The following is a 288,358-nucleotide window of genomic DNA, read 5'->3' as shown; positions in this document are numbered from 1 at the left end:
AGTTCTTCCCATTTCATCATTTTACCCCTTTCCACACCCAGTTTTATATAAAGCAAGTATTGGTAAACTTAATGCAAAATATTTCGGTTATCTATTTCATGGAGGTAAAGTGATTAGATCTACACATCAGGTGTATGTTCAGAAACAATGAAATATTAAAGTTTAATTAAACGACCTTTAAATTCAATATTTAGCATCCACCCTGTCAAGAATGCGAATTCTTTTCATTTGGGGTAGATAATTTATGTTAATTTTGTAAAATGTACGATTGCAAGATACGTTGTTCTGTTGCGTTTTCATTAGTTTAGTATCGACATTATGTTAACAATAAAGTAAATAAAAACATTGTTGTGTTGTACAGAGGGCTGATAGTGGTTTGCTATCCCATTACTGAGGCATTAAATAAATGACATGATTCGGACATCTCCATTGTGGGTGGTCCCGGGAAAAACAAAATACACGTACGTACGTACATTGACAGTTTAGTGATGCGAAAATCTAATAAAGGCATGGTATGATGAATAATTTACAATCGATTAACTTATCGATAATGTCAAAAATTCCGGGTAACAGAATTTAAAATTTTTTCCCAGCTGGATTATTTTTAAGATTTCTCGTACCCTTACTTTGAAGATTTCTGTGTTTGGAATTTTTTTCTTATGTATTTCTTCCATTTTAACTTGAGCTTTAACAAAGCTTTTTTAGAAACTCGGTTTTTTTCTAGTACATCTCTAAAGGTCTGTTTTATTATTAGATTAGAATTAATAAAAACGACAACATTTTTTTCATAGCCTGTTAATAATGATGTGTTTTTTTTATAATATCGTTTTTGTACATATTAGGTTCCAACATTAATTTATTTTTTATCAATGATTATTTTATCATTTCTCTCTATCCGCACCCAGCGGTGCATAGAACACTACATTATTACTCCAATTTCAGCGTATCCGGATCACTTTTGTTAGATGGAAGGTAAGGTGATAGTTGTAAATGGTTCGAAAGCATTCATTACCGATCATAGTAAAAAATAATCATAACCCATTACCCAATCGCTGTTTCGATTTCAATTACGGTTATCAATGTTATCATGAATCAGGTTGTAGTCCCGTAACTAGCGTCATAGAACTAACGGATAGAAGGTCTGAAATTCGAACCATTACTCTTTACTCCAACTTGATTCCAAGAGTTATTTACAACTTGTTGAAAATTGCCTCTTTAAATTAAAATGTTTGGGTAAATCGTGAGAACGCAAATAAATAAATAGAAATTAAAGTGAGAGTAATCTTAAATAATGGATATATGTAATTACCATAACCGATTATGTGCATCACTACTGACCGACGATAGGGGTGAGTAAGAATTTTGAATGTTCGCGTAGATAGATGAGTTTTGCTGCCACGGGAAAAATGGAAATGGCACACAATATCTCACCATTCGCATTGTATAAAAGTTCCGGTTTACCGGTTTAATCCCGCGCAGGCCTCTAGTATTACACGCATCAAAGGCAGAGCACTACGCGGAACATTAAATAATATCTGTTGAATTCATTTTATTCGGTTTTAATTTTTATTTCGCTTGCCAACGTTTATTCGGTATCACGGTTGAAATACAGTGTACATAGTCGTAATTGATATTTTATTTTTCGTGTTGAAAAGATTTTTAGTTTACGCAATCGCAATTTATAAAGCAAAAAGAAATTAACAGGTAAAATATTTAAAAAAGGCTCAGTGGATTAATATATATTTTTTTTACAATAAATCTAATCATTATTACGATTATATTATTATTATTATATGAACAATATAAATCTCATTACCTTTGTACACAATCATACGTATATTATGGACTTTTTTTAATAAAAAGAGAAATACTCGAGTTCTTATTAATACTACCACGAGACCACAACCCGGTATATTATCGTATATCGAAAAACTTCCTTAGAAAAAAATATTATGTTGAAAGTGATATTGTTCGGCAAAGAGATAGCTCTTCCGATAGGCAAAACCATTGACAGCTCGATTCTGTATTTTGGAAGGTAAAATAGTCTATTTTGACTTCCTCTTAGGTGATTTTTCTAAATTTTGGTTTATAAATTATTTAAACATCAAGGTAATCATTTAATTATGGGTTCTAAAAATAACGTTTAATGTTTCTGTAAAAAATATCAACAATATGTAATATTTTATTTTTATATTCATAAAGCATAATGTCGTATAATACTTTTTTTATATTTTTATTGTTGCATTGTTGTATTTATTCATACATATTACAAAAAAATAATGATGACGTTTCCCTAACTCCATGAAGTCAAGAGCCCGTTCATTAGATAAATATCTAATTATTAACTTGTGATACCATAAAACTCTTTAACTTTCATTTTATACCTGTCATATAAAAGCTCTCTGGGTGTGACAACTGGGATAATAAATAAATTAATGAATATTGCATACAAACAGCTTTTCACAAAACCTGTAAACTATTATTGTTTAATCGTTTTCGGTGAAATTATTTCAAGTTGCGTGATTAATAAAAAAAAAAAAAAACTTTTATATCTTAATTTAGTTTATACCTTAGTTAATTACAATCTTTATTGAAATGGAAAATTATTTGAAAAATTAGCATTATAACTATTGCTGATCTTTTGTACCAGGAAAAATGTGGCCTTTGCTGAATATGTTACAATTTTATATAATGACATGACTTATAAAACTACTGCAATTGTAATATAAATTATTTCAGCTTTGACACATTTCAAAAAGAAAATTCATATTACTTAAACATACATATTTAAAAATTGAAAAATATATAAGCCTTTATATTAAAGGCTCGTCAGCAGGTAGTAAAGAAGGGATATGACATATAATACACCACCGCAAACTGACCAATTGAGAAAAAAAATTGTTGCATTATTTTCGTGCAACTGACGGGGTTCGAATACGCGACGCCAGTTCCACGTTATTATTCATATTTCAAACATAAACTTTGTGGTCATAAACCTAAGCAAACTTCTATTAACAATTAGTAAAAGAAATAAGAAAACAAACCTAATCAATGTAAGTAAATATTTGTGAGAACAAAATAACCGAATTCTCAAAGTCTGCCGGTTTCAAAACTCACCCGTTCCAGTTTACTGTAATCAGTGTACCTCGGTGTAAGCTGAAAATAGCATGCGTCTTACCAATACGTTAGTTCAATACATTTATGCAACTACCATGTCGGTTTATAATGAGATTTACATGTTAGTGTATTTCGTATCCTGACGAAGAGTACGTTTTGAAACCGGTAGAAATTGGAAAGTGGATACAAACATTTACTAACATTTATTAAATATATTTATTTTAATCTTTTTTTTCGTATTTCGCTATGTTGTACCACATACTAACAAATAACAACGTATTTGTTTCAGTCATAATATGTTTTATATTATATAGCTTTGACATTTTTATCAAACATCGGAAACCAATCGTATTTCACCCCGCGCTTCCGTACTCTAGTATGGCTATCAAATACGCTTTTGTTAGGACTCTGCATTGTGAATGTTCAGAGATATCCTTTACCTTTTACTAACGGCCTACATCTGTTTCTATCCAACTTTCAAATCCACGTCATGGCCCTGAATAGGGAATATTATCTGGAGTGTTTGTTCCTCTGCCATTAAAAAAAAGATGACTGACAAGCAAAAATTGCGTCCTATTCTGCCATTCTGACCCAGTTTAATACTTTGACATTTGAAAAAGTCTCCCCTACCATGTTTAATGCAAGCTCATTACATGTTTAGATGTGATTGTCTTTATAAAAGAGAAACAGATAGGTACTTTACCTTTGTTATGTAATACTGGGACAAATGGACACTTTGCTATTGAGATTTGTATCTTAATTTATTTATTCATACATTTTTTTAATTTTTGTTGAAAACTTCGCCCAGCTAACAAGGATATTGTATATTCTTCTGAGCCATGCAATTATATTTCAAGATGCAAGCATATATTTTTTTAAGAAAATGCGAAGAAATACTTGCTACAAAGGATACACAATTAAACAGGTTAAGAATGATAATATTTATTGTAATACAAAAATGCTTTAACTACAAATATATTATGTGTATTTATTTATTTGATCTTTAACGAGTACACACATAATTTATGAATATCTTTATATTAACTAAAATCCAATTATCGGTAAAATTCATATTAATTATATCAGTACACTTTACACAAAACACTTTATGAGCCATTTTTGTTAGTCGAGATTTTTTTCCCTTGCACCACTTTAGGCAGGAGGCTCAATGGAACGTAGTTATGAAAAAATGTTGTCCATAATTTTAGAAAAATGAGATTTCGATGTTATCGGGTTCAGTAAGGTCAATTCTATGTTCTGCTAAAAACAGCCAGACCGCTTTCATACAAAAAACTGTATTAATCACCTTCTGAAAATGGTGTCCATCACAAAAACGGCATTTTTCAATTTGTAGAAAACACCTAGAGCACAAGGAAAATCTTACAGTACTTAAAAATGTATTAAATCTGGTCAAACACACAATAAAAATATCGTTTGTAATATTTAAAAAAAACTAATGTATTCATCGTTTATCATTTGTTAAAGTGAAACACATTCCAACTGTGGTGTAGATTTGATTATTCACTATTTTCACAAAAGTGCTATTATCTCAGTTTCACTTTTTTTTAGCTGGCTGCTTTCTGCATAACTACGTTCAATTACAGCAAGGAATTGTAGCACAAAATACTTAGGCTTGAGAAAATCTACATTTTTTTATTTTCTTATTCTCACAGTGAATTGGATTTGGAACCTAACGTGCGTGAGTCAAATGTCTTAACAATTAACCACTGAGGCTGCCAAAACTAACTTATTTGCTACACACATATGTTTTCTTCTCTTGACATTTTTTAATATTCTCGTATCTACAGCTCTTGCATTTGATTTCCCACCAATTAAAAATTATGTTTTATTACAATTGATACAAAAAACTTTTATAGAACGTCCGTCTATTTAGTAAGTAAAACAAACATGATTAAAATTATGTTTGCATATACCAATAATAATCTTTTTTATCTTTTACCTCAGACCAAGTACTGTTCTCATAAACAATTATTTTTACTATGCCGTGAACTCGACAAAATAAAAACATATTTTTTAAAATTGTAAGTAAAAGCTGCCTCCGTATTTTCTGGGACTATCTATTTGTTTGATTGTGTGATGTCCGAATGCCTTACTAGTTATTTATAGATTGAAATTATCTCATTTGGTTCAAAAGTTATGATTTATTGGAAATGGCAAAAAAATACAACAAAAAATAGCATAGTATTTAAAAAAAAACAAAAACATCTAGAAAAGTATACAATGGTAAACAGTATTAATATTTAAAGGAATAAATATTACATCTGTAACAAATATAAATATTAACCTATATAAAATAAAGGTAAATTAAAGAAAATAGCACTTTAAAAAAGAGGTAGATAGGAAAAAAAAGATGAAAAAACGAAATTGCTTTAAAAAGAAAGTTAAAAAGTTTATTTCGTGGTTTATGTAAATATTAATACCTAACAATAATAAATTCAAAAAAAATATTATACACAAAAAGAGTTAAAACAAAAGTGAAAAACTAATAATTCTTAGAAGATTTAATTGTTAATTCTTTTTCAAAACACAGAACTTGATCTTCAGCGGCATGGTACAAAATAAATATAAATCATCATTTTATTGATTTGCTAGTCGCTGCATGTGAATAATTGGTGAATTTAAGGAATAACTAGTACCTTAATGATGATTGTAAAACTTTTTCTGGGACTGTCCATTTGTTTTGATGTCCGAATGCCTTACCGTCTTTAAAAGTTTTTAAAAAAGGTTTGAAATATAAATATTGCATCTCCGTAACACATTGATTTTCCACCCTTTAATTTAATTTTATCTAAATAAATTCATTAAATTGTATGAAGTCTCAGCATCATCTGGAAATATTATATCTGCCGTTATAAGATTCAGAAAATTTTCCTTTTATTAAATATTTTATACGGAGAAAGTTCAATTTCGCCTAGAACATATATAAGGGTGATGTTTTTAGTGGTCGTATCATATTACGGCTAGAAACACATGAAGTTTGAACTTTATTGCTCATCAAAAGCCATACTAAAGTATCACTATAAGTCAGGTTCTCGCGGTAATCTTAGTACTTAATGAAATATTACTCCATTGATCCAATTCAATTTAATAAAATGAAGAACAGTGTTCTGAAAGAGGACTATTTTATGAAATAAACATTATACTTAGATATATAGTATGTTATTAATAGAAACTTTAATAAGTTCTCGCTATCTTTTGACAGATGGTGCTTTTTTAGTCTTTAGCTCCACCATTAGACTTGAAATGACAGTAAATGTTATTCCGCCCAAGTACAAACAACATATTTTTGCATGGTGATAAACACGTCAAATTCGTGCGAAAAAAAGAGTATTAACTGGGAATTTTACCGCATCACTTTGTTTTAAAAAAAAGAAACTGAAGCAGATATAATTATTGTAACGACTTACGCTGACCATGCTGTCATAATATCACCAAACATCATTACCATATCTGCTCTGCACTATGATCAGTTGGTTTTTGTGTATCATTAGCTCCTTAAACCCAACGAAACTTCACGGACAATCATTATCACGACTACAGTTGATGCGTTTTAGCCGAGTATTGATGGAACAACGGCCGCAATACGAGGAGAGACATACCAAAGTAATTTTGCAGCATGACAACGCTCGGCCACATGTTGCAAGGCCAGTAAAAATATACTTGGAAACGCTCAAATGGAAAGTAAGGCCCCACCCTCCGTATTTATCGGACATTGTTCCTTCCGATTACCTACCACTATTTTTTTCCGATCTATGAGACATGGACTGGGTGAGCTGTACTTCAATTCTTATGAAAATGACAAAAAATGTCTCGAATCGTGGATAACCTCAGAAGGCGAGTCGTCATTTTGAGATGGCATTCGTATGCTGCCAGAAAAATGGGAGAAAGTAGTCGCTAGGGATGGACAATACTTCTAATAACATATTTTTAAAAAACAAATCGTTAATTTCAAGAAACAACGATGGCTTATTCAAATTTTCAATAAATACATTGAAAAAAAAACATTATTATATTTGCCGCCACAATTGCATCAAATAGTTCATCTTTGTTAAGATAAAAGCATGTTTTCTTTGATATTCATCATCATTTGCACCTAGTGGTACATAGGGCACTGTACTGGTAGGCCAAAAAAACAAACAAACTCTCATGTTATTTCCCCGTGGGGAAGGTAGAAAGAATAAAACGCCACATCACTCTGTCTTTGCATACTGACCTTGACAGCCTAAAGATCATTCAGACTGTTTAAATGTTCCTCTTCAAGTATTTATTTATTTGGGTAATATAATTTTGGTGGTGCCATGCCTTTCTTTATCCATCAACATTTGCATCGTTATTCCTTTTAGCCATTCTTTCGTTGTCCATTTACTCTATACGTCCAAACAAACTTAGATCTCATTTCTTGATTTTGTCGATAATGCTTATCTCCTTACATAATGCACGAATTTTGACAATTTTGACAATTTTGCACCTAGTATACATAGTTTTACCACACATTGGCCTGAAAGATAGCATTTGATCACCGTTACACCGAATGCAGGGAAGGCGATCAGTCTTACGCTTGGGGTGCCAGTCCAGCGACTTACATGATTTTTTTTCTTTGTTTTATTTTATGTGTAATATACCGTTCATTAAGCAAATATGGAAAAGTTCCTATTAAGGTTCCGAGCTGAAATTCCTTCCTTTTCCCAGCAATTCTTAGATAAAGACTACCAGGTAAAAAATCCACCTGTAAAATATAAAGCTCATACATTATAAACAAGATCAATAATACTATAACTGAATAATTTTTGCAGGTTTTTAAAGTCCAGGGACACAGTTCGTAAGTTACGTATTATCATTTGTAAAGAAACACAATGTAAAATGTCCTCAGCACGAGCTACCCCAGTAAAGACACATTATTTTTTTAGTAAATGAACGCGTCTACGAAGCGGACATATTTTCACTCGATTTCCTTTACTAGATTTTTTTATATTGAGAGTAGCCATCGAGTCAAATACAATTGTCGAGTATTCTGGGTCTATAAAGTTTAAATTCAAGTTTTTCGGCTGCCGGTATTTTAAATCTAAAATGAATTGTATTGCTTACTGACCTTATTTGTGCAATCATCCATTTTGTTTCATAAGGAAATAATGTTTTTATATTCCAGGGGGGCAATTAAAAAAACAAACTTCATCGGTACATACTGAGAAGGTAATCTTAACTTCTCTACTATCTCTATCTACCTCGGTATGTCCTACTGACTTGTCATCTCTGACGTCATATGATCGAATTCAACCAATGAGTAATGCCGAAACTTAATTCCGCGTTCCTTGCTCAATTAAAATTTAAATCAGTTCTCATTCACATTCACATACATATTTTAAATAGGCTTCTGTGATAAATAGCCGCCACATAAAGACGATTAAAATTTAAATCAATCACAATTGAATAAAAAAAATATTAAGTTGAACATGATTTTTATGAAACATTTGACAGTTTCTAGGAGGGTATAGTCAATTTTCCAAATATCTCTATATCGTCTGTTCAAACGTAAAACTCACTAAGCGACATTTTGGTTAAAATGGGTTTTTTTGCATTTCCTGTATCAGTTTTGTGAATTCTACGTCGTAAAATAATAACTAGATCTATTTATCATAGAATAACGTATAATTTTTTTGGGAATACTCACTAAATACATGTCCTCGACAGGTAAAACTCATTAATTTCGTTTCGGTACAAATTCTCTGTAAGTGAAACTCATTATTAACTGTTGTTATTAACTGTTTTTTTGTTATATTTTATATACCTACATATACCTATGGATAGGTATCTATTTTATAATATTTTCATATTATTAGTCATTTAAATGATAATCCAATCCAATTCAACTCGCTACAACTTCGCACAATCGATAGATCTCATATAGGAAAATCGATTTCCGTCATTAAACACATTTCGGTATTCCTCAGTATCTTAATCCTCCTAATCTTCTCTTTTATAGTCAGTACGACCGTGAAAGATATTTGAACGTAGTTATGCAGAAAGCAGCCAGCTATAGAAAAGTGAAACTGAGATAATAACACTTTTGTGAAAAGAGTGAATTTTCAAATCTACACCATAGTTGGAATATTTTTGACTTTAACAAATGATAAACAATAAACACATAAGTTTTTTTTTTATATTACAAACAAGAATCTAACTATGTATTTGACCAGTTTTAATGATTTTTAAGTACCATAAGATTTTTCTAGTGCTGTCGGTGTTTTCTGCAAATCGGGAAATGCCGTTTTTGTGATCGACACCATTTTCAGAAGGTGATTAATACAGTTTTTTGTATGAAAGCGGTCTGGCTGTTTTTAGCAGAACATAGAGTTGATCTTACTGCACCCGATAACATCAATATATCATTTTTCCAAAATTGTGGACTAACTACTCTCTGCATAACTACGTTCATTTGTAGTCAACAGCATTGCTGTATTGTGCTTTGTGCTAGTTTAAATCGGGATATTCTACAGTTTGTCGGGACAAAGAGTTAAATGACAGTAAAAGTTCTTATATATTAATAAATACATCGGGAAGGATGGCAACCCTAGGTTTAAACTATATTTTTTAATATTTCGAGGACAGTCTCAAAAAGCTGGTTGTAACAGATACAGTTAAAGGTAAGTGACCAAGAGGATGGTCTGCTATAAGATGGACTGATCACATGGAGTGCGACTCTATGCACTCGGCTATTGAGCACGCAAAGAAAAATAAAATCGCTAAAAATAAGACGAAAGAGCCATACCAGGTTATTGAAAAGGATTTTTTTTTAAATTCCACCTTCAGTTCTTGGCTACTTTTTTAATGAAAAATAGGAATATTGATAAAGACGGTAATAAAGTGTCGTGGCTAAAAATAAAGTGAACGAAATTTGAAAAAGTTCATCTTGATGTTATGTTTTATAGGTACGACCATTCATCCCCATACAATAAAATATGCGTATCCGGTAGAGGTCTAAGAAGAAATAATTAAGAACTCAAAACTGTTTATCAATGCTTATTGCCAATAATATCGAAGAAGAAACGTGATCTGCAAAAATTATACAAAAACGGTATTTTTCCTGAACAACTGCATTCCTGGTATGAAAATTTACCTTTTGTGGGTTCAGAGGCTTCAGAGAGGTTACCAGAACCAAACCAGGATGAGACTGAAGATCGGGAGCGAAGGATTAGAATTTCATTATTTTGAATTCTATTTATGATACCTTTATAATACTTTTTGGATATTTTATTTACTTCCATCCAATAAACCGTTTCTTAAAAGAGTGGTGTATCATTTCATTAAATTACCCATCTGAACAAATTATCTCGCAGGTAAAACTCACTAATTAATATTTAATGGTATATAACTGAATACAAGGTTTCAAAATCTGGTACGTGATATTTATTTTGCGTGTTTTAACTAAACAGATGTTTTTGTAAAAAAAAAGTATGGCCAGAATTAAAACTTTTTTTTAAATGAACTCAAAACCTTAAAACTCGAATATCTCAGTAAGTGTAATACGGTACTTAGTGAGTTTTACCTTTGAACCGACAATATATAAATACGTATTACAAAGCCAGCTTTATCGAGATCTCGATACGTGCTCTCAGAAAGATAGGAAAAAATATAGTAATTAAATGTTTTTTTTAAGTGGCAATACTTTTACGGCTAGATGCTGATGTTTGTTAATAGGGCAACGTTTAGCCACATCATCTCTGTATCTAGCCATATTTGTATCTAAAAAAAAGTTGAGTTGTGGTTCCGTGGGTGTCTCAGACTCACAGATCAAAGGTCCGCGAATCTCACCCTACCTCAACTTGATTCCCATTTTCGTGAGTTATCTACAACTCATTGAAAATGACCATTAGCATAAAATGTTTCGGTAGATCATAAGAACGCAAATATTTAAGAAGAAAAAATCTACAGATTTACTTTTTTTCATACAAAAAAAAATTACTTTGTTGGTAACGTCCCATTGTGGAGTCAGTTAAATCATTTACTAAGGATTACAAATAAATCAGTTTAATAAAAACCAAAAAAAAATCTTTCGTTTACGCTACCACATATTTTTCAATCTACCAGTTTCAAAATGGGTTCAAAAGAGAGAGAAAATACTTTTGAGTGGTGAATATGTTAAGGCATTTTCAGAGTTTACGGACGGTCGTTAGTTAGTTTAGGTGTCCACTTTACACAGTTTGTAACATTCACCATTATGCCTTATATTTATTAAAAGAGCTGAAACTTTTATTAGTGTGGGTGAAATCCAGCTTTGTCTACCTCCAGTCATTTGGACATACTCATAATATTGGTAATAAATTATTATGGTATCGTTGAACAAAGGTAATTATAAATAATATTTAAAAATTAAAGTTTTACAAAAAACGTTAAGTATTCTAACAATGTCCGCTTTGTGTTCCTGTGTTTAGCTCGTTTTTCTATCATGCACAAGGTCTGAAGTTCGGTTTCTGACAAGGTTGACATTAAATAATCGGGTTATGATCCCGTAGTTAGTGTCGTATACTCACGAATCAAAGATTCAAGATTCGCACCCCTCTCTACCGCAACTTGATTCCTATTTTCTCTTAGCGAGTAAATTACGAGTTTTTGAAACTGACCATCAAATTTTAAATGTTTGGGTAAACCATAATTATCCAAATATATTTATATATATTTTTAATAACAATGAAACGTGTTATTTTCTCTCTTCAATATTACATAGTTTCTGGACTGGCTGGCGCCTTAAGCTTAAGACTGATCATCTTATCATTGTCAACGCAGTATTACCTATGATTAAGGAAATAATTTACTTAAAAGATAAAACATGGGTGTCCACTTTTTGCTGTTTTAACGTTAAGAACGCAAACATTATCGCAACAAGTTATTTTATCATGAATAAAGCACCGAAGTCCACTTTCATCATATAAATGCTTTTTTGAGTTTAAATAAAGATCTGAAGTTTTTTTTTTGTTTTAATGCATTGTGGCGGGCAAACACAAACAGCCGTGAAGGTGGCAGGTCCGAGCTCTGCTTTGGCCCGCAACGCGTAGTCCGCTGCAACGTCAGCCTGGACGAGGCTACTAAACACCGTACTTCGAAAGTACTCGACACATTCCGTCTTGACAGTTTGTGTTGCCTGGCCACCAGCTCTCCGCCAGTGCTCGCTATTGTAAATTCCTTCTGTACAAAATAATAGGATGTAACTTGCGTGTAACTACTTAATAAATAACTTTCATTGTAATCCATCTTTCTCATTTAACCTCAAATCAACTCACGCGCACCCATCCTATATAAATGGTGACCCTGACGTGATTATTATATTTATGAAGCGATTACATTTACTAAAAGTTTTACTCACATGGGTGTTCCTGGGACGATTTCATTTCGACTTTTTGCTGCTCAACCACGCGGTTTTGAAAAAGAAAAAATATTGATTGTAAATTAAACGATCGTAAGCATGAAACATCAGTAATCAACACGTACAATTATTATCAAAATATTAATTATTTTACATTGAAAGTTATTTACAGATCGACATTAGCTCATTTGGTTGAAAAGTTATGATATTTTGGAAATCGCAGAAGCACAAAATCTTGTTTTCTCAACATTCCGCTCAATATGACTCCCGTGGCTTATCTTGTGAGGTGCGGATATTGACATCAAAATTGTATTATGTATAAAGATCAAAGGGGATTACAACAAAAATATGTTTTTCCTTTGAACAATTCAAAACAACAAAGCAAACAGAAAACGAATATCCCGGAACAAGTTCCAAGTCCAATAAAAGGAACAAAAATTAATTAAGGTGCCATTTATATGCAACCCGAGCAATAAAACGTAATTACATGATAAATAAAAGACATTTAGCAGGTTAGTAAACGAATATGGCCTCTATAGACATCAAATAGGAAGGTTAATTTTAACAGTCAGTAACGAACATGCTTCGTACCACCCCTAAACGCAAAATGAACACATTTACGGTTAAAAATTAAATGCTTCATTTATATCGCGTCGTTACGTATTCGTTAAACGAGGCACCATTGAATGGTAAGCCGAGTCAGTAACGCCGTTATGCGTGCCGTGGAATCGTTAGAAAAAGTCGTGTAAGAAGAATGACTATTGTACTTGTGAGATACTTTTATGGACCTATTTGTAGATACATTTAATGCCCTGTTTTTATCAGGAAATGTATTGTATAGGGAGCAACTAAATCATTTAATTCAATCAATTTATTTATTTATTTACTTGGTGATTATTTTGCAAGCTTTTCAAGATTGGTGTACTTATTTATTTATTTTATATACGGCCTAAGCCAATAACAACAGTTATGTGAAGAAACATATGTACAAGAAACTGAACAAAAAGAACATAAAACTAAGTGGCAAAGACGAACTGGGGCAATAAAATAATGGTATACAATATATTTATAAACACGATCAACATATAACACTTCGAGCTAAACCATACTAATATATCTTCATCCCGCACTGTGATAATGGCGAAGAGATCTTCGAAAATCCGGAAGATCTATCCCAACAAATTCCAAGTTGTGTGCCAAATTGACTTATCTGTTACATAGTACATATTTTGGACACTGGGGCATATTAACAAAAGTTTCTTATAGAAGATTTTAAAAATGGCAGATTTTGATTTTTAATGACACGGTTTGGAACATGAAAAGAAATTGATTGCAACGGAGATCAGATATCAAATATTTTTACAAGTATGGAGAACCTGTTTTAGTAGATTTAATGGAAGTTTACGATTAACAGGGTTTCAGCAATGACGTATAATCAAATAGACACAATATAAGCTAGAAAAAAATTAAGTGTCCGTTTGTGGGTAATTGCCTTCATTTTTTAGCAGACTTTCATCGTGATCCGACGTATTGCTACACAGAAATATGCCATCGCGTGTGATGAAAAATTCATTTTTTGCAATACAGCTATTAAAAACAAAACAGATACACACTCGTAAATCGTTTCATTCGTAAATATAATCTAATTCATTAATTTAGTACCGTAAAGTGGCGTGACTCCATCTACGAATCTCTAGCCCTGTTAACGAAAAGGCGGACTGTAAAGCTCGGGTTTCCTAGGACAGCGGTGCCCGTATTTTAACGGCCGTAGTGAACATTAATGCGGTTGATAGCCGTCGTAACGGTGACTAGAGAGTGGTTTCCTATAAAAATGGTGTTGATATCACCGTTAAAAAATAAAACCACTCTCTAGTCACCACTACGACGGCTGTTCACCGCATCACCGTTCAATACGGCCGTTAGGATACGGGCACCGCTGTCCTAGGAAACCCTGGCTTAAATGAAAATCAAATTTCATTCAGTTTTGTGAATTGGGAAATATTTGAGAAAGGAAAGAAATATGGAATGGATACCTACCTTTAATATGGTCTGAATGTTCTTCAATTTCTAGCACTGGATCACAAAGGAACTTTAGTATAACAATGTTTTTCTCGACGCGCGACGATTCCAACCACTTCTTTTATCCAATTCTATGTCAAGTCAAAAATGTTGTTTTGTTTTTGTTCTAAATCCAAATCTTCTAATTTTGAATATCTTCTATCTTGATGTTAGGTAGGTACCATAAGGATGGGTCGAAGGAAGGATGGGAACGGAATAGTATCGATAAATGCTGTTATTTACTTAACAAGCCCTTATATATATATGTTCTTTAAAGGTTGATGCGAATGAAGTAAATTTTATGTCCATTGCAAAGCATGGGAGTATTGAAATTGTTTTTTTTAAATGAGAAAAAATATTGCGTGTACGAGAAAAAAAATATATTATTATCAATATTTCGAGTATGTCTCAATGTTTGTGGACCAATACCGGAATTCGACCATTTTAGGATTTTAAATAAAGATACTAATATCTCAACAGAGATGGCAAGTAATTCTTTGATAGATATCTCAGCCAAGGTTTTAAAAAGAAAACTTCAACAAAATGTAAATATTTGACGTTATTATATTTATTTAAATCATCATAATTTATACGTTTTATCTCGTTGTAAGGAGTATGTAGGTATGTTTTTGATAATACCTGCATTCATCTAAATACCCACATATTCTTGAAAGCTTATTCTAGAATTGTCGTTCTTACTAAGCAGTTCTAAGCTTAGAGCCACATAATAAGTAATTAAGTATATATCTTTAAGTTTTAAAAAATACCATAATACTCTTGAGTTAATATTCAGCATCTCCAATACAATACAAAAATTTAAAATCCGTAAATCACACTAAAATAAGATAAAACTGCAAGCGTCAATGAAGCGATCCATGGCTAGCCTGGATAACAAAAATGAACCTTAGTTAAAAGCAACTACCTATGTTTTGAATTGGCTTACGAGTGTTTTTCTTGTAGTGTTTATGTCTGTAAAAATTCACCACTTTAGGCTGCACCGTTAGTAAACACAAGTTCACAATTTGTAGACGTTTGGGATAATTTATCCAAATTCGAAAGGGGTTATATCTCACTCTATCGCTGAAGTCACATTTACGCGTGTAAACATAAGGCATATTCGGATATATTTTCGATTGATATTTTAACAGAAATTGAAAACATTTTGAGATTTGGTTTTAAAAAGGAAATATGAAAATATAAGGGCTTATGGTACGCTACTCCGCTTATGTTTTAAGATTCTTGTATTTTGCATCTGTATTTTTTGTGTTGCGTAAAACTATCTATCCTAATTGATAAATCAACAATATTTTGAGTTAGTCCAAATTTTTGTAGACAAGGACTGGATTTAACTCCCTGGGGAGCTGTTTATATTAACATATTACAACAGAGATGACGAAAATTTAAGAAAAGGTATTATAGAAGTCTTAAACCCTACATTGACAGGTTATAAGCCCAGTAGATGCCTAGACTTCTATATTACCTTCTCTTAAATGTTCTTCATCTCTGTTGTAATATGGTAAATGATAAACTTTCTCGAGGGTTAAATCTTGTATCTATAAACATTTTGACATCCCTATAGTTTTATTAGAAGTATTTTTTAAAGTTTTATTACTTAACATAACGTATTTTTACCTGAATGGTGATAAATGTTATTATTACGTTCTCTCTTTGCAAATTTTTCAGTATTTTCATATTAATTTTCATATCCTTCTTAAAACTCTAAAAAATATTAATAATACCTACGAAATAAAACAGTGCTATTAAAATTTATTGAATATATTAAAAAAAATGGTAGTGTGATTAATTAGAAGCTAGGTATATATTATGTTTTTGTAGTTATATTATAGAATTAAAATATTTGTTTTTTAACAGTATAGTTAGATATGCTTTTATTTTACGCACAATTATGCGCGTGTATGGTAGCAGTTGTGATAAACAATGAAATTGCTATTCCCGAAACCTGAATTAAATCTGTCAGTTGTAAAAATATTTGAAATGAGAGAATAAGTTGGAAAACATCGGTGTTTTTTCCTTATAATTTAGAAGTTATTGCTTTGAATATTTTTAACATACTTAAGACTTCAAAGGTGTTGTTTTATTAGTATGGAATATAAATATCATTTGCAAATACGTTCTAACATCCATTTTATTCAATCTTCTTCCTCCTGGCTGTACGTCTCATTTACTTGGGGTCAGCCTTCCAAGTCCTTAGCCTACACGTCGCGACACGTCGGACAAGAAGATTTATTTGTTGTTTGGCTTTTATTGTACGGCCGCGGCCGGTTGCCACCTAACGCCAAGATAGTAACCGTTCTTGCTAACTGGGGCTTAAGCTAGGGTTTCTTAGGGCAGCGATGCCCGTATCTTAACGCCCGTCGTAACGGTGCCTAGAGAGTGGTTTCCTAAGAAAACGGTGTTATCAACACCATTTAACACCGTTTCTCTATGAAACCACTCTCTAGTCGATGTAACGATGGCTGTCCACCGCATCACCGTTCACTATAGCCGTTAAGATACGGGCACCGCTGTCCTAGGAAACCCTAGCTTTAGAATGCCACCGTTGACTATTGTTCCTCCGCTGCCATCCTCAAGACAACGTCCTGCCCGGCGCCGACGCCGCTGTTTTCAAACAGCCCATAGTCCGAAGTATGCCCGGTTGCCCTGAGAGAAGATTTCCAAGAATACCAAAAAATTCCATTTTATTCAATAAAAAAAATAATTACAACGATAACATACATAAATTCAAATATATTACATCATATATCAGTTGGCATTTGACCTAAAATAATGTAATGGAAGGAATTGGGTGCTCTAATCAGTCAAACTGTTAAAATATTATTGCCATTTTAGGCGGGATGAATTGCAACCTAGGCGAAAATAAACGCTCTAGAGGCAATTTCCAGCAATTAGAAAACAAAAATCCTATATTATTATTTGATTTATTATGAGAAAAATCAAATCGCAAAGTTAGTGTTAATTTAAACATACATACGGTCTCAGGGGTTAAGAAAGTATAAATCCTAAAATAAAAATAACATTTATAAAGAACCTTAGAAATAATATAAAACAATGTTTTTATTCCATATAATTTATTTATTTATTTTATTTATTTATTTAAACGCCTTTTAGGCTTTTATATGTTTTACATACATATATACAAATAAAGACAGACGTGTATTTTACAAAGAAGTAGCAAAAAATATATAAATGATTTGTAAGAAGAAAAAGAAAAATATCAAAAATATCATCTTTACATATTAGTATAAAAGTGGAAAGAACAGAAGTGCATTTTCAAATATGAAGACAGAAATGCATTTTACACAAAGAATGGAGCAAAAATAAAAATGAATAAAAGAGAAAGAAAAATAAAAATTAAATTAAAAAATTTAAAAAATCATTACATGTTAGTAGAAAATATATGAGGATACATAATAATACATACATGTATTGCAGTGGAGTACAAGAGTACATTTTTGCGTAAAAGTTGTATTAAAATAATCTTAAAATTAGAAGAAGTTAGAAAATACTTATTAAGAATACATATATTAGTCAATAAACGGTAAACAATTTAAATTAACATAGTATTATTTAGGTATTACAATTTGAAGATAGCAAATTGACACACTACCTTTTAAAATTCAAAAGTGTTATATTAAATATATCTACGTCATTTGCGTATTCATTTGCAAATGTATGAACTCTCCTTATTGGCGAGTGTGCACTGTAGTTTGTTGTAGATACATTTACATAGAATAGTTTATTAAATCGGGTAACCTTAAATGGTCGAAACCGTCTTATTTTGTTCAGAAAAAAGATTTCTTTAGAGTGATTTAATTATTGATTATCAGTTATTTACTTATAACTCGCTATTCGAAAATGAGAATCAAGTTGTGGTAGAGCGGGTTTCAAACCTCAGATATCTAATCCATGATCCGTGAGATAAGCCATGGGATCACAATCAGGTTTAATTTATGTAATAGACATTTAGTCTAAAATTTTGTTTAAATAGTAATTGACTAAGTTAAATAGTTTCGTCATGGGTTTAATTTGACGGTTTAATTTGGGGTTCGGTTTCTCTCCTGCCTAAGCATATTCATTAAGATGGGGAAGTGTTATGAAATGAAATTATGAGACGCCCCCGGTGATCTAACGCTTAATGGGCTCCAGGTTACTTATTTCGGATACCTACAGGGCGCCTTATTTCGAATGCCTTACCATTACCTTATTCCAGATAACCGAATCTTCCGTCCGCTGAGGAATTTCTCAATATCACGCTTCGAAAGACGGAAAAACGACTGAGAAATGTGAAACGATGCGCATAATGACATCAATATTTTGATAATATTATCTGTTACAGAAATATGCCGGGGTATGTTTAATGAATATCAAACGTCAGCACATTTACATTCAATTTAAATGGTTTGTTTTTAAAAAAAATATATATTGTATTTCCGTGGGTTTTGTGTGAATGAATGTTTTGAAGTTACTTATTTTTTTCTTTTGGGGTTAAAACTCCAGATAAATAACTTTTATTAAAATAAGGCCTGTTAATGTTTTGATTCATGTGTTTTATTGTTTAATTCATGATTCAATGCCAAGCCAGATAGATGTACAACATTTTTTTTTTTTTTTGCACCACAACAGGCCAGGAGGCCTAATTACAGTGGTGAATTACATCACAGAGCACCCAGGCTTGAGAAAAATCACTTTTTTTTTTGTGTTCTCACCGGGAATCGAACCCGTAACCTTCCGTGTGTGAGTCAAGCGTCTTGACCACTACACCACCAACATTATGATATCCATAACACTGATTTGCCCAAAATGTGTACTCACTATAATACAAGATATTATTTATGAATAATGTTAAAAAATACAAGAACAGCTAACCAAAATAATTTTGTTATTCTTTTTAATTTATCTTGATTTCATGTAGTTCATTAAATATCGTTTTTATTATTTTTATTTTTCTATTGTTTCAAATCATTTTCAGATGATTAAGGTTTTACAAGGCTTTTACTCGACAAAACCATTGCATATTTTCCAAATATACCCATAGGTGAATGATGAAAATAATTGGGGAATTAATTAATTATTTTTTAATGAACAAATTTCTTAAATTCGAAAACAAAAAATACGTTTTTATCCAAACAAATAAATAAGTATTCCCTGATAAAAACCCAAACATTTGCCTTTTTCTCATTGGGAATGTAAAAAAATTATTTTTAATTCGAGTTATCTGTTTTTTTTTACAAAATATTTTTTTATGAAATTCAATCATCCCGAAATTTAAGGTGCTTTGTAAAATTAAATATTTACAATAAATTTTATTTAAGGGCACAGTTTTCTAATTAAAAATGTAAATAGCTTAATGCAATGATTGAAAGCTGTCTTCGTAAGACATATTTTAACTTTTGAATAATTGTTCATTTAAATTCCCCAATCAAAAGTTGTAAAACCATTTGGGCCAGATTAATTTTCAATTTGGCGAAGATGAGCGTAATACCCTCGAGACGTGCTGAAACATTTCATATTATTTGACAGGCGTCTGTCAACTTTACTAGATTGACGCCCAAATTACTTCTCAATTGTTTTATTGTTGTCTAATGTTTTGTTGTGTTACGTCCGCGTGTCAAAGCCTTAATAATATAAGCAATCGTTAAAATTAAATTATTTAACATACATTTTTATATTCTTATATTTGAAAATCGAAACCCCAACTTATGGTATTTATTTTTACATAAGTATTAATCTAGATTAAAAAAGTTGTTAAGTCAAATAAAAAGGTTTGTGATCCCGTGGTAGTGTCGTGGACAAACGGTACGAAGATTCGAGGTACGAGCCACGCTCTACTACAATTTAATACTTACATATTTTATAGCACACTTATTTAAGACTTACATTTTTTCTTTTTTTTTTTCTTTTTTTTTTGCACCACTTCAGGCCAGGAGGCCTAATTACAGTGGTGAATTACATCACAGAGCACCCAGGCTTGAGAAAAATCACATTTTAATTTTTGTGTTCTCACCGGGAATCGAACCCGGAACCTTCCGTGCGTGAGTCAAGCGTCTTGACCACTACACCACGGAGGCCGCCTTGTTGGAATTGCCTTCAAAATTGATCGCAAGAACTTGAATACTCTCTTTATAAAAAATATTTTAATCCCCTAATTTATTAATTTATCATTGTTGGCAACATTTTAACTTCAACAGGCCAAAAAGAAGAAGCTCTGTGAAAATGAGATTTTTTTTAAAGATTTACATTTTCAATAATCAATCATTATTTCCTTTTATCTTCATTGAAATATTTGATGTAATATAAATACAATGTACACCTAAACGTTTCAAAGGAATTAGTTAATACTAATAAAATTCTTATAATTCACGAATAATTAATCAATCTAGTTTCTTTTATTTTTCATATAAACATTTCACTTTGAATATTTTAAATCTTTTGGCAATTTTCTTTGCGCCATTACGAAAAGGAGTAATATCAAAGTTTGCCATTTTTGCCAAGTTTACATTTATCATATTTTTTTAGCAGAATGTTTCCTCATTCTCGAATTTCGACTATATTTGTAGGTTCAATTGTTTGAATTTTTTAATTCATTCTAAAAAAACATTAAAAAGGCAACTAACAATTTACTGTGTGAGATCGATCTCATGTTTACTTTAAACCTCAATTTTCAGTTCATTTTTCAAACAAAACTCATCGGTGGAACAAATTTTAAAATAACTCAAACACGCATAAACAGTTTTATTCCGCAGGCTGTATAAAACTGCTTGCCTGTGTAATTGAGTGTAAACACAGTGATGATAGAACAATGGAGTTTACTGAACACCATCGATTCGGAGTGAGTCGGGCATAGTAAAAATGCCATGGCAGCGGAATAAAATCCGGAAAAGCGTCAGCAAATATCGCGTCAGTGAAAGTAAAATGCAACGTACTTCAACAATGACGATTACATTGTCAGTCCCCAAATATAAAACTGACACATTGGAAAGGGGATTATCATTTCAGTAGCTGTGATACTTTAATCTTATAGATTTACATCAACTAAAAATACGTCCCCTTTAAAACAAAAACTTTTTGACACAATCTATTGTCTACAGGATAACATAAAATCCTATTACTAGCCCGCTTTCCCCGTGTTATTTAAATTAATTAACGCATACATTTATTTAACGGGTGTACCCACCGTTAATGGGAGAAGTTCCTTTCTGAAACTATAGTTGTGTTCTTGTAATAGAATTAATATTAGCAATTTTGAAAACAATTTTTTCCCATTTAATCATAATTAACCATGAAATATTTCGAAGGTAGTACGGATTCAATAAAAAAATATTTGTTTTTTCTATAATTATTTTATGAAATTTAATATCTTAAAACTGAAACTATCAAAATTTATTCCAAAGGAGAGAGCAAACGTTTTTGAGAAGATTCTTCATAAAACAAATTGTGATCTAAATAACTCCCTAGGAATTGAAATCTAGCCTGTTGACAAACGTTTAGACATTTTCAAAATAAAGTTGCGTAAACTGTCAATTTACTCATCCGTTTAGCAATTAGACGTTTTCAGGGTGGTAAAAAAAGTTTTAAACAGTTTATATTGCAATATAAGTAATGATTTAAGCATATAACAGCGATCGGCAATTGTTGGCCCGCGAAGTGCTCCCTTCTTGCCCGGCGGGTTTCTGTTTAGTTAAATAACGAACTTAAAAGTACTCGTACATGCAACCCGGCCGTTACTCAAGAATTTTAGTTTGTTTTTTTCTTAAATAAGAATGTTTTGTTGACGAGTGTTATGGTCAGCTTGTTTTATTTTAAAAATGTAATTTTAACAGGTGGCAGGTACCGTGGCGTAGCTGGTTAGACAAAAAATTGTAAAACTGGAGTCGCGGGTTAGATTCCCGCCAGTTGCAAGAAAAGCTCCAAAAAAGTTTTTAACTCAATCGGTTAAAGTATTGTGTTGTATTTTTTATAATTTCCTTTTCTATCGTACCGTTCTCACCTGCTGACAAGCCTCAAAAATAGAGGCTCAGCGAGTTATTCTTTTCAATAAAATATTCGTATTGCTTCATCACACCAATTATTCAATTTCGTATTAGGCACATTAGTTTTCAATCAAATGTGCTCGGCTCGCGTAAGCACGAGTGACGTCGACGGTCACGTGGCCCCTAAAAGAATTGACATATTCATACGGCCCGCCAACAAAAATAATTGCTGACCGCTGGTTTATAAAATTTGGGCTTAAAAATATATGTTAAATTACAATGATCGTATTGAAAATCAAACCTGGTATGTCCGTGAATCAATGTCTTGGCCATTCCACCACGCGAGTCCTAAATATACTAGTTTTTTTTTGTTTTATTCATTTTCGCAAATTTAATATTTTTAGGTCACACGATGATGCTTTAAAGTAGCTCGTTCATTAATACTAGCTATTTATTGTTTTTTATTGAAACCCTTTTCCTTTTCAAAGTTTATAGTGCCAAAATTTTCGTACTTACTAATTGAAATAAATTATTAAGAGTTAGGTAAGAAATTGTAATATCGTGGAGGAGATAACATGTTTTCAAGAAATATGTACACTATCAGTTTCTTCCAGGTATTGAACCTGGAAAACCCGCTGAGTAATATCGCTAAAAATCTTGCCATAAAAAAACGATGAACATGCATTACCCATTTTTTTATATTTTTTAATTAAACTGTTGCGAAAACACTACAAAAGATTTTATAATATCAAAAATTATTTCAAGGAAAAACACGTTTTTACCGATAGTTTTTATCCTCATATATAATTTGAATGCTATTATCATAATACCTACATACCTTAAAGTTAAATGTAATTTTGGAGTACCGTCATAAGGGTATGAATATAATAAATAGCAGTATATTTATCATGAAACATTTAACCATTAATCATTTAAAAAACAGTGTGGTTTTACAGCGTGACTATGAAATAATACAACAAAGCCTTCGTACGTGAGAAGGATGAAGGTATTTGAGTTTCCCTCCTAGTTTTCCCAAAAGAGGACCCTTCAAATAATTGGAAAGCTTTCGCAAAATTTTCGCAAAGGCTCTTACCTTCCGTGCTTCACGATTTTTTTGAACGTGGAATTTGATTTCAACTGTTGTATTTGTGATGCTACTCTTCATTGAATGGAAAACAAAAGGGAAATTGCGTATTCCTGTGAAAGTTTCACCGAGCTTTTTATCGCATGATTAAAAACATGATTAAAATTTGTGTTGCTCTCTTTGGTCCAAAAACCTTTACACACAAAATAAGAACTAAACTTTTATGGTGGATTAAATGCTGATATTGATATTATTTCTAAAAAATATAAAATCATAAATGTAAAGGAAAAGCTCCCGGTCACAAAATTTTATTTCTTTGTACGCATAGTATATTTTAAAATATGGATATTTTATCATTACTTTGTTACTTGTATAAATGAAAGCAAAAATATTTTTTATTGATTATAGTGTTCCCGAAATAATGATGCCTTATAGTCATTATTATGTCAATAAAATATTGTTTTTACTAGCGTTTGGCTTATACAAGTGATTCAGTTTATTGTGTTTATAATCTTTCCGATCATAATTTATTTAAAAACACAAAACCATACAATTTTCATTTTATTCACATCTGGCAATACATAGGTTACTACATTATTAAACTAAATGCATTATATCTTAAACATTTACTACAAAAAAAGTAAGATCATTCATACGATTCTGATGCTAGTCCAAGAACTATGTAATATTGTTACATAAAACATTAATATAGTTTAAAAATATTTCTTGGCAACCTTTACAGAAAATGAACCCGATATCTTAAGTACGGAAATTAAACCCGCCAACTACCATACCACGTGGCTGACTAAATAGTCTAATATTATTAATATTTTTACCTGATATAAGCCTTAAGTCAAAAATACTTGGTTCAGCCAAGTTTGTTTTATTTTCCACACAGAACTGTATTTTTACAATTAAATACGTCTAAATGTTTGCAGTAAATAAGTAAATCTTCCTGTTTCGCATATACTGTTGATAATGTGGGAAAGTGAATCTATTCAGATATGCCTAGATTATTTTGGAAAGAAGAATTTTCCTCCATAATGTAGCTATGAAGATTTTGGTTTTAATTAAATTCAACTCGTCACCTAGCAATTGTAAATTACTTTATTAAATATTTTAAACGGGTTTGTCAAGTATGCGATGTCATTTTTAGATATCAGGTTTGTGCGCAGTTTTTCATCTCTGTATTCAAGAAAATCAAGGATTGAGTCAAATAGATTGTAAAAACCTTTGCCTCTCCCCTTGACTACCATAACGTCCCCATTTTTGCCTCTGGACTCGCTACCGCCCCCGTGAAAGGCTCGAGCATCCACTGGCGGGCGGTACCACCCCCGTTGGGAACCTATGATCTAAACAATCATAATATATATATCCCCAGAACTAATTCATCCACTTGCTTACAGTGTCCTCTCCAGACCAACTAGACTGTCTGATATTTTCTTTATTAGTGATATTAAAACTCATCATCGGAAACATTCTGCCATCCCTCGTATATGAGAAACATTTTACAAGAATTTTAATAGTCTTGATATATTTAACACTCCATATAATAGGTACAGAAGACAACTAATAGGCTTGACCTAGAATAACAGAGGATAGACGTTTATTCTAGCTCTTAATCATTAAATCAAATGCATTTTTCCACTTCTACTTTCCTTCAATCATCCTTCACCGCTCCTTACTAAATTTCTTATTTTCCTTCCCACTATTTTCTTGTTTTGTCCATATTTATTCATTTTATAGTTTAAACCGTCGTCGCTTTATTGTAGTATAATTTAGTGAATACATATTATTGGATGGCAGGCCCTACCATGTATATATATTTTTATAGCTTTTATCATCATTTGACCTGTACATCTGTTTGTATTCGAAATACATAAAATAAACTAAAATAAAATAAATTCTATTTTTTATTGTATTTTTTTTATAATGAATTGTCGGTAAATAATATGTATGTGATTTCGTTTTATATCAAAGAATAAAGTTTTATTCTGTCACAATCTAGTTTGTTGTATTCTTGGCTATCGTACAGATATGAGGAAATTAGTTGGTATGGGGGGGAAATGACGTTGAAACTAAGTTTTCTCGCAAACTGTAGGACAGAGGGAGCAATAGGGAGCGAACTTCCCAACACGTATGCTTGTATGTAGTAACGAATATGTGAAAATGCTTTCAGTGTTTTGTCAAACTTATACCCACGGCCACAAATCGCTAAGAGAATATTTTATTTAAGATTTTACCTTCTTTTAAGATACTTTGTATATTATGTCGTCGGTATATTGACATCCCTAGGACTCACCGTGGACTGACAATCGTAATAAACCAAACCCATTGACGGATTTCCTAAGTAATGGCATCGTCTACAACAAGACCTCATACATAAAAAGGAAAAAATCGTGATGTGCGAAGCTTATGTTAAAAGTAATGTGGGCTACATGATCGCCTTTTGGGGAACCGGTAACAAGACAGACATAACAAGGATATAAAGACAACAAAACAAAATAATCAAACTAGCGTACAACTTACCCTACCTAACTCCTACGACTGAACTATACGAAAAAACACACCAGTTTGACATACAATGACTACATGACTAAAATTGAGATTGTAAAAATTGTACTCAAAATTGCACTGGGGAACATACAAGGCGATGACATAACATTAACCAAAAAAGCTGACATACACAAATATAATACCAGACAACAACAACACTATCACATAAAAAGCAAAGACAAACGTAGGACGATCAAAAATACCATACAATGACATAACACTAAAACGACTTACCACTTGAAAAATTACACTGGAGACAAATTTAAAATCAATCTAAAAAATTCAATGATGACTTACTACACTTACCAGACGAGACATAACATGACTAGGCCTCATTATATTATTTTATAACTCTAACGAGTTTTTAAAACAATAAATAAATAACAAATATTTAAAAATACCCTTTAGTGGCTATAGTGAAAGAAATCACATTAAATGTTTGACTCAATGGATTTTTTTTAAAAATATTTTGGACGTGATACGTACTTATGAAACCATATTTTTCCTTTAATTTTTTTCAATTAACGAAATTTCGAAAAAAATATTTAGCTAATGGAATAAATGGTTTTCACCAGATAATATTCAGTTAATTGAATAAAAGGTTTTTACCAAAAAATCTGATTGTTTTCATGTAAATTAGGAAAAATAATTTGTAATATTCAACTAAGCTAGTCATTTTAAAAAAAGTAAAAATCATCAACTTTTTTAAAAACTCATTTGTGCATATTGTGTTTACATATAATTGATGAACAATACCTAAACATAACAAATCGTGATTATTATCCCATGTTTATTATTTGTGAACCATAAAAAATTATTAAAATTTTTTAAAAAATAAAAAATACAGAGTAAATACATGATAACCATCAAACTAAACTTCGGAAATTTAAGAGGATTATAGCAGTTGATTGATCTCGAAAAATTGCATTTAATTGCATCAATAACTTATTTTCTCAAATGTTGTCATTTAGAGGGATTTATCAAGTACACCGACTATATACTGAGTAGTTTTATTATATTAAATGTAAATCGATTTTACATATTAATACAGGTATTTGTAAAATATTAAAATAAGTCAGGGGATGATGTCTAATTTTGACTTTAAAAAAATATCCATATACATATTAGCGATGATCAAGCTGGTCCGCAACAGCGGGTTTTTCTAATTTTGCATTGTCACAGCGCAAAAGAATTAATCGGAGTTGGATAGGAATGGACTCACCTTTTTGAAGATTTTCGTTCTTCTGGAAAACAGCGGCACACTGATGGTATCTTCCTTTTCACGGGAATTTGTTTTGGTCTTATTATTGACTATATTTTATTTTTAAGCGATGCGTTTTTACCGAAATCGATTTTCCGATTAACGATTTTCCGATTAACGATTTTCCGATTCCGATTAACGATTAACGATTTCCCAAGAAGACATTAACCGCAGGTGAAAAAAAATAAATTAAATATAATTGTGATGAAAAGATAAAATGAATGTTTTTAATAAAAAACCTCAAGAAATAATTATAAAAAAAAACTATAAATACTCTAAAATCATTTATTTAATGGCATCTTCCCCCGACGAAGAGAGGAAAAAATAATGAAACACAGATTGCAAATATCCGGATTTGATATGAGTTTCGTGCAGCATTTTTTGCATCTTACACAATAACATCCAGTTAATTTTTGCACCGTTTTTGACGTAATAATTTCCGTTGCAAATGGAACATCATCTTTGTTAAAATCGTGTCTTCAAAAACATTTCCCATCTCTTTCTCAAACAGTCCAATCTTCCTCTACTTTATCCATTTTTTCCAATTGAAGACCATCATCAAATTAATTTATTTAAAAACACATATTGTTAGCTTTTTCTTCGTGTCCAGGTGGATAAGAATACAGTCATGTGAGAGAAATAGAACCAGAACGCTAATCGAATATTTACGACCCGAAGTCTGCTCTCAGATAAAAACCCTGAAGAAGGAAATCGAGTGCAGATTAGTCCGCTTCACTGTGTAGTGGTCTTGAGAACTGACCACCTTACCTTCATGTAACAGATGATTATAAAATACTTACATTTAATTTTTTTTGGTGGTTTGAAAAATTGCCATTTGGCAACAAGCCTGTCATCATAAATACCTAATTTTTTGCTTATGCGTACTCGATTAGCTCATAAGTTGAATTAATTTGGCATAACACCGTTCATCTAGGAGAAAATAAATTTATTTTTCTCCTTTTTTAATTAAGCCCTTTCTCCAGCCTTTTTCAAACAGGTTAATTTGTTGAGTATTTATTACAAATTTTGCCGCTTATATTAATTTAACAGTGAATGGTTTATTGCTGAAACTTTTGCTGCGTAAAATGGGGAATGAACGAAATGTTGAAAATCCATTCATTTTCATTTTTTAAAACGGTTTTGCATGAAGGGGTATAGTTTTTCGCTTATAGTTTCTGTAAGCGGTGTATAACAATGCAATTTGCTTGCGGAGAGCGCAGGCCGAGCTGACCCCGACTCAAACTTTTGTTAAGGCAATTACGGAACAAAAAACAAAAGGAAAAGCCTCACAACTGTGCAACGCAATATTTAGGGGGAAAGGTGGTAGTTTGACCGAACTGAAAAGTTACTCTATCTGACATTATTAAATTTAACTAGTGTTTTCTGTTATTGTTTTAAAGATAGTTTCTACGCAATTACAAATAAGAAAAACTTATTTTGTTGTATTTAAATTTATTAAATACTTACTGAAACTATAGTTATCAGACCCCTTAGCATGTCATGCTATCGTTTTGTAAGTTCGTTCGTATCCAATAGTTCACTCAGGTGCTATCAAAATCTTATTTTGTTTTCATTTCTGCTACGTATGAACGAACACTGTCAGTTTTGTGCTGTTGCTGGTGTAGGCAAGCATATTTATAAACTCATGAGCTTTCATGAATTCTTTATATAAACCTATTATATATCTTAGTTAAAACGTTCAACTTATTAAGTAGAAAAAAAGTTACTCCCGTGAATGTTTTTTTTCATCGTTTATCAGGGCTGCATTCGCCGAGATTGCATATACAAAAAATTGGAAAGATATTAGTTTTTTCTGTGTAAAAAAAGAAGATGAAGAAAATTTCATTTTGATACTCTATTGAAAAAAAAAATCGTTGAGTTTTGAGGTGTGGAAAGTGGGACAACGAAACGTCGATTTTGTCTATTTTAGTTAAGCATTAAAGGTCCAAAATGTAGTTGTCTTTTTAGCACAGCATCGGGAAGGCATTTTCAAGACAGTAACAGGAAAATAATGTTCAAATACTAATTAATTGAAATTCCTTGTCACCGCATATACTCACTATTTATGTAATCCGAAACACATATACATAATAATGTATACGTATATATCTGATTTTAACTAAATACATTAATTGATATCAAACTTTCGATTGTGTTCATTTAATATGTATATACACGAGCATATACTCAAATTTAGCATTAGCTAAGCATTGCTGGGTTCAGCTCGTAAATCTAAATCGCAAAATTGAAAATCTCAAAAGAAAACAAATTAAGCAGGTAACGATGTTGTAAATATTTTACTTCCAAAGATCAAACATAAAAAAATTGAAAAAACTTAATATTCTAAACCACATGCATAGAACTAAGAGTATATTTAAAAGTAGACAATTTTTTTTTTGCAAAACTTTGAACGTTATGCAACGATTACTTGAAACTATTTGCAATAAGAGACCAGAAATATGGGCAGACAATTTTTGGTTTTCGCACCACTAAATGCACCATCTCACATTGGCGCTTCGAGACCATTTCGCCCAAAATTCAACTTTTACCGCTCCACAGCCATTGTATTTGCCCAATTTATCACTGTGTGACTTATAGCTATTCCCTAAGCCTAAGAGACTGCTCCGAGGACACCGTTTGACAAGATTGGCGAGATAAAAACCAAATTGCTGCGCGCTCTAAAGGCCGTTTCGAAATTCTACCCTAACAGTTGTTTCGAGGATTAGAAAAAACATTGGCATAGAGTGTTGTGACGAGAGGGAAGTACTTTGAAGGCGATGAAATAGGTGTAGAATAATAAATAAATATTTTAAAAGTTAAAAACGATTTCACCTTTTTTTTTATCAGTGTTATATGATAAAAAAATAACTCACTTATAATAGGGTTAAGCATTTGTGGGAAACGCTCACCTGTTCATCGCGAGGCGGACCTTATTTACCTTCTAATAATTATTGATTAAAATAATATGGTGTGATTGGTGTATGAATATAGTGCTTTATGCACTATCAGGTGCGGGTGAGAGAACTGTGAATATGGTGAACACAAACATATATTTTTTTGAATTTAGTCGGCATGTGTTTTTAGAAGAGAGCACTGTATTTTATATTATATAGAATTGTAGAGTTCCTTTTTGTTTTATATACCTAGTAAACATTTAGCCAGACAATACAGAGAAGAAATGGCCAAGGGAAAGCCAACTGGGCTTTTAGTTTTTCAAACAATTATCCTCAGCCGGGCTCCCGCCCGCCATCAATCACTCGCAGTTTAAGTAACATTGCTATGTGCGTTGATTTCCCGATCAAGACACCTCCTTACTCCTTTTGCCACCCCAAGCTAGCATCCCTTAGATAGATAGAAAATGAAACCATATATATCCTGCAATACTTGAGAACTACTTTTATCAATATTATTGCGTTAGGGACAAACAAATAACAATTTTAACACCTAGTTTGTGTTTTTACTGTTTTAAATTCATTCTATTATTCGAATACTTTTAAAAAACAATAAACAGTTCCTTAATAAAGGCGTAGCATAAACTGGATAATTAATTATTAGATATTTTGAATGAAATTATGTGTTTTGGCAGAAGCCCTGTAAATGCTTAGTCTTCCATATTCTCTTCTAATAAATGTTCTTCATTTGTATTATGATATTTACGAGTAATTTCCACGAACATTTGTATTCAAAATATTATTTAAAAGATCATTCACACAATTTATTTTAATTACGCTAAATTGCAATTGTGTGTAAACGAAATGGTTTTTGTAGAATTTTCCGTGTGAGAATTTTTTTTTTTTAGTTTATAGAATGTCTATGGAGAGTATTGAAATGCACATTTTATAACGGGGAAAAAATAGTTCAACCCGTCAGAGAAATTTTAATGAAATTTCGTATGCAGTTGTATGTGAATATTTTCACTCATACTAGATTTTGTATGTAACGCCTATTTTTTGCTATGTTTGGAATGCTTAATATAAAGTTTTAAAGGAAGTATTAAATTCATGATTTCACTTTTGAAAAATTTAATTAAATTTTACGTGAAATTTTTCAGATGCACCGTTAGTTATAAGCTTTAATTTTGTATTTCCTGCTTGTGGTGTAGGGATCAGTACGTTTTGTCACCACGTATGATCCTATATTAGACGTAAAATACTAGTAAAAAAGGGTTTTTTAGTAAAAAAATTATAATTATGTTGCTTTCGTATTATAAACGATCTAGGTCCTACAAAAAAAACATCAACATTTAACAAATAAGCAAGATTGTACCGTTTTAAATTTGTCTTGCTTGGATAATTTATTTTTGAAAACAACGTTTATTTCTTTTATTTGCTACCACATTAATATACACAAAATTAATAACAATTAAAACTCACCGAAAAAAATATCTTATTTATTATACTCCTGGGTGATTATAATATGATTCTTAGGAATTTCGAATAGGATAAATTGAATAAAAAAAATTTTAAAAAAAGGTGAATATAATAAATTATATTAACTTTTATAATAGAACAATTTTTTAGACATAGGTATTTAATTAAAGATTTTTGCTAATTATGAACTATTTTAATTTTATGTATAAATTAAGTGGTTTTTTTAAATATTGTTTTTTAAAAGACTTAAGACCAAAAAAGAATACTTTTATCTTTATGTATCGTTTTATCATCACTACGATTTTTCAGAGTTTTGTATTTTTTAAATTATTCTGCACATGACGTCACTAGTTCTCTTCGGTGATAGTTCTGCTTGGTGAGTTGGCTTTCTGGAAACTGGACTCAAAATATTATATCGTTGATTGGTGTATAAAAACTTTTGGCGTCATTTAAAACAGTTTTTTTTTTTGTTCATGTATTTGTAACGAATATTTATGTGAAATCCGTAATTGGTCTTAGTTCTATTATAATTGTTATCTTATACCTTGTGTTTATTCAAAATACTGTATGATTTCAATATAAAATCAATTAATTCATGAATGTGATGGTGCCCGTCGGTAAATAAAGTAAACACAGAAATTTCGTTTGCGTTACTAGACGTGCTAAAATATTTTATTTGAAAACGTTCCGTCGCGCACATACAAGTATATTAAAATTTTTAATGGACTGTACATTCGTGTTTTTATATCTATTGTAGCAATTTTACAGAATGAGCATATTATTTTGTAAGTAACAAATGCTCTCCTACACCATGGTCTAATTTTGTTGCGACTGTAAAGCTATAATGTGAATTGCAAAATCAATTTCCTGGATAAAATTAATTGCAAAATAATGTTTCCAGCAATTTAAGTCTTAATGTCAACAATAATTTTATTGAATAGTCAGTTCGAAATGATTCATGTCAAATTCCAAAGTAATTAAGCTAAAATACTACACACGGCGTGCTGTGTAATTCTTTGTAATCCTATTTCCCAAAGTTTGTTTTTATAAAACAATATTGATCAATAGAGTCAAATTCATAAAGCTGAACCATTTTACCTACTAGGCAACGCCTTTAATCAATTTTCATACTTCTTCAACAGTGAGTTGAGAATGTCCAAATGTTTGTAGACATCCTACTAGGGAACACCTAAAATACATTTTTTTAGGTGTTGCCTAGTAGGTGAAATCGTTCAGCCGGATGAACCTCGCCGACTAGTTAAAGGTTTCAGCTCTTTTACTTCGCAAAAGTCAACAGGTGCAAGATTGAATGTTACACAATATGTAAAGTGGCCACTTTAACCAGCCAATGACAGGTCATTAGCCCTGTAAATACCGAGACTTCCATATTCCCTTCTCAAAAATGTTATACCTATGTTGCAACAAATCAAGATCTAAATCACTCCCTAGGGAGGAAATTCAGCCTGTCTGCAAACATTTGAACATATTCAAAGCATTCTAAATGATATATTTTGTTTAAAATTTAGTTTTATTATTATTGGCACAGTAACCAGTATTCATTTCTCTCATTTACTCTAAATCGTTAGATACTTGTTAGATACTTGTTAGTACCTAATATTGATAATCATTGCAGTATCATTGTTGGATGAATTACTATTTGTTTATAACATCCTGTTTCCACTATAAATTTGGCGAAATTCAATCTTGGGAATATTACGCTGAATCGTACAATGAAGCTTAACATTGAATCAACAATATGGCAACCGTAGCGGCGCGCCGCGGTGCTAAAGCTGTTATGAATGAAATTTCCATATTCCTTGAGCGAGTTTTCATCTCTCATGATTCATTTCCACTTTTCGAGTCTCGTGGAGGCTGTATTTTACATAACAGCTACCGAAGTGCGAATAGCTTTGGAATCCTAACATACAGCGGATTCTAGAATAGTCTTCAGTCAAAATGGCTCGAGTAACAAGTGTTCAATATAAAAAAGTCAGAAGCTTCTTGTTGTTAGAATCTGTTATAAATCAATAAGCATCATCGTCATTTACCTATTCACACCTAGTGATGAAACTAGCTCGTGATTATTTTATAAATTAAGTCATGACGATAAATCTAACGCTCCAGCGGTGCAGTCATATATGATTATCGCCGTGCTTAAAAACATGCTAAGGATTTGAGCGATCACAATAAACATGCTTAAGTTATCGCGGTCATAAGTAAACGGTTGTGTCGGTTGATGCTTTGTTTTACTCGTAAATAAATACAGTTCATTGTCGAAAAATCGGCGTTTATTATAAAAAATAATACAATATATTGCATTTGCAAAATTTCTTGACATTTGGCTTGCCGACCGCCGCCGCCGGCTAAATGCAACAAATAGCATCATAAATTGATATCAAACAAATAAAACTTAAATTTAATCGGGTTGTGGTCCCGTGGCTAGTGTTGCGGACTCACGGGCCGGAGGTCCGAGGTTCGAATCCCATTCTACCCCAACTTGATTTCCATTTTCAAATAGTAAGTTATTTACAACTCGTTGAAAATGGCCACAAAAATTGAAATATTTGGGTTAATTATAAAAATGCTAATATTTATTTTATAAAATAAAAAATAAAACTTAATTTAGTTTTTCTTTACATTTTTGTTTGTTTTGGAATATTTTAAATAATAACACCGGTGAAATTAAGCAGCAGGCAGCAGGATTATGCGGCGCAAAACGTAAATATTTTAACATTTAATATTAGGTTTTGCCAAGCATCGGGTTGAATTGTGACAATATTAAAAAAATACAATAATCCCGATCGATAACTTTCACGGATGTTCCATTGTGATCGCGAATACGACTAACAAAATTTATTTATTTTAACGAGAAACTGATCTAAGGAGAGTATTTGTAATATTTTGGACTGTGATCAACAGAAGAGTTATTCAGGATTGTCAAATATAAATGAAAATCCTCAAATATGACAATTTGAAGAAGTGGCACTCGAGAAACTGATCTAAGTCGTAGGTGCTCGGGAAATTCATAAATGTGGGAATATCTCGAAAACTAAGGCACTTTTACTGATGTCATATTCGCAATTTTTAGCGAGTCATGAGCTGGCCTAACACCCTTCGAAAGGAATACCTTGGGTTATGGGAATTTATTTATTTTTAAGACAGGCGCCGTGGCGCAGTTGGTTAGACGGCCAACTGTGAAACTGGCGTCGCGGGTTCGATTCCCGCCAGTTGCAAGAAAAAAATCCAAATAAGATTTTTTCTCAATTGGTCTGGGTGTTGTGGTCTATTTTTCATTACCACCTTCCATATCCCCTCTTTCCCACCTGCTGACAAGCCTCAAAATAAAGGCTTAGCGGGTTATTCCTTTGAAATTTTTTTTTTTTAATTCACATATCAAAAAATAAATTTAATCGAACATAAACATGTAGCTATTTACAGTTCCAAAAATCATAAAATATTGAAAATGTAGCTTTCGAGCTGTTTTATTTATTATATTTTTAATCTTGAAATATGGCACACATAAACATATTCTTTTGTGTGTTTCAATAATAAAAGTGTACATATATTTAATTTCGAAGTGGTTAAACAGATATTTTTTAACGTTTTCAAAGGGTTAAGGGTAGCCTTTAAAAATTTAAGTGGTTGAAAAAACGTTCAATGCCCTTGCACGCACGAAAAAATAATAAAATACACCAATCAAAAGACTCAACTATAATAAATATTGTTTTTAATTTATATACATCATTTTAATAATAAACGCTTTATTAGTTAAAGCTGTTTCCTAAGATAATTTTGCTTGAAAGTCCATTATTTAAGAAAACAATTTTGGACGAGATCACAAGAAACATTGTTTGAACACAGACTTTGAAGACACTGACAGGTGTTTTCGACTTTATAACTTCAGCTATTTGTAATTATTTTGAAATTGCTGAACTAAAAGCAAAATAATAAATCGTTTTTCAAAATTAAAATCATTTTGCAAGCGTGAAATCAAATCAAAATGTCTTGAATATTATCCATCAAATTTTACAGGGGGCCCTAATCTAGTGTTGCGAGATCAGAATCAATTTCGATAAAACGAACTGTTTGATAATTTTGACGACTGATTAATAGATAGATCAATCGAAATGCAGACATTCATAATCAACGTTATGAAATGGTTACATGTTATTGCTAAATTAATTTTATTATATTGGTTTCAGGTTTGATCCTAGGTGAAACTAAAACAAATAATAAATTATGGGTGGAAGATTATTCGTAATGAATTACTGTTCAAACAGTTTTTTTTCAATATAAATAGGAGGTGATTATTTAACTCAGCTTCGCAGTGTAATGGTCAGCGCGTTTGCCTATCATGCAAGAGGTCTCGGGTTTGATTCCCGTTATGGTTGAAATGAAATATTTATTTAAAGGGGTTTTTTTTTTACCACAGATTATTTCATAGTCCCTGGACTGGTACGTGAAGCGTAAAACTGATTATCTTACCTTAATGTTACAAAAATTATCCAGATACACTGCGATTGGTGTACTAATGCAATGCCCTCTGCGCCATGATGATGATGATGATGTTGATTATTTAACTTATTTGAAAGTGATTTTCTTATATTTCATTGCAAGCGTGTGATTCTTGTGATTCTACACATGGCCTTTTGTGGGATAATAGTAAAAACCCTTTTCTCTCATGGTGGGTTCCGAGTTCGGTTCTCTGTGAGATAACTTTTTTTATCTATTTTTTTCAAAGCAAGGATGTTCTGAACTGCACTTCACTCTTATAATTTATTTGACATCCAGATGATAATGATACAAAAAAAATGCATTGAATTTACTAATTTATCCAAAAAAACTCATGAACAGTTTTTTTTTGTTATTTACGCAAATTCGTTCACAATAGCTAAAAATGTATTGATTAACAACTCAAATTTCAAATGAAAATATGGTTGTTTAATTTGGTCTCCATGCTATAGAAGGATTCAGACTTATTTATTTATTTATTTATCCACACTCTTTATCAAAATACAATTCCATGTTCACTTTGTCCAGCTAACAAGGGTACATACCCCGTTCCAAGCCAGGCAATTACATTTTTATATATTATAATAGTTAACAAATTAATATAGATCACAGACAAACAAGATATTAACTTATTCGTATACACATTTTGATACATATAACTACAGACACACACATATATGTAAATATACACATATATACACATACAAATATGTACACACGTACGTACATACACCCATGCGTACATACATTCATTAAAACATAGACAATTTATTTATGCGAAACTTCATGGTTGTCACCTATAAATATATATTTTTTTAATTATTCCTTATTTTTTATATTTTATTTTCGACATCCAGTAAGAATCTCCAATCCGTGGCATGCATCAACTTTTCTGACTCCCTACGACCAATGTCATGAAAGAGCGAGGTTAACACCTTCCGTAACTTGACAACACTCCCGTCTTTCCACGATTCTGGCAAAAGGTTATGGACCTTTTTGCCTACGTAATAGTGTTGTCTCGAGTACTTATCGAGTCTGTCCAGCGCCGTTTTCTAAAAAAAGTGAGATGCCCGCTCCTATGCTAAAAAAGAGCAATCTCTTAGTTTGTCCTCATAAGAGAAACGTAGAATGAACATGAACCTTATATACAATTTTAAAATAATTAATTCTATGAATGATGTCCCATCTGTGTTGCAATCTTATTCAATAAATTTTCTTAACACTGCTTTTGTTTTTATGCCCTAATGTCCAGAATCTGTAAATTAGTCGATTCGTCATACAACTTAGAGTTCTTTGGGATAAATTCTGTCATAGATCTCTTTGCCAATAAATAACACAGTGTGGGATGAAGGATATCGGAATGGTTTAGATTAAAATTGTATATGTAGATCGTGTTTTTTTAATGTACTGTTTTAATAGTTTTTATTTTATTTTGTCATTGATACATGTATTTATGTTCTGGTTTTTCAGTTTATTATGTAATTATTTCTTCATTTAAGTGTTGTGATTGGATTAGGCCGTATATATAACAAATAAATTTATTCGTTTTAAACACGATTTGAATTAATATATTGTCTCTTAACCGGTTACAAGTTATCGATACAAATATTAATCGGTTAGGCGCATGTTACCCCTCCCTATCCTGATCCTTTTCTCGACAGACGTCAAATAATTATACTGCATCCAACGCCATCTGCAGTAAGAAGATAATAATAATCGGGTTGAGTTTATTATCCCTTCGGAGCTAACTTTTGTACTTGCGTGATACTGGTACATTCCGATAGACAAAGGGATTATTAGATGATGGAAATTAAGTATGGCCGACGCGTCAGTGTTTATAAAAAGTGCCCATGTAGAATAACTTCGTGTCAGACCGGGGATGATATTTCGCATCGAAGGGAAAATACGAGTAGTACGAGTATTATTTCTAGAATCTGCTTGATTACATACTTTTTGTTTTCTACGTATAAAATAACTGAACTCTGTTTTTTAAGGTAAATAAAATTATTTGCGGACAGTATTAAATTTCAATGTTATGTTTTTTAACCAAAATCCAGTATTTGTCAAATTAATGCATAAGTTTTCTGCTCTTTTCAACAAGCTTTCTGATATTTAAAATTTAGTTAATTCAAAATCTTACATTTAAATCGTAAACAGCAGATGAATTGTTTACATGTTTATCTATTTAAAAACAAAAACAAGTTATAGACAAAAACAATTCTCGATTTTTAAAAACATAATTATTATGTTTACTCACCACGTGATCTAATAATGGTCAGCGTGTATGCAGTTGACATGAATTATTTATTTGAAAAGTTATTTTTACACTGCAATATTTCAAACTCCTTAGACTGGCGCTTGAAGCGTTAGACTGATCATCGTAACCTTATGTTAACAAAAATATTAAGATTCACTCCAATCGATACAACAATGCAGTGCCCTATGCACCATTACGTTCGAATAAGGGGAAATTAAGGGAAATATGTTAGTAAATACTCATTTAAAAAAAATTTAAAATATCATAGTGTTTCTGTTTTTAAGACGGTTGAAAAAATGGCGGTAAGTAGTCAGTCATTCAATCCGTTTTTTAATGCACCAATAATGATTTTAGTTATGAAGAATTTTCACATATATTACATAGGAAATACGTTTGAAATTTTACGGTAATCAATTCAATGGCAGTAATTATAATCTTATGAATTACAACAAAAACCTTGTTAATGTATTTACTCTTTTTATTCTATAGATGCCACTGAAATAAAACTCATAAATATTACTATGCTCCCGACTCTAGCATGGCGGGGTTCATAAGTCGTGGCCCGCGTTTGTATTTCCTCGCCGAGTTAATTGGTCGTCGGACGGGACCTGTCACATAACTACATTATTCAGGCGACAGTAGCGCCTCTGTCGGCCGCCAACAAAAGGTGGCGCAAGGCTGGCACCGCACGCGCAAGGTAAAAGTTTGACAACCCTATAAAGGAAGCCCCGTACTGTTTTTGTCAGTTTTCCTGTGTCAAGCCAGGGGACCCTTATTATTTTTGGGTAATTTAATTTATTATACGTTTTTATGAGATTACGCGATTAGATGAATGTGTGTATGCTCGTACTAGAAATGTTACAATTTTTTGTCACGACGAAGCTGGAAAAGCGGATGCGAAGATTTTTTTCGTTGATTTATTAACATACGTTTTGCGGCGCGGCGATATCGTTTTTCGCTGTTGTTTATGTCCTTATTTGGGTAAACAAAAAGTACTTATTTTGTTTTGATTGTAACTATTAAATTATATAACAAATATTTACTTCGTGTAAAACCGCTAAATATATTTAATATGCCGTCCTGTTTTGTGCACTTATTGAGTAAAGGAATATTTTATAAAATATGCAATAACGGGAACCTAGTTTGGTACCATGATTGTATAGCAGACTCGTGGATCGGACGTCCAAAGTTCAAATTCCGCTCAACCACGATGTGATTCTTATTGTCTAGCGCAAGTATTTACGATTAGTTATTGAAATATAATAAATATCCCCAGAATCTAAACAAGTATGAATATAAATCACAAGTGCGCAAAAACTTCTAATATTGAAATGCTTATGTTCATTGTTTTGTGATTTTTTTATTTTCTCCACACATTTCAAAGAAAATATATTCGATGTGAAACGAAAAAGATTTCTTTAAAAAATTTTGGTAACCGAGTTTGTAACTTATCCTTCATAACCTATGGGATATAAAAAACACGAGTAGTCACATTTTTATGAAGGTCAGTAAAATTATGATTCAAATAATGCTTGTAAATTTGATAATAAAGTTAAAAGATTTTTCAAAATAGGCTGTGAAGAGATGTATTATTTTGTTTGCAGAAAGTAAATTAACTATATTTTAAGGTATTAAATATAAATATTCATATTTTTATTTGAAGTATTTTAGTATTTTTTTAAATTTATTGACATCAACAGTCATATATACAATGATACAAATATTATAAAATATACTTCATACTCGACCAAAAATTATTTCAAACTTACAAATAACAATGTACATAATGTGTCATAAGTTACATTACAGCAATATCGAAATTGAAAAACATAAAAATACATGTTTGAGCATAATACATAAAATTTTAAATAAAAATTAAAAAATACATAATTGCATTTACCAATCATAACTAACTTTCAACGATAATGACTGTATGCTGTCGCTTAGTTCGTTTTTGAATTTATTTATATTAAAGTTAAAGATATCACTCGCATTGGCTCCAACGATGTTAAATAACAACTGTGAACCGTTTAAACTACAACGTTATACAATCTATTAAAATCTTTAGTAAACCTATTCTTGTGTATGCGCAAAATGAGGTTTTCAAATAAAACATTTGTATGTGCACACTTACACAAGAAAAAAACATTTTTTACTTGGTTATTCGACAGGCTCATAAATAAATACTTATCAAACATTCGAACGCACCGTACAATCGTTGCAGTCAACGCGACAATATAAACATTTTCTGCGAAATTACATATTTATATTTAAATTTATTTCAACAGAGAGGGAAAAAGTTTTCGAGAAGGGAATATGGAAGTCTAGGCATTTACAGGGCTTATGACCTGTCATTGGCTGGTTAAAGTGGCCACTTAAACCAGCCAATGACAGGTCATAAGCCCTGTAAATGCCTAGACTTCCATATTCCCTTCTCGAAAACTTTTTCCCTCTCTGTTGAAATAAATTTAAATATGAACAACTCCCTAGGGAGGAAATCCAGCCAGTCTGCAAGCATTTGGACATAATCAAACATTTTTGAATTACTACCTGGTAAAAGAAGAAGTATAAAAATTGGAAAATTGTTTCCAGGCGTTGCCTAGTAGGTGATTTGGTTCAGCCGGATGAATCTCACCCACGTGATAAAGGTTTCAGCTCTTTCACTTCACAAAAGTCAACAGATGGAAGAGTTGAGGAAATGTGGATGTTCAAACATGGGCAGAATGGTGAATGTTACACAGTGTGTAAAGTGGCCACTTAAACCAGCCAATGACAGGTCATAAGCCCTGTAAATGCCTAGACTTCCATATTCCCTTCTCGAAAACTTTTTCCCTCTCTGTTGAAATAAATTTACATATTTATATTTATGGATTGACTTGTTTCTTGGTGAAACTGAATTTTAAGTAAATAAATAAATATACCCATTCTTATACCTAGTTTAATCTCACTTTTAGTTACAAGTTTCACCGAAACCCGGTCACTGGTGAAAACTATTAAGAAACGTGGCATTAAAGTATATGCGTATTTCTATTACTTAAATATTTATTTGAAATAAAGAACTATAGTTCAAACCATTGATCCGCTTAAAATTGCTCGGGAAAATTTGAAGTCTTTTTAAAAATGTTATTGAAAAAAAACTAAATGCCAATGTAGCATCATTTGAATCACACAACAGAAAGTTCAAATCCTAACGAAAAAAATATCTGAAACGCAGAGGATTAAATTATGGGATAAATACGGCTTTTGGCTTTGCTCATTGAGTACAACGAATAGTAAAAATATTGATTTAATTATAACGTATTGATTTACTTCGTTTTGATTTATTAATAAAATACTGTTGTCAAATACTTTCAATTGAAAGTCTTGCTCAGGCTTGTAAAAATAGAAGCTCGTGTAATATTCACGACCTACAAATAACTACGTACATGTTTATGGACTCAATTTAACTGAAATATCGTTTGAAAAGGCTTCCAGTTTGTACAATTTAATATTTATTCCCTTTGGACCATAGGGTCGGCTCAATAGTCCAAAATATCCGTATTGATTTAATTCCAAATATTTACCTGTGATGAAAATAAGCCATTTTTGGAAAACTAAGAAGCAGTCATATGTACTTTTGTCCAAATTTTTTTTTGCACAATCTATTATTTCGAACGTTTTTTGTGCAGCTATTTTGTACCGTTTTGAACCTCAATGGTATTGTTATTAAAACCGTTTAGTTGATATAATTATATTTAAATTGCTTTTTTATTTATCAAATATAAAAATATTTTAGATGTATTGAAAAATACTTTTAGGCCATTCTAAAATTAACTGAATAATGAATTGGTTTCTGGCCCCGTGGCTAGATTTGCGAACTCACAGATCAGAGGTCCGAAGTTCGAACCCCACTCTTGGAATCAATTGGGGAATCCCAACTTGAACATTTTCTAAGAGTGAGTTATTTACAACGGGTTGAAAATAGAGCCAAAATTGAAATATTTCAGTAAATCACCATAAGAAAGCAAATACGTATTTTTCCTTTTAAAAAAATCTAAATATTGTATTATGAATCTACAAATACATTAGGTTGAACAACCTACTTTAAATCGAATTTATTGCAAGTGCTTTGACACGAATGATTTAGTTAATAGGTCAAAGAGAATTTATACAAAAATATATCCATTATGTTAGTACAGAATTTCAATTTATCGTCACTGTAGATAAATTGATGAAAGGAGAATTAAGTTCAAATTGATTTTCTTTTTTAAAAAAGACGTTTTATGTTTTATTTATAAAAAAGTACCATATTAGAATTTATGCATTTAAAAAAAATATTTCGGTTTTAGAGATAATTTTCAAGAAGTTTTAAAATATCTCATTATTGAAAAATGGGAATCAAGTTGTGGTAAAATGGGGTTCGAACCTCTGACCTCTGATTGTGAGTTTGTGAGTACGCGACACTAGACATGGAAAAACAACCTATTTTCATGTTCAATTCGGTTATTCCATGTGATATTATAAATATGCGGTGTATATCCTTGTAGGTACTAAGATTTTAATAATTTACTCTCACAAATCATCACGTTTATCTTTTACTCACCTAACATGCATATGGTAGTGTAAGTTAAAATATTATTTGAACTTTACAGGAAGGCATGATGCTTTGTTATGACTTTAGTAGTCAATGCATAGACTGAAATATTGCAGAGAGAAAAAACCCCATTAAATAAATGTTTCCCGTGGAGCATGCCTGGAAACGAACCCGAAACCACATGCATAGTACAGCTAGCCCACCACATACCGCACACCGCATCTGTGGACTTATGTCTCCTTGGCGGTGTCCACATACAAAAATTGTTAGTTGCTGAACAAGGAAAGCTACCCGAGGCAGCTATCTATAATCAGGGCCTCGATTATGAACGCTATCTTCACATGTATATATCGAGATGGTATACTTAACTTCTGTTATATCTGTATCTTCCTCAGTATGTTCTACCTACTTGCCATATCAACATCGTATGATCGAAACGATCCAATGAATGACCGCAAAAATTAGTCCGCGTTCCTTACTTCATTAACATTTAAAATAGTTCATTATATTTTAAATAGGCTCCTGCGATAAAAAGCACTTCAAAGCAATTATAAACTCCAATAAATCCCAATTCAAGTAAAAAATGCTCGCTTGAACATGATTTTTGAAAGACTTTCCAAGACGATATGCTTTATATCGTCTTTATTTATCTACCGAGTGACTACAAAGCCGGCGCCATTAACGTCTCGATACGTATACTCCGGAAGATAGTAAAAGAGATGGAAAAAATATAAAAACTCAATTTATTTTTTACATTGGTAACATTTTACGGCTAGATGCACTTGTATGTCAATAGGGCAGCATCTAGCTAGTCTAGCCACTGCATCTAGCCACTCGTTTCGGAAACTGGCAGTGTTGTCAGAATTTAATTCGACTTGAAAATTTACTTATTTTTCTCTCATATTTTTAAAAAGCTCTTAAGAAAAAAAATGCCAACTTCAAAACGACCAAAAATATTAATAAATCTTAATGAAATGAAAAATTGCTCTGTGGAACAAAATTTTTTACACTTTTAATGCGTAGATAAACGTATCGAGGGGTTCTAGACCCGTTGGTATAAACCGATGTACTTACATCAAAACTTGATGGTAGGGATATCGGTAGCATATCTTTGTAGTCGGTCGGGAGACTTTTATCTTCAACTATGACGTCATACTGAAGCTATATCATTTTAGAGCGAAGATATGGGTACCGTGACGTACGCTTCCCCTTGTTTCATATCGATGCACCTACCCAAAACTTGAAGGTGGGGGGTTGGTAGTACATCTTTGTAAACACTAGAGCGAATTTATCTTCAGCTATACCGTCAAGGTGAGGGTATGACGTCTTTATCTTCCCATCATAATCAAGGCCTTGATAGCCTAAGCATATTTGTGTTCAAAGAAGGTAATCCTGAAGTAGATACTTTGTACATGCATGGTGATAAAATGCACTAATTTCACTCAACTACCCTTTTCATGATCCTCATCGAGTGTAGCCATTGGTGTCACGAGATCTATTTTATACTAAAAACTGTTTTTTTTCGTAACACGAGAATATGTCAATTATCTTCAGCATTTCCCTATCCGCACTCAGTGGTGCATAGAGCACTACATCGGTACTCCAAATGGAGCATATCAATATAATTTTTGTTACATGGAAGGTTAAGTGGTCAGTTTTACGCTTCTGGCGCTTTAACATGAATAATGAAGCATTGCAGTGTAAAATCACATTTTAAACTAATATTTTACATCTTCCCCGCCAGTAATCGAACCCAGAACCTGCAGCAGTACACTTCAAGGAGGATTTATCTTCATTCGATTTACCTTTTTATGATTTCTTCCTAAGGGTAGCCATCGAATCATAAACCCTCTTTAAAAGTTTGGGTTCTAATTCACACGTAGAAATGCAGTTTTTATCCGTCCGGTCACAGAAATTTTAAGTGGTACCCAGTTAATAATATTACTCCATTACACCGCATTTTAAGTTTATCTCGATGCGCACAGTTTACAACTACGCTCTGAAATATACAGGCATTTAACCCTCCCATAATTTGAAAACATTCTCATAACAGTTTTTAAAAATGTGAATGAGGGATGACAGCGGATGTCCGTAGCCATCGATTTTAAAACAGTTATCTCTGCTTTTTAGAACGATCGAAACGCTTATTGCTGAAAACGCTTAGCGCACCAAATTGGACCATAAACAAAGATGCTCCCCCAACATCCGGTGGCGTAGAGCGGAAGCTAAGTGACGTCACCCGCCCACCAACTAAAATCCTCCGACAATCCATTTAATAGATTTATCTCGGAATGAAGACTAACGACCGAAACTTAACTGGTGAATCATTTTATTTTCTGACAAAACGGTAGTCTTTGTTTTACTTATTCGGCAAAAAATATGCATTAGTAACGTGACAAATGATTCCAAATACACTTTTTCCATGTTGTTGTTTTAGGTTTTTCCTGAGTAAAATCTTTTTTTTTTGACTTATATGTACTGCATCTTAACAAAATATTTGTTTCAATCCATTTTATTTATTCATACAACAATACGTATTGAAAATATAATAAAACGTATCCCTGACCATACAAGGCTAAGGCCTAATGTTGAGTTGGGATACAACATGCATTTAAAGAATACTAAACATAAAAACTATTTCATAAACCCTTCTTTTAATAAACATCTGGAAAACACACATAATTGTATATAAATCTATACATTGTCTTGCAGCAGTATCCTGCAATGGTCTCTTCCGTTAGACAAAATCCAAACTTGAACACTTTTCATGAAAATGGCTTTTGTTTTGGAGAACGAAATATTATTCAACTTTCTCAACATCTCTTTGGTGATAGACCACCCTCTGGAATCTCGTGCATCACGACCTTGGTAAGTCTCGCTCTATTGTGTGTTCTCTCTAAAATTGTCTTCTTTGCCTACTCCATCTCACGGCGTACACATTGCTGGTTCTGCGAATCTATTCGTTATTTGTTTTATCTCTGATAGTGTGTGCATTGTAACAAAATTTACAACAAATCATTACCAACGAGTACTATATTTAACTCGAACACAGAATATGATTTGCCAGTATGGAGTCCTCACAATCCAATGTTCGCAGATATTATATTTTTTGAAAATACTAGAATCTCTTCACACAATTTTTTTTTATCACTAGTTGCATCTGCCATCGTAAATATATTATGTACTTTAAAATTTATATTGAAAAATGTAAATTAAAATATGAATAATATTAACTTATTCAAAACGTAGGAATGTATTTACGAATAAAATGATATCGATGTATTAACTGTTTTTCTTAGTCAAAGTTATATGTTAGTTAGTTTTTTTTTTTTTTTAAAAAAAAGAAATATTTGCGTTCTTATGATTTACCCAAATATTTAATTTTGAGGGCCATTTTCAACGAGTTGTAAATAACTCACTATTAGAAAATGGAATCGAGTTGGGGTAGAGTAGGATTCGAACCACGGACCTTTGGTCCGTGAGTCCAAGACACTAGCCACAGGACCACAACCCGACCAAAGTTTAGTTTAGTAAGCTTAGTTTTATGTTTTTTTCTTTATTTATCTTATGTTTTTATTTTTCATTTTCATGTACTCGTATTTAAAATTTTATAAACTCTTATAAATAAACAACTAAAACAGTGTAAGTCACTCTCCAAGCACAAGAGTTAGTCTCTTTTTTAAAGAGTTACAGTGATAACATTTACTAGATGTGTAAAAGTAGATATGTTTAGAATATAACAAAAACATGTACTTTTTATGATATTTATGATTTTAAAAAAAAAAGAGTAATTAGAGCATTTTCTCATTACACACGGCGGAATTATTTTTCGTAGCGTCACATCTGATAACATCTAAATTCCGTTAGAGAATGAAGACAAGAAAGGCAATTACAAACAAAACAACAAACAAACAAACCATCACACCGTTCCCCATGAGGGCGGGCAGAGAAGATAGCACGTCATATTACTCTGTATTTGCATACATATCTCGCTTCATCTACATTCATCTTATCATGCACGCGCGCCGATTATTCCGACTTTTGACATGTCCATCTTCAAATATTTGTTGGATTTGGTCACGTCATCTCTTCCTCGGTCTTCCTTTTTTTCTGCATCTATCAACATTCGAATCTTAAATCTTTTTGCCGTCTTTTCGCTCTACATGTATAAACCAACGCAGAGCTCTTTTCCTGATTTTGATGATACTACTTTCATTCCTGTTTTTACAAGTCCATACTTCGCTCCTATACATCAGGGTCAGTACCAGGACTCTATTGTGAACTGCTAATTTTGCCTCTTGCGTCAAACCTGCAAAGATTGATTATAGTGAACCGTTCATCATTCCAGACACTCTCCATCCTTTCAATATCTTTTTCGATTTTTACATCTCTGGTAAACATACTTCCAGATACACAAATTCCTCTACCTGTTTTAGTATAACCCCATTCACAGTGATTTCACATTTAGTCATGCTTTCATTTCTTTCAAAAGTCATCACATTCGATTTATCGACATTCATCAGCAAATCGCTTCCCTTGCTTACATCTTAGACTTTTGTCACTAAGAATTTTGGGTCCTCTTTTTTAGCAAGAAGCACGGCAAAAGACAATGGACAGTTGAATCACCCATTTTCGCTCCCATTCCTAAACTTTTCAGCCCTTTCATACAGTTGTCGATATATACGTTTAACGGCCTCCGTGGTGTAGTGATCAAGACGCTTGATTCACGCACGGAAGGTTCCGGGTTCGATTCCCGGTGAGAACACAAAAATTAAAATGTGATTTTTCTCAAGCCTGGGTGCTTTGTGATGTAATTCACCACTATAATTAGGCCACCTGGCCTGTTGTGGTGCAAAAAAAATGTAAAAAAAATAAAACAGCTATGGTGACAGCACACATCCCTATTTGACGCCTTTAGAAATGCCGAACCACAATATGTATGATCCATTTATTCCAACACATACTGTGCTGTCCTTTACAGAGAAGCAATAGCCCGTGTCAGACTTACGCTCACTCCATAATCAAACACGTTCTATAATTTAACCAGCATAGACTGTATTACCTCCCGGCTTCCAGAACCAACCTGTCTCTCGTTTTATCAATTGGAAGAGCAGTCAGGCAGCTGAACGTTATCACTTTGGAGATTGACATCTTTCACATCCGTGAAACTATGTTTAAGAGTCAAATACTCTTACTATTATAGAGTATTATAACTTAATAATGTAGAACCATTACTCGAGGGATCCTGGTTTTATATTTTGTCCCAATATAACACCTTAAATATTTCGTTATTTGTTATGATATATTTTGGTTAAATAAATAAATGACTTTGTTTTTAAATCTATTTTAACTCTATTAAACACTTTTTGCAGATCAGCAAATGCGCAGAAAAACATATGGTTTTTAGCGAGACATTTTTTTATCAAAGGCAATTAAATACACACGACTTAAAATGACATCTATTACGCGCCTGAAACGTGTCTAGTAAATTATACGTCATAGACTAGAGCGCAAGAATTAAGATTTTTTTATACAAAAAAACAGGTACCTTTGTACGAGTATAATAGTTACCATAAATTTGAAGTAAAAAATTCAGGGAATTATTTATTTTTTGTTATACCCTCCGTTACAATGTCGGAAGTGGTTACGAATTGCAGTGCCTCCTAGAGGTACATTTCGGATACTTCATTCCCTCGTTAACTGTACTCTCGTGGCCCAATAAATTTTCACTGAGAGTCTAATACGAGCTTCATCGCAGTGGCCGGGAAACTTAACGTGAAGACAGCACAGCAAAATGGTTAACAAACACACTTCAAGTCGCTTTATTATCCCTTGGACAACTTTTGACCGTTCCCGGGAAGGGGAAGGGGTCGTAAACAACCCCCAAGTGGAAAGTACTTAAGATTTTGCAAGACGCGTGTGCTGGCGGTCCGATCTCAAAATGGGACGGGGCGGGACCTTTGAAGGTGTATTGACAAATTTTCTTGAAAACTCATTAGTGTAATTCCTTGACTGTTTTAATGTTTTTTATTTTTTATCAAATAAATTCATTCACACATTAATGGGATATTTGTGTTCTTTACCGAAAAAATACAATATGATAGAATGATTACTATCAAATAAAAAGCCATGTAAACGGTCAAACTTATAGTATGTAAATGTATCCACAACAAGCTACAGCGCACACTCGCTAATGATGCTAATTCGTGTGTTTGCAAATTATTACGCAAATGATATATTTAATATGGTACTTGTGAATTTTAAAAGACTGAATATCAATTCACTGTCTTCAAATTTAAATACCTAAATACTTATTTTTTGTTTTAAATTGGGTACCTTTTATTAACTAATTTCTGTAATCATTATTATGATTTCACTAACTTCTAATTTTAAGATTATTTTGTAAAAAAAAAACACTTTTGCTCTCTCCATTTCAATACATTATGTATGTATACGTATTTATTTTTTACTAATATGTACATTTTGTTTGTTCTTCTCAATTCATTACCTACTTTTTTGTAAAATACGTTTCTTACATTATATTTATTTATGTAAATAAAATCCTGCAAGGCGTTTAAATAAACAAATATTCCATTTAAAAATGATTTCGGAGTAATTTTGAAATATTTTAATGCAGAATATTAGACTTATAAACCTTCAGTCGAGACCATTGAGAATATTTTGCAGTTTATTTATTTTTTCTGGAAATATAAAAAACTTTGTTTAAAAAATAATGACAAGGAAAAACTATAATAATATTTATTTAAAAATCCATAAACTACCTATTAAGTTTATCTAATACTAAACTCAGTCCAAAAAAATGAGTTTATCAAAAACATTTAGGGAAACATTTTTCGACGTGGTACGGGGACGTAATTTGAATAAAAACGCGAGAAAACTAATGGGATATGAAATGAGCTTTCCCGCTATTTACTGTGGCCTACGATGTTTTTTACAGGAAAATATTTTGCTGTAAATAAAAATCCTTGAGAACGAATTTCTTTTACATGCCTACTTGTATACTATAAATTTAATTTAGGGTCTATGTAAATTATGAAGAAAGATTATGTTTTACGATTGATCTATAAATATTTTTTCTATTTAATTTAATTTTTAACACAAATGGAAAAAAAATAAATTATGTTTATTTTAATGTTCATTATACAGTGAGCCAATGATTGGTCATAAGTTTTAGACTTCCGAGTTACATTCTTTAATAAAATCCATCAATGACGAGAAATTAGTTTACATTAAAAGTTTTTGGGAGCCTTATTATATACATAGATATTTATTTTACTGTTTTTGCAAAAAGCGGAGGTTTTTTTGTTTCACGTCTTGCTAGGAGTTTCCTATGTTTATTCGGGACCTTTTTCGTTACTTTTTTTTGTAAACAAAAAAGATTTATAGTGATAATATTTCAAATTATAGATATTAAGAAATAAAAAAATTATATCAATCAAAAACTTATAATACCTATGCATTAAGCTACAATAAATAAATGGTTTGAACTTGTTATAAACGTTGATGTGTTTAATTTCCATACTTACACAATGATTGACGTATTGATTGACCAGTTACACCAATAAAAATATTTTAAAAGTTTTAAGTTAAATCACTGGAGTTGGTTGCGAATTATGTGGGTATGCATTGTTAAAATTTTGTCACAACTCTACATCCTTTGTACCCACAACCACTGTTCACTTCGCACCTTAGTATCCTTTGATCATCCGCCACGAACTCGTGTCGTGAATTGCGCGTTTATTTTGTTAAACGTGTGCCGCATTATAGACTTTGTTTCTTTACATAAGGAGTAAATTTTTCGAAATTGATTACCCAGTTAGTTCATTTGATAAAAACTAAACAATTATTATTTAGCGTTAAACATTTTTTTAACTTTAGGTTCTGTGATGCAATTAGCCTTCAGCATTATGTTAATACTTATACCATGCAGAGATTTTATTTTTATTTTATTTATTTTTGCACCGCAACAGGCCAGGAGGCCCAATTACAGTGGTAAATTACATCACAGAACACCCAGGCTTGAGAAAAATCTAATTTATTTTTTTGTATTCTCACCAGGAATTGAACCCAGAACCTTACGTGCGTGAGTCAAGCGTCTTGACCACTACACCACGGAGGCCGAGAGATGATAAGATATCATGTTCACAAGTTTTTTATAAATTCACACATATTTTTATGAATGCAAACCGATTGTTCTTACAATAAATTATAATTTAGTTAATATGATGTAAAAAAAACGTATGTAAAATTTTTGAAAGTATTGATCTAATTTTTTTGTGAGAATGGTTTTTTAGAATCAAAATGGAGAAAGTATAGGAAGAAATAGAGATGCAAATATAAAACAAAATAACATCTAAATCAATATCATCGCCATTACCATATCCATGCTTCGTTAATGTCGGCGAACACAAAACACAGCACTTTTACTAAATCGGTGCGGGGATGAATCTTTATGAATGCAGCGGCGGTCAGGTGTGCGAATGCAGGCAGATAAATCACGAAGAAAAATAATCAATATTGTTAATATTGTCTGTTATGGATACGGATAATTGTTCTCATAGCAACCGTAGCTACCCATGGTCATAGCGACGAGGAGAATAAATAAATATTTGCAGATTTTAAGTAGGGAAAGCACAAGGTGAGGTGTACGATAAGAAGATCTTTATCAACCGGCGGTTTATCCAGCCACAAACCACTCAATCCCACTAACCACTCGGACAACCAAGTGATAAAGTTATCATTCTTACTCTTCAGGTACTAGTCTAACAGCCCCGCCACACTATGCGCCTTACGCTGCTCCTCATTTAGCTCCTCGCGCAGCCGCCGTCTTGCCCGATGTTGCCCTCTCTGCCCACACACTGCTCTACTTGCGCAATTGATCACAACGCTTCGCACTTGTCATTTGTTTGTCTCAACAATGGACTTGAAACTGTGACAGCGTGCACGCTATGTATTTTCAGTATAGCTAATTATATCAATGTCGTACAAAGAAATATACATTATTCAAAAATGACGCGTGCGTCTTGTGTCAGCGCTCAATGCGCGATTACGTGGCCAATCACTCGCGCTCATATTGCCGGTCCTTTGACTTGCGCTTAAAAACCGACAAAATAGGGAACGGTGGGCACGACGAGGAGCATGACGTGCGGCATGATGAGTAATGTTGCCACACTACGTCTCTGCCTCTTTTATTCGCTACTTTCCATGCCACTCGTCGAGTGTGTGGCAGGCCCATAAGAACTTTGAAACATTATGGTGTGGAACCACCTTCAAAATCAATATTTCGCTTCCAACCTGCCAGGAATCGAGCTTAGGACCTCAAGCATGGTTGGCGGACAAGCCAACTACGACGATACGAGACGGATTTATCTCCACTCTATTGCCTTATTCAGAATTTCGACTTAAGAGAAGCCATTTAGAAGCTTGTTCTTAATCCGCCTGCACAGAGCAAAAATCAATAAAACTCGTAAATCAGGAAGGTGATATGAGATTCAACCAATATTTTGAATTTTTTTTTACGATTTTAAACAAGAATTGTAAATTTCCATAAATGTATTTATATAACATAAAGTACGTGCTGATAACATTAGCTCGAGATCATAATGTATAAAATGCACAAAGTGCATCATTGTGCATATAGCATCGTGCCTTGCATTGCTGAAAGTGTAATTTCCGCCCCAGACCAATATCAAACACAATATTCAGTGCTGTATTGTATATGTACACTATACACACGACGCGACGTGAGCTTACAAACATCAAATTATTGTAAAACATCGTCTCAAACATAACTTTCAAAATGTCAAAACTTTAACAAGTTGTTACCTACGAGTGAAATGAATATTCATTACAGTAATTACTTGTCTTCTGTGTAGGGCTTGTGAGCATAGCATGCCTACATAATTTTCTACTTAAGCGCGATGAAATGAAGCAAAATTTAAATTATTTTACTGTCGGTATGTTTATATTTATAAATTTGAGAATGAAACAAAAGTTTAAAAGAAAGAAATAAAATCCAATTACGGATCTTCATCTTAAATAAAGACGTTGTTTTGGAGAACTTAATATGTTCATCCAAGACGTTAAACACTCTTAGAGCTATATACGAAAAGTGTCTCCGAGCAAACATCGTACGCGTTCTCGGTATTAAGAAGTTTAGGTTACGCGAAAACCTCGTGCGAGCATTCTGTTGGTACCTCCTTCCGTAGTCGTCTGACCAGAAGATTGTCAATACTTTCTGAATATAAATTTGTCGGATATTAAGTACCTTTAATAATTAAAATAATGGTTCAGATGAGTAAACCGGCGGACACCGAAGCATAACTCTAAGAATTAGGTTTTGCATCTTGAGGGGGTTCATGACAATTGTCGCGCAACCTCCCCAACCAATTATGCCATAGGCAGCCACTGACTGAAAAGCGCAAAGTAGACATTTTTGAGAATGCCAACGTCCAGGATGTTTCTGAGTGAGCTAAAGACATGACACAGTTTTTTTTAATCTAGATACCAGGGACTGAATCTGTGATTTATATTGATACTTGTCTTCAATTGAAAAATTAAATAAAGAGAGAGAATTAGAAGAGAGATTAAGGAAGAGAAAGGAGTTATTTCTTCAGGCGTGATTTAAACCGAGATACCGTAGAAACATATTTGTTAGTGCATGCGATTGATTTATTCACTCTTTAATAATTTACAATTTATACATTGCAGGATTGCAGCATTTTTTTTTACAGAAATATTTACGTTCTTATGATTTACTCAAATATTACATTTTGAGGGCTATTTTCAACGAGTTATTAATAACTCACTCTTGAAAAATGGAATCAAGTTGAGGTAGAGTGGGATTCGAAACACATTTAATCCTGATAAAATTAACTGATACAAAAAAAATTTCTTCAATGTCCTGGGGTGGTATTCTGAATGCAAAAACGTGCGTAGAAAACCCATTTTCAACGCGTATTTACGTTCTAAACTCACTCAGAGCGATCTCTTTGCGTGCAATTCCGTTCAGAATACCAGCCCTGGACAGATATTTTAAGTGTAAGACTGATCACCGTAACATTTACTGGATGATCAAGATACACCGCAATTAATTTTTAAAAGGCTGTGGTAAAAAAATCATTTGCGCGCGGTGGTGTAACATCGTGTTACCTCAAGCAAAAGACGGATGTCATGTCTTGTATCGTATTTAGACTAATGTGACATCACAGGCACACAGGAGTTAATTAAGTAGGTCATATTGTGCCTAATGCACCGTTTAATGCGATAAGGGTAAAATTTTTGTTTTTTAAAAAATAATATTATGAAATCTAAAATTGTCACCTACAAACGTAATGCGCCTAATAATAAAGTCGTGCGTCATTTATTTTAAACCAGTTTATGAAATTTTCTTTAATTTGAATACCGATTTTTTATGTAACCGTTCTTGTTATTAATCGCATGATATCCATATTTATTAAAAATGGCACTGCCTGGCGCCCTCTAGGCAGACGTATTTACAAATTTCATTCGGTTAAAATATTGCACTAATTTATTTCATAATTAAGGTCAGAATTAATGATATCATTCCATACACATTCGCTTACTTGAACAGGATTTTGCACTCAGTCTTTATACGTGTGAGCAGATACTGTAATTATTGTTTTTAAATGTATTTAGGAAAAAAAACATTCCGCCTTATGTATATACTTCGAACCAAAAAACTGCACAGTTCAAATCTGCGCTGTACCAGCGGCTATCCTGCGAGACATTGTGGCTTAGGACCGGCTAAACTAAATGAAACTAAATAATTAAAAGAAACAATGTAAAATAGCGTTTTGAAACTAGGCATATAATCTAATTACTAAATTACTTTCTTGCCACCTTAATTGTATGTTCCTGATAATTACCTATGACAGCGTCAGCAAAAATTGTTTTATATGTCAATATGCAGGACCAACCTGCCGATTGTTATGCCTGTTGGAAGGACTACCGCTATGCTGATCAACATCGCTCTAGATATCGATCTGTCCAACGTATCCGAAGGGGTTTCCCGGAACCGGATTCTCCTATTTTGACAAAAGTTTCTGTTTGTATTTTTTATTTTTATATTGTGTACGTTTGAATTTTAGTTTGTAATGTATTTGTTATTTTAAAGAAATTAATTGAATTGTATTGTTTTTGAGAAACATTTTTTATTTAGTCAGAAATAACTATGTTTTAAAGTGGAAATTAAGTTGCGGTAGAGCCGGGTTCGAACCTCGGACTTGCAATCCTTTCATGACCCTTCCACGGATAAATCAGGAACCCATGTTCCACCAATATGACAGTAAAACGTAAAATGCGGCTCGACTGTGGAATCATCTCCCATCCACCATCAAATATGTTACTACATTATCTCTGTTTAAATCACGTCTGAAGAAATATCTCCTTTCTCTTCCTTAATCTCTCCTCCTTTCCTTTCTCCTCTTTCCTCTTTTTGCTTTTTATCCATTGAGTAATAGTTTTGATTTAAGGTAATTTATAAACAAATACGTTTATTTATATTTTTATGTATCTTTAACTTTTTAATCTTTTTTTTCTATTGAATATGTTCTGTAACTTGAATTATTAAAATAATACTTTTATTTTATTGGTTGGTTGGAAGAAATTGCCATTTGGCAATAAACCCGTCATTGTACAAATAACATTATGTACAAAAAATTAAATAAATAAATAAAACGTATCACTGTTTCATCTAACGATACCTAGTAAAAACCCTAGATGGTATTCTTTCAAAAAGGACTTTTATTAATCTGCTGTTCGCTGTTGGTACTTTTCACATGTCTTGATGACAACTTTCTTAATTTTCATATACATTGGGTCATTCAGAGTGTGTACACTGGGCCACAACAAAAGTCTGCAATATCCTTCCATCTCTCTGTGTAAGGCGATTATCTGCCAGCTTGTGTACACTGCTCCGGATTATATGAACATCACCAAAGTCCTGTACAAATAGGCCTCGGTTTATTATTTTATCCATCCCCTACGAATTTCACGAATGTTTTCCCATCCCGCTGACCCCGTGACCTTTGTCGACCCGGGGGAGATCAAAACCGACAATACCGTAAATCCATCCAACCCTCGCATCCACTATTAAAATTTACCAATAAACAGAAAGTCCCGTAGAACTGATTGTCCTGAATTTATATCCAATACTACTCTTTCGCTATTTTTCTCAAACGGTTTCTCAGCCATATATCACTTTTGTATATAACAAGATGATCCTTACAGGACCCAATATTGTACGGAAAATAAACTGAACACACAATATAGCTCCTTCTTTTTTTGTTTTGTGACCAAATAAAGGTTAGACAATAGTTTTTGTATAAATATTTTGAAAAAACTTGTTGTTGGTTTTTACATGAGCTTTCTTCGTCGTTTTTATTGGAAATATTATTGTATTTTTTGCGGTTACATACATTAAGTTTCATATCATTATTTATAAATTCAACAATGTTTTGACTTTGTCCAAATGTTTGCAGACTGGCTGGGTTCATTCTCTCCCTAGGTTATTAGTTTTCCTAGTTTCCCTTCTCAAAAATATTTTCCCTCTCTGTTGCAAGATTTATTTATGAATTGTTTCAAGAAAATTTGAATAACAAAAAAAATGTTTGCTGAACCAGCTAATAGCAGGCAACCAACGTTTGGACAGGACAACGTCTGTCGGGTCCGCTAGTTCTTTTTATTTTCTTAATGGTAGCAAAAAGAAGATCCAGAATTTTTTTCTGACATAATATATATGTCTACTGCGCTAAGCACTTTTTTGAAAACATTATGTGTTGAAATATCATTAACCCAATTTTTTTAAAGTACGAATTTTTATTTTGTTTACATGATTTATACCTATTATATATTTGAACTATATTTTAATAGATTGACTGTCATAGTTAGATCCCAGTGAAATCTGCCTATTTTTAAGACAAAGGGTTTTTAATTCCCGTAATTTAAATACATTTATGGGTCAGTAAGAAGAGGGTTTGTATGAAGAATTAATGTTCTCCTGTTCGCACACAAAGTGAATATTTTATTTTAGCGGTAAAGAGAGTAGCAGAAGGGTAGAAGGTAGAATATCAAATAATAGAATAACAGAGCAAAGGAATAAGGATTAAGTGGAATGTTCTCTAAACCAAATATTTAAATAGTTCGGTTGAAATCCTTAAGATTTAGTATTTATTTTAGTACTTAAAAATATTTTAAGTTCAAATAAAGATTTCTCCGTAAGTAAGCTTTTAAGTTGAGTTGGGTTAAAATTCATAATTATAACTTTTGGTTTATTCCACAGATATATTAAATACCTAAATTTGTGAAGTGGGCGTGGTCTCGTGTCAAACATTAGTCAAAATTTAACTAATACGAAATTTGATTAAGTTCGGCACAACAATCGCTTCAAACTTGTAACCGTGTGCAGAGCTCATATAAATTTTGAAAATTCCAAGTTGTACAGTGAAACTGTGGACAAATTTAACCCAAAAAAAAAATCCTAGAATTCGGTATCTCATTTCATCGGTTAGTGCATAATAACGCTGTGATATATTTGTTTATTGTATTAAATAAGCGGCGTGCGTGCATAAGAAGATGTATGAATGTAGAGGAAGCGAGGTCTGTAAGCCAAGATAGAGTGTTATGGCGTTCTATCCTCTCTGCCTACCCCTACAAGGAAACGGCGTGATGGTTTGTTGTTGTTGTTGTTGTATATAATATGAAAATAAACAGGAGCAAAACCAAAGTAATGGCTGTGCCCCGTAATGAGCAACAAATAAATATAGTAATGTCAGGAGCAACTCTGAAAAACGCAAAAGAGTTTGTGTACCTTGGAAACAGGATCACCTGGGATGGGAGAACTAAAAGAGAAGTCGACTGCCGCATACACCGAGCGAGGCTTGCGTTTAACAAAAAATCAAAGATTTTTGAGTCAAATAATATCAAACTAAAACTCCGCAAGCAACTTGCCAAGACATATGTATGGAGCATATTGATGTACGGTTGTGAGACATGGTGCCTTACCGAAAGAGACATAAAACTAGAGGCCTTCGAGATGTGGTGCTACAGAAAAATATTAGGAATTTGCTGGAGAGACCACATCACTAATGACGAGGTTCTCAACAGAATCGAAGAAGGTAGGCACCTAATCAAAACCATTTCAGAGAGGTGAGCCCGACGGATCGGCCACATTATGCGCCATGAGGGTCTCCTGCACGACATCATAGAGGGAATGGCTAAGGAGACAAATTATAGAGGGCGCCCTCGACGGGAATATTTAGAGCAAGTGTGCGTAGATTTTAACTGCGCCTCTTATGTCGAGCTGAAGAGGGCTGCAGAAAATAGAGACCAATGGAGGACAAGATGCAGGACTTTGCTGCAAACCAATCCCCAAGATTGAGACTGCAAAGAAAAAATACTGTTTGTTCAATAATTTTGGGATTGAATGTTAATTTAAAGTGGACCCATAACTTACCTCCCTTTTATTTTATTTAAATATTTTTCACTAAGAACACATTTAATTTACCGTCAATAATTTAGCTAAAGTAAAACAAATTAGACTTTATGATGCCCTATTGCCACGTACAGAAAATAGGCAGTTCATATCCCGAAATCTCCATTGTGTAATATTCAGGGGATAATAATATCTGTTATGTAATGGTGATAGAGAATTATGTAAAAAGTAAAATGGATGATGCAATTTGCACACTTCTGGAATAATAATGTCACATTACAGGGATATACTACTATTACATTGTTTTTATTTATTTATTTACTTAAATTTCATCTGCTCCATTATTATGTACGATGTATGCAAGAGAAGCGATCTGCTGATAAATGATCGAATGGGAATGTTTTGATGTAATTATAACCAAATTAAAAATATCGTGAAACAGTTGGAAGAATTTGTGGATCTAGAAAGTGATAACTTTACTAGGGATAAACATATTGAGAAATATATTTTGATGTATTTTTATATTCCCACCCACAGGCCATGGCCTATAGGGATTTTTTTGTCTTCACAAATAAAGTGTTAAATGTTACGAAAAATGTATCAAATGTAAACAAAAAAATTGAAAGTAAAATAAAATAAACAAATAATATTGAAAGGCGGATGAGTGCCGTGAACATACGTCGCAGCAGGAAAAATTAACCTTCAACAATGCAGTCCTACTGCCGACCCTTATGTATGGAAGCGAAATACAGAATTCGAAAAACAAAGATAAGAGTTGGCTGAATGCTGTCTAAATACGATCTCTCAAGCAAATGTGTGGTAAATACCAACGATAAGTGCACAAAAATGACAAGATCCGTGCATTGTGTAAGACTAAGATATGTATTATCAGGAAAATCAAAAAATCAGTTCTGCGTTAGTTTGGACATGTGGACCGAATGGACGGTGAAAGAAAGGCAAGATGGCAAGAAGCAGAAAAAATGTACAATGCAAATCTTGATGGATGCAGAAAACGATGAAAGCTGAGAAAGACATGTCATGACCAAATCCAATAAATGTTTGATGATGGTCCTGTCAAAAGTCGAAGTAATCGGCGCGCGTGCATGAAAAGATGTATGAATATAGAGGAAGTCAAGCCTGTGCGCAAAGACAGGGTGATATTTTCGATATAGGGAAAGAGCGTGATTGTTAGTCTGTTCGTTCATTCTCCGGATAGTTATTAATATCTCAAATTATTTCAATAAAGATGGAAACAATTCTTGATGAATCTCATCTACTTCAATAAAGGCTTCAGCTGTTTTTCTTCACACAAGTCAGTAAATGGAAGAATTGAGGAAAAATTTATGTTTTAACAGGTAGAATAGTGAATGAGAAAAGGCAAGAATGTTGGCTGGCGAAAGGGTCTCTTAGACACATCCGATGATCTCTATGTACTCCATTTAAGAACGAGAATGGAAACGTTAGAAAAATTAAACTTATAATCTTTGGGCCCATTTTTAATTACAACGGTTGGTTTTTAACCTCTGTTCCATAGAGGGGTGCATGGGCCGAGTATATCCGGAGAGAACACAAATATAAACCCTTTATGAATATAGCTACATGGAAATAAAGTTTATAACCCGGTTTAAACTTCACGCGAATGTCCCAGTAGTAACATCATCATAAAAAAACGTGTTTCATTCTTACCTGACTGGAATAAATTAAGCGTGTCAAAAGATATTTATAAAAAAATATTTAAAGCCAGATACAAGTTGAAAATACCATACCTACTCGAGAAAAATACAAAGAGCATTAACATTCAAAAGCTTTCAACAATGTTTTATGTTAATCATATAAGTAAGTACATACGTGAGCATAAATACACGAAATTTTTTATTACAGTCATATATGTCCGCCTAGTGGTAAATGGTCAGCGCGTTTGTCCACCATGTCGAGTTCGAGTGAAATCGAACCATGACAGAAAATATTTAATTTGAAAATATATTTTTACTCTAGAATGTTTCATTGTCCCTGGACATTCACTTGAAGTGTAAAACTGATCATTGTAAATTTATGTAGGGTCATTCCAGGTTAGAAGCCGCGTCAGGGACGCCGCAATTGTAACTTGTTCTTGCTAAGTGATAGAGACAATAGTGGCGAAAAATTTAACGACCCCATCTTGGCTCTGCGTCAGTGACACTGCGGCTATAGTAGGGAGTTGATTTGTATCACATTTTTTCGAAAACTCTACGCGTAAAATTACGAAAAAAATTGTGATATACTCGCTTCTTTAAAAAAGTCCATATGGGGACCGATATTTATTTATTTATTTTTATTTTGTTTATTAAGAAAAACAACAGCAATACAAAGAAATATACACAACATAATAAAAAAAACATAAAATAAAGCCAAATCAGTTTTTCACATAAATACAATTATAAAAATCCAGTTCAGTTAAATATAATTTATAGAAGTGCATGTGTGCGAGTTTTTTTTTGTGTGTGAGGATGCGTGTGTAAAAAAGTGGAGTGTGGTTTTGGTAGGTATGTGAATATGTGTGTGATTGTATATGGGTGTGAGGGTAGGTTTAAGGACAGGGTAAGTGTGTATTTGATATGAGTGAATAGAAACAATTTAAAATTATAATGTAAAAATATAAATATTTTTTTTTTTATAACGAAACATAATTTTTTTCAAATAATAGTTTTTTAATTTTGGTTTTAAAAGTGAGTTTACTGTAATTAAATATGTCTATGTTAATGAAAAATAAATTATAATTACGCGTCAAGCGAATCAGAGGAGAGTTCTGAGCATAGTTGGTGCGAACTGTGGGTACATGGAAAAGAGATAGATTCGTGTGACGGGTGCGGTAGCCAGGTACGTTAAGGGCCAACTCAGAAACCAGAACAGGACTATCAAGACGTCCATTAAGAATGTCATGTAAAATACCCATATCTAATAACAAACGACGATCCTCAAGACTAAGTATATTATGTTTATGACAAGAAGTTTTATAGTTAAGGTCCGTAAATCTGGATCTCCAATTGAGATGTCTCAAAAATGTTTTCTGAATATTTTCAAGCCTTATCTTGTGTATGGAATACTGGGGAGACCACACAGAGGAGGCATATTCAAGGAGACTACGAACGTAAGCGAAATAAATTAATTTGATACTACCAATATCATTAAAAACTTGGCAAGTGCGGATAACAAAACCTAAGTTTCTGTGTGCCCGGTTCACTATATTTTCGATGTGGTTTTCATACGTAAGTTTTTTATCTAGAATCACACCAAGATCACGAACACTTTCAACTCGTTGTATAGCTTGATTACTTAAAAAATATTGATGTGAAATAGGTTTGGAGCTACGGGAAAAAGAAATGAGTAAACATTTTGAGACATTTACATTTATGAAATTTTTTTCATAGTAATCTGTTAATCGGTGAAGATCGTCTTGGAGATTATAGCAGTCACTAGTATCTTTAATATTCAAATATATTTTTTTATCGTCAGCATACATCAAGAAATTTGAATTATGGATGACTGCATATATATCATAAAGGTAAGCATTATAGAGCAAAGGACCCAAGTGTGAACCCTGAGGAACTCCCGATGTAATATCTATAAAATTGGATCGAAAACCTCCGAGTACGACAGCTTGGCTCCTGTTGCTTACGTAGGATGATATCCATCGATATTCGTCACCTCGTATTCCAAGGTTAAGAATTTTTCTCAGAAGGATGATATGATCCACACGATCGAATGCCTTTTCAAAATCAGTGTAGACCACATCCACCTGTTCACATTTATCCATACAACGAAGTACAAAGTTCGTAAACTCAATTAAGTTAGACGCGGTTGATTTGCCTTTGAGAAAACCGTGCTGATGTGGAGGAATTCCTTTAACAATAATGGGATAAATTAACTAAGGTAAGGTGACAGACCCAATACCTGGCAGCTTAAGGAAAAATAATAACCTCAATTGTTGTCGAGCCTTCCATTGTTACTAAAATTAATATGAATTGGGTCCAAAACATAAATTATACATTTTTGATGGCTGGGGAAGTTAAAAAATAAAACAAATCATTACATTAATGTTTAATTTTTATTAAACAAAAAATATAGTTTTCAGTACCAAAAGCTGGCATACCCAAATCCACCTTCCTCCAATAACTGGCACAAATAGGACCAACAACTGACAGTCAGACGATATTTATTATGTAAACGAAAAAAAACGCGAATTGATATGAAATCTGAATATTTTGCATTCTTATATGAATAATAACATAATAAAGTATATAAATCAATGCGACAAATAAAAAAAAATATGTACTCTTTTACTAAAATGAAAATTGATATAAGATGTCAAAATCAACTTTGAATCAATTATTGTCTACAATTACTGGTGGCTAAATTTAACAAACGAATTTTATTGAATAAACAAAATAAAATTTAAAATGATCCTTAATCTAAATATTTTTAGTTCTTACAGAAATATTAACATAAAATACATAAATCAACACGATAAACAAAAAAAACTATGTGTACACTTTCACTAAAATTGAAAGAATATATAAAATCAACTTCGTATCGATCAGCGTCTACGTTACAGGTGGTTTAATTATAATCATACCAAGATACATCGGGAATCCTGGGACAAAATTTCCTAAATACTTTTCTTTCTTTTTTCTCTTTCGGTTTTGTTTTTATCCTCTTTTTTATTTAAATTATATTTTTTCCAAGCTTCAGAGCTGATTATCGACAAGACGTTTTTTTTATGCCAATTAACTTGTTTTGGCGTATCAGGCTAGAATAATGATTTTTTTAAAGGAGAAGATAATTTACAAGAAAATGTTTTTTCTGCTAATGTAGACGGTAGTGGTGTTGGAGCGTTTCTTTATAAATTTTCAACCAGCAAGCCAATTAGGCCATTTTTTACCAGTTTAATTATTTTTTAAATTGTAGGGTCTTTTTTTATTGTTCTAATAAATTGAACATAATCAAAAAGTTGATATTTACTAGCAGGAAACCTCGAATCACCTAAATAAAATAACCATTGTACAAGTATATTTTATTTTTCTGTGGTTAGGTTTGTAGAAGGTCTTTTCCTACATACTTCGGAGTATGTGCCTAAAATTTTGCTTTAAATTGTAGAACATGGAACTTTATATATTTTGCTTGCTTTAGATTGGGACATTTCTCTTTTGACAATTTTTAATGACTTTCTTATGTCTTCTGGATCATATTTCATAGTTTTTTTTCCCTAGAGAAGCCACGCTGCAAATAGAATAATCATAAATGTAAAATGAAACGAATTTCATCATAAGCAATATTACAAAATCCAATACCTGGCATAAGGGTGACCCAATAAGTGGCACCAAGTGGTAAATGTGTGTTGTTTGACGTGAAACATTAAATGAAGCAAAAGTAAATCACAATAATTATTTATCGATAAATAACTAACTACAAAAGTAAATTACCAATACCTGGCGCCCTGCCAGGTATTGGAATTTCTTATTTTTCGAGAACCAGTAGCTGGCATCTCTGAAACCTACAAGTGGACATGTGTATCCAGGTTTTGTCATTGAAAAAGTTTCATACACCAAGAGAATAATCCAACAAAACATCAATTCATAAACATCGCCTAAAATAAAAATATTAATATTTTGATAAAATCAAATCCTTACCTGATTTGTTAAGATTTGAAAAATATTTGACACAAACACAACCACTTTTTGATTAAATTGTCGCCATATTAAATTTACTACCTGAACTACGTTACTAAGTGGATAAATGGAGTTAGTATGCCCATTTGACACATTAAGACAACGTTTTCAAACATATTGTAATAAAGAGGCTTATTAAACGGTTTTTAAAAGTACCCTGCTAGTTATTGGAGGCCTGCCAGCTATTGGGTCCGTCACCTTACTTACTACTTTTACAGCAGTAAGGGCACTATTATGAACATGTTAAGATATTATTTTGCTGCCTTTTTACATTTCGAACATAACACAGTGCAGCGTCTATCTCACAAAAATGGGTGAGACGCCACAATTTATTCTAAATGTTTTTTTAAATTATTTATAAAGGTGCTCTCCGGGAGTATAACATAGCATACTTGACTATTTTTTGCTAATGAAATGTCACGAAGGTCAAATAGCTGAAGATTCCAATGTTTGTGTTAGGAAAATTATTTTCTTTCTAAAATCAAAACAAAGTAGGTATACGAAACAGGCACTTTTTATAAGAATTTGAATACGTACGAATAGAATTTGAATTTGAGTAATTAGTATGGTGGTAAAAAAATCAGAAGAAAGAATTTAAACACAAAATGGATTCACAGGGCACGTCGCCCACATATTTTGGCAAATCGATCATGTCCAATAAATTTGTCAGTAGAAATTCACTTCCCTCTTTTTCTTAAAACAATGAATTACATATTTATGAACTTCAGGATTACTTTCTTTCAAGACAAAGGTGCCTAGGCTACCAAATTACTGAGAGCTCCTTCGAGCATCTTTTTTCATTCGGCAAAGAGCAATGTTTCCTTATATCTGCCGTTAGGCACCTGCAAGTAAACTTAATTTTTGAAGTCAGGGAGCACTTTTGATCATAAGGAATATTCGCGGTACACCAAAACTTAAGATTAAAAAAACATACAAAGATAAGTTTTATTAAAAATAAAACCGATTATTTTATTACAGACAAGTTTAATATTGTATTTATTTTAAAAATACATAAATACTTCAATGAAATTTTTTGCGGCGAAAATTATTTGACGTCACACCTGAACTTGCCGGCTTTTACAAATTTCAGCGATATTAGGTCTAATATTTGATATGGCTACTCTCGTTTCTTCATTCAAGTCTTTCGCGTTTCTCGGTTTTAATATTGGTTAATGTAGCTAATTAACCTAGCTTACACAAATATAAGGTTGAAAATTGTAATCAAATTTTCAGTGCCCTTGTGGAGAGAGCAAGGTATTCGTCTTGAACAAAAAATCAAAATTCATCCAGAGTTATTTCTAAGAATTTTATTTTTAGAGTACGATCTTTTGATAGATTAATTCATTGTTCTTTTTGATACGAAAATCCACAATTTTATGTATCGCTTGAAGTATGAATTGCCGCAAAGGGATTTCATATCCAGTCATAATTTTCTATATTAATTGAAGAAAAGTAATATTCAATATTTTCTTTCAATATATTTAAATGTTCTGTTATAGCTAAAATAATTTTCTCAGCTGTGTTTTCATTTAACGAAGGAAACATATCTACTCTTTTTTTTCTAAAATGCGATTTTTCCAAAAACCTTTTTTTCCGAAAGGCTGTCCATTTGTCAGTGGCCGACAAAAAAAAATATTTTCTTCCTTGAATGCTGACATTGACGCTATTCAAGTAATCAAAAATATCGGCGAAATATGCCATTTTAGCACACCAGATATAATTTTGAAAACATTGTACAAAATCATCCATACCTTCATTTTGGTCGACATTAAATTTTGGTTTTCATAATTTCGCGGAGCACTTGCAATAAGCTCGCGGAGCACCGGTTAAAAACCACTGCTCTAAGGGGGCAAGTCCAGTTCTTGTTTACAAAATTTTGTAATAATGAAAAATATTGTTTCTTTGGTCGTTTAATTTCTCTTGTTGTTGTTAGTATGGAAGTGATGTGTAGTATGTATTCATCATTCTTCCCTTTCCGCACTTAATGGTGGATAAAACAGTGTATTGGTGTATTAGTATTAACCGCAGCGTATCTTGATCACTTTTGTCACATCACCCATGTCGGGAATTGAACCTGCAACTTCTTTCATGGTAGGCAAACGCACTGACTGTTTAATACAACTGTGTATATAATATACACACATAAAGAGAGACATTTACCCAAGCGTCAACCACAACCATAATACAAGATACTCTAATAGGGATCTGGTACTAAGTGAAGGGGTCAACACTGTTCTGGCATCGAGACAACACTATAACGTAGGCAAAAAGGTCCATAACCTTTTGCCAGAATCGTGGAAAGACGGGAGTGTTGTCAAGTTACGGAAGGTGTTGACCTCGCTCTTTCATGACATTGGTCGTAGGGAGTCAGAAAAGTTGATGCATGCCACGGATTGGAGAACCTTACTGAATGTCAAAAATAAAATATAAAAAATAAAGAATTATTTAAAAAATATATATTTATAGATGACAACCATGAAGTTTCGCATAAATAAATTGTCTATGTTTTTATGAATGTATGTATGTGTATGCGCATGGGTGTATGTACGTGTGTGTATGTACATGTGTATATATGTGTATATTTATATATACATGTGTGTATATATGTGTATGTCTTTATGTATATGAATCAAATGTGTATCCGAATAAGTTTATATTTTGTTTGTCTGTGCTCTATATTAATTTGTTAAGTATTATAATATATTAAAATGTAATTGCCTAGCTTGGAACGGGGTATGTACCCTTGTTAGCTGGGCAAAGTGAATATGGAATTGTATTTTGATAAAGAGTGTGAATAAATAAATAAATAAAATATGTTTAATATTTTTTTCGACGTAAAAAGGGTATCAAAACTATGTAGCCATGTATAAACAAACGTATTAATATTAATTGGGTTTACAACTCACGCGTAAAAGTTCGCGTAAAGCTCTGAAATTGGCAGTAAAACGCTTAATTTCGTTTTGTCTTCTGGTTGCCATATCAATATGAATTTCTGGTAATCTCCTGGAAACGGTACGCGTCCTCGGTTGTCGCCACAATTACTGATGACACACCGGGGATTTGTTAGCATATTGCCATTCACATCGCTCTTCCTGCTAAACCATCCCATCTCCATAGTTCCTCCCCTTCATCTCCCCTCCCGCCACGCTGCTCATTGCACACCCCTCTGAACAACCCTTCGAAAATTCTGTTTAAAATTTAACATTTGTATTAGGAAAAACGAACATGGCCGATAAATTGTTATCCTGAATACTCACACTTTTTATCGTCAAATTAAAACAGCAAAAAATGACCGAATAAATATTACAGCGAGTAAAATGAATTCAGTTCTTGCTTTCAATATTGTATTTTAATTTTATTTAAGATCTTTATTTTAATAGCTACTTTTAACCCTTAAAAAATGTAGTTATAAGTTAATTTTTTTTATTTATTTTGTTTTATTTCTATTTTTTCTTCTTGTTTTGGTTGCATTTATGAGCACCAAATATGATTTTTCTGAAGTTTCAAAATCGTAATTTTTGTGTTTAATCGTTAATTTAATTGTATATTTTTCTCTTATTTTAAACCATTTTATCAGCTTCTGTTGAGTTTTTTTTTCTTTATACTATTTTTAGTTTTGAATTTATCAAAACAAAACAAATAATGTTCTTTATTTTATATGTGTACAATATTATGGCTTTACAGTTTTATTTAAATCTTAATTAAAACTTATGTCTTAGCGCCCGACGACAAACTGTTATCAGTGCAAATATGTTTAGATACTTTATGTTTTTTTATAAATGCATTATTAATATATTAATAACATGTTTATTTTATTGAATGAAGGCTCTAAAACAAACTCCACCAGACATTAAAAAAACTCAGAAACAATAAATTTATAAGTAATATTGATCTTGAATATCTTACATACGCCATATCGCGTTTAAATTATTATAATTTGTTTTTGTTCATTAAGTGGTTTATGAATTTATTGGCGAATAGAGTTATATTTTAATGAATAAATATAAAACTTTATTTAAAATATTTCGAACCCATTTATTCTACTTTCATCTTTGTTTAACGATAATAATTTTATATTTCATTTCCATAACTGAGCGTTGGTTCCAAGATTCCCAATTTCACCATTGAATATTTTTGTTTCTTAAATAAGCCTGTTAGCAGGACCGCTTACTTGTTTTCAAAGTGAAAAATAGTGAATGTATATTGACTTAACCATTCAAAGTGAAAAATGGAAAAAAGATAAAAATGGGCTGTCGGCAAGTCTGAATATATTCATGAGTTAGTTAGCTACTTCTAAAAAAGTCAATATTACGCCCATTTCACAGAAGGGGAAATTTATTTCACATAAGAGTGGAAAACTTATTGAATAATGTTTGCCTTCTTCGGAAATACAAATGTTTTGTTTTTCATGCTTTTAAATAACAACTTTCAATTCAATAACATATAAATAACACAACATAGTATGCAGATGGAAGAATAAACATCGATTTACATGTTAAAAAAAAAATGTAAATGCATACCCTACATTTTTTATTATTTATTTCTTAAGTTAGCTATTAAGATTAGTACATAAACCTATATATACACTAACTACAACTACATATCTATTTAAATCATCTTACAGTAAACAAAGGATTTATTTTTACATTCATTCAAATTATTCCCATTTTTTATACATTCAGGCAATTTTAATACATGTTTAAACCTTTATACAAATGCTATTTTGGAATTCTGTTATTTTATAAATAAACGGTAGCCTTATAATATCCTTATTACTAGTAAAACACTTTTGTATATATTTTTATTTTTTTTGTTCAACAATTCATAATGATGAAATATTTAAGCATTCGATTATTGAAAAATGTAAATATAAAATCCAATTGAGTTTTTCTCGCATATTTTCTATTTTATTACTTCTAACTTGGTGTCGCACAATTCTCATGGCTCTATTTATGTACTTCTAACTTATTTCAGTTTGATAAATACACATTAATCAGTTACATGTATTTCTTCACGAAACGATTGTTTTAATTATGTTGAATAATCAGTAATAAGCTGACCTTTGAAATATGTATAAACTAAGTGCATCATATCAACATGCGTATTTAAAATAAATAATAATTAGGTTTGTATTTATTTCTAAAATACAAAGAGTTACACTTCGATTGTGTGTAATCAAAATAATGATTTATACACGATTGTTAGTGCCGATCATTGACTTCTCAACACTCGTTGCAATAAAATTGAGTACACCAATCTTATATTTGTTAATCTTTTAAAAATACTTTTTTTTTTCATAAGAAAATATTGTGTTTCGAAAAAAGATTACGACAGTTTAATTCCGCTTAAGACATCAATGTTTTTTTTTTAATATGCGTACTACTTAAAAGAAAAAATAGCAACACAATGTATTCTAGATTTAGTATACCTACGCACAGCCCAAGCTAGTGGGGGATTTTTTGTTTTAACGAATATTGTGAAATATGTAATAAAAAATATAAAAACATGAATAAAATATTATCGAGAAATTTCTCTAAATTTTTTTTTAATATTGAAAAGAGTTTAAATTAGACACATTTTAAATACATGGCCCTATATATCATAAAAATCACAATTTAGTTATCCAATCATAAACGCCCGTCAGACTATAATTTTTAAAAATCACAAATTTTGTAGTTCAACAAAGCGGAAAGAGTGACGCAGGTTAACGTCAACAGTAAAAACGAAACAAAGATCGTGGCATCAAAATAACATTAAAAACGAATATTTATTTGAAAGTATAAACTTCATTTGTGTAATATATTTATATTTCCACACTGACGAAATTATTTCCATAAACCATTTTTTTCCATCCAATTAATTAAATGTAGACTATTATTTATTATTCATCTTCAATACGTACCTATGTGAATAATTTATTTTAAAAAATAGATAATAGGACTTGCAATGTGTCTATCTATATAAATCAAAATCATATCTGTACTGGTATTTAAAAGGAAAAATGGAATAAAAGGAGAGGTAGAGAGGATGTAGAAAATATACCTCTACTTCTTTTGTCTTTGACAGGTCTTCACTCAACTATCCCCATGGACCAATCCATCTGCGTCTTTAAATCTTTTTTAATCTAGCAACATGTCCCGCAAATGACCATTTGATTTGTGAATTGACATCCCGTAAACCAGAAATCTATCACAACACTCGACCATTGGTTGATTCGAAAGAACTACTAATCTTCTTCAAAGCAGTTTGTTTTTATTCAAATCGTTTTTCTTTCATACTTTTTCAAGAAACTTCGCCGTACAATTTAATGCTCTAATTTTTACCGCACGTAAGAAAACATATTTATAACCAATTTACCGCAGCGCTGAAATTCCTCATTTTATTTGCAATGAGGCATGATTTATAATCAAATGAATAAATAAATTAACCATAGGAACAATTGATTGACGACAAAGCACTAGTGATTTATTTTCAAGCCTAAATCAGTACTTTTCTTTATGCGAAAATTTCACAATGAAATTTTATGACTTAAATATATTATGATCTAGATGCCAGGGCTAATTTCATTTGAAGTTTTTAACAAAAAGGCCCTAATTTTGAAAATATAGGCGCTAACATTCAATTCAATCCTATTATTTTGTATTTCAAAGAATATTCTAATAAGGGGGAGTCGGAAGCCAAATTATCTGGAATAAGTCGAGAAGGGCACTCGTGACGGTTTGTTATTACGTGAAGCGAGGGATTCCGGGTTCCTTTCATCGCTTATCTCGTCTTCATTATTTTATGGACATTTTCCTTTCATTATGTATACAAAAACCAAATCATTTCGTCTTTCATCTCTTGCTTGTTCATTTGTTTTCTACTTTATCATAGGCGTGTTTAGATTTATTAAATTTGACAATTCAATTATGAGTTTTGTAATAAAATGGCTTTATTGATTTCATTCCCTTTTGACACAATAGAAAATGTTAATCTCACCACCTCCAAAGCTCTTTCTAATTATATTTAATTAATTTACAAACAGGATTTGTAGAAATGATCTCGCATATTATACTGGTGTAAATTTCAGCTCTTCAAAATAATTGTCGACTGTTACATTATTATCATAAAGACTTATATTTTTTTTAATACACGGTACTGGTACGAAAGAGATAAGCTGTTTGAAAACGACAAATCAATGCAAATCCTTCTTTAAAATGAAGGTCGGTGCTATATAAGCGGTTGGCGTCAGTGCGACCTGTGAAGATCTATTGTGACTGGTACCTACCCTTACGAAAACAACTATTTTAAAACTATTATTTTTGTAAACATTTATTTTTATTCACTAGATTTTTACGGGTGATTTAACGTTTGGCAAGGTTGGCGTTTTAAAATGTTTTGTTATCATTTCCAGAAACTTTCAGTGTTTCAAATTATTTAGTGAAGTATTTTTTTTTAGTTTTTGAAGATTCTGACAGTGCTTTCGAATATTTAATAAAGCTTCGTTAATGTGTTAGTGCCTCTCAGTAAACCAAGTGAACATACGATTTTCGTTTTAATTAGTAGTACACTATAATATTTTATTTGAAAATATTCAGGCACGGCACACATTAGACAAGATTTATTAAATATTTAATGGACTGTACCCTCCTCGGTATGTTTTCTAATTTATATTATGTCTATTTTTTAATTATTTATCATTCATTTTCTAATCATTAATGGTATATTTTCTAATTTATATTCATGTAAAAATACTTAAAAAGAATGTCCAGCCTAAATACGGGGATTTCCTAGCTAGTCGGGACCTTTCTTTTTCTTTATTTTTAATAAAAGAGAAATACTTTCTTATTATTTGCTCAAATATCGAAATTTCTAGACCATTTTATAAAAGTCGTAAATAACTTGTGCTGGAAAAATGGAAATCGAGTTGTGGTAGAGTGGGATTTGAACCTCGGACCTTTGGCCCGTGAGTCCATAATACTACCACGAGACCACAAACCGGTTTCAACAACAACCTGAAACCCTAAAACAAGGAACCTCAGTCAAATAAAATATTAAAATTTGATAACTTGGAAACCTTAAGAATAAAAAAGCTTTTCATAATAAGATAAAAATAATAAACAACTAGTCTAGTTTTAAAGATCGTATTCATCTCACATTACGATTCCCATCCTAGCAAGACCAAAATACTTAATTTATTTAATCCATACGTGGCATAATACTTAGAAAACATTGATAAAATAAACTAGGATAGAATTCATTTGTAAAGTATACCTTGATAAAGAAGAGTGTATAATGTTTTAAGCATGTCCAAATGTTTGCAGATTGGCTGGATTTTCTCCCTCGGGAGTTATTTAAATCTCAATTTGTTTCAACAGAGAGGAAAAACATTTTTGAGAAGGGAATATGGAAGTCTAGGCATTTATAGGTCTTATAACCTGCATTGGCTGGTTTAAGTAGCCACTTTACACACTGTGTAACATTCACCATTCTGCCTATTTATAAACATCCCCATTTCCCTCTCTGTGGCAACAAATTAAGATCTAAATAACTCCCTAAGAAGGAAATTAACGCAGTCTGCAAACATTTGCATATACTCAAAACATTGTTCAATTAACTACCTTATAAAAGAAGAAGTATAAAAATCAAAAAATAGTTTTAACATGATAGAGGTTTCAGCTATTTTACTTCACAAAAATCAAGAGATAAAAGAGTTGAGGAAATGTAGATGTTTAGACATAGGGGGTTGGTAAATGTTCCACAGCGTATAAAGTGGCCACTTAAACCAGCCAATGACAGGTCATAAGCCCTGTAAATGCCTAGACTTCGAGATTCCTTTCTCAAAAGTGTTTTCCCTCTTTGTTGCATCAAATTAAGCTCGTTTAGTTATGAAACTAGTCGGTAGAAAAAAAAATGGTCAAAAACAAAGTTACTTTTATTTATTTCAATTAAATAAATAAATCTTGACTTTTGCAGATATTCTCAGAATTTTTTTACCAAGTAATAACCAACAGTCATTTGAATCATTTTAGGCAAGAAGTATATTATTATGTATTATGAATCAAATACTTTACTGTGCTAAATCTCTACGATACCATTTTTTTTTACAATCATTAAAAATAGCAAATAAGCACATATATAACGAATAGCATTCAAAAGTTTTTATTGATATTTTTTTTAATCTTGTTAAAATTAATGTGTACGCAATGTAACCGAATGATCGTATTTTAACATTACTATTGTTATTAAACATAATATTAATTTCTTTATCAGTTCCGAATAGAGATAACATTTCTCGGGGTCTGACTACACATAGAGAAATGATCTATGCGTCTAACATTTATTCAATTTATTGTACGAGAAATGTATTCAGTGTATAAATAACAAACACATTCTCAATTAGCTAGTAAGTTAGTTTTTTTTGCATGGCTGTAGGTTCACTGACATCAACCTTAGTATGTAGAACCTTAAATACATCATTGTTTACTTTTAAACAAAGTAATTAATACTATGAGCATTTAACATCATTATTCCCTTCCCGCACCGAATGGTGCATAGGGCACTGCATTGGTACTCCAATCGCAGTGCACCGTAATTATTTTTGTTTTTTTTTTTTTTATATATTTGGACCCCTGTATTTTGTAGCCTTACGTGTCATGTACAAGGCTAAGGTACTCGGAAAAAAAACGTTTTTGTTAATTATTTTTGTTACGTGAAGGCAAGATGATCAGTTTTACGCTTCGTGTACCATTCTTCAGGGATGCACAGCTTGCCATTATGTTTAAATTTCGATAATATTTTTTTATAGTAAACTAGCGGACTCAACAAACGTTGTCCTTCCCGAACGTTGGTTTGCCTGCTATTAGCTTGGAAAAAGACTTTTCATTAAGAAGTAGGTACATGTTTGTGATTAAATTCCATAGCTAAAAATTAATTATATTATATTGAATTTAATTAGGTACCTAGGTACTTGTTTATGGTTGAATTCTAAAACATAAGATAAATATGTTTTCAAATATGACATTCTTTTTGCAAACGTCAAACTCCGGTCTTCTCACCAACAGAGGGGTGTACTTATTTAGGAATACAATTTTCAAAAATGTATTGAATTGAATATTATTTTTGTGTTACCAAAAATCAAATAAAAATAAATAAATCAGTAGAAATTATAAAAAAATTAAGAAAAGAATCTGATTGAGATCCACAAAAAATAAATGTTATATGTAAACATTCAAAAACCTTTTTATGCACAAAAAACGAAATCTTTTCATTTTTTTTCAAATGCATTCTCCTTGAATGTAACCCTGATAGATTGATGAATAAAACATTTATGCTCCTTACTTCTTTTTTACATATTAGATTGAAGATTTTAATATCTACGAACACGCACCGCGCAAAGATCTATATTTCTCTGAAAACCGCACGTAAATCGGTTAAGCCGTTTAGGAGGATTTGAATGACATCACACGAACAGAGGAATTATTCATATAGACATATTTTTATGGGAAAATAAATCAAATAAGTTTAATTCATAATAAATTACCACCACCGTTAATATACTCCTACAAAAAAATATCTATGAAGTACGCCCAGCGCTCAGCCCGTTCTCAGTGAACGATGAAACTAGCCGATTGCCTCAGCTTATTTCACTATACAAAAAAGTACACTATATTTTACGTCTTTAACCCAAGTCAGTATGTTTAGTACTGGTCAATTAACTAGAGCTGGCTTTTTTCAAATCTACAGGATGTTGATTTTAAAAAGGTCATATTAAATTTAAAACAAATGTGCCGTCGTTTCTTTCTATCCATGTTGGATAAGACGGTTGTGTATATGAAAAAAATACTTAAAAGTAAAAATATAAAAATAAATATTCAATATTAAGCTACACTGATTTATAAATGTATTTTCTTATTTAATATAATCATGTATAGGTCGATTATCTTGTGTTGGTGCGTTCGCAAAACTTACTCAAACACATTTTTAATGTACAGAATATTGGTTGAAAATATTTAAATAAAATTTTAGTCAAATATGCGGTTTTAAAAAAATATTTTTTGGATTTGAACAAGAAACACCAATCAGCTTAGAAATTTTGTGAGCTTATTTTATTAAATTACGTGTCCCTCCCAACAAAAGCTGCTGAAAATGGCGCAGACAACTAGCCTTTTCTTTATTTATTTCGTTGAAAATAGTGAACACGAAATATTATTATAAATAAAAAATGTAATTATATAAAAATAAATCAATATATGACATTTTCTTAACCCATTGTTTAGCACATTTGGTTATAATTTAATATAACCTTTTTAAAATCAACACCTGTTGATTTTAAATGTGTTTGTGTAAGTTTTGCGAACGCGCCAGCTGTAATTAATCGACCGGTTGTTTTTCCTTTTTCATACTTCACTTCAATACATTAGAGTCAGTACCAGGCTTCATTGTAAACTGCTAATTTCACCTCCTGCGACAAGCATTAGTTTTCCAAGGTTGCCAATACTCTAAATTATAGAAAAAAAGGACTTTTTTTAAAATTAGGTACTCAGCTTTAGTATTAAAAACATTACATTGTCCTTTTTTGCTTTAGAGCAAATGTAGCTACAGGCGTGATGTAGAAGTCTAAATGAGCACATGTGGTGGTATTCTGGATCCCCCTAGAGAGTGATTAATTTGCAGATTTTTATTTTTTTAATGCGACGACACTTAGCTTTATATAATGGCCACACTGATGATTAAACGTCAAATGATGTATATAACTGATTCAAAAACGGAAATAAAACTAATACAATTAAATCAATTCAACCTTATTGAGTGTTTTGGGTAGTGCTTATTTATTTATACTTTTACATTATTTGTATTTTTTTATACATAATAATGTTCCTTCACTGGTTTGTGGTGTCCCGTGCCGAAGGAAACATTTTACAAAATGTGAAACATGCCTTAAATTAGCTATTTAACAAAGTTAACATAATAATAACAATGAAAAAAACGTAGTTAATCCAATTAACCTAATTATTAATAACATACTAAACAATAAAAAACAAAAAAATCATAAAAAACATAATCAATTTATATAGACCAATAGAATTAATTTCATAAACAGTACACACATTTTACCTATTTGGCTTGATCCACTCGTCGATCCGTGTGCAACCCACCTCCACTATCCATTTCTTAATAGAAATTTTATATTGTGAGAACTTACTAATTGTCCTTATGGATAATGGAAGTACCTAGATTGTACACTTTAACCAAGTAGTAGGCCAATCCTCTTTGACCGAAGGTTGTATTTATTTTTTTATTTTTTTGCAGCATCAGGGTGGAGTATCTAGTAACTCTTGTATTTGTAACGAAAGGTAGAGAATAATGTTTACGTGCGTATAATAACAAAGCTTTTACATAAAGTTGTTTTATTATGTTTAAGGACGAAATAATGTTTTAAATGAATACCATCATGTTTGATTTTACGTGCTCATATTTTTTGACGTTTAATCATCAGTGTTGCCATATATGAAGCAAAAAATTAGCCGCATGGAAAAAATAAATATCCCTTAAATAACCACTCTCTAGGGCACTAGACTCTCACACAAAAGTTAGAGTGGTTAGACGGAATATACATTTTGCGGTATATTATATAAGCCTTAGAATTAAGTACACTTTTTTTTCTCATACTCACGTATTTTTTTTCTTATCTTTATATTATTAGGATTACTTTATTTGTAGATCGCTTTAAAACGCATATTGCCATACCATAATATTAAGTCAAAGTGTAATACAGTTTTTTGCAAAATTTGGAATATCTGCTCGTGGTGTTTAAAAAATGTACTTATTTATAAATTTATTTTTGGCGTTTTATTATTTTCTTGTAAAAACTGTGTCCAGGCAAATGAAGAATACAATTCTGTATGTAAAATACAACCAGAACCCTGGACGAGTTTTTTTTTTACTTGATGACTTCTCAAGTAAAAATCCCGAAAAAGAAAATCGAGTTTGGATAATTTCATCACGTCGTGTAGTGGCTGGCCTTTTCGCTTACCATGCTTGAGATCTTGGGTTCAATCCCTGGCAGGATTGACGTAGAATATTAGTTTAAAAAGTTGATCTTACACTGCAATATTAATAGCACGTGAAGCATAATACTGGTCGCCTTTCCTTCCATGTAACAAAAATGATAAAGATAAAATGAAATTGCAGCACCAATGCAGTTCCCTATGCATCACTGGGCGCGGATATGGAAATGATCGATGAAATTCAATATAAATCGGTCAATTCTATTTTGTCCTATTTTTGTAATAGTCATGATAAGGCATTACCTGTTTCAAATATAATTTGCGTAAATTTTAAATAATGGCATAATTGAGTAGTTGATAAAAGAAGAGCAGCAAATGTGTATTTCAACCTCAGTGTAATAATTCGTGACCCGCTTATAGAGTCGCCCGCTTATACAGACAAAAATCATATTAGAATTATAAATCACGAAGTAGCTACAGTTTAGCAAAACAACGAGCCGTGGCTAATTGGGTCGAGAATTGCTGCCACAGCGATGATCCGTCCGTTACACGTTTTTTGTTAAACCAAAAACCAAACCAAAAATTTGCAACGCTTTTGTTCTATGCAACAGAGCGAAATGAGCGTCTCTATAAGCGGGTCGCGAATTATTACACCGAGATTTTAACTCATTAAAATAGCATTATATAAACTCTCGTAAAAGATAACCAGACTGCGGAGTTACCAAGAAGAATAGGACTAAGTTGGGCTGCTTTCGGCAAACTAAAATAGATATAAATATAGATATGGATATGTAAAAAATAATGTTTTTTAAAAAAGGCTTTGTGCCTATTAATTATGTACACATTTCTGTTTTAAATTTTCGTATTCCGGTTTTGTATTTATTTTTTATCTTATAATTGCAATATCATATACTTTTTTTTGCATTTTTCTTAATATTATTTGAAAACATAAATTATTTGTATTTTTTTTTCGCTCCTTATATTTATGTTAGTAGTAATTAATATATATTATTATTAATAAATAGTGTTAGCATATGTTTTCATCTAAAGGATCTTTACCGACAAGCCATGTTAATTGGCTTGGTGAGTCCTGTAAAAATAAATAAGTTTAAAAATGTTTTTAAAAAAAATAATGTAATATTGTATGCAAATAATAAATAAAAATAATACTCTAAAAAAATCCATAAACATTTTTGATAATAAAGAAGTCCCTAAATGCTTAAAAAGACAAGTATATGAATCGTGCATATTGCCGGTGACAAGATACGAACTAAAAACCATATCTGTGACACAAAAAAGTAGCCAGAAATTAAAATGCACGCAACGATCCATGGAAAGACAGATGCTCGGTGTATGTCTAAGAGACAGAGTAAGAAATTAAGAAATAAGGCGTCGAACCGGAGTTGTGGATATCATGGATCGTGCAGCGAAATTGAAATGGAAGTGGGCAGGACACTTATTGAGACAAAATGATGGCAAGTGGACACCCAGAATAATAAAATGGAGACCATGGGCAAACAAAAGAAATGTTGGAAGGCCACAGAAAAGATGGGTCGACGACATTGCCTCTATTGCCGGTAAAACGTGGATGATGAAAGCGGGTAATAGAAAGAAATAGGAACGTTTGGAAGAGGCCTTTATCCAGCAGAGAACAAGTCTGAAGAAGAAGAAGAAAGAAGAAGAAACTCTTGGAACTAATTATCTTTGATTAAAAAATTAAAAACTACCCTCCAGCAAAAATAATTTTACTATCATCATCGTCATCGTTATCATTCTCTTTCCGCACCAAATGGTGCATAGGGCGCAGCATCGGTACACCAATTGCGGCGTAACTTGATCATTTTTGTTACATTAAGGTACATGATGGTCTTACGCTTCAAGTACCAGTCCAGGGACTATGAAATATTCTAGTGTGAAAACACCCATTAAAATAAAAACACATTTTTAAATAAATATTTTACATCACCATGTCGGGAATCGAACCCGGCACCTCTTGCATGGTAGGTAAACGCGCTTATCATTACTAATTGATAATTTTATAATAAAGATGCCAGTCTCAAATATGTCGCGAAAACAAAACCGGTCACTGGTTATTCCAATTTTGTGGATTGACGTATCAATCTCCTTTATTTATTTAATACACATTTGAGTTATTCTTTGTAATACAATATAAAAGTAAGATAATCAGTCTCACGCATCCAGTCCAGGGCAGAACCCACCTACCAGTAAACCACTAGGCGAACTATTCTCCCCCCGATTTCCTTTTTCAGAAACCTAAGAATAGCCATCGAGTCAAAAACACTCATCCGGGGTCCTCGTTCTGTTTCATACTGTATCCTTCATACCCATCCAGACATTGAAATTAAATAATAATAACAAAAATGGTTTATTTTTCTGAATTGTGGGTAGTCTGCCTTACTAAAACCCCAACCTCATAAATTTTAAGGCAGACATTTTTTATATCTAGTGCAGAATAATAATAAAAAGTGACTACCTACAAGCATAGATAGATAGATGGATTGTGATTCTTGTATTTATTCATCTTTAATTTCAACTTTTCAATATTAAAATATAGATATTCAATTTTAAAGATTGTAAATGATAAATTTGAGACAAGTAAATGAATCTGATGCGATGGTCAGATAGTGTCAACCATTTTAAAGTAATAAGGTTGTGGTCCTGTGGGTAGTGTCGCGGACTCCGGAACAGGAGGTCCGGGGTTAACCCCGCCCTATCACAACTTGTTTCCTATTTTGTTACACGGTTATTTAGGACTTAAAGAAAATGGACCAAAAATTATTCAATCAATAGTTAATAATTAGAACGTAAATATTTCTCTTTTTCATTTAAAAAAAGACCATTTAATTATCATAAGACACATACAGTGAAATATAAAAACCTACTCCTATTACAATATTTTGAGTTTGTCCAAACGTTTGAAGACAAAGGAATGGATTTCACCCCCTAGGGAGTAATTAAGATTAACGAATTACATTACATGTGAAATAGTTCGATCAGATAAATCTATTTACAACAATAATGGTTCTAGCTCTTTAACTTCACTAAATTCAACAGATGGAAGAATTGAAGAAATATGAATGCCCAAACATAAGTAAAATGGTAAGTGTTACACCGTGTGTAAAGTGGCCTCTTAAACACAAAAAAAAAAGTTTTTTAAAAGTATATTGTTAAGTGTCTTCAACACGGGTGACAGTGAGGTCACAGAATTTTTATTATCAATTATTGTTTATTATGTCGAAAAAAAAATTATAAATAAAATAATCCAGCTAATAACAACAATGTTTTGAGCAAATTTGAAAACCACTGGTAATGACAATCTTCGGATACAAAGTTTACCCTGGGCCGATAGTCGCTCGCACTATCTCCCGAGTAGAGAGTAGAACCCGTCGCCATGAGGTCGCGCGCGCTGCCGCTCGTCGTGCCCCTTTTGCTGCTGCTGGCGCCCCCGCGGGGCTGCGCCCTCTCCCGCCACGACCTGTACACGCACGGCCAGGGGCTGGACGCGCAGCTGGCCCCCAGCGACGACAGCTCCTCGGAGGAGCTGCACCTTAAGGTGCCCGTCGTATTCTACGGCCAGCAATACTCGTCGCTCTATGTAAGTGCATGTATTCAAAATCGTCGCCTTCTTCGACATCGTCGCCATCATGAAGGTAAGAAGTCTTAAGCTTCAGGTACCAGTCCAGGGACTATGAAATATTCTAGTGTGAAAACACCACGAGGCCGACGAACTTACTATTAAATAAAATCTGTGCACCGGATATTTTCTAATTAAAAAAATATATTCGTTAGAAAAACTTCGTTTTTTTATGATGAGGAAGAACTGTATTTTTATTTGTTAAAATACTATCAATCTAAGCCAAAATATGTTTAAAAGGGTTTTTATGTATTGTGTTATAAGTGCTATGTTTTTTTGAAATTCTGTAATTTTGAAATTACTCCGCTTGTGACGTCGCAAGTTCTCTCTGGTGAGTTCTGCTGATTGGCCAATTGGCATCCCATAAACCGGTCTATCACAGTGCTCTATCATTGGTTGATTCGGAAGAACTAGTGACGTCGTACGAAGTAGTTTGTTTTTACTAAAATTATTAGGATTGATTTTTTTACATTTTTATATTCAATTTCCTATGGCACTGAACTTCCCCATTGTCTGATTACCAGTGTTAACAAGTATTTGTCAATAAGTGATCCTTATAACAGGCAACCTTGATTCTAAAAACAACGAATCAATTAATAATAAACAAAGTAACATTAAAAAATTGAATACGTTATCAACATGAAAATACACAAAAATAATAAAATTATATGATAACGCATTGTTTGCCGTGGATTTTTTTCCCATTTTAGCGTTTGGACGCATTTTTATTTTGTTGGCAACGTTTAAAAATATAGATGTTAATAATGAACATTTGTAATAAAAGAAAATTAAAGTAATTATAAATAATGGAGAATCAAAATTCATGAGTGGTAAATTGCATATTTCTTAGAATATTTGTAAAGCATAAATTAATATCAACAGTATTTTAAGTATGGCCTTATATTTGTAGACAAGTACGGTATTAAACCTCCTAGGGAAATTGAAAATCAAAGGAAAAGAATATAGATGTTTAAGTGTGCATTAGACTTATGATCTGTTATCGACACACTGTGTAATATTTACTTATTTGCCTTACCTCATTAATAGATGGAAGAATCAAATAAAAATACGAGAATGTACGTTCAAACTTTTGCAGAATGGCTATTGTTGCACAATATGTAAAGTAATCAGTTAAACCAGCCAATAATAGGTCATTAGCCTTGTGTGTGCATAAACTTTAATATTCTCTTTCAAAAAAGATAAACCATCGATAAGTTGATTTTTAAACCATCGTTGATTTTTTTACCGCCAGGGTAACAAAATATTATTAATTAAGCATTTGAATCAAATATAAGAAAATCAATGAAAGATAAAACAAATTCCGGAAACAAAATAACATTTCCAATCTTTTGTTGTAAATGTGTAATTCCTGTTGCTTTAATAAAACCTTTTTGTTTGTTAATTAGAATCTAACAACCTTTATTTAAAATGCAGAAAAACTCTTTTACAACGAGGAAGCGTTCTGTTATCATCAAAAAACCAATCAGTTCCTACTGATCATTTGTACGATTTCAGCTCTCCGGGAATAAATCCGAAAATATAATAGAATGTGCTTCGTGAGTAAATGAACTATGTGGAGAATGTTTGTTACGGACTACTTCTGATGTTTATTCAATGTACTCGTTGAAAATATAAATTGATAATGTTAAGGCTATCAGTAAAGTTCAGAGTTCGACGAATCGAACTGTAGGTATTAAAACCTAACGCTAGAACACAAATAGGTAATATCATAAAATTTCATTCTAGTATTCACATTGTTTTGACTATCAAATTATTATTGAAAGAATATTCATATTTAAACGTCTGAAAAATATAAATTATTTAGATTCACAAAAGTATCACATAAATTACAACCATAATATTGGCTTCTGGTACTATTATGTTTTTAATTGAAAATATCAAGTGGCGAGATTCCGTTTTTATGATTTGCAAGTAAGGTAACTTACCGGTTATCATTTCCACTAAAACATAAAGACAATTTTAGAAAACCACCAGTCAGCAATATAGATAATTTTAGAGCAGACAGGCAAATGGGTGTGTTTAATCATTTATATTTTATAAGCAAACGCCCAGAGGGCTTTTACAATACAAAGTTTCTTACAAAAACATAATAAAGTTTATAAACAAAAATACGTTGAAGTTATACCTACTTCCTATACAGTAAAGCTTATAAAGTAAATAAATAATTAATGAATAACTTATAAAGATAAAAGATAATAAATCATTGTTTAAAAATTTAGAATGAAAGTAATTCAATTGTGCAATTAAATTTTCACACAACCTAAATAAATAATTGTACTAAAATAGAATTAGAACAAGTTAAACAAACTCATCTTAATGGTAGATTGCGGACCTCGTTTCATATTTATGTCATCAATTACATATCAAAATTTGGTAAAGTGTCCAAAATAAATAACACTTTCATTGGATTTAATTTTAAATATATTTTTTTAATACATGTGACGAGTTTCATATTGTTAGGATATTATCAAATTCGTTTGATAATGTCCTAACGCGTCACGTGTATTTAAGAAAAATAAAACTAGAATTAAATCCAATAAAAATTTTATATTTTGGATACAAGACCAACTTATGATATGGAATTCTACCAATTATCTGCATACACAATAAATAAATACAATATCATATTAAAAACTGTAATGCTACAAACGTTTATTATTTAATTCAATTTGAATAAATAACGATTTTTCAGGTTAACGTGAATGGACTCATTTCGTTCAGAACAGACATTCCCGATTTTCTAAACATAGAATTTCCTCTGGAGTATCCTGTAATCGCCCCGTTCTACAGTAATGTAGATACCCGCGGTACAGGAAATGTCTTCTATCGAGAAACTCAAGATGCCTATATTATCGCAAAAGCTACTGAAGACATCCAGAAATTTTTCCCGCAGCAAAATTTTCAACCTGCAAGTGTATTTATCGCTACATGGACGGATGTAGGTTATCACTCACAAGGATCTGACAAGTCAAACACCTATCAAGTCGTAATTATAAGCAATGGATATGAAAGTTACGCAGAATTCCTGTACCCTGAAGAGGGCATTCAGTGGATTCAAGGAATTCCACAACCCAATGGGTTACCGGACGCAAGGGCCCAGGTTGGATTTATTGGGGAAGATGGAAGATACTTTTTGCTTCAGAACTCTGGGACTGACCAAATCATAAAAATAACGCAGTAAGTAATCTATCGATCGGTTTGTATTTATCTTGCTAGATTCGACATCTTATCGCTTTACTTAAAATCATAACATTTTGTAGTTCATCAAATACTGGAAGAAAGGGAATATTTGCTTACCGTATTGGAAACATTAATAATAATGCAAATATAGAAGAGCCGGTAAAAGATCGATCTAGAGAGGACTTACAGAATATTGCTTCCACTTGCGCAACTGGAGGTTCACACCAGTGTCACACAAAAGCTCAATGTGTAGATTCAGAAAGAGGATTTTGTTGCGTTTGCCTTCCAGAATATTATGGTAACGGGAAAGCTTGTTTAAAAAATGATGTACCCCTGAGAGTCAATGGAAAAATATCGGGAGAGATAAATGGAGAGCTTTTAGAAAGTATGAATTTGCAAGCTTATGTAGTAATGTCTGATGGAAGGTCATATACAGCATTATCAAAAGTTCCAGATCGTTTTGGTTACGATATACAAACGTTGAATATTATCGGGGGTGTTATAGGCTGGCTTTTTGCCAAACCAATAGGAGATTCTAAAAATGGATACCAACTTACTGGTGGCGTTTTCAATCACACAGCTGAAATTCTATTTCATTCCTCTGGTCATAAAGTAACAGTAAGACAATATTTTACTGGTTTGGATTTATTTGACCAACTGCGTATGGAGGCAGAAATTAAAGGGTCGATCCCCGAAATTCCCCCCGGAACAAAACTTGAAATATCTGATTACGAAGAACAGTATTCATCTTCTCATCCAGGAACCATTATTTCGCGATCATCGCGCTCCTTTAAAAACAGGGGATTACTTATTGACTATCCGTTTACGATAGATCAATCACTATCCTATGTAGTATGTCCGTTTTCACCACCCGAAGATTTAGCGCCTCCTACCTATACACTCAAAGTTGCCAAAAACTTCCTCGGTTACGAAAGTAGAGAGCAAATTATGAGATTCGGAATGAGTAATAAAGTGACTCCACTCGGCCAAGAAGATCCGTGTATAAAAGGAAGAGAGACTTGCGTGGAACAAAGCTCTTGTATTGTAGAGAATGACAATTTCAAATGCGTGTGTAATCTCGGATACCAATATATTTATCCCCCAAATTCTAGCCCCCTGTGTGTGGATATCAATGAGTGCTCTACTGGAATACATACATGTGATGTCAACGCCCATTGTATTAACCAAGAAGGGAGCTTTAGTTGCATGTGCAATAGTGGTTTTCGTGGAAATGGAGCAACTTGTGAAAAAGTGTCCGTCTGTGAAAATCATCGATGTGATCCTAGTGCACAATGTTATGAATCTCACGGGTCACCTTTCTGCCACTGTAATGATGGATTCACGGGAGATGGAAATCGCTGTTGGCCAATTTCTGATGCAGGATGTGAAGTTTTACATAATTGTTCCCCACTGGCGAAGTGCATTAAGTCTGAATACATAGGATCCTTTATATGCCAGTGTCTCGAAGGTTATTCGGGTGACGGTTATACGTGTAATGTAGAGAACATTGAAAACACCACTGAATATGTAGACGAAAATTTATTTGATACCACAACTATGCCTAACCTGGAAGAAGTTAACGAAAATACCGATCGTAAGTATAAGCTCACATTTTTTATTTGTTAAATGTTATTTTTACGAATAACACTTGTGAATATCCTATTTATTTTTCAGTATCCTTTCCCCTTCCTCAATGCTTCAGTAGTAATTCGTGTGCATGTCCAAGGACTTATATTTATGATAACAGATTTAAGAAATGCAGACCCGATCCAGGGTTCTCTCACGACACAAAAGGACCTTCAGGCTTTTCATGTAGCTACATAATATTTACATAAAAATGTGACATTAATGTATTATTTATACAATGGTTAATCAAATAACACGGATTTGCAAACTTGTTTTTTAGTGTCCTGCAATGTCGTCAATCGATGTCATCCATACGCACAGTGTGTATACGTTCAACATAGTGGAAACTACCAGTGTCAGTGTACAGCTGGATACGAGGGTAACGGCATCGAATGCACGCAAGAAGAAATATCTTGCGAGGAAGTTGATATATGTGACGCGCACGCCATATGTTCGTATGATCCTGGAGTTTCCAAATCCATATGCATATGCAATCCCGGTTACACCGGTGATGGAAACATATGCCACTCCATTGCGGATTGCAGTTCTTCCGCAGACTGTGAGCAAAATGCAGAGTGCACTGAATTAGAAGGCTCACTGAGATGCGTGTGTATTCACGGGTATATTAAAGATGCCCAAGATGCTTGTGTTCTCGAAGCTGGAACATGCAGTGGCGCTACATGCGCGAAACATGCCACGTGTAAATGGGATTCAGATTACGAGGTTGACTATTGCGAATGTGACTCTGGATATCAAGGGAACGGATTAGACACTTGTGAGCTCCTTTCGAAGGGCTGCAATGTCGTCAACGATTGTGGTTTAAATGCCTACTGTGCATTAGATCGTCAAACGGAAATGTATAAATGTGCTTGTAACGTCGGCTTTTATGGTGATGGATATGAGTGCACGTCTGAATCAACGTGCCAATACAATCAACAATTCTGTTCCCCGCAAGCCAATTGCGTAGAACGAAATAGTCAATACGTTTGCGAGTGTAATGCAGGTTATATCGGCGATGGAAGATCTTGCGAAAAGGCTCCTAAGCACGAAGGAAACTTTTTGCTTTTAAATCAGGGTATGGCCACACTTCGAGTTCCATTTGAACCAACGAGCCATGATCCTGGAAGACCCATTCATATTTCCTACATGCAAATGGCCATCGGACTAGATATTGACTGTAAAGAAGGGAAAGTGTATTGGAGTGATATTTCTGGACGAATGATTAAGAGTTCCAGTTATGATGGTTCTTCAATCAACAGTTTTTTGACTGGTGGTAAGTGATGATTTTTTTTATTTATAAATATTTGTTATTTTAGTGTCAGTTTTTTATTTTTAAAAAAATAATTTCATTATACATACATTTTTAATTAATAATCGATCATCAATATTTTACGCCTAAATCTTTGTAGACGAGAACTAAATATAAGCATCAAATGACTTTATCAAGTAAATATATATATCAGCAGAGATTAATGACTTTTAAAAAAGAAAATATATAATTATAAGCAATTCTGTAACGACTCATCTGCGAAAATTATTTTTTATGTGTCCGACTAAATTTATTGACCATCTCGTGATTTGGTCAGCTTATATCGTCAATAATGTTTCGAAATGTAAAATTGATGTCTGACTTTTTGAAAAATTCACTATTAATTGTACTGGTAGAAAAAGTTAATGTTTAATTTTAATTTGCAATGTCAATTATTGATATAAGCAAAAACTTAAACAAAGCAAAACATAAATAATTAATAATCAACTAGAACTGCAGAATAGTTGATTTTATAACCATACTTGAGGTCTAGAGTTCGATTCTTGACAGGGTCAACGGGAAAAAAATATTTTAATTATTGTTCACTGCATAATATTGCTGTCCCTGGACTGGCACCTAAAGCATGAAACTATCACCTATATTCATGTAAACAGAGGATCGAAGTTCACTGCATTTGGTGTACCTATCAGGTTGGAAAATGATGATGAAGTAATTATAATTATTACTTTTATTTCTGCATGTATTTTATGTAGTTACCTATGCAAACAGATACGACTATTCTTCATTCATTCTTTATGTCTGCACATAATGTCGGTCACGACGAAACCCGGTTACTGGTAAAAAAAATTATACAATAATTATAAATAAAAGTGGAATAAAACTATTAACTATTTTTATTATTATAATTAAAATGCAGTTCCACTAAGAAATGTCAGTTAAAAAACTAAATATATTAATACTCAATTATGTTAGGAATAATATTCAGATAAGTTTTTTTTTTAATTTTGTATTAACACTCAATTATAATAATAAAAATACATTTTAGTTTTATGACACTTTCATTTATAATTATTTTATAAATTTTTTACGTTTTGTTTCGTCGTGACCGACATCGTCAGACTGGTGGGAGACTAAACAAATTTCTATGTTAAATACAAGTGCAAGCAGGGGTTGTAAATCATGATTTTATATAATCATGTAAATAAAAGACGATGTTGGTCACGACGAAACCCGGTCACTGGTAAAAAATATATAAAATAATTATAAATAAAAGTGGAATAAAACTATAAAGTATTTTTGATTATTATAATTAAAATGGAGTTCCACCAAGAAATGTCAGTAGAAAAACTAAATATATTAACACTCAATTATTTTAGGAATAATATCTCCTGAAGGAATAAGTATCGATTGGGTGTCGCGAAATATATTCTGGACTGATTCACGGCGGGATACAATCGAGGTTGCCAATTTAGAAACTAAAGTAAGGAAAGTTCTTTTCAACACAAGCCTTGTCGACCCGAGGGGCATCGCTGTTCATCCTTATAAGGGGTAAATATATGTATATATACGTTTGTATTTATTATATAATGTGTACTTAATGATTGCTAGTGTTAAATAATATATTTACTTGAAATACCAAGAGTACAGCGAATTTTCTTTAAAATGTGAGAAAAAAATAATAAATATGATTTTAATAAAAACGAGCTACTTTGCAAAGCGCCACTAGTTCTTCTGAATCAATCAATGATTAGAGAGTTATGATAGATTTCCGTTAATTAATCGACTAATCAGCAGAACTCATTGAAAAGAAGGGGAAAAGAACTTGAGACTTCACACGCGAAGTAATTTAAAAAATACATAACTTTAAAAAATCATAGCGCCGATCATACGATACATTAAATTGTTTTTGACTCAGTTTAATAGTATATTAACAAATAAAAAATATTTTTTTAAATACTGAATTTCCTCATCAATATGCCGACCGGTTTTGAAACCAGACTGTTTGTCTTGTATAATTAAATGTGTTGAAAATTTTACAGTTTAAGGCAAAAAAAAAAATTGTTTACAGTAGTATTATTTAAGTATAAATAAGCAATACAAAAAAATCATAATGATCATCACAGCATTATAAGTATAACCCTAAACAGTCTAAACCGGTGTTTCCCAGCCTTCTTTATGCCATGCCCCACCGTAGTTTTTTTAAAAGTCAAATGCCCCACAGGCATAATTTTTAATTAAACAGCAGGTAAATTTTCAAATCATATTGTAATATGTTTGTAAACATATGAACCCCTAATGGAATTAGATAAAACTTATTTTTATAAATATATTACTAGCGAACCCGACAGACGTTGTCCTGCCCGAACGTTGGCTTGCCTGCTATTTATTACCTTGGAAAAAGACATTTCATTGATAAGGAGGTACCTAGGTACTTGTTTTTTATTAAATTCCAAAACTAAAAATTTTGAATATTCAAATAATATTGAATTTGAGTAGGTACCGAGGTACTTGTTTATGGTTGAATTCCAAAACATAATTTTTTTTTTGTTTTTTTTAATATGGCATTCTTTTTGCAAACGTCAAACTCCGGTCTTCGCACCGACAGAGGGGTGTACTTATATTGGAATACGATTTAAATAAATGTTTTGAATTTAATATTATTTTATTATTACCAAAAATCCAATAAAAGTTAATAAATGGGTAGAAATTATAAGGAATCTAATGAAAGAATCCGATTGAGATCCACAAAAAACAATTGTTGTTTGTGAATATTAAAAAAAAAACTTTTTTTATACACAAAAAAACAACATCTTTCCATTTTTTTGCAAATGCATCTTATTCGAATGCATCCCTGGTAGATCGATAAACAAAACATTTATGCTCCTGACTTCTTTTTTACATATTCGATTAAAGATTTTGATATCTACAAACACGCACAGTTCAAGTATCTATATTTCTCTGAAAACCGCACGTAAATCGGTTAAGCCGTTTAGGAGGAGTACGTGACATCACACGTACAGAGGAATTATATATATAAAGATAACTGAAATGATTACAAAACACAAATTGAAAATGTGATTAAGTAGAATGAAATAAAAATGAAAACAATAATAAAACACGAATGACAATTGAAATTGAGTACAAACACCGATATCTTGACGCCTAGTTCATGATTAAATTCACTTACGCTTGCTACAAAGAAATTCGATGTCCGTATCTAACTTAGTTAATTTCAGTCTTAGGTCCCCTCTATACCTCTATTAGTTATATCCAATCGATTTCGTTTTTTAATGAGAAAATCGCTTATGGCACTAAAACCACATTTCACCAAATAAGATGAGGGAAAGGGTAATAATAACTTTCTGACATGCAAAGTAATATTAGGATATTTTGTGTTAGTTTCTTCGCAAATCCATGCCATTATTTCTACATCCTGCACAGTTTCTGTGTTTTTAGATAATTATTGAAATTGTAACGGGTTTCATTTTATTTTAAATACAATTTGCCGTATATTTCAATTTTGTACATCTCAGGCATTTTTTGTATGTCCGATGAGTATTCCCCTTTATATGTGGAATGCCGACGTGTCTCATCTCTAAAGCGTGGTGCCCCACCTCTGAGGCGTATTGCCCCACCGGTAGGGCGTACACTCCACCTTGGGAAACACTGGTCTAAACACATCTCCCAGCATGTGTTCAGTATACTACAGTAACTCCAGATTATCTTAATTTAAAGTTGATCATGTAATGTTAGTAAATATTAGTATTTAGCCATTTAACGACTTTTTATGTCTACCGGTTTCGAGACGTACCCGTCTCTTAGTCAGGACACTCACTACACCAACATGCTAATATTAAAATACTTCCGAACATGCATGCTTGTTCGGACATGGTGGTGTTTGCATCCCTTTAACTCTGCGTGTAATTTATGTATTCTTTCGTTAATACTATCTATACTACGGTGACACTAAAGGTAAAAGTATATTTTAGTATGTGCACGTTGGTGTAGTGAGTGTCCTGACAAAGAGACGGGTACGTCTCGAATCCGGTAGACATAAAAAGTCGGTAAATGGAGAAATATTAATGTTAATTAAAATGTTTGGCCACAAAGAAAATGCTTTGAACATAGATGATAGCAAAGTTACTTACCTTAATATTTATTTTTTGATTATTTATTATGGGAACATAATTATTATTTACAGCTCTTTAAATTTATGATTTTTTTGTAATTATCACATTCTGGGCCTCTATTGCAAATAAATGTGTCAACTTTTTACGCAGTAGCGAAAATATAGTCAAATTCCGAAACAAGTATTTATTTTACACAGAACAAATTCGTTATTAGATTAAATATTAAAACGAACCCAAAAGAAATTTAATAATTATTACTATGTTATTTCCAATAACGTGTTTTTAAGTTTTCTACTTTTCACAACAGGAAAATTTTCTGGTCCGACTGGAACAGAGATAGTCCCAAAATAGAGTGGGCTAACATGGACGGTACGGGAAGGGGTATATTCCTGAGTGGAGACTCTGTTCATTTGCCGAACTCTTTGGCAATTGACTTCAATACTGATGATCTGTGCTACGCTGACGCAGGAACTAAAAGTATAGAATGTGTTCAAATCGATACTCTTGATAAACACACTGTGGCTACTAACTGCAGTTATCCTTTTGGCTTAACAGTAACAGATGATCGATATTATTGGACTGATTGGACATCGTAAGTAAATTGTATTATTTCAGTTTTATTTTGAAACATTTCTTATTGTACGCATGGTTTCCTTTTTTAATCAATTATTTTTATCGTTTTTTCAGGCAAAAGATCGAAGGCTTAGATAAAAGAACGAATCGACGTCTAAACCCTTTGGACGTTCCTCTCGGAAGCGGGAGCGGAAACAAACTTTATGGAATCGCTGCTGTTCCGGAACAATGCAGGCCTTTATCAAATATTTGTCAATATGACAATGGACAATGTCCTGTCGGTCATCTTTGTCTTCTAGACGGAAAAGGGGGCAGGAGATGCGTGTGCGGGAAAGGCACGTCGGACCCACCCCTATGTTAGGATTAGGAGTGAAAGGAGGAGTTATATCACTAAACTTATTCATCGTCATCATTCCATCATCATGTATTTTTAAAAACAATATGCATCTAATTTACATTAAAAATATAAAGATCAGTACATCGGAGATTTAAGTACCTAAACATCAAAATATAGAAGTTACGTATATATAAAAACATTGCTATGGGTATGTAGGTTTATATTTTTTTACTGCAAAAATCGATAGTCTGACGCAAACAACGCATGTATAAAATTAATGACAGTATTTTCATTTCATTATCTTTCTGAATAAACATAATAATGTTTGATACTTTTTGGAAGTACACAAATTTAACTTGGTAAAGTTGAACTAAAATTTAACTAGGTATTCATATCACCTACATTATTCATAACACACAAAAAATACAGCATTCCAAATTATCTGACATTAAAACACACATTCGAAAATAAGGTTATCAGTTTTGATAGATAAGCATATTTCTTACAATAATTTTTAAAATGAGATCAAGGATTTAAGAGAAACAAAGTCATGTTTATGCTTATAATTTAATAAGATACAATTTAAGTTGTTTAAATTATTTTAAACTATTTCTTTTAAATTTACCTGTTTTGTCAAATAAAGTAATGGACATTTTATGCAAAATATTTTTTTTAAAAGAGATATTTTTTTTCTTTTAAATTTCCTCGTTTATCACTAATCTACCTAATCCATGCATGAGGTTCCCAGTTTGATTCCCGATATGATCGACACTAATAATATATTGTATATAGATAAAATCGCTTTATTCCACTACAAAATTTCACAGCCCCTGGACTGAGTTCAAATTGATCCTGCGCTTGCAAAAAGTTCTGGTCTTTAGCCGCATTTAAACTCCTCAGTTTAATATCTGCCTTTCCGAAGGTGTCTTCCCAGATTGCTGGAAAACAGGATTGATGAATTATTTCTAAACGCTATGATTGGCCAAGTACTGATCCTAAAGCACATATACCAGTCACTCTTCTGCCTATTATGTATGCTGGAACGTCTAATATGTAACCGACCTGTAGCTCAATCACAAATAAAAAAACATGCTAAGCATTTAAGCGGTCACAATGAACAATAATGAACATGCTTAAGTTATCGCAGTCATAAGTCAACGCGTGTGTAATCTCCAATTCAACGTAAGTTTTCCCGTAAATAAATACAGTTTATTGGCGAAAAATCAGCGTTTACTATAAAAAAATCATACAATATATTGCATTTGCAAAATACAATTACTAGGGCAACTGCTTTTCTTGACATTTGGCTTGCCAACCGCCGGCTAAATGCAATAAATAGCATAATAAATAATAAATTTAAAAAATATATAACGCTAGCAGTTTTTGAATATTTTCCATATTTACACCGGTGAAATTAAAATATGTGATTATACGTCGCGAAACGTGAATATTTTGACATTAATATTAGATGTTCACGGATGTTGCATTGTGATCGCGAATACGATAAACAACCATGGTGAGAAATTGTTATCACGTCGCTTATTAACACGTCGATAGTTATTTGTGATTAAGCTACTGAGTCTCACTAAGACTTAACTTAACCGATATCTGCTAAGCAATTTGGATTTAGATCTAATATTTCTACCAATAATATCATCTTTTCGAAAAGCATTTTTGCTAAAAACACAAATAAAAAATACGTCCTTATTACTCGACATTTCAGGTGCCTATGATCGTGCATGGTGTCCAATGATTTTGTTCAAACTACGACATCGACAAATTCCTACCAACTCTATAAAAAATATAACAAGCTATTTTTCAAATTGAAACTTTGTGTATCCCGGCGGAAGTACACTTTTATTTATTTATTTATACATATTATCATATAACATTTTTTTTTTTTTTATCAAGTGAGATTTCATGTGATTGTCCTCAATGCTTTATTTTGGGACGACTTTTGTGGAATCCTTTAATTAAGTATCCAGGCTTTTGCCGATGACGGATGTATTTTGATTGAGGGCAATAGCCGGAGATCCCTGGAGAATGACACAGTCAATTCATGAAATAAAGTAGCCAATTAAATTTTGCTCCTCAAAAAACCCAATTTTCTCTATAAAAACCTTGTATGTCCTCCTTCTATCGAATTCCGGGGCTGATATTCCAAACGAAATTATAGCGCGGTATAGCGCGTTTTTACGTACTAAATATGCATTATAGCGCGCTGTAAACGCGTTCGGAATACCTGCCTTGGGCACCTATATTTGCGCTTCAAATTTGATTTCAAACCTTGGTGTAATTCTTTTGAAAAAATTGTCTAATAATTCCTTTGCTAGAAAAGCTGTGAATTTGGAAAATATGGTTTGCCACAAAGTTTCACGCTTGATCATAGCCAGCTGGGGGTTTTCTTTTGAAACTTCAATGGTCTATTATAAAACCATTTACTTAGGCATCGTATTCTATGCAGCTGGCTGTTAGGTACACCAATGTGAATTGCAATATTTTAGTCGAATTATTTGAAGTGGACAGAGGCAACCTCTTCTGGCTTTTGCTAGAGCATATAAGACATACGCGACGAAAGCACTTCCGATTCTATTTGTCTTGTCTGACATTTGGAGGTCCAGCGATGATATGTGAATTTTCACTTAAAAAGAAAACGTTCCTCTGCCATTGCCGCCGTCCGTTTACTCCCAACTGAAGGAATGTCTCAAACGGTTTTTTTTTTAATATCTTAAAATGCTTTTCTTGATGCTTGGCAATCGCGATGGGAATCTTTTCTTTCGGGGAGGGTAACCTTATTTTTTCCCTTCAATCTGGCAGCGCTTAAAACTTTCTTGGGTTATCCCTGATCACTGGACTACCCAGTTTTTATCTGGTCATGGTAAATATAATGAATAATTTGTTGTTTTTAATATTTTTTATTCTTCTTCGTGCCACCGCCTAATCAATCTTAACACATTTGTGGTCTTGCCCCTATTAAATTTATCTTGTAAAATACAAATCTGGTGGCTTCCAAAAATAATTTTAAAGCTTTTGAAATGTTTTGTAATCATTTCGGCGAATCGATCATGTCCAATTAATTTAATCCCATTCTCTTAGAAAACTGTGATTTTTAAAATTTTATTGTCACAAATTGTAAAAATAAAACGTTTGTGAAATTGAAAAAAAAATATTATAAACACAATACGGTAAATTTACTGTAAATGGTACCCATTTTGTTAAAATTAAAACTAAAATAAATTATTTAAATATGATTTTTATTTACATTAATAATGAAAAGTTATGATCATCATTCTTTGTGTTCATTGAAATTCTGACATTATACTTATTGGCGACTCGTCAGATTACATTTTATCAAAAAAATTTAACCAATTTTATTGTTTATATAATTTATAAAAAAAGTGGAAAAACTCACCAAGTTACCCCAATTTTTGCGTAGGTAAGTATTTTGATTTTATCTGCGTACTTTTTTGACAGTTGGCAATAATATTTTGACAGTCTGCGGCAAACTTTGTCATCGGTCGTCGAGATCGAAAGAATATTCGTTTTGTTTGGACTTGCATTCTTTATTCTGCCAATATGAGCTGTTTTGAAAATTTGAATATCCCTCCGTGCATCTGGTTCCAAGCGGAAAATAAACGAAATGCCTTAGCTTCCATAGCAGCTGGATCATTGGTAAATACAACTACAATCATTTTCGAAAATGTTTTCTAAATTCTAATAATCATAATGGTGAATCATCGTCGTTTATTATTTCTTGCAGTTCTTTATAGGATGGTGGATAATAATTGATGCTGCTTCTGTTTATCCAGGACAACTCCCAGCTGCGTCACATCTCTGTGGTGTATTTGCTACTTTTTCGTTATTGATGGTTAATACAGTATCAAATGCACAGGTAATATGACTATCGATTTTTTAAACCCCGTTTACTTTGAGTTTTTAATAAGCTTTAAGATTAAATCAACTTTTAAAATTTTTAAAAACGTTTTAAATCAAATATGAAATGATGCATTTATTACATACTTATCAGATAACTTTCTCAAGCACTAAAACATCAATAAATAGGTAGGTAAACTTACAATTCACTTGTGCAAATAATTTAATCATAGTTTATTATGTAGGTATATTAAAACATTACACTTTAGATTTTGAAAACTACAAAATTATAATAGTGGAATGTGTCCGCTGCGTTGATTAACAAGTTTATAAACCTTTTGATAGTAGGACTAATTGATATTGCAGATGCATCTTGGACTTAAACACAATATAACATTAGGTATTCATTTCAGCTACAAAATGATGTATCAAAGAATTATTTTATTTCACCGGTTCTTGAATTATGAGCATTTTTTGTGAAGACATCCGAAGAATTTTTTATTAAATCTAAAATTGTACAAAAAAACACAAATCTGTCTTAATACAAATTCCATAACTTGCCGGTTTAAAATTATTGATTTTTTTCTGGAAAAATAAAAACTTACATTCTAGGTATATAAATGATCTATTTAAATTTCCGGGCCGTTTCCTACTATGACTTTTGAGCAATAAAAAAAGTTATGACAAAGCAGGGTGCGAACCTCAGACATTTAATCTGAAGTCCACTGCATTACCACAGAACACAATCCGTTCATTGCTTGCTTTTTTAGCCCTAAAACCACACTCTTTTGTATCCAAACTATGCAAGTTTCTGTGGTTTCTACTCACCATCATCATTATCATTTCAAGTCTACTCCCTAATTCAAACAAATATGGCATCCCTAATTCAAACATAAATATGACACAAAAAGCCTCCAGGTCTCTGTTAGCTGCCAACATCCCTGAATCCTCCTATGTCAAAACCTCATTCACAAGAACCTGGTACCTTGTAAAGTAAATAAAGGCATGGCTGATGGTCCCCTCATTACCTCATATTTAACAAGCAAATAACATTCTATACTACAGGTCCGAGGTGACACATACTCTGGCGGTTGCTTCGGTCCCCGTGGAGCTCGTCTTTGGTTATTCCTTGGATTTGTGATGGGATTTGCATCCTTGATTGCTGCATGCTGGATCCTGTTTGCCAATTATGTCAATATTAGTAAGTTTACCACATCTTCAAATATTGTTTTATGTGAAAAATCACAAATTATTGGTACCTACTTCAAATACTTTTCTTTTTTACTAATACTTATTATTTCTAATAGTAGATTGTAATCATGCTAGATTTTTACATAAATTTATAAATATATTTTCTAATATCATAATTTTTTTTCATCAGCAATATTTTTAGTAGATTTGATATATTTTTATGTCAATTGTTTGTGCATATGTACTTGCATTAGATTATGAATAACACATGTTTTATAAATAATAACAGTATTGTAAATTTTAAAAGATAAATTGATAATTATGGGGTAAAGTCATATAATATCACTTTAAAAAAGGTACCATGAAAGCAATAAAAAATCGAATTGGAAAACTTTATTAAACATAGTTTGAAGTGTACAATTGTTTTTTTTATAATTGAAAATGGTTGCGTCAGAGCCCAAAACCATAGAGTATATTTTGTACAAACTGTTCTGCGGCTGGAAAGACTTCTCCTGTAGTTTTCAACCTAGAACAAAAAAATATTTTTTATTAATATTATATACAGCTATAAAAACGCACAAAAATTTGAAAATACAGTGTTTAAAAAATGCAAATTTGAATGAAAACTTTCATGTTGAAGCAAACAAATCACATGATTAATTGTTTATAACAAAAAAAAATAGTAAGTAATCGCAAATCCCGTACTTACGTTCGATGGAGAATGTATCTGAGATGATATGTTTAAAATTTCAAATGAATTGGTTCGTATTTAGTTTAGTCATATTTCCGGCCAGTTTGAAAAACACGGCTTTGAGAAAACACATTTAAAGTTTGAACTAACATTCAATGGAAAATCTCAGTTTACCTTTAATCTGCAATGTCGGCACCATACATTTAGCCTTCCAATTTAACATTGTCATCTTCTTCTTTCCTGGTTGAGAGCATCATTTAGCGATCGCTCAGAAAACTGGGCCAAAAGGGCATGGGGCACTGGGGTGAAAGGGATCGATACGTACAGCGGGGTGCCTTAAACACTTATGAAAACGACCTCTTTAGAATTTTTACAACTTTTTTCTTCTTTTATGCAAAAAGAAAGTTTTTTTTTTATTACTCCTTAAATTAATTTTTTCACCAAAAATAAAAACATTAATAACATACTGGTTTTCCATATCAAAAATGCGCGATCAGTATTATGCAAAATTTATACTTTACGACAGGTTTTATGAAATTCTGCGTTGTTTTCTGTTTTTTTTTCCAAATTATTTTCTAGGACAGTAATTAACATTTCAAATAATTTGTAATTATTGTAAAAAGAAATGACAGATAGTAATGCATTAAACTGAAAATATGTTTATGTTTATCCAAAGCAATTTGAGGAATATGACAGATGCATAATATAGCACTGCATTATTGAGTATCTCAATGATTTCAAAAATTCAAGCAAGATGATCAGACATGCACCCATAATTGTTTTTCTTTTAGATTATTATAAAATATTATTTTCTTCACAGAAGATGACAATGTGCACCATTGGCCTGGAGTTGGTCTCTTTCTTCAAAATGCATTAATTTTTGCTGGATCCCTTGTCTATAAATTTGGACGTTCTGAAGATCTTTGGGGTTAATAATCTCATAATATGGTATTACATAATATTACTTTTAAATTATTTTTCCAACTTTAATGTTATATTAGTGTAAATGTAACTCTTTTTTATAAATAAATTATCATTTTGCTTATTTACCGGATAGTTTTAATCCGTTGGCAAGAATAATCCGATCAATTAAAAAATCCCACAGAAAATAATTAATCTTGATAAGAATGCTTTGTCACAACACAATAATGAAATTGACAAGTTGTGACATGTAAATAAAGCTATTAACCTATGGAAACATCAGGTTCCGAGAACATTGTTAAATCATCTACACTAGTTCTTTTCTTTGGTCACTGGATTTTGCAGTGAAGCAGGACACACTTTTTGGAGAATGTTTAACGAGAAATCTCAAAATGTAATATTGTGATAAATAATATTTTAAAGGACATCCCAAAAAAGGGTAAGTCTAATGCCCCGTATCAGTTAAGGCAAATTACCATTATTCTTTTGGCTAATTCTTTTTTTTTATTCATTTAACAGATGTCCTTTCATTTTATTTTCTGGCCTTTCCACCAAAGCCTAATAACCTGAGTTGAATTTAAGACATGTTGATTATTATTAATTATCTTTGTGGCAAATGTAATTTTACCTCCCACTAAACCATATTTTCTATCTAGACAGCTGCAATGTTCTGCAGGGATACATTGACAAATATAACCAGATCTCCATGCAGAGGTCACGCAGATCACATGCTTTTGCTGGGATCATTTTTTAAAATATCCGGCAATTTTAACTGTCTTAATCTTTTCCAAATGGATATTTCCAACTCGCTAAAAACATGGGATCTCATCACGCTTTATCTTCTTGATTACATGGAATCACGTTTTTATGCATTTTATTAAGGTATTCAAGGAAATAACAATACGAGGTGTGTTCAGAAAATAACGGAATTATTTTAATTTTGCGGGTTTGGAGAGTCCGGTTGTCATTTTGTTTATTATGTTGGTATACATGCCCCTGAGGTATGCTAAAATTTTCAGCTGTATTCATTGTTTACTTTGTCTGTGGCAGCCGTTAAGGTTAGACGTGTTTTTATGAGCTCGGCGATTTTTGTTTGTTAAAAAAAAATGGATCAAAGAATTTGTATCAAATTTTGTATTAACAATTAAATAAAGTGTAACAAAATGTGTGAAATGTTAACAAAGGCCTATGGTGAGTCCACTATGAGTAAAACAAGAGTTTGCGAGTGGTATAAGCATTTCCAAGATGGCTGTGAAGATGTTGAAGATGACGAACAGCCCGGATGCCCCAGCACTTCAACAACCGATGAAAACGTGGAAAAGGTCAATGATATGGTTATGAACGATCGCCGAATCACAATCAGAGAAGTCGCTGATAATGTTGGCATATCGATTAGCTCATGCCATGAAATTTTTTCGAATGTATGAAACGCGTGGCAGCAAAATTTGTTCCAAAATTGTTGTATTTTTAACAAAAACAGCAGAGAATGAAAGTTGCTCAGGTGTCACTAAATGAAGTCAACGACAATGCAGAATTACTGAAACGTGTTATAACAGGTGACAAAATATGGGTTTACAGATATGACGTTGAAACTGAGGCTCAATCATCGCAGTGGAGACATTCTGGATCGCCAACAAGTGCGGTCGAACGTGAAGGTGATGCTCACTGTGTTCTTCGATTTTAATGGCATAGTACATCATAATATTCTTGCCACGGGGTCAAACGGTCAATAAGGAGTACTACCTACAAGTTCAACGCAGTTTGCAAGGAATCTGAAAAAACACCCGTGTTAGTGGCAAAACAAGTCATGGCTTTTGCACCATGATAATGCACCTGCTCACACTTCATTGCTAGTTTGTGAATTTTTAGCCAAAAATAATACTAAAAACGATGCCCCAGCCTCCATATTCACCAGACGTGTGACTTTCCTATATCCAAAAGTAAAGAGAACCTTAAAGGGCTGTCGTTTTACAAGCATAGATGACATTAAAGCGCATCGCTGAAAGAGCTACAGGCCATCAGGGACTATTTTGAAGGTGACAACATTAATGTAGACAAATAAATAATTTATTTTTTTCAAAAACCGAAAATTCCCGTTATTTTCTGAACACACTTCGTATGTAGCGTGAAACTATTAATGTGATAAATATATTTTGAAGGCCTTTCCTTTTGTATTACCATCAATCAATGTAGTTATGTGCCCACTACTTTATTAATTACAATATAATTACAAAAAAAACCCATTCTCATAAACAAGAATTTTATGAAAATGTATTTTTGAAAAAGCTTAGTCTAAATCTTGCAGAAAGCTCTTGGCATAAGTTCCTGAATGGCGTTCTTATATCGCCCGGTATACTGATAAAACCTATTAAATTTTTAATTGACTCGACAAGTCTTTTCCGGATTTATTTATTCATATTTTGGACAGGATACATACTCGTGAAACCATCATAGTTCATTAAAATTGTTTCAATTCCTTATGTAACGATTCCGATACCGATATATCGGCATCGCCGATTATATACAACCGATATTAAGAGTTTGAAAAGCGCGCGAAACGAACAATGTGCGCGCGACGTTGCCGCTCTGACGTTCACTCTTCAATCTACAGGCATTCAGGCGAAGAGAATACTCTTCTCGTTAATTACAAATATGAACAGGAATAATGTAGATTATGTTCCTGTAGAGTCACAAAGATATCAAAATAAGATTTTCATAGGTATCTGGAGTGCTTGTGACAGTTTGATTGAAGAAGCAGAAGAAGAGAAACCTCTATCAAACATGTCTGCTAACCCTGAGCAAGATGAGATGGAATCGTATATAAGATGTCCAAATATTCCAATTAAACAAGACCCAAAGAACTATTGGCGCAATGAAGATAAAAAATACCCTGAATTGAAAACACTTGCGCAAAAATACTTGTCTTATCAACTGAGCTCAGTTGCCTCAGAGCGTCTGTTTTCAACTGCAGGTCTCATACAAAATGATTTGCGTAACAGATTGTCTGATAATAATTTGGACAAACTTTGTTTTCCTAACAAAAGTCTACCAAAACTTAACTTTAATTACTGACTTTATCTTTTGTATCAGTTTACTTTACCACTTTGTGTAATTGAATGATAATTACTTTCTTAATTAGCGCTTTGATTGCTTGATAATATTCTTGATTATTCCATACAAATAAATGTTTTCTTCGAATTTCAATTTAACATTTTGGTTTACAACCTTCTCTAGGTTCAGTCTCTAATAAACATAGGTAACTTTAATGTAGAATAAAGACAATTATTCATTATTTATTAGTTTTTTTTTTCTATTTCTACTAAGCCACCGATATCGGTATCAGTATCGCCGATTATTTACTCTAATGTACGGTATCGTATCGGCAAAATTATGTATCGTTACATCCCTAGTTTCAATAGATGAAATTAAAAAAATATATCTGATAAATGGAATTGATGGTTCACCAGAAAATATATATTTTTTTTAAATACTTTTATTGGGTTTTTTGAAAAAAAAAACTTGCTTTAAATTTAACCTTGGAGGATTTATGTAAGTTCAAAAAATGACATAATTTTTAACTAGTTTCCTCAAATTTCGTCATTTAGAGAGTTTTATCAGTATAGTGGCGATGTGTCTTAAATTTACTAATAATCCTTCTGCAATTAAATTTAATTCCGATGTTTTGAAGTAGTGTTTATAGTTCTAGCATTGAAAAAATGTATTTTTGAAATTTTATTTACCTTTAGTAATGTATTTATCCTAGGAGTTTTGGACTTAACGAAAGTAAACCATCGTTTAAAAATCAAAAGAATAATCTAATAAAAAATAAAAAAATGTTAATATTGTTCTGGCTCACTCTGTGGAGTGGTTTTTTCTTGGGACTGACTTTTGACTGTTGGGATAATATCCAGTTAATCATAATTATTCAAGGCAATAATCTGCATTTCTTAAAACTCTTTTTATTTAAATTTCTCCTTCAATTCAGCTGATTTTAGGAATAAACTAATTTCATTGAGATTTTCTGACGTTAAGGTCTTGGAGCCAACTACCTGAGCAAGCTAGTGGAAGCGACAAGTGCGGTGGTATCACTCCCCCCCCCCCCCCCTATTTCTTTGTATCTTCATAACGTCCATCCTACCCCTTTGTGCCTTCATCTGCCCACCCTGGAGTGGTTCATACACGGTGTTCATACATGGTGATTCATACGGCTGTAATCAAAACCACAACTTCCGAATTTGTTTCTTAGCCTTTATTATGTGAACAAATATGATGCCAAACTAGCAGATTAATATTTATGGATATTTTTTATGGACTTTTTGTAAAATGATATAATTTATTAATTAATTTATGCAACAAAATATGGTTCACTTTTAAACTAATACATAAATAAGAGAAAAAAATAATCAATACAATCATATGTATTTAAAACATAGTATCGGAGTCTAATGGGGAAGGCAAAAAATAAAACAATTTAACTTACCAAAATCTATTTATATGTACTATTAGTTAAATTTAAAGAAACAAAAATGATCTTATAACTAATTTACATTTAAATTTTCTGGCCTGGTCAACATTTAAATTCAGCATGGTGTTTAAGGCCTTCTAGGTAAGAGAATTCTTTAAATAGTTTACACTATCTTCATAGTTTTTTATTCATTTAAGGCAACCAAAAAATGGTAAACAAAAAAAAAACATAATGAAAAAAGTTTTAAATTATTAAGTATTGCAGGATAAAGATCTGTATCCAGTAAAAATTATACAAAATATTTTCAAATCAAAATTACATGTTCCTTGTGACTATTTATGTGCCCTTTTTTATTTTTATTGTTGATATAACTTTTCACTTAATTTTATATCAATGATAATATTCACTGCTATAAAACTCAACAAGGCACTTATTTTTTTAAATAAAATACGAGAGTAGTACCCCATATACTTTATTTTAAAAAAACCTCATCTTGGGCTGCTTTAAATGGTACAGGAGTATTCTCAATTTTCGAGTAAAAAAACGTTTATTAAATTTAATGGTGTTGATTTTCTAATCACCTGTGGCATACTTTCTGAGAAAATAGTTTTTCTCGTGTATTTAGATACAAAATACACGAGATAATACGGCTGTGAGAGCGTTTGGAAAACCAGCCCTTGTGAATAGTGCTGCAATATTATACAATACATTATGAATTATTTACTTGAAGGCTTTAGAAGTAAAAAGTATATTATTTTGTCGTATGCATTTTGAAATTGTAAAACACTTCACTTATTTCCTTTTTGAATAATAAATCGTCAGTTTGACAATGTTTTTATAAAGAGTACAAGTACTTACTGGACAAAGTAAAAATAGTTGGTTTTTGAGTTTCATAAAAAAAATATGTATGCGTTATGATTTATGCGTAGCAAGACCCTTCATTCTGATAGCACCACTCGGGTTGTATAGTATCTGGAGCAATTCCCATTTTCACTAGCCTTTCCCTGTTAAAATGTAATAATAAAAAAAACATTAAAAGGCATTCCTACATTTAGATAAAATTATTAAAAAGCTTTAAGCACTTGCGTTGGATTCAATTAAGCTTGTATGTATTAACATACAAGCATCTTTTATTTTTGTATAACTGCTCTATTTCAGACTTTCAAAAACATTATTGCTTCCAAAATAATATCTTAATCTTTGTATTATTAACCACTATGTATTTATTTTAGCTTAGAATTTCAAATAGGTATATTATGTATTTATTAGGTTTGAAACCAATCTTTAAAGTTGGGAACCCGCAACATCCCCGTCTCCTTGCCCATACAACATAGGAAGTTACATCATTTTCATAACCCTCTTCTAAGATTTTTATTACTTTATCAACAACTCATTGCCAAAGTAACTAATAATAATTCTTAAAAAATTATACACACCAAATCTATCAACAGTTAATTTGTGAAGTACAATAAAGATTCATTTCTCTCCTATAATTCAAATGAAAAAATGCATATAAATTATTCACATTTTTTTAAAGAACTTCAATTTTATTGTTTATCCAAATATTTTCAGGCCATTTTTAAAAATCGGGATTCAAGTGTGGTAGAATGGGATTTGAACCTCAAACATTTAATCCGTTAGTCCACAACACTATCATGGGACCACAACCTGCTTTATATGATTATATGTTTAACTGACCTATAATGGAGGAACCTCTTCTCGGCACTTCTCCAATCAGAGTCTGGTTCAGCCCAAAGGCGTTCAGCTAAAGCCCCAGCACGAGGCCAAAGCCTATTGTCCAAACTGGATGAATCTGCTTGTTCAGACCAAAGGGCAGCTTCTCCTCCTACAAGGTTAATAATAAAATGAAATATATTTGTAAAAACTTTTATGTGATTATGACATTCTTCAGAAATTAGGAATATCACCCTAATATTACAATTTGTTCTAAAATGATTTGTATACTGATATACTCATTAATATCAATCGACATTTATGTTTATTTTTAATAAGTGAATAGTGAAGTATGTTTAAGTAAATATTCTCTTTGGTTTATAAAGAATTCACTTGCATTGCATTTAATTCATTTCTATTCCTATATTAATGTGAATGCTAGAAAAAATGTTAACTAAACTATTACTTTTGACATTACTTTTTCATTTTATTACTGTTGAAACATCAAAAATCAACAAACGCTAATGTTTATTGCTACCCGAAATAGTTTTTGTTTTTTTTTTTAATTTCTGGACATAATACCAATACAAATATTTAGTTGTATAGCAAAACTTTCTTTAAAAGTACAAAAAAATAAACAGAATATTACCCAATATCAAATTTTTGTGTTTCCCAGCAATCACTGAAGGACTGTTATCATACACTTTTTGCCAGCCAATGTATGGGGAGCACCAATTGTTACCTTAAAAAATATATATATTAATGCAAAATTTTAAGAGATTTTCATCACACTTTAAAAAATACTAAATGTGTAATGAAAGGAAAACGTTGGATTAGATTATTTGAGCGAGTGACCGTGGATCGCCTTGCTGTCGCTTCCTGCCGTGCTGCCTGCGGGTGCGATACCCTTCCCGTTACCAAACCATTCAGATACAACTTGCATCTATCTTGGTACGGATTTACCTGCATAGATATAGGCAACAAAAGGAATAATATTTTAAATACACATAGCACATTGTACTCTACTATTAGGGATTATATAATATACTATTAGGGATTATATATATTATCAATGTACACATTATATTAATATTATTTTTGATATGCAAATGTGATTTTTTTCTCAAAATCCCTAATAAAGATTATTATCATTAAGTAGCGTTTCCTACTGAAAATTTAAAATTAAAATTTTACCTGTTCCAACCCAGGCTCCAAATCCACAATCTAAGTAAAGAGCATCATAATTTGACATAATTAGTTTATATCCTTTATTCAAAAGACCGTGGATTTCTGGATCATCACCTTTTGTCCAAACCTAGAATAAAATAAATATAACTTTAAAAATGGCACCATCAGATGCTTTTAGGTAAAATCAAAAAAATTTAGGTAAAAACAATTTGCAGTGAAAAACATCGTCATGAAAACATGAAGATATTTTTCACTGTAAATTGTATAGGCTATATAGTTTTGATTGAGCTTTAGCACGAGTGATTATCTTATCTTCAAAATACGCTGCAATGGAAATGCTAATGTAGTGCCCTATACACTTCTGGGTATGGATTGAGAGATGAAATTATTGTGAAATGGTGATGAAAAGCACAAGTTACCCTTTTTTTATTTGAAATATTCCATTTTTATAAAATGTTGCAATCAACCTTACCTGTATAATATAGTCTTTGTTACTTAGGTATTTATCAATATGTTGATATTCAGTAAGTGTACTTGTCCATAAAATCAATGGAATCTTTTTCCCTGCATTGGCCTGAAATAGTCATTTTTTTCTTAGTTTTATTGACATTACATTGAATTCTTTATATCTATTTTCAAGCTCTATTTATAGCTAAAGGTATAAATGGATTTAGCAAACCTTATAAACTCTGCTTTCGGCACTTTTTTGGAAATAATCCCATAATTTAAAAAATCCAGGGTCTTCTAAATCCCAGCCTTTTTGTATCATCCATGATTGAATTTCACTAGAAGAATTCCAACAAGCGTTTTTCACTTCATCACCACCCATGTGGAAAATATCAGGCTTAAACAATTCTGAAATTCAACATATTACATAATGAAAATTATGGTGTGATATTTTTTTTTAAAGTATGAATATATGTCTAAACTTTAAACTCAATTTATCGAGGTTCTAATATACTTAATTGGTTTAATGTGAATAAAATCTAATACTAACCAAACATATCTGAGTAAATATCTTCCAGAACATCATAGAGCTTATTTTTTGTTGGGTCTAGTTGCCCACAGGGAGGCTCGACACAATAGTCCATCCAGGGTTGGGCGTTAAAGCACACTGTCAAATTGGTACCTTGCCATCCCTCCCCAACATGAGCTGGTGCATCAAATTCAGGAATAATCTTAACTCCTCTTTCCAGGGCATATTGAACTAGATCTTGTATTTGTGCTTCTGTGTATACCTTTAAATAAACTTCATTAGTATCGTTGAATAGATTACTTTAAAAACATAAAATTTACAGTCTGCAGCTTATTAACTTTTTTTTATCAAACCACCGATTTAAGGTGATTAAACTAATTATTAATAGACGGCACTTTTATAATTTTTTATTGAAAAATGCCATTTTTACGTTTATTTTCAATGGAAATTTTACAAAACTTGGTTTGCAGAAATTTTACACTATTTTGATTGTAACAAATACCTTAACAATATAATTTAGGTCCTTTTCACAAAATGGTGTACAAAACAAAGAATAAGATAAGTTATTTTTTGTTTTGTACACCATTTTGTGAAAAGACCTCAATTATATTGTTATGGTATTTGTTACAATCAATATAGTGTAAAGTTTTCAGAAACCAAGTTTTGTAAAATTTTCATTGAAAATAAATGTGAAGAATGACATAAGTTATTTTTTGTTTTGTACACCATTTTGTGAAAAGTCCTAAATTATATTGCTATGGTATTTGTTACAATCAATATAGTGTAAAGTTTCCGCAAACCGATGACACTAAAATTCTCAAACAGATTGACAGCCCTTCCGATTGTTCACTATTACAATCTGACTTATTGTCTTTTAGCACCTGGTGCTCATCCAATAATCTACATCTCAACTTAAGTAAGTGCAAGGTTATGAGATTTTTTTGTCTGGAAAATATTATCATCTGTGTCTAGTATATGAGATTTAGGTATTATACTTGACACTAAACTTTCTTTTACAATTCATATTGAACATGTTATCAATAAATGCCTAAAACTTCTTGGATTTATTAACAGAAGCACAGCTGACTTCAAAAATATCAATAGCCTAAAACTCTCTTCTGTTCCCTAGTTAGCCCGCACCTAGAGTATTCCTCTGTTATCTGGTCTCCATAGTATGATGTTCACATCAAGAATATTGAATCAGTTCAACATCAATTTTTGAGAAAGATAGGCAGGAGGTTGGGCTTATCCAGAGACCTATATACGTATAATGAGTTAGAAACTACCTTGAATATATCTTCTCTTCAAGAATGTCGAAATAAATCCGACCTTATAGTCCTATCAAAATTCTCAACTCACTCTTTGATGCGCCTGAACTACTGAACTCGATAAAATTAAATATCCCAACTAGAAACCTCAGACAAAACTTACTCTTTCATACCGATAACCATAGAACTAACTATGGTTTTCATTCCCCTATGCCCAGAATTCTTAGATCTGCCAACAAACATACCAGTCTTGATTTCTTTGATAACAAGTTCTTATTTCAAACGATCACTGAATCAAATTCAATTATAAACACCTCTCTCCCGCTTCCACTCCCATAAAGTCTACTATAAACTATTTAGTCTTTCTACTTTTTTTATAATAATTTTCTATGTATAAATGTGTCCATAAAAATGGGCGTTGGGCGTATATATAAATAAACCAAGTTTTGTAAATTTTCCATTGAAAATAAACATGAAGAATAAGAGAAGTTCTTTTTTGTTTTGAACACCATTTTGTGAAAAGGACCTAAATAATATTGGTATTTTCTACAATCAATATAGTGTAAAGTTTCCGCAAACCAAGTTTTTTTAAATTTCCATTGAAAATAAACGTAATAAATGATAAAAGTGCCATCTATGAATAATTAGTTTCATATTTTCGTTTAAAATCACCTTTAAAAAACAAACATACCATTTCTATAAATATAATGTATGTTTGTTCATATATTTTAGGTTTTACTTAAATATATATTCGATTGCATTTTTATTTTTTCAAATGTTAAAATCACTTTAGATACCATTAAAATCAAACACCTTAAGAAGTAATAAACGCAATTAGGAGGGAGATTTTTTTACAAATCGAGAATTAAATTAATTGCAAACAAAAAATGTAAAAAAATGATCAAACCTTATTTGTTGTAATTGAACCAAATTTACTTAAGTTTGGTTGTTTCTTAGAAACAAATGGGAAGCTGTGAGAATCCGTAATATGCCAGTGGAAACGATTTAATTTGGATGTGCCCATTGCATCTAAAAAAAATACAATTGGTTTTTTAGGTAAACATGAAACTATACAATAAGTAAATAAAAGTTTTATGATACACTGTTTATAGAAATACATGTCAATTATACAATTTCGTAGATCTATGTAAATATCGAAGATGGCTATTTATGATTATAAAGGCCTTAAATGAAATTTATTACACATCTGAAAAATGAAATGCAAATCTAAATGTTATTTCAAAAATACTAAAATGCAAAAATTCTATGCTTACCTATGGTTCGCTTTATTGAGTCCACTGAAAAGAAATTTCGTGCAGTATCTAACAAAATACCTCTATATGGATAATAGGGTTTGTCCATAATATGAAGATCGGAAGGAATCTAAAAATCGAATTATATTAGGTTTAACTAGGTATTACTTGTCTTACTTTACACTAAGTGATGTCTTTACTCCATAATATTTGATTGACATAAATTTTGAGTGCCAAATAATAATGTTGCATTACAGACAACCATGATTGGCAAACTAGCTAAAACTAAATAGCCAAAGTTTTATTTTTTCATATATTCTAGGGAAATTTGCCATGTAATGAAACATTTGCATTGTTATCTTGTTCAAGAAAACATTACTAAAATCAAATTTCATGTGGCACGAAACATCTTTATAAAAGTGATTTTAATTTAAGTACAAACCATTAACTTTAATCTGATATCATCAAAAACAATCAACTGCTCGAGAGTTTCTAAAGCATGTCGAGCACCAAAGAATGTTACGGAACTTATTGTTGTATTGATGCGACCGTCTGATAGTGGTGAAATTTCCAATGCATAACCTTCATCAGTATCAAGGGTTAGATCTGAAACAATAAATTAGACTGTTAATCCCAGAATGAAAATAATATAAATAAAAAACATTAAGATAACTGAAAGATTTTAATATTAAAAGCAAATGTATGACTAATTCCTTCAACCCTTTTGATAACTTAATTATGCATGTAAGCAGCGACTACCTTTTTATTTACCAATGCAAGGATTTGTTCTACATACCAACATGTTCCATATTTTGTATATTTACTGTCACTTCCATTGTTTTACCGCCTTCATTTATTTTAGAACCTTTAGGAATTATCATTTCGACGTGTTTTTGAAATCTCTGGAAAGATAGTATCATAAATTAATTGTTTTATTTCATAAAAAAACTCTAGTCTGCCTTATAGTGACTAATAAATAATTAAAATATTTGACTGGAATATGCACGAAGACAAGGATAGGATAGGTCAAAATAAGATGATTGATATTGTAAATAAGAACAAACATCCCACATTGATGTTATAAATTATCAAACTGTACTGAAATGGTGTACTAATTTAGTACCCTGTGCATAATCAGGTGAGGGCAATGAAGTTACATCTTATAAAGTATCATATATTTTAAAAGCATTAAACTTGTTCATGCATTCTAACACAATTTCAAACATTGTAAAGTCTTCAAAAGTTTAATTAAAAGGATATCCACATTCTCGTAAGGCAAATAAATATATACTTTTGTAAATTTAAAAAGTGATAGTTTTTTTTTTTTTTTATACTCACATTAGAAGCTGCTCTTAGTAAATTTGTAGCTGGCCCATTTTGTTGAGACATCAGAACAGATATACTATTTCGATTCAAATGAAGCATATTGTTACCTAATCTAAAAGATGTTCTTGGCTGAGGCCAAATATTCGCTGAAAAAATACCATTAACATCATACTAAAAAATTATGACAAAGTTAAAATTATATATAGGTGTTTAAATTTGAATAATATACTTAAATATAAGTAGCATAAAATTTCACCACTCAAAAAAGTTATCAGGTTGAGAATTTGAAAACTACTTACCAAAGTCATGGCAATACATTTTGCATACTCCAAGGCTTAATGCAGTACTCTGGGTTTCAGATGTTATTGGAAACTTCATACAACTACCAGACACACATTCCCATCTCCAAACTTCATCACTTTCCTCGGCTTGAATTCTGAAATATGGATATGGACTGTAATTTATCATCAATGCCCACATGGCGTATAATATATGGGAGCAATTCTTGTTTATTTGTGATATAATACGCTACTGTGCATAAGCAATTGCAACACAGCCGTAATATTCAAAGGCCCCTTGTGTGTAGAATATAAAACATTATGACCAAGAAGCTTTATTTGTATAAATGACAGAAAAACTATCAGGTTATTATGCGAAGCATACCTAGAATCACAACAATAATATATTTTCCGAGTACTGTTTTAAAAACCGGTGTGACATTTAAACGAGCACCAAAATTAAAAGTAATCCTAAAAATCTTTCAGTACTGCCTAAAATATGAAGAACGAAATAAAACACAGATGTATAAATAACTAATAAATATTATTATTTTTAATTTATCGATATTAAGCAAAAGAAAACAAGCAGGAAAAGTAATATAAACTTTCAAAATTGGTCGCAAAGTATTCTGTAATATGGCGGGTATACTTTGTGCCAGGAAAGGAAATGTGTGACAGGATTGTTCAAACTCATGTATAAAAAAAATCCGCGGTTAGAAAGCATTTTTGGTAGATTGGACCTTCGACTTTGGACCGCACTTAAGTTGCGTAAATTTTCATTTATATTTTTACAAAATTCATTTGCTATGGTTTCATTAGTGTCAATATTGTAGTTATTGTTTATTTTCTAAAAGCAAATACTTCTGTTTCTTTTATGTTGTATTTGTTTTTATTTCTTCGTTCTAAAATAATATTCTTTAGAAGCAAAGTATTCCCAATTTTCATGTGATTCCTGTTTTTTTTAATAGTCAATATTAAATTTGTTGTTTATTTTCTGAAAGAAGATACTTTGTTTCTTTTATGTTATATTTGTTTTTATTCCTTTGTTCTAAAAAAATATTCTTTAGAAGCAAAGTATTCTCAAATTTCATGTGATTCCTGCTTTTTATCAAAAAAGCATTATATATATATTATATTAATAAGATTAAAAAAATAATGCTTTTAAAACATTGTAAACCGAGACATTATTAAAATCAAAATACTGAACCAAAACATATTTAAAGAATTGAGGTACTTAACTGATACTACATTTGATTCCAAAAGCTTAAGCAGATTTATCAAATGAAACTTTCAGTCAAAAGTGATCACATGAAAAAATTACATTAAAAGAAAAATGTCACATTACCAAAGGTAGTAATCTCGTAGTGAAAAAATATAATATTTTGCATAATATTTGTTTGAACATATAAATACAATGTCTAGATTTGGCGCAAAGTATCGGTACTAGGCAGGCGCAATATTACCACCGTTTGTGGTACTCATTTCACTGCATTGAGGCAATTAATGCATCACACCAATAAGATAACGAAGATTATATATTAAGATTATAGATTATATATTATATATATATAATATTAGGTAAATCTTTAAAATTATTTTAGGCATTAAAATAACTGAATCTATAATTTGACTGTTATATTTTGTACCGAAATATTATATTTACGAGGCATGTTCAGAAAGTAAGTTTACTAGATTTTTACATTTTTTTAGAAAAAGTGTATTTGAAAAAAAAAATACAGGATATTGTTCATACACTTATTGACTATTTTTCCACAAAATCGCCATTCCATTCAATGCATATGGTGAGCCATGGTACAAACTTCTTTATGCTTTCTTTGAAGACCTCTCTCGCCAGTTTCTTCCCCCCCTTCAGAACCTCTTTCTGCACCTGCTCATCAGTTGAAAATTTAATTCCACCCATGTGTGCCGTCAGGAAGGTGAAAAGATGATAATCTGAAGGCAATAAGTCAGGGGAATACTGGGGTGTTTCAAAACATACCAACCAAATGAGTCCAAGTTCGCCTTGATGGCTAAGTCTGTGTGAGGACGGGATGTTTTGAACCACCCCCTGTATTCCCCTCCCCTGATTTGGCACCTACAGATTATCATCTTTTTACCTTCCTGAAGGTACACATGGGTGGAAATAAATCTTTAACCGGCGAGCAGGTGCAGAAGGAGGTTCTTAAGTGGGGGAAGAAGCTGGCGGGAGAGGTCTTCGAAGAAAGCAGAAAGAAGCTTGTGCCACGGCTCACCACGTGCATTGAGCGGAATGGCGATAATATGGAAAAATAGTCAACAAAAGTATCAACAATATCTGGTATTTTTTTTTCAAATACACTTTTTCAAAAAAAAAAAAACCTAGTAAACTCACATTCCAAACATGCCTCGTATTAAGAAAGGAAATATGGAAGTCTAGTTATATTAACAGGACTTGTGACCATAATATGTAGGTAAAACGCATTTCCTTCCTAATGATTTCTTTATCTGTGTTGAGATATCTGAATAAATTCCAGTAATTGTCTATAATGATTTGCATTTAATCATAATATTACTGGAAAATAACTCTTGTAAAAAGAGGTATTAGTAAAATAAATATAGTACCTATTATATTTTTCAGGAGTCTCAGTGAAAAATAATAATTTGTATCTATATGCATAACCAAATTGTGGTTCTGTGGTAGTGCCTAGGAGTCACGGATCCAACATTAGACCAAAATTTATTTATTAAAAAGGCTATATAAACTGCATGAAAATACCAAAAGATGGTGTTCCAAACATGCTCAATTTAAGAATATATTTATTATGTATATTATATAAAATACCTTCAACAAATACAGATATTATTATTTATGAATGACAGGTACAATAGGTACCTACATAAAAAAATAATATTTTATTGACGATAGAATTTAAAATTTCAAAAAGTTTTTTATTAATAAAAAAGTATCCAAGGCGGTTGGTTGATATTGTAGGTAAGTACTTATCAGTTCAATAAAGAAGTGGGTATGTACTATAATCATAACACTTATTGTACATAGTAAAAATTCTAAACTAATTGATGCAATTTGTAATCCTGGAAAATGATATTATCATTTTATCCTATTGTTATTCAAGTATTTTATTACCTATCATAAATTTAATTTAATTCAATGACAATTTACGTTTTTTATTTCACGTACATTGTGCATATGTAGTCGAAAAAAATATATCAAAGCAAGTTCATAGTGTCGCGTTTCATATCTTCTTTTTATAACACGACGTCAAGTATTTGTACAACTTCCGCGACCTGCAACCAGTGCGCAAGCTCGCGACCAAAGATAGTATTCTGAAACTTCTCTACCCCCTAGAGCACGGGTTCCCAGCCAGTAGGTCGCGCCTCACTTGGGAGGCGTAGTGACCCACAGGGGGGAGGGCGTGACGGCTCCAAAAATAAATTGCATATTAAAAACTATGCCGTTTATCCTATTGTCGGCAAAGAAGCACCGCTCGTTCTTTTGCCATTCTCAACTACCTATCTTTGAAAATGTGGTTTTTCAACTATGTTGGGAATAAAGACAAAACAAACTTTTGCTCAGAGAGACCTCTCCTTTATCGCACCGAGAGAGTTTAATATTTTGGAAAAGCGTACAAAAAAGAGTTTCGGGACTGTATTTTCCTTAGCGAGAGTGATTTGAGTGAAAAACTCTTTGATAGTTTTTCAAACGTTTGAGTTAGTTTATTTCAATTTTATTTTTTCATGTACAAAAATGTTTTTTTCATTGTACATTATTTTATATGTTTTTATGCCATGTATTTTTTAATGATGTTTTTGTTCTGTATAATATGAATTTATTTATTGTACAGAAACAGACAGTCGACAATGATATAATGACATAAAAAAGATACGGTTTAAGGACAGACCAGCGAAGTTTCTAAATAAAAATCATACATATTAAATTATGGTACAACAAAAAGGTGTGTTTATGTGTATTTGTATGAGAGTAAGTGTATAGGGGTGTTTGTGTGTATGTGGGAGTAAGTGTGAGCATCATTAAATAGCAAGTGGGATCGTATCGCAGCCAGAAAGAATCAGCCTTAATTTATTTTTAAATAAATTAAGGGGCGTGTTAAATATATCAATATAGCGCATATTTACGTACTAAATATCAGCCAAGGGGTGCAATTATGGATCTTACCGTGGGGATAGAGAAGAAAGAAATTTGAGTTTTTTTTTTTTTTTGCATGCGATTACACTTTGCCTTATATATGGTTACACTAATGAACGTCAAATTATGTATAAAACTGTTTAAAAAAAGGAACAAAACGAATACGGTTCGATAAGTTCAACCTAATAAGTGTTTTGAATAATAATGTTCTAATAAATGGATATCATCACAAACATATTTATTTTTTGCATTTGAAGTACTAAATTTGTGGTTATTCATTATGATAAAATAAATATAATAGGATAAGATTCATTAGTAAATAATATCTTGATAATGAAGCTTGTGTAAATTTGAAACCGGTCGGTAAAAAAAAAAAAAAGTGGTTAAAAACAAAGTTGTTTCATTACAATATTTGAGTTTGTCCAAATGTTTGTTGACAAAACAATAAAGGTTTCAGCACTTTAACTTTACTAATATAAATAAAATTGAAGAATTGAAGAAATGTGGATGTTCAAACAAAGGCAAAATGGTGAATGTTACACAGTGTGTAAAGTGGCCACTTAAACCAGCCAATGGCATGTCATAAGCCATTTAAGCCTAGACTTCCATATTCTCTTCTTAAAGATATTCTCCATCCTTGTTGTAATTTGTTAATCTTAAAGTTATTTCATATTAATTTTATTTATGAATATTATCATGTTTGATTTCACGTGTTCATATTTATTTTATGTTTAATCAACAGTGTGCATAATATTATCTATCTTGTACACTTTTTTATTCTAAGTATATAATTATATATTTTACATAAATTTTCGATCTGTTACATATTTTCAATGCACGGACCGATGTGTAATTTTTTTTAATAGTACAGTTGTTGACATGTTTTAGAATTTAGAGATAATAATAGCACCCACTGACGAACTAAAACACAGGCATGCAGTTCAGTTGGACTTGATAAATTGTTTTTTTATTTGTATACGAACAAATATATTTTTTTTAAATAAGTTGTACAAGTGTTCCTATTTAGACTATTGTTACTTAAGAATTTTCCTGATAGATTATTCGCAAACGTTGGGCAAGGATCATGAAATCAATTTATCTGAATAAATGTCGGTTAAATACCTATATGAATAGATGCGCCTTTATGAGTTCACCTAAGTTACCTAAGCCATTTTTAAAAACTATTTCAATCAATAATTTTGTTATTAGACTTAACAAGAAGTGATTTATCACCTCACGTATTAGATTTAGACAGAAACTCGTAATATTATGAAATTGGATTGTATTCATTTGTAAATTATGCCTTCATAGAGGATCGCTCAGTAACTCAGAAACCGGTCGGTAATAAAATAAATAATAAGTGTTTAAAAATAAAGTGTTAATCTAGTTATTATCAACGTAAGCTGTTTATCTATTATCTTATTTTTATTATTTTATAGTATATTCTGCAGTATGGAATTATAGGCTGGGGAGGAGCTTATAAGACAAGTTTATGTCCACTTTTGACTGCCCAAATAACCATCGCTAAAATCATATTTAAAAAGCCTTGAACTTATCTTTCAAATTTTTAAAGAGCTAGAATACCCTTAACTGATGACATCTTTAAAAAAGAATCTAAAATACTTGTACATACTTTCAAAGAAAAAAAACATTAATTTTAAAAAGTCTCTAAACCCTAGATTTCCAAACCATTTACTTTTACAAAGATGCAATACAACTGCGGCTTCAAATGTTGGAAAAAAAAACTTAACGATCTTCTAGGAATCTTAGAATCAATAAGCAAATATTAAAACATTTCAATTTTTATTCAAAAAACACATGAGACCTATCGTATCCTGAACTCCATACAGTAGAAAATTGTGTATCCTTTAGAATAGTATATCTTATTTTAAGGAATCTGTTCTAGATATAAAAAATAAAATATAATATTCACCATATTAAAGAGGTAGAAACGTTATTATTCATTATGTACCTAAGTATAAAACATTTGTAATTTTATACTTATTTTGTTTACATTTTTAATCCGATAAATAAAAAAATCTGAAAACTATGATATTGTGGCTCAATTCGTTTCTGTACAAGGACGACGATTTTATCTGAAAGAAATGGCGTTCTAATCAGAAACAGAATAGAGGAAACACGACTTTTATTACAGCTAGCAAAAATGTTGGTTAATCCATGGATATACGAGTAACATACATTTTGTATGCATGAAGTGGTTTAAGATTTTCCCAAACAAAAATGCTTCGTAACTGGTCGTTAAGAAATCTTTTTTTTAGCTGTCAAAATACGTTTTACTCAATGATAATTTAAACACTGAACAACTTACATATTATCTGATATATTTGCTGTAATAACAGCTACTGTAACTATTATAGCAACGGAAACAGCAACAAAACTCGCGACAGTCCCAATAATGGCGAAAATTTTAAAGCGCTTTGGAGAAATCATCTCGAGGAGATTTTAAAACTAGTTATCACTACATAAATTTCCACAACACTGACTTAGGTATGTACTGACTGTGTCACACGAATCGATGCAATAAATTCTGAGTGATATTAAGTATAATATATCGTATCAGCTGTAAATAGCATTCAATTTTACAGTTACCGAAGAACTGATAGTGGAATTGATAGGTACATAATTCATCATTGGTAACGTCTCAAAAATAGATTATTCATTCAAATAAACTAAAGACAAAGATAATAGTATATTAATTATCATTTCTTAACTAACTACAAATAAGTTTGTGAAAACATCTTTTCCCTACAGAAAGACTTACAAAACAAATCTGATATCGCACTTTACTACTGCAGATAGGAAATTCATCTTATGATCTATATCAAAATTGTTTTATTTTATCTTGTTTATCTTCTAGGAAGTAGAAATATCCCTAAGGTGAAATTCAGAAGTTACCTCAATACTTTTCTATTCAAGCCCTATGATTCTGAATGTAGGTAGACTAGATATGTTTAATACCATTACACGGATGGGTGTAGGTAAACAATTACTTTAAACTACGCCGATAAAGGCAGGATTAGGTGATGTGTTGGGGAGCTATCTGGTGCATATCACTTCTAGGTATTTTATATGATCAGAATAACACTGCTCTATTAGATCCAATGATTTTCAGTCTACGCAGTAATGGAGGGCTTATGGCGCGTCACAACTCGCAACACACCACAACAATGTGCTTCTAGAAACGTCCCGTTAACGCATCGAGTCACTGTTCATCGGTGATGTTATGTCTGGGAAGAGAGTGTTCGCACTTACGCAAGCACGTTAAGCAAGCTAAACAAACACGAATGATTAATAAAAACGACATAAGAGCCCTCATAAAATGATTACAAAACAATGTAATCCTACCTTAACTCGCCATCACGACAAACCAGCTGGCTTATTCTGTCGTTCGTTCGTTCATCATCATCAATCAAAATCGTATTTCGCTCTCGGTCTCTCTCATACGATACGAATGTTATAAAACTAATTAGTTACAGAATAAAACCACAGACCTCAACACAACATACGAGAACGATGTAATTCTACCTTAATAATTTTAGGCAAGTAGGTAGTAGATAGTAGTTAGCATGCGCGGTCCGTCCATAGATTGGATGGAACCAGTGCTACCCTAAAAAATGACTTCAAAACTAACAATAGGTACCTATGTTTTTGTTGATTCCTATGAGGCGGTCGCCCAGTACTAAATTCACAAGTCCGCGCATGCGTAAATTGCACCACAAGCTCTGCAGAAGCTGTTCTAGCAAACCAATCCATGCGTATGTTTCATATATTGAGACTGTTTTATAGCAAAGTTAGCACTTAAATCGATCAACACGATGGTATTATAACATTAAACTACAAATTATAACGATTTTACTATGAAATTATGGCATAAAATTGCTTTTTAGTTTATTTCAAAACACTTAATTCGAATTACTGTATTGGTAGTCGGTACATATTTTACGTATGTAACTAGTATCAAGTAACTGCTTCCCTGATTAAAAACCTCACCGCACGCCCCTGGTAGATGGGTATCTATTACCTACATACGATGGTTCGAGTAATCTTGACATGTATCAATTATACCTATCATGATTCATGATAGTAGGTATAATATAATATATAAAACTGTGCCATAACAATAAATAGTGTCGTTAGTATGTATTTTAATGGTGACAGAAATACAAATACATATTTCCGCACCCCTCTAAAACCAAAAGTTAAAATTAAAATTTTACTTACATTTCAGAATTTATTATCATCAAAAAGACACATGAAATAATAAACCACAAAGTCTTCATTTTTCTGAAAACAAAAACACAAAAATATTAGAAAACAGGGTAACAAAATTAAAAAAACATAAGTAAATTTTACTAGGTATCTACTTGTATTTTTAAAAGGCAGATTTAAGAACAAATATTGCAGTAATTATCACACATAGGTAGGTAATCAATGTTTCATTCATTTAACTCATTTTATTGAGTACCTCTAAAGGTACCTAAGTAGGTATTTTTATACTCTTAACTGAAAAAAAATTGCACATTTTTGCATGTTTGCCTCGACAAAATGTCTCGCGCCGAAATATTTTTTATGAGTTCGCTAACATATGAGGGGGTTAAATGCAAAACCGTCACTGTGCATAATAGCTATTTTTGGGTTGACCAACTAAACCAGAAGCAAATAGATTTTTTAAAGTTCAATGTGCAACTTGCGTGTGGTAGCGAAAAGATTCTTCATTTTAAGTTTAAAATAAATAGTCATTTAGCTACTGGCTTTGTTGATCTTCCCATATATAGTAATCATGCACAGTGGCGGTTATGCATTTAACCCCCACATGTATGAAATATTAAACAGTATTTTCAGGAATTTCACAAACTTATTGACGACATATAGTCGATAAGAATAATACATACAAAGAAGCTACATAAAATGAAAAGAATACTGAGTGAACTTAAGAGTAATAATGCGTAACCTAGAGAGAAGCCCTTATCACTATATTTCATAGAACGCAAGCGATGTTGGTTTGTTGGTTTGTAACAAGTTGGTGGCCATTTTGTTTTATTTGACAACGTAAACATAACGGTTCGATCAAATGCTATTGTAGCTGTGCTTGGCTTTGTTTGTAAATAACTTGGATATTTACGTTATAATAAATAAAAATCGACTATAGTGAATTGCAGTATGTTTGGTTGCAGCAGTAGGAGCGTCAAAGGTGTTAAAGGAGAGTTTTCACAGGTAGTTGATTCCGAATATTTTTCCATGATTTACATTGATTTTTGGCATTTATTGTTCCGACACGTGTATTATGTTGCTTAAAAACTTTCCTTATATCAACATATTTACTTCAGATACTACTTTTTCTCAATTTGGGAGATAAATTTGTGAATTAAAGTATGTTTACTGTTGATAATGACAATTGATTATGGGCAATATGTCAGGGCCGCACTAGGCATCCATATAGAGTTTGAATTTTTATCGAGTAGAGGTCGATTAAAATTTTACTCAAAAATAGCAACGGTAACCTTGAAATCGCATCTTAAATGGGTTGTCCGAATTTTAGGCCGCTACGACTCTCCAATTCGGAGATGTGACGGACAAAAAAACGAACTCAACACAGGACTTTGGTTCAATGGAGTTGGGATTTATGTCTCAATAAATATAACATAAATATATTGTGAATAAAATGAAAAAATAAATCAACACAAACATGTATTTTTAGTTTTATAAAATAAATATAGGCGTATTATATAAAAATAGATTGGAAAACCCTGCAATGATAAATACGCAAGTACTTATTAAAAAGTAATTAAAATGCAAACTAATATCCATTTGGCAATTCTCGACCCGAGTACGGCCCACTGTTTTGCTGCGAATTGTAGCTAACTTAATACCCAATAGTCACATAATGGTTTTCCTACGTTTGGGCTCCTCTCTAGGTTACGCATTATTACTCCGAAGAGTGAACGCTTATTCTCCTCGGTCGAACAGACTTAAATAAGAACATGTTCGTAATTGCAGTTTTTTTGGATTTTAAAAGAGCCTTCGAAACAATAGACCGAGAAATAATTATTAAAAAATTGAAAAAAATAGGAATAAAAGGAAAAACTATAAAATGGTTTGAAGAGTACCTTGGCGATAGATACCAAATAACGAAGGTGAATGATGAAATTTCCGAGCCCCTCAAAATTTCATTGGGAGTACCACAAGGATCGGTTCTCGGACCGGTTTTGTTTATTATATACATAAATGATATTGTCGAAACATTAAAATATTCAAAAATAAGACTCTTTGCAGACGATGCCTTAATATATATATCGGGAGAAAATTATAAAACAATTATGGACAGACTAAATCATGATCTTAATAGTGTATCACTGTGGCTAAAAATTAATAAATTAAAATTAAATGTTAACAAAACTAAATATATGAATATAGGAAACAAAAGAATAGAAATTACACCATCAATTGTAATAGAAAATGAAAAACTTAATGAAGTCACTGAAATTAAATATTTAGGTGTAATGTTGGATTCAAAACTTACATTTCACCAAAACGCTAAGATGGTAATAAATAAGATTGCAAAAAAATATCAATTTTGGGAAGGATCAGAAGATTTATTGATAAGGACTCCTGCAAAACTATTTACAAAGCAATTATTGAACCACACGTTACTACTGTAGTAGCATTTTATTTTTATCAAACAAAGAAAACATAGATAAACTAACTGTATTACAAAATAAAGCCTTTAGAATCATTTTGAAAAAAAACAGATATACGAGGGTAAAGTCGATGGTAAATGAAATGAAATTATTAACATATAAACAAAGAATATTTTACAATACAATGATATTTGTTCATAAAATTATAAACTCTAATAAAAAAACAGAATTTTTGAAAAAAATTGATCGGAACCAGCATGAACACGATCACAATACTAGAGAAAAGAACAAAATTAGACTTCCATTTAGGAAAAAGGCAAAGTCACAAAATTCAACTTTATTTAAAGCAATTAAAAAGTATTACGAAATGGAAAAAAATATTTATGAAGAAAAAAACATTTCAAAATTTAAAGTAATGGTCAAGACATATGTGATAAACAATTTATAAATTAAATATATTTTCAATGTTATTATTAGAACACACATGACAATATGTATGATATGTGTGCCCTACTTTAAGATTTAAATAAATAAAATTCTACAAAGGATTATAAATCGTAAACAACAATATATATCATAACGACTGTCAGTGAGAGGACAGTTTGTACGTTTTAATGTTTTGTTACGAATGCGGGGTAATCTATTTTCTAACGAATTATTTAAATACGTTTTTGACAAAAAAATAATCTTCTTACTAAACTAGTTTTCTCGCTACACGAGGAAAAAATATAATTTTTTCAAATACAAAATATCTCTGCAAAAATCTTTGGTCTGTTTGATGATTAAGATGTTTTTCTTCTAAGTTTGGTAAAATTCCAATTAGAGTTTTCAAATTATCGAGCACAAAGCACAACTATTTTCACATTTTGTCGTCAAGAATAACGCATCTCTATAATACCTAATATTTCATTTCCAGTACATTTAATTTTACCATAATATTTTCTTAAATATTATTGTTGCAAGCTTATAATTCTTTTGAAATGGTATAGGTTTAGGTATACTTGTTTTTTAAAGTTTCAAATTCAAAGCAGTTCAAAGTTTAACCGTTTTCGTACAAGACGACTGCAAGGTGAATTTGGTCTTCGCGATGACATTGTCTTTTAGGTTAAAAAAAAATTCTGCGCTCAACTTTATGTCTACAATATTTATTTTTTTAAAAATGTACTAATAGAATAAAAAAATAATGACATAAGTGGATACATACCTATTTACGTAAATGGTAGTTTATTATTATATGCGCTTTTCGCGTTGACTAACCGGTTTTACCTTATTTATTACATTAATAATAATAATTTCCCTCTTACTAATTCATGCAATGAATTATCTGAATTTATTTTCACAGATTCAACATATTAGAGCCCCCGCTGATTGTGACAAAAAGTCGCAGTGACTTTTTGTCACAGTGTCAAGTGCTATGGAGATATATGAGAGAGCGCTCACTGTGGCGACATGACAATACGGTGACACAAAGTTCCAGCGGCTGGCGACATTAGCGTGACGTGACTGTCACCCGACCCAAGGCCTACTACATACAGGCCTAGGCGCGCGGTCGCCGAATTACGAAGTCAGTGCCGTCGTATTCTAGTATTCGGTACGCAATGTGCGAGTCGATTTTCACCGTATGAAAAAGTTTTACGACGCTGAAGATGTTTCAATTATTAAAATTGACACATTGTAAAAGGGTAAAGGTAAAGAAATAAATGAAAATATTTTATAAATAGCCATTCTTTATTTAACAAAACACAGTTAAGTATATACGTAATAATAATGGAAACACATAATTTACAGCAAAATTTAATTTTACTATCAAATTAAACAAAAATAGACAAATAATGTGTAACATTATCTAGGAAACAATCGTTTTTAATCAATTCCTTACATTAATTTATGTTGAAATTGAGACATTGGAAGCGCAATTTGAACTTGAACAGATGAAAAAAATAATCAGCAGATAATTTATAAAATTTAACTAAATAAAAAAAAAAACACATTTATCATTTTCAAAAACAAACACATATAGAAAGACAATTATTTAAATAGAATGTACAAATTTCAAAGCTAAATTTGTAAAATAACACTTTGTGGAGAAAAGAATTAAAGAATACACACATTTCTAATTCAATATATATAAATAGTTTAAGCATTACAAGATATCAGATGAAAAAATATTTTAGTAAGTATATTCATTCACAATTGTAAAAACAGTGTACACAAATGAAGAATTGAAAATTATAAATGGTGCATTTTAAGAAAAATGTGTTGTCTTTTGGGTGCTGAGTCAACATTGTGTACAGTCAACAAGTGAAGAGTCAACATTTTATAATAAAAATTTTAAAAAAACATGTTCATTCATAATTCACCAATAAACATTATGAAAATTATAAAAGCAGAATGAAAAATTGTTCAATACATATTGCATTGGAAGGAAAGTTTGTTGTTCTAGGGGCTTTTGGCTATAAAAGTGAAGAGTTGATATCCAAAGAACATTTCATAACAAACAATAAATTCATTTATATTCACAACCAAATACTAAGACAATTATATAGAATTCACAAAATTCAATATTGCTAATAATGTACCCGAACATCAAAGCATGATATTAAGTTTAACACAAGAAAGTTAAGAGAATTGATGGTATGTACTAGATAAGATATAACTAATTAAATTTTTGTACTTTCCTACCTGATCCGGTACAACTTTTTACAGCAAGTTCATCATTTTTGTTTTTTGCTAAGTTACTTAAGAGGATTTTACAGGTTCTATGGCAAATGTTTTCTAATATTATTTGCAAAGATTTTTTACAAGTACATTGATTTAAAAAATCATCCTGAAGTAAAAAATAATCATTTAATTTGGAAACACATATCTTATTCAAAATGTAGAGTTGATTCTGGCCACTAATAAAAATATCAGGACAAGAATCCAAAATTTTTTGCAAACTAAACCATACCAATGCTGTGGCAACAACGGGACTCTCAGTCGGTAATATTAACTTTCCTCTATCTAATTCCAAAATCAACTCTTTGGGAACATTTTCAACTTCTACCTCCTTATCTAATGACTGAAGCCACGCTACACATATATCACATTTCTTTAATCTCAATTCTCTTCTAACATTATAGCCAGCAATATATGTAATAATTGGCATTAAATTCTCAGGAATATTACCTAAACAAAATTCAGAATATATTACATCATTATAAATATTTAAATCCACAGAGACATTATTCGTGGATGCAGTTACTTCAGGAAGAAGTGTCTTTAATGGAATATTATTTCCATTACATACTAATATAATGCTGCTTTTAAAGCGAAGTTTCCTTTCGCTTTCCAAGACTTGAATATAGCTAATGTAATAATTAGCTCCACTCATTTGCCTATAACACCCGAATCTTGCTTCCAGATCATCATTCTGGAACTTGCCCAGTAGTAGGTAATCTATTTTGTACATGGAGAACATATATGGAATTAATAATAAGAATGAATCTAAAGTGGTCATAAGAGATTGAAATGTTTGCGCACTTAAAGAATTACTAACAGGAATTGCAACCCTCCAATTCTTTAACCATCTGGACATGTTTTGTAAGAAGTTTATGTTATCACAACTTTCTTCCCTCATGGGCTCCCTGTGCGGATCGTTAAAGCGCTTTCCTTCAAATGCGCTATGTACGTTGATAATTTTCCACCATCTACAAAATATATTTAAAAAAGTTAATGTACCCTCAGAGTCTAAAAAGGTTTCAGGATTTTTAAGCGCAACACACTTTAACCCTGCAATAGTTTTTTCATTAAAAACTTTTAATGCCAATGACACATTTTGTTTTTGAATACTGCTAGGATACAGTGCTTTGTATGATAACATGTGTCCAAATTTAACAAGTGACCTTTTCTCTAGTTCGTAGACTAAACGCAAATGTTGAAATTGAGCTTCCAACGTTCCGTTAAAATCATCAATATCAGGAAATTTCATTACACAATTATCACCTTTCTTACATATCCAATTGTTACGAACGCATTTGATTATATGAACAGGATCAAAAATAAAAAATAATGTTCTTCTGTTATCTATCGGGTGAGGTACACTGGGGAGTAATATTTTATTCGGTTGGAACAATTCAAATGCCTTCCTATTTATGGCATTATTATCAGAAATTAAAGATATTATTTTAAAACCAATATCTTCAACCTCCTTTATAACATTAATTATCATCGACTTTAGTTGTTCGGCTGTCAAATTATTTACTGGCACTATACTAACGACATCTTTGTATTTTGACAAAATGCTCGATACCATAAATACTTGAGCAGTTTTGGCAATTTTTGATGGATCAGTATTACTGCTTCCATATAAATTACCCCCTTTAAAATTAAGTTGAGGACTTATATAAATTTCATCTAATTGTAAATTCACAAGAAGTTCTTCTTTTTTTAAGAATTGCTTTTTTGTTTTTAAATATTCTACACTACCCTTTACATCGTGATCAAATAAACTAAATTTTGCAATCAATTTCTTAATATTTCTAGGGTGTGGAATGCACAAATATTGACTATTGTATAACATGTGATACATGGCCGAAGAATGCACAAACATACTTGCTGCAAATATCAAAGTGTTCCCACTGTACCGGCGGAGATTTTTAAGGGTCGCGGCATAGTTTATTTGTTCTATAATGAACGTTATTCCCGGATCAGCATCCGGGAAGTGTCTTTGCAACATAATTAGGACATCATTTAAATCGACAGCAATGATGGCATGGTTATTGATAGAAGACTCTATAAAATTTATCAATTCACTCAAATCGTCTATATTTCTAATTAAATTAATGTTTTTTGGATGTCGACTCTTACTTACTAACTTATTATGTAAATATAAATGTACTTGCAAATCACTCATCACTTTAATAGCCCCTAAAACACAAGGCGCATCATTTGAATCCATTAAACATAAAACTTTGTGTAACACTGTCTCAGTCATAACCCATTCTGGTTTGATTTCATTTGACATCTTCCTGGAGGAAAAGTTTTTTTTTAGATCATCCAAAGATTTTATAGTCTTCGCTGCACTGTGCTTCTTAAAATCGTCGAGGCTAATTTTGAGAGCAGCCTCCATCCGGGATGCCTCCACATCGGCGAGTCTCCTGGACACTTGGGGGGCGGTAGACAGATACTTGGGAGCGTTTGGAAATATCGTAGGAACGGTTCCCTCAGAAAGCTTGGGAATTTTGCGAGCCACATCTATAACTTCCCCGCGTACTGTGCACTTATCGCTTTGTATGATTTTGGATTCGTCAAAATGTTTGATGCAAATATACGGATTTTTTATTCCAGATAAATCCGTTGGAATTCGACGAAGCCATTTTTTCCGTAGAGCATCATTTTTAGGAAGAGCAAATGTGGATACACTTCCACCTTGTGAGCGGTAGTTGGATTTACAGCCAATAACACTGCAACACCTTCCCATCTTGTTAATAACCTGTAATAAAACAACAATAAAATAAGGCATAGGAATTTTACAATGCTTAATTGGGTCTTACTTTGACAATCTAACATAAACAGTACATTTTTACTATAATAATTTAATATGTTACCCTGATTCGCGAGGCTTCTTGTAATTAATGGCCGAGATTACACCGTATCGATATAATACAGTGCATTATGCGCCACTAGGTAGGGATAAAGATAACAAGCAGAAATTTAAATTAAAATCATCTCTCGTAGGCAAGCCATATTCAAGTGACAAATAACCTCAAATATGGAACATTGATGTTATTGAAAATATTAACTAACGTTATAAATAAAAGACGTGTATATGTACTTATGGGTAACATAAATACATTGGAAAATTAAATATAAACAAGAAGAAAGGGCTATATCGGTTACAAAGTATGAACGTTTCATTGAAATCTGTTGAATGTTTGAAACGTCAAATAAAATTCGAACTTATTTTAACATTAACTTCGCAATATAAATACAAAATTTACTTACCAATTTATTTTCCAAGTAAACTTCACTGTTTAAATCACACTAATAACTTTGTTTATTAAAAATAAATGCGGTAAAACAACATAAAATATCAATAACAGTCAACAACAACAAACGACGCCATATGCAAACGGTCGCGCCAGAGATAATGTCGTCAAGATATCTGTAATCTGTGGATAATGTAGATCTTAAGCTCGGGTTTCCTAGGACAGCGGTGCCCGTATTTTAACGGCCGTAGTGAACATTAATGCGGTTGACAGCCGTCGTAACGGTGACTAGAGAGTGGTTTCCTATAAAAATGGTGTTGATAACACCGTTAAAAAATAAAACCACTCTCTAGTCACCACTACGACGGCTGTCCACCGCATCACCGTTCACTACGGCCGTTAAGATACGGGCACCGCTGTCCTAGGAAACCCTAGCTTTAGAACGCCGGCCGGTGCCGGTCCTACAGAACAGCACTTTCTCGAAGCACTGACTTGGTCACGTGACACTTAAAAATCCGTGGCGCGCCATGGCCTGTATGTAGTAGGCCTTGCACCCGACCTATACATTGCTATGGGAGTGCGCTCGCTGGGAACTTTATTTTTGTCACTCTGCCGGCAGACGCCTACCGAACGGACGTGTGTCGTGAATTTTGCAGTTATATTTAATATTAAACTATTATTACAACAGTGATGAAGAACATTTAAGACAATATAATTTAGAAGTCTAGGCATTTACAGGGCTTATGACCTGCCATTGGCTGGTTTAAGTAGCCACTTTACACACTGTAAAACATTCACCATTCTACCCATATTTGAACATCTATATTCCTTCATATGTTGATGTTTGTGAAGTTAAAGAGCTGAAACCTTTATTTATGCGGGCGAGATTTGAGATGGCTGCTTCTCTGCAAAAAGATGATATTGACAACGAATTGTCAATAGAAGACATGGAGAAAAGGCCAGCATTGTTAAAAAAAATGAAGAAATTCTTTGATATTCATTTGAAAAGGAAATTGCGGGACGAGATTTGAATTAAATTATTTCAAAACTGTTTATTGACACACGAAAATAATTTTAAAAATTTGAGACGAGTTTGACGTAATTCAGAATACAGCGAGTAAAATTTTCCTTTTAATAATCGTTCATTTTATATGGGATGTATCTAGTGTTTCTTTCGTTCAATTTTTCGTTAAATGCGACCTCTTCGAAATCCATCGCTAAATAAACATTTTGTCACCAGTAGTGAGTAGTGAGCGCACCCACAGCGACACAACGTGACAGTGACAAAAAGTCACGGCGACAAAAAGTCACAGCGGGTGGTGTTACTACCTAAATACAACTATTAAAAGACCTAATCCTCGCTCCCACCGTTCGTCGCAGGCCGTCGATGACGATCTTACGGCTTTATTCGGCGGAACCACAGATTACAATACACATAACTAAGGAACGCGGATTGACGTAGGAGGAGGCGGGAGCGCCAGCTGGCGATAGGGTCTCTGGACTGGAGGCGTCTGGTGAAGAAGAATAAGAATTCTCGTTTACCGCGTGCCGAAATCGGGTAGGTAGTAAGTACTAGAGTACCTACCTAATCCCAACAATACCCTTCGATGTTATGGAATCTCTTGAGAAACTACAAAATGTGAGAGCTAACGGAGATTATTTATTTTTTTAATCGTGGTTCACGTAATGTAATGTACGTAGTGGGTATTCATAGTTAAAAACATAGACCCAATGCTGTATGGCAACAGAATACCAACCAACGCAGCTACGCAGCTTGCTAAATCATGTCAAGAGGTTTAAAAGTTTAACAACAATGGCGACATTTTCTAAATTCAACATTAATTTGCATTAAATTACGCAAACTGGTTTTATGGATAATTTATGGTGTAAATTTATTATTCATTATCCGCACAACTTGGACATCAATTTTCTTGCATCAGGTAAACTACAATCCACAGTAGAGATTTTGAGGATGGCGAGAGTATTTTTTTATGTACCTACCTAATGGTTAGATTTTTAGTATTTCAACAAAAATGGAGAACTGTTTCGAAAAGAAAAAATACTAAACTTTAAGGTTTACAAATAACATACATAGAAACGTGATGATTATGTAAATACGAGTAACTTGCACAGACACTACGAAAATTGTATTTAGAAAATACAGGAGTCTATCGACGCATAATATGTTGAAATGGGTTATAGTCTCGTGGTAGTTTCGTGGACTCTGGATCTGGATCTAGAGGTCCGAGATTCAAAACCTGATCTCCCACAACTTGTTTCCCATTTTTCAACAAGATTATTTACGTCTAACAGAAAATGGCTCAAAGTTAAAATGTTTGTGTAAATTAATAGGGCAAATATTCATTTTCTCTATTTCTATAAATAAATAATATTGACAGTAAACAACAACTCCCACAAACAATGATAATTACTCACCACTTAAACCAGCCAATTACAGGTCATGAGCCCTGTAAATGCCTAAACTTCCATATTCTCTTCTCAAAAATGTTTTCCCTCTCTGTTACCAGTTAACCATAGATCGCGTTGCAACACTTAATATATTTATTTATTTGTACGTCCTATGGGCTTTTACATTTTTTGCAATACACTCAAGTGCAGCAGTGTAATATAAGTATATAAATTAAGTTAAAAGTAAGAATAACATAAGAAAGACTAAAAGAAACAATAAAAAGTTAAAATAAGAATATGTACCCACATAATAGGTATATAGGTATACAGTAAGATATTAAATACATTTACACATAAATATAGACACATACATACACATGCACATGTATGCACAATATACATTTATATATATATATACACACACCCACATAGACATACATTTATTATTATTATAGAGATACATAAAATAAATAGAGGACCGATTAATTTATAGTATTTAAAATATTTAACCTATAATTATATAAATACAAACGAAATATATCAATTTCACCATACTCGTTACCTAGCCGGTGTAGTCTAGGTATTGGTGAATTAAAATAATAATTATGACTGCCAGGAGATAAAAAATTAACAATAATATCATATTAAATACATACATTACATATATATACCTATATACGTACTTGAAACATGAGCGACACAAATAATTGTATATTAATGAAAAAATAAGTAGGTACATAACTAAAATAGCCACAATTTAAAAGCACAATAGTAAGAATAAAAACACAAACAGTCTACCGAACCGATACTATTTCTTCATTAATTTCTTATTTTAATTAAAGTTACATAATAACACTAGTGCCAGTTTTGAAAAAAATATTAGGTTATCAAACAAACGTTTTTATGAAATAAAAAATACGATGAAACATTTTTTATGAATTACACTATACGTGCACTGAAAATGAATTCAAAAAGTGATAAAGGAAATAATGATAATTTTGTATGAGAACCTATGAGTAACAATAAAACTAATAATGTTTTCAAAGCAAGAAGTTGAAATAAAAGTGGATGTGTGAATATTAATCTAATATTACAATTATTATTTTTTTCAGAACTTATTAAGGCTTTTTAGGCTGTGCCCGTATTAAGCCATAATAATTAACAGAAAAAAAACACAATGAAATCAATTGAATTTAATTACAATGACTTGTGATGCAATGGAATAACAATCCAGAAAAACAATGTGTAAATAATAAAATTCCAAAGAAGACATTGTAAAAAAAAAAATCAGATAAAAATATTAAAACATACATTACACAAATTTAGATTCATAATCAAATATACAAAATAATAGTATCATAGAAAAAAATACAAAAACATAATTGAAATGATAATTGAACGTTGTTATGCAGAAAGCAGCCAGCCATAGAAAAGTGAAACTGAGATAATAGTACCTTTGTGAAAAGAGTGAATAAACAAATCTCGACAAAAGTTGGAATGTTTTTGACTTTAACTAATGATAATCGAGGAATATATTCGTTTTTTTTTTACATTACAAACAAGAATTTAATTACGTATTTGACAAGTTTTAATGATTTTTAAATTCGTTAAGATTTTCTAGTGTTGTGGGTGTTTTCTGCAAATTGAGAAATACCGTTTTTGTGATGGACACCATTTTCAGAAGGTGATTAAATTTTTTTTTGTATGAAAGCGATCTGGCTGTTTTTAGCAGGACATATAATTGACCTTACTGCACCCGATAATATCATTATCATTTTTTCAAAATTGTGGACTTGCTGCTTTCTGCACAACTACGTTCAATTGAGATATGGTTTCTAGAAACTCAGTCTATACTATAGTAAGAAATGAAAGTGATAAATCATATGTCAAATAACAGTGACTACTAAATTAAAAATACATAATGAAAAAACATAAAAATATCCAGATATATTAAAGAAACTCAAAGTATGGAAGGACAGCAGATTAGTCAATTTTTCCTATCGATGTGCAGAGTTCGTTATGGCTGCCGGAAGTTGATTAAAAAAAAATTAGCCAGGTTGTTTATGTTTTTTATAACAATGTTTTTGCATGTTTTTTACTACTAAATAAATAAACAACACAATTTGCAAATAACATATAAGGTAGTTGAGATCGGGTTTTAATTTAAAAATGGTACCTTGGCACATACCTGTTGTTGTAACCAGAACTTGTATGAAACAGAAAACGGTGACACTGATCTCTTGAATATAAGTCCAATATTGCATCGAGAACTGGGTTTCACAAGAAGATAATAAACTGACTGTCTTTATTTTACTATTTACATTTTACAAAATATGATCAGGTAACCAATAATAAAGAATAAACCATTATTGGATTACAATTTTATTTATAATTATGATATATAATTTCAAAAACCCGTTATGGTTATATAAATATATTACAAAATTAAGTTATGTTATGTCTCGTCTGGTTAATATAGTCATTACGTGCTTTTCAATGCTGATTTCAAATTTGTCTTCAATATAATTTTTCAAATAGTCAGGTAAGTCATTGTAGTGTCTAGGTCAATTGTATAGTACCTATGTATTGTTTTGTGACATGCATTGGTTCTTGCTTTTTTATGTGGTAATGTTGTTGTCTGTAGCCTTTTAGCCATTCAGTTATCTGTCAGAACTTTACTTTTCCTTGATTAAATAAATAAATGGATGTTTTACTTAATTAGAATGAACATAGATGTATTTTTTAATAACCGTGTACAAGAGTAAAAACAAAATAAAACTGGTTTGATCAGTTTAAAGAAAATATTAGTGATACGGTTGCTATATTATATCATATTACGGACCATTACCCATATCTCTCACATTAAATGAGTTTTACTGGACTCAATAACTATGGTTCTGCATTTAATTTTTGTTTAAATAATAAAATTTAAACTAATACAAAAGGTACTGATCGCGCCTTATCGCAGATTTCTCGGGGAGAAAATTCCCTTAAATAACCAGTCATTAACCAGTGCTAAAAAAGAAAAAAAATACTCACAACTTTGTAGATGGAAAATCTCACGAACAGTGTGAAAAAAATCTATTATGAAATAATCCTATTTCACAAACGTACTGGAATATTCTCTCGAATTCGAGACAATTCGAGAAAAAACCTTACTTTCTGAAGCAGAGATGATGTAGAACTATTTCTGAAGACCACGAAACTACAATGAGGTCATTGACTGTGTCAGTTTTTCTAATAAAACATTATTTTTTCATTGTTCACTTATTTTATAAAAAAATCAAATATGGAAGAATCTAACATACATATTATTATTATTTTTAAATCGTTAAAATTTATCATTATTATAAGATTCTGTTTTTTAATTATTTCGATTATTTTGTTGTATTTTTCTAGTTATTATATGTTGTCTTCCTATATGCATTTTACGGTCAGTATCTCTTTTATGTCAAATAGGCGCTTTCAGGGCCTATTTAACATAAAAGAGACCCTGGGCAATAGGATCACACTCATGTCGGTGTGATCGCAGCAGATAACGAGAGGATGAAAGGCGAGTTTTTGACGCCTCAAAAGTAAAACCAACCAGCTAAGGGAAGGTAACCCCGACAGAAAATCCATCACAGAAGGCAACGTGAAACCACTCTGGTCATTTTTTCCCAGGAATCACTACGGCGAGTACATCAATAAGCAGCCGTCCGGCTGCAAAATGTAAAAATAGCGCAGGACAGATATATATGCTTATAATAATAAAAATACTTTATAGTTTTATTCCACTTTTATCTATAATTATTTTATAATTTTTTACCAGTGACCGGGTTTCGTCGTGACCGACAATGCTTTCGCTGTAGTGATCGCCAACGTCGGGGGACCCGACAAGGCACTAAAATAAGAAAAAGGCGCTTTCGTGTATTTTAAATTATGTTGGAATTTTGTTAGTTTAGTTATGTGTTACAATTATCATTTTATGTTATTCTCGTAATATATTTTTGTTTTCTATTGTTTCTGTCGATATTATTATTTTTTTCTGTTTGTGCTATTTTTAAGTTTATTATAATTTGTAAATTCATGTAGCTTGTTTTTGGCCGATGTTATCATGTTTTGGTAGAAGGCCCTAATAAAGAAAAAAATACATAGGTAAGTAGTTGGTACTATAAAAATAGATACCAAGGTCCTCCCTATTTCAACCTAATTTATCGTAGATACCTACGTAATAAATTTTTATTTCAGTTTTGATTATATTAAGAATGATTTGGTAGCATTATTGACTTTTTCTCCTAGTCAATTTTTAAAACTATTTAACACTTTCGATTCCGCTTCCCGTGAAACGTGAAAGCGTTTTTCCGCCAACAAACATCACTACACTACAAATCGATTAATTAGAGCTGGCGCGATCACAAAACTTACTCAATCTACAAAATTGTGAATTTTAAAAAGTTGTATTAAATTTTAACCAAATGTGCTATCTTTTAAAAAAAATCTCTGTTAGATTAGAGGATTGTGTACATGAAAAAAAAACAATGAGTTAGAAAAATGTAATAGATCTATTAATTTATTTTTACATTTTTTATTTAACACTTCGTGTTCGTCATGTTATAATAAAAATTAATACAATGTAATTAAAATGCATACCACAAGTTATACTTTTATAGGATATTGTTTTAAGTGTAGAATGGGATATATTGTTTATCAATGTAACTTTTACGATGCATTTTATTTACTCTGTATTAATTATTATTATAATAAACACAAAATATTTGATAAAAAATTAACTTGATTAAAAATTTAAAACATGAAATTTTCTTAACTGAGGTTTTTTTTTTCATATACACAACCCTCTAATCCAAAATAGATTTTTAAATAACATAGCACTTTTGACTAAAACTTGATATTAAGGTTTTTTTAATCCACATTCTGTGCGTCAAAAATGCGTTTGTGTAAGTTTTGCGAACGCCCCAGCACTAGATAATGATAAAAAACCAATGCTTACGTGACTAGATTAAATGAGAAAGTATATTTATAAATAAGTGTTTTTAATCCATAGCTTAATACTCATACATTAAATGTACTCGTATATTATCATATATTTTTACAATTAAGAATCGCAGCGAATTTCAGACCAACGAAGGAGCACCTTGTGTATATTTTATTACCATATTATTAGCAACAAAACAATAGTCGTCTCTGTCGCGCTCATAAGCACGTCTGAGCACGAGAGAGACGGTGATTATTTTCATAATGCGAATGCTGTGCGATGTCATACCATGCGCTTATTCACAAGAGCAATGTGTAAATGTATAGTTTTGCGCCAGCTCTTTCTAACAGACCAATACCAAACTCGAGTATTTATATTGCCAACATGCAATTGCCAAAACTTTTAGGAATTTGTTTGACGTTGGCTGTCTTGGAATATTTTTAAGTACACAATATTTATGAAACTAACATTCACAAAAAAACAATATTTTTTAAAATAAGTGTTATTTTTGGGGGGTATTTTAACGATTAGGTAGGTAGGTATATTGAATAAACATTTTTTTCGTGTATTTATTAATATCACAGGTAACATGTCTTTATGTGGTCAATGCGCTTACAGTTTTTATTTTATTACTTTATTTTATCATCTCCGTTGCCCGTTCCCAAAAATCGCGTATCTGCTTACAAATGTTTGTATTTATATTAGGTTCATTGACATGTTTTTAAATGTGTATATGGATACTAATGAAGGAACAAGTTTTCTCAGTTCAATAACCGAAATATTTTTATAAATCTGTACAAACGTTGTAGGGACGGGACGGCATTACGACTTTTATATTGAATTCTTATTTTTAGAAGAGATTAGAAATTCATCAATCCCCCTGAAACTAAACATATTTCCTATAAGTTTTTCATTCAGAGAGTTGGTTAGATTGCATCACAGAAGGATGTATTAATTCCAGGTTTATTCAAACCTAATTTTTATACTTTTCGCTAATAACGCTATTGTGGTTTTCCCAACAATGGCCGTCCCTCCAACTTTTATCTCAGGGCAATGGCAATGGTGGTACCTAATACCTACTTAACAACCGGCCCTCACTTGTTTGTTTCAAGCCTTACCGTAAATTAGTATTATTTTTCCCTGTCAGGAAAACTCACAGAACTGAACATTTTAAAAGAAATAATGCAACACACATAGAATTAAGAATAGTCCAGAAACCGCATACGCACATCAAACAGAAGGCGACTAAACTACTCATAATTGAGTAGGTTTACGTTTTGACCCATTAGTTTCTTTGTAGACGTCGCTCAGTACGCAACTCCTTATTTGAATTCAACTATGCCGTGTTGTGTCCTTTTAAAGTGTAGAAATACTTCTAGGATCTTAAAGAAACAGAATGCAATCACATTTCACATTTCATGTAATTAGCAAATGAATGTGTATGTAACAAATGCATTACTTAAAAATTGAATTATTTTTCCATCTGTCAGATTGTCGAAGAAACAAAATGAACATTTCGTTAGTGTTGCCAGAGTAGTAATTTTTTTTACCCTACTTTGCTCATCTAATGAGAGAACTAACGAAAATTGGATCTCGGATTAAACAACCCTATCGTGAACATTTGACCGACATTATCTTTAAAACATAAAATATTATTTAACGTGAAATAAACTTATAAAAATATCCGTTATATGTCAAATAAAATTTGTTTTATATTTTAAGTTCAAAGTTCATTAATTCAATTACTCTTATTAAATGATCCTTTACTTATATTCTCTGTCGTGTCAATCAATATTTCCGCGTGCACAATAAAATTTTAGAGAAATTAACAGATTTCTTTTTTTTACCTTAAATTTGTGTTATAATTATATTTTTTCCCAGCGTGCAACATTACGCAGCGGCATCACGAATGCGCGCGGCGAAAGGGCATAATGAGGGAATTATTGGACACAGTCCGATCTATTCAAATATGATTTTCCTTCTGGACTATTCCTAATTCTATAGCAACACATTATCGTTCGTCAATTAAATTTGGTCTTTGGAAATTGTGTTTTTTTTTAATGCAGCTGTTTTGTTGCAAATTTGATGCTATTTCAATATATGAACTTTTATATAAAATATAATAAGCTAATACAGCAAATAAATACACCTATTAGAATATCACATTTCAATACCTACGTGAACGGTAAATACGTCTGACAAATCAATTTGTAAAAAGTAAATCCACACTGATTTAATAATCTAAATGTTTTATTTAAAATTACGCGACTTTGAGAACAATGCACCTTATCTGTTAAAAATCCAATATCCTTTGCTGTGAATTGTAATTCTGAGCATGATTTTCATTTATTCAAAATGCAAAAGCAAACGTCCTCAAAAAGTCCTTGATTTGATTTGGAACGTGAGTAATTTGTTATATGTGGGTATGCCTACTGCAAATTGAATTGGTAGAACCTGCTATTACGGTACGTATCGGAAAAAATCAAAATGATCAGTGTTAAAAGCATTTTTTTTAAATAGAAAAATGAAATACCTAAGTATCATAGAATTTATACCTCCTCAAGTAGGTTTTTTTTTTCTTTTATTTAGGAAACATACAGTACAGTTACAAAGTTTTATATTTTACACAGTTAGACTTAAATCTAATGGACCAGCGAAGTTTCCATATTATAAAGTATTTATATGTAAGGTTATTAATTAAAGTACAAAAAAGAGGAGGAAAAAAAGCATAAATAGAAGTTGTTTAAAAATTAAAATTAAAGTTAAAAAAATGAAGAAAATTTGTAAAAGTAATTAAAAGTTAAGAATTAAAATAAAGAATGAAAAATATGCTCAGATGTAAAAATAAAATAATAATAACATTTTTTTAAAAAGGAAAAACATAAACTTACACATACATTTTTTAAGGGATTCAAAGAAACGATGAGACGAATCTTTAAAGAATCTTTAAATAAGAAAATAAATTTAAGTCAATTTAAAAACATCTTCGAAATGAATGACACATAGTAAGAGCAGCAATATATTGATTTCATATACATATACAATATAAGTAATTAAAAGTAGTTTAAAAGAATAAAAAGATGTCAATGCAGCAGAGAAAAAAGAAAGAATAACAGGTATAGGTAATATTTAAAATTTGAAAAAGCAATATAAGGAGAAGATTTTAAACCAAAGGTAGTTGATAAAATTTCAGTAAAGCGATTTTCGCAGTAATACAAATTTCAGTAGAAAAATTTGATTAAAATCAACAATATTAATGTATGTAATGTGAAGTGGTGTAAGAGAAAAAGGGATCAACGGGAGTTTAATTCAAAGGATTTCAATACACTATTTTTAAATAATTGTAATCCTGTATGATAGATATCTATATGGTTAAAAAAGCTGTTAAAAGTGGAACACGATCTATGTAAAAACGAATTCTGACAATAGTTCGTATTAACGCTAGGTATTCGAAAGGTTGGGTGATTTCGTAGGGCACGTGATGGACAGTTAATTTGAATTTGAATGTTCTCCTTTTTTCAAGGTTAATAAGTTCGTGAAAACGTGCAGATAAGTCATAATTTGGAAATATAAGAGAGGGATATAAGAGGAATATAAGAGCTATTACAGCTGCGCCTTGGATATTCCTTTAACGGGCTAATGTTGTTAATATTACTAACAATACTAACACATAGGTATGTATTACATACATAGATTACACGGCAAGCATCAATAGATGCGATCTCTCAGGCGAATGTGTGGTAAAACTATGTACGATAGATGCACAAATTATTGTTGAGATCCGTACATTATGTAAGGCTGAGATAAGCACTAGGTATCGACAAAATCAAGAAAGGAGCTCTGCGTTGGTTTGGACATGTAGAGCGAATGGACGAAAGAACGGTTAATAATATTTACAATGCGAATGTTGATGGATGCAGAAATATGGGAAGACCAAGAAACATATGGCATGACCAAACCCAAGAAATACTTGAAGATGGACTTGTTAAAAGTCGGAATAATCGGCGCGCGTGCATGAGAAGATGTATGAATGTAGAGGAGCGAAATCTGTATGCAAAGATAGAGCGATGTAACGTTCTATCCTCTCTGCCTACCCTTACGGGGAAACGGTGTGATGGTTTGTTTGTTTTGTAAATTATACTTGATAAAAGTAAGTACCAGATAGCTAGGTACCTAGATTAATTAATATTATCGGTGAAATAAATATAAAAATGTTATTTTCGTATTCATTTTACATATTATCACCAAATGTAATTATTAAAGATGGAATCCTGTAAACATAAAAAAATGTTCGAGATTACTATATCGATAGGTCTCTCAAATGTGTTTATCTACTATTGACTATAATCTCACTATGTCAAAAAAAAGGTTTGAAAAAAAATTTGGTAAATAAACCATATTTAAAATCTCCAAACTTTCATGAGAAGTTAAATTTGTATCATTTTATTTGCGTAAACAACTCGTAAAAAATAAACTGAATGAATTCGAGTTTGTTTCTCTAAGAAATTAAAAAGCAATCACCGATTTTTAAAGTACAGATCTCGAAGAAACGTCCGTTGTGTATTGAGTAGATAAGTACCGCGAAACCGTCCAATTTTGCCCGCTTTTTTACAATTACAGTGGTGCCTCGCATAACGAACGCCTCGCACAGCGAACGCTGCACACAACGAACTTCCTTTTCGTTCATTTCACGATTCATACAACGAACTTCGCTTCACACAACGAACTTCGCTTCACACAACGAAGTCGCCCACTTCACACGATCACTGCCGATTTATTGCATCCTTCCGCGCAGGCAGTCGTTAGTCACTGAGCAGTACGCTTAACTTACGCACGTGTCGCAGCAATCGTTGAAGAGGATGTAGAGGAGCTTATTGAGGAACACAAAGAAGAGCTGACAACTGAAGAGCTCCAAACACTTCTGGCCCAACAACAGGACAATGCTCAAAGGGAAGCGTCATCTGATAACGAGGAGCAACAATAAAACAATCAACCAATTCTTACTGCTGACATCAAGAACATCCTGGTCAAATGGAAAGCAGTTCAGGAGTTTACCAATGCCCACTATCCGGATTCCGCTGAAGCAAACAGGATCAACGACCTGTACTCCGATACTCTTGTCCGTTATTTCCGGCAGATGTTGAAGAAAAGAGAGAAACAAACGACTTTGGACAGGTTTTTCACTGCACCATCGGCCAAAAAGCGGAAAATGGATGAAGATGTGCAAGATTCGATTATTTCTTAAAATTAAAAAATGTGTGTTTTTTTCATTATGTTTTTAGATGTATCTAAATAAAAATAATAACAAAAAAATTATCTTTTTTTTATGTCATCTTACCATATTTTATGCTACAGAACGAATTATTTTTTTTAACATGTATTGTTATGGGAAAACGCGTTTCACATAACGAACTTTTCGCATAACGAACTTGCTCCTGGAACGAATTAAGTTCGTTGTGTGAGGCACCACTGTATGTTGATTTTCTCAAAAAAATGTTTGTTAGGCTTTACTTTTTAATTATTAAGAATGACCTTGGTAATTATTGAATTGGGTTACAATTGTAAATTCAGTCATATTTAAATGTGATTCCAAGAAATTAAAAAAATTAATGGCGGTCAAAATTTCCTCCATGTTAGTCCATAATAATAATAATAATAATTGGCTGATTTATATAGCACCATTTTTGTAAAAAATCACCTCAAGGGCGCTTTACAATTGTATGCCTAAACTTACATTCTAACTAAACTAAAGTGATATGTTATATTTCCAGGTTTAAAATTGAGGGTATGATAGTCCAAAGTGGGATTTTAGTTGGGATCTGAACTGACTAGGACTGTCGATGATTCGTAAGTTTGAAGGCAATTGGTTCCAGGCAGAGGGGCCGGTGGCGGCAAAAGCACGATCTCCAAATTTAGTGTTTGGGGAGCGCCGGATTTTGACAAGTTTTCCTCTTCCTGAATCAAATGCTGACCTAAGAGTAGATTTTCTTTGACATATATTTTCCCTAATACAAAGGTCCAATAGGTATTTCAGGGCCATTTCATGAAGGGATTTAAATACTGTCCAGCAAAGCTTGTATTTTATTATCTCTGGGCTTTTTAACCAGTGCAAATCTCGAAGATGTTGAGAAATGTGAGAATATTTTTTTACTCCCGTAATAAGCCTTGCTGCTGCATTGAAAACAGATTGAAGTTTATTAGTTTGATATTTTGGGAGATTTGCGTGTATTCCATCACATTAATCTAGACGCGAAACGACATAAGCATTTACAAGAGCTTTAGTTGCATATATAGGAATATTTCTCCACACGGATTTGATCTGTCGGAGATGGAAGAAACTGCTTGCCCAGAAGATGTTTGCCCGTAACGCTTATTTGTTGAACTGTAGCTCATATGGCGTTCTTGTCTAAGAACTACTTTATTGATTTATTAATTCAAGGGCAAAATTGTCGTTTGAACATATTTTCAATGGCTAACTAATAAAATATTCGTCTAAAAACAGTTGGGCAAATTTACCCGCCGAATTCAATTTGTTTTCATAAAAGCAATTTAAAAGCCTTGGGGTTGTCAAAATCTGGTTGATAACTTAAGAAAATGTAAAAAATCTTCTTTATTTAAAGAAATGTTTTATTTAAGTAGACATACCAATAATCGTAGTCTTAATTACCTAAATGACAATTATTACTATCAGGTAGGTAAACACATTTTTCGAAATGGCAAATACTTATACCTATGTTGTGAGAAATAATAACTTTCAGGAAAATAGTTAATGAACAACTAAAAGGAACCAGACGACATAAATTTTAAAAATTAATAGACATTATTTCGGAATCTATGCCCTACGAAAATAAAAAAATATTGTTTGAGGGTGGATAATATTGGAGGCTGGTTAACTCCAGATATAATGAAAATGATCTAATATAGAAACAAATTGTATACCATGCAAAAAATGAAAAATGCTTCAGAAACTATTAAATAGCAATATAAGTAATATAAAAACACATTATCAAATGAATTAAGAAAGGCAAAGAAGAATTCAATTTAATTATTCACAATAATGATAATACTTTTGAAAATCTAAAATACCCAATGTGTGCAAAACCTTCATAATAGTTTTAATTTAATTTAAACTAATTATTAAAATAAGAAAGTGACAACCCTAACACATTTTTTCGTTTGGCCAAAATTGACAACCCAGAGGCTCAACTTATACGGGTTTATTTGCCCATCGTCATAATTCTCGATTTAAACTACTGACAGCACATAATATAAACAGGAAATGATCTGAATACCTTTGCCTATATCATGCAACAAGAAAAACTTACCTTTGTCTTTGCCATCGAGCAGTATATTAAAAAACACAAAGTCGTAATTGGCCCGCAACAAATTACAAGCGGACTTTGACAGGTTCTGACAAGCCACTGAGTAAAGTTAGTGACAAAAGCTTCTGAGTGGAGTTAGTGACATAAATCTACTTTCCTCCTTAATGTAACAAATTTACCGAAATCAAATAGAAATATATTATTTTAAAGGTTGAGCATAGATTAGACTCTTTGGGCAAAATATCTATCAAGGGCAAAATTGGACGGTTTCGCGGTAGTGGGGATAGCATTTTTGTAGAGAAAATAACTAAGAACTAAGAACATAACCTTGAAAATAAACGTCAATCGAAATTTACTACACTACTGCTACTTTTAAAAAATCTATAATAATGCATAATTTGTAAACGTACCTCTCTTATTTGAATTCAATGCTAGCAGTGCACGTTGAAAACAATACTTTTAGAATCGTTATTATTGTAGACAGGTGAATCATGTAAAATTTGTAACTTAAAACCAGCGCTCTTTGCCAGGCTACCCGCAGCTTGTGAAGTATGAAGTATGAATTATTGTAACAGACTACTTTCACCGTTTTCACAAGTCCACTTTCGATGGATTGTTTCTTTTCCAACGGGAGTCATGTCAAAATCCACCAAGTCAGATCTTTCAACGACCTAATGACTCTTCGACCGCGCATTATGTGTTTCAAAACCGTTATCGTGGTTTTAGCATCGAATACTAAAAATGGTTACTCGATTACGAATTTATAGTTTACTTAATGACTAACTGATTATTTCACATATTAATCAGTTACTAATTAAAGGCGCATTGCATAGGTACCTTTCCTCATATTATGCATGCATAATGCACAGCATGTGATGGAAGAAAAATCAATAAGTACACCCCAAGTACCTACTAAAGTATTTTCTTTGCAGATTACTTTTACTTGTTTTTTCTAACCAAAATTGTGTTTTTATCTTTTTGAAGTGTAAATAAACAATTCTCCGTAAAAAAGAAATATTAATATTATTTTTGATTCTCCATTAGGCATTTAATGGGTAGATATAAAAATTCCATCAATTTATGCAGAATTTCCCTGGCTGAGTTTCAATATGTAAGTTTCATCAGAAACAATAATAATATTTTACTTAAAACTACATGTTACTAAAATAATGAAAAAAAAAATATCAGAATGGATTGGAATAATATATACCGAGTCAGCCCGAATGATCACGAATGTTTTTTTTTGAAAAATAATTTGAGTAAAAAATATTGCATTATATATGGTCCAATTCGGTAATAAAAGCAGTTTTTAAATAAATAATATCATACATAACAACTTTTTTATACAAACCATCACGCTATTTCCCAGTAAATGTAGGCAGAGAGAATAGAATGCCACATCACTCTGTCTTTGCATTCATACCTCACATACTTATTCTACATTCATATATCTCCTCATGCACGCACCATCAACTTTCGCATTATAAATCTTTTTAGACATATTTTCTCTCCCCATTCGCTCTACTAGAACTCCTCTCATGGTATTATCGATAATGCTTATCTCAGCCCTATAAGTTTTGCAAAACTCAGTTTTTCTAAGAAATCGTTGACAATTTCTAAATATGTAAACACAAACATGATTCCTTTAAACAATTTGACTGATGCTTTATTTTGAGCTTTGTCTTGGCTAAGCATCATACATGGCAAATCAAGAAAGTACTCTATTTTACCCAGTAAAAAATATTTTTAATATGAATGTAAAGAAAAATTGGGATCTTATTTAGGTAAGTATATTTTCTATATAGGAAGGTAGAATTATAATATATATTTTTTTTATTCGTACAAATACATATATATCACAAAAAAAAAAATAACGTATCCGTAACTCTGTGAAGCCAAGAGCCCTGTGTTAAGTTGGGATACGACATGATGAAAAGTGGAAGCATGTACATTATTAAATAATAGCAAAAATTATTACACTTATGTACATTAATGCTTATGTACCCTAATGCTTACATTAGGGTAGTCACACACATTTTCGTCCTAATGCCGGGGGGACCCCCTAATACTTGCTATTTGTCTAGAAAATAAGATTTGGAAAGTTTTAGCTCAATTGGATAATGTTAACCCGTGCCTCATCGAGATTAAATTTGAAAAAAACTCTTTTTGCATAAAAATCGCCGTTTTTTCCTCATAAAATGAAAACTATTTGTCTTAGAAATTTGATTCTTATTTCATTTCATAGGAAATGTTGCTATCTTCAAGTTTTATTCTAACCACTTTTTTGTTAAAACGTTTATATTTGAAAATATCTATTATTTTCCTAGACCGGACATGATCCGAATCTTTAAAGTCGCTATTTTTAGTAAATAAGTGGAAAATGGCAAGAAAGATACTTAATTTTATCACTTTTGTTAAATTTTTTGTTTCCTTTGAACATTATACATTATTAAACAATATAATAAGCAGTATCGTATATAATAAAACAATATAATATATAATAAAACATAAAATAAACATTTTTTCAACTTTATAAATGTTTTTAGGAATTGCAAGTTAGTGGTTACCTATCTGGTATGTAGTTCTATCCCTTAAAAGGTCGGATTTGTTACAAAAGAGCTATTGCCAAGGACCTTTCTTCAGAGAATCCCTACCTGGAATGTCATAAACCACATCCCTCCTTTTGTGTTCCTTGTCTGGGGTGCCTGGGGTTTTCTCACTCTTTCGAAAGTGTGAGGGAGAGGTCAGAGGGCTTTAATTAACGTTTGCTTTTCAAACAGTAAACAAGTGAACATTATTGAACAACGTTCTTCTAGTGAGATTTTTCTTGTGAGGTTTGAGGGACTATGTCTTCTACATAATCAACGAGCCATGCAGTTCATGTTTGAGTTTAAGGCAGAAAGAAATGGTGTATTTAATTGGCCACATGTCTCATCAAATCACTGACAGTAAATTACCATCTAATTGTCAAGTTTTACGCAGCTTTTTTTATAATATACGGCAAGTGAATTTGAACACCAGAGAAGCTGCAAGACTTACAATACAGGAAGTTGTAATTTTTTTGGAGAAAGCTAAGATACTAACCAGACACTTTAAAGATTGTGTTGTAAAGCTTGAAAAACTGTACGAAGAGTGGAGAAAACTACAAAAAAACGCTAACAGATCTAAAAGCACAGCTCAAAATAAAAAAATAGAAGCTTTCAAGTCAGCCCTTTATGACCTTTTTGATATTGCTCATCAAGATGCATTAGAAAACACTTGAAGAAGTTGTTACTTCAGAGAAAAAAAGGACGTCCTGGCTGCATGGGAAGCGTTGACATGAATTTTGTAAAAGCAGTACAACGAATAGAAAAGAGACGAGCAGCTGAGATGGCGAGATTGGAAAAATCACAAAACAAAGTAGGTTATTAGAGTTTTCTCTCTTTTATTCACGTTTTCCCTATTCTTTTTCTCTTGAGATTATTTGACTTATGCCTATGGGTGCTTATGGGTGCTTATGCTTATGCTTAATGGGTTTTTCCCTTTTTTTTTAGAAAATGTAAATTTAATTGCACAACTGGAATCTTCAACAAGCAGCACATCAGAAAGAGAGGAACAAGAAGACATGGAGGCGAATTTTCCCGACACAGAAGAAGGAGAACCAGAAATAAAGAAAAAGAAGTACGCTAGAGGAAGTGAAGAGATTATTACCGAAAAATTGTCTTTATTGTCAGATAGATGTAGTATTTCAGAAAGAGTCGCAGTTCGAATAACATCAGCTACTGCAAAAGCGTTAGGTTTTGACTCACAGAGTTTAATTGTATGTAGAAGTTTAATACGACTTCGCAGACAGCTATTCCGAAAACTAAGGACTGAGCTTATCAAACATAGATTCAAAAATTCCGATTTAGAAGGAGCTGTTGTGCACTGGGAAAGAAAATTACTTAAAAATATTTTGAGTTAAGAAAATGTAGAAAGGGTAGCGGTTTTAATTAGTTGTGGGGATGAAGAACAGTTGATAAGAGTTCCTCAGTTTGAAAATGGTACGGGAATTACTCAGGCAAAAGCTGTATTTTCAGCAGTTGAAGAGTGGGGGGCAGTTGAGAAAATCCAGGCAATGTGTTTTGATACCACTGCGGTAAAAACTGGTCGCCTCAACGGAACCTGCGTTTTGTTAGAGATATTATCAGAGAAAAATCTTCTTCATTTAGTATGTCGCCACCATATTTTAGAAATTATTCTCAAATCAGTTTTTTATTTAAAAATGGGCACAACTACTGGACCCCACTCAAATATTTTTTAAAAGTTTCAGACTGGATGGTCAAAGCTAGATAAGACAAAATACAAAACTAGACCGCATATGTAATTAAATCTTGCAATATTGTTAGGTATTTTATAAAAAAAAACCATTATAGAAAGTTAAAACTTCAACCTTGATGAGGCACGGGTTAACCTTATCCGATTGAGCTGAAACTTCACCAATCTCATTTCTTAACCAATTGGCAGCTTTTAGGGGAGGGGGTCCCCTCAAAAAAATTCCAACATCGATTTTTTTTGACCACCCTAATATGCATATAGTTCAAAAACATCTGGACATCTCGCAGCAGTCTCCTGCAATGGTCTCCTCCCTTAGACAAAATCTAAACTTGTACACCTCACCTTAAATTGGCTATTGTTTTGGAGAACTCTATATGCTCATCCAGGACACTTGGGGTCACAAAAGAGAAATTTCTCTGAGCAAAAGTAATACTTGTTTTTGGTATTAAATAATTAAAATTACAGGAAAACCTCGTACGAGCATTCTGCTGGGATCTCCTCTTGTAACCGCATAACCAGAAATGTGTCAATGACTCATTAAAAAAAAAAAAGTCTAATGTCCAGTACCTTCATGAATTGAAACAATGTATCAGATGGGAAAGTAGGAGGACATCGAAGCATCACTTTAAGTATTAATTTTTGTACATTTATTAAAGGGTTCGTGATAGATGCCGTACGACCTCCCCAGCCCACTATACCATAGGTTGCCACTGACTGGGAAAAAGCAAAATAAGTTCTGAGAGTGCCAATGTCCAAGATGTTAGATATTCTTACATACTTCGAACTACAACATATTGAACTGACTTGGGAGGACATGAGAGTTTGCAGCTAGCTGAAAAGCATGGAAACTATTTTTGGATAACATATAAATAAATAAATAATATACATGCTCTGACTAGGTAGCGGACATGGAATGTATTATGTATGCATCCAAGTATATAGATAAAATTTTGTTCTGATAAAAATTACAACTTCAGCAAGTTCTGTTTGTCTCATCATTATAATTATATTCACACCTAATGCTACCTATATTTCTGTATAAGGATATAAATTATCGCTTATCTTGATCATTATTTGTTGCATTCATCAGGGTAAGATGATCATTCATCTTAATCGGATACTGTGCTGGAAAAATAAAATATTACTTGCTGATCATATTTTTAAATAAATATTTCAGGGTCAAGCTAATTAGAGAAATATTGACTATCCCTAGTTTTCTTAAAGTATGCATTACTAAGTGTGATTGAAATCAATAAATGGCTCTTGGTGTGAGCTACATTCTTGTGTTAGCTGGCAAATAAATAAAGCAGCAAAAGCATTTTTCTATGGGGATTATCAATGATGAGACAGAAAGTATTACAATATGTACATTTATATTTATTTATTCATTCTAATGCCAATGATAGGCAGTAAACATAATATAGTTTGACAAGTATTTTCAACATCTCGTTGAGAATTTAAGTGATCGAATCTAGCATTGTCGCAAACGAGGTGCCAATGCAGTACCCAATGCACCACTGGGTGTAGATAGGAAAATTATGATAATGATCATTAATGTAACTTTTTATTAAAGAAAACAGTTTACGACACCTACAAATAATAATTCTGGTGTATACAATAGATCAACACATGGGTTGTGGTCCCAAGACAGAGGTGGTAGATTGTTTCAAGAAAAAATTGTGATGTGCTTGCCCAAAACTGTGGAATATCAAATTTTTTATATAAAAACCCCTAAAACTTTAAGAAATAAATACTATTTTAATAACATGAGTAACTTAGTTATATATTACATTATGACATAAGAAAGAAGTTAAGAAAATATTCAAAACAATTAAAAACATAATCAAATGAGCACTACAACTCAAAAAAATAAATCGACATGAGAATCGAAATTAGGTATGTAATTTTTAAACCATTTAAAACTAAATGTCCGTTAGCATTTTTATTAGCTATGTTTCGTATTGAAAAGGTAGGTACATAATTAAATATGATAACTTATAACAAAAATTAAGATGAAATATTCTTTAAAGTTAGGCTTACCATAATCATGGAGTTTCAAACAGGGACAGAAGTGAGAGTTTGAACAGAATAGAAAAAAAAAACGCAGATGTGTTTTCCAAAAATTGTTTTATTAAATGCTCACAAAAAAAAACAGATTACAAAACCGTTACACAGAAAATGTAATTATTTATTGTACCATTCGTATTTTTCGCTAGAGCATACCTTTTTCAGAACTTTGCTGTTCTTTTTAATTTTTTTGTAAAAATCATCGCATAAAATTCAAATGTTTAACTTGCAATACAAAAGCGCTCATACGGTAGTGCTGAGGAGTGGATGAGGTGTGAAGAATACCTCGTCCTAGGAGAAGGAAAATTTAGAAAGGACGGCATCATTGGAAAAGAAAGGTTGCGCAACTCCACTAACCTGCTGATGATGAAGCGTGATGTGTGCTGAAACCTGGCGATCGTGAGACGCTGGCACAGCTTGTATGGAGCTGGCGGTCTAAATGGACGCTGGCACAGCTCGCAGGATGAAAGATTTTGATGAAATAAAAAAGCACTTTACTCGAAGAATATTATTTGTGTACAGCAATTTTAATGTTGTTGACGTTACTCACACGTAGAATTATTGTTGCGTGTGCTAGGAAATAGGAAGGACGGGTAGGTTGATATGTATTTGATTGAGAGTTGGTCCGAACAGGTAGACTCCAGCATGCGGCCTCGATCGTCTGACCAAATGTGTTTCATTATTGAAAAAAACACGCTCTAAGGGTGCAGAAGTTCTCGGGAGGCACAAAATGTACTGCTGCATTTTTATTAGATTTGGTACATTGACATGTTGCTCATGAAAATGTTTGAATAATTGGACTCATTTTTTAAAATACTCAATTGGGGTAGTCGCTGATCGTTAACCAGGACAGAATACGAAACCGGCCGGGACGCTGGGACCAATACCTGAAACCGATACAATCCCGGTCAAATCGGAATTTATGGTAAGCCTATTTAAAGTTATATTTAAGAAACAATAAAATATATTTGTCTTCAGAAAATGACTCCTGAGTGTTATAAAAATTCAAAATTGTACTTTTCACATGGTTTAGTAGTTCTGGAATATTATTTAAATAAAACGAAATATTTTCATTTTTACAATTTACCCAAACATTTCAATTTTAGGTCCATTTTCAACAAGTCGTAAATAACTTATTATTAATTGAATTGGGTTTGGGGTAGAGATACTACAACCCCACAAATAGCCGTTTAGTTTACATGAGCTGGTTTACATAATGTGTCGATCAAAGAGTGTTCATGAAACAATAATGCAATAGGAAATATATAAGTATATAATATCCATATTATGGAACACAAACCTGCATATGTTAAACTTAGTTATTTTATAATATGAGAAATATTCGCTGCCAGTGTTTTGTATTTTTGTTGAAAGCTAAAAGTCATTTTTTGTCGATATATATTTAAAAAAAGTTGACCAAATAATGTAATTACCTATTTTGTAAAAGTATCTTCCATATAATAAATTACACCGAATCGATTAAATTTACACGACTTGGAAAAATCATAAAATTAGTATTGCGAGATTTGATAATAAATCCGCACGAATTCGATAAAACTAACGATAAATCGTGAAATCTGGCACCCCTGTCCAGTAATGTTAAATGTCGTGGGCTCTGAATCAAAAGTCTAAAGTTTGAAACCCGCTCTACGACAATTTTATAACCTTTTATATTGAAGTTTTTTATTAAATAACGAGACTGAAAATATCCATTTTCAAAAAAAAATATTCAATCAATTAAAAAAAAAATTGAGGATCAAGGTAGGTACTTATTTTTATTGCAGACCCTATTTTTTTCCAGCCCAACACTTTTGGTATTGCCGTATAAAAAAATGTTTTTAGAGCACTAGCAATATTGTAAAAAGCATCAAACTGACAAGCTTTCTAGTAAAGACTACTGAAAACTGTCAATTTTTATGCAAGTGATATAGTGAAATATGGAAAATAGTTGTCAAACAAACCTTTGAATTTTGTCTTGATTAATTTTTGTGTCAAAGAATATATATTTTTTATCTATGATTAAAACTAAAAACAAAAATTCCAGCTGTCTGGATTGTGAATTGAAGTATAATAGCATTTATTTTTGTGAAATAGATTATTTTCGGGTTATTCACAAAAAAGGATATTCGTAATGGATCCAGCACTACTTCGAGAACGCGAAGCATTCAAGAAAAAAGCATTAACTACTCCAACGTGAGTGATAGTTTATGTCTTTCCCTATTTTTTAATAAATGGTTCAAAACAAATGCGTTAATAATTTTATATTATTTGCAGAGTTGAGAAGAAAAAAAGAAAAGAAGATGATTCTTCGTCCTCAAAAGATGATTCAAAGAAAAAGGCCAGACCACCTCCTCCGGGGAGCTCAGCACCAAAGCTCGATGCTTCAAAGTTTGTATTATCATTATTACAATATATTTTGACACATGTATTCTTCAATGTTTAATCAACGTAGTTGCTACGAAAATAAAATTGAATGGGCAATTAAAAAACTTTTTACCATTTGAAAAAATAAGGGTTCCTGAAATGATATCTGAAAAAAATATACACCTACACAATTTATTTATAAATCCTCCTCACTAGAATAAATAACCTGGTGTAAGGATGATTGTAGAGTTTTTTTTCTTTGTTTGCATGTCACTTAAATATATTATTAAAATTATTTCTGTGCTAATATGCATCAGCTAGAATTCAATTTATTTTAACATTTAAACTTAATTCTTTGGGAAGCACAATACAGAGTTTGGCATTTATTTATATTCATTTATTTAAAATATATGCAAAATTACAAACCAATATTCTACTTAAGCACTAAAGATAATTTAAACAAGCTATACAAAGTGCAGTATAGCAGAATACTAAGGATCTATCGGTCTCTATATGGGCCACGTCAGTTATAAGGAACCGATATTTTGCGGCAAAAAAAAATATGAACATATTTGCCAAAGTGCAAACAGATTTTTTTTTAAAATCTCTATTGTGGTCCATACGTATTGTTTAAGTCTAATATAGAAGTAATCCTTATACCTTTGACCAGATGCTGTGTTAAAATACTCCTGTTGCTTTATTTTTATGCTGGAATGTAAAATATCTGGTAAACCATATGACAGAACACTTAAAGAACAATAATTTGTGTATTAAAGCATAATTTTAGTGGAAAGATGGCTAAGTTTGATATGTAACTTTTTTAGGCATTTTGAGTTATATACATCACCAGATTCGTCTCGATGAGATCTACAATCTAGCAAAATATGGTATGTCTTAGTTTAAAAGGGTTAGAGAATATTACCCGTGTCACTTCATAATATGTCTATTTTTCTATTTCCGAGATGGCAAATTGAGATATGTCACTTAAAAACAAAATTGAGATGACAACAGACGTGACATTCTATCTTTAGAAATGGGTTAGTGGTTAACAATTTATGATATGTCGAACACATCTTTTTTGCCGTCTTTATTTTACATGGCAAAATATGAAATATCAAACATGTCTTGTTTTGTCAACCATTACTCTATTTTTAAAAATGGTATGTTATGTATGTTGAAAGATGATTAGATATGATATGTCAAACATATTTTGTTTTGCCATCTTTGTTCTAGATGACCAAATATGATATGTCAAGGAAGTCAAAAAAAATAAATCTTTTTATCATTTTGTGTAAAGACAAAAAAAATCCTGAAGAAATAAATAATGCACTGGCACTAGAATTAGGCTTATAAACTCAAATTTCGATTTTTCAGAGCCCGTCAAACTTTTAAATTGCTCTCCTTCAAAATTTATGAAAAATGACATATCATGGCATAAAAAAGTTTAGTTAAATAAAGTTTAAAGTTATATAATTGTTGCCTTTTTGTCAAAATTTGTGAAAATTTATGAACTCTTTTTCCCGCTTTGATGAACAATTATTTAACTTTAAACTTTATTTAACTTTTTTTTATGCAATTGGCCACAAATAGGTACTTACAATGAAATGATTTTAACTTTTTTGTAGCATCAGTATTAATTATTGTAATGAAAAATTGACAATAACAATTAGAAGATGTCGGTCACGACGAGAACTGGTCGCTGGTGAAAATTATAAATAAAGCGGAAAAAACTTAATAAAGTTATAATAAAAATGCAGTTCCATCAAGAAATGTTAGTAGAAAAACTAAATCTACTATCTGTGTTCGAAAAATGACTAACTAACAGACTTTCTTCATTTTTTCTACACCTTTACATTAAGGTGCCCTTGTTTAAAAATCTTTTTTACTGATTTAAATTTTAGATAATAGAATAATTTTAACGTATTACAACAGAGATGGAGAACATTTTAGAGGAGGGAATATAGAAGTCTAGACGAATTGAATTGGCTAAAAGAATTGAAGGAATATAGATGTTCAAACATAAGCAGAATGGTGAATGTTACACAGTGTGTAAAGTGGGCACTTAAACTGGCCAATAACAGGTCATAAGCCCCGTAGATGCCTATAATTCTATATTACCTTCTCTAAAATGTTCTTTATCTCTGTTGTAATCTGTTAATATTAACAGCTCTCCAGGGGGTTGAATCCAGGGCCGTGATTATGAACGACTATCTTCATCAGTATATACTGAGATGGTATAAACTAATATCGATATTTATGTACGAAAGTGTGTTTACATTTGTATGAAAATTCAAAATACCTTCACCGGTAACCGGTAATTGAATGTGTTAAGAAAAAAAATGTAAACATATTCTATTTTTCATACACAAAACTTAATTTTACTTTGTAGATAAAATTGAAGATAAATTTTAACTTCCCATCATAATCGAGGCCCTGTTCTTGTCTACAAAAATTTTGATAAACTCAAAACACTGTTGATAGAATAATGATTTTAAAAGGTGTCAATTTTCAAGAAAAATAAATTCAAGAGTGCTTAACATATCACTCACCTTCCTTGTACTTAGTTCAAGATACTGAACCTAAATGCGTGATTTATATTGAACTTTGGCAGGGCCGTGATTACAATGGGAAGTTAACATTTATCTTCAATTTTATCTACAAAGTAAAATTTCGTTTTCTGTATGAAAAGCAGAATATGCATACAATTTTTTCTTCTAAACATGTTCAATTATAGGTTACCGACGAAAATACTTTAAATGTTCATGCGAATGAACTCATTTTCGTACACAAATATTAGTTTTTCTTTATAGACAGTCGAAGATAACTCTGTTAACTTCCCATTATAATCGGGGCCGCAGAACTCAGAATAAGTAAATGTGTTTAATTTACAGCTATAAGACAATGTCAGGCAGTTCCGCCTATAGATTTGGAATACTCGCTAGAATAGTTCGGCATATGAAAGCTCGTCACCAACAAGGAGATGATCATCCACTTAATTTAGATGAAGTTCTTGATGAAACCAATCAACTAGATGTTGGCACTAAAGTAAAGCAGGTAAGACGTTTCTACACTTCGGTTTTCAAATTACTTATTAGTTTCTATTTTGACTTTCTAATAACATTTACATATTAAAAGTGTTTAAAATGTTTTTTTTTTACAAAACTAGACATCTACTGAAGAAATATTCCATAAATCACAACTTATGACACCAAAACAATTATATGCTAAAACAATACTCACTTATAGATTCAAAAACTACTCTTACTCTAATGAAAGACATAACCTCCACAATACATCACATACAAATAATATAATCACTAGATCCTCAACACATAGACAACTTAAACAAATACAAACTAAAAACCATTTTCGGACAAAGGGATTTTGAGTATTATTCAATTAAAATCTATAACCTACTTCCACTATCTATTAAAACAATTAGTAACGAGAAAATGTTTAAAAAGGCTATAAAAAAATGGATAGTGGAGCTAGGTAGAAGTAAAATGGATTGTCTCATTCGCCCATACCATTATTGAATCAACTGCTCCACAAGTGTATAGCTTATGTTAGGTTTTTGTTACTTTCATTGTGTGTTTTGTAATATAAGTAATATAGATATACATAAATACCTTGTTTTTAAAACTGTCTAAATATTTGTTAATTGTCTTCGTTTTTTTAAGTTAGTCTTCTTTGTTTATTCTCAAATGTAAAATTTAAAAAAAGTATATTGTTAAGTGTCCTCGGCACGGGAAACCCCAGTGAGGTCACATTCTTTTTATTATTAATTATAGTTTGTAAGCAAAAAATATGAATAAATAAATAAAAAAAATTGTAAATATTATAAAATCATACATTTACACCAAAATAGAATATATTTGTAAGTTGAAATGTGTAATATATTTTTTTAGTGTAAAAATTTACAAAAAATGTTGATGCAACCCATTTCCTTTTTTCAGTGGTTACAAACCGAGGCACTTTTGAATAACCCTAAAATTGAAGTGAGTCCAGATAACAAATTTTCGTTCAAGGCTGTCTACAAAATTAAGGATAAAAAAGCCCTTTTACGGTAAATATACTCATGGATATTTGTCAAATTTTTTGTAAAATTGTCAAAAGAAAATACAAAGCTTGCAAATGTGCATAAGTATTATATATATTACTAAGTTTCAAATGTACTTTACTGTGTCATTCTGTATCTTTATTGTAATTATTGTATTCAAAGGTGACCCAGTTGTACACAATAAATGTATGACATGATATGATTCTTACATTTATTTGTTTACACCGTGGCTTACTTACTGCTCTGGGATTGGACACTAATAATATTGAGAATAATAATATAAAACTACAAGACTGAAAAGTTCAAAAGTTGTTAAGGTTTTTGATCAAGATGTCATGATCTTTTATACTGATTAGTCATTTTATGCTTTAACGTATGCCATTTTTTAAATTTTGTAGCGACATAATTTTTTTATGACATTTCTTTGAGTTAAAGAGTCAATTTGCTAAAAATCCTACATAATAGTGTTTGTTTTTATAACACATTTAATAATTATTTTTTTATGTGTTATGCAAATTAAATAAGAGCACTTTTGAAAATAAATAACGCTATGTTTTCCGGCCTTCATGTATTAATTATTAATAAAGTAAAATAATGTGTTTGCCCAATTTAAAAACCCACGCGGCACAATTAAAATAACTTGAAGAGTGAATTGATTATTTAAAACAATTTAGTTTACGTGAGCGAATCATGAGAAGACCACTGGAGAACTGGGGGAAGGATATTAAGGTGGGTGGTCAAGAAATAAGCAACCTTTGATTTTCAAATGAAACCACATCATTTGCACAAAACGAATCCGCCATGGTAGAGCTGATCGACTGGGTGGAAAGAGTAGGGCCTAAATTATGGGTTGGAAATCAAAAGAAACAAAACCAAACTCACGATAATTGATAGAGCTAATCTCCTACAATAGATTGTAAGGTTTGGAAATCGTGCAGGATTTCATATACCTCGGTTCTCAAATCAGTGCAGAGAGTGGATGTGAAACGGAAATAAAAAGGCAAATTGCAATAACAAAAAGCACTCTCACCAGACTAAAAACAATATGGAAAGATAGGGAAATTTCCAATCACATCAAAATTAAAATAATTCACACTCTGATATATCCAATATTTTTCTACACCACTGAAACCTGGACTATAAAATTCCATGACTGTGCAAGAATTAACGCTTTTGAAATGTGGTGTTAGCGTCGTATGTTAAGGATTCCATGGACTGCAAGAAGAAAAAACAATTAAATTCTTAAGGAACTTAATATTTCTGAAAGATTATCTACAGTGTACAGTCGGCGGGTTTTGAGGTTCTTTGGTCATAATACCGGACAAGATCCATGCAACCTGGAAAAAATAATTATAACAGGAAATGTTTCGGCCAACAAAACAGAGGAAGATCGCCTGCTTGTTGGTGTGACCAAGTTAGGGATATAACCGGGGGAGACCTTTACTCGGCGGTACATGCTGTGAAAAATAGAGAAGATTGGAGACATTCTGTGCTTACCGTAGGTCCCACCATAGATTTAGATCCTCAGCATTGAGGAAATGAAGGAGAAGAATTTTTTTTATGGTAGTCAAATGTGTACACCGTAAGGCCAACTAATCTCCACTCGATTTGTTTTTGCAGGATTTTGACCTGAGAGTAGCCGCCAAATGAATTTAAAAAAGAAAATAATAGACATAAATCCACTCTAATTTTTCGTGTCATGTGGATTTCGACGATATGCATGAAATGGACATTTAGTGCAACAAAAAATTTATTATAAGGATTCTACGTGTCTAGATTACAATTAACCTAGGCCCGATTAATTGAGACCCAAAGGCACAATAAAATTATGTCCAGGGGTGATATTCCAAACGCTCTCGCGGTTGTAGAAAAAGATTTTTAAAGTATTTTGTATGTAAATACGCGAGATAAAAGTGTTTTCTACGGCCGCGAGAGTGGTTCAGAATAGCACCGAAGAGGGCTGATTAAATGAGGCAGGAAAGGATTGAAAATTATTCATAATTATACAGCTTTTTCAATTGAGTAATCTGTCAGATGATACCCTGAACTAAATTTCTCCTAGCACAACCGTCTACTAAGATTATCATTATCCATTAAAATGTTAAGAATACACATATATAATCTTATAGTATCTTCCCACCACATTATAATGTATTTGTAAGCAGCTGATTTACTTCTGTTATAGCTTATTGAAACAACATGATCTCAAAGGTCTAGGAGGAGTTTTATTGGAAGATGTACAAGAATCACTGCCACATTGTGAAAAAGCATTAAAACAAATAGCTGCAGAAGTACTTTACATAGTAAGGTCAACGGATAAAAGAAAAATATTGTTTTATAATGATAAAACGGCAAATCTACCCGTATGTACCTTTTTGGAGTCATTTTAAATTTTGTATGTTAATTCGTATTGTTTATATGTAAAGTAAAAATAAATATTTATTACACTCTACTTTTTTCCCTATGTGTTATTTTGTAAAATGTATATTTATATTTAATACAAATTAGATGAGTACATAGTTCAATCTTTTTTTATATAACTAATTAATTTCACATCTAACATATTTTTTATGGCTGTATACTATATTTGTATTAACACTGTTATGTTATTCTTAAGTACATTATTATGAATAAATTATTTTACTATTTATTTATATATTGAATCGCTGTTAACTTTATAATACTTTATAGTAATTTATTTGACTTTTTATTGCAATAATGGAGTATTCACACTTTTAAAACACACATTTAAAAAATAGGTAGATAGATAGGATAGAGAGTAATTTTATTATTTTTTTACATTGTTATTCGTTATATTTATAGGTTGATGAGGAATTCCAAAAGTTGTGGAGAGCTACAGCTGTGGACGCCATGGATGATGCTAAGATAGAAGAATATTTAGAAAAGCAAGGTATTAAATCTATGCAGGATCATGGGCCTAAGAAGCCATTAGCACCTAAACGGAAAAAAACATCACAGAAAAAAAGACAGTTCAAAAAACCCAGAGACAACGAACATCTCGCAGATGTTTTGGAAACTTATGAAGATAATTCACTTACACAGAAACAACCAGTAACTACATCTGCCAAGTAATGTGTCGGTGTTTAATGAACTAGGCAAAACAATAATAAGGATAAAACTGAGTCATTTTTCAATCAAAATGTGTTTACAAAGGTTTTATAATGTGGCATCCAATTTCATTTTTAAGTTTTCAGGTAATTGATAAGCCACGAATGATTTGTGTTCTTTGAATTTTTCTTTTCTCCTCAAACTTTTAAGCTAATATACAACAAATTTAAAGTAAACAGAAGGAAAAAGGGCAACCAGACTTCTACACGGGATTATAATAATCTTCATCTAAGAATTCCACAAGTGTGGTATTGGGGATATACCGGTTTACAATAATAAGAGACCTCAACATGGACATAAACTACACAAATATGTATTCATAATATGCCAATAGCCTTCATCCAGTTTATAACCGAGGGCTGTAGAATTTGAATTGTAATTTCAAATAGTTTTTTGTAGAAATATACTTTGAAATGTATTCATGTGTGGTCAGTTTACTAATACATAATACTACATATTATTATATTGAAACCCAATGATTTAGCAACGAAGTTATTAAAGAATTAACATCAGTTTTCTGGTGTTCAGATGTATTTGTATATTTATATTTAATTACATATTGTTTTATAAAATTATTTTTACTAAATAAATAATTAATTCACAATTTACTTAATTTATTGAATAAAATTATGTTGACAATTATATATATATATGTTTTGATCAACTATTAAATTTTCCATAGTATTTGAAACATTCCAAAAAATTATGTTGTAAAGTAAACAATTAAATATTTCATAAAATATAAACCCATCCAAACAACACAGTCGGGCACCCCAGTTGTAATTCAATATCCCATAGAAAGGAAAATGAAATTCAGTTATTTTCAAACATGTTTATTAACATCTGTGAAAACTTAACATGACTTATTGAAGTTCAAGCTACCTACCTAGCAGGTAACATGAATTTGAAGCCACTAAACAATAGTATTGGTATAAACTTTGCAAGAATTTAATATCTAAATGCATAAAAGCTGTATCATTTCCAAATACATACCATACAATAGTAAGAAATATCTCTTTATTCATATTATATCCCAAAGAAGACTTTTTTGAGAAAGAAATCTTTTATGGAAATTATGGCCTAGTGATATTTATTTTAATAATAATACAGAAGATATGTTAGAAATTTTTACCACCTACAAAATACACATTTTTATATTTAATTTAAAGCTTTATTATTGTTTAAATTATAACAATATAAACACATACATATTTAAATAGATGTAAAGGTTTTCACAGTCACTGTTATCAATATGTTTCTTTTTTGGGTGATACCGTGTGTGTTAGATTTGTTCCGACGTTTCGGCTACCATTGCAGGAGCCATCTTCAGGGTAAACTGAGTCAGTTTGACTCCTGCAATGGTAGCTGAAACGTCGGAACAAATCCAACACAAACAGTATCACCCAAAAAAGAAACATATTGACATACATATTTAGTTTGATTCCACTTTCATTTATAATTTTCGTCAGCAACCAGGTTTCGTCGTGACTGACATCGCCAGTCTGGCAATGTCAGTCACAACGGAACCCAGTCACTGGGGAAAATTATAAATAAAAGTGGAATTAAACAATACGTGTTTTTATTATTACAATTGAAATGTAGTTCCACCAAGAAATGTCAGTAGAAAAACATGCTTATGTTGTACCCTTTACAAAACTATGATCATTACATTGTAGCTTTCCTCGATCAATACATTTGCAAAGATTTCAATATTTTACACTAGACATCTTAGAAATGTTTTTTTTATTAAAACAGGCAACTTGGAGTGTTATTAAATTGGCATTATGTTTATAGTAAAGCTATAAGTTAATATTCTTATTTAAACATATTAAATACTAGATTTATTTTTTTAATTCAATCCTTGTAATTTAAAAAAAAAAATACTATAGAGGTTACACACACTGTCTTCTTTTTTTAAAGTGCATTCTAAGATAATTTTGTAAAAATAACTTAATTAGAGTTTCGTAAATAATTACTAACGCATAATAAAAGATTGAGATATGCTGCATTTGGTGTACCAAATGTTAGTAGAGTCTGACACATTTCGGAAGAATCATGGTGGCATACACTAGCACCGCGGTAAAGCTTCTTCAAAAATGTTTTCTAATCTTGTTCGATAAGGGAAATAATAGTATGATGAAATTATTCTAAAGCGATGGCGGTGATGTTTTCAAAGTGCTAAGAAGATTTGAGAAGTGTTTTGTAATCCAACTCATTTTCAATTTTAAAATCTTTTCCCGAAAACTTATTTTCTATAAATTGCTTTATGTCTTTATCACCTGTAAAAAATTCACAATACGGAATTAATTATAAACTTAATATTTTTATTTTATTTTATTTTATTTTATTTAGAAAACATACAGTCATACAAAATCAGTATTAAAAACAACAATTTTTTAACATAAAAAGACCAATTAAGTTTTCATAAATTAAAAAGATATAAACATTAAATGTGACAAAAAATAAAAAATAAATAAGAATTTTAAGTGAAAAAAAGATAATTGTTGACATTTGCGTTTTCCATGGAGGTAATAAATTAAAATAAATAAAAATAAATAAAAATACCGAATGTACACTCCGAGCCATCCACGCACACACATGAACGCACATATAAAACATATACAAACATATACATTACATGCGGCACATATGCATAGCATAAACCACTCAAGATGTACATTCAGCAACTATCCCAAATAATCGACCCCATGAAGAAATTTTCTGTACAAATGCAACGTGCAGTTAAAAATGTCTACATCAATACTGAGTTCGTTATAATTTCTACAGGTGCGTCTAATGAATGAATTCGAGGTATAATTGTTTTTACAAGTTGGTACATAAAAAAGGGAATTTAATCTAGTATAGCGAAGAGGACAACGGAAACCAATATTTTGTAAAAGATACGGCGAATCAACTATGTTATTGAGAATTTTGAAAAGAAAAATTAAATCATATCTAAGGCGCCTTTTTTGTAGTGATTCTATATTAAAATTGATCAAAGATGCGCTGTAATCATTTTCAATGTTACCAAAACGATATTCCAGGCTCCTTATAAATTTCTTTTGAATGTTTTCAATTTGATTAATATATACATTATATTGAGGGGACCATACTAATGAAGCGAATTCGAGTTGACTTCGCACATAAGTATAGTAAAGAAGTTTTAATGTATTTGGTGATGAGAATGGCTTGGAGATTCGTAAGATAAACCCTAGAAGTCTGTACGCCTTATCTACTATTGTATTTATGTGATCTCTAAATAAAAGCTTATCATCCATCAGTACACCCAAATCTCTCGCTTTCATTGAACGATTGACAATTTTCCCAGATAGTTTGTAGTCAAATAGTATACTTTTTTTCTTTCGAGTAAATGACATGACAAGACATTTATCAGAATTCAATAATAACTGATTGTCCTTGCAATAGCAACAGATTCTATCTAAGTCAGCTTGAAGAACTTTGCAATCATTTATTGAAGACACAATTTTAAATACTTTATTGTCATCAGCGTATAGCAAAAAATTTGAGTTTTGAATGCATAAACTTATATCATTGATATAAATAATAAAAAATAAGGGTCCAAGATGCGAACCTTGAGGGACACCTGATGGGATTGGTTTAAATGATGAATTAAATCCCTTGAGTGAGACCGATTGACTGCGGTTACTAATGTAGGAACATATCCAACGATACAGATTCCCCCGTATACCGATGTTCCAAAGCTTGCGAAGTAAGACCAAATGACTTATTTTATCAAAAGCCTTTGAATAATCCGTATATAAAACGTCTACCTGAAAACCTGCATCCATTGCATTCAAAACAATATCGGTAAATTCACAAAGATTTGATTCAACTGACCGTTTCTTATAGAATCCATGTTGATTGGGATTAATATGTGGTTTTATAACATCGAAGAGCTGATCGGTTACTATATTTTCAAGGATTTTACTAAAAATGGGAAGAAGAGAAATGGGTCGATAATTTACTACAAGACTCTTATTTCCTTTTTTATGCACAGGTGTAATATTTGCCTTTTTCCATATTTCAGGAAACGTGCCTTCCTTTATTGATAATTGAAAAAGATAAGTAAGAGGACGCGCAAGCTGTTTAATACATTTAGAAATAAAAAAAGGGTGTATGCCATCAAAGCCAGCACCCTTGCTGACTTTAAGTTTTTTGAGATATTTTGTTACCAATGACTCATTTATTTCTATAGCATTAAGATCAATTACACTATTTTCTTCGGCAGGAACACTACAACTAGATGCATTAGTTTCCAAAAATTCAGAATGGAAATATTCCGCAAAAGCATTATTAATATAATATATGTTTGTAAGTACCATTATCAGTATCTTGTCCTATCATTAAATCTATATTATAATGACTTTTTTTGACAAATCAGAGTTCAACCGACAAAATGGGTTTCAAATATATTATTAGCATAAAATTTATATTTGAAGCACTAACTTTGTGGTTATTCATCATAATTTAAATTGAAATAAAACAAATTTGTTTTAACCACTTTCTAAAATCATTTTTCACCCACCAGTTTCGAAGCTACACAAGCTTCCTTATCAAGGTATACTTTACTAATGAATATCATCCTGTTTTGTTTTACACTGTTAAAAATAAAATAGGTGAATATTAATTTGTTAAGTATATCTTGGATAAGGAAGCTTGTGTAGCTTTGAAACCAGTTGGTGAACAAAAAAAAAATAAGGTTTAATTTCTAGTGAATAACCACTTCTACGTGAATTTAAATTTCAGTTTTTACCTATGAAAGACTCAGGGAATACTAACCTGTTTTATTAATGCCGATTAAATGATGAACTATATGTCTGGCTGTTGCTTTAAATAGATCCCGTGAAGTAATCATTCCTTTTTTGTAATAGGGTGTCAGTTGCTTAACAACATACACAGCAATATCCTCTTTAACTTTATTTCGATCAGTCTGAGGGTTTTCTCCTTTTTTGTTTACATCCATTCTTTTATTATCTTTAATCAAAACATCACTTTTACTTTTTGATGTTTTAGTATCTTCTTTTACTTTAGATTTTTCATTAAAATTTTCATTTTTCTTTGTAGAATTGATGTCAGAAACTACCTTTGTAATTATAGTATCTTTTAAGCGATTATTTTTCTCACTGTCTCCTTTTATCTGTTTATTTTTTTTTACATCAAAGTCATCATCAGAAGAATCACCAAAGAGTTCTTGGACTTTTTTACGTTTTTTAGTAACACATGTTTGCGTAGGTTTAAAATCATTAATTTTTGTAAAATTTGAATCTAAAATTACCATAGTTGAATCTACTATGTATTTTGGTTTTGTTTTGACTGGACTAGATTCGTCTATAACTAATTTTTGCTCTATGTCTGAATCACTGTCGTCTGTATTCTTGTCAGAGAGTGAGTCTGACAAAACAGACCTCAGTTTATTTTCTTTAATGCAAAATCCATCCAATAATGATTGTGTCAACGGTTCTTTTTTCATGCTAAATGGCTTTCTTTTGTGAGCCTTGTCACTTTTTGATAGGTTTGGCACTGACACTTGATTTTGTATTTCTATAATAAAATATATATTTTTTTTAAATGTATTTCCATAAAAATAAAATTTATGATTTTAAACTACAAAAATACTGGGGCATTATTCTGTAACTAATTCACTTTGTAAATTCATTTCATCGTATGAGAGGGGAAGAGAGCGAAATACAATTCTGATTGTGTTAGAGTGAGATGGATATGTGACAAACTGACAAACTTACGAAACAAAATTGTGACAGAATAAGCCTGCTGCGCTCTGTGTCGAGATATCATACCTGAATATTGTGATGCAGTCATGAATCCATTATATTTTTTTTTTTCTGCTATTTCAGCTTGCGCTTCTTTGATCAACTCTGAGAAGGTCTCTTTCTTTTTAGGTAGAAAATTCTTCAATGTAGGATGGAGGTTTTTTGTGTCAGACTTTACTAATTGTATCTAATAAAATATTTCTTCGATTAGATGTCAGAATAATAATACAATATTAAATAAACACACAGAAGCATAGAGTTGTATAGTTTAAATACTATATTTAATGTACCTACCAATTTGACCATTCCACGCCTATATAAACTAACCACTTTATTAGCAGTAAATATTTCATATTCCATATCGGCTGCACATTCTCCATAATCAGTGGTTGTCAGTTTGTTGACGGGATTGTCAGTTTCTGCACATGAGACGACACTTTTAGATAATGCCTCACCCAAAAGAGATTGGTAGCTTTCTCTAATGCTAATTGTCAATCCTGTCACTTTAACTTCAGTACTTTCTGCAGCTCGTACTTTAGATGATTTTGACATTTCTTTAGCTCTAATTTTGGTTTTATCCGAGTTACTCCTTCTGGTGGCTAATTCCTTGAGAATCAATGATGTAGTTTCTTTTTTTAGCGCAAGAGCATCTTTCTCTCCATCTCCATCGCTGTCTGCATTTTCGTCGTCATATTCTCTAGAATTTTGATACATAAACTAATTAAACCACTCTCGTTCAGTGACTTTAATTTGAGTTTACCGGTTTCCTTAATTTTTCAAATATTTTGTACTCGTCAAACAAATAATATATCTCAACAGAAAATAAAAAACATTTTAAGAAGGAACTTTACAGGCCTGATAACTTAACACCATTTTGCCTATGCTCTAACTTCCATATCTCTTAAATTTTCTACAAATTATTTTTTAACAAAAATCATTGTTAAATCACATTTTTTTCCATCCTTATTCAGCATTTTTTTTTACAAGAAAAAGCGTAGATCTTTTTAATTTATTGTTTATTTTCATAATTTTGAACCATTCATATTTACAAGAAAACCAATTTAAATGTTTTTTTTCACAAATAATTCCATTTCACCAGGCCACAAGCCCTGCAAATGCCTAGACTTCCATACTCCCTTCTTTCATCATTATGTGTTAAAATATGTCAAATGGTGAGTGCTTTGAAAATTTTTTAAATAAGATTGAACAGTATGCAAGTATATTTTTTTAATATGTAAGACAATTCACCGTTTTATCCCATTTCTTCCTCCACCATATAGATCATCATCCACTACTCCCGTGGACATGAAACTACCTCTCTGGAATTGGGCGTTCATAGATAACTTGAAATATGTTTCCACATTCTTTTCCACTGTTTTGAAGTTAGTACATACGTCACATTGTGTTTTACATGTGACAGAGTCATCTCCGAAGAAATCAGAGAATGTAGTATGACGGCATCTGTTGTTAAAATACACATATGAAAAAAGATATCCTCCATTTTTGAGAAACACCATTGCTTAGCATATTTAGTTTCATTTTTAAAAAAGTATGTTGTTGTTGTAATATTAACATGATTATTACAAAGTGAAATTCATAACTTACTTAACACCTTCGCAATAATTTACCATCTTTTCAAAGCTTTTGTAAGCATTTTTCGCTCTAGCAATATGGGATGGGGTAGAAGCTTTTCCAATGTCATTCTTTAATAGGAAATCTATGGCATTTCTTTCTGATTTACAATAATATATTCGGCAAAATGATTGCTTCCCATCTCTTCCAGCTCTGCCAGATTCCTATCCCATAAAAAAAATTAACTAGTTAAGTAAACAATAAAATTCAATAACAGAATTTGTAATAAGTATCATAAAATTCTTCTTTAAAAGGAACTGAGTTTAGGTAAACAGGAACAGTAAAAATAGTTTCGGTTTTTAAAAAAGGTTGATAATTTAGAAATAATGAAAAAACTGAAAATCCTCAGTTATTTTTTAAACTAAATAACAGGTTGATACTTAATTCTGCTCAATTTGTTAGATCAATAACCAGTTTTATCATTCTCGTGAAATATTCAGACCGGTGTCGTTCTGAAGGCCACAGTAAGTATACGATTCTTGTGTTCAGGCGTCAAGTTCTGCCGGTGACAACATATGGTCTTGAATCTGTGTCACTCACTGCCAGGAGTAACCGCAAAACTAAGTACAGTCAGTGGTCTTTAGAAAGACAAATGTTGGGTGTCTCCTTAAGATGCCGAATAAGGAATGAGGAAATAGACGATATCCCAGAAAGAGTGGAAAGACAAAAATAGCAGTGGGCGGCAAAACAAGAAGTTGATAGGTAGACCACCAGAATACTGAATTACAGTCCGTATGAAAATAAGAGGAAGGTGGGGTAACCACCGAGGAGATGGACAGATAAGATCGTTAAACTCGTGGGACATGGGTGGAAACAGAGTGCCCAGGACAAAAGAACATGGAAAAATTTATAAGAGGCCTATCCAGCAATGGAGAGAAACGGGCTGACAAATAGAAAAAGAAACTACATATTTAGTTGTGGGGGAGGGGGAAGGGCATTTTTTATTTTATTTTATAAATTATTTTTTTACGCCCATAAGGCTTTTACATACATGAAAGTTATACAAAATATAAGTATATAAACAACATTAAATTTAAAAAATACAATATAAAGCAACAAAAGATAGAACAGTGTTTAGAAGTAAAGTTGGTATAAAAAAAGAAGATGAGTATATAAACAACATAGATTTTTTTTAAAAACACAATATAAAGAAATAAAATATAGGAACAGTGTTAAGAAGTATAGTTGGTATAAAAATAAAAAGATGAGTGTATTAACAACATAAATTTAAAAAAAATACAATCTAAAGAAATAAAATTTAGAACTGTGTTTAAAAGTTAAGTTGGTTTTAAAAAAATTAAAACAATATATATATATATTTTTTTTTTTAATTCTTTTTTTTTAATAAGCTAAAGAAATACAGTTATTTAATTAAAATATTTTATGAACTACAATGGGACTCTACCAAGACATTTTACGCATTAATTATAATTAAAAGTTTTCAATATCTGAGTCATAAAAGAAATAGAAAAGAAGCGGATAAGTATTGTGTTTTTGATCACTCACATAACAGATTAGTAAAACTCAATACAGTAAAACTACAATTATCCGGATTAGTGAGTGCCAGACGTTATTACTCAAAAGTTAATTGCTTTGACGAAGAAACGCGCCGGCCCCAGGCACTCTTTTTTATTTGTTATTATAACATCTTTATTTTTTATTTCCTGATAACGATCCGGATATTTGGCAATCCGGATGACTAGAGTTCCGATAAACGGAGTTCTACTGCACATACAATTAGAAATATAATCAGATAATAAACTTGCCTGGTAGTAAGCAGCTACATTTTGTGGAGCTCCCCAATGGATGACAGTCCTCACTGTGGCCTTATCAACTCCCATACCAAAACTAACTGTAGCACTGATGCAAGGACAATACCCCCTCATCCATTCGTCTTGTACAGACATTCTATCAGCTGCTTTAAGTCCTTGAAAGTTAGTTTTTATTTAATTAAAACATAGTTTTTATTTAATTGCAAACAGGAAATTATTTCATTTAAAAATAATTGACTGAGTCAAATGTTACCTGCATGATATGCAACCGTGTGTAATCCTTTTCTAGTCAGTACATTAGCAATTTCTTCAGTTGCTTCCCTTGTCCGACAATATATAATGGCGCAACCTCTGTTTTTCTGGTGGAAAAAATATGACTGAGCTAAACAGAAATATTTTCCTAGCGCAACATTAAAGGAAACATATTTTTTTATATATTTTTACTATTAATAATAAAACACATAATACATGTAAAACATATTATCTCCCAGCAGTTCAAAAAATATAATTTGGGACAGTATATAAAAAATTAAAAAACATTTTTGTGACAATACAATCCAGTAAGAAAACATATCGTCGGCCTATTCTTATTATAATCAGAGATCTCGGGGTAACTTTTGATGAAAAGCTAACCTTTACGCACCATAGAATAACAATTGCTTATAAGGCTGTGCAGATGCTGGGCTTCATTATCCGGAATACAACAAATTTTAGTAGCATTGTTTCAATAAAATCTTTGTATTGTGCTCTGGTCTGATCACAACTGGAATACGCATCGTCAGTCTGGAGCCCTTTGAACAACTGCAACTCTTTTAATCTGGAATGAGTTTAGCGGATGTTTTTACGCTACATACAGTTCAAAAAGGGTAAACTAAAAATTGCTACCAAACTTTGATGTCTGAGTTGTGTTTACCATTGCTCTCCACCAGGACAATTGCTGACCTCACTCTAATGCACAAAGTGATATGCACCCTAATAGAAGGGACGAAAATATAACTAAATGTGAGATCAGCGTGAACGGAGATATTCTGAATCAGGTAGAAGAATTTGTGTACCTGGGAAGTATGTTTACTAGGGACGGAAAGGCCGAGAAAGATATTGAAAGGAGGGTGAGTGCCGGGAACAGGGTGAACGGTGCACTAAAATCTACTTTGGCAAACAAACGTTTATCGCAGGAGGCTAAACTAGCAGTTCACAACGGAGTTCTAGTTCCAACTCTAATGTATGGGAGCGAAGTATGGAATTGGAAAAATAATAATGAAAGTAGGTTGAATGCTGTCGAAATGCGATCCCTCAGGCGAATGTGTGGTAAAACGATGTATGATAGGTGCACAAATGTCGAGATCCGTGAAGTGTGTAAGGCTGAAACATGCATTATTGACAGAATCAAGAAAGGGGTGCTGTGTTGGTTTGGACATGTAGAGCGAATGGACAGCGAAATAACGGCTAAAAGGATCTACGATGCAAATGTTGATGGATGCAGAAAACGAGGAAGACCGAGAAAGACATGGCACGATCAAGTCCATCAAATACTTGAAGATGGACATGTCAAAAGTAAGAATAATCGGCGTGCGTGCATGAGAAGATGTATGAATGTAGAGGAAGCGAGGTCTGTATGCCAAGATAGTGTTATGGCGTTCTATCCTCTCTGCCTACCCCTACGGAGAAACGGCGTGATGGTTTGTTGTTGTTGTTGTTGTTGTAGATTCACCCACCATTCTCCCTTGGCACGCATCCACAGAACTGTTAATAATTATGCTGAGCTGTTGGACTTGCTCCATACCACTCCTGCTGCAGTCAAATCAGCTATCCTATCCATTGAATGGCCATCCCCTCCATTCTCCTCTTTTTAATGTGCTTTCTACTTATCTTCACTTTATTTGCTTTTTCTTTCTTCTTTCTTTCTTTTTTAAAAATTAATTATATGTTAGGTATAATAGTTAAGACTTTTTTTTTTTTTTATGTACTTTTAACTGTATATTGTAAAAGCCTCTGGGTGTTTATTAAATAAATAAAAAGAAGGGAGGGAATGGGAAAAAATGCACTTTTGTTCCCTCCACTGTAATACAAGCGGAATACTGTAATACGATTTTTTCCCATCAGTTATAGTTAAAGAAGTTAGAAAAATAATACTTAAGCATACAGATATAAGTTAACAAAAGGTACACAATTTAAATCAACATAGTAGTATTTAGGTATTTAAATACTAAACTATTTGATTTCTTATGCTCTGCTTCCGGGCCCACAGCCTAAGTTCATCACGAGGAGCACATCTGGGCTACCCACCGTAGGGCTCTAGGCCGTTTGGTGCTGTCTTAGCTACCAGCCTCGCCAATTAATTAGCTGCCTCATTACTGTCGATATTTGAGTGTCCAGGTACCCAAATCGGTTTTATGCTGCTGCACTGACTGACACAATTAAGTGCCTGTAGGCATTGCAATGTTAATTTAGAATTGATATCTACTAAGCTCAATGCTTTTAGAGCTACCTGACTATCAGAGAGAATAAAAAATATTTTACACTTATTTGTTTATAAATTTGTATAAACCACTTTAATTTTTTTAATTACACTTCGACCGGTTTCGAAGTTACTACCTCATCGTCAGGAATTCAACTAACTTATAATTACACTCTTTCATACAATATTTTATTATATAAATAGCAACGCGTGTAATTATAAGTTAGTTAAATTAGAGGTAGTAACCTCGAAACCGGTCGAGTGTAATTTAAAAAATTAAAGTGGTTTATACAAATTTATAAACAAATAAGTGTAAAATGTCATACCACAAATTGAAAAATGTTTTTGATAACAATAATATTCAAAAAATATTTTATTTAAATTTTCTGCACAAATTTTCACGTGCACAGGCAATGATGGCGCAGAGTTTCGTTTGGAAGAGAGATAGGAGCGTTAGGCTAATAGATAACTTCATGTTTCCTCCCCCCCCCCCGCCCGTAAAGTAGAAGGTATCGCAGCCCAGCCATTGTATCATTGGCCTAACTTGTAAAATTCGTCAATCCCAAACTTACTATTTGTCAGGAGAGAGTAAAAACAGTTTTAACTTCAGTAGCGAATTGTGGCAGTTTTTTTTTGGTATATTGTTTTTAAATAATGATACGCTGTACAGATATACAAGTTTTACACACATATACATTATTTAAAGTCCGAACAGAAAAAGTCAAAATATTTTTTTTACCATTTGTGGATTTACAAGTTTTACAAATTCAAGTGAAGATATTTAAAACATAAAACCAATTTATATATCTTTGACTGAACTAAAGTTTTATTTGGTTCAGTAAAAAATAAAAACATAATATTACTCATATATTACATAGCTGAATTTGTAAAGAAACATAAAATACTTACAGGTTTTGTATTTGCTTCTTCTTTACCCAAGCATTTGCAAATAAAGTCTTTCAAATGATCATATTCATTCATTGTTGAATTCAGAAAAATTACATCGTAAAATAAATTACTTCTGAAACATGGTGTCTTAAATTGAAGGTAAGATTTGGATAACTTTAAATTTGCCACTATATCTTGAACAACTTCTTTACTGGCTGTAGCGGTTAAAGCAATCCACGGAACAGACATGTGTTGGGTTCTCAATGATCCTAATTTCAAATAATCCGGTCTGAAGTCATGACCCCATTGGCTGACACAGTGGGCTTCATCCACAACTACATACGAAAGCTTCTTATATTTAACAAGATGGTCCAAAATGCTTTTAAATGTGTTAGTGGCAGCTTGTTCGGGTGTTATATATAAAAATTTTATTGTAGGTTTCAAACTCTTCAAATCGTTTATAACTCTGTCTTTCTCTCTTACTCCCATTTTTGAATTAATAGATTCAGCATTTATTTTAAGGTGGGCCAAGTGATCGAGCTGATCTTTTATCAGAGCCAGTAAAGGTGAAAAAACTATTGCTAGTTTATTATCGTGTAACATAGTTGGAAGTTGAAAACAAAGTGATTTTCCTGACCCAGTTGGCATTGAAACATACACATCATTGTTCCCTGTAAGAAATGCATAAAAATTAGAAATATCAGTCCATTAAGAAAATTGTATAAGGAACTTTAGAAATTAGTCTCATGGATATGGAAATTTACATAGTGATAATTCTAATAAAAGTGCTATTGCTGCAATACACGTATTTTACTTATTAATACCAAAGGTTACCTTTTGCAATCGCTCTGACAGCTTTTTCTTGAAGTTCACTTTTAAATTTTTCATGTCCAAAATGTTTCTTGAGTTTTTTAGATATAAGATCTAAAAAGTTTTTTTCAGACATTTTTTTGAAAAGTTGTTTTTCAATCTAAATTTTATAGAAAGTTGATAAACTTAAACTAAATTTGATAATTTTTAACGTTCAAATAAAACCTAAAACTAAAATAATTCAAATAAAAAAATAATATTATTGAAGGATTACAGAATATAACCATAGAAAAAGGCTGAATAATTGACTGTCAAAAATTAAATAGACAATGATTTATATGGCATTTTCTATGACGAATGATACAATACTAGGTTTGAAATTATTATAACATGTTATTTTATATGTTTGCGACACGCCTATAGCTATAGGTCCTACGGAAGTCAGTATTATTTGAGTCTATGTGTAGCACACGGTGTCCACGAAATCTCTCCAAGCCTCTCTGTCTGCGGCCAACTCCCATGTGTCCTTCCAAGTCAAGACCACTTCCCGCAATTCCAATTCAGAACTGCGATTCTGAACGCTCTCTGGGTGGTAGAGAAGCGTTGTTAGCACGTAATTAGTAAAAATTACGTGCTAGCAATATTTTCTTGATCCATGGAGATCCAGGAGAAGTCCATGCTTGGTATAAGCCTAAATGATAGAATAACAAATTATGAATTTAGGCACCAAACCAAAATGGTGGATCTAATGGATCGTGAAGTGAAGTAAAAGTTGCAATGGGTAGGGCATGTCGCAAAATAGGATGCCACAAAATGAACTCCTAGAGTTCTAAATTGGAAACATTGAGAGATTAAGAAAAGCGTCGGAAGATATAAAAAAAGATGGGCTGATGATGGCTGGGAGAGAAAAAAATGGCCACGAAAAGCAAACTATATAGAAGAATGGAAGGGTTTGGAAAAAGTTTATATCCAGCAGTTGAGATATGAAGGCTGGAGAAGATGATGAAGAAGAAGAAGAACGCTTTCTCTTAACCCCCTATAAAGAGTTTAGAATACACTGTAGACATAAATTGCCAACGAACTTTCAACTTAATACCTTATAGGCGTAGTGCCACATTATTATGAAAGGGGTTGTTAAATATTCTACAGCCGACCGATTTATTTTTTATCAAAAACAAAAACAAATTCAAAAGTTTATTAAATATTTAATAAAATTATGGGTACATACATATATTTAAATAAGTATTTGCGTTCTCATGATCTGCCAAAATGTTTTAATTTTTGGGAATATTTTTAACAAATTTTATGTAACTTACTACTAGAAAATAAAAATGTTGTGATTGAGTTTCAAGCATTGGACCGCCAATTCGTAATAAAGGTTCATTACTTTCACGATACGACAGTCCGATTTATACGATACATATAATTTTGCAATGAATTAAAATTATCGTGTTTACACAAAATAAATAATTTATCGTAGCATAATGATGAAAACAATTTGTATTAATTTGATTAATAAAAAAACGTTGTTACCAACTTAACAAGTCCCATCAAAAGTTTACAGTGATGTAATAATTTGGCGATAATATTGGAAATGGTAAAGCATCATTTAATTTTTCTTGTGTAAATTTAAATAAGGCATTTTCTTTTCACTTGCTTTTGTTTGAAGCTGACCTAAAAATAACGTCAGAGAAGTTTATTCATTGATAAAACAAAAAATGAAATACAGAAACGAAAAAAACTTTTACTTCCACCGTCATACCATTTTCAAACCGGGGTGCTATTATGAATCTTCTTACGGGGATATAGAAGCAAAAAAATTGAGGAATTGATTTTTTGCATGCGATTACATTTTGCTTCATATATGGCTACAGTGATGATAAAATGTCAAATAGCTGAAATCAGAGGTGTAAATTTTGAGAGACGAATAAAGAGACTCAGATTGTCAACACAACCCGTATATTATCTCTAAGGCAGCCTGTCAGTCTTTCTGAACGTGTGCTGAATTCAATATATTTAATCTATGGTGTTAAATGTCAAAGTCAAAGTTAACAGAAATATTTGATTTATTCTGAATTTTGATATTAGGTATCACAGACTAAGCAATAATCTGTGAGACTAAGGATATATACTGAATTAGGCATTAGGTCTTGTAAATCTTATAAGTCTTGCCATCATTTATTTATTTATTTACATACAGCTTTTTATACATTTTTGGCTCTCCTTTGACTTTAAAACTCCGTGTGACCAAAGTCGTGTGTTGAGTTGGGACGACAATAAAAAGTAAAGAAATGCTAAACGTATGACGGGGTCCACGTTCAAGGCTCATGGGTGGAATGCGGTAGTGTGTTGTAACTGCCCGGCTGATTTTAGTTATAATTTGGCTCGTCGATATTCACGAATATAATATATTATCTTTGTGAAATAGACTCGCCATTTTTTATCATAACTCAACCGGGTAGCGTCAAAACACATTACGAATCGGGTTGTGGTCCCGTGGTTAGAGTTGGGGGACTCACGAATCGGAGGTCCATGGTTTTAACCCCACTACCCCAACTTGATTCCCATTTTCTAATAGTGAGTTATTTTCAACTTGTAGAAAATGCCCCCAAAACTGAAATATTTGTCCCAAGAATGTTTTTTCTTTAAAAAAATTAAAATGACCCCATTCCTACAGTGCACCTTGAACGTAGACCCTCTAAATATATAATATATCATAAATGTACTTTTTGGCAAAACCCACTAAATTAGTGTTGAATCACTCATGCAAGAGGTACTACAATTGTCGCATACACGAATGCAAAATGTACCGCTGCTACAAAAAAATGTTTGTACCATTTCAAACACTTTGTCCCATTCGAATCTTGTACAGTCTCGCACACATCTAACACATACATTCAGCGGACAAGTGGAACGACCAATACGGGTTTATTTTGATACGTTTGTGAATGTATGCGACATTTGTATTTTGTGTGGTGTGTGGGTTTGTGTGTTGCGTTGCTTGTTGAGTGTATGCTGTGTATCATGCACAACCGCAACCCCTAGATCGCAGTCATTCATTTGAATTTTGCATTATGTCACAACTCACCTCATTTGAGGTGGTACGTTTCAATAGGTACCTCAATTCAATATTTGAATACCTCATATAAATTCATTCTAAAATCGTGTCTTACCCAACACTACTCTAAATGACAACATTTGAGAAAATAAGTTATAAATGCAGTTATATGCCATTTTTGAGCTTTATCAAATGATAAAATCCTCTAAAAACCCACAATTACATATTTTTTTTTGAATGTTTTATGGTGAAAAACATTAATTCTATTTATTAGATTTTTTTTTTCGGAATCTCATTCCTTGAAACAATAAAAAAAAAACTAAAATCGCAATGTTTTGAGTATGTCAAAACGTTTGCAGACAGGCTGGATTTCCTTCCTAGGGAGTTATTCAGATCTAAAACAGAGGAAAAATATTTTTGAGAAGAGAATATGGAAGTCTTGGCATTTACAGGGCTTATGACATGTCATTGGCCGGTTTAAGTGGCCACTTTACACACTGTGTACCACTTACCATTTTGCCTATGTTTAAACATCCACATTTCCTCAACTCTTACATTTGGACATACTCAAAACATTCTTGAATTAACTAACTGGTAAAAGAAGAAGTCTAAAAATTGGAAAATTGTTTTCAGGCGTTGCCTAGTAGGTGAATTGGTTCAATCGGATGAATCTCACCCACATGATAGAGGTTTCAGCTATTTTACTTCACAAAACTCAACAGATGGAAGAGTTGAGGAAACGTGGATGTTTAAACACAGGCAGAATGGTGAATGTTACACAGTGTGTAAAGTGGCCACTTAAACCAGCCAATGATGGGTCATAAGCCCTGTTAATGCCTACACTTCCATATTCCCTTCTCAAAAATGTTTTCCCTCTGTTGCAACAAATTTAAACTAAAATGGTTCTACAAGTATGTACAAAATATGTTGAAAAAACTGTTGTTGAGTAAAACATTCATAGTGGTTTTTCTCAGTAAAGTCAATAATGCATTAAGAGGGTTTTGCCAGTATACTGACGATATAATATACTATTTATTTATATCAGAAAATCATTTTAAATTATAGCTTTATATTGCAGGTATTTGTCCGTTTTGAGTTCTATTTTTGGTTTATTTGTGAGCCAGTATAAATTTATATCTAACAATATACTTTCGATTGAGGTTGTTGTAAAGACAATACACCAGTATCCGTTGGGCAATTTTACCTGAAATGCAAATAATAGAACCATCACATTGTTCTTAAAGTATTTTATGACTTCAAGTGTTTATCTGAAGATTGACTTAAAATGAGCAAGCGGAAAGGGCCTTCTGAAGATAATCTAAACCATGATTTTTGCGATTTTCTGAATGAATTAGCTGACTATGAAAAGAATGTCAATAGGAATGTTCACAAATATAATGCATATAGGAAAGCTGCCGGTGTTCTCGCTGAATATCCAACTCGTATAAAATCAGGAGACGAAGCAAAGAAGTTGAATGGTATAGGTGATAAAATTTCTAAGAAAATTGATGAGTTTTTATCAACTGGTAAATTAAAAAAACTTGAAAATATCCACAATGATGAAAGCAGTATAACTATTTCACTTTTAACGAGAGTGAGTGGTATTGGTCCTGCTAAAGCGCGAGAATTAGTGGACCGAGGCATTAAAACTCTACAGGATCTAGAGAATAACAAAGATAAATTAACGCATCATCAAAAAATTGGTCTAAGGTGAGTGCTATAAGTATTAATAATTACGCGCTTATTAGTTTTGTCTTAAAAAACTTTGCTTTTTATTTTATATTTCTCTATTAGTTATTGTTCTTCATCCGAACCTTGTGGAGCACAACGGACTGCAATGTTATCTTTATCAATCATACTATTCAGGTTCAATGATTTCATTTCCTATTTTTGAAGAGAGAAAAGAAATTCACTTATAATAATAATTTGGATCCAGTAAAAATGGTACAAAGTCATTTTACAACAAAAAATTAAGAAATTTTATTCCCTAAAATATTTGCTGATAAATTATTCTACCAAATCGAACAAGTTTCTCAATATTTACTGTAATATAAAGATCGATATCTCAACAGAGATGAAGGAAATAACATTGATAGACAACTTAACCAAGATGAAGGAATTATTGGTGATTTTAGAAATCTAGGCATTTACTAAGTTATTTCCTTCTATAAAGATTTGGAGATACTCTTAATATTGTTTATAGTAAAAACATAAATAACCCTACTATTTAGCTTTACCTACCAAATTGATTTTTTTTTTTTAGATATTTTGAAGAATTTGAAAAAAAAATACCAAGATCTGAAATTGAAGATGTCGAATCTAAATTGAAAACTATTATCAATAATTTAGATCCTGATTACAGAGTAACAATTTGTGGGAGCTACAGGTATAAACAATTATTTTATAAAATTGATGGTATCTTCTTCTTCTTAGTTTTTTATTCGCTTTTTTCACCCCTAACTGGGGTGTTATAGCCAGTGTCAAGTTTGATGGTGTCAAATGTATTGTTTTGAAAATACCTAGACCAAAATCGTACTTATATTTTTGGTTCAATATGATATCTGAAAAAAAACTATTGGATGTAAGTCCGGCTCGTAGTGTAGTTGTTGGCACAATTACCTGCCATGTTTGAGGTCCTAGGTTCGATTTCTAGCGGGGTTGACGCGAAATATTGGTTTTTAAGGTGGTCTTACACTGCAATATTTTATTGTTCCTAGACTGGCACCTGAAGCGTAGGATTAATCATCTTGCTTTCCAAGTAACCAAAATGATCCAGGTACATTGGGAGTACCAATGCTTTGCCCTATTCACTACTGGGATGGGGAAACGATAAAGATGACAATATCTGAAACCTATTTGGAAAGCGCAAGTTTAGACAATGCATATAAAAGATTTTTTTAAATTAATATTTTATTAGTGTGATGATTGTCAAATTTAAAAATATATTTTAGAAGAGGTAAAGCTACCAGTGGTGATATTGACGTTCTGGTTACTCACCCATCTTACGAAAGCACCACTAAGATTCCTAAGATTGAAAAGGGCTTAAGGTTAAAGAGTGTGATTCAAGCTTTAGAAAATTCAGGTCTTGTCACAGATACCCTGTCTCTAGGAGATACTAAATTTATGGTGAGTTATCAAGAACCACAGCATTATTTTATGTTTACAATATTAAGCATGTACGGAAACACGGTCTGATTTTTCTTCCTACAAACATATTAGTGCCCAAAACAGTTTATGTTCATAAGTAATGTTTTTTTTAAACATCTGCATATGAAAGGTTGCTGTTCTTGAAAACTTTTATTACATAATATTGTTTGACATGATGTTTTGAAACTTGAAAATATGTGGAATCGTAAAACTGACAGATTAAACAGTAAAACACAAAATATTCTCTGGATTTTATTAATTGAACTAACCAAAGATACTTAATATTATTGTTTTAAGGGTGTATGCAAATTAGAAAAATCGATTGCAAGAAGATTGGATATACGACTCACACCAAGTGATCAATATGCTTGTTCGACTTTATACTTTACCGGAAGTGATGTGTTTAATAAAACTATGAGGGCACATGCCCTGGAGAAAGGTTTCACGTTGAATGAGTATTGTTTGAGACCTATGGGATGCACAGGTACATATAATTATTTTTATTTTAAAATACTATAATCACAGTCGTTGAATTTTATCGGCTTTTCGGATACTGATGATCCTTTTCTGGGTTATTTTGCCATGTGTTGTTCATCACCCCGGACGATGGACACTAAAACACTGTTTGAAAAATTGACAAGAAGGATAGAAAACATTATGTGAATCCATTGTTATTTTTTTTTTCAATAGTTCTGGTAATTTTAACCTGCTCTGAAGTTTTTCAATGGAAGACTGCTATGATTGGTGGTTTGGTTCTGTTTTAAATTTAATTAAATAAATTCATATTCATCATGGTCACCAAGTGTAGATTTGTCTTTTTTATCCCCATTTTGGTGTCAAGTTTGTGAAAATTTATTACCATGTATTCAAATAAAACATTGGTATTATTTCCGCACAAATTTATTTATTCACTATTACCCAGTTTTGAGGGACACTGTATTAACCACTCCCATTTCAGATATATAGCTGTTAATGGAAGGCATTGTTTCCCTTGAAACTACTAAGTATGTAAGGAATAAATAAATTTATGTGAAAATAATACTTATTTTCTTTTCAATACATGATAATAATGTTTTTCTACAGTAATTTAGTCTACCCAATGCAGAAAGTACTAATTAGTACTAATATATTGGGACTGAAACTAAATTGTGTCTTTATAATGATTCGAAAATATTCAACAATGACAAATTTACATCTGAAGTACTTTTCATATAGACCATTGATAAGTAAAATATGCAGTTTGTTTATCTACATGAAAACAAATTTATTCATGTTTTAGTTTAAAAGAAAATGAAAAATGTTTGTGTCATTCTTTACAAAATGGCATTTCAAAACTATATGCAGTAGTTCTCCGTTTACCTGAACTCCAGTCATCCGGATCACCAAATATACAAATCGTTATCAGGAAATAAATATGTTTTTAATGTGATTCCAATTCTCTAATTCGCTGTATTATTTGAAAAAAAATCTGGCACTCATTAATCTGGATAATTGGAATTTTATTGTATTATTTTATAAAAAATATATGTCGTCAAGGATCCAGCAATACCGTGAAACAATCAATTTTATTTTTTACAGAGGCACCTACAAAACTGTTAATTTATTGCTTATGATTTTACTTAACCAAAAATACCATTGAAGTATTAGAACAATAAATTATCATTATTTAAAGTAAAAATATATATGATTTATAACTAACGGCTCTTAGCCCTTAGAATGAATTCATGCAGTAAAAACATTATTGTAAAAAATGAGGTTACGCGGTATTGTTTATTTTTTTAATTATTACTTACTATGTTTGTACTTACCTGTATATTTTTTGTAAATGCCCCTTGGGCGTATTGTAAAACTAAATAAATAAATAAAAATAAATGTATATTATACACTGTAGCAAATGTTCCTTTGTGAGGTTTAAATAAGTCTTCTTCATTTTTCCCTGTTAGGTGTAGCAGGAGAACCAGTGGAAATTACTTCAGAGAGAGATGTATTTGACTATATTGATTATCCTTACAAAAGCCCAGAAGAAAGGAACATGTAATTCTGACTATGTATTTGAAAATTAACCCAAAATCGAAATGTTCCGAGAATGCCATTTCTCTTATATTAAATTACACAGGATACAGGATTAATAAATATATCAATCGAATTTAATATGATAGGTACAATATACATACCTACTGTAATGCAATCTTTGGAAAAATTTTTGGATATTCTTTAAATTTCTAGTCAACAAAAATCTGCATCGATATTGGAGATATTTTTTATTTTTGCAATATGACATTCTATATGAAATTTCTTTAAAAAGGGTTTAATTATATTTTATTACATTTACGCATGTGGTTATTAAAGCGAAATTTAAATCAGCATGAATAGTTTTATTTTACTAGCCTATTGATGCCAAAATTGAAGTAAGTATTTTCAATGGGCATTGTAGGTTTAATTTCTGCAAAATTTTCATATTTTTTTCATTTTACCTCAACAAAAAATGCATTAATCTTGGATTTACGTATGCATAGCTAGAAGAAAAATAATAAAAACAGTAGTTTATTTTTATGTTTATCATAAAACAACGGCACTAAACAGAAGTAATTATAATGAAAATTATGATATTTCAAATTGTAAAGAAAATCAAATGTAGATGAAGAAAAATAAATTTACTAAAGACATTTATATCATTAGAGCCTTTGTAAGTTTTTAGTAATGAAAAGAAAATACACAAAAAAATATTTGAGTGAGTAAAAATATCAACAAAAAGTGTACCAACTTAAAATATTGAGATGTTGTGATTATTTGTAATTAAACTAAAACATATTATTAATATTCAAAGCATTAACTTTGCGGTCAAACATTTTACTATATGTTATTGAATATTTGTAAATAACCACTTACCGACTTTTCTACGTCTACCGCTTTCGAGATGTACGCGTCTCTTTGTCAGGACACTAATTAAACCAACATGCAAAACCCACTATACACCTTCACCATAGTTGCACAAAAATATAAAACCAACACGACATGCATTTTAATAAGTGACCCCTACATGCATTGATTAGGTTATGAAAATATTTTATGTTATGGGAGAAATATTTAGAAAAAGAGGGAAAGGAGGGGTGTGAGATCACTATAAAATAAATTTTCTTCATAATCTCTGCACCACAGAACTTAGATATAGGTAGAACCGATCAAATGCCAGAGTTTAGATTTCAGCTCTCAATTTCGGTACCCGTTGATTGCTGGAGCTGAGATCTGTGATTCAAAATCTTCAAGCGGAATTCGCCGTATTTTCCTTGTTATTGTTAACTTAAGGGCTGAAATGGATTTTTCGTTACTACTTTTTGAATAAACTAATTAATCAGTCATCAAACAACGTCATTGGCATCATAACAGTGCTGAAAACCGCATCAACAAATCGCGATTTTAAGGTTTAGTGATTTTCGATTTTGAGAAATAAAAATGTTTGTTCAGAAAGATAACGACATCGATTATATTTAGGGATTCCTTTAAGTAATAAAATCGTCACCATTGTTAGTATTTCGATAGTTTTATTAAAATAAAGTGACAGTTCGCATATTTAACAGTTAATGCCAGTTTATAGCAAATTTTATAAAGATTTTAGAAATCTATCATATTTAATGTGGTAGAACAAAACAATTTTTGCAAACAAATTAGCACAGTGAGCGGGTAGACTAGTTTGGAAATGAACGCCACAGACTAAAGAAGGTGCTCATTTTATCCAGTATTTGTCTAAATACCGTATTGTTTTACTACTATTTTGACAGTCTGTATATCTTACATTGGTTTTCATGGAAAAAAATGCACAGTTTTGTGATGCAGTCTTTGTTTTATTAGTTTTTTCTAAGACGAAGTTCCAAATCTAAGTTATTCTAAGAATGTTGTGTTATAATCTTTTATAGAAGCCAACCAAGAATTGCAATCCATCACTGATTATTATCCATGTAAAAATTATGATTGCAAAAAAGGCTCAAAAATCAGTGCACGCATGCAAAATGTTTGGCAGTTGGGCTAGATTGGCATTCGAGTGATTATTATTTTCCATTTTCCAAAAAACATTATTCTTAAATGTGTGTATTGAGCTATTAGTTTGAAGGGTATGCACATGTATGTAATTAAAAAAATATAACATGTATATTTGACCATGTAATAAAATATTAAAGGGCTCTTTTTTATATTGAGTAAAACATACACAAATATTATACATAAAATACGAGTATATTGTGTTACAGTATCTATATATTCTACAATATGGCTTAAAATATCAATTATGAATAAACTCACTGCACAGTATTTTATTATCAACCGAGGTTATAAATCAATGAATTTAATTGGTGTTATATGTCATCACATTATATTATAAATAATAATGTCAAAATTTATAAACATAGCATAAATTTCATCTTTCTATAAACATGACTTATTTATTCCATGTCTGCTTCCTAGGTGGAGCATTTGGTGTCCACAAATTGACAAAAATAGAATATACGTATCTAGAATATTATATATACGTAAATCCTATATTTTGTAGGGTATGTACGTAATATTATATTAATCTCTTTAAAAAATATATACAGTGGAACATGGTTATAGCAATTGTAGAAATAGCGAGATCTCGGATGTAATGAGGAAACATTCGTTGACATTTTAATAACGGTTTTCTATAGAGAAAATGTATAGATATTTATTCACATTTACAATGAGCTACTTCTCGGACATACCGAACAGAAATATTGTCAACAATTGAGCAAAAACTCAAATTGTTTTAAAACATAATTTTCAAAGTAAGAACCAAAGTAATAAAATCCAAACAGACGGCTAACTTAGGAGCGATGCTGCCGGGCATCTGAATTGAATTTGGTTGATGGCACTATGTAAGTGTCTAGGTACCTAATTGGTGCTTTTGCTGAAAACATTGAAAAAGTATCACACATATGGTTGAAATTGCTTGTAAAAAAAATCCAAGCTCTGTGAGCTCAGTAAATACTGGCTCGGCAGGACATTACAATTTACAACTTTTTTGTAGTTTATGAATTACATCCTTGTTTCAGTTTTTTTAATGGGCAATGCATAATAAACATTACGAGTGGGTGATGTTAGGTCAGTTAAAAACTAACCCTTGAATTTTAAACATGTCTACTAACAAGCGGATGTGTCTCGTAATTCGTAAAAAAGTGGCAATTATTTATGAAATAGAACATGGAGTGAAAAATGTTGAATCATATAAAACAGGTTTCGAGTGTCAACATTGTGAAAAAATAAGCATGTTTTTGAAATTTATAAAGTGGCATGTATGTAAGGATTTATTGTAGTTTTCTTTATTAGTTTTATTTTTAAATTATCTGTACGAATATTTATTTGTTTACTTAGTGACAATTTTTGGACTGGGTAATAAAAGTAATTGCATAATATGATACATTTTAAAACTAGTTTTAACTATTTATGGTGTTTTATTGTTTAAACAAAACTTGTACATAATAATATTTCAGAGAAGTTCTAAATATAAAGACCGAAAATGATAGGAATAATCAGTTATATTCATTACAAGAATCATAAAAAATATTAATTTCAATCAATAGTAATAGTTTTATTAATGGTAATAGTTTTATTAATTATAATATTTGGCTAATTTAAACACTGTTTTTTTGGGAGAAATCACTTAAAGGGCACTTTGGCGCATGGTGACATAGTAATAATAACAATGTTTTATATATGTATTAAGGTCTGTCAGAAAAGCGAAGAAACAAGTCAGAACTACAACTGGTTTTTATGCTAGCAACACCGATTTATAGGTGGCTTGTTTTGTTAGTTATGACAAGGTCACTTTGACAGACTGTACCTTTGTCAAACTATAATGTAACTTTATGAATGTATATTATTATATTGCACCGTGAGTGTAAAACCGAAATAAGTTCAAATTTCTAATTTTCGAGATTTAAATGCAAAACAATTGCATTTGTCACAAGATTTAAAGTGTAAAAGGGAAGAAAGTTTAAATCCAAACATCAATGCATAAAAAAAGTAAAACACATCTTAACTCATTTACAGCGGTGCTCACATACGTCTGTGAGCGTCTATGACAGGACTACTACGTGGTGCTCACAGCAAATTTGAGTTATTTATTATCAAAAAGGTTCGTAACTTAAGTATTCATCAATTATAGAGTCCAATATATTTATGGTAACTAACAAAATAAGTGTTTAAACTAAAAAATAAAATACATAAAATAAGTGTTATAAATAAATAAAATGTGTCAATTTTGAAGGCGAGGAAAGGGTTAAAAACCCTATTTTTCCAAGCAATGTGAGATTTTCAAACTACCATATCTCTGAACTACAGTATTTGCACATACTACTGTTTTACACGCAGGGTGTGATGTGTACTTTCACAGCACTTAATTTAGAATATGTAATATCTATGTAATTTATGAGAAACGCAGCAGTACAGAAAACTTATTTCATATCTAAAATGAATATGACAAGAAGAATGTGTGTGATTTTCCATGCTTAATAATTTAACTAAGTAAAATCCATACATAGTTGTATTAAATTTTGTATCTATTAAGGTTTTTTTATCCCAAAATATAATAATCTTGAGAGTAAAATATTGACGTAAAGGATAAAAAGTAACAAAAAATATTCACTTTTCTATTTGAAAGAAAAACACGCATTACATAAAATTTAAATACTTAAAATTAAAATATCAGTCACAAACTTTTTTCATCTATGTACCTACGATAATTGTTTATAGAACATAATGCAATAAAAAATAAATAAATGTATTTATAAACTACGCTCACTCATTACATTGGAATGTCAATAACTTATTTCGATTACTAACTTCGATTGAGAATATCTGAAGGTTTCAAATTATATTTTTTGAAATCCTATCTAACGATTTTGATATTAACTTATAAAATTAAAATAAATTATCACAATAAATAAATTAATCATCAACTAATTCCTGATTTATAAGTCGGTAAAAGTGTGAGTTTGGATTTCGTCTCAAATTTTCGGGAGTGTCAAATTCGAGCACTTGTCCATCTCCCATTACTAGAACTCTGTCAGAATCAAGAATAGTACTTATTCTGTGGGCGATTGTAATGACAGTGCTCTTCCGGAATGAGCACCTAATTGTTTCTTGTATAAGTCTATCTGTTTCTTGATCCACGTTTGCTGTGGCTTCATCAATACACAGGACCTAGAATTATAACAAATGATTAAGTACCAATTAAAAAAATAAAACAATACTTTGATGCTGGTCTTTTTTGGAAGAGGGGGTTTACATGCTTTTGTAAAACATATAAAATGAATCGGGTTTTACCCACTTATTTAAATTTACATAATAATAAAAAAGACATGTTTATTTTTGACCACTTCTTAATTTATCATCAAAATATTTGACACTGAAAGCACGCATGATATTATATTAAAATATTATGTGTTGTTAAAATGCAAACTCCATTAAATTTACACGAGTTTTATAAACTTACACAGATTTTTACATTTTTTATTTTACGACTATGATTCTTTGCATTTCTTGTTTTTTTGTGAATTTGATATTTTTTATTGTTGATAATTCGATAATCAGGTGGCAGAAAATCAGCAATTTTTTCGGTTTTCAAAAATAAATATTTCAGTAAATACACATAAAAAACATATTAAAAAAAACGGCATCATTTAGAATGGTAATTTATTATTGAAAAGTAATACTAAAATATTTTAGTTAGCGGATTAAATTCTTAAATTGAGAGCTATTTCAGCTCTCCTGAACATTTTCGAAAATTACAGATAGTCCCATCTGCCATCTGACTAATGAATTTATTTTTTATCAGATTTTATGAAACTAGTATATTAAGACAAACTAGATAAATTCTCATACACAAAGGTGTTATATTTTAGAGTGCTAATAATAATAATAATAATAGATACAATAAAATTTGATAACTTGACATAATTAAATATCTGTTTAGATATATGGGTAAATATTTATTTTGAAGAATTTTTCATTTACGAATAATTGATTAGATGGATTTATGTACAATTTATTAAATTATTTTTTTATTCAAATTCCTCTCCATAAAAGAAAGTTGGTAGCACCTTAGCACTTTGTAAAATGGCACGAGCTAAACACAGGAGCTGCATATGTCCCCGAGATAGATCTGCCGCAGAAGCCTCGAGACCTCCTCTATGCACTATTATCTGTTTGGCTCCACACTTCTCTATAGCGTTCCATAGCTCCATATCCAGGTATTGTTCTAAAGGATCCAGATTGTGCCTGATGGACCCAGTAAACATAAATGGTTCTTGAGGTATGATCGCTAAACGAGATCTGAAAAAAAAAATTGGTTAAAAAAATGCTAGCAAACAAATTAGTCAATATTACAGCAATTTGATATAAAAATAGTTACACGATTTTAACAATTTTTTTCACTCCTTAGGATTTCACTCCCTTGGAGTAATTAAGATCTAAATTTGTTGCAACAGAGAGGGAAAACATTTTAAAGAAGGGAATATAGAAATCTGATTTTACAGGACCTATGGCCTATAATTGGCTAGTTTAAGCGGTCATTTTACACACTGTGTAACATTCATCATTCTGACTATGTTTAAATATCCACACTTCCTCAACTATTCCATCTGCTGACCTTTGCTGGCCACTCAAACCAGCCAATGACAAGTCATAGGTCCTGTAAATGTCTGGACTTCCATATTCCCTTTTCAAAAATGCTTTCCCTCTCTGTTGCTACAAATTTAGATTGTAATTACATATTACCTTAGTTTTTTTTTTAATAAAAAAGAAATAACAATACACACATCAAAACAATAATAATCTGATGTTAAAAACAATACATTTAATCTCTTAATACAATGTCTATAGGTACACTTTACTATAAAGCAACTGGGTAATTTTGAAGTTAAACTGATCACATGAATCTTCAAAGGTATTATTATGATTTTAAAATATCAGTTACACGAGAGAGACTAAATTCACACAAAGATAAAAAAAAAAAAATTGTGACGAGAGAAATTAATTGATGAAGTATGAGCATACATTTCATAAATTTAATTGAATTATAAAAAAAATATTGTTGTGATTATACATGCATACATTCAATATTTTCTCACCTCAGTGTATTAAGAGGCAGCTGACTAATGTTAACAGAATCTATTGTGATTATTCCACTGTATAGTTCGCACAGCCTGAATAGGGCAGCCAATAGTGAACTCTTTCCAGCCCCTGTTCGACCAACAACTCCAATTTTTTCAGCGGGAACGGAGTCAAAAGTAACACCTTTCAAGCTTGGTGATAGATGATTTCTGGAAAATAATATAATTGTTATTAAATTGGTCCCAAATGCAGATGTGTTAGCGTCCCTGCATAGGTGTGATAAGCGTCGACTCTAGGTGCCATCAACCTACATAGGTGGACCACTGCGTAGAATTCAAAAATAAAAAAAACAGCGAAGTAAGGAATATTTAAAATAAAATTAATATTGACAAATTTAAAATATTTTGAAAAATATGTGTTTTCCTATATTTATTGATTATAAAATGTGAATTTCTACCATATCAATGGAACATAAAAATATGTATGTGTACCTACTTAAAAAATGAATTACAACTACACATATTGTATATACTTATAAACTAGCATACTCGACCGCTGCTGCTGTTTGGCAGAACTTTGACGATTTTCACTTAGAGAAATTTCTGTTTTGTGGCCCTAAGAGTGTTTAATGTCCTGCATGGACATATTAAGTTCTCCAAAACGAAAGCCATTTTTAAGGGAAGAGACATATTTTGTCTAAGGGAAGAAACCATTGCAGGAGACTGCTGCGAGACATTGCATAGATTTATATACTATTAAGCTTGCTGTCCAGATGTTTATTAAAATTAATGTTTATGTAATAATTTTTATTTTTAGTATTCTTTAGTATGCATGCTTCCACTTTCCATTATGTTGTATCCCAACTCAGCACAGGGCTCTGGCCTCATGAGTTAGGGATACGATATTTTTTTATTTTTAATATTTATTTATTTATTTACACAAACATTTAATATTAGACAAAATGGCACAAAAAACTATCTGACAAATTTTGTTTGTACTAGGAGCAGGCTCAATATATGAAGGGTTTGGCAAGCCAGAAATATTAGTATGCAAAATTTTGCAAACGGTTCCCAATTAGGCAAACGCCTGTTCTAAGAAACTGATAGACTGAAATAAAAAAATACATTCAAATGGAATTTTATCAAGACATACTAAAATTGTAAAAATGAATAGTGTCACAAACGCTTCCATATAGCTTCCATTTGTGGGGTGTTCTCGAAATGGATGAAAAATACAGTTCTGGGTGTGAAAAAAACCAGAACCCTGGACGAGTCTTTTGGATTCGTTGGCTGCTCTCAGGTAAAAATTCTGAATAAGAAAATCGAGTGGAGATAAGTCCGCCTTGTTGTGTAGTGCGTGATACGTTCATTTACCATTCTCGAGGTCCTGTGTTCGATTCCTAGCAGGGCGGACATAAAATATTGATTTTAAAGATTGTTCAAACTGCAATATTTCATTATTCATGGACTGGCACTTGAAGCGTATGGCTGATCACCTTACCTTCTCGCAATAGATGATCGAAATACGCTACATTTGGTTTACAAAGTTTCTCATATTATTAAGGTAAGGGTAAAAATGTCATAATATGTAGGTACTCTTGGAGTTTTCAAAATTCATTTTATATATATAAAGTGTAAACAACTTTTCGATGGTGAGGTGGTTGAACTCTCTAAACCCTCCTTTATGTATATCCGTAAATAGTGTTATTATTAAAGATAAATATTTACCTATATTTCATAACTACTCGATTAAAGCTGACAATTCCCATATTAGGCCATCCATAAGGTGGTGGAACTTGAGTAGAGAGTGTACCAGATTCCTCGGGTTCTATTTGTCTGATGTATTCCCCTACTCTTTCCACTGCTATCATTTCCCTCTCTGTTTCCGTGAATGCGTTAATTACTCCACCGAGTAATGATGTTACTGTCAAAGCATAGGATATTGCAAGACCTACCAAACCTGAAAATAAAACATTTCATTAAAAAAAATCACATTGATGTTTTATATAAAATATGTTAAATTCCCCCAATAAACAATTACAGCGGTGAATTACAGCACAGAACACCAAGGCTTGAGGAAAATCACATATAATTTTTGTGTTCCCATCGGGAATCGAACTCAGAACCTTCCATGCATGTCAAGCGTCTTAACCACAGAGGAAACATATAATTAATTAATTTATTTGAGAATTGCAGTCAGCACTACTTTACAGCTTGTTTAACCCATTATATAATGTAGACTGTAAATACCAGGTAGAATAATATTATGAATGAAAAAGTAATGAATGGAAAGCAGATAGATGCTAAACTGCCGATGTACAGAGAAATATATCAATATTATCTGCAGAAGCCGTATTCACCAAGCAAATTGCCCTATTAATGGATGAATTCTGACTTGTATCGTACGGCTTTTGGGTGCGTAAAACAGTGCATGAGATCTCGCTCTAGTCAAGTTATTGGGAACATACAAACTGATCTCTTTCAGTATATTTGGATTATATACATTTTCAGAAATCAGCTTATAGAAATGTTTCCCAAGAAAAATATGACGACGAGATACGAGGGTGCTGTAATCTAGCATCCCTGCTAAAAATAATGATGGATACAAGAATGGATAAAAAGATATTAGTGTTTGATATCAAGTTAACAATATGTAGGTACAGATAGCAGAAACAAAATAATTTAAATAGGTTGGATACATGCATTCCACGTAAGCTTCCTATTTGAACCATATGATGGTATTCACAAATTACTTCTAGGCTTTTCTGAAGACTTTTGTGCATCCTTACAAGTCGGGTCCGCATCCCGTACTTGAGAAATGAAGTTTCAAGAAACTGACAGCAGTGGACATCTGGGATGTTGAGAACCTGGGGTGGTATTATGGATCATATCTCGGGGGTAGCGAAGAAAGAAATTTGGGGAATTTTATTGATTGCATACGATTACACATTATTTTATATATGGTCTCACTGATGATAAAACATCTAAACTATGAAACGTAATGCTTAAAGTCACAATAATGTCTTGAATTAAAATCTTTATATTTAGTATCATGTGTTCGTATTCTTTTGATGTTTAATCATCAGTGGGCCATAAATGAAGTAAAGTTTAAGTGCATGCAAAAAATAAAAATCCCCAATTAACCACTCTCTAGGGGGTAGAGAAGATTCAGAATACCACCCCTGATGCCCATGTAAAGAAGACAAACACGGTAAAGGCTCAAGAGAAGCATCCACAGCCAACTAAATTATCTCTGCTTAATGACTGTTGTTACAGAAGGTTGATAAAATATATTATTTAGATCGCCAATGCTATGGCTCGATCTGCGATGGAGAACTTGAAAAAAGTTTGCCATAGCGAAGTATCACCTACAAAAATAAAAATGATCAAAACCATTTTTTAAAAATATTTTTATATGTCGCAAAAGCATGGACGTTGAAAGAAAAAGAAGGAAGATAGCCTTGTTAGAAATGTGGTGCTGGCGTAGAATGTTGCGGATACCATGGACAGTTCATAAGGCTAATGTTTCTATAATCCGAGAATTGGGTATTGAACATGAACAGTGTCTTTCTTCCATTGTGTAAATCCGTGTTCTCAGGTAGGTACTTCGGCCACGATACGAGGTGAAGAGACAACATGAAAAAATTGGTTGCATGAGGACAAGTAGAGGGAATTCGATTTCACAGAAGAAGTAATACAAGATGGACAGACTCGGCGACAGAAGCAACCGGCGTCTCTCTTCAGAAGACTTCCAGAAACGCTGAGGACAAAAGCGGATGGAGGTGGATCTTAATGACAAGAGCAAACGACTAAGAAGAATTGTTAATATATTTACCCGCATCCACAACATCTAGGTTTCTTTGAGCGACGGCTACAGTGGCCGCTCCAGCCAATAGGGAGGCCCCCATGAGGCGCAGGCGCAGCCCTAGCCACTGAGCCGAGCACGCCCCACTCAGTCCCGCCCTCTGGGAGCGCTCCACTAGGTGCTCCCCTCCGCGGGACCAGCGCTCCGTTCGGGATAAAGCTCTGATCATTGTAGACCCTGGGAAGATAATTAGGGTACATATTTTATTTCCGATTACTATGCATAGTGGATTCTAGACAAAAAAAATCTAATGTAAAAATATCAAAGTGAAAATTATTAAAATATTCTAATTCAAGAAATTAATCATTAAGAATCGGGTTGTGGTCCCTTGACTAGTGTGGCGGACTCACGGATCAGAGGTCCGAGGTTTGAACTCCTCTACCCCAAAATATCCCAACAGTGAGCTATTTGCAACTCGTTTAAAATGGACTCCAAAATTAATAAATTTGGGAAAGTTATAAGAGCGCAAATATTTATAATTTAATGATAAAATAACTCATATTTAAATGTGATATAACTAACAAATTAAAAACACTTGGTACAGTTCTTAAATCAAATTTATTATTCACTAAATAAAAAACAAAAAATAAATTGCGATTTTTAATGAGATAACATCATATGGAGGGTGCCATAATATGTTCCATGCATATAATTAAGAATAGTCCCGAAACCGCATACGCACATCAAACAGAAGGCGACTCAACTATTCACAAATGAGTAGGTTTACGTTTTGACCCATTAGTTTCATTGTAGACGTCGCTCAGTATGCAACTCCTGATTTAAATTCAACTATGCCGTATTGTGTCCTTTTAAAGTGTAGAAATACTTTTAGGATCTTAAAGAAACAGGATGCAATCACATTTCATGCGTAATTAGAAAATAAATGTGTATGTAACAAATGCATTACTTAAAATCTGAATTATTTTTCCATCTGTCAGATTGTCGAAGAAACAAAATGAACATTTCGTTAGTATTGTCAGGGTAGTAATTTTTTTTACTCTACTTTGCTCATCTAATGAGAGAACTAGTGAAAACTCGGATTAAACAACTCTATCGTGGACATTTGACCGAAATTATCTTCAAAACATCAAATATTATTTAACATGATACAAAAATATTCGTTTTATGTCAAATAAAATTTGTTTTATATTCTAAGTTTAAAGTTCATTAATTCAATTACTCTTATTAAATGACCCTTTACTTATCTACTCTGTTGTGTCAATCAATATTTCCGCATGCACAATAAAATTTTAGAGAAATTAACAGATTGCTTTTTTTTTACCTTACATTTGTGTTATGATTTTTTTTCCCATCAAGCAACATTACTCTGCGACCTCACGAATGTGCGCGGCGAAAGTAGGGCATAGTGGGGGAATTATTGGACACAGTCCGATGTATTCAAATAAGATTCTACGCTCCTTCTGGACTATTCATAATTCTATGGTTCCATGTATTGTCAGTGTTTTTTAATAATTTTATGCAAAAAAAAAAATATGAATGCAAACTATAAATAGACATTTAATTGCATGTACACCGTAGTTTTAAATATTAATACTTATTGGTATAATAAAATAGTGCACTATGTACTTTTTAAAATTTCAGCAAATTTTCATATTTCCAAAATAGTTTCACCATGCTCAAGTAGTATAGTTTTTAAGTACCTGTTCGTAATATGGGCCACAATAATTTTGCCTAGATAGTTTTTTTTAGCATAATGGTCTCTGAATCGAATACATAAAAATTAATTGCAGAGAAATAGAGTGTTGAGAATATAAACAATACATTAATAAGATTGAGCATTGATGCATTTTTAAATTTACCTTCCAAAGTATCATTAAAGTGTGAATAAATGGGAGAAAGTGTCACACTAGAGAGCCTTTTCAATTCTCTGGATGTAAGTCGGTAACGGTGCTGAAGCCAGTGATAGATTGGTATTAGGGGGACTATCACCAGGCATACCCACGGGAGGCCATATGCAGTCACAATAATGGAACCTATATTATGTAAAAAAAAATATACATAAATAATGCAACATAATGAGGAAGTTCAGTGCTTTTTTTTATTTGTTAATAGACTATTAAACTAAGCCAAAAATTTAACGTTTTTGTTTTTTATATATCGTATTATCAGCGCTATGAATTTAAAAAAAATGGGTTTCTGAAATTACTAATGTGAGGTCATAGGTTCTCTTCCACATATTATCTGCCAGTTCTGCCGATCGGTGCGTTTATGGAAAACAAACCGGATATCTTCCACAGATCTCTTATCATTGATTGATTCATACGAACCTAAAACTAAAACTAAAATATTTTATATTATTTTTTCTGTACATATTCAAAAAACTTTGCTGCACAATTTAATTCTCAAATTTTTACCGCACGCAAGAATATATTTTTTGTATCCAATTTCTCGTAGGGCCGAACTTTCTCATTGAACATTTTTCCTGAATTGTATATTATTATTTAAAATAAAAACAAAAAAAGTAATTGAATGGTCAGCTGAAAGGACAATACATAAATAGCCCTAACATAATAAGACTTTCTTTTAAATTATTCATGACATATCTATTTATCATCGACCCACACACAGACGCACCCTATAGAGTAAAATATTGAAAAAAGTATTGACTGCATTCAATAAGAATACATATACCTTTAAAAATATAATGTAATAAGAAAAGGTAGAAGTGCTGCTGAAAATAATAAAATTGTTAACATACCTATCACTCCAAAGACTTGTGCGAGTAAAATATTCATAATAAAAGGAAGGGAATCATCCACAGTATAGGTGTCTGATGAAAATCTATTTAATAACCGTCCAGCAGGTGTTATGTCAAAGAATTTCATTTTACCCTGAAAAGTTATGCGAGAAATAAGCACAAAATTACATATTACAAGATGAATATTCTATTTAATGAAAATACATTTTGACATTGTACCTTGATAACAGCATCCAGAAGTGTTTTGTGAATAACAACCGCAGCGTGTATTCCACCATACGCAAACAGGAAGGCTCGTATAAGGGTGAATATTGAATTCAACACAGCAAATCCAGCATATAAAGGTAAATAAAATGATACAATATTTGTTGCATTGTCAGGTGGACTTTGTATACTGTTTACAAATATCTGACTTGCATTTTGGATGGTTTCTGATGCGTTACTTTTTATTTCTCCAAAAATTTCCTTCCAAATATTACTCGTCATGTCTATTATTGCATTACTTATGCCAGAAATATCACGCTTGGTAATGTTTTTAACAGAATTAATTATATCTGGATTTACATTTGGTGGTTGGAAAAATGTGCGGTTATTTAGTGAAAATAGTCCCACTGCGTCATCATTTGTGAACGAAGTGAGATTTGTAACATTACTAGGTGTCATAGCCGTCACCCAGTAGGATAGCCATAAATCGGTTGTATTACGAGACAACTGCATCAGAACTAACGACATGAGAGTTGCCAAGGCTAGCCAATGACCGATACTTTTCCAATATAACGAGAGTACCCAGAAGTCAACATGGCCAACTGTTTTGTTCTCCTAAACAAAAAAACAGAGAATAAAAAAAATAATCATCACACTTTTGTTTAAATGGAACTAAGTTTATGGGTATACAGACCTCTTCCAACATACTATTATGGGAATGTTCACTCTTTAAAGATACATTATCCATTACTAGTGAACATGTAACAGGACCACTACTGCATGAGGCTTCCGTATCACTGAATTCAATATCACTGGTAGAAAAATATTCATCCAGTTCATCCAATATTATTTTAGGTGGACCTAAAAAGACACGCAGCATGAACTTGGGTCACTAAAAAATTTAATAATAAATATTTATCACATAGCGACACAAAAATAAACAAACCCTGTTTTTTTATTGTACCATTATCCATAACGATGACATGATTCGCTTGAGCCACATACTGTAATGAATGTGTTACAAATATTCTGGTTTTATATTTTAAATGTCCCATGATACACTTGCGGTAGATATGAGATCCAACTTTTGTGTCGACCGCTGATAAAATGTCATCCAATAGGTAAACTATAATAATAAATCACAAAGCATAATAATTTTACAGGTTTATATACCGAGCATTATTGAATTTATAGGAAGGTGTATCCAGCAAATCAGAAGTTTGATTGATTAGAAAAATAAACAGAATCAAAATGCAATTTTTTACTTTAACATAATTGAATTTCAGAAGTTAATGATTAATATGAATATTTGTAATAAGGTTTTTTAAAGTGTGAAATCAAAATTAATCAGTGCATTGACAGAAATATTTTTTATTCCTAAATATCGGATGCATCCCTATTATTATAGTTGGATAATTTATATAGTGCCATTTTTGTGGAAATCACCTAAAGAGGGCTGTACAATATATAATTATCCCAGCTACAGAGCGCATGGACGATTGTGATTCTAGATTCCCCATTTCCAATTATAATCTATTTCAATTATAACAGATAGGAGCGAGATTACAGCACACCCTGCAGCTACAATAACGTTAACTGTTTTAAGATAATAAAAAAAATACATTACGAACCTTGTTTATCCTGGTATACAGCACGTGCTAACGCTACTCTAGCAGCTTGTCCACCACTGAGAGAACTTCCCCCTTCACCTACACAAGCGTTGCTACCTAAAAGTGCTATGTCTTCTGCAATAGAATGTTATGAACATATTAAAAAAAAAAAAATTGAATAAACAACATCAAAGTATGTAATAATTCAGGGGACAAACCTATAAGCCCACAAGCATTTATGACAGTTCTGTATTTGGATTCTTCGTATGCTTTGCCAAACAAAATGTTATCTTTGATGCTGCCTCTTTGTAGCCATGGTTTCTGACTTACGTAACCAAATCCTGTAGAAAGAAATTCGAAGTAACAGAAGACCACATATTTATTTTATAGAATAAATTGTCAAATTCGCTAACAATAATATTATATACATCATATTACGTAACTTCACAGTTTTGTAAATATCAGAATATTAAAAGAGCAAAATAACATTCTCTTATAGTTTATACACTCGATAGATAAAACTTTTGTCATTTTATTTATGAATTAATTGATTAATTCCTCTAAATTAAGAATGATGGAGGTAAATTTGTTAAAATCCCAGTATTACTTATCGGAACATTGCAGTATTATAAGATGAAATATTCCTGAACCCGAAGTAAAAAAGTGACCTCACCTGTTTTGCTATCTGTTACAGAAATTTCTCCATCTACTTTTATCATTTCAGCAAGGACGGCATTTAAAAGTGAACTTTTTCCACTGCCAACTTTTCCTACTATGCATACTAAATCTCCTCGCTTGATATGGAATGTTAAATTAGTCAACCTAAATGGGGGATCTAATTCATTATTTCTGCTGGCTGATGAGGCTTCGATGGAAGAATCACGCCTTTGAATATTTCTGAACTTGGAATGGTAGCTAGATTTTCTTTTTCTTTTTTCCAATTTTGTTGAAATTAGATTTTTATTTGGTTGAGGGTTGTTGTCAGTCATTTTTGTGGCCCAAGTGAAGGTAGCATTTTGCACGCAAAGAATTATGTCTTTATTATTATCTTCATCATCCAAGACGTTGTAGAAGTGGTCCTCATTCATGTCTTCTAACTGATAAAGATATACGTAATTAATTAAATTAGTATGTTAACGAAAAATATTAAATTAAAAATGAAGATCTGATTAAGCTCACATCAAGCAATCTTTGAATTCGTTTGGTTGATACCCAAGCTTCTGTGATCCCATTTAAAACCCAGGGGAATGCATTTAGGGGTGAGATCAGCATATTGAGTAATGCTATAGTGGTAAACACTGTTGCCGCAGTAAGTTGGTTGCCAAGAAGAGTGTAAGTTGATAATGTTAGTGCAGTAACAACAACAGGTGTGGTTGCCCACAGAAAGACACATATTGCATCTAAATATTTACGGCCCTTCAGATACGTAATTTCCTTTTCTCTAACACCTGCAAAAGAAATAAAAAGATTTTCTTCGAAATGTATTTAGTATATGATTTTTTAAAAATTATTTTTTTTTATTAATAACAAATTAATATACAATATTACAATTAAATATAATTTTTTACAATAATCAAATACATATATTTACATTAACGTTTCACATTACGTAAAAGAAGTAAACAATTCTTGTGTACATAATGGGGAGTGACGTCTTACAATAGATTATTTTATTTTAATCAAAAATATTTTTAAAATAACATATAAATTACAAAAAAGATATTAACGATGTTTTCAATCAGTGTTACATAAATAAGAATTATAGATGTATTTTTTTACTTCTTTCTTAAATATATTGTATTCCTGACTGTACTTATTATTATCTTTGTTCATTTCATTAAAAAAAAATATTCCTCTGTAAGTATAATGATGTTGTGCAGTAGTTGTTTTTAATTTAGGAATTAAGATATTACCACCTGTTCTAGGTCGCGTACTTACGTGATTTGATGATCTTGTACAGAAGAAATTTATACAGTGTAAAGAAGAAATTATTCGAGTGATTTTAACAATTCAATGTAATAAAATTTGACAATCTGAGTTTGATATTTTAGGAGTCAGTCCTTTCTTACTTAACTATACTAATTTGAGTTATATATGTAGTATAAGAATACAAGAAAGTTAAAATGACATTTTTACCTGCAATTTTATCTACAAAATGGTCTTCCCAAACATATAACTTAATAGCTCTGATTCCCCTGATAATTTCTGTCATAAGACTAACTCTATCATCTTTGTGTTGCATCAGATTTGTACTTAATTGACCTATTTTATTTGCAATACATTTATTTATAGGTATTAAAACTATACTGAAAACAAGTCCAGCGAGAAATGAGATTCCAACTTGCATATGGAGCAAAAAAAGGGTTACTCCAAGCTGAAAAAAATAAAATAAAAATCACTTTATGAATATCTTAACTAAACCATTATTTTTATAGCTTGCATGATTTTATGTTACCATCATTAAATTTATTACAAAATCGTTTTCATAAAAAAAAAACTACATAATATAAATATAAAACCGTTATTTAATTTATAATTATTAATGATAGCAATGATTTGATAGATTCGATTATCTAATCATACATGTACTTTAGTTATGCAGACTCCTGACATGACTATAACTTTTCAAGTATGCATTTTAATGTATTGAAATTACCTGTAAAGGTATGCTCCATATGGCATGGAAACTGGGGCATGAGTTCACAATTCTGTCCGTATCTGTGGACATGAAATTTGTTATTTCTCCAACGCTAAAATTTTTGTTGAGTTCAGTTTTGGTAACAGTGAGTGTTTTGCGGAATACTGTTGTAATTATAGCAGCCCTCAACTTAAGGCTTACTAGAGCCATTTGAAAATTAAAATGTGATTCGCAAAAGGCTCCTAAAAGTGCTGATATCAACAGGCCTCCAGCAAAAAGATACCTAAAAAATATTTGATAAATTATAGAACATTGTTAAGTCACGACTGTTTGAACATAAAAAATATGATCCAAAAATAAATAAATAGAAATCCATGTTTTGAAGAATAACTTTTTAAACAGGACTATTTTAAATTTTTATCTATACAAATGTACAAAATCACAATCCTACTATTTTTATCATGAAGAATAATAAGTAACTAACCCCATTTCCACATCTATCGAAGTGTCTTCAACATAATTGACCAGTTTATTTAAAAGTAATGGCCCAGCAAAGCCAGATGTATCAGCAAGAAGCTTCAAAACACCAATAGTGTAGAACTCGAAACCAAAGCATTTATGAAGTGCTTTGAATAAAGAAACATTGAACTTCCTCCTCGGAGCCAGCACTTCCACCTTCGGTAAAGAAGACCCTTCTCCGGAATGGTCCCCTAAAGAGCCATACATTCCTGAAATAAATAACTACATAAGAACAAAGAAAATTAATACATGTTGGAATTCCTTTTAAATTTATAGTAGCTACGGCTTTAAAATTTATTTCGATGTATCTGACAATTCCTAGCAACTCTAAAATAATTAAGCCCATTGTAGGTGAATTGGCGGCCTCCGTGGTGAAGTGGTCAAGACGCTTGACTCACGCACGGAAGGTTCCGGGTTCGATTCCCGGTGAGAACACAACAATTAAAATGAGATTTTTCTCAAGCCTGGTTGTTCTGTAATGTAATTCACCACTGTAATTAGGCCTCCTGGCCTGTTGTGGTGCAAAAAAAAAAAAAATGAATGAAAAAATGAAAATGAACTAACTGATATTTGAAAGGTGAAGTGAACTCATTGCTCAATTACATTTCTGTTTTTATTATAATCCAAAAACCAAGAAGCAGGCAAAAAGCTCACAAAGTTAAAACTTTGAATCCAAAAGTTTCCAGTTTGCCAGTATCGCTCTCCTAGGCAATATTATTCTGAGGAGCGATGCTTCCAATGCAAAAATAATTTAAATACCTTCACTTCTTCTTGGACTAGAAGTTTCTTCAACAAATGCAGGGGATGATCGGTAATTGTCAACATTTCCTATCAAAGCCTTTTCCATTTTGGCGTTAATAGTGCTACAAGCAATTTCTACAGGTAGGTCAAATAGATCATCAGGGTCTTTTAGTTTTCTTTCCAATCCTAAAATAAACATTAAAAAAAATCATCATTCCCTTTCCACCTTGGTACACCAATCGCAGCATTCTTGATGGTCAATTTTACGTTTCCGGTGCCAGTCTAGTGACTATGAAATATTCTGATGCAAATACACATTTGACAATTAATACTTCATGTCAACCATGCCAGGAATCGAACGTAAGACTTCTTGTGTGGTAGGCAAACACGTTGGCCAATTTATCCACCATTTTCTTGATAGTAAATTCTATGAAGGCAAGATAAATTTAGGTCTCAGGAAACACTTAATAACACAAACCATAAAAAAATCAACAATTTTAACGAAACAACAAGAAAACAAATTACGTATTTAATTTAAATTCATTTCAACAGAGAGGGAAAACCTTTTTGAGAAGGGGATATGGAAGTCTAGGCATTTACAGGGCTTATGACTTGTCATTGGCTGCATTGTTTGTAAAATTAATTGATCATTTCATTATTCCCTTTCCGCACCTAATGGTGCATGGGGAACTGCATTGGTTCACCAATCTTAGCATATCTAGATCATTTTTGTTACATGAAAGTAAGATGATCAGTCTTACGCTTCAGGTACCAGTCCAGGGACTATAAAATATTCTAGTGTGAAAACATCCTTTTTAATAAATAGTTCATATCAACCATGTAGGGAATCGAACCCGAGACCTCTTGAATGGTAGGCGAACTCGTTGACCATTACACATTATTTAAATTTATGTTAAAATTGTAAAAGTTTCATAATGCGTATATTTCATTGTAATTTGTAAATACGTAACTTATTTTTGGCCGATAATATCATGTTTTGGTAGAAGTCCTCAATAAACGGAAAAAATATTATATCATTCAAAAAACAATACTCAAAACATGTTAGAAAATTATAAATGTAAGAATATGAGTCTTGATATAATGTGTTATAATTTAAATGACTTATTTATGAGATTTCGGATAGTTAATAACACAAAACATATTTCTTCTTTAAATAAAAATAAACAATATTAAAAAAATAAATTAAAGAGTTTGAGTACCTGGTAGTGTTTTTTCATTTTAAAATTATTTTTTATATGTAAATTGTTTATAACCTCTGTATATTTATATCAAAGTCTTTTGGGCGTTAGTAAATAACTCAAATAATACTAACGTAAGTTTGACTTTACTCTTTTGAAGTTTTACATGCATAACATAATTATTATTGACATATGTTACACTGACTTGGACTGTGCAATTGCTGCACAATAAAATACACATAATATTTACAGAGGGTGATAAACTTAAATACTATTGTGTTCAAATAAGATACAATATGGGTCCACTGAAACATGTTTATAAAGTATTGAAATATGGGGGCCGAATTAAGTTTAGATTATTGATTTTCATTATCAGCTTTGTTAAATAGAACTGCTTCTTTCATTATTTATTCATACTGAGAATGTCTCTAACTATTTTTCATAATTTACAAATATACAATAATAAATTAATTGGACCTTTGCAACTGATATAATTATTTCCTGTTTGATTTAATTAAACTTACAGTCTATAATAAATTGCAACAGTTTTTAAGTAAGATTACACTAAAAAGGTTTTCAAGAAGTAGAGAAGAATGGTCTCACCAGCTTGCGCAGAGATTAAAGTATTGTTATCTAAGTGGGACCGACCCTTTCTTACATCTTTTCGCATAATATCTTCTTACAATCATCTATAGTAAACGACATGCATTAAAATAACTCTAAAGCTTTATTTAAAAAAAGGAATAACCCACTAAGCCTTTATTTAGAGGCTTATCAGCAGGTGGAACAGAGGGGATATGGAAGGAGGTAATAGACCAATTGAAAAAATATATTTCTTGGTTTTTTTCTTGCAACTGGCGGGGATCGAACCCGCAACGCCAGTGTCCCAGTGGCCATCTAACCAACTGCTCTACGGTGCCTGTCTTAACTGTTCCTGTAACCTGTTTCTTCTTATATTTCTGTAGCTGTGGATTGTATAATAAAAGGTGTTGCTTCTCTGTAGAGATTAACTCTTTGACAATTTAAGATTACTCAGGAAGGCTCAGGTACTGCAGGGACAGGACTGTTCAGGAGCTAGACAAGCAAGGCAGTAGCAGGAAAAAGTAATTGCAGCAAAGAAGAAGAGACTTATTTCACTGCCTTATAAACCCCTGTGGGTAGATCCACACATAAACCAAAATATGCATCTAATGCACTGGTATCTACGCACAGAGGAACACCAAATCTAAATAATTACTTTAACCAACCATTTCACTTGGTAATGTATAACTAATTAATAAAAATCAAAATAATTTATACCTCTTAAAAATAATGGTTCCACCCAGTGAAACAATAATTTTGACACGGGTGTAACCCCTAGCATTGCAGTACCCAATGCTCCCTCATCTTCAATAAAACCATACAAAAGTGGTTGTTGTTCACCAAACTACAATAAAAAAATATTCATTTTTAAAATTCATGTTCATTCCTGGTGGAAAAGAAGATCTCTAATATCACTAAAATAAAGTAAAGTAATTAAGAGGAAATGCGCTCTTTTCATCGTACATACGTATTCCGGTATATTCTCCCTGGATTATCGCACTAGAGCAGTGATTTTTTTACACACTATAGTTATTTACCATTGGTGTTTCCCTATTGCATTTGTTTTTTTTGATAAATCGTTTATTAAAGGAACTAGGACCATTCGAAAACCCTTAAAAGTGCCCAGTTTTATCTGTCATCTTCGGGCGTACAAATATGATAACTATTTTAGAAAATCTTAAAAGGTACGGACACAGAAAATTTAATTCTGATACTCTTATTGTTGAAAAAAAAACAACACAATAGGTTCAGTTTTGGATTGCGGAAAATGGGACTACGAAACGTCAATTTGGTCAATTTTAGTGAGGCATAATCAGTCCGAAGTGCAGTTGTCAATTATTTTCCGTATTGGGGAGGCATTTGCAAGAGAGTGACTGAAAAACAATGTTCAAATACCAATTCATCAAAATTTTCTGCTATCCTCTTAAGTACCTTCCATAATCAAACAAGGCTATTGTAAAATAAATGTATTATTAATTAAACGGTAAATCCATAGATAAGGTTTCAACCTTTATTCAGGATTAATGAAGGATTTTCAAAATCATAATAAAATTGTGCATAAAAAATAAATAAAATGGAGGATGACATTAAATGAAATGTTTTTATGAAATTGTTGAACAATTTTCATGTGAGATTTTACATAAATTTTATCAGATAACGTAGCAATTAAAATTAGTAACATAATGTGGGGTAACTGCAACAATCTTTTTAAAATTAACTATTATAAAAAAGAAAATTTTTAAATCTAAAATGAAAGTATTAAAAAAATTATTTTTACCGATTTAAGCAATAATCTAAAACAGTAAAAATATTGTTTTTTGTACGAAATTTTAGGTAATTAATAGTTATCAGTTTAATAATTACTATCGACCTATTAATACACATAGAAGCGTACAGAGTAAAATATTTAAAAAACTAGTCACACAAAAACATACTAATAGTTAGAGTTTATTTATACCAGGGTTGCATTCGTTGAGAATGCCTATCCTACAAAAACTGGGAAGATATTTATCTTCGGTATAAAAAAAAGTTTGTATTTAAACGTTTAAAAACAATATTAGTTTTTGATGGATCCCAATCTGATTCTTACTTTAAATTCCTTTCATTTCTATCCATTCATTTATTTTTACTGGATGTTGCGGAATACTTAAATATAAACTAACATTTATTATATATTTAAAACCGTATTCCTACAAGTGCCCCTCTGTTAGAAAAAAGATCTTCGCTTTATTGCCACTAGGCCACTATAAAAAAGAAATTATTCTTATATTGGGATATTAATTATTTAAAGTTTTGTCAGTCACTTATAAACAAATACTCATCATCATCATTCCCTTTCCGCACCTAATGGTGCATAGGGCACTGTATTGGTACGCCAATTGCAGCGTATCTTAATCATTTTTGTTACTCGAAGGTAAGATGATCAGTCTTACGCTTCAGGTACCAGTCCAGCGACTGATGAAATATTATAGTGTGAAAACGCCCTTTTAAATTATTATTTCATATCAACCATATAGGGAATCGAACCCGAGACCTCTTGCATGGTAGGCAAACGCGCTGACCATTAAAAGTTACACCATTATTTTTACAATGTTTATCCAAACCGTTTTTACACATTTTCACGACACAAGTAGGCATTTTGGTTTCCATTCTAAATGTCAAGCTCACGTCACTCTCGGCTGGCAGTCAAAGAATGGCTAAATACGCATTGGGCATCACTGAGAGTTGGAGCTTCAGTTAAGTGTCATCATTTTTGAGGGATTAGGGCGTGTCTATGTGTATTAATAGGTCCCTAATAGCTTGTTCAGTTAATTGTTGTTTATTTTAGTTTTTAAAAATTACAATGGGGAAATATCACCTTTTTTTTTTCATTTTTAAAGTAATAAAGGTCTATGAAATACTGTCCAGTAAAAAATTTTTTTTGCTAGTTATTAGAAGCATAAAAAATACTTTTAAATTTGTCATTTTTAATTCCCGCAAAAATGGTGAGTCCATTGGTCACGCATCATTATTTGTTTCTGCCATTGAAATTTGTTTAGAATAATTTCACAAATCTTGACGTCACAACAACCAAGGCCAAACACGTTGCGTTTTTCTACGAATAAATTTTTATTAAATTTCTTTTTTACATTTATGTATGAAAACATTTCTCCATAATATCCATATTAATTTTGAAATACAATTGATTATTCTAAATCCATTTCATATATTTTTATCGGTATTCATAGTATGTGATATTTCCCTATTGTCTCAAATACCACAGTCACCTCTTCTTACTTTGGAGTATAATTTTCCTGACTTAATAAAGTATTAATTGAAGTGGCATTAACCGTTTAGAACTATTTGATAAAAGTAATTAAATGATAAACGAACACGCATTATTACTAGTCATTACTAGTGATTTTTATATCGTTACAAGTGTTTCACCATGTTGGATGCGGTTATAAAAATAAGTACCTATACCTTCTGAAAATAATAAATTTAAATAAAATATTGTATTTTGAAATTTTTGTAAAATGATCAAAGGACTATACATCCCAATTTAAGTGCAGATTATTATTGCAGAAATGCAAAATGAAAACAAACATTGTCATATCAGGAATCGGTAATAAAATACACAGTTTTGTATGGTAAAAAAAATGATAGAAACATAATAATCACCAGTTGATTTAATATTAATACAATATGTACATAATATCTACTATTTAAATTATTTATTTTATTGATATGAATTGATCAGTACTTTCAAAAGACATTTGGTTTTGTAATTACCTACCTGAGTAGGTATGCTTGCATCAAGGCTGAAATTTTAGTATTATTATAAATAATCATCGTTATATTCAACACAGGACTCGGGGAGTCTGTGGCTTGGATCGAAAAGGGCCGCTGTCAGATTTCTTATTTTTCTTGCCACCATTTTGTAGAGGGTCGATGTAAATTAAAAAACTTGTATATTGAACTATTTTTACATACATACATGTGTGGTAATGTTTTTTATTATTATTTGTTTTCAATAATATCAAACAGTTAAATAATGCCACAAAATGGCGAAATAATTACTCTCCTGTAATATTATAATTTACGACATTGGCCTTCATAGATCCAGACCACAGAATTCTGGTTAGGTTGACTGGTAATTAGTAAACTATTTAGTTATCTCTGTTCTCTCTGTCATTCAGTTATTAAAAAAAAAGAAAAAACATACCTGAGAATATTGAGATCCCACAAGACAGGGTGAGTAGTATGTAGGGCTTGTGATTCCTTCAGATGGCAATAATGTAAAGGCATACGATACTTGAATAACAAGAATAATTAATTCGAGTAAGTACGATTGCTTCAATAATATCAGAGTTCGTAGCGATATGACACTTAGAACTGCAGTCACACTCCATAACACAAGCACTATTATCGGTCCCCGTGGACTTATACCTAATCTATGTCTAAGTGCTAAGATGAAAGCAAAATGGATGATCCACGTAAGGCACTCTGTTCCGGTTGTGAAGTAATCGATTGCCAAAGCATGTTTTTCAGTATTCTGTATGATGGTGTAGATTTTGATCACCGGAATTATAGCCAAGGATAGAGTAAGCACACATCTGAAGTTAATAGCAATTTCTTGAATTCTTCCCCTGACCACCCAGTGAACTTGCTTGCCGACATAGTATGCTGAAGTGATGGATAAAAGGAACAGAATGGGTATATGGAGAAATAGTCTTTGGAAGCAATAACCCATATCGTGGGTAACAGGATTCCACGGGTGAATGCCACCCGGTCCACACATGTCTTCCCATCTCCACTTTAGTCCTTGGAAAGTTAGAATAAGCGTCTCCAACATTTTTGTTTAGGGGTTCTGAAATATTAATAAAGAAGGAAATTGTTCATTCAAAAAAGTCACACAGAATTAATTAATTTTGTTTTTTGTATCTTAATAATATGTAAATAAAATTCATATTTACATCTACAGAGTAACATTGAATTCTGATTTTAGCTAACTTCATTTGTTTTAAAAGAAACCAAAGCTTATGTATACTAAAAATACAGAACGGATTTGTTTGAAACATAAAACGTTATCAAGCAATGTAGAAAATAATATGAATAATAATATAAGTAAGATAAAAATGTATTGCAATAAGTATTTGGCTGTGAACATTTCAAAAAAATAAATTCTTAAGTAATTCTTCATATTTAATATTATTATTAGACCTCGTTCAGTCAATTGAATGATGGTCGGTCCACATTGAAGGAGTATGGAATAACATCAGAATTGGGTTGATTCCCATTTTCTAGTAGAGGGTAATTTAAAAATAGTTGAAAATGGCCCAAAAATCTAAACATTTGGGTAAATCATAAGAACGCCAAAAAAAAAACATGCGGCAGTGCTGGGGTAAACCGTCATAATTATTTACATTATATTGCTCAATGTTGTGCTACAATGCAGAAGTACGATTTTTAACGAGTCGAAATAAACATATATAAATATATTTTTTACTTGATTTTTTCAATTGTTTTACTGGACAAGTAATCACCATTTCTTACCTTTTAACCTAATCTAATAATATGATTTTTTACCGATTTTGGACCAGAATATTATATAGTCGATAGGAATTGATAGATAGATATATAAATATAGGAGGTATTTTATTTTATTGACATTATTTTTTGATTAATTATTTTAATACCTGTAAATAATTAAAAACAAAAAAACAAATGCGGAAAAATAAATGATTCATGGATGATTAATTATTTACAATACTTAATATTATTATTTTTTAAATGAGATTTTTATGAAATGTTTAGAGTCGTTTTTCAGAATCATTATTCAAAAGACAATAGGTAAGCAGTTGTATAAATGTGAAATGTGTATGTAGATAACACAAAATAATACCTTAACGAAGTACGAAAATATCCCTTGAACACATTTTCTTTGTGGATGTTAAATACACTGCTTTAACATAATGATTACCGTATGAGTAATATAACGTTAAACACTTTATTTTTAATAATTATTGCAATATTATTGTCGAGCGGAATGACACAACCGACACGATGACACATGACAGCTTAGTTTTTGGTTTGAGAATTTTTGACGTTTCGAGAATTTGAGGTTCGCGCGTCGGACGCTGTCGTCATTCGACCGGGCAGTTTTAACCGGAATCTAACATTTTAAAGCAAAATTTGAACTTCAACTAGTCATTTCGTATTTACTAAATAACACTGTATTCTCATTAATGTTAGTGACGCACAGAGTGATTTAATTCTGCAAGAAGCGCTATATCAAAATCTCAAGAGCGCAAAGCCAAGACGACAAAACATTCGTTTATCTTTTATTAGTTCGTATCAATTTTCGCTAGCTGGCGTTGGTAACTCAATATCGATCGGTAATGTAGACAACATTATTTTATTAGTGCTATGATTCAAAATTAGAATTTAGAATGGAGGCGAGTTCGAATGCACTATCTACCGTACGAGAGTCGGAAGCTTTATCGTCTGTTTCCAAATCTGAACAAGAACAGCATAGCGATGATATTATTACAGATTCAAATGATTTAGTGAGTGAGATTGATATGCAATCTCATCCGATCGACGACATTATTGATTATTTAGCGCACACAAACACAGTTTGTTTTAAAAGTCAACAAATAGGCGAAACTGATTTGACTGTTGAAGAGAATAAAAAAATTGCCCTTGAACTCTTTAAAAAAGGCACCACTTTGTTTATATCCAGATTTGGAACGCATCTAACCGAAAATCATCTAAAATATTTTGAAGAATTGTCCGTCGAAGACAACGAATTGAAAATAATAATTACTCAACTCCAAAATATGCTGTGCGAAAAAAATAGGAAAATTATTACCAAAAATCGTCGGTACGAAGCACTTAATAAAATGATCAAAGACAACTCTTACTTTAGTGAAAAGGAAATGATGAAGCGAAATCCTTTACTCTACGATCAATTAATAGGGAAGTATTTATCCGAAAATGAAAAGTGTGAGCGTGATAATATCGACACTTCTAATATAACTCTTCTTAACGTCCTTCTGGAAAGTATGGAAAGACGTGATTTAAAAGATGCCTTAGACAAACAGAGGTCTAACGAAGATTGCCAAAAAGAAGAAAATTCTTCCGATAGCGAAAGTACTGATGAAGAAACCGAAAGAGCACAAGCCTCCAACTGGGGAGAGTATGAGAAACGCCCAGTTGTTCCACCAAAACGTATCGAAAAACCCCTCTTCGTTACTGCCCCGGAACGAGCATTGCTTCGCGAGGAATTTGCTCAAGAAATGTACCGAAGTTTTTTAGCAGGAGAAGATGAAAATATAGATTATGAAGCCATTGACAGCAATACTGAATATGATTGTTTAGAAGTTCAAGGCCAAGACGAAGAAGAACAATATTTTGACTCTGAAACACCAGAAGAGGTCGAAATGAAATCAGATTCTCCAACTAATAATGAAACTGAAAAACGAGGCATTGATTCGAAAGAGGAAAGCGAAGATGAATTAGATGTTTATATGGAACACCTTAATAAGCATCCAGCCCTTAAAAATGTTTCTCAAGTTTTATGAATGGCTAATGTTCAAGAATTTAAGACTATTATTTCGTAATATGTTATAACAGAGATGGAGAACATTTTAGAGAAGGTAATATGTAAGCCTAGTCAACTGCATGGCTTATGACCTGGGCTGGTTTAAGTGACCACTTTACACACTGTGGAACATTCAGCAATCTGCCTATAATTGAACTTCCATTTTTCTTCAATTCATCCACCTGTTTTTGTGCGGTTGAAACCTGAAACCTTTATTGATGTTGTTGAGATTCACCTGACAGAATTTTTTTATCTACATACTAAGCAATGCCTGAAAATGTTTTTCAAATTTTATGTTTCTTGGACCAGTTGGTTGTATTAACAATTATTTGTATTCTTTGCGTGGAAATAATGCATATAATATATTTTTGTTTACGATACCTACCGATTGTTTTATTTTTGAAATATTTTGTTTTATAATTAAATCATATGTATTTCAATACTCTTATTTGTTTGTTCAAACGCGCATCTTTCATCTTGTCAATAATAATTTTTAAAAAATATATATTGTCATCCACATTTTTAGGCCGTTTTTGGCCAATATCTTCGGACAAAAAATAATATCTGATGAATTGGCATGTCCACCATAATAAATGTCATCTAACGTAATCTAAAAACAAGAAAACGGTAACCTTAGAGAAATAAAATCAAAGAAATGTTATTACATAAAATTGAGACTTGGTTGATCTGCTTTTTTCTAACTTATGTATCTATCTACCTTTTAACCATAAAATTTCATACTTCCTTCCTGAAGCAAAAATACTTAATACCAAACAAGCTAATGTACAAAGGAAGTCGTTAATAAGCATTTCTTGACAAACATGTCGAATGACAATCAAAGTAGGTAGATTTGTTAGCTTAGTAATACATTTGAGCAAGGTTAGTTCAATCCCCGTACATACAATTATGGGAAAAGCTAAGGAAAATTAAGAAAAGGCCACTTATATCAATTAATCTGTTTTGTTTAATCATGCGACGATACGCACTTTTCTAATCAGTGGTTTTAATTTCCTATGGCAAAGATGATACTTATTTCTACATTGGGTTGTTGCAAAGCCTCCATAAATACTTACTGGAACTTCCCAGTAAGAAGAATGAGAATGATGATAGAAAAAAAACTTGATTCTCCATGTTAATGCAGTACCTACCCCGAGTAAAGGTATGTCACGAGGTAATTCTATTGAGGTTATGGATCTGTCGTCTTGTAACATAACAATGAGTTGATATTTTAGAATAATAAATTTACACTTGGTATTTTCGAAGCCCCTATAGACCTGTAATTAAAAAAACATTATCGTAGAAATGATGACGCATCCGAAAATTTCGTTTGTTCGACAGTGTCGTCGTTAGGCGCATTTTATAAAGATACACATTTCAATCATTTAAGCATAAAATTAAGATTTGTCCAGAAGGAGCGTAGAATCATATTTGAATACATCGGACTGTGTCCAATAATTCCCCCACTATGCCTTACTTTCGCCGCGCGCATCGTGATGTCACCGCGTAATGTTGCACGATGGGAAAAAATATAATTATAACATAAATGGAAGGTTAAAAAAAAGCAATCTGTTAATTTCTCTAAAATTTTATTGTGCACGCGGAAATATTGATTGACACAGCAGAGTAGATAAGTAAGGAGTCATTTAATAAGAGTGAACTTTAAACTTAAAATATAAAACAAATTTTATTTTACATAAAACGGATATTTTATATCATGTTAAATAATATTTGATGTTTTGAAGATAATGTCGGTCAAATCTCCACGATATCAATGTTTAATCCAAGATCCAATTTTCATTAGTTCTCTCATTAGATGAGCAAAGTAGGGTAAACAAAATTACTACCCTGGCAACACTAACGAAATGTTCTTTTTGTTTCTTCGACAATCTGACAGATAATTCAATTTTTAAGTAATGCATTTGTTACATACACATTTATTTGCTAATAACGCGTGAAATGTGATTGCATCCTATTTCTTTTAGATCCTAGCAGTAATTCTACACTTCAAAAGGAGACAACACGGTATAGTTAAATTCAAATCAGAAGTTGCATACTGAGCGACGTTTACAAAGAAACTAAAGGGTCAAAACGTAAACCTACTCATTTATGAGTAGTTTAGTCACCTTCTGTTTGATGTTCGTGTGCGGTTTCTGGACTATTCTTAATTCTATGCATTTAGGTATTTATTATTTTTATGTTTGAAATTCATTATCTTTCAACGTGGCCTGACTTTTCTTCAGTCAAATGTATTTTCTCCCTGGATTATGGCACTAGAGCGGAGATTTTTTTAAACACTACAGATATTTACAATTTTAGTATTCATGTTGTCATTTTTTTTTGATAAATGTTTTATTATGGGAGCTAGGACCATCCAAAAACCTTTTAAAGACCCCAGATTTATCTGCCGTCTTCGGACGTACGGTATAATACATATAATAACAAATACGGTAACTAATTTTGAAAAATTCAAAAAGTACCGACAAAGAAAATTTAATTCTGATACTCTCTTTAAATAAAACCCGAAAATTGGTTCCGCTTTGGGGTGCGGAAAACGGGACAACGAAACGTCGATTTTAGTTGGGCATTTTTTAAAATAGTTTTTTTACGCACAGCGTCGGGAAGGAATTTGCGTGATAATGACAGAAAAGACAGAAGGGCAGAGAAGACCTTGTGACAATAGCGATTGGTTCGACGTGAACGTGTCGCTCCCGCTAAAAAAAATTTCGGCAAAAAATTTCGGCAAAAAATGGAGGCAGAATTTTTTATATTTTTATTTAGTTTGTTCTTAACAATTATAATATATTTTGGTATAAAATAAATAAATAGTATTTCTCGTGGACTCGCTCGTAATAAACGCTGTCGTGTATTCATTTTTGCTGCGCTCATGAGTGAATTGCGGCCGAATTTTCGTATTGTCCCAGCGCAGCGTTATGTCCTGCGCGGTTTAGGCTGTTCACGGAGCTGGGACATGATAATGTTGTCATATCTATCGTATTGTCCATATGTAAACGGCCCTTTAGTCTTATCTGAAAGCATTTTGACATACCTAAAGTATTGTTTTAAAACTCGTTATCTTGTAACCATGTTGCTTAAAATGCTACTGATTAGTGCCTACAGTAGGTACTGTACCTAATCAGTAGTAGGTAATTAATAAATTCTGTAAAATTCACACTTGCAGATATATAGGTACCTATTACCTGTAATGTGTTCACATTCTCTAATTTGTTTTTATTTTCATTTATCAATTATATTCATACAATTAATGCAATTTCTTCTTACCTACCCGAACTGTTCAGTTTGAGAAAATTACAAGTACATGGACATTCTAGGTAAAATTTTACAGAATCTTTTTATTTCATACAAAATTTATACTATACTATGAAGAGAGGAGTGAGGATGGGAAGGAAAAAAGAAGGAGAAATTAACAAGTCAAACATTTAGGTATTGACATTTTTATCTTGATTTAAATGTAAATAAAGAAAGGGCGTCTCTAACATTAGTGAGTAGATAATTCCACTATCGAGCTGCTACTACTGTGAAAGAGGAGGCAAGAAAATTATATCGGCGAAAGGGTATAACAAGGGTTCTCTCGTTACTAGAACGAAGAGATATTTTATGTTGTGATAGAGGTTGGAAGAGCTCTCTCAGATAAACAGGCGAAGTGGGATTATTCAAAATATTGTGAAGAAGTGATGGAATGTAAATGTTTCTTCTATGCCTGATACTGAGCCAATGTATGGGTAGTTGCGTGGGGTTTTCTGTTATGTGGTCAAATTTGCGAAGATTAAAGATATAACGTATACAAATATTCTGCAATCGTTTATCTTATCATTTAGAGTTGTACCTACGTCCTGCATGTCGCATCTGAATGCCACAAGTCTAAAATGGTCGTTTTTCAGTTAAGTACACAGAAATGTTACTGAGTGTATTTTCTAACTGCACAAATAACGGCATACTTCCTAAAAATATTGATGTGGTTGTACTGTACAAGTCACAGTTTAGACTGTATTCGACAATCTTGAAGCAAGGGGTAGGTGTTGGTCGTGTCTCGCTGCCGTCGCCGCTCTCGGGGTCGTAAATCCCGAAAGTTATGACGTCTTGAATCCCTCTCAAGTCCGGTGTCACTGCGTAGAAGATACTGGTCCGTAGTCCTGGGGTACATGGACTCTAGGGCATAATATATATATATATAGAGTATACATTAGGAGGATCGATAAGTACTGTTCTGACAAATTGAATATTAGAAATCAATCAATGATAATTGCGTAAGTTGGTAGAATTTTTTTCTGTGTCCGGGCGTATAAATGTATAAAGAATACAGTTCTGAGTGTGAATTAGATGAGTGTTTTTGACTCTCAGGTAAATATCTCCTTTTCCAGGAAAACGTGGGATTTATCTGCTTCGTAGTGTAGTGGTTGGCACATTCGCTTATGTTTGATTCGATTCCTGGCAAGGATGAAATAAAATATTAGTGTAAGCGGTAGTTTTAAAGTGTCATATTTTATTGAACTTTGCTTTTTTTTGCTCTTGTTAATAATCCAAGTTGCGTTTTTTTTGCACCACAACAGGCCGGGAGGCCCAGTAACACTGGTGAATTACATTACGGAACACCTAGGCTTGAGAAAAATCCCATTTTTATTTTTTTGTGTTCTCATCGGGAATCGAACTCGGAACATTCCGTGTGTGAGTCAAGCGTCTTGACCACTACACCACCTTGCGCGTTAAATCAAACGGTCCGTGTGTTATGGCATTGCCTCATTTTGAATGAGGATAGGAAATAAATGTTGGACGGTCTGACGGATGTTACCAGACCAGTCTGGAATCTTCATTTGATTAAAAATAGTAGGAATTCCCGATTATTTATTCAGTTCGTTAGCTCTTGGGTTGAGAAATGGGAGGTTCTCAGGGGTGCCCCCATAATACAGTGAAAGATACATGTGAAATTCTCGTCTTTGAGAGAGTGTGCATAATGGTTGGTAAAATAAAAAGTTATTATGTAAATGTATTGTCCATGAGCCCAATGACTCTGGGTATGAATTGAACTAACATTTTGTGCCGTCCTTTCTCATCAAAGGGAAGATTTCTTGCTAACCTATGGTATTGAAATTGTCAAACGTAGTACCTACCTACTAACAATCTTTTCACTGTGACTTGATTAAATTGATGCAGTTAATAATAACCTTTAAATAAGCAGTGCTATATGCATGATTATGGGATGTATCTTTTGGTGACTTATATGAAGGGTATCGAAGTTAAGAAATTAAAAGATAACGATAATAATTATCTAATCTGACGTTAATAAATTTATCAAATTACTATAATGGACATAGGCTATTACGATATAAGAAATACAGTTTTGCTACCATTTGTGTTTACAATATGGTCATGAGGATGAATGACAGTATTCGACAAAGGCCCTCCATATAATTTTCCTCAAAGTGAAAGGAGCAGTGAAAGTAGTAGAGTTAAATTCAATTAAAATCACGATATCTGAGATTGAAAATTTTAAATGAGTAACTCGTTTATTGACAAAAACATTGCTTTTTTGTATGAGTGAAATCGATAGGAAGGCCCACGGTTTCGGGAATGTGTAGGAAGTACTTTCATTGTTCCTGGACTGGAATCTAAAGAGTAATACTTAGGTATACAGAGAATGTTGCAATGGGGGGGGGGATGGTGAGGTAGGCGGAGCGGTCTACGTTGCTCGCAGCGGCCAGGGGCCTAAAAATAAACAGTCTAATAATCTTAACTTCATGTAAATTATTAAGATACGCTGGATAGAAGAACCAATGTAGTGTCATATGCACCACTAGGTACAAATGGGGAAATTGCGATAATGAAACGGAAAACGAAGTTTTTTGTTTCTATGTATTCGGAATTTCTCCTTCACCCTCAGAATTTCATCAAAGCAATGCACAACATTCCTGGTTTCATGTACCTCAAAGAGAAGTTTCCTAAAATTAGTGATGGAAAAGTTATAGAGGGAGTATTTGTAGGTCGACAAGTATGATCACCAGTACATGATGAACAATTTGAGGGAATATTGATACCACTGGAGAATGCAGCTTGGCAAGCATTCAAAAATGTTACTGACAGTTTCTAGGTAAGTCAAAATGTATGAATATTGTGCAGTTAACTCTTGTGTGGTTGTCATGTCGCATTAGTCTACATACGATACAAGACTTGAATATCTCTCTTATTTTTTTAAATGATGAAATTGTTTTTTTTGTAATCTTCAAATGGACATATTCACACCGGATTTGAAGAGTAAAATTTATATAAATACGCAGGATCTTAACACATTGTATCCCGGAGCCGTGTAAACACACGTGATTGTATAACAGCGTGTTGTATCCGGGTCCCGTGGTTTTTTTTCACGTGGTTTATCAGCCGTCTAAAAATGTGCATTTTATTGACACGAAGTGACTTCTGTTATAATTTTTTTGTAGTTCTATATATAGCACATACTCAAACCATTCCAAAACTGTCATCTGATTTGCAATATCGATAAATAAAGAAATCTCCTTTATCGATTGAAATCAATTTTTTCTTCACGGCTTATCGTGGCCATTTACCATATCGCTATTCGCCATTACGGTTTTGCGCAGTTTCGCTTGCAGTTTGACGTTTGATTTTGAAGCTTGATATTCAGATTTAGTTTCAGTTGATTTAAACCAGCTTTTTTATAATTACAACACTTTTATGAAACCCTTCACAAAACATGATATTTCACAAAAATTGGCCTGGCACACTAAGTCCAAAGACTTTTTGGTGGGACACATTTTTTTTAAAGACAGGTTTATTTTTTACATAATTTATTTATTTAAATTATAAATGCCTGTTTTTTGAAAACCTTGCGTCATCACGCAACAGACAACAACAGATGAAAGAGTTGAAGAAATATAGATGTTCAAATATAGGCAGAATGGTGAATGTTACACAGTGTGTAAAGTGGCCACTTAAACCAGCCATTGACAGGTCATAGGCCCTGTAGATGCCCGGACTTCTATATTACCTTCTCTTAAATGTTCTTCATCTCTATTGTAATATGTTAATATAAACAGCTCCCCAGGGAGTTGAATCCAGTCCTTGTCTACAAACATTTGGACAAACTCAAAATATTGTTGACAATTAATTAATATAAACTAATTTTCATCAAAAATTTAGTTGCAATATGAAACTATAAATATAAATAAAAATTTAAAGAGATCTATACTATTGTTACGTACGTGTTTCAGACTCATATATCTTTTCATTCAAGTGTCAAGCCATTCCTTCCTTTAATTCCGGTGGTCCTTGTTTTTTTATGATTCCAATATACCTCTCTCCCTGACGGCGAGACAAGAAAACAGCTCGCGCGAACACAACGAAAACGTACCGCGAGCGTGACGCCATTCGAATCATCAAAATATAAACGAAACGTAAAAAAGTGACTGTGCAAACGAAAACTGTGTTTTTCTGTACCAGTGCCAAAGGGAGGAAATCGTAAGTCCTTACCCCTTTCATTCATTCCAGGATTGACACTTAAAACCATAACGTTAATTAGTTTACGTAAAATCAAACGTTCCCTGTTTTCTTCGAACACGCGTATCGCGAAAGGACAGGCTTTGTTTTACAGTTCCGAGGTCGAAGAAATTAAACATCCAATAGTATACCTACATTATGAAGTTTATTAAGGTATTAGTTTACTGTGCCAAAAGCTTTTTGGAGGTCTAAGAAACAGTGAGGCACTTTTTATTATAATATGATTCAGTGAAAATGCTTTTTGCAAAGCTATAAATCGCATCTTCTGTTGAGAGGTTAGTTCTTAAACCATATTGGTTTGTTGACAATAAGGCATTTGTTTCTAAGAACTCTAGTTTGTTTTTAATGCACTTTTCTAATGTTTTTGCAAGTTGTGAGATGAGAGTAATTGATCTATAGTTATTTATTTAAGGTAAGCCTGTTTCATGTCTCGGTGTAATAATTGCATTTTTTTTTAAACCCCTAATATAATACAAGAATGGTTATTAAAGAAACCACCAGAGAGATGGGTTATTGCAAAAATATTATCAGATTGTCGTTCGGGCGTTCAAGCTATAACAGATACTCGGTCGGTAAATCCATTCATTGTGGATATTCAGAGTAAAATTAAGCATCTAAAAATAAGAGGGATAACCATTCAAATATGCTGGATAAGAGGACATGCTGGTATCGTAGGAAATGAGAAAGCGGATGAACGAGCAAGAGCCGCAACTTGTAAAAGAACGGCACCTTTCTTCTCAGAATTTCCCCTTAGCTTTGCTAAACGCTGTATAAAACAAAATACGCAGCAGCGTTGGGAGGATCATTACCGCGCTTCTTCTGCAGGTAAAATCACTAAAATGTTTTTCCCAACGCTGGCTGATGCAGCAAACTTCCGTCATCATCACCAAAGTACTTTCGAAACGACCCAAATTTTTACCGGACACGGAGCTACGAGAAGTTATCTATATAGGTTTAAATTAAGGAATGATGACTATTGTCCATGCGATGATATTTCTTCACAGAGTATAGAACATCTGTTATTTCAGTGCCCATTTTTCAGTTTGCAACGCCATAATCTTGAAGCAGAATGCAGGAAAGATGGAATATCCTTAACAGATATCCACACTGTAGTAAAAAGTAGTTATCACGCGCCATTGTTCTTGAACTTTGCAACAATGGTGATTGGACTCATAAAGGTAATAAACCAAAATCAGTGATCGAACATCCCATTTTCAAGACAAACAAAAACTTTTTTTTTTCCGAGTACCTTAGCCTTGTACATGACACGTAAGGCTACTAAATACAGGGGTCCAAATATATTTAAAAAAAAAAAAAAAAATATAATACAAGAGTAAAAAATATGGAGCCAAGGGTGGATTATGTGAGTTTTAATAGTTTTTATTGTAAGAATGTTTAAATTGTCCGAACCAGTGGCTGTATTTGTGTCAAGATTATCTTTATAACTAGAAATTTCAGTTTTTAGTTACATTTTTTATAACATAGGCGTTGTTTCTGTATAAGAATAATATGAGAATATTCATTCAAAAGGGTGTTTTTACACTAAAATATATCACAGCCCTTGGACTGGTACCTAACGCGTCAGATTGATCATCTTGCCTTCATGTAACAAAAATGATCAACATACGCTTCAATTGGTGTACCAATGCAGTGCCCTATGCAACATTAGGAGCGGAAAGGGAATTATGATGACCAATTATATTAGATGCAACGTTGGTAAAGTATTCTAACAAGTTCATGTAAAGTACTAACACAAACTTCCCATATGTTTACACAGCCACTAAAGCTAGGGTTTCCTAGGACAGCGGTGCCCGTATTTTAACGGCCGTAGTGAACAGTGATGCGGTTGAAAGCCGTCGTAACGGTGACTAGAAAGTGGTTTCCTATAAAAATAGTGTTGATAACACCGTTAAAAAATAAAACCACTCTCTAGTCACCGCTACGACGGCTGCCTACCGCATCACCGTTCACTACGGCCGTTAAAATACGGGCACCGCTGTCCTAGGAAACCCTAGCTTAACATAATATATACATAGACCATTTTGCATTCAAACGCACTGTACCTGTATGAAAATTTTTATCATAAACTATAATAATTTATTTATAATGCCTTTCAAAAATATGATTAAAATAAGGAAGAATGTTTATTATATTTTAATTACAAACGATCAATCATGCGAGTTGATAGTTTTCACTAGATAATGTCCAAAATGACTAAAACATTTGATTAAAATTTAGATTGAAAAAAATCATAATTGAATTTGTCAATCTCGTACATTCCGGATTATATTAAATAAATGTAATAAATAAATATATATTATTCTCACTATTAAAAAAAAATACCACTAAAATAAATCTGGTTGTAATGATGTATTGAATAGTAAGATAAAATGTATACGTCACAAGGTTTTGAATATTGACGATGAATGATTAGTATGTACCTACATATGTATATATGTATAACGATTAAGGAAGGTGAGTGTCGGGAACAGGGTGAACGGTGCACTAAAATCTACTTTGGCAAACAAATGTTTATCGCAGGAGGCTAAACTAGCAGTTCACAACGGAGTTCTAGTGCCAACTCTAATGTATGGGAGCGAAGTATGGAATTGGAAAAATAATGATGAAAGTAGGTTAAATGCTATCGAAATGCGATCCCTCAGGCGAATGTGTAGCAAAACGATGTATGATAGGTGCACAAATGTCGAGATTCGTGAACTGTGTAAGGCTGAGATATGCATTATCGACAGAATCAAGAAAGGGGTGCTGCGTTGGTTTGGACATGTAGAGCGAATGGACAACGAAAGAATGGCTAAAAGAATCTACGATGCGAATGTTGATCGATACAGAAAACGAGGAAGGCCGAGAAAGACATGGCACGATCAAGTCCATCAAATATTTGAAGATGGGCATGTCAAAAGTAGGAATAATCGGCGTGCGTGCATGAGAAGATGTATGAATGTAGAGAAAGCGAGGTCTGTATGCAAATATAGGGTGATATGGCGTTCTACCCTCTCTGCCCACCCCTACGGAGAAACGGCGTGATGGTTTGTTTGTAAATAAACTTTTTTTCAGCTATATTACAGGTATCTACAGTTTCACACTATGTATAATATTGTAGTACAATAATTGAACACTAAGTCTAACTAAATTTACTAATGGTAGAAATACAGTGCAAAAATTTGAGAAGTCAAAATGACTTTAAATAATCTAATTGAAGCGTCACGACGCACGACGCTCGACGCTCTACGCTGCGCTGCGCCGCGCCGTGTCGGTGATTTTCAGATTTATTTATATTTTGATTATTTATAATTTTACATTGTTTGTATTATTTTTTTTTTTTTATATTTTATTTATTTTTTTTTTTGCACCACAACAGGCCTAGAGGCCCAATTATTGTGGTGAATTACATCACAAAACACCCAGGCTTGAGAAAAATCACATTGATTTTTTTTTTGTGTTCTCACCGGGAATCGAACCCTTAACCTTCAGTGAGTGAATCAAGCGTCTTGACCACTACACCACGGAGGCCGCCGTATACTTATACAGAATAATGTTCCCTCACTGGGGTGTCCCGTGCCGAGGGAAACATTTTACAAAATGTGAAACATGCCTTAAATTAGCTATTTAACAAAGTTAACATAATAATAATAAATAAAAAAACGTAATTAATCCAATTAGCCTAATTATCATTAACATAATAAACAATAAAAAACTAAAATAATCACAAAAAACATGGCCAATTTATATAGACCAATAAAACAAATTTCATAAACAGTACACACATTTTACCTATTTGATTGATCCACTCATCGATCCGTGCGCAACCCACCTCCACGATTTATTTCTAAATAGCAATTTTATATTGTGAGAACTTACTAATTGTCCATATGGATAATGGAAGTAGATTGAACACTTTAACCAAGTAGTAGGCCAATCCCCTTTGATCGAAGGATGTATTTATTTTTTTATTTTTTTGCAGCATCAGGGTGGAGTATCTAGTAACTCTTGTATTTGTAACGGAAGGTAGATAATAATGTTTACGTGCGTATAGTAACAAAGCTTTTACATAAAGTTGTTTTATAGATTTTACATTAAGATTTTCAAATATACCGAGGGAGCTAGTTCTGATTAGGACTCTTAAGATAATTTTTATTAAAGCTTTTTGGGCAATTATTATTTGCTTGATCAGTGTGTCATTTGCCAACGTATTGTGAAAAAAAAAAGAAATGGAATTGCAATTTTTAAATAAGGATCTAATAGAATAATAAACAATTGAAATGTAAATATGGAGGCGGGTTAATAATTTTGGGTGTGCGGTGGTTTGACTTTATCACGATTATTTAAGACCAAATGTCGCTGTGGCCATTTTTGTGAGAAATCTCGTTTGATTATTTATGTATTATAGTTTGATAGTTAAAATATTTGGTTAAATCGTAAGAGCGTAAAGATTTTGTTGAAAAATCTAATTAACTTAAGACCTCCCAGCATAAATACTCTAGTCTTCTTTTCTATCGGTTGTTAAAAGAACATCATTTTGGATAACAGCATTCATGCTTTTGCACAAATTCATATTAAAATTCGTTGTTTTGTGAGCTTTTTCAAGCGTAATTTATTGTTAGTGGACGATGTAAGTGATTGCGTATTTGAAACCATTGTTGATGTATCAAATAATAATATAAACATTATTTTCTTTCGTTCGTTTCGGCTCGTTTCGGTTCGTAGGGTACCTGCATTCAAAGTCCCCTCACTTACCGGATCCGTTATTGAATAAGCCTTGTGGCCTCTTTTCAGGTCCGCACATTGCAAATATAAATTTTAGGCTTCAATTAATGGTTAATTACTTTGTTTAATAAATATTTTTTATTTACCTCAGTACATAAAACCGTAATTATTTTGTTTTTACATTTTTTTACATTTACATTTTTTTTGCACCACAATAGGCTAGGAGGCCTAATTACAGTGGTGAATTACATCACAGAGCACCCAGGCTTGAGAAAAATCACATTTTAATTTTTGTGTTCTCACCGGGAATCGAACCCGGAATCTTCCGTGCGTGAGTCAAGCGTCTTGACCACTACACCACGGAGGCCTGTTTGTGACCACCCTAAGAATCCCAAAGAACCAAGTCTGATCTGGCAAATTAAAACCGTCGCTACCCTCCGCCGGTTCTATAAAATTTTATGCAGAGATAACCCTATCACGATATTTTGTAGTTTTAAAGACACCTTATTTAGACATCTATCAACATTTTAACCAATCAAGCCCGGTAGACATTCATAGGGTACTGCTTTGGTACTCCTTTTTTAATGCCGGCTGCGATACATATACTGTCCCAAATGATCGACATGCGATTGTGAAAGCAAGATGATTAACCTTTCGTTCCGGGTGCTTATCCAGGGGTTCAAAAACACTGTGGTGAAAAATCACATGTTGTTGACTTTTCCTGGAATCGAACTAGATAATAACTTGTTATAATTAAAGTTTGAAGGTTGTTTATAAAGTATATTCGTAAGTAATTACTAGTTATCTCACTTGGCGTTTACAATTCGGACACTAAAAATAAAAAGCACGCATATCTAGATACTGTACCCCTATCAAAATATCAACATACACCGAGAATCTCTTTAATACTGGAGTATGGATATTAAGGATTCACAAGGCTTATAACCTGTTACTGTAATATTTACACATTGTGTAATAATAACCGCTCTGCCCAGGTTTGAACTTACAAATAAACGTCTCATATTTTTATCTAAGAATTTTGTAAAGTAAAAGCTTAAATCTTTTACAATGTGGACGAGGTTGTGAAGGAGGGATTATTTCAACATTGGGAAACGCTTGAAATGACCTTTTTACGTTTTCTGTTATTGTATTAAATTGTATCTTTATGCATTTTTATAATTATATATTTTATAAACTTGCATTTTTTTAAAAAAAATATAAAAATGTTGTAACACTCTAACTCTACATATATTATAGTATTTTTTCATGGCTTCAAGTCCCAAGCAAGTATTCAATGCTTTCCACGAGCTTACCAGATAGTAACATTTTTCTGGGAAGTTCGTACGACTTCTCCGTAAATCGTAAAAAGCTGTGCAATGATCCTAATAGCTTTTTATACTGGAATTATATGAGATTTCTCTTTTGCTGGTCATGGCAACTATTCCTGTCGTTTGTAATCTGATATATACTAAAGCGGAAGTAGAATGAATGTAGGTACATCTGACAGGAAATCAATACTCGGTACTAATTAACATTATTTTGAGTAAAATAATTTTATATTTATATTTTAATTTTATGTTTGTCTGGGGACTCAGTTTTTACTATAGTATTATTTGTTTTTGTATTATTTGGTAATTTTTATCTCTGTTCTAGTTTTCTTTCCATATTGTAAATGTTTATCATTATTTTTGGTAATGATTGATCGTTTGAGGCATTTATGGGATTCTAGGTAAGAGGACGACATGTTGACTTCTTCCTATGCACTCTCTTCTCCTTCATTGACTTTGTATTCCTTAGGAACAATTACATCAACTTTTCTAAAGTCTATAAGTCTCCTATAGAATTCTTAAAATATCAGCGGGTAATGGAGGCTTCTTGAAACATTCAATACGGACGTAAAATTAAAAAAAAGTATTACATCCTATTTTAATGTCAACGTGTTATTTTTTAAATAAGAACCTTTTCATTTCATGAAAATACCAAAAATGAATTTGTCTGCAAATTATCTTGCTTTCAAGATAATAACAGTTAAATTAAAAAACATACGTTTGAAAACATATAGGTCATTATATCAATCAATACATCATGTCATTGGCAGATAGCATTTTTCTGTAATATTAATTATCGGTTTAAAAATATATATTCAGTTACGTACCTACGTCGACCTATTCATAAACATAGAAGCGCCCTATAGTGTAAAAAATGGAAAAAAATAAGTCACACGAATATGTACTCATAGTAACAGAGTTTATTTATTTTTACCAAGGCTGCATTCAACGAGAATACATGTTATACCAAAAATAAAAAGAATACTCATTTTTATTATATAAAAGAGTGTGTATTTAAGTATGTTTACAAACAATATTCGTTTTTGATGGGTCCCAATCAGATTATTTCTTTAAATCCTTATAATTTCTAAGCATTAATTTCTTTTTAATGGTTTTTGGGAATGGTCAAATAATATCAAATCACATATACATATCATATTTTAAAAAACGTATTTCCTACCAGTGCATCCGTGTTAGTAAGAAGACTTTCGCTATTGTGCCGCTAGGCGTGGTTTGAAATTTACAAAAATAGAATACTTGTATTTTAATAAAATAAATAAAACAACTTTGTTTTTAACCACTAATTTATATTTTTCACCGACCGGTTTCAAAGCACACAAGCTTTTTTGTCAAGGTTTACGTAACTAATGGTTAAAAACAAAGTTGTTTTATTTATTTTATTATAATGAATAACCACAAAGTTAGTGCTTCAAATATAAACTTGTATTTTAATACGTTTTTTTTGTGCTTTGTTAATCACTCATAAACAAATTAATATTTACCAATAAAAAGTTACACCATTCTTTTTACAATGTTTATCCGAACGGTTTTTACATGCTTTCACGACACAAGCAGGCGTTTTGGTTTCGATTCTAAATGCCAAACTAACATTACACCCGGTTGGCGGTTAAGGAACTACTAAATACGCATTGGACATTACTGAGCACTTGGGCACGAGTTTAGTGTCATAATTTATGTGGGTTCAGGTTGTGTCTATCTGTATTACTAGGTTAATGCGCACCTACGTATTACTACTACACCTAATACACTAAATTGCGTGTCAACATGGACAAAAGAGTATGGTTTACTAATAAACCCATTTAAAATACAAATTATATTTGCGGGTAGTCAAAGATTGCTTAGTAAGACTTATCTTCACTTAATCTTCGTAATGTAAATGGTACCAATATTCAATACAGGAAATCCGTAAAAAATCTAGGAGTGCAAATGGATGAACATCTATGCTGGCGAGCTCATACTAATGAATTAAGCCGCATAATATTTTTCACTCTACACTCACATAGAAGGTTGCAAAAATTCTTATCCATTAATACTAAATGCACCCTAGTACAGACATTACTACTACCCATTCTAGATTACGCTGATGTTTCCACGACTGATTTAAGTTGTGAGCAACTCGATAAACTTGAACGACTTCAGAATACATGCATAAAGTACATTTTTGGTCTTAGGAAATATGACCACATTTCTGATTATCGTAGGCAACTGAAATGACTCAAAATTAGACAGCGGAAAGACTATCACTCCCTCTCACTTCTGTTCAATTTACTTCATAGTCCTAACGCTCCTATATACCTGCGTGAAAAATTTCAACGCTTATCAGTTCATGGTTTACCTCTTCGTTCTTATTCTCATGGCACTGTCTTAATACCTATCCACAATTCCTCTTTCGTCTCTAACTCATATAGTGTCCATGCGGCTCGACTGTGGAATCATCTCCCATCCACAATCAAAGATGTTACTACATTATCTTTGTTTAAATCACATTGATACATTATATCTCTCTTCATAAGGGAGAATGGATACTATTTATTTTTATAAAAAAGTCTACAAATGAACCATATAAATTTGATTGTTACATTAGACTAAAATAAACACACTGCTGTTCTTCCCTTGGGGAGAACCAATTAATACCAACTATTTATGGCTTTGAGAAAAATATTGAACTATCTAAGAATATTCATTTTTGAAATTATGCTTATTAAGTGCTTTTCTTATCCGTAATTTGATTAATACATGTTCAGAACGTTTTGCTTTCTGCTTTTTATGCATAATGGTGAAGTTAATGACCTTCTCTAGGGTCAGTTTTTGAAAAAAAAGCTCTGTTGAAAATCATGATTATCTACAATATTATTCCAGTAAAGAGGCTGAATAAATCAATTATAATAGATTAAATCGATTGAATACTTACATCTCAGCGATGATCTTCACAGTACGGTACGACATGCGACAGTCCTCTGCGCGGCAGCGGCACCGTACCTGTTGCGGTTTCGGGATAAACATGCCATTCAACGGATAAAAATGACTGATTTTCAATGATTGTCAAAAATATTTACTCTCCTTGTGGCTATTATAAAAACAAAATATGAAAAACAGTGGATGAATTCTTCAGTGTTGAATCGAAATCTGCTGTATTACACCCAATCTGTTTCAAGTGGACATTGTAAAACATTTTTCATGTCGAAAAGAGTTTTTAAAAAACAAAAATTTACTCAGCCTAAATTCATTCACTGCATTTTATTTTGGATATCTCATTTACAGGAGGAATATATTTTTTATTCCTATACATAAATATTATTGACTCATTGGAAAGTTTGTATTCTAACAAACACTAAGAATTAATTTTTATTCGGTTTTTGGTTACCTTTATAAAAAATTACATGTTTTAGATAACGATAATAACCATTGGATTGAAACATCAGAACAATATCACAAGTTACAATTATACTTAGGGTAACAATGTTATGCCCTTAAAGTACTGTTTGAGTAACAATTATGTGTTCTTAATATGCAATTTAGGTACGTAATCTTACTTTTTAATGTAATGATGTTGTTAAGTACTAAAATTACATTTTTTTATACTTGCAACTCATATAAGGTTGTAATCATTCCGATCCTACCCACATCCATCCGAATTCAAATTGTTGTTGTCCTACCGTCCTGTGAGCGAGTCACATTGCGCAAAGTGTCACTTTAATAAGTCTTTATCATATACCTGCATCTGCGTACTTATAACTGAGTACAATTAGTGTTACATAAACAGCTGAAAATATAAATCTCATCAACATCTACCCGATTCCGGCATACGTGCAATAGTAAAAGTGAAGTGCTTCATGAAAGAAACAAACGAAGAACTTAAAAGTGAGTACAATTTCTATAAAATCCACGAAATTTTGCTGTTATCATTGTACAAAGCCTGAAAGGTAATGAGCTGACCAAACATTATATTAGCACGAGAGTTTTTCTTTTTCTGATGAATAATTAAAATAAGTCGATCGTTGTACTTCATCGATACGTGCAACAATGTACAAATTTATAATCATCTGTAAGCGATACAAATGTAACAATAAAGTAGAATACTTGTGTTATTATGACACGGTTCCCATAAAGTGGTTAGAATATTGCGAGTAGTATGTACGAAGTGGGCACCCATTTGGATGCCTAGATACTAGATACCACTGGACGCCATGAGTGTACCATTGTTTTAAAACTTGTAACCTACATGAGTTTAAAACAGCAGAGTAATTTTATTTTTTTTGGTATTACTGAGAACGTAGAAACAAAATACGAACACAATGCCAGCACCTAAAAAACAATCCTTATTAATTTCAAAAATATTTGTTTTTTTACAAAAATTCTTCTCTTTTAAGAATTTAAATCTAAATTTATATCCTTCTTCATCCTGATAAAATTATTTTTAGGTTGAATACAATATTTATTTTTAAATATTTGGACGTACTAAACGTTAAATCGGGTTGTGGTTCCGTAGTTAGTGTGACGGTCTCACGGATCAAAGATCCAAGATTCGAATCCCACTCTAACTCAACTTGAGTCCCATTTTTTAATAATGATTTATTTACAGCTCCTTGAAAATGCCTCCAAATTAAAATATTTGGTAAATCATCAAAATGAAAATATATCTTTTTCTGCTAAGAAAAAAAAAATTAAGGTAAGGAATAACAAGCGTCATCTATACAATACAATTTTAAGAAAGTTTTTTTTAATTATTCTGATTAGTATTTTGATATAAATAAATACATAATATTTTTACCCTGTCTACCGATTGTTAAATGCAATATGCATCATGAATATAGGTACAAGATAAATGCACAATTTATTATCAGTGTTAGAATGTTTGCATTATATTAGTGCTAAACAACTTCATAAAATACATGTAATTATTTTCGAACTGTTACTATTAATTACTAACACTAGGTTAACGACAAAAAAATGCCAGCCTTTTTATTTTTTTTGGAATAAAATAATATTTTCGATTATTTACAGACGCAAAAAGACGATTATAAATTATTATAATATGCAGGCAAAATAGAGAATTTGGGTGAATGATGTACATGACAATTTTTTGATTTAATTAATATTTATTTGAAAAAATACAAATAAACACTTAAAACTAAACTGTTTCAATAAATAAGAGTTCTTATAAATACAGATTCAATAACATAAATTATCTATAATAATGTTTTTTATTATTATTGGGGCAACACGTCTAGCACAACTATATGAAAATAACACCGTGATTCACTGCATGGAAATTAAAATCTAATGATGTAGAGTCTATAAGTCTAGTAAAGTGATCGGTTAAAAGGCACACAACAATATAGTAGATGCACGTATTTATAAGTTGTGAAGAATGTACCCGATAGTCTTAAAGCACGATTTCCAATACCAGAACCAGATTGAAAAGTAATTTGTCTCCCCCTACACCATGTATTCCAGAAAATACAAAAGGTTCTTACATCACAATAAAAATAATTCAACCTACATTTTTTTATTTATATCACAATAAAATCCCTACACTTGTTCTGCAACTTCATTATCGTCTTCTTCGTCATCATCGTCGTCATCTTCTAAAATATCTAAGTCGTATTCAGAGTTATCATTTGTAATAGCCGAAGCTACAATGGCACCCACACCCGAACCCTCGCTTTGTTTTTTAAGGTAGTCATATACGTAGGTTTCTACAGTATCTTCTACCACCGGAATAAATTCTTCAAGTTGTCTCTTTTTCCTGATCTTAGCCAGTTTTTTAAGTTTTTGTATTTCAGCCATTTCATTTTCTTCTGATTCAACGATTCCTTTGTGATATTTTTCACTCGAAGTCATGGTTTTGTCACCGCTTACTTCATATTGAATTCCTATTTCGGCTTCCTTGAAATTAATGTTACCATAACCGATATTAACAATATCTTTTAGGGTTCTAGAGTTCTTGGATCGTGAATGAGGCTCATCTTTGATTTCTAGTGGATAATTATCCTTATGACCATGTAAATGTTTGACTGGATATTTATCAAGCTGCGGGATCTCATTATTTTCTGGCATCGAAAAATCACGCATAATCTCTTTGTTACTTGGTCCATATGTTTTGACCTTTGAATGACCCTGAATAATGAGGTACATTGGACCTCTTAGTGGTTCAGCAGGTTGTTTGTAGTGCTTGAAGAGTGGATCTGTTGTAAGCGACGAAACTGCTGTGGAAGTGGGTGTAGGTATTGTAGATGTCGCTGGAGTATACGATAAACTTGATGAAGTTATTGCACTCTCGGTAGTGGATTCTTTTTGTAATAGGGAATGTAAGAATCCAGATGGTTTTCTGGTAGTTTTAATTTTTTCGAATGAATGACGTGAAGGTGGTGGCGGCTGCATTGTTTGCATAGTTTGCATAGTATGCATGGACTGTATAATAATATCATCTGTTATTGGACCGGGTTGCCTATTATACAGTTGACCATTGTTAATCGGATGTAAATTTTGTGCCACTACATTATTCGAGTATACAGAATTAATTTGATTATTCAAATAATTTGCCGATAGAACTGGTCTTTGGAGAATTGGTTTTTGTGACGATGTTATGATATTAAATAAACTTTGGAAGTTTTCTGTTGTTTGAGGAATTTGGGTTGGGACAAATGGCTTAATAGTACTAATTTCTTTTTGTATATGTGCATTTGGTTTTCCAATATTTACATACGTGTTTCCAATAGTATCATCTGATACTTGACCTTTGTGCATAGGCTGGTTTCCAACTGCCATTTGTGTAGCAGCCGGTTGAGAACCAGAAATTCGAAGGACGTGTATTGTAGGACTTCTGGTAGAAGGTAATACAAGAGGACCCTGTCCTAACATAATATCAGTAGTTGGACTGACTCGTGACGGTAATTGCGACATCGAATTTGAAATTGATGACGGTTTATATGAAGAATGGTGTTCAAAAACGATTCTGCCCGTCTCTGTTGGAAACACTATTGGTGAAACATAAGGTTTTTGGCTTTCAGAAAATCTTAACGGTTTTTGAACAAATTGTACATTCGGTGTATTGTTTTTTGTGAAGACGACCGGATTATCTTTAGTTTCTGATTCATAGAAATTAATTTTATTTGTAGGGCTTTCAGTGGGAGTCCTCCACGTTACATACTGGCTTCCCGCTTCAAATTGATTTGCCCCATTTTGCCATTGATTGTTTTCAGCATCGCTGGAAGAATGGTATATAAGATTAGCTTCTTGCACAGAAACTGTAGGGCGAGGAGCGACGGTAGTTGTAGTAGGTTGGTAGACCGGTCTAGGGGTGGTAGGCTGAATAAGCGGTGAAGGCGTTGGTGGATTAGGTTTAAAGAGTGGTAGTTCCATATGAGGCGGAGGGATCGGAGGAGGCACTAGCACTGTATACGGCATGCGTTGTTCATCCGATTTGAAATGAATATCATCAAATCTGTTTTTATAGAATTGCGGAAAAGAATGGGGCGGAGAATGCGGAGGACGTTGGCCAGGATTAGGTCTAGAGAAAGAATTATGATTTATAAATTTTGGTCCATCAATGAATTTAAGAAACGATTCGTACGAATCTCTCCTGTTTTCCGCCGATGAAGCTCCTGTACTCGATTTCTTCGAAGAAACACCGAGAACGAGTATTTCAGATTTTTTTCCTTCGTGAGACGGAGGTCCATCCTGCTTTCTCGTCGGAGGTTCTACCCAGTAGTGAACCCTTTCTAACACAGGAGGAACATAATCATAGGTCGGGTCATTTTGCAGAGGATCTCCTCTGCCAAGGGGTTTCCATTGCTCGTAATCCATTCTGGGGGCGAAAAGCCCTCGAGAATTTTTCCCTCCGATTTCATCTGCAAAAATTAAAAATTTGGAGGTAAGTAAATAATATTGTAAAATTACATGTATGAAAAATAGGTTCTTTATAATTTGTTAGATTACTGAATTTTCGAGTTTTTTTTAATTGGCACTTAGTGCGCTTTTCTAGTAACTACAATTAAGTTGCGGCAGAGCAGAGAATAAGGAAGTTAAGTGTTTAAAAAAAATACATACACTTGTCAATAGACTATAAAAGAAAGTTATTTTTTTTGAATTTTTTTTATGTACCGTAGTATTAGCGCTATGAGTTTTTTTTTTTTTTTTGAAAAGAAATATTTGCGTTCTTATGATTTACCCAAATATTTAATTTTGAGGGCCATTTTCAACGAGTTGTAAATAACTCACTATTAGAAAATGGAATCAAGTTGGGGTAGAGTGGGATTCGAACCACGGACCTTTGGTCCGTGAGTCCGAGACACTAGCCACGGGACCACAACCCGATCTTAAGATCCGAGTTTTGTATTTTTGAAATTATTTTGCGTTTGATGTCTTAAGTTCTCTATCTGTTCTTCTCGACGAGTTTAGCTGATTAGTCAGTTGACCTACCGTAAACCCGAAATCTATCACAGCTCTCTTTTATCATTGGTTGATTCGGAAGAACTAGTGACGTCATGCAAAACAATTCGTTTTTATTAAAATCGTTTTTATTTATTTTTTAATACATTTTTAAGAAACTTCGCATTACAATTTACTGCTCTAATTTTTCCCGAGCGCAATTTCCCGTAGGGCTGAATTCCCTCATTGAATCTATTACTTGGAGTACTTTTTTCCAGAAGGTTCACGACTCTATCCATGGTACCACTACTCTAGATACGTAGGTATATTATTTAATTTAATTTAAACTTTAGAATAAAATACTGACGCGTATGGTTCCGGGAGTTTTCTTCTAGTTTTTGGGGACTCCTTCCCTCTTCTCCAGCGGGTAGGTTGGCACCCAGAGCAACACCACAGCAGCATAGCATGATAAAAAGGCCGCTTTTTACGTCCATTTTCAGTTTTTTCGGTTTTCGCTTAGAAGATTTTCCTTTCTTCATGGTTTTATATCTGAAAAACAAAATAACAGAGTTAAAATAACAAGGCAAAAATATTTTTCAAAAAATTATTTCTCTACAATTGTATTTCAAAATTCTTCGCTTCACTATATTTAAATATATTTATTGTTAATGGTCATTCTATTAAAACCGCTGAAAATAATATGGCAGTATTTCAATGTAAACTGTGTGGTGTTTTTATATTTCATATTTGGTTAAGGATATTGCCGATTTATACGTGCTAGGTGCTCCGTGCCCTTTGTTAATGCTTTTATGGTCGAAATTATGACCTGACTTATTATTTGCCGGTTCTCAAACGAACGATTGCCATTCTAGAGGGCTATAGCCAGATTAAACTCTGACTGAATGTACACCTAAAGATATAATCACGAAATCGTGACTCAGCGGTGTGTTTTACCCCTCTATAGAAGATGATATGGAGAATACTTAACCCTTTGTCGAGACCAATAAGGAGAAACATCAATTAGATTAAGTTGAGTAGTTGTTCTGTTAAACGGTCTCCAAACGTTTAGTGAAACTCTTTAGTTTTCTATAAAAAGTCAATAGACTAAAAACTAACTAAAGACTAAAAATCTCAACTGACGAACTAACTTCAAAGATAATCTTCAAGAAAATATTAATTAATTGCGAGATTGTGCATTCCGTACAAAACCGGAAATTTTCGTTCAAGCGAACTTGGCGGGTATATTTATAATATTTTTATGAGTGCTTTATTACATTCATCTTTTTGTTGCTTATATTTGGTTTATAAAACAGACCGTAAAAAAATATTTGTGTATGTATAATACTTCAAAACCAAAAATGCGTAGGTACTGCAAAAATAAGTTTTTTTTAAAAAATAAAGTTCAATACATAGAATTAAGAATAGTCCAGAAACCGCATACGCACATCAAACAGAAGAAGACTAAACTACTCATAAAAGAGTAGGTTTACGTTTTGACCCGTTAGTTTCTTTGTAGACGTCGCTCAGTACGCAACTCCTGATTTAAATTCAACTATGCCGTGTTGTGTCATTTTGAAGTGTAAAAATACTGCTAGGATCTTAAAGAAACAGGATGCAATCACATTTCATGTGAAATTAGCAAATGAATGTGTATGTAACAAATGCATGACTTAAAAATTGAATTATTTTTCCATCTGTCAGATTGTCGAAGAAACAAAATGAACATTTCGTTAGTGTTGCCAGGGTAGTATTTTTTTAGCCTATTTTGCTCATCTAATGAGAGAACTAATGAAAATTGGATATCGGATTAAACAACTCTATCGTGGACATTTGACCGACATTATCTTTAAAACATCAAATTTTATTTAACATGATATAAAAATATCCGTTTCATGTCAAATAAAATATGTTTTATATTTTAAGTTTAACGTTCTTTGATTCAATTACTCTTATTAAATGACCCTTTACTTATCTACTCTGTTGTGTCAATCAATATTTCCGCGTGCACAATAAAATTTTAGAGAAATTAACAGATTGATTTTTTTTACCTTACATTTGTGTTATAATTATATTTTTTCCCAACGTGCAACATTACACGGCGGTATCACGAATGCACGCGGCGAAAGTGAGGTATAGTGAGGGAATTATTATGTGAGGGTCCGATGTATTCAAATATGATTCTACGCTCCTTCTGGACTATTCTTAATTCTATGGCTCAATACAAAAACATACATAATTTACATTCGTATAGCAAAAATAACTATTGAATTTGGGGCTTATAAACTGGTCAATTTGAACGTGGCTAACTTTTGTTTTCGTGGGGATTGTGAATTCCAGATTCAAATATTTTTTGCTTTACAGTCATGTTTTAGGTTGGGAAAAGCAATAAAAATAATTCGTTTTATTTAATGTACGTACTGGTAGGTAGGTTTTAAATAAGTCAAAATTATTACAGAAAATATTTTTAGCACTACACCTGAAAAAAAAAAATTATGACCCAGAGTAGAAATTTTTTATTTGTCATTTTTTTACTGTCGAAATAAAGATACGAAATTCTAAGATTAGATAAATAATAAACTGTATTTGATTTTGTCATAAATAAAGAGACTTAATTAGTTATTGTTTATTTTGATTACCTACAACATTTTGTTTACCTTTAACGTTTTAAGATTAATCAAAACAATTATTATTTTTATTTACTATATTTACTCCTAAAAACCATTAAATAAACAATTCGCAAATGTAATATTACATTTATCCATGTTTTATCTAACTTTCAAGTAACTAATCAGATTTTTGGGAAGATAAGAACAATTTGATGGAACTTTTCGAGACATATTATTTGTGTTTTATCCATAGAGTATATAAAGGTTTTATCCGAGCATAAAATATCAATAAAAATATAGAAACATGTCAAATATTTCTCCATTGAACAAACAATATGCTACTTTAGTAAAAATTCCATTAAGAATTATTGGATTTGAGACCTAAAATAAGGCAAATTTGACTTATTTCTTTATTGAAATATGAAAAGGGAGTATTTCTTTACCATCTACGATCATTAATTTAAAACCTATAAAATTTAAGTTATTTCCCTATAGAACTAGGGTTTCGAAATAACGTACATGAATATTGTACTCTGCTATATAGTATGCTCCATGGACCATCCGAAAAGTTCCACATAAGAAGAAGAGTAAGACAGGATGACACAATACCCCTAAAATTATTTACACTAGCTCTGGAAGATGTCTTCAAAACTCTTGACTGGAACGACAAGGGTATTTACATCAACGTCGAACTCATTAGGAATATCAGATTCGCAGATGAAATAGTCTTGTTTGCTAAAGATGAGAAAGAACTTGAAAACATAATAAACAAAGTAAATACAGCAACCCTGAAAATAGGCTTGAAAATGAATCTTTCAAAAACTAAAGTAATTTGTGATGCAAACCAATCATGTAACATCTTGGTAAATGGATTAATTATTGAAAGAGTTTATGGTTATACATACCTAGGACACGAAATAAAGCTCAGGAAAGATAATCAAAAGGTAGAAATAGAAAAAAAGCGAGGTCTAGCATGAGCTGCTTTTAGTTAGCTCTTATATATCCTGAAATCTCCGAGGTTCTCACTTTACTTAAAAAAGAAAGTTTTTGATGCTTGTTTTCTCCCTGTACTGACATATGGTTGTGAAACTTGTGTGTTCACGAAAAAAAATACACAAATTATCAGTGACACAGAGAGCCATGGAAAGGAGAATGCTGGGTATTTCGTTGAGAGACAGAAAAACCAATGCATGGATTAGAGCGAGAACAAAGGTCACCGATGTGGTCCACAGGGCTGCCAACCAGAAACGGAGCTGGGCTGGTCATATAGCCAGAACCACAGACTCTAGATGGACCAAAGAAGTCCTGGAATAGCGACCCAGAACGGGTAAAAGAATTGTTGGCAGGCCTCAGACAAGTTGGTCTGCTGACATAAGACGAGTTGCAGGAAGTAGTTGGATGCGGTTGGCTCAGGATAGGGAGATATGGAGACTAAAGGGGGAGGCCTATGTTCACCATTGAACAAAAGACGGCTGATGATAATGGTATAATATAATAATATGTACATTTATCATTGTTTAAACCGGTGAACTTAAAAAATGTTTTTATTTACTATACAAAGACTTATTTTTATTTGTATACAACTCATTTCGATTCCACACATAAACATTAAAAATAAATATTTATATATTTTAATCACTAGCATTCTCATTGATCCAAGGCTAACAGTACTTTGTAAACTAGCAAAAGTAATAATTAGTTTTGGTTGTCTATTCTAAGTATTTGGACTTATTTTTTTGTTATGTTTTAAACATTTATTTATTTACTTTTTCAAAATTATAATAGTTTACGTATTCATGAACTTATAATGGCTTTTTAGGCTGTGCCCGTGTTAAGCCATAATAATTAACTATAATACATAGATAGTAAAATTGATTAAATTATAATAACATGGGATACATTAGAATAACAATAAAGATAAATAATGTATAAATTATAAATAATAAAATTTTAAAGAAGATAACATAAAATAATAATCAAACATAAACATTAAAATATAAATTATACGAATTCTGTTACATACATAATCAAATAAACAAAATAATAGTATCATTGAAATTAATAGAAAATAGTGCAAAAACATAATTGAAATGATAATTGAGATATGGTTTTTATTAACTTAAAAAATATTAAAATTAAAAAAATGAAAATATATTACTTTAAATTACGTTATTCGGAAAAAAAAATAAAAATTGAATTTTTCGGTCATTAATTAAAAAATTGAAAGGCTTCGTAAATAAGTTTAATTAAAACTTTATTAATATTTATTGTGCAAATGAAAATGTTTATTTTTTTGTTTTATTTTGTTTTTTTCAAAACACAAATAAAAATAATAATAATTAGAAAAAATAAGAAACATACACTTAAACAATCTAAACAGGTAACGATCTAAATTCAAAATAATAAAAGTAAAACATACGCTTCAGCATATCTCTTTTTTTATTTCTATAATAAACTATTGAATCTATTTTATTTTTACTTATTTGGAAGTTCAATTAGGATACATAAAAAACATACTATTTTTAAGTTAGCATTGCGAACATTCTTTATACATATCCTCAATTATAGAACTCCACCTTCTTTCATAAATTATACAAAATAAGTGTGCAGCTTAATTTAATAGATTAAAGGTATAAATAAAGAAGAAGTGAAATATAATAATAAAGATTGAGTTTAAGATAAGAAACTTTTGTTTAAAAAAAAAGAAAAGAGATAATAAGAACATATAAGATGTAAAAAACAAACTAAAGTTAATTTACATATATACGGTGTCATAAGTCACAATATACGAGTATAACACGTTAAAATAATGAAATGTTTAATATGATGACCTTTCAACAAAATACAAAAGAAAAATGAATTATATTTTTTAAATCTTGTTTGAAACAACATTTTCTCTCATGTATTAAAACGTAGTTAAAAATAAATTTGTATTAAATCACAATGTTAAAAATGTATATTCCATTTCAGTTCAAAACTGCGAGCGGTTATTTTTTACACAATTAATTTAATAAATGCTCCCAGAGTAATTCTAATTATCATATTTATTTACTTAGAAATGTAAAAAAATACAATTTTATTGCAACGCGTCCTGACGCCGACGCCCAGGCGCTAGTATTGATACCGACGCAATATTTGCAACGAAAGAAAACAACATTGGCACGCTAATGCGAATGCAATGTTCGATAAGACAATAAATAAGTCTAATGTTGAATAGGTTAGCACAATATAAAACTATTTTCTTTGTGTCTTGGACCGGAGCTATAAAGATTAACGATGTGATTAATTAGTATTGTTTGAGATGCCGTGTTTTTGATCAGTGAGATGTGATAAAGCAATCAAATGAACAACTAATATTATCCCATGCAATAAAATTTATTATTAAAACCTTAGGTAGAATGCTCTAGGCATATTTTTGCCATCAAAGCAGACGGGTAAGTGACGCATATATTTTGCTCCGAACCATAATATTATATCAGAGGTTATCTTCTTTGAAAGCTCAATCTTTACGACATATTGTTTTATTTAACCGTAAGTTAATTCTAATTTAATTGGAACTAAGAATGATTAATTAATTATGATAATGAGTTATTTTTCATATCCACCTCAAGCAATTATGATTGTAATCAAGTAGAAAATAGGTTTATTATTTTTAAATGTATGTTATATCAATTTATTGACCTAAATAATACATTCAACTTACTTTTTATCTCATTGCCAATGCGTCAATTATTTTTAAAATACCTAGATACGTAAATGTCATTAAAAAAAATAATTTGTTTTCATGGATATTTCACAAACCAATTGAATTTTTACCTTCTTGTACATAGGTTTGAAGTGAGGGAATATTATTTAATGTTATTTCAATGCAGGTAATATATTTACTGATTACAAGATGTTACATAATTATTTGATTTTTTATGTGAATAAACTATCTACATATTAAGGTAACATACAGTCGATAACGATAAAGTTGCGAAGGCACTATGTACGATAACTAACATGTCTCGCGCCTGTGTCTGGTAGAACAAACCTATTTGATATCATTGTTTAAAGTTCAATATAATACAATTTATAATATTCATTTTATTTATATTTAAAAACCGATATTTTTTTTTATTTGAGATTGCTACAGGAATCAAAACTGGGTAAGAAAAAATATATCAATCGAGTACTCTCCCCATATAACAATAATTATTGTATGATTAGCTTTTTTAATGAAACTTAATATTCATAGTGATAATTATTGCGATACTGACACTAAATGGGAAAAATTGTAAACGTTAGTTTACTTAATTTTTCATTTGTTTTTTTTGGTATTATTTCATATTTACTTCCTCTTAGAACTTTTTTCGTTTTCTCTATCTTCCTTATTTTTCCATCGCATATTTTGTTCGATTTCCTTATAACATTAAAATCTTATTGATTGGTCTAGTTTGTATGTATTGCATTGCTTATAAATAAAATTAAACAAAGCAAAAAATTTAAAATGAGCTATTCATTAATAAAAATAGATATTGATAAAAGCCGGGATGATTTTTTTGAGGAATAAATTCTTCTCTCTTCGTCAACATTTTTTATTTTCATGTTCTAATACTCGTTTGTACAATTGTCCATTAATTCAATATAACGGTAATTTCCGATCAGTCGGTATGTATTTGAGCGACTGTTTTATCCTTATTAACTTCTCTTGTCTTTAATATTAAAATGAGGTTAGGTTACTAGAAGGCAGTAAGTAGTAAGTATATGCAAGGGGGTTTATTAACGATATAGATTTCAGAGTTCTTTCGGCGATCATTAGTGTCAGAACTATCATGATGTATTAAAGTCTATATATCACGGCTGCATCGTGATATCACCAACTACTTAAACAGGTCCGCAATCTTTAATTAAAAATAATGTAATATATTTTTTAGAACGAATATACCAATAATCAATTTCGGATAAATATTTTAAAAATTACTAACAACTTAAGTGTCAATAGATGTAGAACAATGCTAAACCTAATCCAATTAATCATTATTTTTGTTGTGCTATTATAAAAAATTCAAATGAAATCTATTACACTGATAAAGGTAATGCGGCTATAGTCATAGTATATATATATATATATATATATATATATATATACAATATAAATAATATGTTTATAATCATAGTCATATATAAACCTATTACAATAAAACATGTTGTCGGTAATAGGAATATTTTAATTGTATTACATCGATAAAAATTGATTATGTTTATGTAATGATCACAGTTTTTGAGCTGCCATTTCGATCTATTGCATATAACAAAAGCGTTGCAAATTTTTGGTTTAACAACAGACTTGTAACGGACGGTTACGTTACTATGCTTTCGATTCTCGACCTGAGTACCTACGATATATAGTTTAACTGTATGGCTAACTTCGTGATTAATAATCCTAGAATGATTTTTATTTTTATAGCGGTAGCGCGTTATTACTTTGAGATTTTTTACACATTTTTATCCTTCAAAATAAACACACAGTTTTTGTTGATATTATTGTTTATTTTGAGTAAGTAAATTAGATTTTTACGGGCTCGTAGTCGAATGATCAGCGCGTTTGCCTACCCAGCAAGAGGTCTCAGTTCCGTTACCAGCATGGTACATGTATTTATTTAAAAGGTGTTTATACAGCAGAATATTTCATAGTCCCTGGACTGGCACCTGAAGCATAAGACTGATCATTTTACCTTCATGTAATACAAATTATCTACATAAACTGCAATTGGTAAACCCCGTATGCACATATGCACCATTCGGTGTAAAAAGGTGTTTAATGAATGATGAATATTAGTCGAGTTGACTAGGATCTACTGAATAAATTGCATAATTTAATTATTTATTTGACATCTTTTTAGGTTGTCCTTATTGTAGAGCGAATTATTAATGAAACCTGATGTTGAAAATTTGCTTAGGATAAGCAAGGGCAGTTATACAGCCGTTGCTGTTAAAATGTTTTTTTTAAGGTTAAAAGTTTTACGTAAACATAAAATAAATTGATGGAATTAATCACGCTCCCATTGGCCCATTTCAGACAGTCGTAAAATCCTCAGTGGTAAAATTTTATTAATTTGGTTTTCGTTCCATAATTACAATTTGTTTATATTTATGGCAAGCAAACGCACTAACATGTACACTATTTAGTCGACTAATTTCCGCTCGAATTTCTTTTGCAAAGTTTTTACATGAGAGTAGCCAATTAATCAATAAAAATATATTACAAATCGATCCACCTTAATTTTACCGTGTACCACCACGGTCTATCTATCTTTGATAACATTGTAAAATCCATACAAATGTAGTTTAAATAATGAATTTTAGTGTTTGGAGCTTTAGAAGCTGGTCAAATGAATGTCAAATTTTCACATTTGATGCGATTCTATTTAGATTTCAGATTTCAGATATTTTTTATATATTTTTTACTGTATGCTAATTTATTTATTTATTTATTTACGGACATTGTCCATTTTAACCATTCATAGAGATAAATATTACAATATAAAAACAGTTAAAAACATTGAAAATGAATAAAAGAAGCATTGACAAACATAAGGGACATCAAGACACGATTAATTAATTAGTTACTAATTTTATTCAGGTAGATGACGAATATAGTTCATTGCGTTAAATAGAATTTTCTAAATATAGTATTTCTGACCTGATGACTGTCTCATGCAATATTTTATGATCCTGGACTGGCACCTGAAGTGTAAGGGTGATCACAATACCTTCATGTAACAGATAATCGAAATGCGCTGCATTTAGTTTGCAGATGCAGTGCCCTATGCACCACTGGGCGCTAAAAAGGGGATTATGATGATAATTTCATATTTAAAGCGATTCTGTTCAGCTTTTCGATAAATTTAATGTTTTTTTTTATCGTGTAGTTATTACGTTGGTAATTAGTACAGTAAGTATCCCTTTAGTAGCCAGCGAGCCGTGTAAACATTCTCAGGTTAAACATGCCCCTTACTTTATAGCCAAATACTTTAAGAATCTGGTATTAACACAAAAAATTCACTATGGTACTCTTCCTTTTTTTTTTAATTGGTTCAGTTTTGGGGCGCGGAAAACGGGACAGAAAACCTCTATTTTGTCGATTTTTCTTGGGCAATATTAGTGTAGTTGTCTATTTCACACAGTATCGGGGAAGCATTTGCGAGAAAGCGATAGCCAACGTTCAAATATCCATTCATCAAAATTGTCTGGCATCGCGTATCCTCTTGAAGACCTGGGTCGCGATTACAAATGGTTTCATCGGTACATACCGAGATGGTATAATGTAATGTCGATATTTATGGACGAAAATATGTGTATTTGTATGAAATCTAGTATCTTCGTCAGTAACCTATAATTAAAAGTAGTTATGCAGAAAGCAGCCAGTCCACAATTTTGAAAAAAATAGATATTGATGTTATCGGGTGCAGTAAGGACGATTCTATGTCCTGCTATAAACGGCAAGACCATTTTCATACAAAAAATGGTTTGAATTACCTTTTGAAAATGGTTTCTATCACAAAAACGGTATTTCTCAATTTGCAGAAAACACCCACAGCACTAGAAAAATCTTAACGAATTGTTTATATTATAAAAAAACTACTACATTCATCGTTTATCATTTGTTAAAGTCAAAAACATTCCAACTGTTGTGTATATTTGTTTATTCACCCATTTCACTAAGGTGCTTTAATCTCAGTTTCACTTTTCTATGGCTGGATGCTTTCTGCAAAACTGCGTTCAATTGAACATGTTTTGAAAAAAAAAATGTAAACATATTTCATTCTTCATACAGAAATCTTAATTTAACTTTTTAGATAAAATTGAAGATAAATTTATACTTCCCAATTAAATACGGTCCCTTGGTATTCCAAAAGCTCTCAAAAGTTTTCTCGTGCCGCGAGAGTGGTTCAGAATAGCACCCCTGGGCTTGGAGGGCGAGAACTAATTTACGGGGACCCGTCACAACAGATCTTCACAGGTCGCAGTGACTGACGTCAGTAGCTTATAAAGCACTGACACTTATTTTTTAGAATAATAATTATAAGGAAACCATTTTTTTATTTTATTTTATTTTATTTTATTTTTGCACCACAACAGGCCAGGAGGCCCAATTACAGTGGTGAATTACATTTTAACCTATATTAAGTAATCGAACTGTCACCCGCAGCCACAGCCGGTCCTGTGTGCGGGTCATTATCTTCTTTGTTCAACGTGTCAAAGAGACCAAAGTAGTTTTGTGTTGATAGTGATAACCTAGTTTTTATTCCGAGCATGTGACAGGGTAGAGCCGTTAGCCGGCGATCATTCAATAACTCGGTACTAGCGAGGTACGCAGCGGATAATTTCAGAATCGAATAATTCATAATCGGTTATAAAATAGGTACATCGGGTTGTGGTTTTTTAGACCGTGGTTGTGTCGCAGACTCACAATCTACCAGAACTTTGTTCCTATTTTCAAGCACAGTTGTTATTTACTAGTTGAAAATTAAAATGCTCGGGAAAATCATTGAAACGGTAAATGTTTCTCATTTAATGAAATAATAATCGAATAACGCTTTATTTAATTTTATGTGAAATCATTAAATTAATTTAATATGCCGACCGGTTTCAAAACATGACTATTCCTTTGTTATGTTTAAAAATATACAAATACTAAATATTTTAAATCTTACCAAATAAAAAAAAGCAACTAAAATACATCACCCGCTAGCGCGTGTTTAGTGTTTTACGTCCAGGGCCTCGAATATAATAGGAGATTATATGGTTATCTTATTTTTTAAAAAATTAATATAAAAATTTATCTACGGAAATGGGTATATTTGCATAAAAATTTCATGTATTTTCATCAGCAACTTGTGGTTGAACATATTCATTAAACAATTTTATATGAATATTACATTTTTCATATGGAAAATACAATTAAACTTTATAGACAGTTAAACATTATATTAACATCAGACCAGCAAATCACAGAAAGCAGCTTGGTGGGATTTTATTTACTGTAAAAATAAAAAAAAATAGCCATAATATTTAGCGTAAAAATTATTATTAATGTAAATAAAAAAGAAAAAAAAAATGATATTACTCATAACTTCCCATCGTAATATGGGCCTAGTTCAGTAGTGTAGGTAATAGATATCACATTTAATGATATTTTCAATTACTAAATTAGGAAACGTCTGTTATTGAAATATTTTTGATTTTACAGCCGTTTCGAATGTCCAACTATTAATTATTTTCCAAATTTAGGCCTCTATTAGATACAAATATGTAAGATATGTAATCCACTATTATTTTAAAAAGTGAGATTACTTTCGAATACGTACTTATATTATTTAACATGGAAAATCACATAGAAGTTGCTTCCAAATAAAAAGTTTATTTTGAGTGCGTCCAAATATGTGTAATAGTACATTAGACATACAGAATTTTAACCCATTATTTGTAAAAATCTAAATAGAGACAAAGGTGAATATTTCACAGTGAGTATAGTGACTAGATACTACCCCTTTTCAACATTTTTTTGGCTAATAATTTTTAGATAAAATAAATAAATAATTTCCAAATAAAATAAATAAATAATTTACATACGCAAGATCTCGGGTTTAAATTTCCGATAAGGTCAACACGAAGGATAATTTACTTTTAAATATATTTTTAGTGTATTATCTTCGGCTCTAAAACTGAACTGTTTCATTGTACCTGGACCAGAAATATAATAGTAAGACTAATAATACGGGAGACGATTTTTCTCGAAAACTGCGCTCTGTAAATAAGCCAAAGTAGGTGGTCTCGGGTATAACGTAAAAAAATGAGGTATTCGGTTTTTGACTAACCGAAGTGTTCGGTTGTTAATATGAATTATTCGCATCACTACTCAGTACCCATGGAACAAGAATCGTGACGGGGAACATTATTGTACGCCATTTCGGTTATGCAAAAATTTTACGACTGCTTCGGCTATCGGCAGGCTCCATCAACTGGTACTTTTATGACACTCAATAAATGAATATAAATTGATGCCGGTGATTTATATTGTGTGATTCATTATAATAATCCGTTTCGATATAAAAAACCTACTAGTTTTTTACTTCCGTGTAGCGTAATGCTTCTAAACCGCAATGTCTACAAACAATGGGTGTGGAATGTAATTTATATTTCTTTGTTGTTTATGGCCTTTTCTTGTAATCGTGGAATTAAAATAATGACTTTCATGGTAAATTGATGTTCATATTTCTAAACAAGTTAAATATTTTACTTATCTGTGTTTAAATTATTGAATATTTTCTATTGAAGATTTTTCTTACAACTCTTTACAAAAAATACGTGTTTTAGCAAAATGACATCATTAGTTTTTTTTAAATTATGCTAAGCGAAAAAATTGTGTGAAAATTCGTGTTTTAGTTACAATAATAATTTTTTTATTGGGTCACACGAAGATGGCCTAAAAATGTTACTTCTTTGGAAATAAATTGAGATGTTTTTTAAACGTCGATTAACGATGTTTAGATTTTAAGTGCAGTTTACGTTAAATGTAATAATAAAATTAAATATATATATGTTTATATATATATATATATATGCACAAATACATACTACATACATACGTATACATATATATACATATATATGCACATACAAAAATACGATAAATTTATAAATGATTCAATGAGATAGCATAATATTTAGATTACTATCCTCAATAAATTCTCAGATTCCTTACTTCCAATGTCTGTCAACCAAATTGTTATTCTTTTTTTCAATACTGATGGTTTATCAGATTTCCAAACACACAGTATCAGGTTGTATGGTTAAGGTCCGTTTTATAGAATTGATGAATCCGCGAGGTGACTGCGAGAGAGTGACAGAAAAACTACGTTTAAATACCTATTTATTAAATTTCTCTGGCACTGAACATCCCCTCAAGAAGAAAAAATTCTCAGGTTTGTTCGCATTCCAGAACAAGACTAACGTTCCATGTTGAATTTATCAGGAATCAAACCGGGACCTCACGTCAGAAAACAGACCTTGGTAGCTAAACGCGAGCCAAGGTACCACGGGCAGGTTGAATCATTAAATTAAAATGATAGTTATTTTGTATCAAATATGAAGAATGTAACACTTTAATCGAGGTTAAGTGTGTTTGATTAGGGGAGGGGAGGTGTACTTCGTGTGTTATCCCTCCATCTTATGTGAAAAATGAGAGGTGGGTGGCAGAAGTAATGTGAAAATTCGCATAGTTGCCGTACTCGACCTACTGATCGCGACCCGTGATAACCCGAGGGTATAACAGGCGTGCAAATTCACGAGCCCTTTTGCATATATCACGGTAGATTCATTTTATTTCAGTCATAAAATAGTTTTATGTATTGTCGTCTGCCTGTGTATTGTTTCGACCATAATTCATTTTAATATTTGTATTTTCACGATATGTGTTTTGGGAGACTCATAGCAATCTTTTACTAAATGTTATTAAATATTTATATATAACTACTTACCGACTTTTCTATGTCTACCGGTTTCGAGATGTACCCGTCTCTTCATCAGGACACCAATTAAACTGTAATGGTTACCCTATTAAACCAATTAAGCTTACCTCCTTCCTCCATCCCCTCTACTTTTTTCATTATTTCTCAAACAACAGAATATTTTCATAAATTAATCAGTGCATCTTTGTCCCAATCAGTGCATGTTTTTCCCAATCAGTGCATGTACTTATTAAAATGCATGTCGTGTTGGTTTTATATTTTTGTGCAACAACTATGGCGAAGGTGTATAGTGGGTTTTGCATGTTGGTTTAATTGGTGTCCTGACGAAGAGACGGATACGTCTCGAAACCGGTAGACATAGAAAAGTCGGTAAGTGGTTATACACAAATATTAAATAACATTTAGTAAAATATTTGACGACAAAGTTAATGCTTTAAATATTCATAGTATGTTTTATTTTATTTAATTTTTAAATCAAGCTACTTACGTGATTAAAAATATTACATGATGGAAATATGCCTATTCAGATTTCACTATTAACTGAAGCAGTGTTATAGTAATCACTCCCTCGTTATTTATTTATTTATTTACAAAACATCTTACAAAAAAAACAGATATGTATTTATATATACAGGATGTTCTTTAAACCCTGTCACATCTGAAACCACGATGATTAGTATGGGCAAGAAGATGTATTAGCACATTTAAAAAAAGAGCAAAGAAAATTTTGGAAAATAAAACAAATAATTGCTTACTTCTGCAAAGGAGAAGCGAGAGGAGCGCGGCCGTTGTCAGCGTATAAGACTCCTCCCTCCTCGTTTCTCCCCCGCAGAAGTAAGCAACCATTTGATTTTTAAAATTAGATTTTTTTGAATTTTATTCGTTCTAAAAAAATATTTTAATGTGCCAATAAGTCTTCTTGCTCATACTGATCATCGTGGTTTTGGATGTGACAGGGTTTAAAGAACACCCGTATAATAAATAAATACAAGAAAATATAATATGCGTATTACAGATGTTAATAAAGGGGATATGAAAAGATTTTAATAAAAGGGGTAGTTTTGCAAATTCTTAGATATTATGTACAAAGTTTTGGTCCTAATATATCCCTAAAAAGCTCTTTTAAAAACATAAATAAACATAAAGGAAAATAGAAAGAAAAAATAAAACAGAAATTCTGTAAATTCTATAATAAAGAAGAAAAGATGCACAAATAAAACTATAAAAGGAATTACAATTTTGTACAAAAAGATTTGACTAAAATTACATTTTCATTAAATAAATCAACAGCATGTCAAAATGCCGATTCTTTGGATACGGTTTACACTTTGAAAAGGCATAGTACTTGGTAATTAATTAAAACGGATTAATTTGCATTTTTTAGTGCTGCAATTCGGTACACGAACAGTCCAATATATTGTTAAGTATTTTATACCTTGATAAGATTATTTATCTACGACTGAAAATGGCCCCAAAATTATAATATTCAGGTCAATTGATAAAAATGTTTATAAATACATATATGTTTTTTAAGTTTTTAAGTTATGATGGATTTCAATACAGAGAAATAAATTTGTGCCAAACATGAATGCAATTTGTGCACTTGACATCAGGAAAACGCACAAACTTAATATTTGCGATACACGTGTAGGCTGTTAAGTGCACTATCAATACATAAGCGGTTTAAAACGTGGGAAAAAATCCAGTTTTCGAATGCTTCATATCGCAATCGGCGCGGTCAGTACACAGTACACTTTACACATGTCTGAAGTCTACACGCGGCGAGCTTTGTGTCCGCCATTTGCCAGTGGTAATAGAGGATCCCGGATGATGGCATTTTGGGACCCGAAAACTGCCGGGTCCGTTACGGCCAAGAAACTTAGTCATTGTTTGGCTGGGTGAAACGGCTAATTAATTATTAATTATCGCACGTACTCATCATCAATTTTTATACGTTTATATATATATTAACCTATGTATATGTAGAGATGCAAATCCACTTATTGCTTTTTTATTTATTTATTATTTATATAAATATACTTATTTAAAAAAAAATGTATCCATAACTCTATGAGGCCAAGAGCTCTGTGTTGAGTTGGGATACAACATAATGAAAAGTGGAAGCATGAGCATTATTAAAGAATACTAAAAATAAAAATCATTACATAAACATTAATTTTATAATAATAAACATTCGAACAAGCTTAATAGTATATAAATCTATGCAACGTCTCGCAGCAGTCTCTTGCTATGGTCTATTCTAACATTCAAACTTGTACATTTCTTCTGACAATTACTTTCGTTTTGGAGAACTTAATATGTTCATTCAGGACTTTGAACACTCTTGGGGCCACGAAGATATTTTTTTCTGAGCAAAAGTCGTACATGTTTTTGGTATTAAAAAAATCAAATTACAGGAAAACCTCGTACGAGAATTCTGCTGGATTTCTTTTTTTGTATCCGCATGACCAATGACTGTCAATGACGTGTCAATGACTCTTAAAAAAGGTCTAATGTCCATTACCTTCATAGATTGAAAAAATGACACAGATGTAAACGTTGGGGACATCGAAGCATCACTCTAAGTATGAATTTTCGTATATCTATTTAAGGGTTCATGATAGACGCCGTACAACCACCCCAGCCCATTTTACCATTGGTAGCCACTCACTGGAAAAGAGAAAAACACACAGTTCTACTAGTACCAATGTCAATGTTTTAGAGCACATTTACATAAAGATGTAGAGTGCCACGATCATTTATTATTCAGTAAAGAAAATTTGATCAGTTTCACACTTTTATTTCTGTTTCAGTGTGGCGTTATATACAAAAATACAACAAAATTATTGAGTATAATATTTAGATTCCACAAACTATATACATGCTTGTAAGTGGATTCCTTTAACTATCATTTACAATAATAATTAATCTATTGTCAATATTATAAAGACCATATAAAGACAGGCGTGACGCAGTCGGTTAGATGACCAACTGTAAAACTGGCGTCCCGGTTTCGATTTCCACCAATTGCAAAGAAAAAATCCGAGTAAGGTTATTTTCTCCAATCGGTCTACGCGTTGCGTATTTTCATTACGTCCTTCCATATCTCCTCTTTCCCACCTGCTGGCAAGTCTCTAAAATAGAGACTTACCAGCTTGGTTGAAATACGTAAAGAAATGAAAAAATTACTTTTGACAAACTCCTATAATTTATGTTTCGACCCCAAGAAAAAAAAAAAATGTTACTTAAAATGAAAAACTTCAGCCTGCGGGAGATTGGATACAATAAATGTAAAAATTGGAACATTAAATTGTACGGCAAAGTTTCCTGAAAATGTACGAAAAAAAGTACATATTTCAATAAAAGCGAACACGTTAGACGACGTCACTGGTTCATATGAATTAAACAATGATAAGAGAGTTATGGAAGAATTCCGGTTTGCTTGCCGCCAATGGACCAATGTGCAGAACTGATCGAGAATAATCGGAAGAGAATCTCTGACGTCACACGCGGAGTTATTTCAGAAATGCAAAACTTTAAAAAATCATAGCGCTGATAATAAGATATATAAAAATTGAAAAAAGAAATTTAGCTTAGATTAATAATTTATAATAAAAAAACACTGAAATTTCTCATTACAATCACACGAAGTATGCGGTGGGTTCATGATTAAATTTAAAAAAGAGACGCGAACAAGTTGTAAACAGAAATGCTGGAGGCAGAGAAGGGCGAGTGACGTGTTGCGCACCCTTATTTATGTGCATAGGGTACTATCGTCACTCAACTCTCTGGTATCCTCACAGCTAATTAATTAATGTTTGGATAATTTATATGGCGCCATTTTGGGAAAATCACCTCAAGGGCGCTAGATACCTAAATGAACTATGGATGGTTCTGGATATAGTAACTAAAAATGATAGTTTGCCACAGTAATTATTAAATTTAGGAATCATTAATTTTGCATTTCTTACATTTATTTGTGAATATTTTTAATTTTTACTTTGATGCCAATTCCGGTAATTAATTTTTGTTGCTCTCAGTAGACATGAAATGAAGAAGTTCAGCCGTTTTTTATTATATTTTTTTTTATGAATATTTTTTTAAAGCTTTGTTATTTTTAAATTACTCTGCCCGTAACGTCACGAGTTGTCGTCGGTGAATTGAGCAGACATTTAAAAAGGTAACCAAAACATGCTAAACAAGGTTTACTGGAAACCGCTAATCTATCACAGTACATAATTAATTGGCTATTCTAAACAGCTGTTGACCAGAACGTGTGACGTTTTAATGTAATTAATTTTTATCATAAGGTATGTTTATTAATTTTTTATGCACTTTTGAGAAACTTCACAGCCCAATAAGGAAATTCAGCCCTACGGAAAATTAGAAATTAACAAAATTAGACAAAATGATTTTAATAAAACGAACTACTTTGGATGACGTCACTCGTTCTTCCGAATCAACCAATGATAAGAGAGTTGTGATAATTTCCACTTATCACTAGGTCAACTGACCAATCAGCAGAACTCATCGAGAAGAAGGGGAAGATTACTTGAGTCGTTACACGCGGAGTAATTTGAAAATATAACACTTTGAAAAATCGTAACGCTGATTGTAACGCTGATTGTAACGCTAACGTAACGCTCTTACGCACTTACACTGAGAGTGTAAGTGCGTAAGAGGCTGGGTGAGTGGGTGTTATAATAGAATGAGGGTGGACATGTGTGTCTATTTTATTGCACAAGTGTCAAAAAGATATAAAATGGAAAAACTACTAGGTATTAAAAAAAAGTGTATTTTAAAATGAGCATTTTAAACGTTAATTTATTACAATCAAGGGAATCAAAAAGGGGAACGTTCAAATTATACTCATGAGCTAAACGTATAAGTGGAGAGTTCTGGGCATATTTCGTGCGAACTGCTGGCACATGAAATAGAGAGCGCTGTGCGGTAGCCAGGGGCATTGAATGATAACTTTGACATTAGAGCCAGCCCATCAAGGCGTCCACTAAGTATGTCATAAAGGACCCACATGTCTAATAGAAGACGGCGATCATATAAACTTAGCAAGTGCTTTTTGCATGAAGAAATATAATTTGGATCGGTATACCTGCATCTCCAGTTAAGATGTCGAAGAAATGTCCATATAATTTTCTCGAACTTTTCTTTGTGTGAGACATTTTGTAGAGATCAAACAGAAGAGGTATACACGAGCAAACTGCGAATAAATTCAAAGTAGACTATTTGAATACACGCGATATCTTTAAATACCTAACATGTACAAAGAACAAAAACATTTTGTATGTGAAGAGATTTCCTACAAATTTGTCTAAGATAGTGTATTTCGACCGCGTTCAATCTTCCATGTTCCATGTTTTACTCCCATACATAAGTGTTACAATTTTAATGCAACCAAACAAAAGCTTCGTTTCTTGGCCACATATTGCAGCAAGTACTACTAGTGCATTCATTCCCAGTACTCGGTAGGTACTCGATATTATAATACTCGGCACAGTTCACGGCGGGCGTCGCATTATAGTGTCGTCACGAAGAAAGGTCGTCTTCTGACAGGGTCGACAGCGCGCCGAAGTTTCCGTTTGGAGTCTGCTACGAAAAACGACAATATCATAATAAGCTTATTATAATATCATTGCATTCTGTTCAATTCTTCCGCCACGAATACATTACGCACGCCGCCGCCGCGGCCGGCTCGTAAACATTTCATGTGAACATAGTATTAAAGAAATCAAACTCACAATGTTTTTATGTCGATTAGGTATAAAATTGAATTATAATAAGCTATGCTTTCGAAGTGTTTGGGAAAGAACGTTTAATGTTTTTTTCGCTCAGAAAATAATTTAAGTAATACACTAACTTTATAGATTTTCTAATTTTCAACTGGTTTTATGAATTATTTTGATAAATTATCCTCTCGTACATATGCAAATTGCAAAGCATCTAGATTGATTTATGAAATAGTAGTGGTAAAAACGGTTCCGAATTTGATTCCAGTAGAGAATACAAAATTAAATGTGATTTTTCTCAAGTCTGGGTGTTCTGAGCTGTAATTCAGAAAGTAGCCAGTCTACAATAAAAAAAATAGATATTGGCATTGTCGGGTGCAGAAATATCAATTCTATGTTCTGCTAAAAAACCGCCAGGCCTCTTTCATACAAAAAAAACGGTAATAATCACAATCTGAAAATAATCTAGATCACAAAAACGACATTTTTCAATTAGCAGAAAACACTACAGCACTAGAAATTTTTTAAAGTATAGATGCTGATGGGAAAATTAATGCCTCAAGAAATCAAGATCTCTTAAATAAATTAAAGTGAATCAAAACATAAGTATTTGAATTTTATAAATTAATTAATTTAAAATTACTTAATAAAAAATGATTTAATACAGAATGTCACCATATACATTCGAGGTTTGAATGAGGTGTCATTAAGTATAAAATCTGGCTGTTTTCTGCAACATGCATATTTTGGGTTCTGTGGTCAGCCAGACTTTAGAAAATCGCCAAAATTTTATCACAAAATAGTACCCTAAGATAAATATAAAATAACATGTTCAATACATAATGAGACAACATACATCAGAGTTTACTAGGGCTGGCTGTTTTCTGCAAAATGAATATCTTAGGTTGTGTGGTCAGCCAGATTAAATAAAATATTAAAACTGGTCAAATACGTAGTTAAAATATTTTTTGTATAAAAAAAAGGAAATTTGTATATTTATCATTTGTCAAACTAAAAAACATTCCAACTGTTGTGTAGATTTAATTATTTACTCTTTTCACAAAAGTGCTATTTTTTCAGTTACATTTTTCTACGGATTACTGCCTTCTGAATAACTACGTACTGTTGGACCTCTTGGCCTATTGTAGTGCTGTTTTATCGACCACGCCTGGAATTGAATTTGATACCTCATATACGCAAAGCTTGTTTCAACATTTTGTTTTTGTTATGTATTTCTAACATTGACCTGTATATTTTCAGTGCAGTAAATTTCCCGATTTGATATTTGACAAAAATCCCTTGGATTTGCCATACACAATTGTATATTATTTTTACAACGTACGCAATTAACAATATGTAATTAATTATAATAATAAAAATACGTGTATAGTTTTATTCCACTTTTATTTACAATTTTTTACCAGTGACCGGGTTTCGTCGTGACCGACATCGTCATACTGGTCAAGTGGAATAAAACTATACACGTATTTTTATTATTATAATTAAAATCCACCTCCACCAAGAAATGTCAGTAGAAAAACTCAATATACTCGTATATGTAATTAATTTATTTATTTATGTTAGTAAAAATTGATAAACGCGCTTTTTATAAAAATGTTGAAAGTTGTACTGTATTGTGTTGTTTAAGTTATTAAGTTAGATAAAATTTAAAAAATTATAATGGAGGGTGTTTCTTTCATGGTGTGAGTACTAAGTATCGATAACTTGTCTCATTTATATCGATACATTGTAGTACTTGAAAGTACAGGCATAGTACTAAAGTAGTTGGTACATACCCGTATATACTTGTATATACTTTAGGTACTGTGCATATTAACGTGAATACAGGCAGACGAAACATATGTTAAATATAGTTTGTGAAAGGAAAAACAAATGTGCAGTACTATAGGTAAAATCTGTTCGTATAATATATTTCTATGGTATTCAATAAGGGCATGCATAGGTACGTCTCCCATGACTTGAATGACTTATTTGTTCATTTTTTAGTTTGATGACTTGAAACCATACCTGAATGACAGCTCAGATTATTTTAATATTTGTAGTACAATCACTATAAAGCAATCTTGCATTGGGATTGATATTTGGCATATTTTTCAGGCCAATCTAGTGTAGAAAGCACTCTCCTCATACTTGAAAATCGTTTGAAAGACCAAGGGTTTTTCTTTCGGTTTTGTTGACACATTTTTTTTGATAACTTCAATAAATTAAATTCAAATAAAAAATTATGTTTATTCTAATAAACCACAATTATAATTAAATTAACCTCTACTGCTTGCATTGCTCTCTTCACTATGAGTTTGGCAAATTGTATGGCCAATTCAGACTAATATAGAAGATTCACCCTTTAATTCTTGAAATAGTTCAACATCTTCGACATGGTGCTAAATCGTGCTGGAAGATTGGTTTGCTTACTGATTAAATCCAATTTTTTTCAATTTCCTGGACAAACATGTTTCTGATAAGCTAAATACATCTCACAAACCTACAAAAGACCGGCAAAACGATCGACATTGACAAAAACTTAAATGCAAAAAACAAAACCATTACAGGTTATGTGATTAGTATAGAAATAGCTGCCAAAATCATCTCCGGCAGTGTCGCCATCTTGAAAAAATAAAGAAACGTTAAACGTTCGCTTTAATTCGAACAAGTGTGTAAGTGCACAAACCAAGCATGGCTGGTGGTCTACTACAGACAACATACCTTAAAATTTTCATTCACTGCGCGGCGTGGGACAACATCATTCTTTAGGGACATCTTTTACCTCTTCAAACAAACCAGTTCTTACGAAAAATGCATTTTTATACGAGCTTTATAAATTATATAAATTTTACGGTCAGGCAAGGTGTTCTCGCAAGCAGTACGTATGTATACCATTTATATTTCAATATGCTGTGTTGTTTTGAAATTTGTTTGTATGAAAGCAAATATTTGGTAATTTGACCGATGGACTTATTTTGATTTATTTACGGTTTCATGAACCTTTAACAGAATTAAAATAAAACCAGCGAAGAAAATAACACAAAAATAGCATAATTTTAAAAATAACAAAAACACAAAAAAAGTAAGCAATAGTAAACAGTATTTATAAAAAAATAAAAATATTACACCTGTAACAAATATAAATATAAATAGTGATAAATCATTTTAATTTACCTATCCACACCTAGTTGTGTATATGACACTACGTTGGTACATCAACTGCATCGTATTTTGATCAGTATTACGCTTCAGCCACTTGCTAGTCTAGAAACAATGAAATATTGCAGAGTAGAACCACCTTTAAAGTTAACATATCATGTCCACCATGCTAGGGGTGAATTTAGGACCTCAAGCATGGTAGGTGAACTCGCCAACCATTACATTACGAGGCTGACTTATCTCCGCTAGATTTCATTTTTCAGGATTGCAACCTAAGAATAGTGAAATGCGAATAAGTGAGTGTCAAAAATTATTTACTGTTTTGTGATAAAATTCTTTACACAAAACATTTTAGTTGAAACGGTAAAAACACATAACAATTAACTTACAAAAGAGCAATCTTAATAGTAGGTATGCATCTAATTACATACGTATTTCAATTTCACACATAAAATATCTATAAAAATCAATAATGCTAGCTCGCGTCTAATTTTGAAAATTCAGTAAGTAATATGAACAAATTGATTTACACCGTAAATTGTTCATTATTGTCCTCATTCTTTTTTTATGACCTTCATATTAATAAAAACGTATTTTTTATTGTTTCAGCATTGACTTGGTAAAGAAACATTTTGTAATTATTTTAAATGAAACATTTTGACAAATTACAACAGGGGTGGAGAATACCTTAAAAAAGGGAATACGGAAATCTAGGAATTTACAGGGCTTATGACCTGTCATTGGCAGGTTTAGGTGGCCACTTTACACACCGTGTAACATTCACCATTTTGCCTATGTGTGAACATCCATATTTCTTCAATTCTTCCATTTGTCGATTTTAGTGAAGCTGTAACCTTTATTGTTATAAAGAGATTAATCTGATTGAATTATTTCACGTATTAGGCAACCTCTGAAAACAATTTTACAATTTTTAAACTTCTTCTTGGACCAGTTGGTTTTATTACAATATTTGAGTTTGTCGAAATGTTTGTAAACAAAAGACTGGATTTCACTCCCTCGGGAGTCATTATTAACAAATTACAACTGGGATGGAGAATACATTAAAGAAAGGAATATGGAAGTCTAGGCATTTACAGGGCTTATAACCTGTCATTGGCTGGTTTGAGTGGTCACTGTACAGCTTTTTGTCGACAAACATTTGGACAAACTCAAATATTGTAATAAAATTAAACACTTTGTATTTTTTACCATGTATGAGTTTTATATATTACAACTAGTTTTAGGTATTCTGAAATACCCATCATCAGGTGTAAATATAAACTAAACTAAATATATACGGAGATAAGTACTAAGGCACTAATTGGGTCGGGTGGAAGGGGCAAGGCATTGTGTGGTGGAGGGGGTGGGGTTTTCCTAATTATTGTGAATATTGATAGCGAGGGTGAAGAATTTTGGTGTAGAATATTATTAGTTAAAATTTTCTCTGAATTTTTATTTGTATTTAAATATTTTTTAAATTATTCATTAAAACATATTTATTTGTGACAAAATAAGTTTAATTTTAAAGGAAAGAAAAGAATGGTTTGTATCTATAATATGGTTTGCAAATTCAGAAAAATTAGTGCATTTTCTAATATATTATGTTGAAAACTTCTTCACCCCTTTTATCAATATTCCCCATAATTACGAAAACCCCACCCCCTCCGCCTCACATCGCCTTGCCTCTTCCACCCGACCCATTAGTATTAATCTGTGTTTATATTTTAGTTTAGTTTATATTTACACCTGATGATGGGTAATATAGAATACCTGAAACTAGTTGTGTTATAATATATTAAACTCTTATGTGGTAAAAATAAGAAAGTGTTTCATTTTAAATAAATAAAAACGTATTTATAATACATAGGTCTTAGTTATTAAATCCTTGCTGATTTTGGAAATGGATGTGTAAGAATATTAAAATATTCCCAGGTTTTTACCAAATTTATTCACTTCACGATACATTTTTATAAAATAAAAACTTGGAAATTATACACATACGTATGCGCACCTAACACTTAAAACAAAGTTTTTATTTTAAAATAATTTACCCTTATTTAAATTCATGACTATTCATACACTCGGGTGGTAGTTCGGAAATCTATGCAAGGAACGTTAAGTATTTTCCAATACAGAATCTTCAACAAATAGTTAAGTTAATTGAGGAAATTAAGCCTTCAATAATTACTACAACGAGTATTTTGAATTCTAGTGAACAGGAAATGATTAAAGTACCTGCAATAAGTCGCAATGAGCTGTATTCCAAGAAAGCGTAAGAAAATTTAATATTGCTTCAACAGAACTTGAGACAATTTGGATATACTTTTTTTCCGTTTTCAGTAAGAAAAACTGAGTCACTTCTTTTTAATGCATGCCCATATTTGTATATTTGAATTATGGATCATTTAATTTAATTTGAAGCCTCGTTTATTATTTACAACTTACAACTATATTTTTGTAATAATTATGAATAAAAGTTCGTTTTTCAACTAAATTCAAGTATATTTCATTAAATGTCATTAAATATTTGTATGTAACCACTTACCGACTTTTCTATTTTCTAAAAAAGTGGATAAAAGGTTACATACAAATGTTTAATAGCAAAGTTAATGATTTAAATATCAATAATAAAATTAATTTAATTAATTACTCTTTTTCAGTTAAGAATGGTATGAAAATTGGATTGTTAAGGAAGAATTGATTAACCGTTAAATTTTGGGGAATTTACTTGACCATCTAAGGCCCAAATATCCCTATTTATAGCTAAGAAAAACCGTTTTTTTTTTTAATGCATAAGAAAAATTACATGGAGTCTTCCACATTGTTTATATAGGTAAACATTAGAAAAATATTAAATTCGTTATCTTCATTGTTTTATTAAATAAATATTTTAAGTGTATGACAGAGTGAAACTTCTATAAACTTAAATTGTCAACCTGTCATACGTTAAAATTTTAATTTTAAAATTATAATTAACTTCCACTGAGAAAATTCACTAAGTAATTTGAATGCGTTTTTCATTGAAATATCTATGAGTGCACGTACCAAAATGCATTCAACTCAGCGAATATTATTTGTGGAAGCCCATTATAATTTATTAAAGTAAAATTTTATAGTATGATTTGGTGACACTTTAAGTAGAGAAAAGTTTTACGTTGACATGCATTAAATATTCATTTTATAAATCACCTTAAAAATACACTGAAAAAATGCCGATCAACAAATTGATGGAGATTACAGGAACTCAAGTAATATGTGTGTATTATTAAAAATGCTACCTATATTTATGTACCGAGTTTGCCAATAGGGACGATAAGATTTGTATAGCGCATAGCGGCCAAATTTAAATGTCAAAATTTGACATCTGCTGGCAGTTGTCATCTATAAGGTTTGCCATTTCACCATCAATCTTTTTATGTGGCCCCAGCGTTTGGAAATCGTTCAAATATTCTATTCTAAACATTTTTTTCCTACTCGAAGACCAATTCGTGAAAGGAAATGCCGATTTTCATCGAAAAATTGACTTCTCTGTAGAGGCTTATTTTTATTTAAACGGCTACGTCAACAAGCAAAAAGGCCGCTATTGCTGTGGGGCAAACTTTCAAAAGATTGATGATGCTCCATTATATCTGGAAACACTTGTCTGGTGTGGATTATGGTATGGTAGCATCATTTTTTAGCCAAAATTTTAAAAAAATCAGCCAAAAATATTGTTACTGTGAATGGTGAGCTTATTGTGCCATGACGAATATTTTTTTTTCCCACTAATTGAAGAAATTGATGAGGACGACATTCGTTTTCAACAAGATGGTGCGGCGCGCCTTGCTATACAGCAAGCCTAACGATGGAGTTATTGCCAGAATATTTTGGTGAATCGGTTATTTCACGAAATTCACGAGTTATCACCACTAGACTATTTCCTGTGAGGCTCTGTTAAATCACAGATTTACAGTAACAAACCCAGGGCTCTCGATAAGCTCGAAGCCAACATTCTCCGCGGCATAGTCGTCATACCATCCGAAATGCCACACAGTTATCGAAAATTTACGTCACCAGATCAATCAGTGTAAGAAAAGCGGTGGTGGTCATTTGTAGGATATTTTGTTTAAATCATAAATAACCATCTAATAAAACCATTCCGCAAGTTTTTAGATAGCGTTTAATATGTTAAATTTTAAATCCTATCATTATTATTGCAAACCCAATTTAAGCCACTAAAGAATGTGTAGGTACACAATGTCATTTCTGTTTACCATCAAGATAATATTAAGTGTTTTTTGGTATCTGATTCGATAGGACAGATAAGAATCTTGAGCTCAAGTAATGGATTTACTTTCACGATGAACGTATTGATGATGTCATAATATAACAGTACCTTATGCATCAATACACACACAAAAAAGTTCTTGTGAATGTTACGCATTTCTTAAATTTGTTGTGTTGATAACCTTTATGATATCTTCAAAAATTATCAAAGTGTACATAAAAAAATAATCAGAAACAACACAACTTACGTCTTTATAAATAATTAAAGTCGTAATGCAATATTGTAACTTACTAAAAAAAACTGATGGTTTTTTATTCAATTGTCTGTCTGCCTAGTGGCATAGTTGTTAGGTCATTTCTCTATCACGTTTGAGGTTCCGGATTCGACTCCTGAAAAACTAGACATAAAACATTACTTTTAAAATGTGTTTTTTCAATGCAAAATTTTGTAGTTTCTGAACTAGCATCTATAACTGATTATCTCATGAAGGTGAGATACTCGTGTACTCGTGAGACGCTGCATTTAATATACTGATGCAGTGCCCTATGCGCTATTTAAAAAAAACATTATTCTGTATTCGGATAACCAGCAGCTACATTTATCTTATATTTAAATCAAAACAAATTACAAATAAGCCAATTACAGGTTTTCACAAGTAGTATTACAGTAAGTTGAAAAATATTCTCAAACCTGAAATGATACGGAAATGACAATCATGATTTATGAAATATGTGTTTAGTCGTTGATTAAATGATTTCGTTTCGTTTTCTCAGTTGAATATTCACTTAAATTATTATTATGACAATTTTGTTGTATATTTTCGTAAAAATTATTACAAAAATGCGCCTAAAAATATTTTTGTAAGGATATTATAAAAAATGTTTTGATTATCAATATTTTTATAGTCATTTTTATTAAATTAACGGATATTCTATCAAAATATTTTCACTTATTACAATCTAATTTCTGAAGACAAATAAGAACTGCCTATACTTAAAATCAATGAAAAAAGGGGATAAAATTCTGATTATGGTAAAATCACCCAGTTTGGTACTAGCGCCGCGGCCATGCTTTTTCCAAAATGTGCTCTACTCTACCACCGAATTAGGAATACAACGCTACACTTCCGGTGCGGCGTGCGGCGTAACTAAACACTAAACTGCTGGATACTGAATGTCCAATAGTAGGTGATGATAAACTGGTTTAGTGACTCTGGTTAGTTGAATCTATGAGAAATTGAACGATGGTTATCGCGTATCGTAAAATAAAACGCGGTCTCGGCGTATTTTTATGTGGCAAAGTGAAAGTATATATAAAGGTAGTGATTTACGATATCACTTATTTACGAGCATGAAGTAAATCCATTGGTAATACAAGTGTTAACTGATGATCTTCATGTTGGATGATTGAGTATTCATTTGAAAATTCACCGACGGTATTTAGAAATTTGGTGAATATCAAAAATATCGCGTTGTGGGTTTTTCGGACATTAGAAACATCTTATGGGCCGTTAAAAATCTATGTTAATGGTACAAAAATTGACGAGTTTAAACTAATTGATTACCGATTAGAAATATTTGATGGTTACTGAAATTGACCATATTCAATAAATTTTGCCGTTTTATCACTAGTTTTTCATCATTAGAAAGATAAAATAAATTGTTTCAAAGCATTAATAAACTACGTACATAAAATTCTAATAATTTTAGGTTTTCGAAAACAATAAAATTTAAACATTTGTAGTATAAAGCATTGTATGTTTATAATATAAATAATATTTTTATTATAGTTTAACAATGTCTGCTTAAAGAATACGAGTTTTATACATTAAAAGGAAAATAAAATTATCATCAGTATTTAGATACGTTAGCGATAGATCGTTAGCGATCAAAAATAGATAATTAATAAATCTGGAATAATCAGTGAAATAATATGTTAACTGTGCTCATGAAACTAAAATGTTACATTGATTACATTTAAGAGTCATCATAAGTAATGAAAATTGTATTACTTAAACTATTAACATAAAATAACTGCACTTTTTACCCACAAAAACATAGAAAAGTGGGCGTCCGTGGGTTCCTGTATTTCTGTTATAATATACAGATATAGAAAAAAATTCAACATGAACTTGAGGCGCTATGGCTTTCAAAAAGTCATGGTGTGATTATTTCGTTTTCTCAGTAGAAAAACTACCTACGTTTTTCAATTTAACTCCTACGCGCATTCGCCCATTAAATGTACAGGGCTCATAATAAAACCTATATTTATACTACCGTGAATAGATACTCTAAAGATGAAAGAAAACGAAGGTTTACATGGTCACAGAAATGAGATCACGATATGGGAGTTTGTTTGGGTTATAGAAGTGTATAATGTATGGTTAGTATATCTATGTATGTTCTCATTCACTCAGACTGCGTGGCGCTTGTATCCCCTCTCTGCAGATTGAACCAGTTAAACCTTCATGACGATTAAGTTAATTCTCCGTCAGGTAATTATTACTGCATTCGGCGGATTCGGCCTGAGATCTGTTTACTAACAACGACAGAATGATTTTCACCGTGGGATATAACTCAAAGCTGAGTGAGCACGACAAAATGATAAAAAATAGGTTTTGTAAATTGAATAAAATGTTAGATTTCTAGTGTTTTAGACGAGCTGTTTTAATCTAGTTAAAGAACTTGAATGAATTTTAATAGGTTTTTTTAAATAAAAAATCTTTATATATATAATTCCTCTGTACGTGTGATGTCACCGTACTCCTCCTAAACGGCTTAACTGATTTACGTGCGGTTTTCAGAGAAACATAGATCTTTGCGATGTTCGTGTTCGTAGATATTAAAATTTTCAATCGAATATGTAAAAAAGAAGTTAGGAGCATTAATGTTTAATTCATCGATCTACCAGGGTTGGATTCAAGGAGAATGCATTTACAAAAAAATGGAAAGATGTTGTTTTTTGTGAATAAAAAAAGGTTGTTTTTGAATGTTTACAAACAGCATTTGTTTTTTGTAGATCTCAATCAGATTCTTTTCTTAAATTCCTTATAATTTCTACCCATTTGTTTCTTTTTATTGGATTTTTGGTAACACTTAAATAATATTCAATTCAATACATTTTTAAAAATCGTATTCCTGCATAAGTACACCCCTTTGTTGGTAAGACGACCGGAGTTTGACGTTTGCAAAAAGAATGCCATATTTGAAAAAATAAATATTTTATGTTTTGGAATTTAACCATAAAGCCATAAACAAGTACCTAGGTACCTACTTAAATGGAATATTTGAATATTATAAATTTTAAGTTTTGGAATTTAATCACAACTTATCAATGAAAAGTCTTTTTCCAAGCTAATAGAACTAGTAATAGTTCTACATTATCTCTGACTCTCCCGTAATAGTTCTACATTATCTCTGGCTAATAACAAGGAAGCCAACGTTCGGGAATGACAACGTCTGACGGGTCCGCTAGTGTGTCCATAAAAAATGATAAATTTGATTAGAAGTTCCCGAATAAGTTATTTTAATAATTGTTAACAAGTCTTGAAATAACCCAGGTTTTTGTAAAGTTACAACTTGTGTTAAAGTAAAGAAATTAAACAATCTATTTAAGTTCATGTTATTGAAAGTTTATTAAACATTTTGTGGTAAATACATATGTTAATTACATTCGATATTTTAAGCTGATTATAAAATAATGTGTTTTACAGTCATATTTGGTTAAAAAAAAAAATGTAGTAATAAAAAGGTACTGGCGGGTGAAAATTCAAATGAATTAGGCACCTACAAATTAGAAATTTTTCGTGAATTTAAAGACGTGACGACCTATGTTATCTTAAATTATTTAATTATTTTTAACCACTCTCAGTCAAAGTAAGGCATGTCTCAAAATAATATAAACACGCTTTATGAATATTTCAGTCCAACTAAAAATTTAGTTCAATATCTAATATTAATTCAATAAATTAATAATATCAATTTTGATGTTCTCACGGTATAAACACGCTTTATGAATATTTCAGTCCAACTAAAAATTTAGTTCAATATCTAATATTAATTCAATAAATAATTAATATCAATTTTGATGTTCTCACGGTGTAATCTAATCGCTAGGATGCTTGCTTAACGCACGGGGAAAGAAGATTGATTTTAGTTGATATTATATTCTATGTTATTATTTACTACTGTCATTGATATGTGGTACGTTTTTTTAAAGTCACAATTTTTACTCTAAAACTTCTCATTAAATATCTGCTCTATGAAATGAATATTTTGTTGTCAATTTCTAGTTAAGAAATAAAGAATTTATAAGGGTTTTGTTAGTAAATTATATCATATTTACAAATTGCTCAATCTTGAAAAGAGAAATTCAAATTTAAAATCAACATATTCAATTACTTTTTTGTTTATTTTATTTATTCAAATTTATACAAAAAATAACAATATCTAGATTGCGCCAAACGAATAAAAAATAAAAGTCTATCGGTGTTTATATTCCTGCTTTCCAGTAGTTGAAATTGAAATAAAGAATATTACAATTTACTGATTTTGAAAACTTATTACCAACCACTAAATTTGTAGATCAATAAATTAATTTCAGGCATTGACATAAATACAAGTGGACATGCTATCAATTTGTAATATTAACAAACATTCAATGTAAGGCTTTATAAGTGCCTAATAATTTAGATTATTCCTTAAGATTTGTACACGAACATAAAATTTCTCATATAAAATTATTATTCGATAAAGCCGTCACTGGATATATATTTCCACTCACCGCACCGGTATGTTCAACGCAATCGAGTATGTACACCTGGGCCCCGATTACAGTGGGAAGTTAACAGAGTTATCTTCGACTGTCTATAAAGAAAAACCGATATTTGTGTACGAAAATGAGTATATTTGCATGAACATTTAAAATATCTTTGTCGGTAACCTATAATTGAACATGATTAGAAAAAAAAATTGTTTGCGTATTCTGCTTTTCATAGAGATAATTAATTTTACTTTTTAGATAAAAATTAAGATAAATGCTAACTTCCCATTGTAATCGGGGCCCAGCAATATAACGATCTTCAATATTTTTTTTAGTATCATGAATGCTACTTTTTCATAACGTTGTAATATTGCTAAGTAATTAGAAAGCATAATATCAAGACGAATTTTGGTTAAATTTCGATATGTTTAGTCGTTTGTAGTAAAGAAACTGGTTATTATTGCGCTCACGGGAAAACGTTTTGTATATTTTAGAATACACTACTTTTGGAGACTTTTTCGATTATGTGGCCCCTAAAAACTGTTGTGTGAACCACAACTTATTAAACGAGACATGGGAATTATAAATAAAATTCGAATGAAATTTGGGAGAGAAACAATATCAAATATATTAAGTTGGTAAAATTCGATGTTGTTTAGTTTAGTTTTTTTTTATGCTTTGAAATTGAAATGATAAGGCTTCGATCCCCAAGATGCAATAAACTTAAAATATATTTTATGCACTTTTGCTTTAACCGAGTCTTACAAAAATATTTTTGGTTGTAAGAAAACATCATCAAAAAGATTAAATTTAAAAATATAATATTAACATATAATTAATTGTTTGGCAAACGGACATTTAACAACAATTTATATAAATTATTGACAGATTATTTATTTGAATTATTGAGGTGCTATGTATTCACAATAAATAAATTAATTAGTTATGCGTTTGGTTGGCTTCGTGTTACAAAGGGAAGTATTAAAATATCCATAGAAATTATTTACGATTTTTTAATAATTATCGTTGACGTTTATTTATTATGTAAGGCTCGACCTCTCATTCTATTGTCACTGTTCCGATGACGACTAGATCAAGTTTGAGTAATTCCACCACTCGGTCACGGCCATACGAGGCATAGTACTGGGAGCCTTACATACATAAACTCGTATGATGTAGGTACTGCGTGCAGAGGGCGCGGCTCGTTACGGCTGGAATTATTTAAAAAATATCGAAGCCATTTCGGTTCTCAAGACGAGCCGCTGCGTTGACGCGCACTTATTCCGAAGCTCTGGTCACTTTCAGCGCTTTTTTAGTGAAATAAAACACGAAAATAATGAAGCATTTAAGATATTATTTCATTGTATTTCAAGTGCATTTCTCTACCATGCAAGAGGTTTCGGATTATGTTACATCTAAATACAACATTTATTTTAAAATGTGTGTTTCACTACCATTACTTGGCATCTAGCATAAAAAATCGAGATATGGTGCATTCGGTTGACAATTATTGTAGTTTTATAAGGGGTTGCATAAGTACGCATAAGACAAAAATCATTTGAAAAAAATAAGTTTACTCTGGGAATTCTGGGCCGTATTAAATATGGAAGTAAACAAAGTTATTTTCAATTATCTTTATAAACTATAATTGAATTTCTGTAAGAAAGTGTGAATTGGATAAAAAATTCAATTGTCTTCTTCGGTAGCCTGTGAAGACAATTGAAAATAACTCTCTTTACTTCCCATTGTAATTGAGGTTCGGGCCCTGGGACAGTACCCTACATTAGCTCAAGACTCTAGACTGCCAAGTTTTGACTCTAAATGTGTGAAAAAATGCTAAGCATAAAATTGTTTTATTTTGTAGTCAACACTCGATATCAATAATTATTTTATAAAAAGTTCGTGAGTAGATGAAATAACATTTTATAACTACGTATAATGAAAGTGCGGTAGTGGACTTTACTTGGACAAGTGGTTCGATGACTCGAAAAAGTCTTCTTGACCTCGCACTATCCTGGAGCACCGTATATAATAATCATTACGTCGATGACAGAATTAAGTAATGAAATTACCCAAAAATCTGTACTCGTAGGCAGACTATATCATAAAACGAATAGAATCTCGCCTTTGCAAGTTTTCTAGAAAGACGATGCTTAATGGAGTGTGATAAAAAAATATTTACAGAAAAGTTCCAACAATATGAAAAAAACAACAAATTACCATGTCCTTATTTTATTTTATTTTAATTTTGATTATTATGGTTCACAAACAATAAACAATACCTACGACGTTGGTATAATAATCACAATTTGTTATATAAATTTATTTCAACAGAAAGGGAAAACATTTTTGAGAAGGGATCAGCCAGTCTGCAAGCATTTGGACATAATCAAACATTGTACAATTTGTTATGTTTAAATATTGTTCATCGATTATATTTATATGAACACAACATGCACAAATGAGTAAAAAAAGGTGTTTACATTTTTAATATTTTTAAATTGACTAGCTTAATGAAATCCTGTTAATATTATGAAAGTTATTACAGTAAATTATACCAACAGGTTATTACAAGTTATTATTTTGTCGGCCTCGTGGTGTAATGGTCAGCGCGTTTGCCTACCAAGCAAGAGGTCTCGCGTTTTAATCCCGGCATGGTTAAGATGAAATATTTAATTAAAAGGGTGTTGTAGCACCAGATTATTTCACAATCCCTGGACTGGTACCTGAATAGTAATACTGATCATCTTTTCTTCATTCAACAAGAAATATCAAAATACGTTGCGATTGGTGTACCAATGCAGAGCCCTATGCAGCATTAGGTGCGGAAAAGGTTTGATGGTGATGATGATTATCCACACCAGATGATGTATAGGGCACCGCTTTGGTAATTCAAATGAAACGTACCTCAATCATTTGTTACATCAAGGTTAAGTGATCTATCGTCCGTTTCAGGTGCCAGTCCAGTAAAAATGAAATATTGTAGGGTAAAATCGACTTCTTCTTCTTTCTGTGCCATATCAGGTCTCCCCGACGTTGGCGATCACTCTAGAGTAAGCATTCCGGTCCTGCGCCAACTGGAACAGCGCCTCGACCCCACGCACTCCCGTCCAGTCGCGGATGTTTCTCAGCCAGGACATCTGTCGCCTTCCAACCCCACGCTTTCCCTCGATCTTTCCCATCATAATAGTAAAATCGACCTTTTAATTAATATTTCATATCGACCTTCCAGGAATCGAACCAAGACATCGATTCGAGGTGAATCTCCACTTGATTTCCTTTTCAGTATTTTGTCCCGAGAGTAGCCATCGAGTCAAAGATGTTTGTATAGGATTCTCATTCTATTTTACACACATAATTAGGAACTTCAGCTCTACAGGAAATTGGATACAATAAATGTTTTTTTTTAAATTGGAGCATTAAATTGAACAGCAAAGTTTTCTAAAAATGTACGAAAAGAATTACAAAAGCGGACTACTTTGAACGACGTTACTAGCTCATATGAATCAACCAATGCAAAAAGAGTTATGGAAGATTTCCGGTTTACTTGCCGGCAACAGACTAATGGGCAGAACTGATCGAAAATAAGCACGGAGTTATTTCAGAAATACAAAACTTATAAAAATCGTAACGTAGATAATACGATGCATAAAAATTGCTTTTTTTTCACTTAGTTCAATAGTCTATTAACAAATAAAAAACAACCACTGAACTTCCTCATTGTATTATTTATCCGCCCGGATACGGTGAATAGGGTTGTAGTCCCGTGGCTAGTATTGCGGACTCACGGATCAGAGGTCCGAGATTCAAACCTCATTCTATCCCAACTTGATTTCCATTTTCTTATGGTGAATTATTTATAATTTTTTGAAAATAGCCACCAAAATTGAAATATTTGGGTGAATTATAAGAACGCTAACATTTCTTAATATGGTGGATTCATGAGCTACTTGCACATATTCAAGATATCTGAGATTAACACCTGCCCATACGATGATGTTATTCTCCAAGATGTCTCCCATCTGTTGATGCCTTGTCCCCTTTTTGGTTTACAGAGAATGCAACTGGAGGCGTGATGCAAAACTCTAAATGAAAATTTACACGATATTTATGATTAGTCATTAGGATTTGTCAAGAGAGGTAACATTATAAATGATAGATATAGTAAAGGCAATAAAAGGTATTAATGATAGCACGAAACCAAATGCCGAGCACTCTTTAAGGATCAGAAGGTCTGTTGACGAATGACAACAGTCCGCCTTCTCCTGACAAGTTTTCCTTGGTTTCCTCGTCTCCTCCTAGAGAAGCTCCTAAAACTGGCCACAGCCGAAACATCCTACCCGATCGTTACATTTAATAGAACATTTTTTTAAAAGTAATTAAATAAATAAATATAAAATAACCCGAACATTGCACAAAAAATAATGCAACTCCAATATAAAAATAAATATTTATTTTAGATCAAAAAAGGACACTTTTATGTTTCCATAAATTCACTTATTATCAAGTTGACATTCCGTAAAATCCATAAAAAAATAAAAAATATGTATTAAGAAAACTTAAGAAGCTGCGCTAGCCTAAAAAACTTTAACAATTGTAAAAGTAATCGAAAGTCGAAATATGATTAAAACAAATAAATAAATCTGCGTATATTAATCGTGCGGTCTAGAAAAAAATTTTTTGGAATAAATCTTTTGTCTCGTCGTTAGCTTGAAATGAGAATAGGCCTGCTGATGTCATAGTAAGTCGGGTAACGCCCCTTGCTACCCTGGGGCTCCGTGAGAATTTACTGGAGAAACTCCGTTACTTACCGAGATCATTATATTGAATATAGATCGACGTGTTCGGCCAATACTTCGCATGATGTCACCTAAGTGCGAGATATACTCCACATTGGTAGGCATGCCATTGTTGTACGGAGAAATAGCCCCCAGCTTTACAGAAATCCGATCTGATACGTTGATTTGATTGATATTTGTCAAATATTGCGAGCATCCTCTGTGTCTGAACCGCTCACAAATATGTAGTCTACTTAGCCCGCGATGGACTCGATTCCTGAATGCCAAGTGTTCTTTCTACATATTTAGCACTGACGTATAATAAATAGACGCGTTATTTGTAAACTAGCTACATCCAAGATATACATAAAAAAGAGATAGGGTCCCGTGGCTAGTGCCACCGATTTTTTAAATTTAACCCTCCCCATGTTGGTTCTTATTTTATAAAAGTGAGTTTTTTACAGATCGTTGAAAATAGTCTCCAAAATTAAGGTATGTTGGTAAATCGCAAGAACGCAAATATTGAATTTACGTATTTTAAAAAACGTGCAAATATTCATGTGACCAAAAGAATTTTTAGATTATTTTTGGAGAATTAAGGAAAGGAAAGCGATTTGAATCAACGATTTGAAATTCCATATATTCAGCATTTGTAACATGTTTATTTAATTAAATGTGCTAAATGGCTTAGAAGCAATTTAATTACCTGAAGTAATACTTATATCTGTATGCGAGAGGTAAACTACAATATCTTCATAAACCCAACTTTTCAGGATAGACAAATTAGTGATTTGTCATATTTTAAACATATTGTATCTTTCAATGTGACGCTTTTAAGTAAACTTGTATTCTAAACTATATTGATCCACATTACAAAAATACACATTTGTAAAATTTTTTGGAGTACTGTATGTTTTCTTACTTTCCGTAACCCCTTATTTGGCGTGGAGTTACAATAAAAAAATGAAATTAAAGAAATTAGGAGTTCATGCTATTTACCTTGAAATAGAGGACGAAAATTTTTATTTCGACACATCAATATTTCAATTTAATCATATTTAGAGTTGCCGTAGTTTGCATCTGGCATACAGATATTATTTAGGTGTTATATTTAGTTCAATATCAGGATGGTAAAAGTTGCATGAAATATGCGTTTTTGTTCGAATTTAAGACCGGTTTCATCTTGATTTATATTTTGTAAAATGTTGCTTCCAGTTCTAAGTAATCACACCTTAAAAGGGCCAATGCATTTTTTATGAAAACATTGATGGGGTATCGTCATAAAACTAACGATTTTACTTTATTTCAGTAAAATAAAATACTATTTTCAGGTGTCAATTGAGGTTTTAAAGGACTGTATAAGCGCAAATCAAAGAAATGATTTCTACAATGTTAGTGTGATTTATAAATCGTGAAATATAATCATTGGATGGCCTCCGTGGTGTAATGGTTAAGACGCTTGACTCACACACTGAAGGTTCCGGGTTCGATTCCCGGTGATAACACAAAAAATAAATGTGATTTTTTCAAGCCTGGGTGTTCTGTGATGTAATTCACCACTGTGATTGGGCCTCCTGGCCTGTTGTGGTGCATAAAAAAATTAAATAAAAAAGAAAAAATGAAATTAAATAAAGAAAATTAAATAAAATTAGATTTTTTATAAATATAACCACCAGTGAATTCAAACCTTTAATAGGCTTTGTTTATGTATCCATTACAGAAAGTTTTCATATGAAATTTTGTAGTGTGTGTACACGCACAAATAAAAATCACCGACAGGGCACTATCACATGAATATAGGCCATTGATCGTTCAAACGCATTGTACGTATCTTAATATATAATTAATGGTCCACGGATCAATAAAATAAACCTCATTATTTTTAATTTTTTTTTGCACCTCAACAGGCCAGGAGACCCTATTACAGTGATCAATTACAGCACAGAACACCAAGGCTTGAGAAAAATCAAAGTAAATTTTTGTGTTTTTAATCAAGCCTCTTAGCCACTTCACCACGAAAGCTTATTTTTAAGACACGTGACACCATTTAAGCATGAATGTATATAGTATATAATTAACGTGATCAAACTCAACTAAGTACAAAGACAGTGACTTCGCGTAGTTTTTAAACGAAGTCTCAAATTGTATCAAAGGTCAAAATCTAATCCGTATTTTTTTATATATTTTTGAATTTTTTATACAAACTAAGTATTTTGCGTGAATAAATATTTTAAACCACGGCTAAATCTATATTTTTTTATTATCACTTGTGTTGTCCAGATGGTTGTGAAAATTGATGTGCATGTTAAATTTTTTATTTTTGTGTTTTTAAATAATATTTATACTTCCACTTTCCATTATATTGAGTCCTAGCTTAATAAAGGGCTTTTAGTCTTTTAGAGTTAGGGATTCGTTTTTTTTTTGTTATATCGGTCGGTGTGCATTACCGCAAATCCACTAAATAAACCTTTTCAGAAGATAGTAAAAACTGTTTTTAGAATCAAATTTATCACATGATTTACTCACCTCCGCGGTATTGTTTTTTTTTAGAAAGCTCGCCTCCTATTGGTTCTACGCGTATCGTATGATTACCGAACATCCAAAAAGAGTTAAAAATCTCCCCGTACGAAAATATCATTTTTGCCAAAATTGTAAATTGGCGGCAATACATGCCGACCGACGATATGATATGTATAAATAAATAAATGAATAAATATCTCTTATGATGCTTTCATATTTTTGTTGTTTAAGAAGCCTGGATTAAAAAATATAAAAAATGACGATAAAAGTATTCGAATTCATGAATTATATTTAAATAAAAAAACCCCAATCATACATATTTGGTAGTTTATATACGTTGAGATTGTGAACTCAATAAATTCGATATCTCCCCACACACGAATAGGTCCGAGAGTATTTACGTCCCGTAATAGATTTACCAGCTATAATGAACAGTGAAAAAGATGAATTGACTTTTGTTCTAACTGTTTTCTCTTGTAACGGATCAATATTATAATTGTTCCATACATGGAGTGTCAAAGAGTTATGTTGTTCCTGCTGGCATTATAATAAGGAGGTAGGTATAACGTCTAAAACCAGATATTGCTGGCGCACAAGCCACAAAGGTATAGTGAAATTGGTGAAATATATAAATATAGTGAAATTTTAAATTGAAGATGCGTTTAGAAAACGTGCTAAATAAAATCCGTAAGTTTGATAAAATACATTTTTTTTTATCGGAAAATTACATGTTACTTCCGTAAATGCACTCCGTCTAAACCTCCTAATAATCAGGTCCTTTGAACCCAATCTTGAATGGTTTGTTACAAACTTTCGATTTTGTCAACTCAAATTTACCATGGTATATTTTTTGAGTACTTAAAATTTATAAACCTAACATAGTTAAAAGTTCAATGAAATAAATCGATTTTTGTGATAAAAATTATATTCATGTTGACTAAATTAATAAATAATTTACCATTCATAAGCCTAGTGACAAGTGTATCAAGTAACCGGGTTGCGGTGCAGTGGCAGTATTGTGGACTCACAGGCCAAAGGTCCGAGGTCAAATCGCACCTTACCACAACTCGATTTCCATTTTTCCAGCACAAGTTATTTACGACTTCTAGGAATTAGTCTGCAAATTGAAATATTTGAGTAAATAATAAGAACTCAAATATTTCACTTTTTTCTAAAAAAAAATAATTTATACACATAATTATCTTGCCAGTGCCAATTGGTGGGAAACAAGTTTCAGTTTTTCCCCTTTGCCTTTAGTTAGAAAATAATAATAATAGTTATTATCCAAAAATAATAAATTAACTAAACTAACTAAGCTTGATTTTTAAACACCCCAAAAAATATGATGAATGACAATCTAAAAATATCTTTTAATGTTAAATAAATAAAGGAGTTGATAAATGTCAAAAGAGCAATAACTTAAACTTCAAAAAGTGAATTATTTTAAGGTATTTATTTGTATATTGGTAAGAAGCTCTTTAGTTTGAAACATTTTTAAGAGTACATGTTTTTTAAATTATTGAATTCAGTGATATAGACAAGTTTAAAAAGATCTTAGAGGCATCATAATATTGTTTAATGTTTTTACATCAATAAAATACTGGTTATATGTGAGTGATTTTTTGGGACTAACAAGATGGGCACCTATTTAAACACACGACGGTTTGCCAAAATATCAAGATGAACCGGTGGAAATAATAATATATAAGGCCGCTTAGTGAAATATATGCCAAATAAAATGTCATTGCCCTCTTTGAACAGTTGGTAACAAAATTGTCTAACCACCTACAAACAAAAAAGAGTAATTATTATATTTTTGCATAACAACATGATAACTACTGTTCTCAGTCATTTAAAAAATAAAATAAAAATGTAAAATTTAGTATTGTTCAATTTTAAGGCACCTTGTTCCATTTTGGTTATTTTATTTAGTTAAACATAAAAAATATGTATTGACACTAAAGTTAGAAAAAGGGTTAGTAGGTATAAAGAAAAAGACAAAAGTAAACATTTCGTGACATGAATTTTTATATGTATTAAAAATATTTTTACTATTTAAGAATATAAAAAACTTGCCCCAAAACCATGTTCCACACTTTACTGAGCCAAATTAAATACATTTAATAAAATGCGGTTTTTTAGAAAAACTACAATCACGATTGCAAACAGTACGAAATGTAGTTTAAAGTACATACATAGATTATTTTAAAAAAAGTATTTGTCGCATTTAAAGTTCACCTAAAAGTACTTTCGTTGTTTCCCACAATGATATTTAAAAAAACCGTCACTCGATGATTAAAAATCAGTCACGTTTACCACTAAGCCACAACGCTTGTCAAAGGAAATAAATGGTCAGATAAATTGGTTGGATTCACCTACCTACACTAACTTATCTTACGGAAATTACAGCCAGGTACCGATACTACTAATCCTCGTTCGAGATGGAAAACTTCGTATTGACGTGTGTATTCATAAAAACGTCAGTCCGTGGGTTTTATTGACACTCAATTAAAATAATCAATAAACAAATAAACAATCACTTTTACACATGTCAGCATGGGTAGAATAAAACACCGAATGTGAATCCGCCGTGACCTCGTTTTTGTACGCGCGGAGTACTTTCGTACGCTTTTACACATGATTAGGTAGGCAATAAAAGTCATCAAACGTGTATAGTACCTATACCTACTGTACATTGTACATTAGGCTGTGTGCAGTCAACGAACGTAGTATAGTAGAGTATACGCCGTCCTCCTGAAAGAAAAAAGTCCATCCAATACATTATACGTATTTTATACGTACATCGTTGTCCGACAATCAATCCCAACTCGCGCTTGTATATCACAAGACGGCCAACGGACATACAACTGGTAATTATGAAATTTTAAAACCGCTGAAATAATAATACACGTCGTGATTCGTTTATCAGTGAGAAACCGCGACTGAAAAAATTCGCCATTAGTCCATCTTGGTCCCATTTTGCATCACACAAAGTGGCGCTGCTCTGGGTTAATGGCGAATGCTCGCTTCTCGATACGTCGTGTGAGAACGCCGATGCGAATTGATCGCGAAACATTGATGGCTAACGCGAAAATGACAGCTAATCAAGAAGCGATCAAATAAATACTATAATTGTAATATTTCTATTTGGAATAAAATTTTGATTGACGGATGACGATAAAAAGCGTACATCGGTCTCGGATGATGACAGCCGCGGGCGAACTTTAATTGATCCTTAGGCAAATAATCATAGGCTTTATGAACATATTGATTAAACTAACGTTACCGACAATATTTCAATAAGTAAGTAAGATCTTAATTCGTTTGAGATAGGTACGAAAAAATAACATCTAGATGTAATTCTTTAAAATTACAAGTAGTAGTAGGTACCTACAAAATTTCCATTTAATATATGGCTTGTACTTTTTTGAAATAATGTTATGAATAATAAATTTTATGGATAGGGTCATATGTTTATAATATTTTTTTTAACAAATGTTATTATTTAGAAGAAAAGTACTTGTGTTCAATTCTAGTTTTTTAAACCAACGCATTTGAGATTTTGTAGAATTAATGAAATGTATAGATTTTATCAACTTTTCAAAATATATTATTATTAAAAATTTTAACGAAATTGATTTGATTTTTTGTCGGCAAGTATTTTCAATGGAAAAATAAAATTATTGACTGATTTTTGCTAACCCAACCCTATTTTAGGACAAAAAACATAACATTTTTAATATAAATGAATACAAAGGAACTGTAAATAATAATAATACTGGAATACATTTTTGTACCCTTTTAGACAGTATTTAAATATTCACCATTGGGTGTGGAAAGGTATTGATGATGAAACAATTAATCAAAAATACAATTGATGTCAAAAATGTAATTTTTCTTCCGAAATTCAATACATGATGGGTTATATAATATAATATAATATACAATACATGATGAAATACAATAATTACATAAAGGAATTTTTTTAATTGATTCTTATTTGTGTAGGCTGAAATGAATTTTTATAGTTTATTTTTTACTATTACAACCCAATAAACGTACTTCCGAGATATTTGGACTCTATAATTATTTTCTGCAAATCTAAATAATTTTTAAATGACGTGGTCTTAAAATGCATTAAATTTATATTTTCAAAGACTTAGAATAGTATTGTCTTAAATTATCGTTGAGTATAATCTGAAGATTTCACTTGTAGAAATTTATTTTGGAGTTGTGATATTTATATTACCTTAATATCTATACTAATACCTTAAAATGGCTATTTTTAGTTTTAGTTTAGTTTCAGTTATTGTGGTTTTACATAAGAAATGTGATATGCTTATCCAGATATCAAATATTGTTTAAAACTGAAATACGTTTGAAAAAAAAAAACGTAGGTCAACGATTATTTTTGAATAAAATATTACACCTTTTTGCACAATGGCAGCTTTTTTTATTGTTGTGATATTTTTAGTCAAAAGAAAACTATAAGTGGGACGTGTTTTGTGGGTAGAGTAAAACCTTTTTATGTCTGTTTAATGATATTTTAAATCAATTTCACGAATATAAACGCAAATATAGTAATGGTAATAAGAAATTTATGCGTTTTTTACAGTGAAATTAATTTGGTATAGGTTGAATAAAAACTTATATTTTCCTATGACTACCCACAAAATTAAGTGCAAAAAGCAGGCCCATAAAAAACTTATCCTAAAAAAACATGTACTCTGAATCAAGATAAAATATAATAATCAATAAATGTGCTATAAAAAGGTATTTTATGAAATGTTAATAAAATAGAATACCCATATTTTAATGAAAGCTTTCAAAAAGATGTTGATAAATATTATAATAAATAAAACTCTTTTCTCTTTTAAATTTTAATTTTTTCTAAATAAATAACTTAATTGAATCAAATAAACGAAATTTTTTATTTGTCGCCTTGACAAATTATTAGTTGCCCTGATTTTAAATACACAAAAAGTAGAAAACTAGAAAATACTTAAAAATTACCAAAAACACCCTGCTGATTTTTCTCTAAAATTTAAGAGATATTACCCGTTTTTAGGCAAATTAATAGAATGAAATTATGCCTTGAAGACCAAAATATATATATATTTTTAATAATGGTCTAAAATCGCGTTTTAGTCAAATCGTTAGATATTTTATCGAACAAAAAAAAAACACTGAATATGGAACAGAATATGTGTTATGTGTGTCATAATTTTTGGGTTTATTAAGATGAATATAATGACATAATAATTACGGTCGTTAAACTGATATGAAAAGAAAAGTTTTTTCGCTTTCGCTTACCCAAGCTTTTCATAAAAACCGTGACATTATTAGTTACTTTGTTTCTAATTAACGAGTTAGTATATAATTTATTTTTTTTAATTTGTAAAAGCAAATGATTAATAAAAAAATAAAAAAATGTTAGCATTGGTGATAATTAAGGCATATACAAAAAAAAATGAAACTAGCAACGCTATATCGTGGGTATACAAGGAAAACCGATTAACTACGTTTTTGGCATATTTGAGTTATAAATACCATTAACTTCAAATTTTTATCGTCTATCTACAGGTATAATCTGTTTGTTCTTTTCTTAATATAATGCTATTTTTTGTGGTATTTGTTTCACTGGTTCTATTGTAATTATGTAAAAGGTTCATGGAACCGTAAATGAATAAATAAAAAATAAATTTAAAAAAAATACGTTTCTCGAAAAATGCGACGTTGGCGTGATTGTTGTAAAGTCAAGATTCGTGATACTGTTCTTAACAAATTTAGATGGCCAGGAACAAATAAACATGAATCGTGACGTAGTAGGGGAGTGGCTACTGCCCATTGTATTGCTGTAATATTAAGCTTACTTCGTAGACAATAATCATATAATGGTTTTTCTCTATATGGGCGTCTCTATTAGGTTATTACTCTAAGTTATTATTATTCTGTGAACAAAACAACATGTTTAGAGAACTACATAATGTTTTTATGAAGGTTTTTTTCTCAGTGTGTAAGATGTTCTACTACTTTATTTATAATATTTGTTTTAAAAAAATACTGGATTTATGTACTACCTTTTAAACGTATATTTTTTAAAAAATGTAGTCAACAATGTTTCGAGTATGTTCAGATGTTTATAGACAGCCTAGATTTCACTTTCTAGAGTGTTATTAAGATCTAAATTTATTGCAACAGTGGGGGGAAAATATTTTTAAGAAGAGAATATGGAAGTTTAGACAGGGCTTATGGCCCATAATTGGCTGGTTTAAGAAGCCACTCAGCACACTATGTAACATTCAGTACTAAAGAAAAAGAAAACTCCACAAAAATAAAAAAAATGGAAGAGTAAAGGAAATGTGGATGTTTGAAAATAGACAGAACGGTGAGTGTAAAGTGGCCGCTTAAACCAGCTAATAACAGGAGTCACATAAATGCCTAGACTTTCATATTCCCTTGTCAAACGCGTTTTCATTTGATGTTGAAAAACATTTAAATTTATACTGTCTTACTTAATTATTGTAAAAAATAATAAAATAATAATTGCTATTTATCTGTTATTTCGCTACATTCCATTTATTGATTTTTAAATGTAAAACGAAAAACAATGTTAAACACCGAGATAGAGCACTGGCAAATCGAAGACAAAAAAGGTTGTAAATACAAATAGTTTTGATGTAATAACTTATATTTACATATAAGTTATAACATCAAAAAGTTATTACATAAAAAAAAAAAAAATACTTGTTACACTTCCAGATATTTATTTGACCAATTAGCGCTTTCACCCTCTAATGGGCATCTTTAGACTGGCGAATATTATACAGTGTAAGGATAATTTATATAAAACTTAATATTATCTTAAGTGTCACCAGGTATTTTTAAATTAATAACTTATATGTGAATACAAGTTATTACACCATTACAATAGGATTCCATCAAGAATTGTCAATTGATAATTTTAATAAAACAAATAGTTTTGATATGATATATAAGAATATAAACATAAATATTATATTTACCTCATAAAAGTCAACCGTGTTATGCAATTTATTAATTATTTTAAAATGTAAGCGAAAAAGATTACGTTTCAAAATTATTGTTTAACTACTTACTGATTTGTATATATTTTGTAACTGTGTTATTTAAAGGATATAATAGGAGTATCAAGAAAATGAATTATTTATCGAAATTGTTAATTTAAAAAAATAAATATCAAATATTAGAGAGTCAATTAATCGGGCAAACGTAAACATTATCAAATTAAGACCATCACATCGTTAGTACACACTTTGAAATTCCTCTTGTTAAATCAAGCAATACTTCACTCTTTGATGTCCGGACACGAGATAAGTTGGCTTAACATACAAAGAGGACGACAGATTAGTACTTGTATGTAGTATGCAAACAATACGGTTAACTGAGGAGGACGCTACACTATATTGGTACTAATACGTATGTCAATACATTAAATATTCTGTGTCAGTATAAAGAAAAGTTTGCAGGTATGTTAAATTTATTACTCGTATGGTTTACGCGACTTTCTTGCACCTGAGTAGAATTCTTTGTTAACAATCGGTTTTAATAAACGTTTTACTGATCGACGCATTACTTTAATATTGATGATGCTAGTACTAGATTTCTAAAATTGAGCTTCATAGATATCCTTTTTTGGGTTTACCGGTATTTTATTAACGAACATTGTGATGTACTTGATTTTTTACGAATCATCAAATATATCACAAACTGTGACAAAAAATGGATTTTTTCACTACTGAAAACTACTGTTTCTTTTATTTTCCGACTATTCAAGAGATTAAAAAAAAAAAAAAGCAATTTAACCCTAAATAAACACATTTAAAATAAAAAATAAAAAGATGTTTTAATTTGTGTATTTTTAATGATTTTGATAAAATTATCACGAAAAACTTTTTGCTTTTACTTGATTTAATTTGACCAATGAGTGCGTTAGCCTAATTAGGCATTTTCAGGACTATTAAATTGTTTACAACATTTTCAACTTTACAGGCCCTAAGTTAGCACATTACCTCTATTTGACGCAACAAAACTTTACATATAGATCCATGACAAAATACACACATATTTATTGTATTTTTGTTTCTGAAACGAAGAAATTGCTATTTCGACTAACATTTTTGTGTGATTTAAATATTATTTGAAAAAGTTAACATATTTATTTTCTTATTTAGGATTGACAAAACGGTAATTGAAGCTCTCAAATAACAGTTTTACATCTATAAAGAAAAAACGTGTGACATCAAAAATTATGTTTAAATTTTCGTGTTATTTTTTTAATGTGAAAAAACAAAAAATATATGAAAAATTATTTCAGTTAAAATTCACATGTTTTCACGATGACAAGATGTTTTTAAGTTTAAAGTGTGGTTAGACTTATGTATAAATTAGTATGGGTTGTAGCAAACACATCGGGAATTACCGTGAATAAAAATTAGCGACACTCGTGTTTCACAGATCGCGGTCGCGGGGCCTATTCCCGGCACTCGGTTATGTTGAGCGGCCGTTAGCGTCAGGCGACGCGGGCTCGTGGCGCGGTACTGAACTCTCCACTCATAACGTGGAAGTATGGAAGTGATACCGACGCGCGGCAGGCGGGAAGCGTCATCGGAAGTGGTAAGAAAGCCTTTCGGCGAACCCAAACGTCGCGAATACACTCAGGGACCTTATTACGGACGTGATTCGAGTGATAAATGACGAACTTCTCAAATGGTCGAATAAGCAATGCGTACGATTATGAAAAACTTAGAAATAAACATTTACAAAAATATGTACCTGCGTTTTATAATTTACTCTTCTTTTTGTGGTGCCTTATCAGGCCCCTCCAACGTTGAAGATCACTACAGCGAAAGAATCTCGGTCCTGCAATACTCCGAGGCGAGGACAACTGCTTGTTGGATGTACTCGCCATAGTAATTCCTGGGAAAAGATGACCAGAGTGGTTTCCCGTTACCTTCTCTGGTGGATTTTTTTGTCAGGGTTACCTTCTTGTAGCTGGTTGGTTCTGGTTTAGAGGCGCCAGAAACTCGCTTTTCATCCTCTCGTTATTTGCTGTAATCACACTGTTATAAGTGTGATCCCATTGCCCAGGGTTCGTGAAGTAGACTGCAATTGGGCATTCGCAACATTTATTAGAATCAGACCCTCTAGCAAGATGTAACTCACTGCGACCTTACTGACGGTTTAAACCCCTATTTACTCAAACTTTCCAATTTTGGGGATGTTTTCTTTAAGTCCTAAATTACCATGGTAGAAAGTTGAAAACAATGTTGTAGAGTGGAGCTGGAACCTCCAATCTCCTGTTTTGTAGTCCATAATACTATTCATGGAACCACAACCCTTTATTTTTCGTTCTAGTAGTTAAAATGACCATTATTTTTTTGCACCAAATCAGGCTAAGAACCTGAATAAAAGTAGTGATTTACAACAAAAAACTCATTTTTACAAAACCCACTTTAATTCATTGTTGTTTCACTGGGAATCGAACCCAGAACCCCGTACGTGAAGTAAGCCTTCTGCGATTACAGTAAATAGGGAAAGCTCAATTTCATTTTTATAAGTTTTTTTTTAACTGCTTAATTGAAACGACATAAGTGTAATTTTAGTCGTTTTGTGGAAAAGAACCTTGAATAATTGAATATTAAATTAGGTGAATTTGTTAAATTTACCTGACTAATGTGTTATTTTTTTAATTACAGAATTTACTCTTCTGAAAATATACAAAAAAAACTAACTGTCGTTATTCTTTGAGCAGTTAATTTTTCAATAAAAAAGCGATCTGTAATAAGGTTCCAGATTGGCATGTGAACGAAACATAAAGTAAAATAAATCAACTAATTTTTAATTGACAAAATTTAGCGTTTACGTGTTACATTAAACATTTTATTTCAGGGCCTATTGCTTTTATCTGCTTTCGAAAGGATTACGCACGAAATACTTATTTGGGAATTTCCTATGGATGACGAATCTTACTTTCATTAATATATCCGTATGGATGAGATAACATCCTGAATGTTTCACTATCCCCCAATGAAGAAGTACAGCGGTTTTTAAATTTGTTAAAATAGTATTTTTATGTATCGTATTATAGGGGTATGATTTTTTAACCGGAAATCTATCAAAACCTCATAAAATCATTCTTAAGAACTTGTGACGTAGTTCATTTTTATTAATTTTATGGTACGTTTTTTAGAAATTTTGTCACAAAATTAAATGATCTAATTTTTAACGCTTGAAAGAAAACATTTTAAATATCCGATTTCCCACAGCTCTGGTCTTTTTCATTAACAATAAGAAGAGAAAAACAATATAGAAGATTTTTCGATGCTTTTTTATATGTAACAATGGAGAGATTATTTAGAGCAGGCGTTAACATGACTTATAATATATATATAATAATAATAATAGTAACCTATATTAGGTGATCACTTTACACACTGTCCGATATTCATAATTCTATTTACTTTATTATAGAAATAAAAGACGAGTGACACTTTGATCCACAAATTTGGAATATCCAGTGACCGGTTTCATTACTTTCACGACATCTTCGATCAGGATTAAACTGTTATTTGCCTTTTAACTGTAAAATAAATTATGATGAACTTCTTTCAAGAATTTTTACTTTCAAACTTAAATTCTAATTTCGTTTGAAAAATCACATTTCTTCCATTTTCCACGTGTTAGTCTCGCAAAAAAGATTGAAAACATTTTTTAAATAAAAATGCATTTACAGGGCACATAAACTGTCAGAACCTATTTGTAGTGATAACATTACGAACTTTCCATTCCGCATGTGGTTAAACTTCCATATTTCATCAGTTCTATTATATTCACAAAAAAAATCAATGGGTTTAAGAATTTAAAAATATACACTTTAATTTGAAAATTCAACTGTGAATGTCTCAGATGGGTATTGATTTAAGTTCTAATGTTAAATTATTGAATTTTAATAAATGTGAAATCACTTTTTTTGTTATAATATTTGTAGGGTTTCGAACTGTTGTCAGTAGGCTCGCAGTGAGTCACATCTTGCTGTAGTGTGTGGTTCGATAAAATGCTCCGCGAACGCCCAGTTGCATTCCACCGGCAACACTTCGGACTAGTCCAACTCGTTAGCGTCCCCGTCGTGAACCCTGGGCGATGGATCAAAGGCGAGTTTCTGGCGCCTCAAAACCAAAACCTACCAGCTAAGGTAAAGTAACCACGACAGAAAGATCCACCAGAGAAAGGCAACGGGAAACCACTCTTGTGGTCATCTTTTCCTAGGAATCACTATGGCGAGTACATTCGATAAGCAGTTGTCCTGGCTGCGGAATATATGGTCTCGCGGGACCGTGATGCTTTTGCTGTAGTGATCGCCAACGTCGGGGAAACTTGACAAGGCAGCGCAAGAAGAAAAAGGCCTGTTTGTACTGATTACTGTTTTCTAAAATATGTAAAAGCATTTATTTGCAAGAGATGAAGAATGTGTGCACAATAGATTAAAATAAACTTTATTTGGTCAGATAAATGGATCTATAAAAATACACAAAATAATTCGAAGATTTTCTCACGCAATGCTATTTGACGAGATAACATAATGTTTGGATACGGAACATGCCAAACCGCGCATGCTAATCACGCCCGTACAACACGTTCCGGCACAGCATTCTCCGGGTAAACTAATGTCCTCCTACTCCTACGCACTAGAGATTATTAATATGATGATTTAACTTTTAGAGTCCTACTCGTGTTCAACTCAAGAGCCATTACTTTGAAATCACACCTATGTATCTGATTACACATCTAGGATTTATGACATTCTTAAACAGAGGCCAATGAACCGAGGTAAATTGTTCTTCTAAAGCAGCGTACCTCTACAATTTATTCCATAATAGGAAATAATCCATTTAAGTCTACAAATGCGCCAGTCAAGGTAAATTTTTTTTAGTGACCGACCGAAGTTTCGGTTCCGGTTTCGACCAATGAAACGAGTTTCTGAACGTGGACCGTGTCTGATTACGTTCGGCTGTACTCGGGTGCTTCTTATGCCACATGACTCGACCACGTATACAAATATATATATATATATATATATATACATATATTTGTAATTCATTTACATCGAAGAACTTTTACGCATAAGTTATATATAAACATAACAACGAACAAAAAAGCGCTAAAAATAAACGAATTCACTCAAAATTTATGCCCTTTTTTTAATCGCATATTTTTTGAACACTTATTTTAATGAACTCGTAAGGTAAAAACGCCTTATTTTGTGCGTTTTATTATTTTTACCTTTAAGTTGCTTAAAAAAACTCTAGTTTCTACCGAAATTAGAACAGAAGCTGAAATTTGGTTTCGGCTTAGATTTTGGCTGAAAATCTTGTTTCGGTATGTCACTCATATTTTTTTATGTATTACAACAGAGATAAAGAAAATTTTATACATGGTAATATAGAAATCTAGGCATTTGTAATAATTAAAGGAATATAGATGTTCAAACATAGGCAGAATGGTGAATGTTACTAGTGTACAAAGTGGGTACTTAAACCAGTCAATGACAGGTCGTAAGCCCTGTAAATGCCTAGATTTCTATATTTCTTCCTCTAAAATGTTCTTCATCTCTGTTGTAATATATGTATATTAATTACTCCCGAGGGGGTTGAATCCATTTTTTGCACACAAAAATTCGGATAGAAAAAGTGCCCACATGCTTTCCCAGGAGCAAAGGCACAACTAGTAGTTCACTAATTTGTGCCATCTAGTTCGAAATGTTTTCTAAAATAATAATGGCATAGTGATCACTGTGCCACTATTATTTCTTAAATTTCACTAAAAATGATAGCATTAAATCGACGATTTTGCTTTTACAGCCACATAAATATTTTAAAGAATTTTAAAGAATTATCCATGGTGTAGTGGTCAATACGCTTGATTCACACACGGAAGGTTCCGGGTTTGATTCCCGGTGAGAACACAAAAATGTAATGTGATTTTCTCATGCCTGGGTTCTGTGATGTAATTGGGCCTGTTGTGATGCAAAAAAAAAAATTGCCGATAGAAAATATCTTTCATTATGGAACATCTTGATATACCTTAATAATAACTGACAACTTTAGACTTGTGCCATCATTTTAATATAATGGCACTAATAATTAAACTCTAATAAACTAATTAACTTCAAACGGAAGATTTGAGTTGCTATGAATATGAAAGGGTGAGATTCCGTTACCTGCAAACTATACTTTCCTCATCCTTTTCCTCCCTTGCAGTGCTCTTTTTTCTATTCGCTTCAACTTTTTATAAAAAATATATCAATTAATTTAATTAGGGCATAAAGTTATCCAATATTATGACTTAATTTAAAATTTGTAAGAAACTTTAATTTGGTTCATACGTATTTTTTAAAAACTGTAATATTTATGTTCTGTTGTTTTTTCCGTATAAAATTAAATGCTTGTCCGTAAGGAAGACAACAAAGTGTTGAGTCTTGTTTCGAAAAAACAGATCTTTGGCGTAGTAGTCAAACGCGCTACCACTGTTTATGATATAAACGTTGGAAGGTACTCACCAAATAATGAAATAAAATGCAAGAAGGCAAAAAAGATGATACACCAAAAAATCGTGCAATAAAATAGTTTTACTTGTGAAGATTAGTATTTTAATATACTAAAACGTAATCTTACATTTAAGGAAGTAATGACATTTTTTATTATCAAACAAATATTATTATTTAAAAAAAACGGATATTTTTTATTGTTATGTAATAAAGAAGAAAGACGTTCAGGATAGATAAGGTACAACGTGCGTCACGAGGGTCTCCTACATGAGGTACTGGTGGTTTTTATAAGCTGGCGCGTGCGCAATACTTACACATACGGGTTGTGTAGTATCCGTGAATAAGCCCATGGTATGACATCGCACGGCATACGCATAGTGAAAATAATCTCTCTCTCTCACACTCAGACGCGCTTATGAGCGTGACATAGACAACTATTGCTTTATTAGTTGGTAATGATATGGTAATACAATATACACAGGATGCTTCTGTGTTCGTTTGAATTTGGCTGCGATTCTGAATAGTAAAAATATAATAATATGTACGAGTAGTTATGGATTGAAAACACTGATTTATAAATATGTAGGTATTTTCATTTAATCAAATCATAAACAGGTCAATTAAGTAGTGTTGGCGCTTTTGCAAAACTTACACAAAAACATTTTTAATGTACAGAATACTGATTTAAAAAATCTTGATGTTATATATTGTTATATTAAAAGTTTTTAAAAATCTCTTTTGGATTAGAGCAAAAAAAAACAATTACTTAAGAAAATGTCATATTTACGAGGATCAATTTTTAAACAAGCATTTTTTTTATTTAATATTTTGTGTCTATCATAACAATTATGAATATAATGTAATTAAAATGTATATTTCAAATTATATCGGAGAAAATATGCATACACACTTATTGATAGACAATAAATCTTGTTATTTATATACTTAAAACAATCACACAATTTGTCATTCTAGATTGACTATAATTGACTATAATTTTATTTTTGTTAATTGCCCCTTGTTCTTGGAAGGACTATAATTAGTAAAATGCAACATTTTAAATAATGATTTGAAAAATACAAAATAATGAAACAAAGTGTTTTAGTAAATTAATATTACAATTTCTTAACCCGTTGTATTTTTTTTATATACACAACTCTCTAATCCAACACCGAATTTTAAAAATAGATAGCACATTTGGTTAAAATATAATACAACATTTTTTTAAATAAACATCCTGTAGATTTTTAATGCGTTAGTGAGTAATTGAAGGGATATCTGAGGGGACTGGGGCACCATCATTGAGAATCCCTCGAGGATTTATTGGAAGATATGAAAGTGAAGTACTGAAAGTCATAAAATATGAAGACCTTAAAAGGACCACACAGAAGAAACCGAAGTGGCAGAAGAGATGCAAGGTTTTGCTGCAAATCAATCCATCTTGAAGGATTGAAACTAGAGAACGTAATTGAATGAAGTTCTTTTCTGGATCACCACTTTTTTTTATTTTTGAGACATCAATGAACTTTTATAGTTACAGAGTACTTAATTAATTATTTCTAGATATTTGTCAAGAATTTTGTAGCAGACGGCGATGTAAAGTGACTAAAACTCTTAACTCACGAATCAAATTTGGGATTCTCGGAGGTTTCTGGTTCGATTCTTGGTTAGATCAAATAAAAATGCAATTTTTCTTAAGCCTAGATACTCTGTGCTATAAATTACCACTGCACTTGGCCCTCTTGTTTTGTTCTTGTAAGGCAAAAGATGCAAATCCCCAAGCTCATATACATACCTTGTTAAATTTAATTTATAGATGTTGTCTCGAATGCTATAGGATCAAAACTATTCGTTCGCTTTACGGTTTTTTCTCACGTAACTCAGTATACTTTAAAAATTCGTAACACAGCAATTATTACTTATAAATTTAGACTGTGAGAACAAAACATCGGTATCAAAACTAGTGCATTGGAAAAAGAAAGTCTCTTAACATTGTATTCTATCCTCACCCTATAAAATAAATCTGATTTTATAAATTTCAGGTGACGATTACTTTAAAGGGACTTCATTTTCACTTACTGATTACAGGATGTCACACATACTTCCTTTGTTAAGAAAGTGTCATGATTTATTATTCTCACGGCTGCAAACGAAACGTATCCTGATGAAAGCAAAATTGAAATTTCGTCACGTAGTCCGTTTCTTTTACCGAAGAAAGGTTCTATTAAATGTTTGTATATAATTATAACTCATTGTGCAAGCGCCCAAATAAAATAAAAAAAACATTTTGTCACGGACAATAACAAACCAGGCACTTCAAAAATAAAATTAATGGTTTAGTATTATTATAAAACTAGCGGACCCGACAGACGTTGTCCTGCCCACGTTGGCTTGCCTGCTATTACCTTGAAAAATGACTTTTCATTGATAAGTGGGAACCAAGGTACTTGTTAATGATTGAATTCCAAAACTGAAACTTCTTAATACACAAGTGTTGAATTTCAGTAGGTACCTACTACCTAAGTACTTGTTTATGGTTGAAATTCAAAACATAATTCATTTTAAAATATAGAATTCTTTTTGCAAATGTCAAACTCGGCTCTTCTCACCAACATGAGTGCACTTTAATTATGAAAGCGATTTTCAAAAATGTATTTAATGTCAGTTCATATTATTTTTAGTATTACAGAAATCCAGTAAAAAAAATTAATTGGGAAGAAATTATAAGGAATGTAAGGAAATAATCTGATTGGGTTCCATAAAAACCGAATGTTCTTTGTAAACATTAAAAAACAAACTTGTTTTAAACACAAAAACATAACATCCTTCCATTGTTTTTGTATGTTCATTCTCGTCGAATCCAACCTTGGTAGGTCGACAAAAAAAAGATTTATGTTTCTAACCTTTTTTTACAGATCAAATTGAAAGTTTTAATATCTACGCACACGCGCAGCGCATAGATCTACATTTCGCTGAAAACCGCACGTAAAGCCGTTTAAAAAGAGTTTAGTGTCATCACACGTACAGAAGAATTATATATATAAAAATAACCATTTGACGTGTATATCATATCCGTTCCCTAGCCGGAGACGGTGCATATTCGTAAATACTTGACGCGTTATCTGTTAGGAATGTTTCGGAATCCACCTGAAATGGCTTCGTAAATAGCAGACATTTTATTTTATTTGGAAAAGCGACAGATATCATATAAAAAATAATAGTAACTGAAAAAAAATATATAACATAAACCCAGTTAAAGATTTTTAAAAATATAGGAAAAGAAGAGCACTTTGAGAAGGTTGGGGATAAGAAAAAAAGTGGAGGAGAGCCACTGAATTCCTCTGAATTTTTGTAATATACTCGTAGTTGACCAATTAAAATTTTTAACGATAGTAACAGAAACATTTATCAGTATGTAAATATAGCAGGTTACAATAACAGTTGTCCACTAGTTTATCTAGGTCGCGTTGCAATTCCAAACAAACATTTTCTAACTTATCCTTTAAAAAAAAATTAGTATCATGGGCAAACATGAAAAAATTAAAATCTATAATGAATTTGCCAATATCAAAATGTAAATAAAGAATAAAAGGGTCTTAAGTGGCATCCTTGTGGAATCCCAGATGGAACTTAGATGCTATTTGAATTAAATCCTAACACAGATACTGTTTGACTTCTATTTTTGGTATATGAGATTAGCTATCTGTACAAATCACCTTGTATTCGCATTCCCCATACCTTGCGAAGTAATATAATACGAGTATAATGGTTGATTTTGTCAAACGTCTACGCAAAGTCAGTTAATACTCGCATACTATTTGTAATGTATTATGTTATTAGAAATAGTATGCGAGTATTCCTACAAAGCCAAAGCTTACAGTCTCTCATGGAATAATTTATCACCTGTAATTATTATGGATATAAGATATGTGAAATTTATAAACGGTGAGATCAAGTGAGGCGTATGCCTAAAAAACGTGTTCTTTTTTTTATGTAAATTATTGTAAATTCCTTTTATTATGACTCACGACAATTGAAAGGTTATAACGCAAAATAGACTATTTCCAAAAACGTCCTGTAACAAAGATAGTATTAATAAAAAATAAAAAATGGATTTTATTTCATTGAGGTAAAAATTAGAGCATTAAAACAAATTGCCTTAGTTTAATAGTCAATTGACAAATAAAATAAAATCATTTACATAATTTTTCTCAATGGCATCTCTGATCGAAAAACACGTTTAATTTTATTATTTATTGAATATTTTAAGTTTGTCCAAATATTTGTAGACATGGCTGGATTTAAATCCTAAGGGAGTCATTAAGATTATCAAATTACAACAGAGATGAAGAATATTTTAGAAAATGGAATAAGGAAGTCTACCTAAAACCGACCGGTCCAAGAAGTTTTTTGAATTGGAAAATAGTTTTCAGGAGTTGCTTAGTATGTGAAATAATTCGATCAGTTGAATCTCTTCACGAAAATAAAGGTTT

The 288,358-nt window shown here is 31.7% G+C and overlaps 9 protein-coding genes and 1 long non-coding RNA gene across 27 annotated transcripts; 6 read left to right on the top strand and 4 right to left on the bottom strand.

The window, feature by feature from the left end:
• The first annotated feature begins 80,705 nt into the window (after positions 1–80,705).
• On the top strand, positions 80,706–92,797 carry Ndg (Nidogen). The gene is made up of 7 exons (XM_088228408.1): positions 80,706–80,943; positions 83,696–84,180; positions 84,264–85,777; positions 86,090–87,082; positions 88,456–88,627; positions 91,517–91,801; positions 91,897–92,797. The coding sequence occupies exons 1-7, from the start codon at positions 80,740–80,742 to the stop codon at positions 92,141–92,143; spliced, it is 3,900 nt and encodes a 1,299-aa protein (XP_088084534.1). The 5' UTR covers positions 80,706–80,739; the 3' UTR covers positions 92,144–92,797.
• A 2,807-nt stretch (positions 92,798–95,604) lies between these two features.
• LOC148280422 (transmembrane protein 50A) lies at positions 95,605–102,087 on the top strand. Of its 3 annotated transcripts, none has more exons than XM_088228416.1 (5): positions 95,605–95,791; positions 95,880–96,011; positions 97,058–97,193; positions 98,695–98,822; positions 101,515–102,087. In XM_088228416.1, the coding sequence occupies exons 1-4, from the start codon at positions 95,696–95,698 to the stop codon at positions 98,805–98,807; spliced, it is 477 nt and encodes a 158-aa protein (XP_088084542.1). In that variant the 5' UTR covers positions 95,605–95,695; the 3' UTR covers positions 98,808–98,822; positions 101,515–102,087. The 3 variants fall into 3 exon arrangements, with proteins under 3 accessions (XP_088084542.1, XP_088084543.1, XP_088084541.1); XM_088228417.1 differs by lacking the exon at positions 101,515–102,087 and adding an exon at positions 100,374–100,958; XM_088228415.1 differs by lacking the exon at positions 101,515–102,087 and having other exon boundaries at positions 98,695–98,923.
• A 1,178-nt stretch (positions 102,088–103,265) lies between these two features.
• On the bottom strand, positions 103,266–143,249 carry Hexo1 (beta-hexosaminidase 1). Of its 6 annotated transcripts, none has more exons than XM_088228413.1 (15): positions 143,112–143,249; positions 119,610–119,672; positions 111,245–111,381; positions 110,958–111,091; positions 110,416–110,521; positions 110,062–110,225; positions 109,641–109,749; positions 109,274–109,395; positions 107,120–107,360; positions 106,802–106,977; positions 106,595–106,696; positions 106,129–106,249; positions 105,584–105,676; positions 104,959–105,106; positions 103,266–104,264 (listed from the first exon to the last, which is right to left on the bottom strand). In XM_088228413.1, exons 2-15 carry the CDS (start codon positions 119,666–119,668, stop codon positions 104,180–104,182), a joined length of 1,797 nt encoding a protein of 598 aa, XP_088084539.1. In that variant the 5' UTR covers positions 119,669–119,672; positions 143,112–143,249; the 3' UTR covers positions 103,266–104,179. The 6 variants fall into 6 exon arrangements, with proteins under 6 accessions (XP_088084539.1, XP_088084540.1, XP_088084537.1 ...); XM_088228414.1 differs by lacking the exon at positions 143,112–143,249 and adding an exon at positions 142,705–143,044; XM_088228411.1 differs by lacking the exon at positions 143,112–143,249 and adding an exon at positions 133,444–133,582.
• On the top strand, positions 143,042–147,981 carry LOC148280420 (uncharacterized). Of its 2 annotated transcripts, none has more exons than XR_015822613.1 (4): positions 143,042–143,812; positions 145,248–146,100; positions 146,235–146,361; positions 147,654–147,981. It is a non-coding gene; the product is annotated as an uncharacterized LOC148280420 (long non-coding RNA). The 2 variants fall into 2 exon arrangements; XR_015822612.1 differs by having other exon boundaries at positions 143,461–144,485.
• A 2,928-nt stretch (positions 147,982–150,909) lies between these two features.
• On the top strand, positions 150,910–159,156 carry TfIIEbeta (transcription factor IIEbeta). Its single transcript, XM_088228423.1, has 6 exons — positions 150,910–151,257; positions 151,339–151,452; positions 154,320–154,482; positions 155,385–155,494; positions 157,674–157,851; positions 158,312–159,156. Exons 1-6 carry the CDS (start codon positions 151,196–151,198, stop codon positions 158,579–158,581), a joined length of 897 nt encoding a protein of 298 aa, XP_088084549.1. The 5' UTR covers positions 150,910–151,195; the 3' UTR covers positions 158,582–159,156.
• Positions 159,157–160,654: 1,498 nt separating this feature from the next.
• Positions 160,655–172,520, bottom strand: LOC148280418 (ATP-dependent DNA helicase Q5-like). Its single transcript, XM_088228422.1, has 10 exons — positions 171,991–172,520; positions 171,178–171,827; positions 168,064–168,169; positions 167,805–167,965; positions 166,012–166,202; positions 165,655–165,867; positions 164,701–165,103; positions 164,434–164,593; positions 163,418–164,179; positions 160,655–160,896 (listed from the first exon to the last, which is right to left on the bottom strand). Exons 1-10 carry the CDS (start codon positions 172,100–172,102, stop codon positions 160,796–160,798), a joined length of 2,859 nt encoding a protein of 952 aa, XP_088084548.1. The 5' UTR covers positions 172,103–172,520; the 3' UTR covers positions 160,655–160,795.
• Positions 172,521–173,844: 1,324 nt separating this feature from the next.
• LOC148280417 (DNA polymerase beta-like) lies at positions 173,845–180,534 on the top strand. Of its 8 annotated transcripts, none has more exons than XM_088228402.1 (6): positions 173,917–174,249; positions 176,103–176,734; positions 177,288–177,410; positions 177,976–178,150; positions 178,469–178,655; positions 180,115–180,534. In XM_088228402.1, the coding sequence occupies exons 2-6, from the start codon at positions 176,310–176,312 to the stop codon at positions 180,207–180,209; spliced, it is 1,005 nt and encodes a 334-aa protein (XP_088084528.1). In that variant the 5' UTR covers positions 173,917–174,249; positions 176,103–176,309; the 3' UTR covers positions 180,210–180,534. The 8 variants fall into 8 exon arrangements, 5 of the variants coding, with proteins under 5 accessions (XP_088084528.1, XP_088084532.1, XP_088084529.1 ...); XM_088228406.1 differs by lacking the exon at positions 180,115–180,534 and adding an exon at positions 179,451–179,582 and having other exon boundaries at positions 173,950–174,249; XM_088228403.1 differs by having other exon boundaries at positions 173,970–174,249; positions 175,658–176,734.
• Positions 180,535–184,816: 4,282 nt separating this feature from the next.
• On the bottom strand, positions 184,817–207,675 carry LOC148280416 (ATP-binding cassette sub-family C member 10). The gene is made up of 21 exons (XM_088228420.1): positions 207,255–207,675; positions 205,575–206,219; positions 202,088–202,214; positions 199,608–199,775; positions 198,814–199,057; positions 198,348–198,612; positions 197,828–198,065; positions 196,871–197,139; positions 196,365–196,788; positions 195,910–196,032; positions 195,713–195,826; positions 195,028–195,207; positions 194,776–194,942; positions 194,097–194,696; positions 193,878–194,010; positions 192,979–193,152; positions 191,129–191,335; positions 189,022–189,253; positions 187,312–187,503; positions 186,283–186,514; positions 184,817–185,383 (listed from the first exon to the last, which is right to left on the bottom strand). Exons 2-21 carry the CDS (start codon positions 206,202–206,204, stop codon positions 185,129–185,131), a joined length of 4,974 nt encoding a protein of 1,657 aa, XP_088084546.1. The 5' UTR covers positions 206,205–206,219; positions 207,255–207,675; the 3' UTR covers positions 184,817–185,128.
• Positions 207,676–207,744: 69 nt separating this feature from the next.
• On the top strand, positions 207,745–209,339 carry LOC148280415 (coiled-coil domain-containing protein 97). Its single transcript, XM_088228421.1, has one exon. It carries the CDS (start codon positions 207,802–207,804, stop codon positions 208,933–208,935), a length of 1,134 nt encoding a protein of 377 aa, XP_088084547.1. The 5' UTR covers positions 207,745–207,801; the 3' UTR covers positions 208,936–209,339.
• An 18,339-nt stretch (positions 209,340–227,678) lies between these two features.
• Positions 227,679–278,870, bottom strand: LOC148280414 (uncharacterized). Of its 3 annotated transcripts, XM_088228401.1 has the most exons (4): positions 278,742–278,870; positions 231,294–231,475; positions 230,130–230,406; positions 227,679–229,763 (listed from the first exon to the last, which is right to left on the bottom strand). In XM_088228401.1, exons 2-4 carry the CDS (start codon positions 231,463–231,465, stop codon positions 228,086–228,088), a joined length of 2,127 nt encoding a protein of 708 aa, XP_088084527.1. In that variant the 5' UTR covers positions 231,466–231,475; positions 278,742–278,870; the 3' UTR covers positions 227,679–228,085. The 3 variants fall into 3 exon arrangements, with proteins under 3 accessions (XP_088084527.1, XP_088084525.1, XP_088084526.1); XM_088228399.1 differs by having other exon boundaries at positions 227,679–230,406; XM_088228400.1 differs by lacking the exon at positions 278,742–278,870 and adding an exon at positions 253,970–254,049 and having other exon boundaries at positions 227,679–230,406.
• Between the last annotated feature and the right edge of the window lie 9,488 nt (positions 278,871–288,358).

This window comes from Micrasema longulum, unplaced genomic scaffold (genome assembly GCF_059751315.1).
Source record: "Micrasema longulum isolate JH-2025_06_02 unplaced genomic scaffold, ASM5975131v1 h1tg000581l, whole genome shotgun sequence".
NCBI classification, from domain to species: Eukaryota; Metazoa; Arthropoda; class Insecta; order Trichoptera; family Brachycentridae; genus Micrasema; species Micrasema longulum.
The sequence above is the reverse complement of the archived record's forward strand: the minus strand, read 5'-3'. Positions and strand labels throughout refer to the sequence as shown.

What these genes read in the sequence shown, in the direction of transcription:
- LOC148280416 (XM_088228420.1), bottom strand. Translation starts at nt 206,204, where the DNA reads ATGTTGGAGACGCTTATTCTAACTTTCCAAGGACTAAAGTGGAGATGG. An exon ending in GGAACCATTATTTTTAAGAG is followed by an intron (nt 199,776 to 202,087) that starts GTATAAATTATT and finishes TGTTTATTTTAG; the next exon opens with GATTGGAAAGAAAACTAAAA. An exon ending in TTCTGGATGCTGTTATCAAG is followed by an intron (nt 194,011 to 194,096) that starts GTACAATGTCAA and finishes ATAACTTTTCAG; the next exon opens with GGTAAAATGAAATTCTTTGA.
- LOC148280415 (XM_088228421.1), top strand. Translation starts at nt 207,802, where the DNA reads ATGGAGGCGAGTTCGAATGCACTATCTACCGTACGAGAGTCGGAAGCT.
- LOC148280414 (XM_088228399.1), bottom strand. Translation starts at nt 231,465, where the DNA reads ATGAAGAAAGGAAAATCTTCTAAGCGAAAACCGAAAAAACTGAAAATG. An exon ending in AAACTCCCGGAACCATACGC is followed by an intron (nt 230,407 to 231,293) that starts GTCAGTATTTTA and finishes TAATTTTTGCAG; the next exon opens with ATGAAATCGGAGGGAAAAAT.
- Hexo1 (XM_088228409.1), bottom strand. Translation starts at nt 117,818, where the DNA reads ATGATTTCTCCAAAGCGCTTTAAAATTTTCGCCATTATTGGGACTGTC. An exon ending in AATGTATTGCCATGACTTTG is followed by an intron (nt 111,092 to 111,244) that starts GTAAGTAGTTTT and finishes GTATTTTTTCAG; the next exon opens with CGAATATTTGGCCTCAGCCA. An exon ending in AAGAGGTTCCTCCATTATAG is followed by an intron (nt 104,265 to 104,958) that starts GTCAGTTAAACA and finishes ACATTTTAACAG; the next exon opens with GGAAAGGCTAGTGAAAATGG.
- Ndg (XM_088228408.1), top strand. Translation starts at nt 80,740, where the DNA reads ATGAGGTCGCGCGCGCTGCCGCTCGTCGTGCCCCTTTTGCTGCTGCTG. An exon ending in AGCAATACTCGTCGCTCTAT is followed by an intron (nt 80,944 to 83,695) that starts GTAAGTGCATGT and finishes ACGATTTTTCAG; the next exon opens with GTTAACGTGAATGGACTCAT. An exon ending in GCTGTTCATCCTTATAAGGG is followed by an intron (nt 88,628 to 91,516) that starts GTAAATATATGT and finishes TTTTCACAACAG; the next exon opens with GAAAATTTTCTGGTCCGACT.
- LOC148280418 (XM_088228422.1), bottom strand. Translation starts at nt 172,102, where the DNA reads ATGTCTGAAAAAAACTTTTTAGATCTTATATCTAAAAAACTCAAGAAA. An exon ending in TGTCAGAGCGATTGCAAAAG is followed by an intron (nt 171,828 to 171,990) that starts GTAACCTTTGGT and finishes CATTTCTTACAG; the next exon opens with GGAACAATGATGTGTATGTT. An exon ending in AATTATTGCGAAGGTGTTAA is followed by an intron (nt 165,868 to 166,011) that starts GTAAGTTATGAA and finishes TTTTAACAACAG; the next exon opens with ATGCCGTCATACTACATTCT.
- LOC148280422 (XM_088228416.1), top strand. Translation starts at nt 95,696, where the DNA reads ATGAGCTGTTTTGAAAATTTGAATATCCCTCCGTGCATCTGGTTCCAA. An exon ending in ATACAGTATCAAATGCACAG is followed by an intron (nt 96,012 to 97,057) that starts GTAATATGACTA and finishes TCTATACTACAG; the next exon opens with GTCCGAGGTGACACATACTC. An exon ending in TGCCAATTATGTCAATATTA is followed by an intron (nt 97,194 to 98,694) that starts GTAAGTTTACCA and finishes TTTTCTTCACAG; the next exon opens with AAGATGACAATGTGCACCAT.
- TfIIEbeta (XM_088228423.1), top strand. Translation starts at nt 151,196, where the DNA reads ATGGATCCAGCACTACTTCGAGAACGCGAAGCATTCAAGAAAAAAGCA. An exon ending in CCAAAGCTCGATGCTTCAAA is followed by an intron (nt 151,453 to 154,319) that starts GTTTGTATTATC and finishes TTTAATTTACAG; the next exon opens with CTATAAGACAATGTCAGGCA. An exon ending in GATAAAAAAGCCCTTTTACG is followed by an intron (nt 155,495 to 157,673) that starts GTAAATATACTC and finishes CTTCTGTTATAG; the next exon opens with CTTATTGAAACAACATGATC.
- LOC148280417 (XM_088228402.1), top strand. Translation starts at nt 176,310, where the DNA reads ATGAGCAAGCGGAAAGGGCCTTCTGAAGATAATCTAAACCATGATTTT. An exon ending in CATCAAAAAATTGGTCTAAG is followed by an intron (nt 176,735 to 177,287) that starts GTGAGTGCTATA and finishes TTTTTTTTTTAG; the next exon opens with ATATTTTGAAGAATTTGAAA. An exon ending in TAGGAGATACTAAATTTATG is followed by an intron (nt 178,151 to 178,468) that starts GTGAGTTATCAA and finishes TATTGTTTTAAG; the next exon opens with GGTGTATGCAAATTAGAAAA.